The 288,358-nt window shown below is 45.8% G+C and overlaps 7 protein-coding genes across 24 annotated transcripts; 2 read left to right on the top strand and 5 right to left on the bottom strand.

Moving 5' to 3' along the window:
• Positions 1–66,579: 66,579 nt before the first annotated feature.
• MRM1 (mitochondrial rRNA methyltransferase 1) lies at positions 66,580–86,010 on the bottom strand. Of its 2 annotated transcripts, none has more exons than XM_058703904.1 (5): positions 85,246–86,010; positions 84,935–85,028; positions 83,110–83,242; positions 82,889–83,008; positions 66,580–80,465 (listed from the first exon to the last, which is right to left on the bottom strand). In XM_058703904.1, exons 1-5 carry the CDS (start codon positions 85,806–85,808, stop codon positions 80,449–80,451), a joined length of 927 nt encoding a protein of 308 aa, XP_058559887.1. In that variant the 5' UTR covers positions 85,809–86,010; the 3' UTR covers positions 66,580–80,448. The 2 variants fall into 2 exon arrangements, with proteins under 2 accessions (XP_058559887.1, XP_058559885.1); XM_058703902.1 differs by lacking the exon at positions 66,580–80,465 and adding an exon at positions 81,783–82,455 and having other exon boundaries at positions 85,246–86,006.
• LOC131497533 (uncharacterized) lies at positions 85,814–95,637 on the top strand. 4 transcript variants are annotated; one of them, XM_058703906.1, is made up of 3 exons: positions 85,814–86,255; positions 86,722–86,849; positions 95,491–95,637. In XM_058703906.1, the coding sequence occupies exons 1-3, from the start codon at positions 85,814–85,816 to the stop codon at positions 95,548–95,550; spliced, it is 630 nt and encodes a 209-aa protein (XP_058559889.1). In that variant the 3' UTR covers positions 95,551–95,637. The 4 variants fall into 4 exon arrangements, 2 of the variants coding, with proteins under 2 accessions (XP_058559889.1, XP_058559888.1); XM_058703905.1 differs by lacking the exon at positions 95,491–95,637 and adding an exon at positions 89,462–90,141; XR_009255003.1 differs by lacking the exon at positions 95,491–95,637 and adding an exon at positions 89,462–90,141 and having other exon boundaries at positions 86,143–86,255; positions 86,501–86,849.
• On the bottom strand, positions 86,851–95,820 carry DHRS11 (dehydrogenase/reductase 11). Its single transcript, XM_058703907.1, is given in 8 exon segments — positions 86,851–87,422; positions 87,654–87,720; positions 87,922–88,014; positions 88,614–88,675; positions 88,678–88,763; positions 89,163–89,257; positions 92,751–92,960; positions 95,632–95,820. Coding segments are annotated over 8 exon segments (963 nt in total). The 3' UTR covers positions 86,851–87,261.
• Positions 95,821–97,980: 2,160 nt separating this feature from the next.
• On the bottom strand, positions 97,981–133,595 carry GGNBP2 (gametogenetin binding protein 2). 7 transcript variants are annotated; one of them, XM_058703895.1, is made up of 15 exons: positions 133,493–133,595; positions 132,709–132,904; positions 122,739–122,819; positions 121,243–121,496; positions 118,283–118,381; positions 114,128–114,253; positions 113,922–114,035; positions 106,926–107,135; positions 105,441–105,615; positions 103,552–103,746; positions 101,606–101,753; positions 101,187–101,312; positions 100,956–101,104; positions 100,178–100,426; positions 97,981–98,627 (listed from the first exon to the last, which is right to left on the bottom strand). In XM_058703895.1, exons 2-15 carry the CDS (start codon positions 132,799–132,801, stop codon positions 98,424–98,426), a joined length of 2,223 nt encoding a protein of 740 aa, XP_058559878.1. In that variant the 5' UTR covers positions 132,802–132,904; positions 133,493–133,595; the 3' UTR covers positions 97,981–98,423. The 7 variants fall into 7 exon arrangements, with proteins under 7 accessions (XP_058559878.1, XP_058559877.1, XP_058559875.1 ...); XM_058703894.1 differs by having other exon boundaries at positions 133,477–133,582; XM_058703892.1 differs by having other exon boundaries at positions 133,441–133,570.
• Positions 133,596–139,888: 6,293 nt separating this feature from the next.
• Positions 139,889–168,054, bottom strand: PIGW (phosphatidylinositol glycan anchor biosynthesis class W). 3 transcript variants are annotated; one of them, XM_058703900.1, is made up of 2 exons: positions 167,941–168,054; positions 139,889–141,803 (listed from the first exon to the last, which is right to left on the bottom strand). In XM_058703900.1, the coding sequence occupies exon 2, from the start codon at positions 141,787–141,789 to the stop codon at positions 140,284–140,286; it is 1,506 nt and encodes a 501-aa protein (XP_058559883.1). In that variant the 5' UTR covers positions 141,790–141,803; positions 167,941–168,054; the 3' UTR covers positions 139,889–140,283. The 3 variants fall into 3 exon arrangements, with proteins under 3 accessions (XP_058559883.1, XP_058559884.1, XP_058559882.1); XM_058703901.1 differs by lacking the exon at positions 167,941–168,054 and adding an exon at positions 143,299–143,382; XM_058703899.1 differs by lacking the exon at positions 167,941–168,054 and adding an exon at positions 143,241–143,362 and having other exon boundaries at positions 139,889–141,799.
• MYO19 (myosin XIX) lies at positions 143,865–176,179 on the top strand. 6 transcript variants are annotated; one of them, XM_058703887.1, is made up of 26 exons: positions 143,865–144,076; positions 144,720–144,855; positions 146,071–146,223; positions 150,287–150,425; positions 150,883–151,031; positions 152,810–152,923; positions 157,470–157,602; positions 158,279–158,348; positions 158,903–159,005; positions 159,649–159,745; positions 159,883–159,959; positions 161,648–161,738; positions 162,157–162,328; positions 164,073–164,146; positions 164,811–164,932; positions 165,101–165,214; positions 165,476–165,652; positions 165,968–166,120; positions 167,161–167,268; positions 168,098–168,168; positions 169,956–170,059; positions 171,690–171,856; positions 171,985–172,114; positions 173,619–173,704; positions 174,163–174,465; positions 175,398–176,179. In XM_058703887.1, exons 3-26 carry the CDS (start codon positions 146,212–146,214, stop codon positions 175,524–175,526), a joined length of 2,895 nt encoding a protein of 964 aa, XP_058559870.1. In that variant the 5' UTR covers positions 143,865–144,076; positions 144,720–144,855; positions 146,071–146,211; the 3' UTR covers positions 175,527–176,179. The 6 variants fall into 6 exon arrangements, with proteins under 6 accessions (XP_058559870.1, XP_058559872.1, XP_058559868.1 ...); XM_058703889.1 differs by having other exon boundaries at positions 161,648–161,795; positions 174,262–174,465; XM_058703885.1 differs by having other exon boundaries at positions 161,648–161,795.
• Positions 169,661–182,978, bottom strand: LOC131496981 (uncharacterized). Its single transcript, XM_058702850.1, is given in 9 exon segments — positions 169,661–169,711; positions 175,833–175,890; positions 176,753–176,815; positions 177,708–177,736; positions 177,738–177,786; positions 178,753–178,833; positions 180,821–180,852; positions 180,981–181,182; positions 182,765–182,978. Coding segments are annotated over 8 exon segments (726 nt in total). The 3' UTR covers positions 169,661–169,711; positions 175,833–175,834.
• Positions 182,979–288,358: the final 105,380 nt, after the last annotated feature.

Here is a 288,358-nt window from a genome sequence, read left to right as displayed (position 1 = left end):
CTCATGTAGTGATGGGAAGAGGAGGATTTTTTTTAATGGGCATTTATTTAAAATGCAGTTGAGGGAGGAAAAAGGTAGGAAGGCAGGTAGTGAAGTCTGTATGTGTGACAGTGTGTGAGCGTGTGGAGGAGTGTCTGTGGAATAAGAAGGAGGAATCAATCAATTTTCCTTTCCCCTTTCCTCCCCCAAAGGCATGGTCTAGGGTTGGAACTGAGGGCTTTCTGCCACTTACTCCCCTGGTAGGATGTTTTCCACCCCTTCCAAGCCTTTCTGACCAGGTCTAGGAAAGCTAATTCATGCATCCTTTTTTTTTTTTCTTTAAAAAAGTTTATTTATTTATTTTGAGTGGTGGGGGGAGAGGCAGAGAGAGAGAGAGAGAGAGAGAGAGAGAGAGAGAATCCTAAGCAGGTTCCATGCCCAGTGCAAGCCCTGCTTGGGGCTCAATCCCACAAACCATGAGATCATAACCTGAGCCAAAACCAGGAGTTAGACGCTAACTCCCAGGCACCCCTCATGCATTCTTAATGTGAGGTTTGATAAGTAAGAAGACTCACTCATTCACTCAACCCTTCATACATTTAACAATATATGCTAATTCTGGGATAAATTCTGCATTCAATTTTACAGAGTGGGGTACACACAGATTGGTTAGGCAAGGCCCCATGCCCTCCAGAAGCATAGAGTATAGTATAGTATACGGCTGAGCCAGGAAGAGCCCAGGTAACTATGGTACAATGCAGTTTGTAATAAGAGCAGTCAGAGGCAGAAGTATAAACACCATAAAGTGGTTAAGACAGAGAAAGCCCATTCCATTAGGGGACACTTGCTATAGGTAATGGTATTCAACCTAGGCTTTGCAGGGTGGGCAGAATTTGATGAGCCAAGACTGGAGGTAACTTTTTAAAAAAATATTTTATTTTTGGGAGCCAAACCATAAAAGACTCTTAAAAACTGAGAACAATCTGAGGGTTGATGGGGGTGGGAGGGAGGGGAGTGTGGGTGATGGGTATTGAGGAGGGCACCTGTTGGGATGAGCACTGTGTGTTGTATGGAAACCAATTTGACAATAAATTTCATATTAAAAAATAATAAAAATAAATAAATAAATAAATAAGAAAAAAATATTTTATTTTTAAGTAATCTCTACACCCAACATGGGGCTCAAACTCACAACCCTGAGATCAAGAATCACATGCTCCACTGACTGAGCCAGCCAGGTGCCCCGAGATTAGAGGTATCTAAGGGAAACACCAATGAGGGACAGTGTTCTGCTGTTCAGGACAGAAGGCTTGGAAAGGGTCATTACTAGAGATGAGGCAGGAAAGGCCACTCTGAGAGAGTCCTGTATATCACACAACCCAAAGTAGAGAAGCTAGTCTGAGAAGATTGTGTCTTCCCCGCAGTCATTCTCCCCAAGGCACAAGGGGCAGGTGATTGCCAGGAGCAGGTGAAGAGCACTGTGGACTGTAGCCCATGCCTTGGATGGTTTCTGGGCCCGTATCCCTGCATCCAGCAGCCTGGTTGGAAATAATATTGTATCTCAACAAAGTTAGGCTATAGGCAAGTAAAAAGATGAATGCACACTCATGCACAACCCATTCCTCTGTATTACCACCAGGAGGCCAGAAGCAGGGCTCTATTTAAAAATTAAAAAAAAAAAAATTTTAACGTTTATTTATTTTTGAGACGGAGAGAGACAGAGCACGAATGGGGGAGGGGCAGAGAGAGAGGGAGACACAGAATTGGAAGCAGGCTCCAGGCTCCGAGCCATCAGCCCAGAGCCCGACGTGGGGCTCGAACTCACGGACCGCGAGATCGTGACCTGAGTCAAAGTCAGACGCTTAACCGGCAGGGCTCTATTACTCACTCACCAGTGGGCTTTTTTAAGTCTAGCGGTCATCACCATCTACGTCGGTACTCTGAAGTGTCTCAAACACTCTAAGAGGACAGGCAGAGCCTTCATCCTGGCATGCTGCCTAGAACTGGGTTTTTACATTCCTGGCCTTCTTACCCCATCGTCATCCAAGCTTCAAAGTTTTTCTTCTCCTCTTCGGGGAAAGGCAACATCTGATCTTACCTGGGTCCTGACCAGGACCTGAGCCACTCAGGACCTAAGAGAAAAAAAAAATCCCTGAGGTACAGACCCTAGAATCCATCCTTGAGAAATTTTAATAGCATATATAAGTACACAAACAATTTAATGAATTTCAGTCTGTAATAGGGGCCTCAAGGGAGACACATTTAAAATGTTAAATCAACAATAGCTATCACTTACATAACAATTACTGTATGCCAGACACTGTTCTAAGTACTTTTACATGTATTAACTTATTTAATCCTTACACCAACCTTATGAGGTCAGTACTTTCATATCCCATTTTGTAGATGAGAAAACTGAAGCACATACGGATTAGCTTGCCCAAAGCTGCACCAATAATAAATGGCAGGTCCAAGATTTATATCTAAGCAGCTTGGCTCCACGGTCCATGTTCTTCATGCCAATAGGTCAGCAGGACATAGGGTACCTGAGGCCAGATAGGTAATCTGGAAGGTTCTTGGGATCAGAAGACCCATGTATGTTAGCATCTCAGACAGGGCTGAGTGACCAAACAAAGAATCCCTCTTCCTTGAGCCCAGTGGAGGAGATGCTGTCTTAGGTCTACCTGGCTCATGTTTGGCTTTGTCCTGTCAGGGGCAGACAGTTACAGAGCCAGGATGCTGACTTTTCATAGTCACTGCTCCTGACACTGGCCCTGTTCATTCTACCATAAGAAAGGAAGGGAGCATTGGGCTGGCAAACAAGAGCCTAGTCCATTCCTATGGACCTTGGAAAAGTCATGGCCTCTCTGAGCATCAACTCCTCATTTGTGAATAAAGAACTTTAACCAGGTGTTTTCCAAAGAATCTCCCAGCTCTGACACTCCACTGAAGTGATTCTCAACTTTGGATGCACATTGGAATAACCTGGATAGCTTTTATACAACACCAACACTTGGGCTGCATCAGGGCCAATTGAATCAGAATCTCTTGAGATATAACCCCAAGACCCTGGCATTTTAACTTCCCCAAGTGACTCTAATCCACATTTATGGTCTCTAGAATGCAGGTACATTGGAGAACTGAGGCTGTATTCTCATTCTAGCCTAACCAGAGATCTTAGAAACTGGTGATCATGGTTGGAAGGTTGTGGGGAAATGGTTTACAGGTAAAGAGGCCATCCCATTGGGCTCCCCACAGAGTACCCCCAGAACCTACAGAAAAGCAGCCTCTCAAAAACGACTGGTTTTTTGAATCAAACCACATTTCTGTGGACAAGTCTCCAAGCTGGGAACCATATAGTCTCTCTTGGGATGATGGGTCTGGCTTGCCCTTCTTACTCCTGGCATTTCGGACCCTCGAAACCTCATATTTCCCCCCATTTTTGGAGGTGTTTCCCTCCATAAACTCCTCCCAGAGAACCAAGGTTCCCACCTCCCTCAGGATCCCACTGGGGCACCACATCTTTTGAGAAGCAGGTTAGAAGGAGGACCTCTTCCACCCAACACCAGAGGAAAAGCCACATCCTCCCCCCACCCCAGAACGGAATAAATACATTTAGCACCGCCTCTGCCTTTTTTTTCCCCAATTTAGTATTGTTTAATATGCATTTAATCAGGCCATTCGGTATTACAGCGGCTATGTAGCGTGACTCCCCCTGTGGGCGCGGGGGGGAGGGCGTTATAGGCCATTAGGCTAAAGTAATATGTATGAGGAGTCACTTTTCCCCAGGGCGCAGTAACTATTTTTGCTCCCCAGTCGTCCCCATTAAATCATTAAACCTCATGACTATACTTTCTGAACTCTACCATGATCTTTAAAAAGCCAAGCATTAAAGGGCAGCTGTCACCCTCCACCGCCCAAGCCTCCGCCGCTTTATGTATTCACAGCATTAAGTCCTTTGTCAGTCTATACATCATTGGTGCGGGAGTGGGGGGGCTGGGGGTGGTTACAGCGCTTGAGGAGTTGACATCCAGCCCCCAGCTCTTCCCTGGGGAGGGCCCAAGGGGTCTGGGGATGGACCCCTCCTTGGAAGAAGGCGGGTTATGCAAAGCTGACTGGCGAGAGGGGCCAGGGCACCTAAGTCTTGGAACTGTCAGTGGTGCTGAAGTCCTGTCCCACAGATGGACATTATCCTCTCTCCCCACTCTTTGGCTTTCCCAAAGAGTGAGAGACATTTCGTAACCAAATATGTCCTCAAAGTCCCTCTTTCCCCCCCCCCCCCCCCTATAGTGGATAAGATACTGCCCAAGGAAAGTTGTGGATAGCAGAAAGATTGTGGATTAGTATTTGAAAAGCTGCTAACTGGCAGAATGTGGATAAAAGTCCAAGCATCAATTTCTTTAGTGGCAAACAGTAATGATAATGCCAATCACACAGGATTGTTAGATTTGAATAATATTATGTTTGTTAAAGTTAGTGGAAACCATAAACACTGCGCATATAATAACACATTAATGTGTTCATGATAAATACTAATTGATGCTAGTTTTGTTTTTATGATCTAGTATAGTAAATATTTATTTTTTAGTGTTAATACTATTTATTATTGTTGTTGTTGTTGTTGTTGTTGCTGTTGTTGTTGTTGTGTTACTCAAGAATCATTTTCCAGTAACTTCCTTCTCTCCTAGGAAATCTGCCCCCACAGGCATGCAAAAGAGAACTATCACGAGTAGAAAAAGAGAAGTGGTATGGTTTTATTTACCTCTTATAAATTGAAGTGGAGAGGGCACTTGACTCTCTTCTCCCAAGATCCAGTCCCAAACCTGTGGGGTCTCTGTCCCACCCTAATTCCAACCCCACAATCTTCACCCCTGACACACAGGTACTTTTCTCAATCTGCATCCCAATGCCAGGCTCACCATCAAAAATCAGGACAGGGAAGGGTTAAGCATCTTAGCAACCCCCAACAGGGTCCTCCTCACAGGCTGGGAAACAATGGAGCCATCAGTCTATATTTGACCTTTGCTCCCGCAGCGTTTATGACTTATTCCTCTCCTCCACAGCCTGCTGAGATTCAGCCTTCAATCTCCCACCCCTTGCTAGAGTGGAGCTGGCCCTCCCCCAACACCCTCCCAGCCTCCTAGGCCTAAGCCCTTCCCCCTTTCTCCCCTTGCCTCCTCACTCTCCCATATTCCTTTCGGTCTCATTCCCCATTCTCTTGTATTTTCTCCCTCCCCTTATTCCCTCTTCATGCTCTCCAACCCAACTTCCTTTTCCTTTCCTTTCCTTTCCTTTCCTTTCCTTTCCTTTCCTTTCCTTTCTTTTTCTTTCCTGCCTTTTGTTTCCTCCTCCTTCTCTCCTCAGCTTTCTCCTTCTCCCCCTACCATACTAATTTAGCAGTCAGCATGCCAGATTTGTATGAGAGATTTTGGAAAATCTCAGCTTGTCCTCTTCTCCTCTAACGCTCAAACCTACAGATCCCTCTCCACTCATCCCCCATTCCCTGGCACCATTGTGTCCAGAAGTGGTCATGAGTTGGCACAATGCAGGTGTGGGGAATGGGGAAGTCGCTGTACTAATTCATGGGAGGAGGGTCTTAGAGGGTGGGGGTAATGCCACCCAGACTGAAGCAGAGATGAATGGAGGCTGTTACCAAAGAGGAGAAACTCTGGTGTGTAGAAACAGGGAAAAAGCACAGAGGCCTGAGTATCAGAAAGAACAGGATTCCAGTCCTAGTTCATCCACCTACTAACTGAGGGACCTTGAGCAAAGGTCCATTTATCCTCTGAGTTTCTTCCTGCCCTGCAAAATGGGAGTTAATAATGCCTGCCTTGACCTGGCTTGCAAGGTTTTTGTAAGGACCAAGAAATATAAGAGTGTAAAACTGTGTTGTAAACTGTAGAGGGCTGTATAAATACATGGGGGCACTGTATTATTTTTTCTTGTAGTCTCATCTGGCTGCCCTGTACCTACCCCCTGCTCCTCCCCACCCCTACCGCCATCCCAGCAGCAGAATGGAGGAAGCAATTATCTCACACAGCTATATGGCACCTTCCAATTTAAAAAGGACTTTGGCAGCATTTTCACTTTTAAAACAGCCTTATGGATGGAGGACATATCATTGCCCCATTTTATAGATGCAGGCACTAAGGCTTGAAGCAGGTTTGAAGTGATTCATCCAAGGCCATAACACTAGTATGTAATAAAGCCAAGACTCAGGACTAAATTTTCAGCCTCCACGTTCAACGCTCTTTGCACCATTCCCTGTGGTTTCTCCCTTGCCCTTAGGTCCCCCAGGGTGGAGAACACCTGCCTCAGCAGACTATTGCCCTCCTCACACTATCTGTTTACATTCCTGCCTTCCTCCAGAAATGGTGAGTTCCTTGAAGTTCTGGTGGGCACTTAGTGAAATTATTTGCCAAGTGAATGAATGAATGAATGAGCACTCCTCCCCACCCCATCACACAGTGCCGCCCCTCGGGTGCAGGAGTATGTTCTAAAAGGCAAATTGCAACTTGTTCCTCTTCTTTACACCTCCAGGGGATTGCTGTGTGGCCACAGAGAGGGCTCTGGTCTCTGACATGAGAGTCTGGGAGAGGGGTCCAACCGGCCACCCCCCCCCCCACACACACACATTGCTTCAGCCCCTGCCCCCAGCCCTGTGACAGCAGTCTCTGTAATGAATGACTCTGCAGTGGGGCCCAGCAAAAGGACAGGAGGGCATGAGACAAATCATAGCTGCCAGGCGCTAATCTTCCCCTGGGAAAGTCACCTCCACCCCCCTCATCCATCACTGGGCACTGGGCTGCCACCATACCCCCACACACACATACACACCCAAGACAACTGCCCAGGCTCTGTGGATGCATGTGAAGAGTGCACAGAGAAGCAAGTTGTAGCATACCTAAGGGTGCTTCTGCACACAGGCAAAAAAAAAAAAAAAAAAAAAAGGTTGTTATTGCTTCACATAAGGCCCCTGCCTCAGATCTCCCACCCTCAGAAAAAGTAAAGTCTGATGATGCTAAATAAATCTGCAGAGCCGTACACTTGTTTAATTGCCTAAGAAATGTTTGTTGGGAATCTATTTCAAGTAAGGCAATGCAGTACAGAGGACACAGAGATAAACAGAACAGGGTCTAGTCCTGAAGGAGTTCACAGCCCACAAAGGGAACAGAAACAAGCCAAGGGATATTGGGAGGAAAGAGACACAAGCCATGGAAAGGAGGAAGATGGAGAGTCAAGGAAGGGATTTCTCCCAGCTGAGGATGCAGGGACAACTTCATGAGGGAGGACCTTGAAGGATGGGTGGAGTTTACAGAGTCAGGAAGAAAGTGGTCTGGGAGTAGGGAACAGAGCGAGGCAAAGCAGAGCATGGAAGGTGAAGCGTGCATAAGAGAGAGAGAAATAAGTTGTATATGAACAGGGGCTAGGAAAAACAAGATTGAGACCTGTCTACTGAATGCCACACATTCTCCCACACCCACTCATTCCCAAAATACACACACAAAGAATCCAAGCCTTATGAAAGAGAGGAGCAAGGCCATCTCCCACCATAGGTCAATTACTGAGAGATGTATCCAGCCACATGTACCTCTTCTCCCAGAGAAAGGGGAGATGTAGACATGCATCTGTAAGCCATGTCACTGTAGAACCACTCTGAACACAGTCACCTTCCCGGCCAGTGCTCACTGAGCTGGCTTCACATGCATTATTCCCACTAGAATGTAAGCCCCATGGGGCAGTGAATGTCTTTCTTACTGCTGAATCACCAAAGCTCAGAACAGTGCTGGGCATATAGAAATTGTTCAGTGGGGCGCCTGGGTGGCTCAGTCGGTTAAGAATCTGACTTTGGCTCAGGTCATGATCTCACAGTTTGTGAGTTCAAGCCCCACTCTCAGCCCAGAGCCAGCTCCACACCTTCTGTCTCCTTCTCTCTCTGCTCCTCCCCCACTCTCTCTCTCTCTGTCTCTCTCTCTCAAAAATAAACATTTAAAAATTGTTCAATAAGCTTTCATTCAATAAATGATTGATTTCATGGCCTCATTTACTAGGGTTGTTGTGCTATAAGGTAGATATAAATATTACCCCCCCTTCAGTTTACAGAAGAGAAAACTTAGTCTTGGAGAGATTCAGTAACTTGCCCACTGGTCATGCAGCTACTAAGTGGAGGATCTCAGCTCTGTCTCAGTGCAAGCTCTCTGCCAGCCATGCTCCAGAGCAGCAGTTCTGTATCCGACTTTTATATCTCTGCAGTCATGGTTATGCTTCAAGGAGGCATAATTTGAGCCTGCTCTCTTAGAATCTGCATAATCATGAACTACTGTAACAAGGTACTAATATATACATTTATATGTTTCTATAGTTATACACACTCAGTTGGCTCACTTTAAGAAAGCCCAAAACAAACAAAAACACCCAATTTCCAAAGTAGATAAATCTAGGAGGACTCATTTGCTTTACAGAAAAATTCTTTGTATTACTAAAAAAAAAAAAAGAGGAGTCATCAAAGGTTCTTAAAGTACCAGAACTTCTCTGGGCACTGCAGTGCTTACCTGAGGGGAACAGGAGACCGGAGTGAGGGCACTGACATTTGCAAATCACCTGTTGTGTACCAGGCACTTCACTGCCCTGTAGAGGAGACATTTTTATCCCCGTTTTATAGATAAGGAAACTGAAGATCAGGTTCAATACTATGAATTGAGTCCTGCTCTGTGCTAGGCCCCAGGGAATCAGATACATATAGACCTGTCATTGCCCCCCCGATGGCCCTTGCATTCTGATGGGGAGAGATAGGTAATAAACAAGTAAATGAAGAAGTGAGCAAATCTTGGAGAGAATTTCATGCGATGATAAGCGCTCTGAAGGAAACACACAGGGTGATGGGACAGAGGTGGGGTGTCTAACGCAGATATGGAGGCTCCTCAGCTAGAAACTGGCTGACTTCATCTTTAGCTCCTTAGGCCCAGCATAGGGAAGGAAGGAAAGGAGGATGGTAGGAAGAAAAGAAGGGAGGGAGGAGGAAGAAGGAAGGAGGGAGGAAGGATGGAGGAGGCAGGCAGAGAGAAGCATTCAACCTGCTCCTTCCACCCCACTACCTTGGCAGGAATCCAAGTGAGAAGAGTTGCTAGGGAAGCAAAATGTATTAGAAGCCATTGTCCATTACAAACTCATCTGAAGTTAGCTCTGAAACCCTGGCACCAATTCTCTGAGAAAACAGGAATGTGATTTGTAAAACTTCAGCTCAGCCAGCCTGGCGGGAAGCACTAGAGCAAGGAGGATGGGGGCCGTGGATGGACAGGGTGATGCCGGCTGAGGAAAGTGAGGCTCGGTGAGGGATTAAGAGCCAAGACTGTCCGAAGTCAACTTCTAGCTCAGCTACTTAAGGGCGTGTAGATTCGGAGGAGTTGTCCCACCTTTTTGCCCTCACCTGTCAAATGGGGATAATGACAGTACCCCGCTCCAAGGGCTGCAGGGAGGATTAATGGAATCAGTGTGTGCCACTGCCTGACTGGAGTGGCAATCAAAAGGTCTCACCATTTAGCACAGCGGAGGAGTCAGACTAACTCTGAGGATGCAGATGGGGAAAGAGGGCGGAAGGAAGAATCAGGAAGAACAGAGAAGAGTAGAAGGAAGTGGCATGGAGGGAAAGAGAAAGCAAATGTGCACATGGTTACAAGGTTTCCCTTAAACTTCCCCTGAAGCTTAACAGATTTCTAAATGGCCTATTATCACCACCTATGAATTCTTTTAAAGGACCTAATTATAAAGCACCAAACCAGCTAATTAGGTTTCCTGAGCTCTCCTTGACACAGGTACAAACAGGCTCTCTGGATTGTAGTCCTGGCAAAGCCTGCAGAGCCAGATCCATGGGGTTGGGGGTGGGGTGGGAGTGTCCTGAAGCCACAATTAAGCCTCCAATCATAGGCCCCCTCCTGCCACTGCCAGGCCCCTGGAGAGGCTCACTGCCTGACCTCTCTCACCTGATGGGCAGGAGCCCAGGGCCTGCAGAACAGGGCCCAGCTTCCCTCGGGAAAGTGATCTTTCTTAAGCCCCCCAAATCCAGCCTAAGAGGGGCTGCATCTAGGCGGATTGGTCAGAGAATCAAGCCCTTGGCATTCCTCCATTCCTCTGTGGAACAGAAACGCCCAGGGTAGGGGCCGTGGCGATGCTGAGAAAATGCACTTGTCTTAACACATCTTTGGAGGAAAGGGTACACTTGAGGGGTGCAAAATGGCAGAGACGGCTATGTCCCTCACCCATTAGATTAGATGGCCCCTGCGGGCAGGGGCAGGGGAGGCACAGAGTTCTCAAGTGCTGGGATGGCACTACAAGAAACCCTGTCTCCATTACAGTGATTTCCAAAGTGTGTTCCCCAGACCAGTGACAACAGCATTACCTGGGAACTTGTTAAAAATGCAGATTATTGGGGCACCTGGGTGGCGCAGTCGGTTAAGCGTCCGACTTCAGCCAGGTCACGATCTCGCGGTCCGTGAGTTCGAGCCCCACGTCAGGCTCTGGGCTGATGGCTCGGAGCCTGGAGCCTGTTTCCGATTCTGTGTCTCCCTCTCTCTCTGCCCCTCCCCCGTTCATGCTCTGTCTCTCTCTGTCCCAAAAATAAATTAAAAACGTTGAAAAAAAAATTTTTTTTAAAAAATGCAGATTATTGCACACCACCCAGGGGTGGGGTCGAGTGAACCATGTTTTAAATATTTTTTTTTTCCAACTTTTTAATTTATTTTTGGGACAGAGAGAGACAGAGCATGAACGGGGGAGGGGCAGAGAGAGAGGGAGACCCAGAATCAGAAACAGGCTCCAGGCTCCGAGCCATCAGCCCAGAGCCTGACGCGGGGCTCGAACTCACGGACCGCGAGATCGTGACCTGGCTGAAGTCGGACGCTTAACCGACTGCGCCACCCAGGCGCCCCGAGTGAACCATGTTTTAATGAGCCCTCCAAGAGATTCTGAGGCACGCTCCAGTTTGAGAACCACTGCTCTCCTGTATCCAGGAGGCTATTAATCAATGCAGCTGCCATTGGTGGTGCTGCTGGCTGAGGGGGTGTTGCGGGGAGGCCTGTTTCTTAAATTAAACTAAATGATAGCCATTAAGGGGGCATCCCCTGCACATAATTAATTCTTCTTTTGCTAAAAGGGGCAGGTGAGAATCGGACAGCTAATGATGAGCACAGCGTGCCCGGCCCTCACTCCCCCACCACCCTCCTTGTCTGCAGGGTCCTCCTCTTTGGGCCCCCGCCACTCAAGTCGGAGTCTCTTTCCAAGTGGAGACCCCACCAGAGTCTGATTTGTGAACTACATAGCGCTTATGTCCCCAGGCTCCAATCCACCATCCCTTCTTCCAAGTGTCATCCCTCTTGCCAGCTCTGTCCTTATCCCCCAATTGCTCCGCTGCCATACAGGGTCCCAGTGCCCCTCTTTTCCCAGAGCATTTCCACTTTTACTAGCTTGACTTAGTAAACCTGCAGGTGGAATTCTGTTTACTGTTTAAACCACAGGTGCCATGGCTGTAAAAGATGTGGAAACCCTGAAGCTGGAAACCCACGCTCCAGCCTTGCCAGCTCTGGCTAATCAAAGCCATGGGGCTCCAGACTTAGGCACATCAGGCCATCCTTTACTAGCTTTATCAGACAAGTCCACTCACCTCTCTGAGCCTCATTTCTACATCTCTCAGATGTGAGTGACGCCACCTATCTCTTAAGGTCATGGTGAGGATTAACAGAAACTCTACATGAGAGACACTTAGCACCTGTACACGGTAGGGTTGGAGACGCACTCCCTCCTGTGGGTTCCGGATGGGCTCAAATGGGGCTAGTTCTCACTGACTTGGAGATGTCTCCGGTTGCACCAGCCCACTCCCTTCATTCCATTAACAAATGCTGGAGTTGAGGAGCTTGGCCAAGTTCAGTGCAGTTCAGTAAACCTCCCGTGAGCACCTGTTGTGTGCCAGGTCCCTTCACAGTGGCTGAAGTTGCAGAGACAGAATAAGAAAGGACGATGTACACTTGAAGCTCAAGTGTGGTGGGAGAGACACATGTATAATGCATCCTGAAGAAGAAGGGATAGAAGGCGAGGGATGGAAGAGGTGCCAGAAAGCAGGGTAACTTTGGAGACAGACCTGGGTTCAGATGTTGACTTTGTCACTAAGTCACAAGGTAACCTTATGCAAATTACTCAACCTCTCTGCATCCCCTTTCCTTCCTTTGTAAGATGAGGAGAAAAAACGCACTTTAGAGGATGAAGCTTACAGATGTTGTAGCTAAGCACCTGGCACAGGTACAGCTCAGAAAGTGGTATTATTATCAAGGCAGTGGGCTTCGTCCTCCTGGGGCCCACCCCACCTCTGCAGGGTCAGGGTCTGAACCATTCTGGTGGCCCTGGGCTTTGGGGTTAACCAGATGATCCTTTAATACACAAAGAAACCCAAACAGCTTAACCTCAGCCGAGGCACAGAGGGCCCCGCCGCCCGGCAAATGCTGGCCCCGAATCCTGTGCTCCATTATTGCGCCTGAAAATCCGTTAAAATTTCACACAATTTCCCGCACAGCAGTGCGCTTCATAATGCTGGGAGCCAAGCCGGCCCAGTAATTGGGACTGGAGTGGGGCAGAGTCCAAAGCAATTAATCCAGCCTCCTTCCTTGTTTGCGCCAGGATAAGCCTGACGGGGTGGAGAGTAATTGGAAAGGAGCGGCCTCCATCCCCAACTCCAAATTAATATTTTCCTGTCCTGATTTAATTCCGCCCGGGAACAGTGACACAGAGACACGCCGTGTCAAGCGCTAAGTAATCCGCCACAAGCCACCTGAGGGGGAGGAAAGGACTTTTCCTTTTCTTTGCAGTTGGTGGGGGGCTGAGGGGGATGGCAGCTAACAAGACAGAACCTCAGAGGTTGGAGGACCTTCCAAGGACATCTGTAGTCTGACTTACCTTCCAGCGCAGGAACATAACACAAAGGAGGGTGAAAATCAGGCACTTAAAAGGCAGACGGACCTGAGTTCAAATCCTGATTTTTCACTTAGCTGTTTGACCCCAGGCAAATCATTTAACCCCATTGTGCCTCAGTTTCCTTATCTGTAAAATGGGAATAATAGTATCTACCAAAAGTGATTGTCATTAGGATTCACTACAATGAATATAAGGCACTTAGTACCTAGTAGGTGAATGGTAGCTATTTTTTTCTGTTATTCCAGGGATTCTGACCAGAAGCCAAGCACAATGTTAAGCACTGAGAATATAAGGAGAAATAAAACATGGCATGGACCCCAGCCTTTTTAAGGAGCTTGGACTCTACCCCCATATATCCAGGGCTGATACACAGTAGGTGTCTAATGTATGCCAGCTCCCTGCTTTCTGCCAATGGCTTCCCTGGGTAGGTGATCCTTCAACCTCTGCCTGTTCACTTTTAATCATCCTATTGCTGACGAATTTGCCTATGTGCTGGCCTCCTCTTGAGCATCTAGCTGCTTCCCTGCAACCTTACCCCACTGGTTCTGGCTCTGCTCTAGGGCCAGCTGGAGAGAGGAGTCCAGGCACAGGAGTTGGAACTCTGGAATCTGCAGATTTCTGTCGAAGACCTCCCTGTCCCTACTGGGTCCTTTCTCAGCTCAACAGCCTTCTAGTGGGGAGGGGGGCTCCCACCTGTACCCTCCCTCATCCCTGGGGTACTCACCCCAGCAGTTCAGGCGTGTTAGGCAACTTGGAGAGCTGGGTGGGATTAAGCTCAACCGCCCATGGGGGTATCCTTCCCTGTTGCACGTCCCGCCCACTCCCCAATATCCCTTTCACCTCCATTGATCCTTGTCGTGGGGTCTGATTCTGGGCGACGCTGAACGAAGACAACCATGGGTTTCCATAAGCCCTGAGGCCCGACAGGGTGGGACGCCTCTCACAAAAAGCAGCATCGAGGATTACTAGAGACAGAACACACCACCTCACCACTGGGCAGCTCTGTCACCCTAAGGGTTTCAAGGCATTGGTAGAGGTGTCTGGTGAAAGGGGCTGAGGTTCCCCAGTGTGGGGGGCAGACTTCTTTAGGAGCACTCTTAGACATCCCCACCCCCACCCACGCAGGACACTCGAACACTTGAAGGCTACTAGGCTGTGGGAATCTTAGAGGCTCACAAACGGGCAAGAACCAGAGAAATCTGGTTATTTACGTGCCCCTCCCCACAGCGGGTGGAAAGGGAAAGTTCAGGGTAGTGAAGCAAGAAGAGGCCTCAGTGGGCTCCGAACTCCCCCGCAAAAAAAACCACTGAAGCCAAAGCAGGGAGTTACCGGAAAAACCGTGTGTTCGACAAAACTGCAGGGAAACACTATGCAAATGTCAAACTGATGAGGAGAAGGTGGGGAGGGACAGGAATAAACCAAACATTAAATCAAATCAGTAGGAGAATAATAGCTAAACTCCTTCTTACTTGTAGCACTCAATTCTGCAGTCGATATGGTCAGGAATGAATGAACGACCTGCTCAGAGCCACATCTAAATTCAGTGTGTGTATCACCCCAAACGCCACAAAGGGAGCCAGCCAGGAGCAATCCTGCCCCATCCCACATCTCCATGCACAGGGGCAAATGGGTATGGGAGGGGGGCCAAACCTAGACACCCCCCCCCAATGCAACCTGGGGCACAGTGGGAGGAACCCTGCATAAGGACTGGGTGACATGGGGCAAGTCACATCCCCTCTCTGAGCCTCAGGGAATCAACATGGGGGTCAGCTTGAGAGGCTACTGGGCATGCAGGAACAGAGGCCTGGTGGTTGCCCACAGTGAAAACAAGGGGGTGAAGCAGGTTGAATGGGGCCAGGTGGTCTGTGTCCTATCAGGCTTTTCTTTTGCCATGTGCATACAAAATAAGTGTTTGAATTTTGTGTTTGTTTAAGAAACTGAGATTGGAGGGGCGCCTGGGTGGTTCAGTTGTTTAAGTGTCCGACTCTTGATTTCGGCTCCGGTCATGATCTCACAGTTCGTGGGATCAAGCCTTGAGTCAGGCTTTGTGCTGACATTGTGAAGGCTGCTCGGGATTCTCCTTCTTCCTCTCTCTCTGCCCCTCCACTGCTCGCTCTCTCTTTCTTCTCTCTCACTCTCAAAAATAAATAAACATTAAAAAAAAAACTGAGATGGGAGGGGAAGGGAAGAGTGGTATCTGGAAGAAGAGGACAGAGAAGACCCGTGGGTGGTATGATGAGTTTGGGGTATGGCGTGTGATGCCATCTGTGCCCCTGTCTTCCCGTGAAAACTGCAGTAAATCCACTCTGTTTGCCTGCGCTCTGGGTATTGGATACACCTGTGATACGTGCTACAGCGCGAGCAGAGGGATACAGAGGAGGCTGACGTGGGCCCAGCTGCATTCAGGCTCCACGCGTGGGGGATCACCCAATCTGATGCTCCTTGTTATGCTATTCCACAGCCTTCTGTGGGCCGAGACCATGTGCCAGGCAGGGTGCCAAGGCGGGCAACAAGCATGTATGTGATGTGGTCCTGGCTTCAGTCAAAGACCAGAGAGGAGAACAGCAGACAAATCAATTCAGAACCTGGGAGGAATCTGGGGCAAGATCTAGAGCCAGAGGGCAAGAGAGTCTTACCTGAGCAGCTTCCAGGAGCCAGGGTGGGGCCAGGACTTACATTTTCTCACTCAATCCTCAGAAACAGGGCTCCAAAGAGTTGGGGGTTGGCTGAGGGCCACACAGCTGGGAAGAAGTAAAGTTGGATGTGAATACAGGTGTGGAACTTTAGAGCCCAGCATTGTTCACGACTCAGCAACCATGCTTTTATAGAAATGAGGATGGTGCTGGTGAAGATGGGGCGCTCTTTCCCTTTCCAGGACAGCTTCCATGCTGTACTGCTGGTTCCAAGCTCCCCTGACACAAGAAGGACTCCTCAGCCCCAGCTGTGGGCTTCAGCCTGTCTCCAAAGTTCCAGACATGACATAGGGCCAGAAGAGCCTCACCTATTCTGCCCCCACTCCACCCACGCCACTGTCACTTCCCTTGGGGACTTCAATGGACATGTGTGGCATTTATCTGCCCAGAATCTCTCTTTTTTGAAACTGTACCTCAAGTTTTCTAGGGAGCCTGCATTTGTCTCCTACAATGAGTAGTGACTGGTGTATAAGCGGGCATGTGACCTAAGCTGGGCCAATGAAATTCAGTCTTAAGAATCTTACTGTTACTGTTGGGAAGAAGAAACTTCCTTTGTTGAACCATTAGAATGTGGGCCTAGTGCTACTGGCAGCCATTTTGTCACCATGAGTAGAAAGCATGCCTGAGAAAGAAAACAGCCTAGAGAAAGGCAAGAAGATCTGAGAAAAGAAAGAGATTTGATAACATGGTCTGAGCTTCTGGACCACACTGCACCTGAAGAATCCTTTGGACTCTTGAGTAGTCAATAACCTCCTTAATGCTTAAGCCAGTTTTGAGTTTAGGTTTCCACCAGCCTCTTTCCCCAAACTGAAAAGAGTTGGGACTGATACAGGTATCAGTATCTTACGGGGTTTGTGCCACTGTGTTAATCTCTGCCCACTCTAATCCTCTGGAAGTAACCTCAAATGGATTGATTGAGTCCAAATCCATCTTTGGCAGGGGAGAAAACTAAATCACAGATTTAAAAAAAAAAAAAAAGTGGGCACCTGGGTGGCTCAGTTGGTTAAGCGTCCGACTTTGGCTCAGGTCATGGTCTCTCGGTTTGTGAATTCAAGCCTGCATCGGGCTCTCTGCTGTCAGCACAGAGCCTGCTCCAGATCATCTGTCCCCGCCTCTGTCCCTCCCTCACTCACACTGTTTCTCTCAAAAATAAACAAACATCTTTAAATAAATGTTACTCAGGTGATAAAAAAGAAGAAGAAGAAGAAGAAGAAGAAGAAGAAGAAGAAGAAGAAGAAGAAGAAGAAGAAGAAATGATTTATCCAAAGCCTCTGAGATAGGAGCAGAACTGAGATTTGAACTCAAACCTTAAGACTCTTACTCCTGTGTTCTTTCTGGACCATTGTGTGATCCATTTTGTCTAGTTCTAAAAAGGTTTATATGCAAAGTGTATATGTAGTGAGCGTGTGTGTGTGTGTGTGTGTGTGTGTACGTTTCTGTGTCCTCAGAGAGATACTGAGGTCCCCAAGGACTTGTGCCATTCACATCCTTGACATCTCCTGGACCCAAATCAATACAGTACCCCCCACCCCGCCACAAGTGATCCCTGTACATCAGGTATATATGGGGATGCCCAGAGATGGGCAATAATGTGATTCTGGGAATGATACACCATGTGTCCAGGGCGAGAGTTCAACCTTTCTGAGACTCAGACTGATATGAAGTTGAACCTAACAAGAACAATGAGCAAAAGAGATAACTTTCGTGAGTATCTCTTGTGAAAAAGTCAGGCACTTGCTAAAAAGAAAGCTACTGTGTGTGTTCCACTTTAAGAAAATCCAATACACAAAACCTAAATTTATATTCTGAACTTAGAGGTTAAAGGACATTTCTTACAAGAGGATTTTAATTGTTACAGCAGTTCCATTGAGGAACCAGGGTGGGTGTTTACAGGCCTCTCCAGCAGGGAAGCAGAATTGAAGGAAACAAAGAGAGACAAAGGGCTGAAGCATGCCCACAGAGGAGCCCTGAGAGAAAGGCCAGAATCAGAGCAGGCAGAAGAAGTCCGTCGACAACTGTCACAGAGACACATGATTGTGTTGCATGGGCACACCTGTAAAGCACCAGCACCATTCCTAATTGCACTGGGTCCAATCCCGTCGGTCCATCCAAATAAGATGCTGGACCCCAAATCCTGGCGAAGCCTGGACCCAAGACCAAACCAGGAGGGTGTGGTATCATATATTACAATATCCACAGCCTTCTCTCCCAACTTATCCCTGTGGGGCCTCTCCCTGGTACCCACCCTCCATTGGAAGAAGTGTACTTTCTGCTCCATTGACATTAGACTTGAGGATATGACTCCTTTCGGCAAATGGAGTAGGAGCAGAAGTGACATATGCCACATCCAAGCAAAAACTTCAACAATGTCACGTATTTCCACCATCTTTCTTGCTCTTTTCTCTCTGCCACTGGAATAACATGTCTTTTTTTCTTTTTATGTTCATCCATTTTTGAAAGACAGAGAGAGACAGAGCACAAGTAGGGGTGGGTGGAGAGAGAGGGGGACACAGAATCTGAAGCACGCTCCAGGCTCTGAGCTGTCAGCACAGAGCCCAACGCGGGGCTCGAACCCACAAATCGCGAGACCGTGACCTGAGCTGAAGTTGGACGCTCAACTGACTGAGCCACCCGGGTGCCCCTGGAATTACGTGTCTTTGATTGGGACTGCTTTTTCGGTCTAAAACCCAGAATGAAGATACATAGAGCTGAGCCACAAATGTCATGGGCTGTAAGCAAAAAATTAACTTTGTTCCTATAAGCCAGTGAGACTTGAGGATCGTTTGTTACTGCATCATAAACTAGCAAAAGCTGTCTAACACAGAGGGTGACGTTCACAGTTTTAAGGCCACTTCTGATAACCCCAAGGGATAAGTGGGTCAGACATGTCACTGTACTCATTGTACACATCAAACATGCATGGGAATCACATTGGGTATTTAGTAAAATGCAGATTCCCAGATCCCCTTCCCAAGATTCAGAGCCATTTCATCTAAGGAGGGGCCCAGAGATGAGTATTTTTGACAAGCCCTGAAGATGACATGTAGACTGTCAACAGACCATACTTTGAGAAACCCAATCTAATGAGTCCAATCTTTTTGATATCCGGAGAGGTAAAGTGGCATGCCCAAGGTCACATAGCAAGATGCTAACAGATCTTCAGCTCTTTTCCCCAAATCACACTGTCCTCCCCTAGAGAGACAAAGGAAAGGCAGAAGGGAAAAGGAAAAACTCACAGACTGAAAATGCAGCTCCAGAGAAAAAGACCAGTGGAGGCCAGGAATTCAAGTTGAGCCAGGGTCCAGGTTCCAAGCTGAGGGGGAGGCTGCTCAGGGGGTGGGTGGCTAGGTGACCCCTTGGGGCCTTCTCTGGAAGAACAGAGGGAGGGAGAAAGGAGTCAGATTTCAGAGCAGGGTGGATAGAGGAAGGAGAAAGGAAAAAATAAATAAAAACAGGGAAAAAAGTCTTCTAGCCCCGGTGAGTCCAAACACCCCCAGCATCGCTGCAGGAGCTGCCCTAGCCCTCTTCGATTTTGATGTACAGTTTGAAACAAATCAATAGCGGTATAATAATACTCAGCACGCTGTGTAATTTTTATATCATTAGTTTTCATTTTCCGCTCCCCATGCATCAAAAAACTTACAACGGGCTCGTAAAGTTTATTTAGTATTCCATGAATTCCTAATCAGTTTCATTTCATAATGATTCAGGAGCCGCCCGCTGCCTAGGCCCCCGTGTCAAAAAATCGATAAAACCAACACAGTTTTCCTGATGGCGGCTGCAAAAGGATCTATTGTAGGGGAATTATGATTTATGCCCTGGCCTGAACCGTGAGCAGCAGCCTCCACCCGGCGGCTCAGGGCTGAGGTCTTCGCCAATAATGATTTATGCACCTTCTGCTGGCCCCACCCTAGCTCCCTCCCTGCCCCAGCTGGCCCCTGACACTGCCAGGAGGGGGCAGGTCTGCCAGGAGGGAGGCAGGAAGGAAGAAGTCACCAAGGGGAGGCCCAGCAGAGTTCTGAGCATCCCCCTGCAGGCCCAAAATCTGCCTCTAGGTCCACCCGCCCCAGGAAAGCCTGAGCAGAGAGACGAGGTGTTGGGGGAGCCCCACCTGGCCGCAAGGAGCAGCAGAGGGAACAGGACTGGGACGGATGTGCATGGGTGGAGAGGGGATAACTCTGGCTCTCCAGCAGGAACCCTCACTCCCATCCAGCCTTCCTTCCCGACCCCTAGAATGAGCTCTTAGCCCCTCCACCCTTGAACCCATGCAATCACCTCTGCTCTCACTAGTCCTGCCCCAGAGGCCCCAGGGAAGCTGAATGGTAAAGAGGTCCCGAGGGTCATGGCAGCCAAAAGGCCACAGTTGAACCTCACAGGATGTAGCAGCAGCAGGCTTTGGGAATTCTGAGGCTGGAGTGAAGCTTCCAAGACTCCCAAAAGGGAACAAGGGATGGGCTTGAGTCTCTCAGGCCCCTTTTCTTCCTGAGGCTGCCAGGCTCAATTTTCAGGATTCTCCCTCTGCCCCCACCCGCACCTCCCACCCCCTTCTTCCACTGGTGGGTGATTAATGGGTCTAGGAGACATGTTAATGGGATGGGCATTAAGTCCAACAATTGGTTTAATTAACAGCAACTAACCTAGCGCAGAAAGAGAGATCTCAGGGTGACTTCATAGGGAAGGAGATGCCATAGTGTGACAAACAGCCCCCAGAATTGGGGCCACCAGTATGTGCACCCCCACCCACTGCCTATCAGCTGGGTCTCTTGGTGTCCACGTGATGTGCAGGGAGGGCTGGGGGACCCCATTTAGGTGGGTTGAGAGGGACAGAGATTCAGGGTGGGGTCCCTGCAGGGATGCTGTCCCCAGTCAAAGGTGGCACTTCAGCCTTAGACCTAAGTTAGAATAAATGGGCTTCCTCCTCACACTTTGAGTTGCTTTTTTATTCATTCGCTTACCAAACATCCCGGAGACACCTCAGGGCCCCATCTTCCTGCGAGTGGCTCAGAGAAGAGAAGGGTCTCGCCCAGCCAAACACAGGTGAGGAGCGACAAAGCCAGGATTCTAGCTGAGGCTTTCCAGGTCTGAGTGCACAAGGGATCTGCCCACCCTGCTGTGTTGGACGCCAGGAATCCCCCCACTCCCGGCCTGTGCCCCAGTTTGAAGGCAGCTGCTCTCCCTCCATGTCCACTCCTAATCCCATGCACACAGCAGCATGGGAAGCATCCAGGTTTGGGGCCAGACCTGGATTCGAATCCTGATTGCTATCACTCACTGGTTGAGCGACCATGAGCCATTTAATTAACCTTTCCAAGTCTGGCTTTCCTCCCATGTAAAATGGGAGTCATAATTTCTGCCCCACAGATGGTGATGAGTCAAAAGGGCAAGTATATAAAATGCCCGCCCCCCGGAGGCCCCTGATAAATGCATCCTGCCCTTCCTCCACTCCCCCATTGCCTCTTAGACTCACTCACTCCCCCCAGAAAGTCCCCTGTGTGGTGTTGGGATAAAAACGGGCTTGGATATGTCCCCCCATCCTACTAGAAGGATAATAAGGACCAAAACTCAGCCAGGACTTGGCATCACTGGACTCTAGATTGTGCCACTACTCAACCACAATTCAGATGAACCAAACCTCATCTAATCAAACCTGCCAGGGCCTCGGTTTCCCCATCTGGATGTGAGGCTGAAGCCTGGTAGCCCATTATCCTGAGAATCATGTTCTAGGAACCTGAGGCTTCTCCTAGGTGCAAAGCCAGAAGGTGGGAGGTGCTGTGGTAGGGAGTGAGAGCCTCTGGATCTGAACTAGGAGAAGGGGAGGGTCCCTGGCCTGGAGAAGCCCTGACTGCTCCCCCACTCTGTCCCCAAAAGGGATTTGAGAGAAAGCTGGGCCTTCTCCCTGTGCAATAGACTCCAATTTTTTCTCCACAGAGATGGAGACCCTGGAGCCTCACCAGCACTCCAGAGACACAAGTTCTCCTTCCAGTCACAATCTGCAGCCCCCTTTCAGGCTGCCACTGGGCCTCCATGGTCTCTTTCCTTCCATCCCTGGGTTTCTCCAAGTTTCCACTCCTTCTGCCTCTCCTCTTTCCCCACCCTCCACTGCCTGCTTTACCCACTGGGGAAAATAAACACTTCATTCCATAAGGGCTGGAGGGGCCCTAACACCCACCTCCCGCACCACACCCGAACTGACAGAGATAGAAGCCCTGAGATTTCAAGAGAACAACCTCTCTGCCCTGCTCCCCTTCTGTTGCTGGGTCCCCCCTTGATCACCTCAGTTGTTCCATCACCCCTGGGCTCAGGGACAGCCCTACTGGGAAGGTAGCAGAGTGGGCCAAGAGGCTAATCAGCAACCAATCCCACTGGCACCGAGAGGAGGTGCCAGCCTGGTGCCAACAGCTGAGGGCACTGAAAGTGCCAACAGATCTCTCTGTCCCCTTCTTCAGACCCCCACAAGCACGAAGGGGCTCTTGAAACCCCCAGGGGCCAGCTCTGCTTTGAACTTCGCTTCCCCCACTCCCCCGCTTTTTCTCTGTCCCTGCACTCACCTCTTGTTCTGCCAGAGACTGGAGCCAGTCAGGTCCATTGGCCAAGTCAGCCAAGTCTCAGCTGCTCCAGCTCCTCGATGACAAGGTCCGACTCAGGCTCTCTGAGCAACAGCTGTTTCATCTGTGAAATGGGCTCAGTGAGAGTTTACTTGTCAAAGGTAAGGGCCAGCATCGGATAATGTGCCGTGGGGACTGTGACTCCTTCAACAATCCTTGGATGTCACTGCATAGAGCTCAGTTCTGGGATTGTGGCCCAGGCAAGAACTCTTTCCTCAGCAACTCTATAAGTTACAAAGCTCCCCAGCTCGCAGAATCACTGGAAATCAAAGGCTTGCTCAGGGATACAGAGGGTAGCAAAGAAAATAGGAAAACAGATCCTAGGACCAAAGACATCTGTGTCCCACAGGGGTGAGGTATCACTAGGGCAGGAGGGAGCAGGGTTGCAGGGTCAGAGATACCTGGATTGGGCCACCTGCCAGTGGAAGGGCATTGGACAAGACATTAAACTTCTGGGAATCTTGGCTGCTCATTTGTAGAAATGACAATAACCCTGAGTTCCCAGGAGTGCCCTGTGGATCCAGCAGGAAGTAACAGAATGGGGGGAGTGAGAAATGCAGCTTTGGAGGCATAAGGGGGTGTGTTTGAGTTTTAGCTGGATGCCTGTATTCCTCTGTGACCTTGGACAAGTTACCTAAGAGCCCAAAGCTTGCATCGTCCTCATCTATACAGGGGGAGCAATAATTGTCCTTGCTCCCAGGTTTGTGCAGGTTATGGATGGTCCTGCAGCATTAAGAACACAGAGCTAGTGCCCAACAAATACTACTGGTAACATGGGCACAGAGCCCAGCACCAGAGGAGGGTTCAATTAATGTTTTTTCAATTTATTATGGGGGTGAGGACAAAAATTATTATGGGGAGCCCCATAAGGGATGCCATGTGAATAGGATGAAGGATGGACTCTGTCTGCTCCAACACAGAGCATCTATAACACATTTCTGGCCATTGATGTCTCTCTGCCCCCAAAAGAGCAGGACTGAGATCCTATCTGGTAGTTAAAGAAACTGATGCCTAGAGAGGTTTTGTGGATTTTTTCAAGATCTCACAGAAGGGGAGAGGCAGGACTAAGGGCACTCAAGGGGTGCCTGAGTAGCTCAGTCAATTGAGCGTCTGACTTTGGCATTCGGCTCAGGTCATGATCTCACAGTTCGTGGGTTCAAGCCCTGCATCGGGCTCTGTGCTGACCACAGAGACTGGAGCCTGCTTCGGATCCTGTGTCTCCCTCTCTCTCTGCCCCTTCCCCGCTCATGCTTTGTCTCTCTCTCTCTCTCTCTCAAAAATAAAAATAAAACATTAAAAAAAAAAAAGATAGGCCACTCAGCACTGCCAGGTGGGACTCCAGGTTGAAAAAGTGTGCTGTTTCCTCAATTCGTAACAGTGATTACCATGTACTGGGTGATTTTTCTCGTGTTAAGCAGTTGACTAAACGCTATAAAGGATTTATCTCATTTAATGCTCACACCACCTATGAAACAGATTTTCTTCTCCCTATTTTAACAGATAAGAAAACTGAGGCACAGGGAGTCAGGTGGCTTGTCCAAAGCCACTCTGCTTACAAATGGTGTATGGAACCTGTGAACTTGACCAACTAGTTGCACCAGCAAAATCAGAGGTGGCCTGTCCATCCAATATTGGCTGGCAGGTCCCTGCAGAGGCCAATCTAACGACACCTCTGCCTCCCCAAAGAACCAACCTTTGTACTCCTCCCAAGCTCAGGCTGACTGTGTGTGAGGGGAGCCTAACTCCTCATAGTCTCTGAGTGCCCCTGGGAAGAAGTCCCCACAGGCTCCTTGCAGCCACCCTGAGCATTCAGTACCTGTATTCTTCCTGAAAGTCTAACCTAAATCCTTCAAGCTCCAGGGCACTCCTGGACACCTCTCACTGACTCTTCCACCATCACTTCCACCTACCCACCTCTACCCTGGTGACAGCCTCTGGAAAGAGCAAGAAATGAGGTCAAAGGCCCCATTGGGAGCAGGTAGGGCCACAGCCTTGACTTTTCCCAGCCCTCAAGTACCCATGAAAAAGCCCAGACTTTGCAGTCACTGGGCCTAGGTCCCAGCCCTGGTTCCATATTCCTTAACAGTATGACACTGAGCTAGGAAGTTCCTTAACCTTCCTGAACCTCAGTTTCCTCATCGGCAAAATGAGATCAATCATCCTCATGGTCATGAGGTTTAAATGCCACAATGGGCTGGAAGTCTGAGCACAGCCCTCCTGGGGCCTATGGTGGGCTCACCACAGATGCTGCTCTCCTCCTCCTTCTCCCCTTCCTCCCCCCCGCCCCCATGGAAATGGGAAGTCATTTTCCATGGAAAAGAAAGCATGTTTTCCATTTCCTCCTGAGAAAGTTTGACTGAGGCGAATCTGCCCTTTATTGGATGCTATAGTCACCGTGCAAGGCACACTCCACACAGCATCTTATTCCATCTTCACACCCCCATGAGGCATGCATTATTACCTATCTATGATGACCAAGGCCCAGAGAGCAGCAGTGGCTTGCCTAAAGTCACAGAGCAAGTAACAGCCAGTATTGGGAATCAGTTCTGTATGCAGATTGTTGGGAGCCCTGGGGGGCTTCCTCAAGGCAAAGTCTCCCCTCTCCCAACCTCACAGGCTCTTCACCCCAGGGAAGAGACACGGTATGTCACATGTACAAGGTGGGAGAGTATTGCTCCTCCACACTTCAAAGATGAGAAAACGGAAGCCTAGCAAGGGTAAGAAGCTCAGCCAAGGACACAAAGCCAGGGGAGGTCTAGACTCAGCTGGAACTGCCAGCCTACCTCGGCTGAAAAGAAATAAACTATTCTGTTTCCTGCTTCAGAAGCAACATTTTCACTCTCTGGCACGTGAAGACCAGCTCCTCATCCTGCCGATTGGAGCCAGTTGGCATTTAGGAGGTCAAGACTGTTAGTCTCAGATCCCAAAGCCTAAAGCAGCCATGACTAAAATTGTCCCCCTCTTAGGAATGTTCCCCCTTCAGGTCCAGCCCTACAGAGAAGCCTCACATTGGATTGATTTTATGTCTGTGTGGCTGCAGGTCAGATTTCATTACACCAAGAACCATTACAGCAAAAGTCCTGGTGCTACCAAAATATTGCCAATTCAAGGCCAGGAGGCATACAGCCAGCACAAATAGTGCCTCCTCCAAGGACTGGGCAGAATGGTGATCTATATGTTCCCATTCCCCAAATGGGGAAACTGAGGTTCAGCAAAGGTTCACAGAGAGGAAGTGGTGAATGACCCATATGGGTCTGGCCACAAGACCTCTAAGGCTCTTTCCATGCCCCAGACCTTCTTGAGCCAGGCTCTGACACAGGTACCTGGGGCACATGCACTGACTCACTTTGAGAGGGGGTCACCCTGGAGGGGTGCTGGCCCTTATACATCCTGACAAATGTGTGTAACACAATGCCTCCCCCCTACACATGCACATGGCATGTGCACACAGCCAGCACATACTCTCTCAGAAACACACACAGGTCTTAGGGCAGTGGTTCTCAGCTCTGGGTGCACACTGGGGTACCTGGGGAGATTTTAAACACACCAGGGTCCAGCCCCACCGCCAGGGAAGCTGAAGGAGTGAGCGTGTATTAGTTGCCTATTGCTGCATAACAAATCCCCCCTCCCTCCACACCAAATGTAGCCCCTTGAAACAACGTTTCTTCTCTCACATGCATTTTGAGGGAGCAGCTGGCCAGGTGGTCCCGACTCAGGATCTCTCCCAAGGTTGTAGTTTAGATGGCCACAAGGGCTGCAGGCATCTGAAGGCTTACCTGTTGCTGGATGATCCGCTTTCGAGATGGCTCACTCCCCTGGCTGGCAGCAGAAGGCTTCAGTTTCTTGCCACATGGGCCTCTCCATAGGGCTGCTTACACATCCCTGTGACATGGCAGCTGGCTTCTCTCTGAGTGAGTGATTCAAAGGAGGGCAAAGAGAAAACCGCAGTGCTTTTTATGCCCTAACTCCTGAAGCACACTGTCACTTCTGCTTTTTTTTGTTTCTTAGAAGGAGCCCACATTCTAGGTTGATTTCATCTTTAGATGGGAGAAGTAGCAAAGGAATTGTGAAAATATTTTAAATTTTTTTAAAGTTTTTTTATTTTGAGAGAGAGAGAGAGAGAGAGAGCATGAGTTGGGTAGGGGCAGAGAGAGAATGAGAGAGAATGCCAAACAGGCTCTGCACTGTCAGCACAGAGCCTGATGTGGGGCTCAAACTCACAAACCATGAGATCATGACCTCAAGAATCAGACACTTAACCGACTGAGCCACTCAGCCGCCCTGTTGTGGAAATATTTTAAAACCAACACAGTGTGGGAGGTGGGGCCGGGACACTGGGATTTTAAACACTCCCTGAGTGACTCCAGCATGCAGTCAGGGCTGAGACCCACTGAGATGGAAAGTCACTAACTGGAGGGGCTTGGGGAGAGACACTCAGTAGGACATGACTTCATGGTTGAACCAGCCTCCAAGTCTCCTCCCCAGGGAAACCCACATCTGTGGCCTCAGCCTGGGCCCTGGGTACCCAGCTTCCAGCTCTCCCTCACCCCTCCCTCCCCCTTTCTGGCCACCCTCTCCCAACAGACCTTCTCAGAGACCCCCACCCACAGGCCCCAGCCTGGCCCCCAGACCAGCAGTGCCTCTCACTAGTGTCTTCTAGGTCTGTTTCAGGCCTGTTACAAGTATGTGGGTTTGCAGGGCACGTGTGTGTGCACACTGTGTATGTGCATTTGCCCACCAGCTATGTCTGCTTGCAGTCCAGGGGTCCCTGACAGGAGCACCGCAGTCTACCTTCTCCACACCCCTGCTCTGTCTGTCCTCCTTTCTTTCCTTTTCTCTCCCCTCTTTCTCTTTTATCTCCTTTCTTTTCTTGCTCTAGACTCCCCTCCTCCTTGATTCTACTCCCACCCCATTGTGTGGTCTCTGTGCCCTTTCCCCCTTTCCCGCCTGCCCTCCTAGCAGCAGGCCTGGTGGCTTCTCTGCGAATATTTTCAAGGAGCAGCAACAGAAACAGCCCAGAGGGAATGGGGAGTGGCCCTGGACTTCCATGCCTGCCTTCAGGAATCCCGCAGCTCCAGCCACTCTGGGGTCTCAGGCAGAGCCACTTTCCTTCTTCCATCATGACTCCCAGACGGAAGGGGGCATGGCTGAGGGGAGGTGGGCAGGAGCCAGGAAAGAGCCAGTGCAGGGGGGCCGCGTCCATTTGCAAACTCCTTTGCTAGTCTCTCCCCCATCAACTGCCTGTCTGCTGTGGGCCTGACCTGCCGGCCTCCAGAACCCTCCTTCCTCTCCATATTGTCTCTCTGTGGTATTTCCAGACTTTCTGTCTCTGTCTCCCACTGTCCTGTTCTGTGTCTCTCTGGCTTTCTCTTGGAGTGAGGCAGCGGGGGCCACAGCTCCAAGAGCTACAGCAGTGAGAGAGCTGCACCTCTCGAGGAGAGCAGTTGTGCCCTTGTAATGAGAAGGCAAGAGAACTCTTCTCGGGAATTAATGAGACCACCAAGAACAAAAGAGGCGGCCAGCAGAGGCCAGAGAGGCGGGGCCCGGCTAAGCCATCCCCGCAGAACCGTGTGCGGCAATAATAGAGTGAGGAAAAATGGAGTAGAGATCCCTGTGGTAAAAACTATTAGAGGAGGCGAATTATAAAACTATTAACCAGAATGTAACTCCCAATTAAAAGATGATTTAACACTGGAACCTGATGGATGAATTTTGATTAAATGGAGAACTATTAGGAGCCCAGGGATAAGGCCGCTCCTGCCAGTTCTAAAAGTTAAAAGGCAGTTTGATATAAAAATTTATAAATTAAGGTTAATTACTTTAAATAACATGGCTGGAAGCAATGAAAGGAAATGTGTCAGAATCTCCAGAGTTTGGGGCAAGATGGATACAGATGTCCAGGCTGGCCCCAGGGAACCCAGAGGTCAGGGCAGGGACGGTCAGGGCCAGCAAGAGGGCAGGCGATGTCAGCACTCCCACCAGGCCCACCGAGAAGTTGGGGGCTGGCTGACACACCAGCTGGGGATGCCACACCAGGGGACATGAGTTCTAGGAGTTGGGTGGGAAGGAGGCCTCAGGGCCCCAGGACCAGCCTAGGGAACTCATCTGATGGAGAGGACACAGACCCTGACCGGCCAGCCCTCCCTCTGTTGGAAGGGACATAGCAGGAATCTCGCCTGTGACCCAGTGTTTACTGAGTGTTCAGCAGGGGTGGCGGACAAATCACAGCACCTTGGTCCCACCCCACCTAAAGGAGTCACCCGCACACCCTGTACCCAGCCTTTCTGGCCCTCCTCCACACTCCCGACCTTGTGAGGCCCTACAAGGAGAGGCTGCTGGGTGTGGGCTGCTCTTCCCCAATGCCCCAGGCTAGTGAGATATGGCCACCCCACAGGGCCATCCCCTGCCCAGAACGCTGAGTCTTCCCTGAGCTGAAGGTCATGCTTCCAGGATGCCCAGCACTACCTACATCCAGGGCAGTCTGAACCCTCCACTACCAAGCAGCCCCCTGAATACTCTGCTCTGGGCAACTCATCCTATCCCCGGAACCCCACCTCTGACCCCCGGAGGACTGCTCTGCCTGTCAAGAGGGGCAACCCTGTGGACAAAAGATTCCACAGCAAAAGATGGTACTCAGCTCACGGGTACAGACCAGCCCTGAGGAGGCTTTGGAAGGCCGTGGCCCAGGAGACATTAATATAAGGCTGGCCCCGTTGTTAGGGTCACGGGCACTCAGCCAAACTCCTTGGGTTCAAGCTCCAGCTCCAACACTTACCAAATCTATGTCTTCAGGATTTACCTCTTCAGGCCTCATTTCCTCATCTGCAAAGTGGAGAAAATCTCTCCTTGCAGGATTGCCGTGCAGATGAGAGGCAAAGCCCTAACACACAGTAGGTGCTCAATAATGGCAGCAGACCTCATGTCCACAAAGTCTCATCTTAATAAGAAATGTAGTTATGTGGCAGAACCTTACTGACACTTCCTACATGCTGGCGCCCTGTGAACACTTCCTAGGCATAAGGTAAAAATATCTTATGTAATTTTCCCAGCACCATTTGAAGTCAGTCATTATTCCCATTTCCCAGAGAAGGAAACTGAGGCCTGGAGAGGTTCAGTCACAGGCACCGGGCCTCATGGCTGTCAGTGGTCAATCTAGGGGTCAGGCCTCTCTCCTCCTGATCCCACCTCTCACTGCCTCCCTAGGCACCGTGTTGAAGGCTTTCACATTCTCTCTTACTGTGTATCTTATTCTAAACCTCAAATAAACTACTTGGAAGTAGCTCCACTAAGAAAGGAAGAAGGAAGTGAAGGGGGAGAGGAAGGAGAGAGAGACAGGAAGGGATGGAGGGAGGGAAGAAGGAAGGAAGAGGAAAAGGAAGGAAAGCAGGAAAGAAAAGGTTGGTGAGTTTTGAAAAATAAACCTCTGTGGGATTAGAAGTCGGGAGCATGTCTAACAGTGGGAAGTCCTGGACACTGGAAATGTTCTGCTTCTGAGGTGGTTGGTGATTGCACAGGTGTTTAGTGTGTTGATTTGTGCTCCTTATGTAAAAAATTTTTCTAATTAACAATCTGAAAATGAATATGAGGGGCGCCTGAGTGGCTTAGTCAGTTAAGCGGCAGACTCGATTTCTGCTTAGGTCATGATCTCAGTCATGAGGTCATGAGATCATGAGATCAAGCCCCGCATTGGGCTCCCTGATTGGGATTCTCACTCTCTCTCTGCCCCGCCCCCCCCCCCCCCCCGCCACTCACATACACACACGTGCTCTCTCTAAAAAATAAACATAGAGGGGCGCCCGGGTGGCTCAGTCGGTTAAGCGTCCGACTTCAGCTCAGGTCACGATCTCGCAGTCCGTGAGTTCGAGCCCCGCGTGAGTTCGAGCCCCGCGTCAGGCTCTGGGCTGATGGTTCAGAGCCTGGAGCCTGCTTCCGATTCTGTGTCTTCCTCTCTCTCTGCCCCTCCCCCGTTCATGCTCTGTCTCTCTCTGTCCCAAAAATAAATAAACGTTAAAAAAAAATTAAAAAAAAAGTAAACATAGAAAAATTAATAAATAACAATAAAAATGAATATAATAATGGGTGAATATCATGGTATATAAATTACACCTCAATAAAACCTAATTTTTTTAAAAGTAAGGGAGAAGTCTTCCTTTTTTTAAAATTTAGTTTGAGAGAGAGAGAGAGACACACACAAAGCAAGCGGGGGAGGGGCAGAAAGAGAAGGAGAGAGAATCCCAAGCAGGCTCCACACTGTCAGCACAGAGCTGATGTGGGACGGACCGAGAGATCATGACCTGAGCTGAAGTCAAGAGTCAGATGCTTAACCAACTGAGCCACCAAGGCGCCCCTCAACACACCTATTTTTGAAAAAATAAATATGGTACGCCAAAAGAAAGCCCTTCCTTGGCTTTCCACGGTATACAACAGAAACCAGGTATCACAGGACAGAGAGAGACCCAGAGCAGCCTTGTGCTTGGTCCTCCACCTCCCGTGGAGGTGAGCTGTGGAAGAGTGGCAGGAGACGCAGGATCCCTGTCTCACCACGTGCCCCTGGCCATATCACTTCCCTCTCCACGCCTTTCTCTTTCTCTCTTTCTCGTTTTCCGAATGAACAAGGCAGGGATGTAGAGGAAGGGAGGACAACGGACAGGCACAGCCCAGGCAAAGGCTTAGAGGTGAGAAGAGCTGCAGGCACAAAGATCAATGCGCCCCCCAGGCTTGAACTGCCTGAGCTCAAGAAAGGAAGTAGGTCCTTAGATGCAAGGACAACGAGAAGGGCCATTTTCTGAAGAAGCTCCAAAATATTATGGACAGAAAAATATCATTGCAGTTGAGACAAAGCTAATACGATAGTGATGACCTCTTTCATAGTGTTACTGTTAATGCTGTTGTCGGCACTATTGTTATTGGGGAAGTAGCAGGGTGAGGCATAGCATTTCCCAAAGTGAACTCCAGGGAACATTTCTCCCACAAGATTCTTCTCAACAAAAATTTTCACAGCAAAGTACTCGATACTAACAAGGCTCTCCTCTTGGAACTACCCAATACATACCAGCATAATAAAAGCTCTGAGAAGTCTTGCAGCAAGCAATCTACTTAACTTTTGGAATTGTCTTTCCTACTGGCTCGGTCGGTCAGAGCATGCCACTCTTGATCTCAGGGGTGTGAGTTCAAGGCTCACATCCGACATGGAGCCTACTTAAAAAACAAAGAAAGAATGAAAGAAAGAAAATAGCCTTCCCTAAACACAGTTGATCATAGAACCCTTTTCTTTTCTTTTCTTTTCTTTTCTTTTCTTTTCTTTTTCCTTTTCTCTTCTCTCTTTCTTTCTTTCTTTCTTTCTTTCTTTCTTTTTTTCTTTCTTTCTCGTAACACTTATAGACAACCCCCGGAATTGAGGCCTTGTGGATCACACTTTGAGGAATGAAGAGAAGCAGAAAAAGCATAAGCTCCAGAGTCAGACAAAGTTTAATTTCAGTCTGTTTCATGTGGACTTGGTAATTTGCTTAATCCCTCTGTGCCTCAACTTCCCCAGCTATAAATTGGAGGAAATAATGCCAATCTCAAAAGGTGGTGAGGCTTAAATTAAATGTAGCACATAATAGACACTCAACACATGTTTGTTCTCCCCATTTTATAGAAGGACTAACTTGCCCAAGAACACATAAGCAGCCAGAAGGAACTCAAATCTGGGTCTTCTGTTTGGGAGAGAGGAAAGGACCTCTTCTTCGTGTTAGCATGTAGAGGGGAAATGAGATCCCTTCAGCTGAAAAGTCAATGCTCTGAGGTATAAAGGATTCAGGATTACTTCCTGACAGCATAACTCATACATGCCCTGGACCATCCAAGACTGAGTCATGACTCCACCACTTACAAGCTCTGACTGTGGGGAAGTTATTTAACTGCTCTGGTTCCTGCATCCGTAAAGTGGGGTTACAAATAGTACCCTCTACATAAGATTGTTCTGAGGAAGAAACGGGCCAATCCAGGTAAAGTGCTTAGAATAGTGATTGACATACGATAAGCCCTCAATAAGGTACACTGCTGGTTTTTTGTTTCTTTTTTTACTATTACTGTTCACTATGGGGTTCCAAGTCAGTTGATAGAGGGGGAGGGGGTGACAAAGAATTCTTTCTCCCACAGGGTCCTGAATAGTAGGATGACAGCCTGTGTCAGCCAGGATCCCCTCTTCCAGTTCTGTCTTTCCCCAGATTCCAACCATGCCTGGTCCCCTTCCTGTCCCTTGGAGATCTCATTAATGACACCCACCCTGATGGGGCTGTAAATGCCCACGGTGAGCTGTGATGGGCTGGTCCTCTAAAGAGTTACTGTGACCCCAAACTCCACCAAGCTCACATGAGAACAGTGGACTTGACTTCTCAAATCACCATCGCTTCTGTGGCATCCTCTGAGGTGAGCAAAAGGGGTTCTTGCATCCACAACTTATCAGTGGAGAAACTGAGGCAGATGGCAAAATTTAGGAGCTCTCCTACAGTCAAATTTGGGGGCCTAGAACCTAGATCTTCTGACCTCCAAGCCCTGGCCATTTTTCCCATACTGAGCTGAACCAAGCCCTCGCTCTCACCCCCAAATAAAGTTATTCTTAGTTGTAAGGTTTCCCCTCACCAAAGGGGCTCCACACACTAACGGGTGAAGTTTGCTGATACACAGGCCGTGCAGTCGAGATTGCCCATGGGCACAAGGCCTCATGATCAGTAATCCAGTTACCAGCCCCTCTCTCTGTACATCTTCCAGAACACCCCCACCATTCCTTCCCATTTCAGCCTTCACAGGAGGGCTTTCCCCTGCTAACGAATCACACACGTCATCTGGGCTCTGATGGCCACAGAGACCTGGGCCTGGCCCACCTTTGACCCCTAGGACAGAGTGGAGCTGATATAATCATTTTCTAGCCTAATGAGCCTACTACATCTCCCACAAAACAGAGCTTAATGGCTATGGTGGCCCCAGCCTAAGCTAGAGCTCTGGGGCTAGAGGTCAAGGGTTAAAGGTCTAAGTCCGGGCCAGAGCCCTTCTCTCCCCACCCCAACTCAGTGTTTCAGTTTTCTCATTGGTAAACTGACTTTCCTACCACTGAACTTGCTGTGTTGCTACGAGAACTGGAAACAATTCAGGTAAATGTAGCTCCTGGCCCCAGGGCAGGTGGTCCCCAAAAGACAGCGTAATGCAGCTAACATTGGGCCGCCCTGCAGCCAGCTCTGCATGGTGCTGCATTCAGGGGAAACATCAGTCCATCGCCACCACAACATGGAAATGCAGCTCCAGTTCTTACCAAGCATCTCAAAGGGCATTCAGAATCCCACAACAAGGTAGTGCTCCCTGGAGTCTTCTTCCTCCATCGCCCACCACCTCCCACAGCTGGTCCATGGTGCCTCGGTCTCCCCTAGTGTTCACCAAACCCAGCCCCTGCAGGCGCCCCGCTTTCCTTGCTCTCCTCTCTGCCTTCTATCCTCTTCCACCCCTTCACCCAAGAGGGATGCTCTGCCTCTTCTGAAGGAAGTTAATCTGAGATTTCTGGGCTTCTTTCAAATTTCCCTTCCAACCCACTACCCCTGACAGAACAGCTGGGGCCCAAAGAGGCCCAAACACAGAAACTCTGTTGGTGGCAGAGGAAGGGTAAGGGCTGGGGATCCTTGGGGGTAAACTCTGTTCTGGTCCTGTAATAGGTAGTTGTTACCATCAGGTATGTCAACACACGATTACTGCCATCTACAGTTTGCTCCTCGAGGAGCTTACAGTCAAGTTGAAGAAATGCCTGAAACAACTAGACAACATGGGAATCTGAATTACATATAACAGACATACGTGCTGTGTGGGCTGAAAATCTGTGTCCACTCAAAATCCATATGTCGAAGTCCTAATCCCCAGTGTGATGGTATTTGGAGGTGGCGCTTTGGGGAGGTAATTGGCTTCAATGGGGTCATGAGGGTATGGCCCCATGAAGGGATTAATACCATTTGAAGACAGCAAAGGCATACCAGAGCTCTCTCTCCACCATGTGAAACTGCAGCAAGAAGGCAGCCCTCTGCAAGCCGGGAAGTGGGCACTCACCAGGGAACCAAATCAGCTAGTGCCTTGACCTTGGATTTCCCAGAACTGTGAGAAATAAATTCCTGTTGTTCAAGCTACCCAGTTTATGATATTCTGTAAGGCAGTTCGAGCTAAGACATATGCCTTCAGGTGAGGAAGGGTGTTGCAAAGTGGGGAAAACTTGAGCTAAGCGCCCTCCCCACCAAAAAAGGATGAGTAAATTTGTGGCTAGAGGATGAGCGAGAGCACTCCTGGAGGGCACTCTGAGTCTGCACAGCTGTGGAAAAGAAAGGGCACCAAGAATTGACTGGTCTGGAACAGGACAGGTTGAGAGACACCAAGGCCAGAAAGGTAGGCTAGGAGCAGGCCATATACATATACATATAAGGCAGGGTCCCGGCTTTCGCAGAGCCAACAGGCTATGCAAAGATATAAATCCCTTTTTCTGGGGGCACCTGGGTGGCTCAGTTGGTTAGGTGTCTGACTTCTGCTGAGGTCATGATCTCATGGTTCGGGCTCTCTGCTGATCAGCTCAGAGCTTACTTCAGATCCTCTGTCCCCCTCTCTCTCTGCCCCTCTCCCCTCTCAGAAATAAATAAACTTTGAAAAAAATTTTTTAAATAAAATATAAATGCCTTTTTCTTTGGAGAAATAAGCAAAAGAAATAGAAGATACCACCTTACCCTCAGGAGACCCTCCCTCCCAGTCTGGGAGAAGTGTACAGAGGCTCCTAGACTCTACCTTTCAAAAGCTTAGAGTCTTCTGGAAGAGACACAATCCCTCCAGGGAGCTTCTAGCCTGCTGGGGAAGAGTGAATCTCTGCACATCAAGGTCTCTCCTCCTGGGCTGCCCCTTCCTGTCTGACCACTTAGAGAACTCCTACTTTTCTTTCAAATATTACCTCTTCTGAGAAGCTTTCCTTGATCCCCAGCAGACACAGAGAGTCTCCCAGAGCATTTTGTTCCTTCCTCCATCAGAACACTTCATACTTCCCACTGAAGGAGATTCTGTGTGTGTGTATGTGTGTGTGTGTGTGTGTGTGTATACACATGCACACTCTTGTGTATGTTTGGGTGTCTGTCTCCACATACATGCCCCTAGCCCACAAAGCCCCACATTTGTGAGGGTGGAAACCAGGCCCAGTAAGAGTCCTGGCTGGTGATGAACAAGTATGTGATGGCTAAGTGACTGAATGGATGGACAGACTGGCTGATATGAGAGACAATCTGGACATATTAGTCTGCTAGGGAAAATGGACACTGGGTCAAGCCATGTCTCTTTGTTTTTTGTTTTTTGTTTTTTTTTTCTTAAATTTTTTTTTTTTCAACATTTGTTTATTTTTGGGACAGAGAGAGACAGAGCATGAACGGGGGAGGGGCAGAGAGAGAGGGAGACACAGAATCGGAAACAGGCTCCAGGCTCCGAGCCATCAGCCCAGAGCCTGACGCGGGGCTTGAACCCACGGACCGCGAGATCGTGACCTGGCTGAAGTCGGACGCCCAACCGACTGCGCCACCCAGGCGCCCCAAGCCATGTCTCTTTGACACAGAAATAGGAAGCTGATTATCTCCCCAGAGCCTCAGAGAAGGTCCAGGGTGCAAGATAATGGGGGTTCTGAGGAGCACCCCTGCTTGCCCTGTCCATACATGCCAGCCTGGCCTCTGTTACCTACTCTGGGTAATCAGCAGCAGTGCCCTCAAGCCTCAGGATTGGCTGTCTGCCCCTTGTGGGCAGCATGCCCTGGAAAAACCACTACAAATATAATACAAGTCTGTTGCCAAACAAAAAAGTGGGGCATATAGCCAGAAAATCACAAATTCCTCTAGAAGCAGGTCAGGGCCTCTCTGCTCATCCTGTCGATGGTTCACACAGGCAAGAACCAATACCAAAGGCATTGCACAAGTAAAAGTTTGACGGCCCAGAGGACAGAGAGCTGGCTGTGCTTCCTTCCTCCTAGACAGGCTTCTCTGAAGAGCCTAAAGGGCAGCCTACAGAAGCACTGGACTCACATCCCCAAAAAGACGTTTGGCCTCTTCAAGCCTCAGCTTCCTCATCTAGAAAATGGGTATGACCATAACTAGGCAAAGGGCTGTGATGAGAATAAAATATGAGCTTGCATTTGGAAGAGCTTTGTGGAGTATAAAGGGGTGCACAGACAAGAGGCTCAGGCCATTTGAATTGTTTCAGTATCATTGTTATTAGAGCAGAAGAGCAGAGACTCAAACCCATGACCCTGAGACCAGTATTGTGACCTGCCCCCAACCCCAGCAAGGGGTCCTTGGCTTCTGCTCTGAGCTGGATTTTTTGAAACAAGGCATGGAACAACTGGGGAGAAGAGGGGGAGGAGAAGGGCATGCGCGTGCATGTGTATACACATTGCATGTGTGTGCGTGTATGTGGGTGTGAGCCCATCTGAGTGTGTGTGTGTGTCTCTGTCTGCCCTGGGGTAAGGAGGAGGGGATGGAGGGAAGAAAGGGAGAACTGAGAAGAAAAGCAGAAAAAGCACAGAGAAGAGAAGGACTGAGGTATTCGGTTACATGATCTAAATTCTAATCAAACATCATTTAAAGCGTGTTTTATTTCAGCCTCGGGAGAGCCGGTCCCTCCTGGCTGCTCACCATGGCAACGGGCCGCTCATTTCAGAAGTGTCATGCCACATTATCGTCCTGCCGCCTCACACGCTCTCGCCGCCTGACAACTTCGCTCTGCCCCTCGCGACAACCATCCCCGCTCCGCCGGTTTATTTTTGGTGTCAGCCAGCCCCCCTCCCCTGCTCCCTCCCCAGCGTCAGTGGATTGAAAGACAACCCCAGCCCTCCAGCCGGTGAGCATCGCAGGCTATTTGGTGATAAGAGATAATTTCAGGAGATATTTGCTTACACGCATATGAACAATTTGCTGCATTAAGACAATTCTGCCTGGTATGTGGGGATGGGGAGGGGGTGGCCAGCGCTCAAGCTGACAACACCCCAGGAAAGAGAAGGGAGGGGCACCCCTCAATACTTAAGACCCCTCCAAAACTATGAGATTCTCATCTGGCTGCCATCCCTAGCATCATGGGGAAGCCTGCCGCTAACTCACTGTGTGACCTTGTGCAAGTCACTTCCCTTTTCTTTGCCTCCCTCTCCTTATCTCTCAAAAGACGGAGTTGGACCAGCTGCAGTCTGGATCCCTACCAAGCGTGGCACTGGGCAAACCAAAGCACCAGGGTGGGCACAGCAGAGAACTGAGTACCCAGAAAGAGAACAGACTCCTGGTCTTGCCACCAATGTGAAGACCAGTGAAAGGAAACAAGGTTAGCCCAACACAGCCCACCTCCATGCATGTGACTGTCCCAGATCAGAAATGGTGGTTGGTGGGGTTGGGGGTCCTGAAGCTCCCCACTCTGGTGGAAGCTAGGACCTAGGATCAGACCCTGTCCTGGGAAGGGTTTTTCTGGAACACCCATCCCTGCACTCTGCCTGAACTTCTTCACAGGACAAGCGACATCTCTTGAGCTACCCACTCCCTCTCTGGCATGTTTACACGCACACACATGCTCCCACACGCATCTCCCCAGATCCAGGGCCATTTTTGACGGACGCACAAAGGCTGATTAAGAAGAAGTTGGGAGGGAGAGGTGTCCCTTGAAACCCCAGCTAGGAAGTTGGATCCCTGGTGCTCAGAGCTGAGTACAGAAATAATAGGCTGAAAGGTGAGGTGGTCCCATCCTGATGCCTTCACACACTTAAAAGCCAAGAATAGTAAGAGCTGTGTCTGCTGAGGGCTTCCAGGAGCCAGGCCCTGGGCCTCAGTATTCTCATCTACAAAATGGGGATAACAATAGCCACTTCACACAGGGTTGCTGGGATGATGAAAGGTATATCTAACACACAGTAGGGGCCCAGTGAAAATCAGCTACTATGAATAATAATAAAAGCCACCCCATGTGGAGCCAGGGAGCTGTTTCCCTTCCACTGGCTTGAGACCTCTGCATAGGTGGACAGTGCAATAAGTCGCCCTTGGCCAAGACCTTGAGCCCTGGGTTTACTCTTCCCCCACCTCCTCCCTACTCTGCCTTTCACTCTATAGCCCTGCCCCAAGTCTGGAAAGTGATGAGCTGGGGGCTCTCTTGCCATGTCATGCCCCTACTCAAGCAATGCACACAGGCCCCAGCTTGGTCCTCTTTCTCAGCAAACGAACGAAATGAATTAAATTACTCATCGCAGCATTGCACTCACATGTGTTTGACTCCGAATTGGTAGGTTCAAGGGGCAGTACCATGGGGGAGGGGCAGGGGACTCAGACAAGGAAGTTGGGTCAAAAGGAGGAAGGGGTATAGTGGTCAGAATGAAGGGTTACCTAATCACACCCACATTTCTGGATTTTTTTTTAACTATCAAGAACATGTGTTATTTTTATAGCCACACCCGGAATCAGCAGGAGGTTTGCTGGATGCCTCGTTTCCTGCACCCTCCTTCAGATCCCAGAGTTCTTGAAGGCAATAAATCAGGGGAGAGAGTGCTCAACACGGACTCAGAAGTCCCCCGGACCTGCGTCGCCAGCCTCCTCACCCCTTCCCAGCTGTGTGGCCTTCAACAAGTCCCTTAACCTTCTGAGCCTCAGTTTCCACATCTGCACTGTGGACAGAAGGCAGGCCCTGCCTCGGGACCCCCGTGGGGAGTTAAGATGGGGTATTTGAGCGCCCTGCACGTCAACCAGCACCAAGGAGGTGCCTCCCACTCACCCCTCCCCCGACAGAAGCAGACAGCCCCGAAGTGCCTCCGCTGTAAACCTTCTAAAACTCTCTCCCCGAGCAGCTCGGGCGAGGAGGCTGTACCGCGGGACCCTCCTCGGCGTTCCCAGCGCATTCAGCCTCCCACCGAGGCGGGCTAGGGCGGAGGAGCTGGGGCGGCAGGGAGTCCTCCTCCGCCAGTCCGGCGATTGGGGCCCGGGTCCAGGGAGGGAGGGGAGGAGCGCCCACCCGCACCCCGCCGGGGCCTTGGGGGAAGGGCAGGGGCGGGCGCCGCCGGCTCACCTTCTGACGGTGAAATGTGGCCATTTACCTTCACGCTCCAATGCCAGCACCTAAATCACTGTCGCAGCGCCCGCGCTCAAGGTTGCTCCCGAGCGGCCGCCAACAAAGCCGCCGCCGGCCCCCCGCCGCCGCCGCCGCCGGGAAGGCCCGAGAGGAGGGGACGCTCGCGGCCCCTCTGCTGCGCCCCTGCCTTCCTCCCCGCCCCCCTTCCCCTGCCTCCTTTTCATTCTCTCTTTTTGTTGTCCCAGAGACCTATCTCCGGGACCTGGCGGCCACAGTGCCCACTCCAAACTCACCAAGAGCCTCAAGTTTAGGTTCCAGCCCAGAGTGAGGTTGTAAGGACACCCGGGATTGCGGGGTTAGGCGCTCAATGTGCAACAGCAACTTTACATTTGGGTCCCTCTGCCCTGCCATGTGCCTGGAGTACACCCAACGTGAATAGGTTTTGTTCCGGTAACTACCTCGTGAATGTCACTTACAAGGCAGCGAGTATGCGTGTCCTTAAAGTGCTAATCTGCTAAAGGTGAACATTTAACCCATCTCAGTGACTGTTTTGACATGGCTTCATTAGCCCTGCTCCCTTCCTTCACCCTTTTCTCCCCCTGATCTTTCTCTTTCCTCCCCCTCAGGGGTCTCCACTGTTCCTCCATCCAGAGAGGACAAGGGGGCGTGGATACAGGAGAGACACCTGAGGTCCCTGTGGAGAAGGGGAGGGGGGAGGGAGGGTTGCTGGCACCTAGAACCAGAACCGGGTCAGGAGGAAGTCTCCACCCCTGCTGTGGCCTGAGGTGCCCACACCCGCTAGTCAGCCCTGAGAGGGGGTCAGCTCAGAGGGAAGTGAAGAGAACACCTGCGCTGGAAGGGAGAGAAGGTACTGAGCTGAGACACATGCATCCCCCCAGCCCCCCTCCCTGGTCTGGATCTGAGGTGCTGGGTATACCAAGGGGCTGAGTTCTGCCCTCATCCTGAGCACACTATTTGCAGTGACCATTCACTCTGTCTCAGATCCAGATTCATTTGTAACTTATCTCTGTTTCCTCTGTGTGGATGAGTGGGACTGGTACCCCCCCCTCCCTGAGTGTGGGTTCCCCCTGGAGACAGAAATTACTTTCCTCATCATTCTGGAGAGTCCACCCCCCAGGGCAGAGATTGTATCCCTCCCATCAGGTTGGGTGCTCCCAAGAACAGGGACTGTGTCCCCAGAATAGAGGCTTCTGTCTCCCTCATCAAATGGAGGACCCCCTCAAGTTAAGGGCTGTGTGTCTCTCCTCCAGATCAGAAAGTCCTCCCCAGGACCCTACTGACCACAGCTGGCCTAGTGTTCACAGCCCTACTAGGGTCCTATCCCACTCCCGAGCACTATAGTCCTAGAAGCCCTCAAGTCTGGGCACAGATCCACCTTCATCAGGTCTCAGCCCTGTGACCTTGAACAAGTCACATGACCTCTGGAGAGAATGATGCCACTGCTCAGGGGCTTATGAGGCTCCAAGGAGACTGCATGTGGTGAAAGGGCCTAGCACAAGGCCTGGCATATAGCAGGTGTTCAGTAAATGCTGTCTCATTCCTTTCCCCTCATTAGTCTGGGAAGTATGTTCCAAGCTGCTCTGCCAGCTGAGGCTGAGAAGACAGAGGTGGGCTAGGGTTGGACAGGAGCACCCAGAAAATACACACACACACCCTCCCATCAAGCAACTGGGTAGTAGCCTCCTTCGTTAGGGGACGGGGCGATGGCAAGGAGTTAAATGTATTAAGCAATTTACAATTAATATAGAAGTCATTCCAGAGATAGCTACTAGAAAGAGTACAACAGGGCAATTAACCCACTAATACACTAGGCTATTACATCGCTATGTCTCTTATTTTAGCCCGAGGTGATTTGAAACGCATTGGATTAGAGGATATTACAGCAGATAGCATGAAAAATAGCTTAATGTAATGAGCCATCCCGTGATGTCTGCTATTAAAGATGATTTGCAGTTGAAAACTACAACATACAGTAGTTCAGCTATTTGAGGACCAAGGGGGTGGGGGGCTGGGGCAGTGCTGTTAACCCTTCCCTCCTTCCAGCTGCCCCACCCCCACCAGGCCCTCTACTACCTGCACTCCGAGATCATCAAGTGCATCTTATTAGGCGACAATGGCTTCATTGGGAGATTGGAGATTGGGGCCCTGAGGTTGATAAAGAACCAATAATCTGCTAATAACCTTTAAAAAATAGATTCCCCCAGGGAGCTGTACTAATGGGCTGAGGCTGGGGAGGGAGGTTGATTGGCAACTGGGTGGCTAATGTGGAGAAGGGTGTGGGACGTGAAAGGGACTTCCCTAGGTAGGGGGGAAGGTCATCCCGCCCACTCCACCCCCACCCCCTGACCTGGGATGGAAGGTGTGTGGGTGCTGGACTGCCATTAGGAGCTGTACCTAGGGAGATGTGTGTGAATAATTACAACACACAAAACCGATTTTTTTCTATTTAGCCAACCTTTGTGTGGCAGGTCACGGCTTTTAATTTTCACTTGTATTAGTTCCCTGGGCTTTGTGGGCATCTGGAGAGGTAGGTAGTATTAATACCTTCAGTATACATTAGGCATCTGACTCAGAGCAAGCAAGTAACTAACTTACCCAGGTTGATGCGGCCTGTTACGTAATAAAACAGGAATCAATGAGAGGTTTTCTGATTTCAAAGCTCATGCTTAAAACTATACATCTCCAGCTATCATTGTGTTCTACCTAAGAAAGCTGTGCATACCCTAAGCTTGCCAAGGCCTTCTTCCATGTTTTCTTCCGGAAGTTTTCCTATTTTTCCATCTCGCATTTAGGTCTATGTTCCATTTTGAGTTACCTTCGGTGCATGGTGTGAGGTGAGACTTGGTGTTCATTCTTTTTTTTTTTTTTGGACTATGAGTGCATGCGCATGTCCACACGTGAGACTACATGTATGTCCACATGTCTGCTGGCTGCCGTGCAGAGAAAGTGGGGGTGCACATGCGGAGGCCGTCTAAGGCACACACCCCCACACGCAGAGACACATGGAAGGTTCAGAATACATCTGCACAGCGGGTGTGAGGAGTGGGTGAATACCCAGGATGGGCATGTGTACGAATGCTTATTTTGGTCAGTGTACATGTGTGTGTCACAAGAGCATGTGCTGGCGTGTGTCTGTCACCGCACGTGCATATTGGTATATGTGTGCCCAGATGTTCACAGCTCTGAGTGTCACTGGGCGTACATGTGTGTGTGTCCAGCTTTCATGGGCATGTCATTGTTGTGGCTGAATTTGTGTGCATACGTGTCACTGCACGTGGGTGCGCGTGTGTGTGCGCACGCGCGCTGTCGGCATGTGTGGTACCGTGTGTCTGTGTCTGCATGTGTGTGTGTCGCTGTGCCCATCTGCACCTCCTCTGGTGCTGCCACCTCCGACAGCTGCAGGGCCAGCCAGGAACAGCCCCCCGCGCCCCCCTCACTGCTGTCTTTTATCATCATTTGCCATGAAAGGGAGCCCAGGAGGACGGTGATAAATAAGGGCCACTTAAAATACGAGACGACCACTCTGACTTTGGGGAATATTTCTTCTGTGGAGCAGCTGGTGCCGCCTCTGTCCTTGTGGAAAGGGGTCCCAGGGGCCGCCAGCCCCTGCCCCGGTTCCTTGGGCTCCCTCACCCCCTCCTCTCCGCCCCCTCCCCTGCCCCTGCCCTAGCATCTCTGGTCTGGGAGGCCTTGGGAGGTCCCGGGGAGGGAAGTAGAGGGAGACCCACCTGGAGGCCAAGGCAGGCAGCACAAAACTGGCCCTCAGTTTGCACTTCTCGGGGCCTCTGGGGAAGACTGAGTATCTTGGAGGAGGAGCTAACAGGCCAGGAAGGGACTGAGAAGGTAATGGCAGGTCACAGGGCCTCAACCTGGTGGGGCCCCCTTCGAATCTCCTCTCCCCTACAAGCTCAAGTGAGGGAATGGTTGGGGGTCCAGAGAGCTGAGACACGCATGGACACACACACCAGTCACACGATCTTGAGCACCTACTATATGCCAAGCCCTAAGAGAAAGACTTGAAGACACTGCTCCCAAGAGGAGATAACAATGTACACACACACTATATGTGCCACACCAAGCCACACAGACATTCAAAAGACAAGTGTAAGACTTGTTCTGGGAAGAGATGAGCTCTGAGAAGAGAAGAAGGAGGTGAAAGAAGAGAAAGGAACCAAAGAGGGAGGAATAGAAGGGAGCAGATAGAAAACCATGGGTGTGAAGGATGTGCAACTGCATTAGGACAGAGGTGGCCCCTAGTGGGAGGGGGAGCGGGGCTGGGGTTGGATGGAGGCTGTTCACTGCCCAAGGGGGCAAGTATGGGCTAAAGTCCAGCCTTCCCTTCCCTGGCCAAGCCATCGTCTGGCATGAGGCTGTGTCTGTCAGGTGGGAGGTTGCCTTGTTCACAGAAAGCACCCTCAACCAGCACACACTGTACCCGCAGGGCTGGGTTCCCTCAGAGGATCGCCTCTTCTGGATTCTTACAGAGGCACATTCTGAGCTGGCCAGGCTGACAGAGGGGCTCTCCAGCTCTGTCCGTGAGACATTATTTCCTTACAAATAAAAAAAAAGAAAGGAAAGGAAATAGAAACTGAGACAGAGGAAAAGGAGGAAGAGAAAGAGGGAGGGAAGAAAAGAAAAAATGAAAGGAGAGGAAGAGGGAGAGGAGGAGCCTGGGGGGGGGGGGGATCATCCTTGGAGGCTTTTCTAATCACAGAACTTGTCACTGTCACTCTGCTAGTTGAGATGCCATGACTGATCTGGGCCCACCAGCATCTGGGGTTGGGGGTGAGGGGTAAATCAGGATTAACAGGTGATACACACACACTTCCCCTGCCATACCCACCCTGTGTCCCTTCTCAGCCCATCCCACGTGGCCAGAGACCTGTCATGTCTCATTTCCTTCCCCCCAGAACTAGTGATGGAAGCTGGGGGCGGGGGAAGTCTGCTCAAGCTGACCTTTTCTCCCTCGATTTCCCTCCCAAGTTCCTCATTTCCCATGACCCCCCTAAACACACAAAGCCATGTCACCACCCAACAGGGGCTGTCCCTGGGAGGGACATCTAGGGCTCATCTGGGGCTTTTGAGCCCCAAGCTCCAGAGATGGGCACCCTAGGGGGCACCCACAGCCTCTTGCCTTGAGGTTCAGATGTCTGAGGGCCTGCCCTGGCCCTAATCCTCCCAAACATTTCCCAAGGGCCTGGAACACCTTTCTATCTTGCCCACCCTGTGGAAGGGAAAGTGGAGGAGAGGTAACTGTTACTGGGAACCTACTGGGTGTCTAGGGCTCTGAGCCCTGGCAGTACCTATCTCCTGACATTTACAAGAACCCTTTCGGGTGAGTTTTAACTCAGAATCTCCAATTTACTGATGAGGAAATCTCAACCATAGCAGGGAAAGCCTCACAGTTTATAACTAGAGCTGCAGGAAAAGAAACCCTGGTCTCTTGACTTCAAATCCTGCTCTTTCTGTACAGCGTCAGACTTGTTCCTTGAAATCTCACTCCAGCCAATGCCTTCAATCGGATCATCCGAGGCACGCTCTGTGCTAGGCACCGGGCTGAACCAGTTACCACATTAGCTCATCCAACTGCACATTCACCCCTAAGGATGCTTCTATTATTATCCCCATTCTAAAGATGAGGAAACTGAGGCTCAGAGAGGTTGAGTGACTTACACAAGGTTACACAGCATGGAAATGGCAGAGCCAGGACTCACACCAGGTCTGGCCTCCTAATTTATGCACCTTGCCCGTTATGATGGCAACATGGATTCTGCCACCACCACCTACAGCCCAGAACCAGTGGCAGGACCCCCAGTCCAGACCCCTCCACCCCCCAGGGCCAGTAGAGAAAGATTAAAGGATGGGGTGCTCAGGCCTCAGCAGACAAAGAGGAAGGGGTATCGGGGTCGAGCACTATGCATTCTCTATCTTCCCAAGAGCACCGGCCCCATTGTCCCCACAAGTGCCCTTAGATTGTCAGAGCCAGGGCCTCATCTGGCCCTCAGAATATATGGCCACACAATAATATGACAGTTCAGGGAGGAGGGGTGGGAGACTGGGGTGGAGGGGCAAATGAAGAAGGCTCCACACAGCCCCCAGAAGAAAACTTAATAGTCTGGGGGCTCCCTTGGGTCCTTCTCATTAAAAAAAAAAAAAATCTCTATTTAAATGCAAATTTGTGCTGGAGCTGGGATGGGTTGGCGGGAGGCAGAGAAGCATCCAGACGCTGACAGACCAGCCATTGGACCCAGCTCCCCAGTCTCAGTCTCGCCTTGTAATCTGGGGCCTGTGCTCAGAAGTTAGCTCTATCCTCAAAGATCACCACCTCCACACCACCCTGGAAAGCCCTGTTCAGTTTAACCCTTCACTACCTGTCTGTCTCTCTTTGTGTGTCTGTCTGTCTCACACAAATACACACACACACACCCTCTAAGCTCTAAACAGAAATGTGTCATGGGGGTGAGGGTGACAAGCTGTAAGCCTTGATTATAGTTTTCCTCCTAAATCCAGGAAGGGAATGAGTCTGACCCCACACTGCCCCCTCTCAACACTTTCTCCAAGGAAAGAACTTCTGTTTGAACAAGAGAAGCAGAACCTGAAATGTTTGTAGCTGATTTTGGCCCAACCCTCTATTTTGTTCTCTCTCTCTCTCTCTCTCTCTCTCTCACACACACACACACACACACACACACACCAGGTTTCAAACTAGACAACAAAACAAACTTGGCCCTCAAATCTGATTCTTATGGGAAAAGCAGACATGGAGTAGTGGATGGAGAGGTTAGCAGCTGGGATCCACACCTGCCCAGCACCCATATCCTGTCCCTGTCCACCTCCCATGGAGAGGGAAATCGCTCTGCTCCCTCAGCCTCAACAAACCCCTCATCCCAAGCTCCCTCCCACCCTAGCCCGCCCCCACCACCCCCACCTCTCCAAGCCCATTACCTCCAGGGATAATTATGTGGGTGATTCGCTGGCCCTGGAGAGCTCTTCAGGGGCACTAGCTCAGGATGAGGGAGGGAGAGGAGGGTTGCCCCTGGTTACCACCCTGTTCTCCCCCTTCCTCCCCCACACCATTGAGGGTGTTATTTAGGGGGAGTAAAGAAGGAGATGCTGTATAAATCCATCTAGTACACAAATGCCAATACCTGCCCCCCAAAACTTCCATACTTCCATTCCTGGCATTGTCAAGAGAAACTGAGCAAGAACCTCCCCCTGGGGGAAGCACAAGTAACCCTTGGGCTGAGAATCCCAACAGTCCCGACTGGCCCTGCCTCCTCCAGAGCCTCAGGCCTCTGTCCTGTGTCTGTTTTTCTGCCACCTCTGGGGCTTTTGCTGATTCTGCTCCAAGTTGATGGGATGAGCCATATTTACCATTCCTCTGTATGGAGATCCACAGAGAAAGGAGGTTCAGGACTGGAGTGGGGACACCCAGGAGACCCCTTACAGCTACCCAGCCAAACTCAAATTTCAGGTCTGTCTGATCATGCCCTTGGCAGCTACTGAGAAGAAGGAAGAGTCATGGTCAGTTCATCTGCTGCCTACTTCCCCATGCTCATGGCCTGCCCTGGGCTCTCCTCTGGACACCATGGGGTTCTTGGCATTGGGAGGAAAGGCCTTTGGGACACAGAGTGGTCAGAGGAAGTATAGAGACCTTGAGGGCCACAAGGCAGAGCAGGGGCTTGAGGTCAGGAAGGGGAAGAGACACCTCCTGCCTCCTTCTGAGAAACCCTGAGCAAGAGATAAGCAAACAACCCGGAAGAGAGGAGGGTTCACAGGGAGTTGGGACTAGTAAATTCTCTACTGAGAGAGAACTGAGCCCAGAGAGGAAAAAGAATTGCATTAGGTCACAGAGAGTCACAGCTGATAGAAGAAAGCTAGAACCTGGTCTCTTGACTCCAAAGCCATGGGCTGACTTCGACTTGATGGAAAGATATATATCTTATATGTGTATACACACACACACACACATATAAACCCATATGTGCAAGCAGTGCCCACTACGTGCAAGAGTCTGCATGCATTTGTTCACATAATTGAGTCAGTACCTAAAACTGGCATTCGTCTGCCTACATGTTTGTGATGTTTGTGGGTATGAGCATGTCTAGGCACATGGGGCTAGGTCACATGCGTAGGCATATGTGCAGGAGGGCAGGGCATGTGCCACTGTCTACAGGTTGAGGAGCAGAGGCCTCCATAGCCTCACCTGCAGGAGTCCCTGTGTCAAGAGCATCTCTAAGGGCTGTCCCCGGAGCCAGACTCCCACCCTCAGACAAGCCCCAAGCTTGTCTCCCACCCTCACACAAGCTGCCGTTCAGCAGCTTCCTTCCAAAGGACCCTCCTGGAGGTGAAGCTGTTCTTACAAGCTCCTGATATAATGGTGGAAACAATTGGAAGAGATGGCTCATACCCAAAGGAAAACATTTCTAGATATGATATTACAACCTTGCCTCAAAAATGGGACTTTACCATGAGAAAATACAGTTTATTAGAAGACATATTTTCTTTTAATTTGATTGTATAATCTTTGTTGTTTTCTTTTTAAGGGGTATGGGGTGGGGGGAGGGGCTGAGATTTTGAAATCAATCCTTTGCATTTCCTTTGTACTTACTGACCACCAAGATTAGAGGGTGTAAATGAGAAGACATCTGTGAAAATTCTAGGAACAAGTCCGACCCAAAGCTGTCCATGAGCACCCCTAAAACACTGTCTGTTTTACTACACTCCTCTGTAGGAGGTGGCTTCAGGAATGGAGTAGAGAAACCAAGAGGAGAGGCTACGGGTCAAGTCCACTGCCATGCTGGGGAATAGCAGGGGGCCTAGGTTCACCTCAGTGACCCATTTCACCTACTGAATCAGACTATAGTATGCTCCTCCTGCCCTCTGCCTGACATGCACACACACACACACACACACACACACTCACACTCAGACAATGGAGGGGCCAGGCAGGCCAGACAGACACCCAAAAGTCAGACCCCAGACCTATAAACAGTCCCAGGAGAAGAAGGAAAATAAGGTTCCTCCATTTAATCACCAACAGACTGCTTGGCTTTGGGAAAGTTGGTGACCTCCCCAGGCCTCAGTTTCCCCATCTTTAAAGGAGGTAGCTTAGATGGTTTATAAGACCCTTTCCAGCCTGAAGCATCCCTGCCTTAAATCACCATCCCAAGTACATGCCTCCTTCCTCCTGGCAGACCCTGGCATCAAGCAGTCATGGGCTCCAATCTCCACGCACCATTCGCTAAGTGTGTGATCTAGGGCAAGTGACCATGTCTCTCCATGCTACTGTTTCCCCATCTGTAAAATAGGGAGAACAACTATTCCAAAAGATATCAGCCAAACCCCAGCCTATGTTAAGTGTGAAACTCGTGGTCTCCATTTCGCTCATTAATCCCCAGGAAATACCATGTAAGGCCCATGAATGCTCTCCACAGATGAATCCAGCAAATGCTGGCAAAAAGCAGACAAATTAAGAGGGCCCTCCTCTTTGAGGACCTCATCCCCTCTTCATCCTACTGCCCAGTGTGGCCTCTACCACCCTAAATCCCATGACCACATAACCCTCTGGCCAATTCAATCACCTCCTCCATCGTCCAGCCCTCTCCCTAGGTCCAAGGGCCACAAGGGTGGCCACAGAAACCCAGGTGCCTAAGTCTCTGGCCCAAAGTGCCTGGTGCTGTCCAGATGAAGGGGGGAGGAGGCAGTGAGACAGCTATGGCAACAGCAAATCTCCCCACTTAGGTACTAATGTAGTAAGTCCTATCAAGACACAGTGAAACGGGGCGTAATTTTTGCAGAAAACAATGCAGGTGATGTATGCCTGAGACTGGCACACAATAAAACTGTAGTGGAACGCAGAAAAAATGCACCCAGTCAATACAATAAAATCAGCACAAATACACCCGTGTAAAGCAAATAAATCTCCCAATCCAAATATTTTACAGCATGTACACCACAAGGAGGAAAGTGGAGAAGTGTGTATGTGTGCACCGTTCAAGTTTTTTCCCAGTAATCTCTAGGGGAAATAAACAAAATGACCAGTAAGCCCCCCCAAGCCCCCCCAATACATACATACTTACATACATACACACACACACACACACACACACACACACACATAGACGGGCTGGTTTGCATTTCTGGCCTCAGACCGTTGTGGTCTGGCAAGGCGACTGGGGGCTGGAGGCCCCCAAATTACCATTCATCTGGCCTTGTTGTGGAAATTTTCAAGGGATTTGCAGTAATTATATGACAAAATGCTTGCAAATCTCACTCATTGCTGAACAGAAACAGGCGGGTCAGGGATTGAACACTTTCAGCTGGGTAATTTGTAAATGTCAATCAGGCACCGGGGCAGAGAGAGAGAGAGGGAGAGACCGAGACAGAAAAACCAGAAAAATACTGTAGCAACCTCAGTGTAGGAGGCCTCTTCATCTTCCAGAACCCAGGGCTGGAAAGGCCCAGGCCAGAGACAAGGCAGGGGAGAGAAGAGAAGGATGCAATGGGAGAAAGGCAGGGGAGGGGAGGGGAAGGAGAGGAGGAGGAGGGGGAGGGGGAGGGGGAGGAGGAGGAGGGGAGGAGAGGGGGAGGAGGAGAGGAGGGGGAGGGGGAGGAGGAGAAGGGGAAGGGGAGGGGGATGAGGAGAAGGGGGAGGGGGAAGGGGAAGGGGGAAGAGGAGGGGGAAAGGGACAGAGCCCAGAAACAGCCACAGCAAAGAGGCTGGGATGAGAGGGGAGGAGGGGTTGTGGATGGAGAATGAAGAGAGTGAATCAGGAAAACAGTTTAAATAAGACTAGGGGAGATTAAATTAACTGATACATACATTCTAAGAGGTAGGTCGCAGGAGCAGCCATAAATACCAGCTCCCTATCTCCCCTGCTCAAGACAGCAGGGAGAGCAAAATAAAATTAAAAGATATAACAATAAAAATTACAAATGCATCTTGAGGGCCATGTACCCGAGGTCTGTAATGGAGGCACCGAGCAGGGTTGGGCTTGGGGCACAGCTCTCGCTCAAGCCATGGGAGCTTCAAGGTGGGAGCTGGGGTGGGCAGGGGGGAGGGACAGACTCCAGTTCATTTTCCATTTGGCTGGTTGTTCTGTGTCTCTTATTTCATCCAGCAGACTTGCGGAGTGCCCCTGGCATGCATGTAAAGAATTCAAAGGGTGATGGTTACCACATGATAGCTAATTTGGCACTTTATAATTTATAAGATTTTTCCTGGTCATCACCACCCCTTGAGTGAGCTGGGTTTTCTTCCACTCATTTTACATGAAGAAACCAAAGCTTGGAGAGGCTGTGATTTGGCTCAAGATGACTCACTAGTTAACAGGTAGAGCAAGAATACAAACCCAGGCCCCCTGACTCCACACCCTTTCTACCACTGCTCTCCCCAGGGGCTTATTCCTGCCAGTTTCATCCAAGAAACTGAACACACTTTCTAAGTATATGCACATCACAACATGGCCATGCCCCATGAGGGGTGAGCCAGACGGGTTGTGAACAGAACAAGATAGCATCCTCTGAAACAGGACTGTCCACTTCTCCAGATTCCTACGATCTTCTTAGCATCCAAAAGTTACTCACCACCCCACCACCCATGTGCTCACAAGCACACTAGAGGCTCTACCTCTAAATACCGTAAGTTGAAGAAGTGCCTAATGGCCCAAAGCTATAATAAATACAGGCACACTTTTTTTTTAATGTTTATTTTTTTTTATTTTGAGAGAGAGAGAGAGATAGAGTGTGAGTGGGGGAGGGGCAAAGAGAGAGAGAAAGAGAATCCCAAGCAGACTCCGTGCTGTCAGTGCAGAGCCCAATGAACTTGAACCTATGAACCGTGAGATCATGACCTGATCCAAAATCAACAGTCGGATGCTTAACTGACTGAGCCACCCTGGCGCCCCCATCCAGGCACACTTTTAAAGGAATTTTAATTATACTCATCACCACATTCTTGGGGAAAAAAGTTAAAACACAGACATAAACAAGAGAGAATCTCTGTTGGCAGCAATAGTAGGCACAAGTGGAAATCAGCAGACCCCTTTGCAAGAACTCCAGGGCTCCTTCCCCCACCAAGGTCCATAGTTCAAGGGTCCAGAGCCTCTGACTGACATGGTCTGAGCAACCCGACCATGAGGAAATGGGTTGGCAAGGTCAGCCCAGGAAGACTCCCTGAGGGAGACAGATCCTGAGAAGAGCAGGGAAGGAAAGAAGTGTGGCAGCACTAAAGCCGATGAGAGACAAGAGGCGGGGAGGAAACAGAGCAGGATGGCCACTGTGCTCTGGTCCCATAGCCACCGCAGGTCTCAACTTACACCTTTGTCATGGCCTCCAAATGGGGTTATGTTGACAGCCACAGGGACTCCCCAACAGAGCTGAAAGAAGACGGTGTTTCTCTTCCGGTGTTAACCTGGAGTCTCACCTGGCCTGCACTGCCAGGAGCGCATCATTCATGCATGAGAAGAGCAGCAAAGATGCTGGAGCTCTTACTGTGTGCCATATACTTACTGCTCGACGTGCTGGAGCTAGGGCCGGGAACAAACCAAGGCACAGAAAGCCTGCTGTCGTGGAGCTTCTCTTATCTTCATAATTTTCTCAGTCATGAAATGACTTTGTGAGAGGCACACTTACATGCATCGTCTTTTTGTGAGTTAAAAGTGTTAACTTGTGGAATGTAAATCAGATGACACTTTTGCAACCATGTTTGGTATTTCTTCATTTTTTAATGCATTGGAGCCTCAGAAATAGAAGAGGCTTACAGGCCCCTGGGAGACTCTGAGTCGGACAGGGGACTAGAACTCAATTAAAGTCATCCATGTAAGAGGAGCTGCTACCCTCCTAGATGCCAGAGGTTTCCCAGGGTGACAGAGACAGAGAGTCTATGGCACTGCCACCCACCATCATTTCCACCCACAGCTGACCCACCTCTTCCTCAACCAAGATCACAGCTCAGGAATTAAGAGCTCTCACTCTGATTGTCCTCCAGACTATTTGCTCTTCCTACCCACCTCCTCCTAACAAAAAGATTTCCTGGAGAGAAAAGGCATCCGGAAAATTTGCAAATAATCTGAGCTTTGACTGCATAGATGTGATCACTGCCAAGTACAGAAGACTTGACCCTCTTTACCTCAGCATTGCCTCGAGCAAATGCTCTAATCTCATTGTGCCTTTGCTGCCTCATCTGTAAAATGGAAATAAATACTAGTAGCTACTCTAGCAGGACTGCTGTGAAAATTGAAGGACAGAAGGCATGTGCTCCATATGGTTAACTATTATGAATGCACTCTCCCTCTGAAGCTCTTAACAGGACATGCAATTTGGGGGGAGGAGGGAAATTGGAGGCTAAGCTAAAGTATTTGAAGCCACTGCTGAATCGGCAGAGACCAGGAGAAAGAGGCCTGGGCTGGGAGTTAAGGAGACATGGGTCTGCTGTTCCTACTTCTGTAACAGCCTCTCTCCAAGCCTCAGTTTTCCCATTTGTAAAATGGGAAGTTTGGCCATCTGGGCTGGAAGTGTCTCTGGCTGTGGGAATTTCTGTTGGAGAGAATGAGAGGACCCAAGTCAGATGCAGTCCATGAGCAAAGGTGGGATAACTCTGGACAGGGTTCTGTCAGGCAGGCTCTCTTTGAACCCCCAGGCCCCACATGAGAAAACGAAGCCAAGATCACCTCAGAGACCCATCACCATCACCACCACCAGTCAGTCAAAGGCGGAATGCCTGGGGAGGGCGGCACCCTACCTGCTAGCCTGCCAACTTGTAATCCGGTACCTGCTCCTGTCATTAGCTCCACCCTCAGCTGAATTTAATGAATCTGAGAAAAATTATGAAGTCCCATAAAGCCACAAGTATCATAAAAAGTATAATAAAATTGAGAAAAGCTATTAAGTTATAAATACAACCAATGCATGCAACATCACTCAGTCGGGGAGGAAGTCGCTATAAAATAAAGTCATTCCACAAGTGACTAAATCTCTTAACTCACAAGGCACCCGCTCCCCTTTACCGAGCCCAGCCAAAATGAGAGAGCACTCCAAGAAGACCAAGGCGGAAGCCAGGGAAGTAGGAAGCGCTAGAGTTCGCACTGTGCGGTGGGACCATCTCTAGATCCCAAATCACCCATGCCAAGCAGCCAAGGTGAAAGGAAATGAAAAATTAAAAGAAAAAGAAAAAAAAAAAGCGCGGGAGGAAGTTGGCGCTTCGGTTTGAGGGCTCCGGGGAACGCCTGACCCAGGCCGGGGCGGTGATCCCACCCACCCTGCGCGGAACCCAGCGCGGCGCTCCGGGCCCCCAGAGACCAACGCCTCCCCCCACCCGACCCCACCCGCCTCTCCGGACGCCCAGGCCGGGTGCGCGGCCCACCCCCGGCCCCCGCCCCGGCTTCCCCCAGCCCGGAGCACCCCCCCCCGCTATGAATATTCATAGCTGTAATTAGCGCGCCCGGCGCCCATTACGGCGATTGTGCGTCCAATAAAAACAAACACGCTAATGAGGAGCTTTACCGCCGGGCGGGAGGTGCGGCCGCGCGCGCTCCGCTCGCCGCCCGGGAGTGCCTGGAAGGAAAAGGAGCGTTCCCCGAGAGGGGTCGAAGAAGGGGACAGACCGAAACCGAGGGGCTCGGGGCGAGAGCGAAGGCCCCCAGGTAGCGGAGCGGGTTGATGGAGACGCCGTCCCCGGCGGGCGGCGGGCCGCCCGCGGGCTGCTTTCACACCTGGCAGAGAGAACCGGACACCCTCACATTCGGGGCGGGCTTCGGGGCATCGAGCAGGGGCTCCCGAAACACCGGGGAGTGGAGGTACACAAGCCACCCCCCCCCCACCCCCTCCCCCAGGCTGAGAAGCATTCCGCGCGGGCATGGTCTGGATTGGACCCGGTGGCTCCAAAAGACCTTGCGTTTTCAAAGGTTTCTGAAGGTAGCTCAAGGCCTCAGGCGCCCAGGCAGGGCTTCACTCCTGGTGAGAGGGGGAAGGAGAGCCTGGAGCCTTCTGGCGCAGTGGCGGGGAACAGGGCAGTACTGGAGGGGGCTGCGGTAGGGAGAGGGGAGGAGGTGGCAGTGTGCTCCGGGGAAGGAAGGCTGGGGAGAGGCGGGGGGGGGGGGGGGGGCTCAAGGACTAGGAGTAGGTGACAAGGCAGGACGTAGGAACGGGAGGGGTTTGAAGTCGACCCAGTGACCTACTTTCAGTGGAAAAGTGGGGTTGAGGGTCCGGAGCAGTAGTCAGAATCTGCACACGAATCCGTGATGACCCAGGCATTCCTGCCGGTCAGCACTAGCACACCCACTTTACCAGCTGAGAACACTGAGGCAGCAGAGGTTAAGGAAATATACACAGTCACTTCTGCCAGTAGATTAGCCTGCGTGTGTGACACTCCACAGTCACTGGGCCTGTAGGTCTGCTTGACTTATCTGAGGAGCTGTGAAAGGGATAGGGGTGGATGGACAGAGCTGGGGTGCTGGAGGGGCTTCTCACTAAGTGACTGCCCAGGAGTCCCAAGCCTGCTCTTCAGGAAGTTGGGAATGACCAATACTCTCTGCTCCTTTAGCCACCAGCCCACCCTAACCTAAACCGGGCACACAGTAAGTGCTATATGAATGTTTGTTCAGGGGATGAAAGAAGGAAACCACTGGAAGGAGGGCACTTGATGTTGGAAGATGGGAGAGTTAAGGAAAGATCTAGAAGAGAGATGGGGGATGAGGCCTAGAGCAGTGGTTCTCAAGTTCAGCAAGATCAGATTAAAATACAGATTTCTTATGTTCACGCGTACCGGATTTTATGTACTGAATTTTCACCGCATTGTTATGAAAGCCAAAAACTGGAAACAACCCAAAAGTCCATGAAGTGGTGAATGGATAAACAAAATGTGGCCTATTCATGCATTGGAATGCTATTTGCAATAAAAAGGACAAAGGTACTGGCACCTGCTACAATGTGGATGAACCTTGAAAACATTATGCTAGGTAAAAGAAGCCAGTCACAAAGGACCACGTTTTATATGATTCTATTTATATAAAATATCCAAAATAGACAAATGTATTAGAAACAGAAAGTAGATTACCGATTGCCTTGGGCGAAGGGATGGGGGGATTTGGAGGTGACAACTAAGGAGTATGGGGCTTCTTTTTGGGGTAATGAAAATGTTCTAAAATTGATAGTGGTGATGGTTGCACAACTGTGAATACTAAAAAGCCATTGAATTGTACACTTTAAATGGATTCGTTGTATGGTAATGTGGATTATATCTCAATAAAGCTGTTAACAATTAACAAAACATTATGCTAAGTAAAAGAAGCCAGATTCAAAAGATCCTCCAGAACAAATCTATGGAGACACAAAGTAGATTAGTGGTTGCCTAGGGCTGGGGTGGGTAAGGGATTAACTGTAAACAGACACTAGGGATTTTAGTGGGGTTATAGAAATGTTCTACAACTGGGTTCAGAGGATTGTTGCCTAACTCAAAAAACTTATTAAAAAGTCATCGAACAGTATGCTTAAAACAGGTAAACTTTATGGTATGTGAATTATACCTCAATAAAGTTAAAAAAATATATAACAGATTGCTGGATCCTACCCCCAGAGTTTTCTGGGACATGATGGTCGGAGAATTTGAATTCCTACCAAGTTCCCCGGTGAAGGACGCTGATACTGCTGGCCAAGACCACACTAGGACAACCACGGGTCTCTAGAGGTGAAAGGCCAAGGCCAAGAAGGTGAAGGGGCCTGTTTTTAAAAAAAAGAACACCTTGGGGCACCAGCTGACCGCACCCACCCACCCACTCCATTCACTCCATTGTAACCCAGGCGGATAACCGGGAGGGGCTGTAATGGATGGCAGGGAGCCGGTGGCCCTCAGTGCGTGGCAGACATTCCTCCACAGCAGACAGCCGCAGAGTTAATTTCAAGGCAGCCTCTCCACGATCAACAGAAATTGCCAGCGTAAATAGGAACCGCTGTTTATTTGCCACTTACCTCTGTCTTGTTCCGCTTAAATACTGAGGGGAAACCGGGGCCATTAAGGGCAGAAGAAAATACGCTGCGTCGCTGTGGGTGGGTGAAAAATGATATTAGTGATTGGGGGGGGGGGGCAGCAAAAAAAATAGAGGAAGAAAGAAGGGAGGGTGGAGAAAGGAGAGGAAAAACTGCCTTGCAGCAACAGAGCATGAAATAAAATTAAATTAAATAAAGATCTGTTTGGTGGGTGGGGAATCTTCGTCCTAGGAAATATGGGTGGAGTTTGAGGGAGGGGAGACTTCTGGAGTTGTATGTAAAGCCAGCCCAGGGAGACTGTAAATTCTGATTTCTGTTTCCTGCACGGATTAGAACAGTTCCGACTGATTCTCTAGGTCACCAGGAAACGGGCCCAGGGAGGGGACAAAAGCCCAAAGCAACAACTGCCCCCACCTTAGGGGGGTGTTTCTCCCCTACCTCTGTGGTCTTGGAAATCCAAGACCCTTGTCCCTAGGGGCTTCACACCCAGAGGCAGCCCCCTTCTTCTCCCCCAGGCCCCACCCCCTGGCAGCATTAATTGGAGGCTAGAGGAGTACACATTTATTACCTCCCCTCCTGCTCCACACTAAATCTTGTGGCAATACTTCTAAAAGTCAATAAAACGAGAAGGAAGATGTGATAAAATTAAGGTGGAAAGTGCGATGGGGAGAGGAAATGGGAATCTTCTTTTTAATTTAGCTTTAATTTTAATTTTTTGTCACCTCTCCAAACAGCCTCCACGCTGCTGCCAGCAGAGGGGAACTGGGGGAGGGGCTGGCTTAGCTTTTTAAAGACTGGAGAAAGCTGCACACTGGGTGGGGTCCTGGGGAGCCATAGCTGGGAGCAAGCACAGGGTGGGGATGGGGGCTGCCTGTCAAAATCCTACTCACCTGGAAGGAGGCACTCTTCTTTGTGTTCCCAGACCTGAGGGCTCTTCTGCAGCTGATTTTGTGCTCCCTGAGAGCAGGATTGGTGTTTTAGGCCTCTTAGTCATCTGTCTCTCTCTCTCTGAGATTCTTTTCTTAAAGTAATCTTTTACACCCAACGTAGGGCTTGAACTCACAACCCAGGGATCAAGAGTCGCATGCCCTACCAACTGAGCCAGCATCTTAGTCACCTCTTTATCCACAGTGCCTGACACAGGACAGAAGTAGCAGTGATGATGATATACATTTACTATTTCATTTTATTCCTGCCATCAATATTACAAGATAGGTACCATTATAGTAGCCTCATTTTACAGATGAGGACATTGAGGACTAAGAGGTGAAGCACCTTGGGGTGGCCACAGAGCCAGCAGGTAGTGGGAATGCTATTCATGAAATAGATAGTGGATAAATCTCATTCATAAGGTGGATGAATAATGAATGACAATTGCATAGGAATAATAACAAAGTGCCAAGTATGTATAGGAGTGGTCCTATGGCATCCCTCTCATTCAGTCCACAAATGCTGGGGAGGTGGGTGCCAAGCAATGCAGAGGTAGAGGTAGATGCCTCAGAGCTCTGTGGAGCTGAGCAGAATGGTGTCAGTGGGAAAGCCCTTGAGGTCAGTCCAACAATCATTGTCATGCACTTTCCCATTTTTAGGAAGGGTGAAATAACAATCCCTCATTTCGGTCAAACCAGAAAAATGCTCGTTCCACAGTGGTCCAACCATGGGACAGACAGTCTGTGGCTCCACCTGTAAGCTTCTTCTCAAGAACAGGACCCCTGAAGCTGCAGCATTATTGATCCTCCCTCACCCTGGAACAAGCCAGGTGTCTGGAAGCTCCCTATAGCAAGGCCCAATGTGGCTTATTAGAGGAAGTTGGAGTTCAGAACTGGAAGCTCTAAGGATACCAGACCCTGCCAAGTGCAGCTCCACAACCTACATGAGGAAAGTCAGCCCCCTAAAGAGGATGCACCTTCTCGCAGATGTCCCCTCCCTAGAACCCAGAGATTGGCTTTCTTTCCCTTTCATGGGAGCTCCAAGCTCAATGATCTTCAAATTCTTAAGGGGAGTCATGTCTCAGTCCTTGATGAAAGACCTCCAGGAGGTGGGCCAGAGGTAGGCACTGTTTCTTCTACATTCAGATGGAAAAACTGAGGCTCAGGATTTCTGCAAGACCATGTACTAACATTGGCACTGGGCCCTAGTTCTGCCCAATGAAGGATCTGGCTATTGTCTATTTTCAACTGAGTATGAAAAAAAAAACTGTATGTTTTCAGAGGGTACTTTCCTCCTCCAAGCTCAGGGTCTGACACTGCACTGCCCCCTTCCTTGCCCATTTCCTGATCCACAGGGGTCCACTGAGCTAGCCTGCCCCATGGTACTTCCCTCCCATAGTCCGAAAGATGATCCCCCACCTCTCCACCCAGAGGAGACAGGAAAGGATGCACTTCTTTTTGAATGGGCTCCTCCTTGCCCAAAATATTGTTCCCCTCATAAAACAAAGATCATATTCTCAAAGATAATCCCATGGAGAAGTACACATGAATGTTTGTAAGTTAAAAAAAAAAAATCAAGTTACCAAATACCATGCAGAATATAATCCTAATTGTGTTTTGTTCTATTTTGAAAAATAGTTTATGTTTATATACACACAGAAGACGAAGAAGATATATCCATCAAGGTGTTTATACTGGTTTTTGTTTTCTTCCTTGGTATTTCTGTATTTTCTAAATTTTCTGCTGGGAACATATGCTTTCATATTATATAGGAGGAAATTATGAATGAATTTTAAAATTCTGCCTTATTAGGTTCCATTTTTAACAATACTGATACCCCTTTACATTGCTGGCTTTGTGGACTTATAAGCAGCAGCCAAGAACAGTTCACATGTGACTATGTGTGTGTTGGGGGGTCCCAACTCCCCCACCATCTCCCAGTGACTGCTGTTCATCATAACCAGGACAATTAACCATCCCCTTATTATTCACACGTCATGATTACTAATCACCCTTATTAATATCCATGCTTTGCAAAACCAGGAGGCAGCTTGGCTCAGATCCTTGGAACTCCACAGGAATCCAATCCTGACCCCAGGCATGTCCCTTCCTGCTCTGTGCCTTCACTTTCCCCTGGATTGGATCTGCCCCTTCCTCATCCCTCCACAGTGACCAGTGTCCTCTGCTTCCCTCCTTTGCCACCTCATAAGAGCCTCACACCCCAGACGTGTTCCCATCCCCATCTGCCACCTCAACCACAAGACTCTCTTCAACTGGACTGAAATAAGGGTCTCTTCCTAAAGTTGATCCCTTTTCTCAAATTACCCACCCTGTTCATAAAATGTATGCTTTACACCAAACAGATGTGTTATGGCTAAAGACTGAACTTTATGGTTATCCCTTTTAACCATGTTCAGTCTCTAAATCTTGTTACCTGTTTTGGGAAATGCATTAGTAGTTCCGTGTTAAGCCAGCTATTGATACATTGGCCATTCAGCTAATGTTAAATTTCCTGGCCAATGTTTGAGGGAGATTTATACTCTGGGTCACTTCAGCCCTTGGGTTTTTAATGTGGTGGTGGCTCAGAGAAATGCCGAGCTGAGCTGAGCTGTGTTATTATCAGTGATGTGGGTCTAGGCTCTACCTGGTAGAACACACACAGAATATACACTGCACCAGCATGCCAGCTCCTAAAGTGATGGTTGTAACCTCTTCTGGGTGGAGGCACACCTCGTTTTTCCTTCCCCTCCAGAATGACAGGCTTAAAGAAATGACAGTGAAGGGAAATATCCCCCAAAAGACATCCCTTTCCCTTCTTCTCCCTCCTCTCCTTCAGCTTCCCATTGTGTCCTTGACACCATTCCCCTCCTAAAGTGCATTGATCACACTCCGGGTCAAGATACCAAGCACTGACCACCACCCCAACCCTGGTTGAGAGGCAGGGCCCACCTGCCAATCCTGAACCTACTCCTGGAACATACTGGGGATGAAAAAGACAATGGATGTAATTTGAAAATGAATAGTAGTTGCATTTATTATATAAGAAATTAGATGCCTCTCACCCAACAATGAAAGAGGGACCAAAGTGGCAGTCCAGCAACATAATGGGACACCATGTGGCCATTAAAATCACAAGACAGTGGGCTTGAAGCCTGAAAATGTCCATGTGGGTGGATGTTAGGGGAAAGCAAGAAACCCAGAGGAAGGTCAGGCAGGGCATGCAGCCCCTGGGAAAGAGCCCCACACCAGAGAAGGGACGAACTGGGTACAAATCCAGACTTGGCTGTTAACACTGTTCGTGAGCCTCGGTGATTCCATTTGTAAAGGGAGATCAACGGCCCTCATCCCACTGTGGCAAAAAGGCTACATCAGGTCACAGGGCCCAGGAACTTTCAGCTACTCAGTAACAAAAATGCCCCTGAAGACAATGATACTCCAGAAAGAACTGATAGGAAGGTGAACATGTAGAAATTAAAGTTATTTGGATCCTTTTGGACATGGTTGGGAGGAGGGGCCCTGGCCCTTTGAAGATTCCCCACAGAGGACTGGCAGCCCATCGAACACTAGCTGGACTCTGGAAGAATGAGAGAGAAATGTGGGCTCTCTACTCACCCCGGGTGCTCCAAAGAGAACCAAAGCCACACTCAGTAACTGGGCATGAGAGAGCCCAAGCTCAGTCTAAAATGAGAAGAAACAAAATCATACCCACCTCATGAAACTCACGGGAAGCACAGCGGGCCCTAGGAGTCCCCCGGGATTTGTCTCCTGAATCAGAGATAGAGAGACAGAAAGACAGAGAGTGAGCCAGAAGCAGGGAGGGAAAGGACCGAAGTTGTCTTTTCATTTAGTCTGTGTTCTCGCCTGCTGCCTGCTGTCTGTTAGGGACAGGCTCTGCCAGCCTGCTCCAGGAATAAGAAAAATAAAGCAGGCAGCTCTGCCTCCTCTCCCTCCTCTCTCCCCCTCCTTCTTCCACCTCTGCTACCCAAACTCCATCCCCTTCTTTTGGTATAATGGAAAGAATGAAGAGTTGCGAGCCCACTTTAATGTTAATCACTCGACATGAGTATTTCTGGCAGAGAACAGGATTCTTCCCCCACGTGTATCTGCCTTCAGGGATACAAGCATGAAACGTGGCCCCGACATCTCCAACACAAGGCCATCCCTCCTGGTTATCCAAGGACACTTTGCAGACCACCTATCTCTGCCTTCGCCCCCCCCCCCCATCCCCTGCATGTTCCTCCTACACAACCTTCTTTCTTGGAGGGGTGGGAATGGTGTCAAGGACACAATGGGAAGCTGAGGGAGAGGAGGAAGAAGAAGGGAAAGGGATGTCCTTTGGGGGATATTTCCCTTCACTGTTATTTCTTGAAGCCTGTCATTCTGGAGGGGAAAGAAAAACGAGGTGGGCCACCTTAAGGGAGCAGAACAGATCCAGGGATTTGAAAGAACATTTCAGTAATTATCCAAATAATTTAGCCTCCTATGCTCTTCCCTGACATAGCGCATTTTTGTGATAATAATCCAGGAATTTGGGACAACTCCCTTTCAGTTTCATGTCACTTACCCTTTGCTCTAGGAAAGCAATCTATTTGCAGTTTTGTGGCTGTGTCCTCAGGTTTTCCACCTCCAGCCTTTGCCCATTCCATGCCTTCTACAGGGCACCCCTTTTCTTCTCCACCTGTCAGGCAGTTGGAGCCATCTGAGAAATACTCCCTGTTTTATGAGACCTTCTTGGTATCTCCCAGCCAGAAAAGCTCTTTTTCTTCTCTGCTGTCCTCCTGGAAAGGAAGTATACTCTGGGATTTTCTGCTCACGTCCTATCCCCCAACTGGATGGCACCTTACTCATTCCCTGTGATGCCTTTCACTTAATGGATCAATCAATGAACTGAGAAAAGCAGTGAGGGTAGGGGGTTGGGAAGCCACAAAACTGCCCAAATTCCAGTTAAGTGACCCTCTGGACAGCAAGGCTTGAATTCAGTTTAAGGTACATTGCACAGGTGATCTCATGCAAGTTGTGTATCCACCCTCCAGAGTGAGTCCTATTACCATCCCATCTTGTCCAAGACACCCCCAGCACTAGAGACTGGAACCCAGGCCAGCTGACCCCAATACCCATGGACTTCCTATTCTACCACACTGCCTCCTACAGCTCATTTCCCAGGGGAGGAGGGTTGCCCCCAATCCTAATGCTCCCAGATGGGAGTCTCCTCTTGCGGTTTGAGCCCAAACTGAGCCCTGGCCAGCACCATCACTCAGCCAGCTGGTTGAGCAGTTGGGGTCAGGGAACCCCAAGCACTAATAAACACTCATGGAGGTGACAGGCACCTTCTCCTCCTCTGTATGAGATGCTGGGAGGCAGACATCAAAAACCTCTAGAGTAAAGCCCATTGTATTATTTTTCCTTGGGTTGTTCTGTAGCTGGGCAGCAGGAATTAGGCCTGGCAGGGAAGGGTTCACAGAAAAAAGGATACTCACAGAGGGGAGAGAGGATCCTTGACTTCAGCAGACAGCCCTGCCCAGCTTCTAGCCTGGAGTTGGGGTGGGGGGAAGGGTTGATCCCATCTCAGTCTCTGAGATTTATGTACTGACTTCCCTAGGCCTTTGGGAAAATGCTGCAATCCTCAAGGCTGGCTCTCATCTCCACACTTCCACCAGCACCTCAGTTCCAGCCCCGGAGGTCTAGGAACAAACATCCTGACATGAACTGCCAGGGCACCACACAACTGGCACTCCCCAGCTCGGGCAGCCTGAAGGATCGATGGAGCACAAATGCTAAGGTCTCTGATACACACACAATTTACGTGGATCTTTCCCATGCATTATCTCAATTGGTTTAGGCCCCACAACAGGGTCCTGTGAGGTGGGGAGGGTAAAAATTATAAACCCTTCTCTTAGATGAGGAACCCAACGTTCACGGAAGGTGAGCAGCTACTCAAGGTCACACTCTCGGGAGCTAGTGACCACCATAACACTGACAAAACCCACAGCAGTTCAGTCATTAAATGCCAACCCCGGTGCTAAGCACCTTCCACGCATCTAACATTCACAATAGTCCTGCGAGGTAGACATTTTACCTCCATTTTACAGATGATGAAATAGGGACTCAGGGATGTTAGGTGGTTGGGGGAAGGAGCTACCTGGAGTCAAGCCTCAAGCAGCCTGATTCCATGGACGCTCCCCCAGGGTGGGGACTTTGTCCCTCTGGGTCCCTGAATCCTAGGAGTGCCTGGCCCACATAAGGTGTCTCACTAAACATTTGCAGAACGTTTGTCCACTGAATAAATCTGTCCCCTTACCCTTGACTTACTCATCCCAGACTGCTCCTGTCCTTCTTTTCTCCTAGCTCCTTCGGTCTCCAGCCAACCATCTGACGCCTCTTTCCTGAGAGTTCCACCGCACCCCGCCACCAGAGATCCCCAAGGAGGCTGGGAAGTCAGTTCACCACCTTGCTTCCACACCTACCAGAATTCGGGGATTTGTGGTTTGTCTCCATGGTTCCCTCTTGCCTCAGTTTCCCCACCTATACCAGATATGAGGGAAGTAGGCAAGCAGATGACTGGAAAAGAGGCCCGGAGGCAAGTCTGCCCTTCTACTTCCTTCCCCCCAGGAGTTTCTGGGGATCCCCTTCTCTGCAGATCCCACAGAACCCCAGGTATGCAGAGAGGGTCCTACAGGGGGAGACAGGGGAGTGGTCAGGCCCAGCTCTAAGGTGCACATTTCTAAGCAGGGGAAAGGCTAAACTCTGAGGGCAGGGGTCTCTGGAGGATGGTCCCCTGCAGGGTGAAGTTTTGAAGGCCTGCTCTGGAACATTAGCAGCTCCAGCTGCCTTCACCCCAGGCATTAACCAGTCAACATCACTGAGGATTTTCCAGGCCTGCAGGCAACGAAGAAACCAAGATGCCACTTCTGTAAACTGATGGGACAAGAGAGAAGCCCCATGCTAGGTGCACTGAGCACCTCTGTGGGTGACCTCGTTCAGGTGCCCCCAACTTGGAGAATTCTCCCCGTGTCACAAAGAAAGAGGCAGGTATCTTAGACTTGCCCATGGTCACATAGCCAGGACACAGCTAAACAGGGACAGGAATCCAGGTCTTTGGGGCCTGTACCTGTTGTGTCTTGCCAACATCTCCCAAGGCTTCCTTCAATAGTAGCCGGAGGCTTACACATACCTCGCCTTCCCAGCCTCTTACCTGTCCTAGATTTCCAAGGGCAGGTGAGGTAGGCCAGTCCCACCTCCAGGGGCAGCTGGGTTTAGAAGCCTGGGCTGTAGTGATCAATGAGAGGACAGCATTCCCGATGCCCTCCACCACTCAGGGTCACCCACACACTGCTGGGCATCTCCTCCCTCACCCCCTTACCTGTACCCCTAAGCCCTCCTCCACAGCCCCCCTTCCACTTTCAGCCCCACCGTTTGGGGCCCCATGAATGACTAGGAGCTATGACTGGGAGGAACAGTGCTCCTGACCGCCGCCCCCCCTCCACCCCCAGCTTCTGACATCTCCAGGGCCTCTTTACCCAGCCCTAGCTCTGGGTGTCAGGTCCAGGAAGAGGGACTTCTCCTGCCCAGCCCTCCAGCCACTGCACTGCCAGTCGCTCAGAGGATTGACCAATATCAGAGCGCCACCTAGTGTGCCCAGCGCACACCCTATCCCCTGCCTGCCCCTGCCCAGTCACTTTGTTTGGGGCAGGGCCTCTGGGGGGTAGGGAGCTGAAGAAGAGGAAGGGTTTCTGGCCTGGGCCTCACACTTACAAAGGGCCTCAAGTCCAGACTGCTGATACTAATCCTGGCTACAATTTTGTTAACCCCTCTTTGGCAAGTATTCTTTTTCTTTAAAAAAAATTTTAAAATTTTTAATGTTTATTTTTGAGAGAGGGAGACCGAGCACGAGCAGGGGAGGGGCAGAGAGAGAGAGGGGACACACAGAATGCAAAGCAGGCTCCAGGCTCCAAGCCATCAGCACAGAACCTCAAGCAGGGTGCAAACCCACAAACCTTGAGAGAAACCTGAGCAGAAGTCAGACACTTAACCGACTGAGCCATTCAGGCGCCCCTTGGCAAGTATTTTTAACAAAAGCCTAAAATAATAAACAGTGGCCAAGGCATCATTAGATGTCCAAGAGACCCATCCATATATGGAGACTGTGCTCCATGCCTCACCAAGCCTGTTTTGTGTCCCCTCTCCTGCCCCACCTTGCCTTCTCCCTCTCCTTCCCAGACTTGGCAGGAAGGGTGATAAATAAGCACTGAGCATGGGCAGGGAGGTCAAGCAAATCTGGGTTTGATTCCTTGCTTTTTACCGGCTGTGTGACCTTGAAAAATTCACCTAAGCCTTCTGAGCCTTATTTTCTCATCTGCAAAATGGGATTGTAATGAACATCATGTGGGATAACAAACATGAGGCACTGAGCAAAGTGTCAGCCACTTACCAGAATCTCCACCACTGCTAGTCTTGTCCTCCCTGTCCCCCTCAGGGGATCTGTCATGATGTCTGCTTCCACAGCACTTTGAGCTGGGGCTCCATCATTTTCTTTCTCTCTGAGCACTGGCCACACTGCATCTTGCATGTTCTGTGGATAGGCCCATCTCTTCTCCCTGACCCTCTGGAAGCCCAGCCCAGTGACCAGTGTGTATCTGCCAGTGACTGAACCGAATGTTCCCAGGCTAAATGGCCATATCCTGTTAGGAGAGCTTGTTCTCCAATCCAGAGTTCTGACCAAGTTCCTGGCCCTGTCAAAACACACATTTTCTATAGGCTTCCAGTTATGGAAGGAATAAGTCACAGGGATGAAAGGTACTGCACAGGGAATATAGTCAATGGTATTGTAATAGTGTTGCTCGGTGACAGATGGTAGACATACTTCTGGTGAGCACGGCATAACACACAGAGATGTCGAATCACCACGCTGTACGCCCGAAACTAATGTCATATCGTATGTCGATGATACTTCAATTTCAAAATAAATAAGTAGGGGCATCTGGGTGGCTCAGTCAGTTAAGCGGCCAACCCTTGGTTTCAGCTCAGGTCATGATCTCATGGTTTGTGAGTTCGAGCCCCAAATTGGGCTCCACGTCGACAGCATGGAGCCTGCTTGGGATTCTCTCTCTCTCCCTCTCTCTGCCCCTCTCCCACTCACTCTCTCTCCCTCTCGAAATAAATAAATAGACTTCAAAAAATAAGAATAAGTTAAAATTAAAAAACAAAACATATTGTCTCCCAGAGCCCCGGTCTTCTCCTCTGTAAAGTGGTATTGAAGTTCGTGACTTGCACAGCCGTTGTAGGGATTGAGGAGAGGACATGTGTGAAAGCACTTGTAAAGGCTATACCACACAGCAGGCCCACAGTAAGTAGAATTTATTATTGTAATAGCTTGGGAGGCCCAGTGGGTGCTCAAAGCCCCATGGAAGGAAGACAGAAGAGTCATATTAACTCAACTGTACAACTTCAACAAAGACGTAGGGGCAAGAAGGCAGAAAGCAAGATGGGGAAGATGGGAGGTGGTTAAAATCAGCAAAAATTAAAACCCAGCCAGGATCTCCATCAACAACTTATTTAAGAGTAAGGCATCCCACAGGCCAGGGGTAATTGGGTGGGGGAAGCCTCTCTTTCTCCCCGGGGTGGGGATGGGGAACAGGCCAAGCAGGGTGGGGGATGAGGGGGCGAACAGCCTCTTTATTAACACAATTATTTTATTTGCCAAAAGGTAATCATCCTAAGTGAGGTCAAGGCGGCTGGCACAGGAAGGCTCTGCAGGCGGCTGGCCCTCGTTGCCATAGCAACGGAGCCAGATCACTTCTAGCAGCTGCAAGGGCTGGAGGTTCCTGAGAAAGGAGCCCTCCCCACCCCATCTCTCTTCTTCCCCCAGAGAAAGGCTGAAGGCGACCTGTGGGTATTGCATTCCTCCTCTCAGCTCCAAGTGACAGACCAAGAGTCCCTAGGGGAACGTCCAGCCCAGGTTCACAGGGAGCCCATCCTAGGGGAGAGGGGTCTCTGTGTCCATCATCTCATTTCACCCCCATAATACCCTGCAAAGAAGAGAGTAAGCATCACCTGACCATTTTACAGAAAGCTGTGGCTCAGAGGAGCTAGTGATCTATCCACGGACCCACAGCCCCTAGGATTTAGAGGCTGGAGTCTGAAGCCTAAGGCACCATTTCCAGTTGCCTCAGAAGCAGGGGCTGTGACAGGACAAGGAGGGATTAGACCAGAGTCTTGATTGATCAGAAAAACTGGGTCAGAGGAAAAGTTGCTAACTTAGAAGTCAGGGAAGCCCAGGTTTGAGTCCCAACTCCCCTCTTACAAGCCACTTCACCCTCAGCAAATTTGCTCTGAGCCTTGGTTTATCCAATGCATTCTGCACTTGTGACTTGCCAGTCTCTGCAAACGTAAGTAATGACCAATTCATATTTCCTCATCTGTAAAATGGGCCAACTAAGCCTTGCCCCAGAGACTCAGGACATCAGTGGTGACTGGTAAACTTGCTTCAGTGTACAAACGTTAAGAAGCTTGTTCTCTAATTTTCGCCCAAATCTTAGAGTGTGTTAGCTGTGCATAGAAGGGAACAAAATACTCCCTGACCTCAAATCTTCCCGCCCTGAAGTTCAGGAGACAGCACAGGCGAGGCAGGCCCATTGTGGATGCAGCCTATACTGGGGTCCATTTTGCTTGTGCCCGCAGCACCTATCGCCCTCTGGTGGAGGAGTCTGACAGCCACAGGGACAACCGTGCAAGCCTCAGGGAATTCAGATTTGGGGGAGGGGAGGGATAGAAGGAAGAAGAGAGGCAGCGGGGAGGGAGCCCCATTTACTGAGGGCCTGCTCAGCTCCTCGCCCTTTTCTGGAGATCCTGGTAACCCTGGGGACAAGTGCCCTGAAGTAATTATCCCTGTTCCACAAGAAAGAAATCAAGACTTGACATGGTTAGGAACAGCCCAGGACCCCTAAGGCGGGGACACATGCCCAGGGGCGTCTGACTTCAAAACTCTTCAGATCACAAGCAGGAAGAGAAACGGAGGTCTCAAGGAAGCAATGGCTCCTTCTCCCAGGAGTAGGACCACTCTGGCCCAGATACTAGAGGGAGGCATTCTGGAGGCCCCTGTCCTCCTCCTGCACTTTCTCCCAGCTATCTTCTCCACCAGCCATATCAGGGTCCCAGTCTCCTATGACACACACACTCACGCTCACGCTTGGAGAGTTCTGGCATACTGAAGACATCCACAAAGAAGCCGTTCATCCAACTTCCCATTTTAGATTCACTCACCTCCTCTGAGGCTGCCAGTTGGAGTTCCCATCCTGTGCCAGACAACATTGAGCAAAGGCAGGAGATGAAAGGGGGACTGTTCAGCATGCATATGGCCCTGGGGGACCCCAGGTGGGGGACCTGACAGGAGAACTTCTGAGGGAAAGGTGGGCAATGGAGAAGAGAGTTCTTGAGGGGTGACTCCCGACTAGTCACACAGAGACCAGGGAAGTTTCTGGGTCATGAGGCAGAGAGACTCAGAGACAAGATGAGAGACAGAGAGAGGAAGGGGATGGCTTTAGCTTCACAGCTGGACCTGGCAGCAATGCCCAGGGTACTGGCCACACTCCAGCTAGATAACAGCTCCAGCACAGGCCTAAGCTTTAGTCAGTGGATCTAAGGCTTGGCCACAATCAGCAGTAAGGAAGATTAGCAGAGACCTGGCAGGGAAAGAGGAGGTGGGTGTTTGGCTAAGGAACAGTTGTATGGATCTCTCTTGAGTCGGAGTCAGGGGCTTTCATTGACCCTTCCCATGAGGTGTAGAGTAAAAGACAGAGGTGGGAGTCAGGCTGAGCCATGTCAACAGGGAGGGAAGAAATATGACCCACTGAAGCCCAGCTAGACCCCAAAACTCAGCCCCAACCCTCTTTCCCCCAATCCCAACAAGTCTCAAGTAAGACCCCAGGATGCCTGGTCAGGGGCATGCCACTCAAGGTGTCCATGCCATCCTTAGTTGGAGAAGGGGGTCTCAGCATAGGAGCTCTGGTGACCTTATTCTCCCCCTTTAGGCCAGGCTGTACAGAGGGAAGGACCGAATGGGTCACATCCCCAATCCCCAAGAGCTCTGGAGAGAGAGTGGAAAGTAGGAGGCGACAAATAGTATCAGCTGCCCAGCATAACTTATTAGCATCCAGGCGAGATTAATCAAGCCCAGAAACCTCGAGCAGACCCCTAATTAGTTGCTGCTGATAACTATATTTGTCATGCTCTCCAATTATTCCACTGTAAATTTCAGAGTTTAATTGCACCTTGTTCTTCATTGAAGTGTCACTGTTTGCACACGCTCCCCTAATTCTTTAGCAAATTTGACAAAATTCAGCATTAAATATAGATTATCTTTAGATTTCCATAATTAACACAACCAAACTGTCTCAGGCCTAAATATTTCTCCCAGTGCCATAAATCTGGCCTGTCCCCAGAACCCAGAGTGCTGCTCCCAGCTCCCTGGCAGAGGCCTCTGGGAGAACATGCATTCACAGTCATGAACTTGACATGTCTTGCACAGGGTTGGGGTATGGGTAGTGGGTGAGGCTTCACTGAGGATGCATAACCAGGGAACCATTCCACCCCCAAATTTACAGGAGGCCCCATTGAGGCTGCTCCTTGGGGTAGCTCAGCCGTGTCCTAGGGTTTAGAAGGCCAGTCCAGCACCATGGCTGACCTCTAGGCCCTGGAAGGTGGGCTAGAGGCAAGTGGCCCGGCCTATAGCCAAGCTGAAAGTCACTTCACCCCCCAAAAGCCAAAGGGCCCTGTCCATGACTTTTTTCCCCATTAAGGCTGGCCTTGATGTTTGACTTTATGCTAGGAACATGACCCGGGCAGACAGGAATGCCTTCCATGTCACAAAGCCTCCCTGGCACCCTCACTGCCCATCTTCTCTCCTAACCTACTCTCTCCAGACTCACCAGGTGAATATATGGCCATTTGACTTAAACATGCCCACCTGGGACTCTTAGTTCAGATTGGAGGAGAGAAAGAATTCGTGCCCGCCTCCAACATTAGGTTGGGAATCTTTCCCACCAGCCCCCAAACCCCAAACCTAATACTGCAACAAAGTCAGCAAGGTGCCCCATTTTCCAAGATGACAAAGGGACAGCAGGGGTGAATGCGAGAGGGCAGAGAAGCCTGTGTCCCCTCCTCCTCCAGAGCCCTACCTAGTCCTTGACCCCTAGGAAGAGAACCATATCTTGGGTTTACCCCAAGTCAAGTCCCTTCTTCAGGCTGGCTGTTTCATGGGCAGCACAGCATTCAGAGTTCAACTGCAAGCCAAGACCTCCACTCCACACTGCATTCATGCAGATACACACACACACTTATAGACACACACACAGATATAGAAATAGACACAGGTGCACAGAGACACAGTGCTGACACCCACAGACACACATGCAGACACAAAATCACACACCAACACACAGGGACAGACATACACACGCAGAAACACATACCCCTCTGCCTAAGATGGGGGTAACCAGGCAGAGAAATAAATCAGTGCCATATTCAGGGTCTTGCCACGCTGAAGGGCCAGAGTGGGCTGGAGGCTCCAGCAGACAGTATCTACAACCTCTCACACTCCCTATTGCCTGCCAGCCCAATGCTTCTCAGTTTCCCTGAGGAAGATATGGTGGTAGTTGAGGGGTTGAAGATGGGAACCGACAGTAATACTGAGAAGCCTCGAAGTGTACTCGCAGCAAATTTGGAGGAAAATCAATGGCCTTTAATGAGATTTGATTTTTCTCCATGATGGGCTGGGCTGGGGGTAATGTGGGGGAAATTTCTGGGTGCAACGTGGGAGATGAGTCAGGTCACAGAATGCAGGGCAGGCTGGGAAAGACTGCACAACCAGAGTGAGGAAGGTCCAGGCCTAGTAGCCACAGGGACAGGCAGAGACAGAGGACCAACAGACAGGATATCAGAATGCCATCCAGCACTTCCCACAAGGCCCGGAGAGGGCCCCTGGTCCAGCTCAGGTATCTGTCATGGCTGAGCTGGGTTCCGGATCCAGGAGTCTGGATTTCCCTGCCCTCAAAAGGAATGAGGGGCTGGCCAGGGCCAAGAACAGTGGGAAGTGGTCACCAGAGGGTAGGGAATATATAGCCCATTCAGGGTTATTGGCTTTGGAGGGTGCTGAGAGGCAATTATGAGTGCTTAAATGCGATCACTGGAGTTCACTGAGGATGTGTCAGGCTCCAGCCACCTGTTATTGTCATTCTGCAAAAAACCCTATAAGAGAGGTGGCAGCCCCTTGCTCAGATGAGGATGAGGATCAGAGAAGTCAAAGAGACTGCCCAAATTCATCCAGCCAGTGAGTGCCTCAGGCAGTACCTTAATCAAGGTCTACCAGGCTCTTAAGTCCTTGTTTCATCCATTTGGCTCACAAGCAGCCCCTCATAGGTGATGAAGGAGCCACATCTTCATCTCTCTTATCTTCCAGCCCAGGGGTCCAAGATCCTTGGGCCATCTGGGGTCAGAGCTTGGGTTTAGGCTCCAGCATGACAAGAACACAGGGAATCTCCTCCACACATAGATCCCAATACAAGACTTCCCCAGGCACAGAGGATGGTACACTTGTCAGCTGCCATCCTGCCCACCCCACCCCACTTCACTGGCAAGCTTTGAGCTCCCCATCCTTCCTTGCTGAATTCTATAAGAGATCAGAGGCCATCAACCCAACCTTAACGTCCTCTACCTGAAGTTCCTGTGCAACATCCTACCTGAATGGTCATCTGAGTGCTTATATTCCTCCAGTGACAGGGACCTCACTACCTCCAAAGTACCCCATTCAGCCTCTGGAATTCTGTTAGCTTGAGCTGCTGTCTCCCTGAACTTCCCACTGGTTCCAGCCCTGCCCTCTGGGTCACTGCCTGCCCAATTTGACCTAAAGGTGTTGGCAGAATTCCTGACAGTGGAGAGAAGTAGTTAAAAACAATAATTTTGGATGGACTCAGTGATGGTTTCTTGGGTATGATAGCAAAAGCACAGGCAACAAAAGAAAAAATAGATAAATAGGACTAAATCAAAATTTAAAACTTCTGTACATCAGAGGACACAATCAACAGAGTGATAAGGTAATCTACAGAATAGGAGAAAATATTTGCAAATCATCATCTGATGAGGGGTTAATATCCAAAAAATATAAAGAATTCCTACAACTCAACAACAAACAACAGCAACAACAAATAACCTAATTAAAAATTGGGCAAAGGACATGAATAAACATTTCAGCAAGGATGATATACACTTGGCCAATAAGCATAGGAAAATATGCTCAGCATCATCAGTCATTAAGGAAATTAAACCAGTAATGAGATATCACCTCACACCCATTGGGATGACTACTATCAAAAAACAAAACAAAACAAAATAACAAGTGTTGGTGAGGATGTGAAGAAGTTGGAACCCTTGGGCACTGTTGCTGGCAGGGTAAAATGGTTACAGATGCTATGGAAAACAGTATGTAGGTTCCTCAAAAAAATAAAGATAGAACTACCATATGATCCAGCAATCCCACTTTTAGGTATATATTCAAAAGAACTGAAAACAGGATCTCAAAGAGATATGTGTACGTCCATGTTCATTGCAGCATTTTTCACCATAGGCAAGACATGGAAGCAACCCAAGTGTCAGTCAACCAATAAATGGATAAACAAAATGTGGAGCCTGCTTCAGATTCTGTGTGTCCCCCCGACTCTGCCCTTTCCTTTCTTGCACTCTCTGTTTCTCAAAAATAAATATTAAAATAAAAAAGGTCACATACATAGATACATAGAAAATACAGTGATGGTTGTCAGGGGCTGGGGCAAGAGGAGCAGGGAGTTCTTATTTAATGGGTACAGAGTTTTGGTTCAGTTTCAGATGGAAAAGATCTGCAGGTCTATGGTACTACAATGTGAGTAAACTTAACTACTGAATTATACACTTAAAAATGGTTAAGACGGTAACCAGGAAAGAAGGAAAAAGCAATGGTTTTGGAGCCAGACAGAACTGGATTTGAGTCCCAGCTCTGCTATTTCCTTCATGACCTGGGGCAAGTTGCCAAATGTCTCTGAGTCTCATAGTTCTCAACTCAACCACAGAATCCAACCTGTGAGCATTTATCTCATTGGCCAAGCAGTGAATGGCCTGGGATATTGGTGTGAAACTCCACACATGGAGTTTCAGAAGCAGCAGAACCATGTTCTGGAAGCTACCGTTGGTGGAAGCTGCTCAGGCCTCTCAGACTGGAGTTGGGACAACTGTCATCCCCGGACTGACTGTCCACTCCAAGCCCTATAGGGCCCCTGCCCTCATTCCCTCTCCTACCCATTTTCTCCTGCTCTCCTTATCCCTCACCCCACTCCAGGCACACCATACCCCCAGCCTAGAGCATATGAAGCATGGCCCCCGACAGGGGGTCTTTGCATTTATTTGGTGTTTCTACTGCTCAGAATGCTCTCAAATGGCTTGCTCCTTCACTCTCCTCAGGTCTTTACTTAAAAGGTCACCTTTTCAAGGAGGCCCCTCCTTCACTACACCATTTAAAACAGTACTTTCTCCCAACCACTGCACTTCCATACCCTTTTCCCTCTGCTCTATTTCTTGCATAACACATTACATAATTTTACTTATTGATTTTTGACTTGCTTACTGCTAATATCCCCAGCTGGCACATAGTAGGTGCTCAGTAAATCTTGTTAAGTGACAGCATGAGCCAAGCCTTGGCCTTCTGTCCTCAGAGACCTTCTGTCCCATCCTCTACCCCCATCCTAGTGGCAGGGTCTGCAGCTTTAAGGACTCCCATCCCAGGTCCTGGCAGGGGAGGGGGAGCCCCACTTCCCCTGCAGCCCCAGGCTCCCCAACTGCCACTCCGCCCAGCCTGGGCACCAATCCTGTCCATCAATACCGGCCTCCAGCAGCCACACTTGGACGCCCACTCCAATCGATAACCAGCGGCTGCCATCGATCAGCCCCCAGGGTATCAGGAGCCAAGGGAGAGGAGAGGAGAGGGGCAGAAAGGGTATAGAGACAGAGCCCTAGAAAGGGAGCAGCAACAGGGAGCCCCCAGTGACAGGCAGACATGACAGAGATCATCAAAAAACAGGCAGAGCTGAGAGAGGGGAGGCACCAGACCCCAAGCTAGGAAAGCAAGGAGACAGACACAGACGGAAGCCCCGAGAAAGAAGGAAGAGGCAGGCTGGGAAGAGTTCTTGAAGGCCTACCACGTGCCGTGAGCACCTTTTTTCAGGCCCCAGCACAACCCTGGGAGAAAGATTACTGGTGCCATTTTACAGAAAGGAAATGAACCTCAGAGGTTAAGAAACTGGACCAAGGCCTGAGCCTTGGTTTGGGAGCAGGTCCAGGACTTAAACCTAAATCTGGGTGTCTCTGGGAGTCCAGGCTCTTTACTGCACCCCACAGTAGCTCGAGCTGTGTATTCTGACCTCCAGCCTGGGCATACCACCCACAGCCACGTGGCAAGCTGAAGGACATGGTCCCCACACCCCTCTGCAGGATGCCCCACTTAGAGATTGTCAGGATGGTTCAGGAGAAGTGGAGTGGAGAGAGGGGCTAGGGGTATTACATGGGGGAGGGTTTAGTGCTGTGGGGGTGGGGGGAGGGTGGCTGTGTGCAGATTTGGCTTCCTCAACTGAAGGCCTCCTAGCTGATGCTTGAGCTGGAAGGTCTCTCCTTCTAAGCTCAGCTCCCCACCTTCCATCCCCCACCCCCTATAAACCCTTCTGATTGTCACAGCATGACCTTAGGTAAGTTACTTAACCTTTCTGGGCCCCAGTTTCCTATCTATAAACGAAAGGTAATAACAGTGCCTACCCCAAAGCATCATGAGGACTAAATGAGACAAGGCACATAAAACCGTTAGCACATGGTAAGTACATAATAAATGTTAGTATCATCACCATCATCATCATCACCCATCACCCTGCTGTGCACATGGCTTCAGGGTCCCATACCCACTGCAGTGAGACTGTTCTAAGTATGTGTGTTGGTATCAGGGCTCTGATTCAAACAAGATCCTGCTCCTTGCTGTGCCTGACCCCCAGCTAGTCCCCCCATCTATGGGAAGGGCATCTGTGCAGGGCCTGGATACAGATGGGTCTCAGCAGGGTCGAGGGCTGAAGGGTTCTACAGAGCATCCCCTCACTCTCGATTAGCTCTTTTGTTGCAGAGAATCAAGAGCAGCTGTGGCTAGGGAATCATTTGTGTCTTGTCTTCTCCAAAAGTGGAAGGGGAGGGCCAGCTGGAATTGAGCTATTTGCCTCCAACCTACAATAGAGAAAAGGAGGGAGAGGCAGTGAGTCTCCAACCTCAGGACCCATTTATGTGCTTATCTGTGATTTTTAAATACCCAGTATGTGCCTGGCCCTGGGCTGAGACCTGGGAATATAAAAGGAGTGAAGCCAACTCCTGCCTTGATTATGTAAAAGACAGGAGTGGGGATTCCTAGAGGTGGGAGGGGCTTTCATGTCTGCTCCACAGAGGCCTGTGGGGGCTTGGGGGTTACTTGCAAGAAGGGACAAAGCCCACTGTCTTGCCGCCTCCCTTATATGCAGACTTGTGCCTTGGTTTCTTCTTTCTAGAGGAAACTGCTCAGCCAACTGACATTTTTTTTTGAGACTACAGATCAACCACAAAAGGTGACACTTCTCATGGAGTCTCTCTTCTGACACCCACAAACCTCAGCAAAAGAGCTGGGAGCCTGAAGGGAAGAGGAAGTACAGAGGTGGCAGGAGAAAGCAGGGCCAGCCAAGTTCAGCCAGCTGCAGGGTTGGGGCAGGGGGCAGCTGGGCCCAGCCCCTCCTTCCTGGCCCACAGCTGGTGAAGGGTCTCCTCTGAAATGGAATATTGTGACAGAGAGGGCATAGTATTTCCATCAGAATCCTTCTTGGAGTGTCTGGAGAGGAACATTGTTTAGAAGCAGCCTTCCCAGAGCCCAAGATAGTAATCTCCTGGTCCTAATTCATTGCCCAGCCCCACTCCTTTTTCCCAGTCTGGAGAAGAAACTGGGACAATTAACTGGAGCTTCTCTAAACATGGCTCTGCTCCCCCACCCACCCCGGTTGGCTAAACAGGGCTCTGCGATTTAAAAATATAATTCAGAGATTAGTTGTTGTGCCTGCAAAATAACAATGGCTGCATTATTGAGAATTTACAATTTTCTGAGCCCTGTGCTACCCTGCTATAGGTATGGTGTCCCTGTTTTTACAGAAGCAACTGAATGTCCTGGAAAATAAGCGATTTTCCTTAGGTCATCCAGCTGGGAAAAGGTGAACCAGGATTAGAACCCAAGCTGGCGCTGCTCACATCAAGTCACAGATTTGAAAGGAAGAAGTGTCCAGGTTGGGATGCAGTGGGGCTGGGTGACTAGAATTTACTGATGAGAGGTTGATGGGGAGGAAAAAGAAAGAGGCAGTCCCAGGTACTATGTCTCCTGACCAGGCCTCCAGGACCCTGAGGGGAGGGGATAGTGACAGCCTCCTGGCCAGTGGCCACCTCTCTGCCACATAAAACCTTCTCTATGTGCATCTGATTCCAGACCTAGGAATGGGGCACATTGAGCTCTGGCTGAGTAGGGGGTAGTGAGAACTTTCTGGAGCACCTCCCCCAGGAGGATGAGCTAAAGACCACCAGGGAGGTGTTAATGAAACAGGGAAGCTGTGAACAGACCCAGGAGTGATTCCAATCTGACACTTCCACCCTAACCCCCACCAGTAATGAGCTGGGACCTGCCCTACTCCCCAGAGAGGAGGGTGAGGGGAGAAGAGGAAGTCCCTGGGCATCTTTGTAGCTTCAGATGCTTCTGTTCATTTTCATCATCATCATCATCTTCCCTACAATAAAAAGCTTGTATTATTAAGCACCTACTATGTCCCGTGCACTATGCCAAGTCCATTTCCTAAATCCAGTAATGAATCATCACAAACTATGTTTGTAGTAGTAGTACCTACTATCCTTATCTCCATTTTGTAGGTGACAAAACTGAGGCTCAATTGGATTAAGTGACTGGCCTGAGGTAGAGCCAACATTTGGAGGCAGGGCCTTCTTGACTCAGAAGTCTGCATTCTTAATATTTTTGCTACTGTGCTTTTTGGCGTGGGCCTGCAAGAGTCCTCAGAGGGAAGGTGGGCGGAGTGGGAATGTTCCTCTGTCTGGGAACAGGTAGAGGATCCTAACCCTTGGGACCCTCCATGCAGAGAGACATGTACATGTAGCCCCAGAGCTGGAGCCGGTGTGGTGAATAAAGGCAGCGGGCCCACCCATGTACCCAGAGGTTCCAGAACGGGGAAGAAAGAGGGAAGAACAGGAGCCTAGCCCTACCACCAAACCTCATGGTCTCCCTGTGTGCTCTCTCTGGGTCTTCTTTCCATGGGTGCAATGAGAGTTGGGCCAGGTGACTCCAAGGAGGGACTCCAGCTCTGCCCCCTGCCTGGGAAAGGGGAGGGAGAGGAGCACAGCCCTGAAAGAGTATGTGTGTTTACGGAGGGGTGTGTGTTAGGAAGAGCCCTGCCTCCAGGTCCTAGAGGGAGGGGCTGAGCAACTCTGTGAGTGGAGTCCCATGTTTGTAAACATCATTAATCAGGGATTAGCAGATGGGCATGCTAATTGCACCTGTGGAAGCCGGAGACCTCAAGGTTGATTACATTTACAAACTGTGGGGATCCCTGGCGCCTGGCCCTGCAAGAGTGATGGGGGAGGGTCTAGTTTAGGACCTCAGCCTCGGGAAAGGAGCTGGCAATTTCCCCTCCTGCCAAAACCCAACCAAACAAACAAATTTCCAGCTCTGCAAGGGGCTGGGGTGCTGGCCACAATTCAGCTGTTCTGGAATACCAACCTTCTGAGACCCTTTCCCTCTTGGGTGGGGAGGCCTGACAAAGGAGGATCTTGCCAATGTCATTCCAATCCCCTCCCCTCTCCAACCCCCTCCAGCTGCTCTCAGGAGTACATCTCCTTGTGTATTGCAGCTGAAATATGTCTTAGAGTCTATGGGGAAATTGAGGCCAGGGTGGCAGGACAGCGGAGCCCATGCAGCTCAGGTGCTGCAAAAACAGCTGCCATGCTCCTCCAGGATTGGGCTGAGGGCTTTACATGAGTGAGCTCATTTAATCCGCACTCTGATCCTCTGAAGTGGAGGCTGTTGGAAAAGTTAAGGGATATGTCCATATTTACACTACCAGCAAGTCAGAATTGGAACTCAAAGCAAGAGCTACTTAACAGTCAGTCTCACATTCTTAAATGTGGCTCTTCAGGGTCATCCTTACCCTGCCCTGCAGAGGATGGACCTCCACCTTGCCTCTGTCTTCATACCCACAGCCACAGCTGCCCCAGCTCCTGTGTATTTAACCATACTTGCTGAGCAGCCTGTATGCATCAGGCCACCACAAAGAAATTCAGACCTCATCCTTTGCCTTAGGGTCTCAGGTCCTTCGTTTTGGAAATGCCTGGTTTGCACGACCTAACTACATACCTGTGTGCATGGCAGGTAATTACGGCCTCAATTCCTTTTAGTTCAAGTGAGCCTGCCTTCCCAGAGGCCAGCTGGCTTGCTGCCCATGGGATGAAGCAGGGAGGAGCCCCTGTGCCTGGCTTTTAGCACCGAGAGTGGCCCTCTAGATGGCTCGGACTACTGGGACCCAGAAAACTGAACAACATGCCCAAAGCAAGTTAGATAAGGTTCCAGACATGACATAGGAGTCCATGGGCAGGAAAGCAGGCTCTGAACCCCGAGTACCCCAAACCCCAACTTCTAGGTTCCATGATGGGTTTGTTCCCAGAGAACAGAGCTCGATTCTCTACTGCCACATGGAGGGAACACCAGGACATCTCAGTTCATTTCCATCAAGTCTATTAGTTGGGATTCTCCAGAGAAACAGAACCAACAGGTGATATATATATCTGTATACTTATCTATATACACACATATAATGCTTATTTATTATGAGGACTTGGCTCATGTGGTTATGAGTCTGGCAAGTCCAGGTTCTGCAGAGAACAGCAAGCTGGAGACCTTGGAGAGCCAATGACACAGTTCCCATCTAAAGGCCAGCAGGCTTGAGGCCAGAAAAAGCCCATGTTTCAGTTCCAAAAGGCAGGAAGAATTCTTAGGGGAGAAGCTTTTTTTTTTTTTTTTTTTTTTTTCCCCTCCCTCTATTCAGGTCTTCAACTGATTGGATGAGGTCCACCCACAATGGAAAGGGCACTTTGGCTTACTCAGTCTACAAATTTAGATGTCAATCTCATACAAAAACACCCTCACAGAAACACTGAGAATAAGGTTTGACCAACTATCTGGGCATTCTGTGGCCCAGGCAACTTGATACATAAACTGAGCCATTATATCCATGTCTGTACTATCATGTGCTAGTCCTGGGGTGCACAGTGCCTAGGATTACAGAATGCTTTTTACTGATACTCTCTCATTTTGTTTTTACAAATCTTTGTTGGGAAGGGGTTGGCTGGAGCAGGTACTAAAGGCACTGTCCCCATTTTATAGATGAGGAGGCTGAGAAGCCATCCAGGTAAGAAGCCAATAGAGTCAGGGCTCGACCCACCATCTTCTGAACCTAGGGACAGATGAAAGGCCGACTGGCCCAAACTTTTAGGCATGCACTCAAAAGTACAGGTATGAATGATTTGGAAGCAGTTTCTTGGACATGAGAAGGTGGCTTGAAGACCAGTGATTCCCAGATCTGGCAGCATACTAGCATCAACCGGGAAGCTCTAAAAAACATGGGACCTGGCTCCTGCCGCAGAGATTCTGATCTAATCATTCTGATGCCTCTGGGCAGCTGGAATATTAAAGCTGTCCCTCTCCGCACCACCACACATACCCCCAACCCCACCTAAGGTGTAGCCAAGGTTCAAAACCACATTAGGATCTTGGCTAAGAGTGCAGCATAGATAGGGGAGGCAGTGTGATATGCCCAAGGCTGACACATGCCAGGGTCAGAATCTGTGTGGCAGTTGGGGACAGACAGCTCAAGGGTACCAATGTGGTAGAGATCTCTATGGAGTTTTATGAAAAGGTTCTTCTTCGGGGCGTCTGGGTGGCTTGGTCGGTGAAGCGTCCCACTTCGGCTCAGGTCATGATCTCACGGTCCGTGGGTTCGAGCCCCGCATCGGGCTCTGTGCTGACAGCTCAGAGCCTGGAGCCTGTTTCAGATTCTGTGTCTCCCTCTCTCTCTGCTCCTCCCCTGTTCATGCTCTGTCTCTCTCTGTCTCAAAAAATAAATAAATGTTAAAAAAAAAATTAAAAAAAAAAAAAGGTTCTTCTTCTTTCTTGAGAGGAAAAACTTTGACTTTAAAGCAATAGTAGGCCCTTTTATTTTATTATTTATTTATTTTGAGAGGGAGTGAGCAAGTGGGGGGACAGGCAGAAAGACAGGGAGAGAGAATCCCAAGCAGGCACCGCATTGTCAGCACAGAGCCTGATGTGGGGCTCAATCTCACGAACCATGAGATCATGACCTGAGCAGAAGTCAAGAGTCAGATGCTTAACCAACCGAGCCACCAAGGCACCCGTGCAATCTTGGGCCCTTTTAAAACAAATTCAAATGTCTTTTTAAACGAGAATCCCAAGATAATTTCATTCCAAAGAGAAAAGAGTGGTATCTCTTACTGAGCACTACCATGTGGAAGGCACTGAGTTCATGTTGCCCTCTCTATCCTCCCACAACTTGGGAAGGTAGTGTGATCCCCCTTCACCAATGAGGAGACTGAGGCTCGGGTGGGAAAGGAACTTGTTCAAGGTGACAGAGCAATTAGGACTTTAACTTAGGTTGCTGTCCTCCAGGACCCATACTCCAGAACAGTGGTTCTCAACGAGGGCGATTGTATCCTCCAGGGGACATGTGGCAATGACTGGAGACATTTTTGGTTGCCACACTGGGGGGCAGGGGGTGCTCCTGGCATCTAGTGGGTAGAAGCCAGGGATGTTGTTGAACATCCTATGAGGCACAGGACAAGCCATCCAACAAAGAGTTATCTGGCCCAGAATGTCAATACTGCTGAGGTCCTGGAGCCCCTACTCCAGTGGTTCTCAGCCTGGGGTACACATTAGACTCATTTGGGGGCAGGAGGGGGGGGCTTTCAAACTCCTGATACCCAGGTTGCCCCCTGACCAATTACATCAGATTCTCTGGGGGTGGGTCCCCAGTGTGAGTTGTTTTTGAAAGATTGCCAGGTGGTTCCAATGGGTAGCCAAGACTGCTCTAAACTACTTATACCGGGGGCTTCTGCTCCATTTGTGGGACCCTGTGGGAGGAGCACCAAATCCATGTGGGTTGTACAATAAACAGCAACACTGTCCCCACCACTCCACAGAACCAAAGGCCAGGGCTCTGGTTCATTGGTTCCTTTCTCAGAGGTGCACTGACTGATGAGTCACTGGTGAGGAGGTCTGGAAGGCCAGTGAGGTGAGAGGTGTTTGTTAATCTTTCCCTTGCCTCTCTGGGGGCCACAGCCAGGAATCTCCAGAGGTGGCTGCAAAAACTTCCAGAAGAGACTACGGATCAAAGAGCAAGGCTGCCATCTAGTGGAAGAATGGGACAGAATGGCCCAGGTGACATTTTATTGGATCCTCACAAAGAGCCCTGTGAGGGACAGCAGGATGAAGCCTCGTGCTCAAGGTCCCCACTGGGGCAGGCAGGGTTGGAGCCTGGATTTGTACCCGTCTAGTCCACAGGAGGAACGAGGCCTTCCTCTACATTCTCACACTGGTTCAAGAGGAATAGGACACCTGGACTAGGCTGCCCAATTCCCTTTGTATGTCTTGACTTCCAGGCAGGGCCCAGGAGGAAAGAGACCCTCTATCCCAGCACAATCTTGGAGACTAACAAGCTGCCACTTCCAACCGCAAGTCCAAAATCAAAACAGGAAACTGAACTTTCCTTTGGTCTCCATCGCAGAGCTTCCTGCCCTACAAGATAGTGCCTAGTAAACAGGGGCCTGGGTGCACTCTCAGGCAAGAGACTCCAGTATATTCGATCATGTGGATGTGTGTGCCCTCTAGCACACACACCTCAGACAGTCCAAGTCAGCCCCCATTATGCCTCTCTTGTTCTGGTTCTGAGGACAGTCCTGGGTGCTGAGCCACTCTGGGCCCTGCTGATGTGGCTGAGGTTCCTTGCGGGTCTTAGAGAAGTTGCTCTCTCTTCTCTGCAGAGAAACCCTTCCTCTGGCTGCAAATGGAGTGAAGAAGAATTCCTGCACCAACAGACAAAAGGACAAAAGGGGAAGAGAGAGGATGGAGAAGAGGAAGGACCACGTGTCAGCACTCCCTCTTCTCATCCTCAAAGGATGCATTTGGGGCACCTGGGTGGCTCAGTCGGTTGAGCATCTGACTTCAACTCAGGTCATGATCTCAGGTCTCATGAGTTCAAGCCCCACATCAGGCTCTAAGCTGACAGCCTGGAGCCTGCTTCAGATTCTGTGTCTCCCTCTCTCTCTGCCCCTCCCCTGCTCACATTCTGTCTCTGTCTCAAAGACAAACATAAAAAAAATTTTTTTTAAAAAGACGCATTTTCCCCATCTGGCACATAAAGTGACTGAGGCACAGAAAGACAGGGAAAATTGTTGAGGGTAAAACACCTACACATGTGTGGTCAGAGGGCAAGAAGTCAGGCAACAGTAGACTCACCTGCAGCCACGGAGACATTCAAGGAGTCAAGTCCAGAGGGCAGCTGCCGGCCAGGCAGGATTGTAAGGAGAAGCTGGCAGGAGGCCTGTACCTCCTTGGACAGACCAGAGCCCTCATTACCTGCAGGGCATAGAGGCAGAGGGTTAAGGATGCCCCAGTTAGACACATGGGCACTCTGAACATGCACATCTGAACAAGGAAAAGTGGGGACATCTACCTACCCAGCACTAGGACAGTAGGCCGGTCCCAGAGGAACTCCAAGCAGCTAGTGACAGGGATCTCAGAGAACGAGGAAATCTCAGGCCCCAGGCAGCCCACTGTGCCAGCTACGAGCCAGCCCTCCCGGGCTCTAGCCTGAAAGGAGGAAGAAGAAATCAAGTTCTAGGTCACGAAACCTTCATTCAAGCCCCAGCTGAGGAGCTGGTCTTGCGCATATAGTCATTCCCTTGCTGATCCATTCAATTCATCAACAGTTATTAAGCCTCTAGAATGGGCAGGCTCTGTTCTAAGTGATGGGGACAGGGCAGAGAACAAAATGGGCCCAAATCCCAGCTACCCAGTGGAAGGGTGATCAGGGAAGGCCTCACTGAGGCAATACTGGAGTGGAGACCTGAACGAGATGAAGGAGTACCAAGCATACATCTGGGGGCAGAATAATCTAGGCAGAAATGAGTTAAGTGCAAAGGCTGAGGCTGGCACTTATGTGACACATGGGAGGAACAGTGGAGTGGCAAGGTGGTGGCGGGTGGGGAGGGAGGACGAGAGGGAGGGAGACAGGAGAGGGAACAAAGAGCCACATAAGGTAGGACCTCAAAGGCCACTAGAAGGACTTTGGCTTTTGCTCTCTGAGAGAGATGTGAAGGCTTTGAAAGGTTCTGAGCAGAAAAGTAACATGTTTCAACAGAATCACTCTGCCTGCTGGGTTGAGAGCCAATAGCAAGAGATGGGACATTCCCACAATAATGCAGGCAAGAGATGATGGAGGCCTGCGCCAGAGTGGGAGCTGCAGAGATGGGGAGGATTGGTGGGAATACAAAAATACCTTCATGGTAAAACCAAAAGAATTTGTGGATAGGGTGGGCCATGGCAAGCAGGAAGAATCAAGGCCACCACAGCACTGGGCCTAAATAAAGGGATGCGGTTGCCATCGATCGAGCTGGGCAAAGTCTACAGAAAGAAGTGCTTGGCTTCGAAAATGTGAAGTTTGAAATGCCCCCCAGACCACAAAAGAAGCTGTTGAGTAAGCAACTTGATAATATGAATCTGGGGTTGAGAAGTCAGATCCAGGCTAGCATATACATTTGGGAGGCAGCCAAGCATAGGTGGTATTTAATGCCCTGAGACTGGATGAAACCAAGAAATGAACACATACAGAACAGAGATCCAAGGACTGGGCCTGGGAGACCTAGGGGGGCAGATGGTCATGGGAGCAGTCAAATGCAAGGCAAGACTGCCCCCTTGTGTCCATCAATAGAAGCACAACTGAAGACAGAAACTTGGACCAGGAAAGGGGTTTCTTTACTTAGGTTTACCCTTTCCTGGATATCAAAGTTGTTGTTGGTGGTGGTGGTGGTTTGTTTGGGTTTTGGTTTTCTGTAGGGTTGGGAGGGGTGGGCGGGAGAAAGGCATAAGTGAACCTGTCTTTGTTCAAAGAGTCTTTCAGGCTGTGCCCCCACTCAGAATGCATGACTCCTGCCAACCAGCTTCTCACAGTCCATCACACCATTTACTGAAAACCTACTTAGTAGGCAGCGAGGATCTGAGGTATACTAGCCTCCAAGGCAAAGAGGTAGTACAGTAAAGGGAATGAAGGAGTACAGTAAAGGGAATGAAGCTAGGAAGTCTTTAACTTCAGATTCTGCCCTACTTATGGTTTTGAAAATTCCAGAATCCTTCCCTTCCAAAAGGGATTTAGAAGGACGTAGGAAACGATGCCAACATTCCCCTTTCTCTCCCCTTCTTTCATCAACTGCTGGATGAGTGCCCTTGGAGAGACTGAGTTTGTCTCGTTTCTTCTCTACCCACCGTCCGCCTCCCTGCCATTACCTGTAAAAAACCGGCCAGGTCATCAGTGGAGAACAGGTCCATCACCTCCATAGCACCCGCGCTGGCTTTGCTGACTACTGGGGTGAGTGGGCAGCTGCAAATTTCCCCATGCCCTGCATTAAACTGGGTAATCGCAAACCCGGTGCTTTGCCCTAGCCAACCCCCACCTCCCCGCCCCGCCTCCCTGGCCCTGGCCCCCAAGGGTTAAGGGTGAGAATTCTGACGATGGGACGAGGGATCAAGGGTCAAGGTGCTTAGAAACTCGGCTGTGCCCCAAAGCGGGGCACATGGGGATTAAGGGATGTCCATGCCTGTTTCTCCCGCTGGTGATGACTTTATCCACTCCGAGAAAATGAGCAGAACGCAGCACACCCCCAAGGTTCCGGGGATCCTGGAGCCCTTCGAGGACGAGCCACAGCTGCCGGGGGTCGTCGCCTGGCCTCGCCTCCCCGACCTCAGTCCAAGGCCGAGGCTGAAGCGGGCTCACCTCCATGCAGACGCCCTGGTGGACCTGGTAGCGGCACAGGGCGTCCAGCTTCTGCCGTCTGGGCCGCAGAACTGGTATGTCACGCGCCTCTGCCGCCCGGAGCAGCTCGGCCCGCTCCCCTTGCAACCCTGATCTGCCGGCCTGGAGCAGAAGCCTGGCCACGCGGCGACGAGCAGCTCGCAGAGCCAGGAGACAAGGGGACAGGCCAAACAGACGCTCCAGTCCCTCCGCAGATCGCGGGGTCGGCGCCAGGTCATCCAGTAGCAGGCGGCTCAGCTCCTCCCCGCCGGCCCGCTCCCCACGCCTCGCCGCTTGAGAGGAATGACGCGCGAGCAGGCGACCCGAAAACCGCGAGGTCGCGCACCTGACGGCCCAGAGCAGTGCCATGGTCGATGCCCCCTGCTACGTCATCAGGATTGGTCACTCCCGCCGCGGCCCGCTCCGGGTCCCCAACATTGGCAAAGGAGACCCGATGGCCGTCTCTACCTCGCCCCCTCAGAGTACGAATAGCCTGGATTCTCGACTTAGACTACCCACAACCAGGTAGCCTAACCAAGGCCGCCCCTCCCCGGCTCCCACGTGGGCTACTCTGCTTCCGGGTTCGGGCGGCCTGCCCCCTGCCCGCTGACGCACTGCGCATGCCCGACCGCCCCGCGGTGCCCACAGCACCTCCTGCAGGACTAGCTGAGCCGCAGCCTTCTCTGTACCGCGACCTGCTGGGCTGCCCCCTACTACCGGCATCATTCTGTGCCTTTCGAGGTCCCAGAAGGCTGGAGGGCCACATTCACCCAGACACCGGCAAAAGCCACTTGAAAAGGGATGTGTTCCAACCAGGTCAGTCGTGGTGATTCCCCCCCGCCCCCCTCGACATCCAGTCCACCACCAGGTGCTGGGGATTTTCCTCAGAAGCTTCTGCATCCAGCCCCTCCTCTGCACCTCCACTGCCTTGTCAAACCCTCAGCATCAGTCAACAGGACGCCAGCAGTAACTTCCTATCCCGTGGCAGCTGATTCTCCAAGTGACAGCTCTGTGCCTCTCCTGCACCTGCTGACAAGCCAACTGATGTCCTTGGCCCATAGGTAATCACCAGACTCTTTGCTCAGCACACAGACCTCCGGTGATTCAGGCAGCAGCTTCCTTTTCGGCCCCATCTCACTCCTGCACTACATTCTGTGCTGTTCCCATGACATTGCCTGCTTTTTTGGCCTCCCGGCCTTGTATCCACTGTTGTCCTCTTTCCTGGCTGGCAAACTCCTACCCATTTTCAAGACTCAACCCAAACCCACATCTGCTACCTAAGGTAATCCACATTCCAGGAGTGATGCCCCAAAGCGCCCACCTTCCCACTCACCTGGAAGAAATTCTGAGGCACAACCACCCCTAATCACAGAAAAGGAGAAAGAACAGAAAGATACTCCTAAAGCCAAGGTAGGTTGTTGCAATTTTTCTTTTTTAATTATCACAGTGAAACCCAGTTGGGAGGCAGGGCCTGATACTCAGCTGCCATAGTCAGTGTGGAGTGATGACCCCACTGGGAGCAGAGAAGCCAAGCCTGGGCTGGAGAACTGGGGTGGGTGAAGAGAAGAGGCAATGGGGGCAGTAGGGCAGGGAGAGGAGGAAGCCTAGGGCCTTGGATAGCTATTCAGATAGAAGGTGAGGGCTTCTCTCTGCCCCCTCCTCCTTGAGGTACAGGGGTTGGGGTACAAGAAGATACGGGGAAGCCCCCCTTTTGGCCACAGTTCCTTCCCCAGGTCAAAAGGAAGAGACCAAAGAGAGCACACAAAGGCCAAGGAGCCCAAGAAGCGGACCAATAATTAACCAAATTACCTGTTAACCAAAGTTAACAGGTAAAACAATTGGGGACACCTAACCTCCTCTCCCCAGGCCACTGTTCATATTTGTGGTGGACGTAATTTGATAAGACATAAAAACTTCCAAAAATTTGTAGCCCCTGGTGGGTTGGAGAGAGGAAGCAGAATCCAGGAGTCTGGAAATCAACACCTAAAATCCAGAGGCAGGAGTCAAGCCGTGAGGCGTGGGGACGGAAGACAGAACTCCCCACAGGAAACTAGATCACCTACTCCATGGGCCTCATCTGGATGTCTCCAATCTGCTGGAAGGCACAAGGCTTGAGGCAGACAGGATGCTCTCCCCACCCGCTAGGCCTCCCTGCTGTCCTCCTCTGGGATGGCTGGGCTCTTCCAGGAGGTGGCCAGTCAAGGCCAGACTCACCTGGACACGTGGAAGGGTGCTTGAGGACATAGATGACAGCCTCAGCCACATCTTCAGGTTTGAGACACTGGAGAGTATGAGAGGAAAGAGGGATGGTGAAGGCAGAGTGAACCTCCCACCTCTGACGTCCTCTCCAACATCTTCATCCCCACCCCAACCCTCCAGGAGGCATGACAGGCTGGCTAGAAGAGTGTGGTCTAAAGGCCAGGGTTCCCTCTGCATTCACTTAGGGAGTGAGTGGCTCACTGGCCTCAGAGTGAGGCCTCACCTTTATGCGTTCATAGATGGCAGCTGCCTTCTCAGGGTCCTCGTTGTGGAGTTTGAAGGAGAATTGTGTCTCCGCCACTTCTGGAGAGATGCACTGGACCAACAGAGAGGGCCTGCTCAGGAGCTGAGCTGAGCCCTGCCTCCATCCCAGTCAGAAGCTAGGCTTAGGGGAGAGGCAGGATGGAAAACACGGGGGGCCCCCCTGCTTCACAGTGATGGCTGCCCAATGTCCAGCAGCCACCTCCTCCTCCCAAAGCTGCCACTAGCAATGATCACAATGACACCTACCACCTATGGAGCCCTTCTCAGGTAAGTGTTTTACAAAATGGTGTCCCTTAAGACTTCATCACTGGGTCGGTATCACCATCTCCATTTTACAAATGAGTAAGGCTGAGGCTTGGAGGGGTTAAGTGAGTTGCCAAAGGTCATGTGGCCTTCCAGGGAAGAGCCCAGAGTCTGGGTTTACAGCCACGGTTTCCCACAGCCCCTGCTCTCCCTCAGTCTCACCTACTGTGTTCCCTTCTGGTCAGCCCCCTCCCATCTCAAAGTCAGTGACATGAGGTTCAAAGGGCTACTCAGGGTCATGCAAGCAGCAGCAGAGCCCAGGAGCTCTGTGCCCCTCACACTCCCAGCAGGGCATCCTGAACAGTATGAGTGTGGGGTGCGGAAGGCCTGTGCCTACCCTGTCCCCACCAGGGCCAGGCCTCACCCTCACTGTGGCTCAATGTGGGTCTGGGCCTCCCGAAGCTCTTTATCAGTCCCTCTGTAAGTGTGGTGATGGCATACTTGGTAGCACTATAGAAATGGATCACAGAGTGGGGTGACACTTGGTGACCAGACATGCTGGGTGGAAGAAAGGAGGGGAAAGAAGAGAGTGAAGCTGCTGATGGACCAGCAGTGCCCCCTGCTGGACCAGTCAGCCCCACCACCTAGATGCTGCAGGAAAGCCTTCTCAAGGGGACCTCTTTACAGGCCATCCTGGTGGCCCACTGATGTAGCTCCAGCAATTCAAGCAGCTCCTGTAAGTCCTGCTCTTCCTAGAAGTCCAACTAGGGGCTGGCACTTGATATACACTATTCTTTCTCTCGCCATAATTGTGCCATTTGGCTGTTAACTGGGTATTAAGTCCCTATTTCACCACCAATGAAACTGATGTCCAAAGAGGTCAAATGAACGCAACAGATCACTCAGCTTGGAGGGTGAGTGATGATCTGAGCTTTAGCCCTTGTCCACCTGCCTCACCTGTTGATATTAATGATGTGCCTGTCATCCACCTTCCATTCCTTCATGGACTGGTAGGCTTCCCGAGTGCAGATGCTGAGGGCCAGCATGTTCACCTGCAGGCCGGGGAGGGCAGTGGGGTATCTCTAGCTTGGGCCCATCTGAGCAGGTAATAGAGCCACAGAGCCCGTCCAGGGGAGTGGCATTCCAAAACAGTGTCCAGGTCCTACCAGAGGCCAACAATGGTTCCAGGGTACCTTGCCTTAGGTGCCTCTCCGCCTAAAGCCACCAGCCCCAGCAGTGCTAATTCCTCTCCCCAGGTAACCTCCGCCTCCGAGATTCTGCAAACAGCAGTGGGAAACTCCCAAACTCATCCATGACCCAGGAACCCTCCCTGTCTTGGATGTCTCCTCTACAAACAACAGAACCTCTGCCTTAGAGAACTATCTCCTTTTCTTCCTCAAATACCCTCTCCTCTCTTATCTGGGCCAGCTTCCCTGGCCTTGCTCTCTAAAAAGCCTAAAATCCAGGGCGCCTGGGTGGCTCAATCAGTTAAGCGTCTGACTTCAGCTCAGGTCATGATCTAGTGGTTTGTGAGTTCGAGCCCTGCATGGGGGACTGCACTGACAGCTCAGAGCCTGGAGGCTGCTTCAGATTCTGTGTCTCCCTCTCTCTTTGCCCCTCCCCCACTCACACTCTGTCTCTCTCTCTCTCTCTCAAAAATAATAAAAAAATTAAAATAAAGATAAAAAGCCTAAAATTCTTCCAAAATGGCTTTAAAAATCTCTCTCCTTGGTGTGCCTGCGTGGCTCAGTAGGTTAAACATCTGACTCTTGATTTCAGCTCAGGTCATGATCTCACAGTTTGTGTGTTCAAGCCCAAACGTGGGGCTCTGTGCTGACAGTGCAGGGCCTGCTTGGGATTCTCTGTCTCCCTCTCTCTCTGCCCCTCCTCCCTCCCCTGTTTGCCTGTGTTCTCTCCCTCTCAAAATAAACATTTTTTTTTTAATTTTTTTTTAACGTTTATTTATTTTTTTTGAGACAGAGAGAGACAGAGCATGAACAGGGGAGGGGCAGAGAGAGAGGGAGACACAGAATCTGAAACAGGCTCCAGGCTCTGAGCTGTCAGCACAGAGCCTGACGCGGGGCTCGAACTCACGGACCGTGAGATCATGACCTGAGCTGAAGTCGGACGCTTAACCGACCAAGCCACCCAGGCGCCCCTCAAAATAAACATTTTAAAAAAATAAATAAATAGTGGCTCAGTCAGTTAAGGGTCTGATTCTTGGTTTTTTGTTTTTTTTTAAATTTTTTTTTCAACGTTTTTTATTTATTTTTGGGACAGAGAGAGACAAAGCATGAACGGGGCAGGGGCAGAGAGAGAGGAAGACACAGAATCGGAAACAGGCTCCAGGCTCCGAGCCATCAGCCCAGAGCCTGACGCGGGGCTCGAACTCACGGACCGCGAGATCGTGACCTGGCTGAAGTCGGACGCTTAACCGACTGCGCCACCCAGGCGCCCCTGATTCTTGGTTTTGACTCAGGTCATGGTCTCATGGTTCATGAGTTCCAGCCTCACACTGGGGTGGGTGCTGACAGCTGGGGGCCTGCTTGGGATTCTCTGTCTCTCTCTCTCTGCCCCTCCCTCACTCATGCGAGCACGCTCTCTCTCTCTCCCCTAATAAATAAGCTTAAAAAAAAAGAAACCTTTAAATAAATTAATTAATTAATAAATTAATTAATTAAAAAAAAATCTCTCTCCTCAAGTATAGACCCTAGCCTCTCTCTGCCTTACTCAGCTACTCTCTGCTCCTTTCCTATCTCCTCCCTTAAGACTATAAGTAGAGAAGGCCTGACCTTCCTTCCTTCCATGCCTTCCTCTAGACTCTGTTCCATCTACAAGATTAGGCACAGAGACTCTTTATGGGGGTGGGGTAGCTGGTCAGAAGATGGCAGGGGACCTCCTAAGCACATGGGGGCTTTCTGCCTTCCTTGGCCTCTGCCAGAGGTGACCCAAAATCCCCACCCTTCATGGAACAAAGGCCTGAAGAAGTATCTCAGTTCCAAAGCTCCTGCCAAGCCACACTCCTGCCCCATGAGGACAAGCACAGATAAAGCTTTCAGCAGGTCCTCAAGTCTCTCCTCCTGAGAAGAGACAAGACCAGCCAGGACATTAGATGTTTCTCTTTATCAGGTGTCAGAGCCAGGCATCAGGACAGAACACCCTCGCCATGAACCTGCCTCAGCATTCATAGCAGAAGGACACGAGGACCTTTTTCTGGCTCGCTTAGCAATGTGTATTTATGAGGCAGAAAACTCAACTCTGAGGACAGATTTGAATAAGAGGAACAGGTCCCTGAGACCAGGGGAGTGATTCTCCTAAGGCTGGTGGGGTGGAGGGTGGAGATGTCTCAGAAGACGATCCTTATAGAATTACATAGTGTTGAAGCTGGAAAGGGCCTTAGGGACTCAATATATGTCCCTCATTTTACAGATGTGCAAGATCTCAGATCTCCCAGAAGGCTGTCTGAGGGCAGGGGTGGTGCTTCATTTTCACTGTTCACTGTTTCAATGTTCATTGTTCATTTCTAGGCCCAAGCAACTTTTAGGTGCTAAATCGATTGTGGGAAAAAGATCCATCCCATGTACACACTGTTTTCAACTTCTCAGGATACTTTTATACCCTAATATTGCCCCATAATATAGTCTAGAAGTTGAAAACCCATGTCCTGAAGGCTGTGTTTGGTCTGTACAAAGTTTTAAAACATTTGTAATTCACTCCCAATGTGCACTGGAAGCTTTCATTCCTTCAAAAAATATCTATTGAGTGTTTATGGGCTGAGGCCATAACAGAGAATAAACCAGACAAAAATCCTTGCCCTTGTGGAGCTGAGGTTTTGGCAAATGGGAGGGGTAGGATGTCACATAAAAATCCAGGCTCTCCACTCCTCTCAAAGAAATGGTAAGATCTGGCCACACTGGACCCATAGTGCTCCACAGCAGGGATGCTGGATTTCAGCAGCCACCCTTGTACTTGGCCATGTGCTCTCCCACTTACTGTAGACTCCCCTGACTCACCTCACTCATTTAGCTATTTACCTGGCCCCAGGGGATACTGGGGTTTGTGGCCCCAGATATTGATGTGTGTTCACCCCAATTAAATGTGACAAGGCTGATAGAGAATAACCACCTGCCTGAAGCCACACCATGACTGGCAGGGCTGGGTGAGAACCTCATCTCCTGTCTCTTGGTTCCTTTTCTTGTAAGACCATGTTCTCAAGCACTCAGCATGGTGCCAGCACATGGGAACATTCAATAAATAGCAGTTCTCTTCCCTACCAGTCTTTCTTCCAGTAGAAGGAAATCAGCCTGGACTTTAAGAACTGCCCCTTTAAGGGACTCAGAGGAAAGAAGAATGGAAAAGATATGGCCATTCATCCACTCACTATGCCTCTGGTAGGGAAAGAAGCAAGGGGAGAGTCAAGGTGCCCCAGTTATGAAGCCAAAGTTCCCTCCTGTTACATGTCCTATCCTGAGCAGCCCTCTGGTTCACAAAGCCCTGGCTCCCCATTCTCCTCCCAACCCCCCACTCCAGGTCTGTAGCCCTTACATTGAACATGTCCTTCCAGCTGCTGGTGTTGCCTGAGAGCAGAGTGTCAGGCCGGGCCAAGCCAGCATTGTTGATGCAGATGTCCACACCACTGTGCTGAGAGCAGACAGCCAAGAACGTGGAGAGGATGTCCTCCTCGCTGGACAGATCACATCTGTGGGGGATCAAAGTCCTGGGGTAGCCTATACTCTTAAATTTGGCAGCCAGCTCCTATGAAACCCAACAAGGGGCTAACTGGGGTGAGCGGCTCCCACACCTTCCCACCCAGAGACAGTCTTCTTCTGCTGTCACCACTCAGAGAACTCTCTCCTTTGACAGTCACCTTCCAGCCATATAGTTGTTGGGACTACTTGTCCTCTTTGATCAAAGTCCAGGGGATAAGAGCACTCCCTGAGTGAGGGGGAGTATGGGAATGGAGTTGAAATCGTCAATGGAAGACTCTCACAATAAACTTGAATCTTCATTTCTGAGAAGAGAGTAGGGAGCCAGCGGTCCAAGGCATAGCATGATCTCCATCTCTTCTGCCTCTCCTCCAACAGGAACCCCTTCTCTGCTCATAGGTAAGCTACACCTCTCATCCCACCCCCTGCTTCTTCCACCAGCACCAGGAATCACTGAGCTGATTATGCCAGGATTCTCTCCCCTCCCCTTGCCTCATCTAGCTCCTTCCAGAGGGCTTATGTCTGAACAGTCACCCTCCCTCCACAGAATACAGCCAGTTGGCTCTCAGATTGGGCCCAACTGCCAGTCTCCCCTTGCCCTACCTATAGGAAAGGTCAGGAAGTCAGGACAGATTCTTTCTCTCTGTCCCACAGTGTACCATACTCTACCCCAAAATTTCTTGAGATATGATGAAGCAAGTTAGGTGGCAGATGACACTGGGAAGCCTTAGTGTATCGACAGGGACCTCAGCACACGGAGGAGCCCTGAGATGGAAAGACCTGAGAATACAGAGCCACTGGGAGGTGGTTGTGAGGGATGCAGACATTCAGAAGCAGAAAGAAACCAAGCTCCATGGCCTTAGAGGCCAGTGAGTGGGCATCTGAGCGTCATAAAGGTGACTGTACATGTACAGGAAGGAGAGAGTTGGGTGGTAGGGGGTGCCCTAGAGAAAGGCCAGCTTGGGCCAGATGCCTTGGCCTGGAACCCTTCCCTCCCCGCCAAGTCAAGATGGGAATAAAGGGCTGGCTCAGGTGACCTAGGAAACTCTTTTCTGCTTTAACTTTCCAAGAGTTCAAAAGGTATGGTCCTCTGGGACTTAGAAGGCCCCCTTTACCCAATTTCACCTATTCACAACGACCTCAGGAAATAGGGCTTCTCTCTGTCGGAGGCCAGAACTCAAACTCTGTTTTAGTATCAATTAATAAAAGCAAACTAGGCATAAGGAAGCCTGGGATTCTCCCCTCCCTGGCATGCAACTTGTCCCTTCCACCTCCAGACTCAAATACCTGCAAGAAAGCCAGAATGAAGGGCCTGGGGACATCTTTCTCCCTGTCGCTGCCTTCTTTTTGTCCCACCTGTCCTCATCTATCTTCAGAAATGACCTGAAACCATGTCAGTCCCATCACAGAACAGGCATTTCCCCCTCATTAAAAGAGTCATCTTGGGGCTGAGTGAACAGCCTGAGGATCCCCCTTGAAGCTCAGGGACCCCCTTTCCTGGCTGGTTTGGGGTAGTAGGAAGAGAAGGCAAGAGTGACTTTAGACTTAAGGAATCCAGTGGTCTAAGCCCTGGTCTGATCCTCTAGGCTCCAAGGCTAGGGTTGGGCCCTGAACTCCTCAGAATAGGAGAAACGGAGGAGGAGAGTAGGGCAGTGGTACAGCTGGGTGACCTTGGGACTATCTAGGTGGCTATAAAGTGTACCTTTGGTCAGCAGAAGGGGAGGGGAAAGCCCTTCTTCTGGTACACCTTCTCCCTCTGTCCCCACCCAAAGCCTCCTGGTGCAGGGATTTTGAACAATGGTGGAAGATAAAGCCCTGCAGCTAATCGCTAGCCCAAACCCTGAGAGTGATCTTGTCAGGTGCAAATCCAAAGATGACCTATGATGAAAATTTCCCATCTTCTTCCTTCCTGTTACAACATGGCCAACTTCATTTTTCTTTGAGCTCTTCTTGCTCACAACTTGGGGCTCCCAACCCTAGTTTAAGAGAAAAACCAGTAGTTCCAGTTCTGTATTGCTTTGTCCCCTCAGGGCTTACATAGTCAATGCCCTATTTCACCCACTCAGTCCCACCCAAGACAGTGCAATTGGAGAAAGGTCGATCTGTAAATATCCCATTGGTCTGTTAGGCCCATTTGGTAAGGGTTAACCCTCAAATTGGGGGTTGGGGAAGGAGAGGGTGAGTTTCTTCTGAAAAGCTCTATTCCCACCCCAACCCCACCCTCAGTGCTGGGTGAAAAATTATCATGATCAAAACCTCTAGCTCCTGTTCATCTGGCTGGCCAGCCACTTTGGTCGGCTTTGTGGGCTTAGTCTGGGGACTAGAGGAAACACTCTAGTAGCCAATTTAGCCACTGAGGCCAGAAAGCTTTCTTTCCTTCTCCCTGGCTGCCTAGCTAGCCCTGATCTCTGGCTTCCCTTTTCCTCAGCCGACCTGGGCAGGCAGATAGGCACGGAGAAATATGCCAAGGAGTTGGTACACTGGAGTAGAGGCTGTTAGGAGTAGGGTCTCCTTAAAAGAAGGGACTTCATGAAAGGGAAGGTAGAGGCCTGCCCTACTAGGCATCTCATCCCTCATAGTCTGATCCGGTTGCAAATGGCCTTAGGGGAGCAGCAAGTGGGGGCAGCGTCACAGCCTAGGTCAGACCACTCCGCCTCCCGGACCGTACACCAGCGGAAACAACGCCTCCCAGAAGGTCCCTCTCCCCGGCGGACACTTACCTCGATGTTGCTCACGGGGCGGGCACAACCCACTACCTTCAGTCCCTGCTGGACGAGGGCCCGGGCCACAGCCGCGCCGATGCCCCCCGAAGCTCCTGTCACCAGTGCCAGCCGGTCACGCCACTGCTCCATGCCGGTCCTGGCCATGGTCCCCAGCCGCCCGCCCACCTTGCTCCGCGATACGGACATTTGGATCGCGGAGCTCCTCCCGGGTCGCAAGGGCTCGGACGCATTTTGGTCACCACCGCGGCCACCGTTGCCGATCTGCCCCCCCTCGGAGCCGCGCCTGAACCCGCCTCCATTCTGCCCTGCCCCGGGCTGGGGCTCCACCCTCCGCTTCTCCGCGACCGACCACACCTAGCGGGAATCAGTCGCGGCCTTCCCGCCTCTTCCGGCCCCGCCCCATGCCTGACGGGAGGTGGGAAACTGTGCTTTCCTCTGTGCCGGCGGGTGCAGAGGGTTCCCGGGTGGCCTGTGGTCCTGCTTTGGTGAGCTCTTCCCTTAGGGGCAGGGAAACCGAGGTTTAGGGGGGGCTTGCTCCAGGCCCGAGGCCGTTCGTATTCTTGCCCCCTTGTTCAGTCTCCCCTCCCAGTTCCTGACCCCTATGGCAAGAAGGAGAAATTACAGGCTCTTAAGGTGACTCCAATGCCTGCCCTCTGGCTGATGCGAAGGATTCAGCCTAGAAAAGGCTGAGTGCCTCAGCTATCATCCCTGAGTTACCCTCTCAACCCTACCTGATCCCTTGGCTTTACTAGAATGACAACTCAAGGTTAAAAATGGAAACACCCTCCAGTACACCTGTTAGGGGATTGTATCCCTACTGGCCTACTGTCTCCAACTGTCCTAGACCCTCCCACTCCCAGTTAAAAAATATATCACTGTGTACCAAAGATTAAAAGCAAAAGCTAACATTTACTGAATGCTGTGTAATTGGCACTTCTAAGCACTTTAAATATATTAGCATATGCACATAAACTCTTTAAGATACTACGTATTAGGCTTCATTTTGTAAGTGACTGAGACAGAAAGGGGTAAAGCATGGTTTGGACTTTAAGCCATGCAGTCTTAGGTCCAGGGGATGTGCTCCTAAACTGCCTTCATTCCATTCTGCCTTTTGTCTCTTCTTGGGTTGTTGGTTTTGCTCTCTGACCACTCAGGATGTTCCATCAAAACTCTGAAAACTGCCTTACATCTGCATCCTTAATATAGCTATCTTCCAAAGAAAAACACATCTCTGCATAACTACTGGAATCCCTCCACTGCAAGCAATGGCATAAGCAGTATGTGAGGCTGGTTTATTCATTCACCAAGTACTCATGTGTTTGGCCCAAGGATAAAGATTAAAACAAAATAAAACCAGTCCTTGCTTTTAGGGATCTCAGGAGAAAACTTGACGGCAACAAGTGGTTAAGAAAGGTTTGAGCTCAGAGCCAAGGGCTCTGGGGGGCCCTTAGTCATTTTTTATGGATTCCAGGATGAAAGTAAACAAAGGCCAGAGAGGAGTCATGACTCATTTTTACCTCTGCCCCATCCCTATGCAACACTTAGATTTGAAAAGACAACTGAAGAGGTGTATCAAAGAAATGCCACCAACTATAAAAATTAAATCTAAGCTTTTGCTGTTGCCCACCTGAAATCCGATTAAGTGGTACACAGCCCATAAAATTCACTGCATCCCCACTGCACAGAGGTATTGACTGTCCCACTACTTGCCTGCTGCCCACCAATATTATCAACACTGAGACACAAAGCTCTGAGCACATGTGTTTATCGAACTATTGACTCAACCTTTTAAATGGCAGCCAAGTGCTATTCCTGGGGGAATCTCTTCTCTCCTTCAGTACTCACAGTTCATGAAAGCAGTAAACTGTAATGCCACAGTGACTTTATTGTTGGAAACCAGATAAGGAGCATGCACTTATGGACCGCAACGTGGTTAGCTCTAGGCGCAGTCTTTTGGTCCCAGGTCTACATGCTAAAGTAATTACTTTTCAGACAACCCTTGGTTGAAATTCTGCCAAGTTCTGTTTTCATTCTTCCAGTTCAGTATGAATCTCTGAATTTAAGGCACTTTATGTTAAGTGATACCAGGGAATTTTAAATAATAGCAATCTCATGAGAAAGATGCTAGCCAGTATTTAAGGGTATTGCAGCAAATTTATTCTTTCAAAACAAAAGATTGAAAACTGCTTTTCTCAGCTCTAGTCAAGGGAAGAGTTTTGTCCTCAACAATTTGTATCTCTATCCTCATTTGCTCTTCATCCTAACATCAACACTGGTCAAATACCAAGTTCAGAAGTGGCAAATATTAAAATACTGCCACACATTAAGTAGAAACATGTACACCAATTTTTACTATGCATATTAATAAATATTCTTTATTTTAAATTTTGCACATTGCGCTTTAACGTTACATCCAAACATTTTGCAAGTGGATGTCTACTTTGTAAAACCATATATTCAGCTCATTGTCATTTCTGTACAGAAGTATAAGTACAACATTACTTTTTGCCACTAAGTTGCTTTAGTAAGTCTCACAGGAAGAGAAACATTTAATGAAAAGAGATGGCTTAAATCATATGGCAGGCCTGCGCAGCCACGCAACTAAAGACACAAGCCTGAAGAAAGAACTAATGAGGTTACCTCCACCGTCTCCCAAAACAAGAAAGAATCACATTGATTTAAAATTTTGCCATAAGTCACTAAATTAAGAGTTTTTTTTTTTTTTTTGAAAGAGAAGGCGCAGTAGTCATCTTGAGTGTTTCATTGAAAGACAGAGCTATTTTATTTATTTAATTTGCTCCAGCCGTTGTCAACCAGCCACTACAGATGGGCCTCTTGTGATCATTTAAGCGGCAGTATTTATTAAATTTCTCCTTCAGATGCTGTCGGTATTGTTCTCTATTGCTGTAGAAAGACTGGTTATTAGCCATAAATGACTGTATTTCATCTTGTGAGATAAAGATTTCCTCATCTGAAGTACATTCAGACTCATCCTGCAAATTAAAGCAGTAAAGATTATGACTTAAATTAAGAATGCAAAATGCTATGCTGATGGAGGACAGCTAAAAATTCAGGCAAACTAGCCTTTTAATTTCAATCCAGTCACATGAAGTCTTTCATTGAACTGTTTACAGAACAAGCATAATGTCACTCCATCTTAGAAAGTACAAAGAATAAAATCCAACTTAACTCAGTTTGAAACTCTGGATCTATAATTTGTCTTAGAAGACCTATGAGCCTAAGAGACTCCCAACCTTTGCCTTAGAAAATGACTAATTAGGGGCGCCTGGGTGGCGCAGTAGGTTAAGCGTCCGACTTCGGCCAGGTCACGATCTCGCGGTCCGTGAGTTCGAGCCCCGCGTCAGGCTCTGGGCTGATGGCTCGGAGCCTGGAGCCTGTTTCCGATTCTGTGTCTCCCTCTCTCTCTGCCCCTCCCCCGTTCATGCTCTGTCTCTCTCTGTCCCAAAAATAAATAAAAAAACGTTGAAAAAAAAAAGAAAATGACTAATTAGATAACTAGACTTTAAGTAAAAACTTGAGGGGCACCTGGGTGGCTCAGTCTTAAGGCTAAGCATCCGATTTCAGCTCAGGTGATGATCTTGCGGTTTGTGAGTTTGAGCCCCACGTTGGGCTCTATGCTGACAGCTCAGAGCCTGGAGCCTGCTTCGGATTCTGTGTTTCCCTCTCTCCCTGACCCTCCCTCTGCTCGCACTCTCTCAAAAAAATAAACTTTAAAAAAATAATAGAAACTTAAAATTAAAAAAATAACAATGTTTCTGATTACAGCAAAACAAACAAACGACTAACTAGAGATGGTTACAACTAGTTACCAAACTTTAAATAACCAGACTGATGTGATTAACTGGATGGTCCTGTGTTGAAACTTTTATCTCTACAAATTAAGTAAAATAAAACCTTTTTAAAATTTAAGAAACTTAACCACCACATAAAAAACAAAAACAAAAACAAACTATTCTAAAGGATTTGTTTCCACTGGGAGCCTAACTATTAAAGAGAATATACCACCCTTCTCTTTCCTTCCCCCTCCTCTAAGCCCCACACAAACTATGTACTGGGTTGCTTGGAATCAGGCATAATTCGTGTAAAGTACCAAGACTTACAGTCAATCTTAAAAGATTTTGCAAGTTTAGTTATGCTTTTATCCTACATGAACCTAAAGAAAGTAAAAAGTGGGCTCTAGTTCAGATTCTACATTTTTTCCTGGTATGGAAGGCTGGACACCATAAGCTGCCACTCAGAAAGGCAGTTTGCTTACAATAACCCTCTTCAAGGAGGCAGACTCCTGGACACAATGCTAACTCTATCCCTTTTTCCCAACTATTCTCTTCTCTTCTACAAAGGAGGACAAGGAAATGTGCTGTAGAGCAGCTGCATAAACCATGTGTGGAAGAGCAGAAATGAAAAGACCAAAAATAATGAAAGACTGACCTTAATTTCTTAAAAGCTTCCCCAACTCCTAGCTTTAAATTCTCAAATATTGTCCCCTCCCACATCTACCAATCAATAAGATATCCTTACTTACAAGGAGTTCAACTAAGCTCTTGGCACCTTTTCCACAATCAGGACCAAATGATGGCTCTACAGGTTCTGCAAACTGTGGTACATTTTTCCTATGCTCAAACCAAGGCAGTGGCTGCCCACCCTTTTCAGGACTGCAACAGCTTTCAGGATGTGCATCTTTGGTCTTGTCGCGGTGAAACACTGTGTGCACGGTATTTCCTGAGGTCTCTCGATTACCTGGATCTGTAATACAGCTTCCAAGCTTTTGGATCTGAAACCAAGCAAAGGATTACCCAGGTAAAAAGGCAGGGAATAAGAGCAATTATTCCTTAGAGAAAGAAAAAAAGGCCCTGATAGTGTGTTAAGTTTTTAGAAGGAATACTGAACAACAGCAGCAACTGGCACTTAGTAGGCACTTACTACATACCAGATGCTATGTTAACCCATCGATATAATCTCTTTCATCTTCACAGAACTTAATCTGATAGGGACTATTAATTTCCTTCCAGATGGGAAAACTATAAGATCAAGCAAACTGCTCAAGATTACACAGCTAATCCATTTAAAAGTATTATGAAAAGAATGAACTGGATTTATGACTCACATAGATTACTGGACAAGTGACCGCATCAGACAGACACACACACACAAATCACAAGATGAGCAGGCAACAGAACTGCATTCTAAAGGTACTCATTCTAAAATAATAAATACCAGAAACTAAGCTGCAGACTTGCCACTCCAAAGAAAATAGGTTGTTCTCCCCTCAACTGCAAAGGTTTAAGAACTCTGATACTTACATGTTCATCACATTTCAACATCTTACTTTTCTTTTTCTTCTTTTTATTTTTTCCTTTGGTGTTGTTCTCTTCAGAATTTGCCCAACATTCAACACAACTATCACCATCATCTTCTTTGTCTTCACAGTGATGAACACAGGAGTCGTCACCTGAAGAAATCAATAATCTCTTACTTATGTGCTTTAATCAGCCATGTAGTAGAAATAATTGGGAAGCTTAATCTGAACCTACCGTGTTCATCGTGATTACAAATGCCTTCAGTGCAAGCAACATCCGAACCCTCCCGAGAACCTGTTTCACTCCCTTCCATACTAGATGAATATCCACAATCACTACCATTACAGTGTGGTGATAAGCCTGAAAATAAATCGGTTGAGACTTATAGTTAACATACCAACAAAGAATGAACCAACTGGAGACAACATAAAAATTTCAAAATTGATAGCTTACTAAAAGTAGAAAGTAAACTAAATAATGAAAATATGATGAGGGGTTTATAGTTTTTTGTTTTTGTCAAATAATAACAAATACCATAAAGAAAAAAGAAGTATTAAGTGTCAAAGTTACAGGATCTCTAAAACCTCTTCCATTTAAGAGGAAGAAAGAATAAACTTAAGACTTAATTTTAAGAAGAAACTGTATTTAGTTACCTTTCTTTATTTTAGGGGACCCCAAAAGATTGCCGCTGCTAGGACAGGTACATGATGTGTTTTCGTTGGTAACAATTACTTCTACACAACTATTACCATCTTCGGTGCTGCCACAGGCTTTGCAGCTGTTTTCTATGAAGTCTGTTTCCTTTAAGGGTCAACATTGAGAGAGGGTAAAAAGTCTTACCTTCATATGGTTACATTTACTTTCCTTAACATCAACCAATTAAATAGGAGTTAGGAGGTTACCAACTGAAAAAATTATTCTCATGAAAAATCACTAACCCGCATTAAGACTATGAAACAACTAAAAGCAAATTAAGAGTTAATCGTATCAGGAAAATTTAGGAGGGAAGTTCCCAAAGTGTAGTTTGCTGACCCCAGGGATTCCCTAGATCAAAACTATTTTCATCAGAATACTAATATGTCACTTGCCTTTTTCACATATTGACACTTACACTGATGATACAAAAGCAATGGTGGGAAAAGTTGCTGGTACTTTCGCACAAATCACAGCAGTGGCAATCACACTGTACTAACAGTCAGTGTATTTTTTACTTGTCAAGCACTTTCAGGAAATAGATACTTCACTTATGAAAGTCTTCGATGAAGCAGTAAAAATATTTTTTAAGTATCAGCTCATGAGTAGATGTCTGACAAATAGGAAGGATGCTTAAAGCACTTTTGCTGCATACCAAAATACAATGGCTGTCTCAAGGAAAAGCACTTGAAGCTTGTTTGAGTTACAAGCTGAACTAGCTGTTTTTTATCCTGGAACATAAATTTTGCTTGAAAGAAGAGACAAACTTTGGTTATTCAGACTTGGGTATTTAAAAGCCATTCTCTCAGAAATGAAGTCAGCCCATCACCTCAAGGAAAACAATGGACGGTATTTGTTGTGATAAAACTCAAACTTTCAAACTACAATCAGAATTTTGAAAACTTGTATAAACAAGCAGAATGTGCCTGAAGCTTCCCAATACTTAAAGACCCTGCTGATGAGATCAGTAGTGGTTTTAACACGATTATGTGATAATATATATAATGAAATGTCAGTATCTGGCAAGGTCTGCATAACTCAGTAAACCAGTAACTTTCAAATGACCAATTCATGATGTTACAAAATCATGCATGAGTTAAAGATCCATTCAAAGTGCAAGACTGACTAGTGGATTTTAATTTAACTGAGTTACGAAAAGGTCATTCACAGGTGCCAGGTTCCACATTGTAACTAATCTTTAAGAAACTACCACTTGTTGAACTGTAATGCCAAAGAATATCCACAACTATCTGAAAAAGTTTATATTAAAATACTCCTTCCTTTTTTGTGTGAGGCCAGACTTTCTTCAAATGTTTCAACCAAGCAACATATGGAAATAGACTGAATGCAGAAGCAGATATGAGAATCCATCTGATTCCTTTTAAACCAAATATTTAGAAGATCTGCAAAAATATAAAATAATGCCACCTTTCTCACTTCTTTTTGTTTTGGAACAGTTTTCAAAAAATGTTATTCATGTTAACATATAATGGGCTTATTATTTTTTAAAAAGAATTAACGATTTAAAATTTCTCCATTTTAATTTCTAATACAATAAATGTTGTATGTATAATCTACATGAACAAAAAGCACACCGAGCACTGTAATTTTTAAAAATTCCAAGGGGTCCTGAGACCAAAAAGAACTGCTCTAGGTCATACATGGACTTAACTTTCCATATTTGGACTTTGATCTAACAACATACTAAGATCAGGTAAAAAGATAATCACTGAATATTATAAAACAAACACAAGACATTAAAATTTTTGGCTGTACCAATTATAGTAGGAAAAAAGCCAATATACAAGCTGCAGCTCCTCATATTCTGGAAAAGCATAGTAAAAATGCCAAAAATCTAGCAAAAAGCAATACTACATATTTATGAATCAAAATTAAGGAATACTACCTTCTCTTGGCTTACTTCCTTTTCATCTGCTGCTTGTAAAGGAGTAGGAATATCACATACACATTTATTTTTTCGTCTGTTCTTCCGTTTCTGGCGTTTCTTTTCTTGCTTGAGTTCTCTTACTCGTTCCTCCTCTGAAAACTCTTCACAAAGTTGTTCCAATCGGCTAATACCCTGTACTTTTTCCACAGTCATCTATTATAAAAACAAAGTTGAGAATGAATACTGGTCAAAACTACCTTTACTTTCCTTGGAAATTCTCAATTGCTAATTTTAAATGATACCACACACACAAATAATTCATGTTGCAATTTACCAGAGCATTCCTACAAAGAATCTTAAATTTTAATGCTTTATTTATTTAATGTTTATTTATTTGAGAGAGCATGAGTGAGCACAAGTAGGGGAGGGGCAGAGAGAGAAGACAGAGAAAATCCCAAGCAGTCTCTGTGCCATTTGCACAAAGCCTGACATGGGGCTTGATCCCATGACCCCACGAAATCATGACCTGAGACAAAATCAAGAGTTGGATGCTTAACCGAATGAGCCACCCAGGTGTCCCTAAATTTTAATACTTTATTTTTTTAAGTTTATTTATTTTGAGAAAGAGAGAGAGCATGAACAGGGGGAGGGCAGAGAGAGGGAGAGAGAGAGAGAATCCCAAGCAGGTTCTGCGCCATCAGCACGGAGCCCGATGCAGGGCTCGAACCCACAAACTGAGATCACGACCTGAGCAGAAATCAAGAGTCTGACGCTTAACTGATCGAGCCACCTAGATGCCCCTATATTTTAACACTTTAAATGATGACAACTTAAAATCTACAGGAAGTGAATATACCACCAATCCCTACAGGGAAGGCAGACTTATTACACACACTCCTCTTCCAAACCAGCAATATTCTAGTTTCAAATTTCAATTCCAACACAGCAAACATTCATTTCTTAACACATCAGAAGACTATTTAACCTGATTAGATGATCTAGTTTCTGAAGCCACAAACATATAAAAAGAAAAAAAAGCGTTCAGCAAGAACTAGTACAAATCTCCTCAGACTCCCCAGAACAATGTTTAAAGTTCACAGATGGGCTTCTGAAAAAAAAGGTTTATAGCTTTCATATAATTCACAAAAGGGATCCGTGACCCAGTTAAAGGGTTACAACCATGCCTCAGAATATAACAAGATGTTCACTAGCCAAAATTTTATGTGCTACAGAGAACTGGGGGGGGTGCGGGAGGGGAAGGTTACCAAATCACAAACACCAAACCCAAAACCAGCACTATAAAGAGGCTACTGGATATCAGCAGACAAACTGAGACTCACGAATTAAGTCTCAAATTTACTCTGGGTTGCTTTTACCTTTTCATTAGCTATACTTCATAGCAACATGCTGCTAAATAATCAACTTCAGTTTTCCACTCTGAGAAAGTCTAAATATCAAAGCTGGCAGAATAACAGGATTAAAATCAAAGAAAATCCACAAACTTTTTTTTTTTTTTTAATGTTTTTTAACGTTTATTCATTTTTGAGAGAGAGAAGCACAGCATAAGCAGAGGAGGGGCAGAGAGGGAGGGAGGGAGACACAGAATCCGAAGCAGGCTCCAGACTCTGAGCTGTCAGCATAGGGCCCGACGCAGGGCTCAAACTCATGGACTGCGAGATGATGACCTGAGCCAAAGTCGGAATCTTAACTGACTGAGCCACCCAGGCACCCCCAAAATCCACAAACTTAAATTCTAATTCCCTTCCCCTAAATCCACCCCCAAATCCATGCCAGTATCAGTGAATCACAGCCCTCTGAGGCAAAATCAGACTGCTAGCTTATATTAACATTCAGTCCAATAACCTAACCAAGCAATCTTAGACAATGAAGCAGGTCACTATTCTTACCTCAAAACTCTTGCGCAAAGCATCAACACCAAGATAGAAAAGCATCTGCCATGTTTGCTCTTCTGCTCGTAGTTTTTGCCAGATTCGATGCAGTCTTTCATAAAGATGAATTCCCAAGCAGGTCAGAACTTCTTCTTGAGCTATATCTATTGTCTTAGCATGCCTTTCTCTTCGTCTGTAAAGGAGAATAAATCACACATAATTCCTAGTACCCTTTGCTGAAAGAGTAAAAGACAGATAAGAGGGTTCAGGGTTTATTTTTTATTTATTTATTTAAAATTTTTTTTTTTTAACATTTATTTATTTTTGAGACAGAGAGAGACAGAGCATGAACGGGGGAGGGGCAGAGAGAGAAGGAGACACAGAATCGGAAGCAGGCTGCAGGCTCTGAGCCATCAGCCCAGAGCCTGACGTGGGGCTCGAACTCACGGACCGCGAGATCGTGACCTGAGCCGAAGTCGGACGCTTAACCGACTGAGCCACCCAGGCGCCCCAAGAGTGTTCAGGGTTTAAACACAATTTGCATACCTGGTAAGAAGCCAGTTATACATTCAAATTAAATGTACATAAAAACACACAAGCATACATGTACATAACCAATGAGAAATACACATGCAGGCAGAACTCAGTCCTAATATTGCTAAAAATAAGATAATTCAGGAACTGGGGCTCTAAAGAGATGGTTTTTGGGCACAAGAAGTCTAATATAATGTGTCCAGCTCATAGGAGGCATGATAGCTCCTTCACCTTCCAATTATAACAAATGCCTATTTGGGTTTTGTAGGTTTCTTTTTTTTGAGGAGTAATGGATAAAGGCAGTGCGAAAGTGATTCAATCATGGACAAAAGCCCTCTAGGCTAGTTTTCAGTAGTAGGGTTCACAGAACTTCACTGGTAAGTCTTTGTGTTCTATGTGCCTAGCACAAAATAGGCACTCAAATGAGAGCTGATACACAAAACATAAAACAAAATGGGTTCATTTTATTCTATGAACCTTTTCTGATTTTATTTTCACAAAAAAGCCAGAGATAAAATTTTAGGTTCCTATATAATTCAGTGATAATATACACAATTCATTAATTACATTCAGTAAAATATTTAACACTTTGCTGCAAAGACCTCTTCCTATGCAAAAACCATCATAATGAACAAAATTTAGATATGGAAATGCATGGATGGATGGGGAAAAAAAATCCCTTGAATCATTTTCAAGTGAAATGATAATCTATAATAATGAAAGCAAAAAAAAAAAAAAAGCCTGTCTACTTCAAGCAACAAGGAGCAGAGGACTGAAATGAACACCACAGAACACTTTCTATTTTTATTCAGTCAATTAAGAAATGCAGATTTTAAAGAAAGCAAACTCTTTACAAGCACACCTGAATTTATACATATATATGTACTGATGCAAAGGGTGATGGAAATAAAACTTTCAGTAATAAAATGAAGCAAAGCGCTAGATAGCCCATTCTAGCAAATTACATACTCATACCCTCCTGCGAACTCTGGCTCAGCACGACCCAAAAGATGTGCAATGAAGTCTGTTTCACAGCAAACATGTATGTGCCGTTCATGTGGACAGCACCGCAAACCTTCATAAAGTGCAGCACAGTAGCCCTTCTCTTTGCTGCAATCAAGTTCACCAATAAGGATATTGTATGCTCGGAGAACTTTATTTTTGCAATCAGTGCAAAACCTGTTGAAAAGAAATACTTCAAAATTAAGAAAAGGCTGCATAATTATTCCGTTAAGCATGTAACAGTGTACTAGACAATAACACTCCCCTCCCATATGGCGCATTAAAAAAAATTCTCCAAACACACATTTAAAACATACACGTGTAAGATATATACAATTTTAGGGATTACGGAGTACAGCTAGATTTCCATTTGCAAATGATTTTTATTTTTTTAAATGTCTATTTTGAAGGGGGGGAGGAAAAGACAGACATGAGCGGGGGAGGGGCAGAGAGAGGGGGGAAAAAGAATCCCAAACAGGCTTCAAACTGTCAGCACAGAGTCCAATGTGGGGCTCAGTCTCACATCACAAACCTCAAGATCATGACCTGAGCCAAAATCAAGAGTCGGATGCTTAACCGACTGAGTCACCCAGGCACCCTTGCAAATGATTTTTTTAAATACTTATTTATTTTTGAGAGGGAGAAAGAAAGAGAGAGAGAGGGAGGAAGGGAGGGAGGGGCAGAGAGGGAGAGAGAATCTCGAGCATGCTCCACACTGTCAGTGCAGAGCCCGACATGGGGCTTTAACTCACAAACCCTTAGATCATGAGCTGAGATGAAATAGAGAGTCTGACGCTTAACCGACTGAGCCACCCAGGCACCCGTTTGCAAATGATTTTTTAAAGTTTTTTTTAATGTTTATTTATTTTATTTTAGAGAGAGATACAGCGCAAGCGGGAGAGGGACAGAGAGAGGGGGAGACACAGAATGGAAGCAGGCTCCAGGCTCTGAGCTGTCAAACCCACAGATTGTAAGATCATGACCTGAGCTGAAGTCGGGTGCTCAACCGACTGAGCCACCCAGGCGCCCTGCAAATGATTTTTAAACAAGAGAGACACACGGACCTAAAAGAATGAGGCAGATATACACTGTTTGTTCATAACATACATTTCCAGAAAATAGTTGCCAAGGACTAGCATATCACTTCCTCAAGAGCAATTCATACAGGTCAGAAATAAAACAAGAAGCTACAAACCAATGACTCAAAGAATCACTCTCCCTTCAGCCTCTGAAAATAGTTGCTATCTTCAGTCAGTAAAACTTGATTTGAAATTCTGCTACAACATTTTAACACCTCATTAGCTAATAAGCATTGGGAAGAGGGTGGGGGCAAAAAGAATAGGAAAGTGGCACATGGAGTTTTAGTTACTAATAATTTCCAAAAGGTCAAATTCCTTTTTTTTTTTTTTTAATTTTTTTAATGTTTATTTATTTTTGAAAGAGACAGAGTGTGAGCAGGGGAGGGGCAGAGACAGAGGGAGACACAGAATTGAAGCAGGGTCCAGGCTCTGAGCTGTCAGTACAGAGCCCAATGCGGGGCTCGAACTCACAAACTGCGAGATCAAAACCTGAGCCAAAGTCAGACACTTAACTGACTGAGCCACCCAGGCACCCCATTTCCTTTTTTTTTTTTAAAAAACTTATTTATTCTGATAGAGACAGAAAGAGCACGAGCAGGAGGGGCAGAGAGAAAGGGAGGATACAAAGCAAGCTGCATGCTGTCAGCACAGAGCTGACCTGAGTCAAAATCAAGAGTCAGATATTCAACAGACTGAGCCACCCATATTTCTGAAGAAAAAAGTATGTTCTTAACACAATCATAATATTGACAACATACACATAAAAATGTGGTCTAGGGGCACGCACCTAGGTGGCTCGGTTGAGTGTCTGACTCCTGATATTGGCACAAGTTGTGATCCTGTGCATTTGAGATTGAACTCTATGTTGAACATGGAGCCTGCTTGGGATTCCCCCACCCCAATGAACAAATAAACATTTATTTAAAATGTGGTCTAAACTTAAGTGTTTATAATGTGGCAAAAGTGTAGAAGAGAAAAAAAAAAAAGGTGTACAAGACAGTGTGAATGTAGAAGATGATGACATTTTCTTTTAGAAACCAAACATTATTTAATCAGAAAGGAAAAAATAGAGCCTTGTTTCTTTATCTTTGATTTCCTGAATAAGAAAGAACTTGGTCAGGTAAAAAAAAAAAAAAAAAAAAAAAAAAAGGCCAGGCTCATAATATTAAACAGCTGCCTCTCTGGGAAGATCAGCTGTAGTGGAATGAAGAAATTTTGATCTCTTTAAATTCATCTCCCTAGGTGACTTCTATTCCCATGGCTTCAGCCAACATGTGTGCCTCTCACCTCTACAGCTCTTGTTCAAGTCTCTGCCCTTGCCTCAGGGCCAAACTCATACTGAAAAAGGGGGGACATCACAGATATGTAATAGGCAACAAGTTAAACTCCCTGTCCGATACTAAGGGCGACACTGTTCCCTTCTAAACTTGTTGAGAACGCCACCATTCAGTCACCCAGGAAGAAAACCTTAGTTAACTACCAACTTCTCCTCAGGTCCTCTTTTAGGGGTGGAGCCAAAATGGCATCAAGTATTATTATTATTTTTAGTATTTTTAAAAATGTTTATTTATTTTGAGAGAGATTGCAAGTAGGGGAGGGGCAGAGAGAGGGAGAAAAAGGGAATCCCAAGAGCAGAGCCTGACCTGGGGCTCAAACTCACAAACCATGAAATCATGACCCAAGCGGAAGTCAAGAGTGGCACTTAACTGAGCCACCCAGGCACACCAGTATTATTTCTTACATCTCTCATCAGCCCCTTCTTTCTGATCCCCCCTGCCCTGTTTTAAACTGCCTAGATAATTTTTTAAAAAGCTTCCTGACTTCCCTGCTTGCATTTTTTCTAGCTCCAATGCATCTCTCGTAACAAAATTTTTAAAACAAATCTGATTATCTCACTCTCAGCTTCAAGACCCCTCCCGTCTATAAATAAAGTTCCAACTCCTTATTAAGCCCTTCACTGACTTCCTCTCTTACCCCACCTATTTCCAGATTTATTTCCCAAGACTCCCATCTCCCTCATGCTTCTCCCAGTCTACCCTGCCTTTCTGTACATACTGTACAGACAATGGACTACTTTTGAACATAGCTTATGTGTCCTTACTTTAGTCTTTTTTTCTTCTGCTTCCTCCCCACTCCTCTCCACATCCTTCTCCATTTGCCTAAATCATGCCCATCCTTAAAGAAGCCCTCTGTAATTCCCATAACTAGAATTAGCCTTCCTCTGTGTTCCCATATTTGTGATTTATTCTTCTTACTGTATTTACCCTCACAATGCCATGCAGTTGTTTGATACACACATCTTTCTAAGTATGCTTCTTGAAATGAATAGATGTTAAAATAGAAGCTCTAAGTCCACTTAGTAAACACAGGCAATAATGTTGACAAGTCAAATCGCACTTTCATTAATGCTCCAAAAACACTGAAATATACAAAAATTAACACAAAATAGACTATAGCCTAAATATTAAGATCTGAAATTACAAAACTCCTAGAAGAAAACACAGGAAGAAAAAAAATTTTTTTTTAATTTTTTCAAATGTTTATTTTTGAGAGAGAGAGACAGAGTGTGAGCAGGGGAGGTGCAGAGAGAGGAGACACAGAATCCGAAGCAGGCTCCAGGCTTTGAGCTGTCAGCACAGAGCCCGACGTGGGGCTTGAACTCATGGACTGTGAGATCATGACCTGAGCTGAAGCCAGATGCTCAACCGACTGAGCCACCCAGGCGCCCTGAAAAAAATTTTTTTTTAATGTTCATTTATTTTGAGAGAGAGAGTGTGTGTGTGTGTGTATGTGTGAGAGAGAGCGAGAGAGAGAGCAAGAGACAGCATGTGCGAGTGGGGGAGGAGGAGAGAGGGAGAGAATCCAAGCAGGCTCTGTCCACACTGTCAGCACAGAGTTGGACATGAAGCTTGTTTCACAAACTGTGAGATCATGAACTGAGCCAAAATCAGAGTCGGGCACTTAACTGACTAAACCACACAGGTGCCCCACCCCCAAATTTCATATTGAATAGGTGATGATTTTTTGGATATGACATCAAAAGCACAGCAAACAGACAAATGAGACTATATCCAACTTAAAAGCTTCTGTGTAGCAAAGGAAACGAGAATCAAAGACAACCACAGAGAAAGTATTTGCAAACAGGGCACCTGGGTGGCTCAGTCGGTTAAATGTCTGACTTTGCTCAGGTCATGATCTCACGGTTTGTGAGTTCAAACTCATGTCAGGCTCTGTGCTGACAGCTCAGAGCCTGGAGCCTGCTTCAGATTCTGTGTCTCCCTCTCTCTGCCCCTCCCCCGCTCATGCTCTGTCTCTCTCTGTCCCAAAAATAAACACTAAAAGAAATATTGTTAGAAAATATTTCCAAACCACATACTGGATAAGGGGTGAATATCTAGAATGTATAAGAACTCCTACAACTCAATAATAACAACAAAAAAATTAAATACTGGGCAAAAGACATGAATAGACATTTCTCCTGATAGACAAATGGCTAACAAGCACATGAAAAGTTGTTCAACATCACTAATCATTAGGGAAATGCAAATCACAACCACACAATACTACCTTACACCCATTAGTATGGCCACTCCAAAAAAATAAGAAACATGTGTTAGCAAAGATGTGGAGACACTGGAACCCTTGCACACTACACTGCTGCTGAAATTGTAAAATAGTGCTGTCAATAATAGCAAACAGTATAGCATTTCCTCAAAAAATTAAAAACAGAACTATCATATGACCTGGTAATCCCATTTTTGAGTATATATCCAAAAGAACTGAAAACAGGATCTCAAAGAGCTATTTCTACACTCATGTTCATTGCATCATTATTAGAAATAGCTAAGATACAGGGGCAACAACCTAAATGCCACTTAATGTTCACTTAAAAACTGTTTAAGAAGTCAATTTGTGGTGTGTTTTTTTTTTTTTTAACCACAATTAAAAAAGTCTTCCCCTTGAGGGAGAGAATGGACTTAAATGCAGAAATAACAAACACTTCCATGTTTTCAGGTTATAAAAGATTTTCAGGTAAATAAATGATTAAATGTCATTCAGCAGCAATAAAACTTGAAATATTTCTCCCATATTTTACTGCTTTAAATTCTCATAGTTGATTAATGTATGTATGCATATAACCATAGTTAATACAAGCAAAGAGCAATTTAAAAATACTATATGGTAGCTGTAAGAATGAAAGTGACTTTTCCCGTTTTCAAAAGTAACCTTGCACATAAATGTAAAAAACATTTTAAGGCAGAGGTTTCAGAGTTTCTTAACACCTCATTTCTAATAAAATGGCTAGTGTTATCAAATCTTATCAAATCTTCTGTGTTACCAAATCTTCTGAGCACGTTATAGTGTTCAGAAAAGTCCACTAAATAGAACTGCCAAAAAAAGTACATTATTTAGACATTTAGAAATCATTCTCAACTGATTCTACACATCTCAAAACTCAAACTGTACCTAAAACAAGAACTAGATACAGAGGAATAAGAACTTGCAAATCTTGCATGCAAACATTCACTAATGTGCTTACACTATGTACCAGATACTGTTCTAAGTAAGCCTCACTATGTATCATCTATCCCCATGACAAATTTAATCCTACAATTAATTAAGTACTATCATTATTTTTGTCTTAAGAAAAAAACTGAGGTACAGAAAAGTCAAGTAACTTGTACAAAGTTATAATCAGTATAACCCAGGATTCAAAGCAATCTCTCTTAATTGTACTTTTCCCCACCCTTCAGATATTTATAAAACAGACTCCACCTTCTTCTAGACAAAACACTGCCATCCAGATACAGGAAATATATACAACCGTTACAGGAAACTCCAAAAGATTAGTTCTAATAACGAGTAATATACCACCCCAAAAAGCTATCTTTTGGATGGACCAATTAATATTTAATGATCAATTCATATTGAAAGAAAGACTCTAATATGGACCTATATATTTAAGTATGTTTTGTGTCTATATAATCCCTCTCCTGCAAAACTCCAAATATTTGACATATTCTCTACTCTCTTGGGTATAATCAAGCAAAAAGGCAAATTCACAAGAAATATTGTAAGTGAAAAAACACCTTAGTATGTAGGTTAAGCCATTACCTCATTGCCATATAAACACCAGTCTTGATAAATGCCAGTTTTTTATCATTTACATTTAATTATATATATATATATATCTCAGGTCAAAAAACACACAACCATACACCATACATGTGACAAATTTATCTTAAAAGAGTACAACTCCCCCCAAGAACACCATCTCTAGATGGTTCCCTTACCAGTTTCCTTTCCTACTGCACTCTCCCTCCCTACGCATTTCCAAATATTAATGACACTTAGAAAATTCCTTTGTAAAGTAGTATTCTAAAAAGAAAAATCTGAAGTTACTTTTTTAGTACATGAAGCACACAAATTCCAGCTCTACTTTTAGGTCTTGACAAATAATTATAGAAGAAATAATTCAAAATATTACTAAATGAAAGCTGCTAAATTAAACTTTGATTTTTAAAATGACAACATGAAATGCTTCTATCATAAAAACAAGGAATACTAGAGTTTCCAAAGTGATTAAGTACACTTTACTCAATTAGGCACACTTTACTGGCTTGGAACTAACAGGCCAATAAAATTTAAAAGTAAAAATTACAGAAAGAGGAGATGCTGGTTCAACATAAGAAGGCTAACATAACACCAAGAGGCATCCCATAAAGGAACTGCTTACCCTAACATTAAGCTCTGCTTAGTACCACGTATTAATGGGAAGACTGAAGTGATATTATATGAAGAGGTGACAGGTCAATTTGGATGACCGAGAGGGCATTAAAGCACCTTCCAACTATACTGTGATGACCTAAAGGTCAAGACTTACCTGTGTTTTCGCAGGTATGTTTCTAGTGTTTCTAAGAGACAACTAGAGTCAATTAAAACTACTTCATCCCTGCATTCTTGGGACATTAGTTCCCAGACGTCCATCCAACAACCTCTGCAGAAAGAAACAAGTATTAGTGAAAAGGAGGAATATATAAGGGTAAAACATTTAAAAAAAAGGCAGAGTAAAGGATTGCTTGATTTTACCTGGCTGTTCCCTGGAAAGGTCCATAATGGAAAATGATCCTACACTTGCTGTCCTTCCTGTGGTCTTCACTACTTCTCTTATCTGTACTTAACTTCTCTGAACTGACACTGCTACTGCTCCCTTCACTGTAGTACAGTATAGTACAAAGCTTAGTGACACTGAGATAATCTGAAGGAATAATTTCTATAGTCTAAATTAAAATCAAGAACTCTTTAATACTTATATTATTAGTAGATTAAGTTTGCAAATTTGTATATAATTACATATTAATTTTAACCAAATTAAAGTGTTATTTAAACATATGCTCATATCTTTATATATAAATTTTTGCTCAACTATTAAATTTATCTGACACAACTTAACATTTACATTTATCAAGATACATCTCATTACGATACTAAGCATTTTATGAGCAAATCTACTTGGAATGCTTTAAAGTCAACAGGGCTAAAAAATATTACATTTTCACCTACAAAATGGATCAATCTTCCAAAAATTATAAATTCTAACAAGTTTTGATCTACTTAATGTGATTTTATAGCTAACCCATGGCAACAAAACTCTTATCTACCTTCACATTTATAAGTAGCTGGGGGGTAAAAAAAAATCACAGATTAATCTAATTACAGTAAACAAATTTTTACATATACTAAAATAAAGATAGCACACGAAGATGACCACTTTATACAACTTGTATCAGTAAATACTATACAAATAATTTAAAAATTACTAAAAATTTCCCAGACTCTCCTTCCCCCACAGGTTTCAGTATAGCGCTGGTCATGCATTTTGCTTTGTTGCAGATGTGCATTCCAGGAGAAATGTGTGTCTATATTCCATTCAATGATAGTCTTCTTGGTATTTCATGATTCTGAACAACTGGCTCCTGCCTGTTCTGCAGGTCTCACTACAGTCCTAGGAATTCACTACCTTGGATGCCTGAGATGGAAAAACCTCTGAATCTTTACTTAACCTACTCTATATAGCTAAATAGGTATTTCTCAACTCCCTGCCCACCACCTAAGGTCATATGTACAATGCAGCTCCCTATTCCCTGTCACAAGGGCTCAGGCAAGGTTCAGCAATGTAACTTGAAACAAAAACCTCAACCACTGCTCTGCCTTCCATGTTCCATCCTTCCACTCTTGACTTCCATATTTCCTCTTTTTCTAATTGTGCTTGAGTGACCCATAATCTCCTAAAACTGATTAACCCTCAAACTCAAGTTCTCACAGTTGAGAAAAAGGCTCATGAAATCAGAGGCTGGGGAATGACTATTATATTAGAACATGAAAGCATTAATCTAAAAAATACTTTTAAAAAATGCCCCAGCTCAAATCAAAATTTTATCCACAGTCTCTCTCAGCTCAATGTCTTTATATCACTCCTTCCTTTCAAGATCAAGCTTTCTGAGAAAGAAATCTTTGCACTCCTACACTTTCCACTCACAGATTAATCCATTACACCTTAGACTGCATTCATTGTTCTGCCCATTCTGATCTGGATTGTTTTCATTCAACTGCAGATCTGCTCATCAAGATCACCAATTATTACAGTGTTGCTATATCCAATGGACACTTCTGGGTCCTTGATGACTCAGCAGCACTCAATACAGCTAACCAGAGTCCCCCTGAAACACTCTTTTCCTATGGCTTCCTCCTATCTCTCTGGCCACTCTCAAGTTTCTTTACTGGCTTCTTTTCTACCAATAAACTAAATTCCTCAGCATTTTTCTCTCTTACTCTACTCTCTCTATAGGTAGATTTTATAAATACCGCTAAGATAATCTTCAGTCATCAGCTACAGGCCTACAAGTGGAGCCTAAACTTTTCCTTTGGATCTCAAACTTACTCCCAGCCAGACAATAACTTGGGGTTACTTGCATGGATACAAGAACATTCTCCGGAAGGCTGAGCTGGATTGTTGCCACTGATTAGGTTATAACCTAATCAACTGTTAATACTTCCCTGGAGAAAGTCTAACAGAAAGAGGGGGGGTGGGTAACAATGCAAACATGTAAAATGGAGTCACAGTAGCATACAATGGCGGAACCATCCAAAGTGGAGGAGAGGGAGTCTTGGCTAAGTACATTGTACTCCCTGGCCTGCTATCCATGCTTCTGGGAATAACTGAAGCTACCTTAGGAGACAGTGCTCAAGATCAACTCATACTGATTCCATAACTCAGCAAACCACCTTCTAAAACATTTGGCTTCTGATGTAGCAGGGTGATAGCTGAAGGAGAATGTGAGGAAGTTTGTGGAGGTTTGGTTTTCGTTTTAAACCGAACGACAGGAAAACATAGTTGTATGCCAATTTAACAAAAGTAGGTAACTTAATAATAAACTTAATGATAAAGCAAAGTCATTGAGAACAAGAGGAGATGGAATCCAGAGCAAAAGTAGAAGAACTGATCTTTGAAGGAAGGTGGCAATGAGCAGATATGTAAGATATTGAGATGTCTATTGATCTTTGGTTCCTCAATGAAGAATATTCATAATAAAAAAACCCAGAAGACAGTCTTTTATAATACAATACAGCTCTGTGGCTTTGGCTAACAAGACATTCAGATAAAGGTTACTGTCTCATGAGAAAATTAGACTGAATTTTACTTTCAAAAAGTTAGGAAATCTCGGGGCGCCTGGGTGGCGCAGTCGGTTAAGCGTCCGACTTCAGCCAGGTCACGATCTCGCGGTCCGTGAGTTCGAGCCCCTTGTCAGGCTCTGGGCTGATGGCTCGGAGCCTGGAGCCTGTTTCCGATTCTGTGTCTCCCTCTCTCTCTGCCCCTCCCCCGTTCATGCTCTGTCTCTCTCTGTCCCAAAAATAAATAAAAAACGTTGAAAAAAAAAGTCAGGAAATCTCTATAAAGATATTGGTAAACAAGGTACATAAAATAACAATTTTCTTTAGATAACCACTTTAGGTTGTACAGAGCTTTCCTGAGTTCAGAGAACTCTCACAGAGATATCATGTAGTTGGTGATTCTTGTCAGGATCCTGATTCTAACAAATCCACGTAAGAAGACATTTTTAGAGACAGCTGGGAAAATCTAAACTGGGTATTAGATTATTATAGTTAATTTGGTTAAGTGTTATAATGGCACTGTCATTACCAAAAAAATGTCCACGTGTTTAGAGATGGATGTAGAAATATGTAGGAGTAAAATAGCATGATGCCTGGGACTTATTTTAAAATACTTCTGCAAAGAAAAAGATGGATAAATAAAACAAATGTGACAAATCTTGATAACACTACTGAATCTGGGTGAAGATATCTGGGAAGTGGGGGCAGCGGTTCTTAAATAGTCTCTCTACTTTCCTATGTGTTTGGCAGTTTTCATAATAAAATTTTTAAAAAATTTGTTTCTGAGTATAGGGGAAAAAAATTCTTAATAGATTATTAACATACCACTACCTGGTCTTCCAGGTCTTTTTATCAGGAAGAAAAATATCTACACAACAATGATATCAACAATACCAACAAGATATTAAAAAACTAATTTTTTTTAAGTAATTCAGAAATATAGTTTTCATACCATCCCATTCACTTCAAAACAAAAGTTACTTCTTAGAAACCTCCTTCAAATTTCATGGCTTTCACTACTCTCAACCTCAAGCAATTTTGTAAGCAGTAAATGTGACAATGTGCTGGGAGATGGGGGCAAAAGCAGCCCTGGGCATTGTAGAAAAGAAGAAAACTGCAAATTACATAAATACATATGACTACAACTAATCCAAGGTTTTTTTTTAATCCTTGATAAATTATTAGGGAGACCTAGAGATAAGAAAGACAAGAAAAATAATTTACACATTATGACTATCATATAGATCAAAAAATGATATATATCACTACTTTGAAAAACTTAGTATTAACTAAATAAATTTCCATAAAGATCTCCAACCTCCTTCCTCTGTAATATATTTAACAGAAGGAAAAAAAAAAAAACTTCAAAAGAAAAAAATCAGACCTATATTGAGACCCTACCCTACACAGTCTCAATGCAAAAAGGCTGTATAGAATTAGAAGACAGATTTATTTTAACCTATGTTATAGTGTAACTAATAAACTAGTTGAATATTTTTTCTTTCTACTAAATGCGATCAACATTTACAATCTTAACAATTACAAAACATCTTAATAGTTGATTCTACTTACCCCAAAGGTTTTGGTTTGTGTGTATCTAAGGAGTGCAACTGACATCTCTTGTTCTTTTTACTTTTTGGAATAGCATCTATCATGTCGTTTAGTTTGGACCTAATCAAAAATAAATCATTAAAAGTCTGATTAACATTCATTTGTCTTTAGAATTTTCAAAATCTCTACTTACTACCTTTAAAAAAATTTTTTTTAACGTTTACTTATTTTTGAGAGACACAGAGAGACAGGGCATGAGCGGGGGAGAAGCAGAGAGAGAGTGAGACATAGAATCTTAAGCAGGCTCCAGGCTCTGAGCTGTCAGCACAGAGCCTGATGTGGGGCTCGAACTCATGGACTGCGAGATCATGACCTGAGCTGAAGTCGGATGCTTAACCGACTGAGCCACCCAGGCACCCCTTGTACTTACTACCTTTTAGTGAGAAGTATATTTGAAGTATTGTAGACATATCCCTTAACTTGAAAATTTCTCATCAAACAAATGCTAACCCAGAAGAGTCTGTATACTTGTCCTCTCCATTCCATTCCCAGGCTGTCAGTATGTTGGAAGAGACCTGTGCTATTCAATGTACTCACTCCCCTAGACTGTATCTGTCTCATTCACCCCTGCATCTGCACTGTATCCAGCAGTGTGCCTAACACTCAAATATTTTATGACTGATTGCTATCTCTCAACCATCTTCCCCTGTGCAAACATTATCTAAATAAGCACTATCCTTGATAAGAAAAAAACCATCAATAGGGGGTGCCTGGGTAGCTGAGTCGGTTGGGCATCCGACTTCAGCTCAGGTCATGACCTCACAGTTCAAGAGTTGGAGCCCCAAATCAGGCTCTGTGCTGACAGCTCAGAACCTGGAGCCTACTTCGGAATCTGTGTCTTCCTCTTCCTCTGCTCCTCTCCTGCTCATACTCACTCTCTCTCTCTCTCTCTCTCTCTCTCAAAAAGGAATAAAAAATTTAAAAAATTCTAAAAAAAAAAAAAAAAGCCATCAACAAAAATTTTGTGCAAATATAGAAATGTGTACAGCTAATATCCACACCCTGCATGCAACCAATCAGCAAAGCCTGTCAACTCTAACTTTTGAATATATCCAGAATCAAATCACTTATCACCTCCACCATTACCACTCTGGTCCAACTCGTCTCTCTCACCTAGCCAACTGCAACAGCTGGCCTCCCAAATGGTCTCCTTGCTTCCACCTTTTGCGTTTACATTCTAGGCTTAGTAGCTGGAGTGATGTTTTCAAAACAAAAATCACAGTATGTTACTTCTCTGTTCAAAAACGTTCCAACGCTTTTCTGAGGCAGAGTAAAATTCCAAAGTCTCTACCATCACCTCTAAACAGAGTTTGGTCTTCAGACCTCTTCTCTTTTCCTATTTACTCACACTTTGGTGACCATTTGATCTTATGGGTCTAAATTATGTACGTATGCATACATATAGCTCAAATACTGTATGTATAGTTTAAATATGATATACATACGCTGATGACACCGTTTTTATCTCTAGAGCAGACCTCTCTAAACTCTACCTGGATGTCCAATTGGTATCTCAAACTTAACATGTCCAAAAGTGAGCTCTGCAAAATTGCTCCTCCTAGTCTTACCCTTCTCAGTAATGGAAACCATTTGTCCTGTTCTTTATTCTTGATCCTGAGATCAAGACCTGAGGCTGAGATCAAGGGTTGGATGCTTAACCCACGAAGCCACCGACGCACCCCAGTCCTGTTCTTTAGATCCCAAATCTGAGAATCATCCCTGATGCCTTCCTCCATATCCATTCTATCCAAAAAATCCTACTGGCTCATTCCTCAAAATATATCCAGGATCCAACCATTTCTTATTACCTTTGTGACCACCATACTGGTCATCATTATCTCTTGCACGGACTATTAAACGGCTTTTCTTTCTCTGCCCTTCAACCACCCTTCCACTTATTCTTGACACAGAGATCAAAGTAAACCAAAATTCAAGTCAGACCATGTTACTCCTCTACTCAAAACACTCCCAAATCTTCCAGTCTTACTTAGAGTAAAAAACAATAAAAGGGGCACCTGGGTAGCTCAGTTGGTTAACTGTCCCACTCTTGGTTTTGGCTCAGATCATGAACTCATTCATGGTCCATGGGATCAAGCCTCAAGATAGGCTCTGTGCTGGCAACACAGAACCTGCTTGGGATTCTCTCTCCTCTCTCTCTTCCCCTCCCCCACCCCAGCTCTCCCTCTCAAACGTTAAAAAAGCAACAACAAAAACTCAGGATGGCACTACATAAGTAGGCTTTTTATTACTCCTCTGATCTCACCCTTTTATGTTTATTTTTGAGAGAGAACACGTGTGCACATGTGCAAGCGGAGGAGGGGCACAGAGAGAGGGAGACAGAGAATCTGAAGCCGGCTCTGTACTGACATCAGGCAGCCAATGCAGAGCTCGAACTCACAAATGATGACATCACGGCCTGAGCCAAAGTTGGACGCTTAACCAACTGAGCCACCCAGGTGACCCTGGTCTCATCTTTTATTACTGTTCCCTTCATTCATCTGGCTCTAGCCACAATGGCTTCCTTACTGTTCTTCAAACAGGCCAGGAAAACTTCAACCTCTGAAACCTTACAATTGCTGGCTCCTTCTCTTCCTTCCCCTGGATATCTACATGGTTTACTTACTCATTTCATTCAAGTCTACATGCAATGTCATTTTATTAGAGAGGCCTTCCCTGATCATCCTCCATATTAAATCCATCCAACCACTCATCTCCTCTACTTGTAACTTAACTGACAGAGCATATATTTGCTTACTGCCTGCCTTTCTTCATATGAGAACAAAAACCATATAGTCATTGGCACACAAAAGATACTCAATAAATTGTTCAAGTTGAACTCAAAGCTTTGCCCCTACCAAATTTAGTAAAAATGCTACCAGTGTTACCAACAAAGTCATCTTCCCCTCATTGATTATACTTACCCATGTACATAAAATAAGGTATAAAGCTTCTTTGCATCAGTCATGCAGCTTCGAGTTACAGACAGGACTCCCTTGGGGCCTACTGTCAGGGGTTCAAGGGCAGGATTTCCAGACTCTACAAGCTGGGAAAAGAGGCGCTCCACACTGCGACGACAACCAACACATGGGACAAGCTGAGAAAGTGCACTCAATACTTCCCGTGATGTCACCACCATGGCAATACTTAGATCTTGCTGCTTAAGCATACTATGTCGCTGAAAGAGAAAGAAAGAAAATTGAAGAACAGTCCTTGAGACATAAAATTTCTCTTGACTACTTCTGGTTCCTATTTTTGTGTAGTAAGTACAACCTGGAAAGGGCTTGTGATCTCTATCTGCAACTGAGTCAGAAAAATAAGTCGGCTTTCTCCATGGTGTACTGAATTTGCTCCACAAAGCTCCTGTTTTGGCAATTAAGGTATAAAAAACTCCGCTTAGCCTGTCAGGACTTAACAGTATGTGCCCCAGCATGGTGAAAAGCAGCCCTGGATCTGGAAATTTAGTGTTTGTTCACTGAGTATTAAGCTTAGTACACTCACTTGAAATAAAAATTTTAAAAGGCAGAAAATAAAGGAACAACACAGCTTTGCCATGTCTTCCTCTCAACTTTTAACAACACACTATGTTTAGCTACAGGAATCAGGTTAGGATGATGATCATGTACAGCAGCAATTCTCAACCTGGAGGTATGGGCAGGTGTTTTACGGATTAGTAGGAAAGAACAAGGCCTATTTTACCCATGTAGTGAGTAACTAAAATGCTGGTGCAGCATATGAATGTTATCTGTTGGTTATGACAAGGTAGAAAAATGACTGAGAATCTCACCACAGCTGTAGAGAAACGGGCAAAACTCTAGTAAATAACTTTTACCCGGATGGAGTTAGTTATACTACAAATAATGCTTCCAGCTTTACAAAAAAGGATGGGAAAGTAAGATACTCCTAAGAATTTTCTCACAGTTACCATCAACCTTTCATTTTCCAAAGTAGAAAAAGAATTTTGAAGTAACAATTTACCTTCCATTATCTTGATTACATACAGGGTTTTATAAAATATCACAGTTTAAAAATTAAATAAAAATCAAAAAAATTAAATAAAAATCATAAAATTTGCAGCACAGGATTTTTTTTTCTTTTTTTTACTTGAACAAACAATCACTACAGAAGAAAAACAACAAGTTCTCAATGAAAAGTTATATACTTTACCTTTCAAAAACAAGCAAAGATGGCTTGGTGAAACTAAAGCCTTAGGGACACAGAAAATGATAACATCACCAAATCTCGTTCACATTAACAGCAACATAAATATATTCATTGTCGCACTAGTGAAAGAAAGCAATTTCAGTGCAATCTTAAGGCCTAGAGAGTCCTAGGTATTAGTACTTAAAACTAAAATTTTAAATGACTCTTCAAAACACACACATACACCATTTAAAACATTGATTTTTTAAAATATTACCTGAATAAACTGCTTTAGTTGTGCACTATTATTTTGATGCCCATCGAGATTTAGTACGTTGTCAGGAAATTCCATCACCATCTTAATATGCAAAAGAATGAAAATCAATTATTTTATCTTCTTTGAACACATGCTACAAACTATTTTATAAACTCCTAGGACAGAAATAGACCCCTAAAGCAGGATTTGCATATCCCGGTCCTGCCCCGTCAAAAAAAGTTAGAAACAAAACAAAACAAAAACTCAAGTTATCCACATTTCTAAAGCCAGAAATGGTATAGTAATTAGAAGCAAGGACACCGAAGTCAGGCAAACAAGAGTTCAACTCCCAGCTCTACCACTTACAATCTAGGTTGTAACTCTGGCAAGTTACTTAACCTGTTTGATTCTAAGCTTCCTCATTTGTAAAATGAGTTTAAGTAATAATGTTTAAGATCTCATAGAGTAGGTTGTGAGGATTAAATTACATTTAAAAGTGTTTGTTGCAGTGCCCAATAATAACATTTAATAAGTAAAATAACCTGATATCTTACATTAGACAAGCATATTTTTAGCTGTTTCTTTCAACTACAAAATAGGGTAAATTTTATAATGTAAGTGATCATGGGGCACCTGGGTGGCTCAATCGGTTAAGTGTCTGACTTCAGCTCAGGTCATGATCTCACGGGTTCATGAGTTCAAGCCCAGCGTGGGCTCTGTGCTGACAGCTCAGAGCCTGAAGCCTGCTTCAGATTCTATGTCTGCCTCTCTCTCTGCCCCTCCCCCGCTCAGGCTCTCTGTCTCAAAAATAAATAAACACTAAAAAAAAAAAATTGTTTTTTTTATAATGTAAATGACCATATACACAATATATGAAATACTCAGAACAGTACCGGGCACATACTAAATGTCTGCTCTGATTATGAACAAAAAGGATATAAGGTATTTATTCAACTGTCAAAATTCCCTGCCAGAGGAAGATCATGGGGAATTACTAATTAGCACATGTCACTTGATCTGTGATACCACTGATTATGAGAAGTACCATAGTTACATACCACTGAGAAAGAGCCATTATAACTGTTAGCTGTCAGCAAATGAAAGAAACATCCCAATTTCAGAGATATTAAAACGTGGGGGCAAATAAAGTATGCCTTTCAAAACAATGAAATAAAGTAACACATTTATATCTTAACTAAAACATTGTTAAAGGTATCAATGTGCTAGGACAAACTTCTATTTCTAGATGACAAGGATCACGAACTCCTACATACTCAGAGTGAAGTCATGATAAAAGACCCATTTGAGACAAAAACAAAACACTACAAATACCCCAACCAGTTGAACATGATCTTAAAACTAATTCCTCCTGCACCAACCAGCACCACAAAGACCTGCTTTTTTAATAGTGGTAACCATTCTTTTTCCTCCACATTAGACATGAGAGCCCTAAAACATACTTGTTCTAACAATAAACTAAAGACTGAACAACAAAGACAAGTGTAAGCAATAGATTGATCTTTTCTTGACTTGATGGGGGGGGGGGGAGTACAGGATATGTGAAGTAGAGACAAGTGGATACGAAGGACGGACAATGATGCAAGCAACAACTCAACACTCCAGGACTCCACTATATTTCACAAAACGAAAAACTCCAGGTACAATATGATTCAAATGACTGTATGTGTGCATTTTCTTACAGAAAAAGAAAATACATGATATATTAGATGTGGCCTATCTCTAGGCAGCGAAAAGATAGAGGACTTTTTCCTTTATGTGTTCCTACCTTTCCCAAATTTATTACAATGCACATATACTGTTTATTATCAAGGAGAAAAATTAGTGTTCCTTGCTTCCAATTCTATATTCATTATACTGTACTCAAGAGACATGCTTCCATCTCAATAGCTTTTACTGTTCTGGAAGTTTCTTCCCTCATATAGATTATATATCCAAATCTCATAGGTTCAAGGATCAATTATCGAATTTCAGGTTAATCGACTTCTCTCTAGTTTTCCCTCTCATAGTCTTATTAATGTCTCTAAGAGTGTTAATTAATTACTATTAATATCTCCAAAGAGTAGTAGTAAGAGGGGAAGCCATTTAGCGTAGCTTCATTTACACTGGGTATTGTTCTAAAGAAGCACTTTCATATGCTAACTTTACCAACAGTACTAAGTAAAACTGGTCACTGGTCTGCTTTAACAAGGTGGCCCTAAATGAATTGGTGAGAATGACAGAAATAAATGGGCAAAAAAGTCTAATGATCCATACTATTATATTTAGCAGTGTTTGCTCAAATTAAAAAAAAAAAATTAATAATCCCCAGACTTCCAGCTGAATTACAAAGCTGTAATCATCAAGACAGTATGGTACTGGCACAAAAAATAGACACTAAGATCAATGGGACAGAATAGAGAACCCAGAAATGGACCCACAAATGTATGACCAGCTAATCTTTGACAAAGCAGGAAAGACTATCCAATGGAATAAAGACAGTCTCTTCAGCAAGCGGTGCTGGGAAAACTGAACAGCAACATGCAGAAAAATGAACCAGGACCACTTTCTTAACACCATACACAAAAATAAACTCAAAATGGATGAAAGACCTAAATGTAAGACAGGAACCATCAAAATCCTCGAGGAGAAAGCAGGCAAAAGCCTCTTTGATCCTGACCGCAGCAACTTCTTACTCAACACGTCTCTGGAGGCAAGGGAAAACCAAAGCAAAAATGAACTATTGGGACCTCATCAAGATAAAAAGCTTCTGCACAGTGAAGGAAACAATCAGTGAAACTAAAAGGCAACCGACAGAATGGGAGAAGATATTTGCAAATGACACATCAGATAAATGGTTAGTATCCAAAATCTATAAAGAACTTATCAAACTCAATACCCAAAAAACAATCCAGTGAAGAAATGGGCAAACAACATGAATAGACACTTCTCCAAAGAAGACATCCAGATGGCCAACCGACATATGAAAAATGCTCAACATCATTCACCATCAGGGAAATACAAATGAAAACCAGTGAGATACCACCTCACACCTGTAAGAATGCCTAACATCAACAACTCAGGCAACAACAGATGTTGGCAAGGATGTGGAGAAAGACGATCTCTTTTGCACTGTTGGTGGGAATGCAAACTGGTGTAGCCACTCTGGAAAACAGTATGGAGGTTTCTCAAAAAGTTAAAAATAGAACTACCCTATGACCCAGCAATTGCACTCCTAGGTATTTATCCAAGAGATATAGGTATGCTGTTTTTTTGTTTTTTTTTTTAATTTTTTTTTTTTCAACATTTTTAATTTTTATTTTGGGACAGAGAGAGACAGAGCATGAACGGGGGAGGGGCAGAGAGAGAGGGAGACACAGAATCGGAAACAGGCTCCAGGCTCCGAGCCATCAGCCCAGAGCCTGACGCGGGGCTCGAACTCACGGACCGTGAGATCGTGACCTGGCTGAAGTCGGACGCTTAACCGACTGCGCCACCCAGGCGCCCCTAGGTATGCTGTTTTGAAGGGACACACGCACCCCAATGTTTATAGCAGTACTACGACAACAGCCAAAGTATGGAAAGAGCCCAAATGTCCATTGATGGATGAATGGATACAGATGTGGTATATACATACAATGGAGTATTACTCAGCAATCAAAAAGAATGAAATCTTGCCATTTGCAACTACATGGAAGGAACTAGAGGGTATTATGCTAAGCGAAATTAGAGATACAATGCAGATGAACATAAAGGAAGGGAAGCAAAAATAATATAAAAACAGGGAGGGGAACAAAATATAAGAGACTCTTAAATTTGGAGAACAAACAGAGGGTTACCAGAGGGGTTGGGGGGGGGGGGGATGGGCTAAATGGGTAAGGGGCATTAAGGAATCTACTCCTGAAATCACTGTTCCACTATATGATAATTTGAATGTAAATTTAAAAAGTTAAATTAAAAAATTAATAATCCCAATTATTAGATCCATGAAAACTGGTAGAAGATAAAAAAATAGTTAATAGTACTGAACAGTTAACTCACATTATGTTATCTGGAATCACTACACGGTTTAAAACACAAACAAACTGAACTGTCAAGTCAGAATAAAGGTGTAGGATAAACTTTCAAAGCCATGTAACTTAACAGAACACTGCAAGACACTCAAAATCTACCATGTAAGCAACTAACACCTTGATTTGCATTCTCACCGGTTTGGTACAAATGTATCAAACAATTACATATCTACTGCCACCATAAAAAAGAAAATTAAGATCAAAGCGGCCAATTTAAGGAACAAAGAATGCCTCTTATTTAACCAAATCAAGGTCTCTCCTGCTTGGTTCATAGATGAAATCCTAAATTCTCCGTATAAATGAATTATTTTTATTCTTATCAACTATGTTTTATTGTTTTAATAATTAAAGCAGAGATCAAAGAACAAATCTAACATACTGAGACCTACCAGCTGACCTTTAAAATATATATAGTGTTGGGGCGCCTGGGTGGCGCAGTCGGTTAAGCCTCCGACTTCAGCCAGGTCACGATCTCACGGTCCGTGAGTTCGAGCCCCGCGTCAGGCTCTGGGCTGATGCTCGGAGCCTGGAGCCTGTTTCCGATTCTGTGTCTCCCTCTCTCTCTGCCCCTCCCCCGTTCATGCTTTGTCTCTCTCTGTCCCAAAAATAAATAAAAAACGTTGAAAAAAAAAAAATAAATTAAAAAAAAAAATAAATAAAATATATATAGTGTAGGGGTGTCTGGGTGGCTCAGTCAGTTAAGCATCCAACTCTTAACCCCAGCTCAGGTCACGGTCTCCCGGTTCATGATATGGAGCCCTACATTGGGCTCTGTGGTAATGGTGTGGAGCCTGCTTGGGATTCTCTCTCTCCCTCTCTGCCCACCCCCTCTCCAAATAAACTTTAAATAAAAATACGTATTATTTAATGGGATAATACCTGCATTGGGAATCCTTTCTAAAAGGTACAACAATGGACAGGGTGAAAAAAATTTAATGCTCATTTCAGATCATTTCATTTTCATCAAACTAGTAAAGATAAATGTCAAGATTGGGTCTATTACCGTGTTTTTCCTGTGTTTCACTGGTTTGGATAATTCTAAATTTTCTCTTGTACTTAATCTATACCACCCTGGTTACAAACTCTGCACTTAATATTTTAAGTGTCCTTGCCTTTCAAACACTTACAGTAATGGCTTTTTACCTTGCTGTTTTCTGGCCAATCACTACATGCTCTTTTTTTTTTTTTTTTTTTTTTTTTCCAACGTTTATTTATTTTTGGGACAGAGAGAGACAGAGCATGAACGGGGGAGGGACAGAGAGAGAAGGAGACACAGAATCGGAAACAGGCTCCAGGCTCTGAGCCATCAGCCCAGAGCCTGACGCGGGGCTCGAACTCACGGACCATGAGATCGTGACCTGGCTGAAGTCGGACGCCTAACCGACTGCGCCACCCAGGCGCCCCACTACATGCTCTTTAATGTTGAGAGAAGACAGTAAGAAAAAAGGAAAAAGAGAAGGCAAAGAGGATAGTAGCACTATTTTTCCCCATTCTTTAAAACCACTTCCTTGACTTAATATTCAGTTTCTAGGTTACCTAGAGGAAGACAGTCATGTAAAATATTTCAGGTGTGGTTTCACAGAGGCATCATTAGTGTTCTGCTTCATGATGAGGCTGCCTATCCCTAGCTAGCCAAAAATAGAACCAGTCACTGTCCTGCAATTACTGTCTTATAAAGTTTATTGAATCCATCACCCACTTTCACTCTTGAATATCTGTCCTGACCATAAATAATCTGTTTTTAGCACATTTTCACAAGCTCTAACCAACAGTATTAAATTTTTATTTATTATTTAGCTTTACTTTTTTATTTCATCCTCACAGGTATTTATAACATCTATCGCCTCTGGTAAAATCAATTAAATACCTAAGAGTTGTAAGAAAACACTAAGTACTAAATTTAACAAATGCTAAACACCTAATCCCCAAGTGGATATGCCACCATTTATTATGTTTTAATGTCTTTGTTAAAAACCATTATCAAGGTCACACCTGATGGCTCAGTTGGTTAAGCATCCCACTCTTCATTTTGGCTCAGGTCACTATCTCACAATTCTTGAGAACGAGCCCCATGCAGGACTCTGCACTGACAGAACAGATCCTGCTTGGGATTCTCCACCTCTCTCTGCACCTCCCCTGCTTGCTCTCCCTTTCTCTCAAAATAAATAAATATACTTAAAAAATTATCAGGGGTGTCTAGGTGGCTCAGTCCATTAAGCGTCCATCTCTTGATTTCGGCTCAGGTCATGATCTCATGGTCCGAGCCCCACGTAGGGCTCTGCATTGACAGTGTGGAGCCTTCTTGGGATTCATTCATTCTCTCTCTCTCTCTCTCCCCCCCTCCCCCCATGCTCTCTCTCTAAAAATAAATAAGCTTAAAAAAATATTATCTAAGTCTTTAGTCCACTTAGATTATTTGAATTAGGAGAGTAAACTGCATCCCAGCAATATTGTAGCAATTTGACAGCATGTGTCAAGAACTTTATAAAAGGTTCTTATCCTTTGATCCAGTAACTGTAGTTCCAAAGCCTGAGGAAAAAAAAACTTTAATGGAGAAATTTATGCCTTATTTATATCCCTATAGCATTATTCATAGTAAAAAATAGAATCATCCCTATATCCACAAAGGAAAAATGATTAAATTATGGAATGTTACACAACAAACTACTACATGGTCAGTAAAGCTACTTGGGGATGCCTGGGTGGCTCAGTTGGTTGAGCATCTCACTCTTGATTTCAGCTCAGGTCATGACCTCAGGCAGTGAGATGGAGCCCTGCACTGGGGTCTTTGCTAACAGTGTGGGGCCTGCTTGGGATTTTCTCTCTCTCCCTTTCTCTCCGTACCTCCCCTGCTCATGCCTGCTCTCCCTCAAAATAAGCAAACATTGGAGAAAAAAAAAAAGGTGCTTAAGAATGAGAAGAGTAAATGTCCTCAGTATTACATTCAGCAAAAAAAGCGAGATATAAAATGTTCTAGTAGACAATACATTTCAACTCTGTATCTATGTGTCTTTGACTAGAATTACAGCAAATGCTGCTATATCCTTAGTTATCTCTGGGAAGCAGAATTAAGGAGAATTTTTTTGTTATATGGTAATTTTTAAAGACTACTTTGTAAGGATATAAATTTTGACTATTCTTTTAAAAACTACTCACTTGAAAACTATAATTCTTCAAAAATGTCTCTAAAATAAAATCTGTAATCTGTCCATCTGCTATTTTATAATTCTAGTAACACAAAAAGAATTTTGGCCATATAGCATACCACTTTTATAAATATTCCACTAGCTTACTTATTTGGTATTTTTTAAATACACTTATATCAGCACTGTACTCTAGTATTCAAACCACAAAATTACAAAATGAGTCTTAAATGTGGATTCAACATGCCACATAAGAGGAGGCTACTTCCTCATATACAAGCTTCTCGATTTTATTTTACAAATCCTAAGGTAAAATCACAGGTTGAACTAAGGATAGAAGTTTCAGCTTCTGTTACCAAAACAATACAACATCTGTACCTGAATTGTGAAAGTTGTAACCAGGCTTAACACCTAGGTCCTAACAAAATTCTAAAACCACTTTAAAGATCACACAATGTTTTTTCAATACCTACGGACCCTAAGAACAAAGACCAGACCAAACGTTAACTTCAGGGATACACTGCCATCAAACTATCAGTGGACCAGTGAGAGCATAAACTTCTGCTACAGGCATCTTCCCTCCTTCTTCCCCAACAGGTGTTTGCTCTGTATTCTTAAGTAGTATTTGGTAGAACAGTTCTGAAAGAAACTTATTTTCTTAAATATAATGCATTCTTGACAAGAATTTTCACTAAGCACCATTCAGGGACTATGCACAAGTTCTGAGACAAAACAATTAATATTCCCACTCATTCCTAGTGACAAAAACCAATCTAAAGCCAAGAAAAACTGTACCTTTTGCTAAATTAATGCTATTGTAAGATATTTAAATTAAATAATCCTAAATTTTATTTGCTTTGGCCACAAGTCCACAATACAATAAAAGCAAAACTCAACTACCAGGTTCAATCCAATCCCAACTTCTCTGGAGAAATAAGTACAATAATATACCACAGTGCAAGGTTCCATCTTTTTCTATGGAAAATTTTAGAAATTAATACCACTGTACAGAGAATATAAAAACACCCACTGCTTTAAAGTTCTATATGACAGATGTATCAAAGCTGCATTCACACAAAAGGTGGTTATGTGACATAAGGAGAGAATCAGTGTCTATAAAAACTCAAATTTATGTTGGTTTCCCCTATGTTTTGATATCATACATTCAAAAGTAATCTTATGTCTAAACCCATAAGATTTTTTTTTAAACATCAAAGACATTCTGGGACAATAATCATAGAAGATTGATACCAAACTATGGTGCTCTAGAAAAAGTGTTTGTGTTAGAGTTGGAAGAGAAAAAAGTAACAAATGAACATCTATTATTTTTCAAATTGAGAAATGCCATCATTTCATTTGATCAGAGTGCTTGTTTTTTTTTCTAACTTAAAATACAATTCCGTTACACTTTTAATGCAAAAAATGCAGAAATCATAACCAAGATATACAAGCACTTTCAAATGCACCAACACAAATTCTATTTACCTTATGTCAGGCCAAATCTACCTTTTTCTATGAAAAAAAATATATACGTGGGTAAGTATAGATGCTTTCACTTAAAAAGTTCTAACAAATCAAGTCATTGAATAGCTCTTCTAATCCTTTTAAAAGTACTGCAGCTCAATCAAATTTTAATTGAGACTGGCAAACAGAAAGGCATAGAGTGGCAGCTCTACAATGACTTGCATTTTATATAAAATTTGAAAAAACTTCGATATTTGCCCAAAAAATTCAACAACAAAACAGAACTGCCTCTGAAAAACAGAAAGGTACAGTTAATAAGGCAAATGTGATAATATGAAAAGACTGAGTTACACCTATCAAAACAGGCAAATGTATAATACAAAGCTTCAGCATCATCAAAATGCAGATTTCAAAAATATTTGGAAAAGGTTCATTTCATTTCTTAAGAAATAGTGGCAACTGCACTCATTTCCTGTTCAGATTCAATTCAAATTTCTGCCATTTCCTTTCAGAGGAAATAGTACAGCAACACAGGGCAGAGGGTCAGTAATGCTCTACTATCATCAACTCTAAAAAACAAAACTACCCTGAGTGGGTTTTGACACTCAAGATGAGCAATCAGCTTTTTATAATGCTCTTACACATTCAATAATTTTTGCTTCATTAACAAAAGGAGAAAAGGTTACCTGTAAACTAAAAAATAACTATTGCCAAGAAAACCCATTTTGAAGAGTCACGGCTTAGCAATACAATCATTTCAAAGAGTTTTAATATACTGGGCGATATGAGACTATTTGCAATGAAACCAAATCATTTTAGTGAAATCTTTCCTGTACAAGAGCATGTCACTCTGCCCTCAGTAATTATGCTTCTGTAGTGAGCTACAGTATTGAGACAGAAAATATACAGGTAGCAGTGCAGCTGCGACATTTCCAGATAATTAAGACTCCCCGAGGGTAGGTGGATTCTGTAAAGGATAGGCCCTAAACGCCCAGGATCCTTCAACCCCTCTCCGAGACGCATGCTTTGGCAAAAGCAGCGTCTCATAAAGGGGCAGGGGAAAGGAAGAGGGTTCAAAAAGGAAGGAAAACCTGGCGAGAGAGGCTCGAAATGCTTACGGAGCGCTGGGCCTGGAGCCCGCAGAGGTTACCGTGCGACACACTGCAAAGGCGAGTTTGTGGGGCCTGCCGGAGAGAAGGCCTCGCCTAGGAGTTGCAACACACTCTTTCTCCAGTGCGCAGCGCTCGGCCTGGGGGAGGGGGAGGAGGGGAAACAGCTGCCAGGGGAGCGGCGAGCCCGGCCCGGCCCGCTCACCGTGAGAGTGTCGTCTATGTAGAGAGGAATCTGTCTCCTCTCGAAGGGGAACTCCTCCTCCCCGTCCCTGCACACTGCCACCAGTCGCGCCATCGTTCCCGACGCTGCCGTTGCCACCGTCACCACCTCCTCCCAGCTGCCGCCGCTGCTACTGCTGCTCCTGCTGCTGCCGCTGCCGCCTCCTCCCAGCTCCTGCCTGCAACAGCCAAACCCCGCGAGCGTAAGCACCCGCCGCCTCGCAGCACTTTCGCCACGGGGGGGGGAAGGGGGCGGGGGAGGGAGAAGAGCAGGAGGGCACGGGAAAGCGGGACTGCGTTTCCCATCACCCGATTCCACACGCGCTCAGCCAATCAGCGCCGAGCAGCGCCGGGACCCGCCCCCTCGCGCCTCTCGCCCTCCCCAGCCCCCACCCCCGCCGGCCTCCAGTCAGGGTCCAAAGGAGAGGCGGAAGGGACCCATCGGCCCCGGGGCTTCCCCAGCCCGTCACCAGAGTCCCAGCTCTAGGACCCCACCCACGGCCTCAGCACCACAGCCCACCTCCTGCTTTCCGCCGCCGGGGACCCCTTCCTCCCCTTTCTTGGAGCGCCCCGCCCAATCAGTCCCCAGGGCTGCAGTTGCCCGGCACGACCCCGCCCCTGGGAGGGGTCGACCCCGCCTCAGCTCTGCGGAGTCTGTAGAGAGAGGCGCAGACCCCTTCCTCACCCTCCTCGGAAGAGACCTCTCGGTTCTGACCTTCACCGTTTTCCTGGTCGCCTCCCTGACCCCCACCTCTGCTCCCCGTTACCGGCTGACGAGGCCCGCGTAAGGGCCGGCCTTGGCGGGAGCGCGGCTCCGAATGCCGTTTCCTCTCCAGGCTCAGTCAGCCGCTCGCGCCACGGGGAGTGGGGGAGGGAGGGCGGGGGACGTGGGGAGGGTGGGGCAGGGAGGGGCCGAGAACGCTGGGCGGAGCCCCGCCTCCTCTCGCGATACTGTAGACAGACGCTCCCGGGTCGCCTCTTTCGAAATTCTGGTGGAGGGGGCGGGGTGCTCCCCAGGGTACCTAGAGCGTGTTACCGACCCTTTCCCCCGAGTCTAGCTACCCGAATAAATCCGAAGTAGGGCTGCCAGGAGTGAGTAGGCCCAAACCTCTGTCCCTGACCGTAGGGGCCTGGGAACGGCTCTCCCGAGGGCCGAAAGGAGCCGAGCTGAGCTGACTCAGGGCCGACCCAAGGGTCGAGGCCCTGGGAGGACTTCGGTAAGTGGGGAGGAGCTGAGGCTTTCGCAGTCAGTGGTAGCAGAAAGCGAGAGTGAGGGAAGGGGAGACGAGCGTCTGGACAGTAAGAGACAAACTCTGAGCTTGGTTTCCAGGCACTTGACGCCGCTTTCCCTGACACCCTGATTGACCAGGGGCCTGCCGCATCACTGCTTCCCTGATTGAGACTGCGTCAAGATCCCACTGAGGGAAACTATTAAAGTGCTGATAGGTTAGTGTTCTAGTTGCTACACTAGAGGCAACTAGGAGACTATCTGGAAAGTGGCCTGTGTGCAGCCTGGCCAGAGAAACTTCTTTTTTCAACGTTTTTTATTTATTTTTGGGACAGAGAGAGACAGAGCATGAACAGGGGAGGGGCAGAGAGAGAGGGAGACACAGAATCGGAAACAGGCTCCAGGCTCCGAGCCATCAGCCCAGAGCCTGATGCGGGGCTCGAACTCACGGACCGCGAGATCGTGACCTGGCTGAAGTCGGACGCTTAACCGACTACGCCACCCAGGCGCCCCTGGCCAGAGAAACTTCTTGGGCCCGGTTAATATTAACAGGGACACAGGACACGGATTCCCTTGGGCAAAAGTACTGGTACCGGCCAAAGGCCCTTCCCCCGACCCTCTTCTGAGAAGCAGATCCGCTGTAAAGAGGATTCATCTACCCTCTGTGTGCCACCATGTACTCATTTTCTACCTTGAAGGCTTTGGAGGCCTGTTGTAAAACCAAAATAGTTGTTGGGAAGTATTTTGCCTATTAAAGTCTTGACGATTTTAAGGATAAATCCATTTGCTGCTCTTAAAACTAATACTGATGACAGATCTATATTTCCTGGTAGAGTATGCTAGAGCAGTGATACTGATCTTTAAAAAGTATTTTGGTCATCACCTGAAATCTTAGAGACTCACAACAAAAAACCCCACAGTGCATCTTTAGCCATGTTGACTTATGACATTGTGTTGTCACTGTTAGGGTAGGTGACATAATAAACGGAAAGAATCATTGTTCAGTCCCAAAGGTGTGATTATTCAGTGAGTATTATTTATGTCTTTTGGCCATGTTAGGAGAGCAGAACAATATGATAGCTTGGATCCGATAGACAAATAGGAAGTGCGTGCAGCTTTTGACAGGTTAGATTACATAGCCAAAATCTGGACTTTTGGATGTGTCATGTAAAAACATTCCTCTTAGGAAAAAATACTGTGGGTTTTAAGATCTAAAGGTGCTCTTATAAAGAGTAAATTAATGTACCTACTTTATACCTCGTTTTATTTATTTATTTATTTTGAGAGAGAGAAAAAGCACAAGTGGGGGAGGGGCAAAGAGAGAGGGAGAGAGAGAATCCCTAGCAAGTTGTGTGCTGTCAGCACAGAGCCTGATTTCAGGCTTGATCTCACAAAGCGAGAGATCATGACTAGAGCCGAAACCAAGAGTCGGATGCTTAATCTACTGAGCCACCCAGGTGCCCCCCCCCCCCCGCCACTTTGTACCTTTTAAGCTTCCTTTGGATTGTAGTTAGTAAAGGACATTGAAGATGACAAGTTCAATATATAGGTGCTGATTTTAATTACTTTCATTATTGAGCACACACTGGGTACTAGCAAAGAACTGAGTATTCACCCTGGGGATTTAAATCTTAAAAAGGCATTAAAACCCAAATATAAAACATGATGAGACCACAACAGTCTCTTTCCATCTGCGATTACTTTCCCTGATTTGGATTTGTTTTTTATTAAGTAATCTCTGCATCCAACATGGATCAAACTCACAACCCTGAGATCAAAAGTCCCATGCTCTACTGACTGAGCCATCCAGGTGCTCCTGGGTTTGTCTTTTAAATCCACTAAACACACTGCTTAACAGTATCTTTGGACAGTGTTTCACATACTTTAGGTATTCAGTGAATACTTACTGTAAGGTTAAAAAGGTAGATAATTTGCTAGATAAGTTGTTCTTTCTCAAGCAAGTAAGGTGATATAGCCTGGGTGCTCCAAATATGATAAAATCAATATTTGAGGGGAAATGCTTAGAAAATTATTTCACTGGGAGCACCTGGGTGGTTCAGTTGGTAGGGCATCTGACTTCAGCTCAGGTCATGATCTCATGGTTCGTGGGTTCGGGCCCTATGTTGGGCTCTGTGCTGACAGCTCGGAGCCTGGAGCCTGCTTCGGATTCTCTGTCTCCCTCTCTCTCTTTGCTCCTCCTCCACTCATGCGTGCATGTGCGCTGTCTCTCAAAAATAATAAAATAACATTTACAAAATTAAAAATTATTTCACTGGAAAACAATTTTTAGAAGTTTTATCTATTGGGGGGGGCGCCTGGGTGGCTCAGTCGGTTAAGCGTCCAACTTCAGCTCAGGTCATGATCTCACAGTCTGTGAGTTCAAGCCCTGCTTCCGGCTCTGTGCTGACAGCTCAGAGCCTTGAACCTGCTTGGGATTCTGTCTCCCTCTCTCTCTGGCCCTCCCCCACTCATGCTCTGTCTCTCTAAAATGATTAACATTAAAAAAATTTAATAAAAAAGTTTTAACTATGTATCTTCTTAATTTTAGAGCAGGCACTCATTTTCACTATTGGTCTAGCTTCAGCTAAAACCAATACTGCTGCAACAAATATTTCATGACTTAAGTCATGAAGAGAGCCTTTAGAGAATTTAGAGAGCCTTTAGAACCTAAGAACCTTTAGAGAACTTAACTCTAATTGACAAAATAAGTTATTACATAAAAAAGCCATTTGTTGCCTATTTTAAAATTTCAATATAGGTATTGTGAAATACAAGGTTGAAGGATTGGAAAGGCCAGGAAAGAAGGCAGTCAACAGCAGAGGACATTTTGCTGGTACCTAGTAACAGTTGAGTGATGGAGAGGTGATAAATCATCAACAAAATACCATTCTTTTTCTTATTTGGTCCCTAATCTGTGAGAGCCAGCCATAAAACTCAAGCATGAATGAGATATGACTATTTGCCAAGCTACTTAGGGTTTAAGAGAAAGAAGAGGACCTAATTTTTCCTTATATTATTTCTTATCTTCATAGACCACACATAAATTCCTGGGGAGCAAAATAAAACTTTGTATGATTTATGCATCATATTGGACATCAATGCTCAATAAAAATAAAACTGGTTGCTATCTTCCAAACACAAGCTAGCTATTGATACATATTGGTAGGTATCTCCAGTTTAAGTTGGGTAATTTAAAGTCATGGGAATGAGTCAATTCCTTAAGATCATCGATAGAATAAGGTCCTAGACCACGTTATACTCTGTTTTTTCCCCCTTCCTTCTCTGTCTCCACAAATTGATAGTTGAGGGTCACCTAGCTGGCTCAGTTGGTGGAGCATGGGACTCTTGATCTTAGGTTTGTGAGTTCAAGCCACATGTTGGGTATAGAGATTACTTAAAAATATTCCAAAAAATTGACTGTTGAAAATTAGCTAATTAGAATAACTTATCGTTGTTTTCATGATAATAACCACATTGTTTTACGTGGTAGTAAAATCAATAGCAGAATGTAAATTTATTTAAATTGCCGTGGTTGTCCAAATCTGAGGATCTGTGAATTTGGTTTTCTTTTTCATGAGCTGATAGTGGGAAGTTTTGTTGTGTCTGTTGAAAATAGAGACACACAAGGAGCCTGGGTGGCTCAGTCAGTTAATTGTCTGGCTTCTATGCAGGTAATGATCTTGCGGTTCATGAGTTCCAGCTCCCCACCAGGCTCTCTGTCAGGGTGGAGACTCCTTTGGATCCTCTGTTACCCTCTCTTTCTGCCCCTCCCCTGCTCGCACACATTCTCTCTCTCAAAAATAAATAAAATTTTTAAAAAAAGACACATTTCCTCCACTTAAATTTTTTTAAAGGGAAAATAATGTCTACAAGTTAAAATATAAGCCCCTCGAAGGCAGGGACTGTCTTACTTTTCGTTTCCCCAGTATCTATACCTGGTACATTGGAGCTCAATAAATGAACGATCTCTTTCTCTTCTATAAACTAGAACCAAGTCAGCATGGTCTTTTCTTACTAATTGTTTTGTTTTTATTAAGCTATTTCATTAGCTTTCTCTTACATGACTTTCATAATTAGAGGTGGAAAAAACATAGAGTACACTTTGTTCTTTTAAGTTATGATTCATTATCTGTAATTGTGAGACATAAACTTGAGAGATATTTAAGACCCGGAAAAGAATGAAGGAGCAGTTACTGACAAGAAGCAGCAGACCAGTTAGACAACGTGATCATTTAGTCATCAAATAATTTAAATTACTTTTTTTTTTTTAATGAGAGAACAATATTGTTAGAGTCTCCTCAGCTTTCCAGCTTGGAGACTCGAGCCTATTTCAGATTCTGGGTCTCCCTCTCTCTCTGCCCCTCCCCTGCTTGTGTTCTGTCTCTCTCTTTCTCTCAAAAATAAATAAACATTAAAAAGTTAAAAAAATAATAGATTAATTCCAAATATCATTGATTATAGTTAGCAAAAATGCCACATAAATACTAAATTAGCCATTAACATAATAAATTGAAGTAAACCAATTAGTGTAATAGTCATATTTAACGACTTAAGGAATAAATTTTTAACTAATTTAGAGGCAGCTGATCAAAACAGAAAATTGAAAATTTAATGTTAGAGGAGGCTCCACCCATACTACAAAAATAATCCAGGTTGCTTACCAAATATAAAATTAACTTGAACATTCTGACCCTTGCCTATTTCTATAATGATTAGATTTCTACTTGAAAATAGAAAACAATAGGCAGATTTTAGTTCTTTTTTTTTCCACTTAAAAAAAAATTTTTTTTTTTTTTTTAGCATTTATTTATTGTTGAGAGAGTGCAAGCAGGGGAGGAGCAGAGAGAGAGAGGAAGACACAGAATGTGAAGCAGGCTCCAGACTCTGAGCTGTCAGCACAGAGCCTGACACAGGGCTCGAACCCATGAACTGAGATCATGACCTGAGCCGAAGTCAGATGTTCAACCAACCAAGCCATCCAGGCGCCCCTTTTTCCCCCCACTTTAAACAATATACAGGGAACATTATAATCAGAAACTAAGAATTTTGTATTTTTAAAATCTTAACATTTTGAACAGCTGGTTCAAATATCTACTTAGAGTTTTTAAATGACTCAAATTCTCAGTAGGATATTAAACTTTAATATAGCTTAGTTGTATTAAATCAGCCTGGTACATGATTTTCTCACTGGTTCTCTTTCCCTTTAACATAGTAGATGAGATAAGGCCCCTGCCTGCCTCTCTAGCTTATTACTTACTCCTGTTTTCTGAACTCCAGCCTTGAGTTTCAAGATGTACTAGTTATCCTCCCAACTCAGGACCTTTGCTGAAGGATACATTCTACCTAGAATGCTGTTTACCCCTTCCCTTAACCACACACATGGTCCTCAGACCATCCATCAGCTCTAGTTCAAAAAAATACCATCTAGGAGCACCTAACTGGCTTAGTCTGTAGAGCACACAACCCTTGATCTCAGGGTTGTTAGAGCCCCATATTGGGTGTAGAGACTACTTAAAAATGAAATCTTTAAAGAAATACCATCTGTGGGAAAAACTTTGACTCTACTAGGTCAGTTCTTGATTTGACACTCTTGGCAACCCATACTTCATGACTTAACACAGTTTATAATTGTTGTTCAGTGTCTGTTTCCCCACTAGATTGCAAGCTCCAAGATATCAGGAAACCTGCTTATCATTCCTAGCATAGAGTTGGCTAAAAAAATAATCAGTCCCAAAGTAAAACTATTGTCTCATAATTACTAGACATGTAAACTGCATCATACAATTCATTCCATTTGGAGCATTTAACTATTTTCTGACTTTGTGGTATTTAAGTATTTGATTATAAACACTTGCTTTCATATACTTAGGCTTTTTTAAAAGGTTAAAATTGAGCAAGTAAAGAAGTGTTGACAATTCCACAATTCACACTGAGATGTTTTCATGTAAATTTTATTATAAAAGTCATACAATAAATTCACATTGAGATGTTTTCATGTAAATGTTATAAGTCATACAATAAAAAAAATACAGAATGGTATGTAATAAGATAGAAAGTAAAAATCCCCCTCACCCTCCAATCTTTCAGTGTCACAACTGCAGTTTCTTTAAAATACTGAAATTTAATAAATATTCTAACGAGTCACAAGACTTGTTTCTCTATTGGTTTGTTTTATATAGTGTTGAGACACATTAAAACATTAAGCATCATTTATAGAGGGTTGAAAAAAATATGGTTAACACTGGGTTGCCAAAAGCCCATTTTCTTCACATTTAATATTCTTCCTCATTAAAATATTGCTCTACCACAGGTACTTCCTACCCATACTGATCACCAAAATTTTATTGTCTTATCTTGCAAGTGTAGCACATATATAATTAAACAGTTGGTAAACATATAGAGATTGAGCACAAATAAGGCCCACAAAGTACTGCTGTGTAATGTATCTATCAACAGGTTGATCAGACCAGTAGTTATATTTGACAGCAAGAAAAAAATTAACTGGTTTCTGTTCATAGCTGTGATTAAACAAAGACTGGGTTCCTTTCTTTCAGCTTCAGAGACCAGAGATTCTAAATGTTTTTTATTTGTGACAGATGAATGGATCAGTTTCCAAGAACATGGTACCACAGCCTCTTTAATTAGAAATTTGGCAAAACTCAAAATTATATCACCCAGTAATAAACTACTAAGAAGGATCAGGCTAGAAGCAACTATCCAAATACAAAAGGCTAAATTGGCCATTCTCCGAGATACTACTTCTACATTTACCTGAACTATGTAGAGAGATATGAAGAGACTAATAGCTGTCAGCAAAATACAGTGGGCTCCTTTTACCCAGTCTTTGACATGTGATCTTTTTTTAAGCATATATGACCCTGTTTGCACGCCAGCCATATGAATTGCCACATACCCCAAGATAGAAATTATTCCTTCTCGGTTGGCATTTAATAAACCAACCCTTGTGCCACTACCATCAGTGCCATACAAAATTAACCTTTTGAGTGGGGTAAAGTCAAGGGCCAGCTGGTATAACACAATAATGCTGATTGCCACAATCCAGGATTTATTGAGAGGAAAAATAATCAAAAGCAATGATGTTATCAGTTTCACAACTATTAAGGTAAAGAAAAAGTTCCAATGAACTCCATACTCAGTCAAATGTTCCTGATAGCCTATGGCTTTTATAATGACTAATCGTCCTATTCCTAGGAAGACTAATGGCCAAACAGAGTACAATGACTTTGTAAGATAATAAAATCTGGACTCTTCTGTGTATTTTTTCCTAACTTCTGGACAAACCATTGCAGTCCCAAAAATAAAACCTCCTACTCCAAAATCCATCGCTCCTGTCCCATAGAGCTCAGTTTTGGCAAATCTTCTGGGAAAAAGTGGAAAGTCCACAGCCAAAATGGCAATAGCAGTAAATGTACTGTTAATTACACGGAAACAAGAGATGGCTGGAATATATTCAGATTCTATACTGATTTTCAAGAATTTTTCAAGCATTTTCTGGACAGGCATTCTGGCACAAGTTCTCCTGCAGTATATTTGATAGAACAGCCCTGCCCCACAGATAATTACAGCAAGGTGCTCAAGGAGGACAAATGAAGACAAAATGGTCAAAGTGGCCACCAGGGGAATTATTAGGAAAACAAAGTCAATGAAGAATCTAGTTCTCCAGGTATGTGAAGAACACAAGTGCTGTGAGAGAATGATCAGGAGCCCTCTGCACACGATACAGAGTGCAGGCAAACACAAGCCCTGGGTGACTTCCAGCACGCTGGTTCCATTGTGGTTACTGACAAAAGCTTCCTTCATCTGCTTCTGAGACATTTTTTTCCTTCTTCCTGTGAAAATGAGCAAAGGGATGCATTGGAAAAGCAAAGTTCTTGTGGAATTGACATATATATGAACCTTACTGGATTTTACCCTTATTCTTAGGTTTCAGAGCAGAACTTTAGGCTGTAATGATTTCAAATCAGAGCAGAAACTAGAATTTGTGATTTTCCTTCCAAAGATTGTGGGAAGAAACCTAACACTAACACATCAGGAAAAGGATGTCATACTACTAGTATGAAATTATTGGTTAAAACCTTTAGCTATTCTCAGTATAAGGCAGACTCAAAAGGCAATTTTGTTTTTTTATTTATTTATTTATTTATTTTATTTATTTATTTATTAATATATGAAATTTACTGTCAAATTGGTTTCCATACAACGCCCAGTGCTCATCCCAAAAGGTGCCCTCCTCAATACCCATCACCCACCCTGCCCTCCCTCCCACCCCCCATCAACCCTCAGTTTGTTCTCAGTTTTTAACAATCTCTTATGCTCAAAAGGCAATTTTGGATATAACCCCTGAAAATGTTATCAGTCAGCTAGGAATTCCTATTACAAAGTATAGGATAAGTCATTAAGATTTTGTAATACAAATTGAATACACCTAACTAATGACTTCAAGTCAAAGCCAAGAGGGACAGGGAGAGAAGGCATTTAAGTACACCTTGGGGTACTTCAGTTTGTGTGAACAGCCTCTCTGAACCATTGCCTCCAGTACAAAATACTAGTTCTCCAGTGACATCCAGAGCTCCAGGAGTCTCCCTACCTCATTTACATACTTTTTTTTTCTTTTTTCTTTTTTTTTTTAGAGCACGAGCAAGGGAGGGGAAGAGAGAGGAGACAGGATCTGAAGCAGGCTCCACTCTGACATTGGCAGAAAGCCCAATGTCGGGCTGGAACTCCCAAGCTGCGAGCTCACGACCTGAGTCGAAGTTGACTGCCCAACCGATGAAGCCACCTGGGCGCCCCTACAGCCAGTTTTAACCAGTTTTCAGGTTAAGGTGTAGATAGGTAGAATGGATGCTAATACTGGGGAAAGGGGCGAGGGCAGGGAGGCATGGGTGTATGGCACACACTAGTGTTAGTGGTTCAAAGGATGTAAAATACCTTTCTGTCATGTATCAGTGTCTGAAAAGTGGCACACAGGAAGAAGTTTGTTGACTAAACCAGAACCATGTTGAACAAATGAATGCATACATGCCTGATGGTCTGAGCCAACAACAATATCTCACTGTAACAAACCGATACTAGTGGGGGCGCGCAGCTGGGTGGCTCAGTCAGTTGAGCTCGGACTCGATTTCCAGGCCGGTCATGATCCCAGGGTGGTGGGATCGAGCCCTGTGGCTGGCTCCACTCTACCAGCTTGAGAGTCTCTCTGCCTTTGTCCCCCCACCCTCTCACGTGCACTTTCTCTTGCTTTCTCAAATTAAAAAAATTTTAAACACTGGCCTTTAAAAATAAAGGAGTCCTTTCCCCGTCTGACACGGCTGTGGCGGCCCTTACACTTCACGTGCCTTCGGTGTCTCGGCGCCCTGGCAGTTTAGCCCTCTATGAGCCCCGCTGCCAGGCTCCCACCGCAGCCGCACAGCCCCCTGGGAGCAACCCGCTTCCGCCTCCCGAGCCCGGCTTCCGGCCGAGGTGGGGCGCCTGCGCTTCCCGGCGGGTGGATTCTGCGCGCGCGCCCCCCCCAGGACTGGAGCCAGTTTCCTGGCCCCGACGTCTCCCCATGCTTGTTCTTTCCGGTGGTGGGCTTGCTGCGCCCCGGTCCGTCAGAGGAGCCCCGGGCGGAGCAGGCGCGTCACGCGTCTCACCGCACCCTCTCGAACCCTTTGACGGGGCTCTGTCGGAGTGGTGGGGTCTGAGGCCCTGGCTCAGTGTTCAACCACGGCGTCCTCTACTGAAGGACCCCACGGCCCTGTGAGGCCCCGGAAGCCCTGCTTCTCCCGCCAGAACACGGGAGGCCTGCGGCTCATCCCCATCTTACCCCAGCTTCTCAAAATAGTTTGTCCCACCTGAAGCCCTAACTCAGACCCCGGCATCCCCAGCGGGCCACGTGCGCCCCGCGCCGCCGGTGCGCGCCCCGCCTCGGGGGAGGAGCCGGCCCGCTCCGGCCACTGTGTCAGAGCAGCAGCCAGCTCGTGTGCTCCGGCCGCCCAGGCTTCCCCTCCACCCCGGCTCGCTCCCGCCCTTTCCTCTTCCCTTTCATTCCCAGACTCTTCCCGCCGCCTCTCCCGGCTCGCCCGCCTTCGCAGTCGGCTTGGCGGCTCAAGCCGTGGGACCGGTGAGTGTCACCCCCAGCCCAGATCCGAAGCGCTTTGCGACCCCGAAGGGGCAGGTTTGTCCATGGAGCGCTGAGGAACAGGGGGCGTCTTCCTCTCCCTTTTCCCATTTCCTTTTTGACCGTCTCTTATCTCAGGAGAGGGCAGCCCAGCTCCTGGCCCCTGCCAAGAACAAGAACCTTCTATGGTCACCCTCCACCTCTCCACCTTGTTGGCAGGAGGCGGCCCGAAGTAGGGGAAAGGTCTCAGCTGGTAGGCTGAGTCCCGGCTCCTGCCCCTCTCCTCGTCCTCCTAGGGACAGGGAAGGGGCGGCTGGTACCGGGAAGCGTCAAGGTAGCCGCGCCCTTGGCTAGGGTCACATCCACCTTCCTGGGAAGGACGTACTCTCCCCGTGCCAGGTGCTTCCGGAGCGGCACCTCGTCCAGAGAGGAAGTCCTGGTTCCCGCCGTGAACCTGGGGATGGCCCCCCTTGGGTTCCCAGGACCCTCACCCAGATTTTCTCGTCTGCCCTCCCACTGCCCTCTAAGCCCAGGAGGAACCTGAGGCTGGGGAGGAGGAGCCTAGTGATCAGGTTGCTTCTTGCCTTGGTGTTTCATCTGTTCATTACCATCGCTGTTCTACCCACGGTGGTCACACCCTTTCCAGAAATTCTAGGCAGGTAACCGCGAAAACGGAGAGCAAGAGCTGGGAGAACTGGAGAAAACCGCTCTCATCTGACTTGACTCTGGCTATGAACGAACGCTGCATCGTAATAAACAACTTTTGCAAAGCTTCTTCTGAGGTACTAGCCCATTTGATCCTTAACTCAGCATTTTGAGGTGTAGATATTAGTATTCCTTTTTGCCAACGAGTAAACGGAATAAGGTTTAGAGAGCTAGTGTGATCTGCCTTGCAGGAGTTGTGGTCTTTTGTTTCTAACTCCACAACCTATTATGCTCCCCCTTTGATCCTCTCTTAAAATGAGCTTCGAGTTGAGGGAGCTTTGTTCTCCTTGAGTCTTGGTTGGCCTCCTCATGGCTCTCTCTTGGACAGCATATGGTTAGTGTCCAAGGTGAATGTGCCCAACACATTTCTGATGCCCTCTCTCCTTTTTCCAGTTTCCGTGAAGTCCTTATCCCTGAGTTCTTTCAAATGCTGGATGTATTCAGAGCCTCAAAAAAGCCTCTGCCAGGGTTAATTCATTACAGACACCCCTCATCCTCATCCCTTCTTGCTAGGGAGGTGTGAGATCTGGGAAATTCTGAGTCTGAGGGTCATTTACAATTTTTCAGAATTGGCCTGGGTACAGCCTCACAACGCTCCGTCTCTGAGACAGATTTTCCTCTGAAATCCTTGCCTTCTTAACGTTGACTCTGGACTGTTCTACCTGATTAGTGTCCCCAAATGGATTATCTGTCTTGAGTAGTACTAACAATATTCCCCCTCTGAGTGAATATTCAGATTTGTACTCCCATGACATCAATGACCTTCACAACCCACCTGAAGGTTACCTTGTAAGGTAGATTTTACTATCCCCATTTTCAAGATGAGGGATCAAGGTGGGCCAGGAAGGTGATGTGGCTGTCCTATGAATGACTGAGCTGTGATTTTGCTCCCTTACAACAACTTTCCTAGAGGATCAGGAATTGACTCCAGCCTCCCTGCTCTATCAGTTACTGACTATGCTAAAATAGGATGTGGAGAGGATAGGACATGAGACTTCTCTGTCTCCTAGTGTCTTCATCCTCCATGGCACACTGACTCAGAACATATGTAGCCCTACCTCAAACCCCTGTAGTAAAACTGGCCCTGAAGGAGCCCCGGGAGCCTCTCGAGGTTCTCATAAAAGTTTTCCCTGTTCCCTAATTGGCAGGGGATAGGACAGCCTTTTCCTCTTTGCCCAGGCTTGCCCTGGTTCTCATTGCAGTTCCTCATGCTTGGTGGGAGGAGCAAGAGTGAGTCACCCTGGAGAAGCCCTTACCTGTGTGTGGCCCTTGTTTTCTCTCTCATGTCATAGGCTCTGGGGGTGACTCTTCTCAGATTCCTCTGGAACTAAGCCCTTTGCTGGACCCATGCCCCAGCCTGTGCCCCCATGACCAGGTGGATAGAACTCCTTGTGTCTATGACCCAGAACCCTGGCTGACCACATTGAAGCAGGATGCTCCAGCAGGTAAAACCTCACCTTTAGGTAACCTAGGCCCTGAAGCACCTAAGGCATCTTCCCATCTGTCACTTGGCTGAGTGAAATTTCCACTTGCCCTGACCTGGAAGGGAAAGATCCCTTAGAGGTTTTTTCTTTTTTTCTCTTTTCATGTAGTCACTCCAGTCACTTTTCATTTGTCGTTGAGAATCTTTTCCTGATACCTAATTTGAATCTCTCTTATTATGGTCTTTAGCTCTTTTTCCTGGGAATGGTAAGATGGGATTGGTAGGGGAATCCTGAAGGCACTTTGATGATTTCATAAGCCTGAACCAGTGAGGGAGTCCTGAGAAATGTCCCTGCCAGCCTGAACTGTTGAGGTACAATGAAAGCCTGGGGCTTCCAAGAGGAGGTGTTCTTTGAAGCTGAACCTTAAAGAATATGTAGGAAGTAGACGGGGGAGAAGGGAAATAAGTACTCCAGGCAAAGAGGTCAGCTTGTGCAAAAATGTGGGTGAAGATGTCTATGTGGAAATATAGAAGAATTCTGATGAATGGATCATAAGTGAGGGGTTGCTATTGTGACATGAAACCTGCCCTTACTCCAGGCCTCTGCCTCCTTAAAAAGGCTACTATGGCCTCAGCCTTGCAGGATTCCAAATCACCCATCTCCTATCCATATCATCCTTCCTATGCACCTCTCTGTCCAGAGAATGCCAGTAGATATTCGCTGAATTTTTACAAAATGTTGCCAGGCACTGGGCTGAGGCAGATGTTTAAGGTGATACCTGCTCTCTAGGAGCTCACAGTCTAGTGGACTCCTAGGCAGGTGAGTGCCTGAGACTTAATCAGGATAACCAAATGTGAAGCCAGGCAGCGTCAAGGGAGCCCTAATAGACACTACTACTTGATCATCTTCCAGACTTTTGTGTCATGAAATGGGCTTGAGACTGCAGAGAAGTCGGTGAGACAGTTGTCTGCTCTGGCTTTTTCTGTTTGTTTTTAACTTTTTTTTTTTTTTTTTTTTTTCTTATTAAGAAAGTAGTAATGGGGTGCCTGGGTAGCTCAGTTGGTTAAGTGTCCAGCTCTTGATTTTGGCTCAGCTCATGATCTGACAGTTTGTGGGATTAAGTCCCAGGTTGGGCTCTGTGTTGACAGCATTGGGATTCTCTATCCCTCTCTCTCTGCCCCTCCCCAGCTCTCGAGCATACTCTCTCTTTCAAAATATATAAACATTTTTGTTTTTTTTTTTTAAAGCAGTGATGTTCATCACAACCATACTAGCAAGCTGCTCTGTGTTGAGCCCTTGCTATGTAGTGGGTAGTATGCTAAGCATTTTACATGTATAATTTTGTTTAGTCCTCAAACAAGTTACAATGTTATATGTACAGTGCTACTCTATCCCCATTTTGGAGATAAGGCTCAGAGAGGTTAAGTGACTTATTCAAGGTCACATTCACTATAAGCGGTGTAGAAAATATAAGCAAAAAGAACATTAAATTTTAATTGGGGTGGCTGGGTGGCTCAGTTGGTTAAGTGTCCAACTTCTGATTTCGGCTCAGGTCGTAATCTCATAGTTCATGGATTCAAGCCCCGCATTGGGCTTCATTTCACACTGACAGTGCAGAGCCTGCTTGGGAGTCTCTCTGTGCCCCTTCCCCACTCATGCATGCATGTGCTCTTGCTCTCTCGCTCTCTAAATAAACCTTAAGATTACCCATAATTTTACTACCCAGAGATAACATTTTAGAAAATATCCTGTATTTTTTCCCTAAATATATATATATTTAAAACATTTGAAGCTATCATACTTTTTTGTAACCTATTTTACTTCATTGTAAGGATATACTATAAATTGTCTACCATTTGGTCATTTGGGTTGTTTTCAGTTTGCTTTATAATTACAAATAGCTGAATATATACTGAATCTTCTTATGGCCTTTACATAGGACCGTTTTCTTTTCTTTTTTTTTTTTTTTTTAATTTTTTTTTTAATGTTTATTTATTTTTGAGAGAGACAGAGACAGAATGTGAGTGGGTTAGGGGCAGAGAGAGAGGGAGACACAGAAACAGAAGCAGGCTCCAGGCTCTGAGCTGTCAGCACAGAGCCCGACGCGGGGCTCGAACTCACGAGCTGTGAAATCATGACCTGAGCCGAAGTCAGACGCTCAACCGACTGAGCCACCCAGGCGCCCCAGGACCGTTTTCTAAAAGCAGAATTGCAGGCTTAAGAGGCATGTGTAGTTTTTAGGCATTGACATATTATTGCCTAATTAAAGAAGAGCTGCTTTTAAAAGAATAATAATAGCTAACTTTTGGGGCATATGCCAGGTGCCTTCTCTAAATATTGATGTGCTTATTAGTGTCTGAGGTAGGTGCTACCACCATTCCCATTTTACAGATGAGGAAAATTGAGGGACAGAGAGATTAAGGAACTTACATAACATTGTACAACTAGGCAGTGGTAGAATCTGGATTCAAATCCAGGCAATCTAGCTTTCAGGTCCAGGCTCTTGACCATTATACTTAGCTACTTCCTTGGTTGGATCAGAGCTGATCATAAATGATGGCTCAGATTGTGATTTTTACCCGTCTAGAACAGAGGGATTTGCATGGATCCAGCCATGCTCTGACCTCAGCATTTATCCTGGAGGCCAAGAGCCTACTTTGTGGATTATGGTGGGCCCAAATTCAGAAAACAGGCAATATCTTTGGAAGGAAACTTGTTGCTGGGCCTCTCAGATGACACTTGCCACCTTGGCTAGTGGGGGTTGAACTTTTTTTTTTTTTTTCCCAACGTTTTTTATTTATTTTTGGGACAGAGAGAGACGGAGCATGAACGGGGGAGGGGCAGAGAGAGAGGGAGACACAGAATCGGAAACAGGCTCCAGGCTCCGAGCCATCAGCCCAGAGCCTGATGCGGGGCTCGAACTCACAGACCGCAAGATCGTGACCTGGCTGAAGTCGGACGCTTAACCGACTGCGCCACCCAGGCGCCCCGGGGTTGAACTTTTAATGTTCACTAATCTCACTGGAAACCTACACAGGTCATATCATGTACTCCTTTCTCCAAAAGCAGATTTCAGCCAGGTGCTACTACCTTATATTCTCCACCCCATCTTTCCTGCAGTCTTCAGAGAGTTAGGAGGAGAAATGGGACCATGAGAGGAAAATGGAAAGAGAAAACATGTGGAAAGTGTAGGCATAAAGGATGAGCAAGGGTGAAGGGGAAAGGGCCTTTTCCTCTTGGTACCTATTCTTAACCTCATCCAACTTCCAAGCCAGTCTCCCTCTCAAAAAGACCCAGGGCAGAGGAAACTAATTAAATAGCCAGGCTAAATTTAAGCCCCAAGAGCCAGGTGATGAAGGTGTGGGGCTACCTCACAGCTGATTTTTTATCACAAGCTAAATGGTCTCTTTCCAAAAAGGCCCAAACCATGATTCTTTTTTTGTGTGTCCCCCTACAGCAGCCCCCAACCTTGGGCCCCACCCCTGCCAGGCCTAGTAAGGCTGGTAGCTGGCCAGCCTGAAAGCTGGAGCTCATCCAGAGGAGAGGGGATAGAATTTATTCATTTATTGAGTACACACTATGTGCCAGGCACTAAATGCTTTGTGTATCTCTTCACTTTTTAAATTATTATTATTTTTAGAGAGAGTGTGCAAGCTGGGGAAAGGGGCAGAGGGAGAGAGAATCCCAAGCAGGCTCCACGCTGTCAGCACAGATCCCAACGCACGATCCTGGGATCATGACCTGAGCCAAAATTAAGAGTTGGACGCTCAACTGACTGAGCCACCCAGGTGCCCCTATATCTTCCTATTTTTCTGTCCAGTAGCCCTGTGAGTGAAGTGGTTTTATTTTCTTTTATTTACAAATGAAGAAGCTGTGGCTCAGTGAAGTTAAGTAGCTTACCCAGGTTCATAGGCTTAGTAAGTGGCAGACCTGAAATATGAACCCCAGCCAGCCTATGTTATTAGTGTCTGAGGTAGTAGAACTAGAAGCCTGTTCTCTTGCTGCTATATAGGCCCCTACCCCTACATTGCTGCCAGCTGGTCTCAGTCCCAGCTTTCATGGCCCTCTTCTCATGGCCTCTCAGGTTAATGGCCACAGTTCAGGCTCTGATGCCCAAGGAGGAAAATCCCTCAGAGAAGACCTACAGGAGTTCCTGGGCGGGGAGGCCCTGTTGCACGAGCTGGATGACCTCACCAAGGTGAATCCTGTGACGCTGGAGACAGGTATGGGCCTCCCTGTCCTTAAGAGTGCCATCTCTAAGGGGTGCCTGGCTGACTCAGTCAGTGGAGCATATGACTCTTGATGTCAAGCCCCATGTTGGGCGTAGAGATTACTTAAAAATAAAATCTTTAAAAAAAAAAAAAAAGTGCCCTCTCCAAGAGGGTGGAGATGTGATGTGGGGATTCAGCCAGCTTCCCCTGGTCAGAACAAGGCAGACAGGACTCCTCACCTGGAGCCAAATGGGCTGCTCCAGACCTTTGTCTGGCAGCTGCACCCAGGCTCCCCAGGGCAGACTTTGCTCTGGATTTGGGTCTCATCTTAATTAGATCTTGGACCTATTCATCAGGGAGCTGCTGGGATCTAAAGGCACTTGGCTAATTGCAAAGGTAGCGCTGTTAGGCTAGTGTTTGTCTATGTTTGTATTTGAGCCACAGTTTGCTAAAGGTGCCTCTGCTTCAGTTCTGAGGTGTTTGCAGGCTCGGTATGCAGCGGACATGTTCTACACCAGTGCTGGCTGCACCTTGGTGGCTCTGAACCCCTTCAAGCCTGTGCCTCAGCTCTACTCACCAGCACTGATGAGAGAGTACCACGCTGCTCCTCAGCCCCAGGTAAGCCTCAGCCACTTCCTGGGCCTCAGGGCTCTGCCATGTCCCCCTGGGCCTCCTTACAGCATCTTCATCGTTATCCACCTATTCACCAGCCATGCAGTAGTTCAGAGTCTGCTGGTGCCATAGCCCTGCCCACCAGGAGATTGAATTTTGGACACATGACAGTAGGTGCAAAGTGGGAGATAAATACTTGTTTAACTGAGTTTGGAACCTAAAATAAGGGTATGGGATAATAGATTTTTGTCTTATGTGTGACTTTAATAGGAAAGAATTTACAAAGGTATATTTGTGTATTTAATAAACCACATTTTTGAAAAGAAGAAAATTACATGTGATTAGGACTGCCCTAGAAAACTCTGCATGTGTTCCTCTTCGCTGAGAAAAATGAGAGGAGTAAATGCTGATGGGATGGAGGTGGTACAGGCAGGGAATTGGCTAGTTGGTGTTTAAGTGCATGATGTGTTCAGGGAGAGGCAAGAGCAAATGTGCTGGCAGGAGGGCTGCTGTCAAGGAGAGAAGTAGTAGATGAGATGGGAGATGAGATAAGGGTCTGAAGCAGGCAGAGTGAATCTACAGTGCTTTGTCCCCAGGGACTGATTAGAGCTGGTTCAGGAAAGTAAAACAGGATATAGGGAGTCAGTCCCCAGGGACTGACTAGAGTTAGGTTCAGGAAAGTAAAACAGGATATAGGGAGAACAGTTGGAAGCTTTTAACAGTTCAGGCAAGAGGTGGCAGGGGCAGGTGCAGAGGGATGGCTCTGACACCATCCAGAATGGTGCCTTTTCCCTTCAGGAAGCTGTGGGTAGGTGGTAATTGCTAGGCAGGCAGTGCTGGGCTGGCTAGGCATCATGCAGTTGGCATCGCCCTCCTGAAGCTCGTGTGTGGTTAAGTGTCCAAGTGGACTCCTTGGGAAGTCTGCTCTGAGAGCCCATATCTCACTGACTGACTCCTTCTTCAAAGGCAAAAGCCATGTCATGGTTACCTATTCCCCAGTGCCTGGTTTAATGCCCAGCACATTGAGGATAATTAAATACCTGTTGATGGAAAGAACAGTGGCCTTGGAATTTAAATCACATGGTTGTATTTACTTGCTGAGAGACATTGGAAAGGTTATTTAGCCCCTCCAAACCTCAGATTTCTCATTTATACAATAGGATTAGCTATGTAACTAATGCACAGATTTTTAAAAAAAATTTTTAATGCTTTTTTTCTTTTTGAGAGACAGAGAGAGAGAGAGAGAGAGAGAGAGAGAGAGAGAGGAGTGTGAGCAGGGGAGGGGAAGAGAAAGAGGGATACCCAGAATCCGAAGCAGGCTTCAGACTGAGCTGACAGCACAGGGCATGACGTGAGGCTGGAGCCCATGAATTGCAGGCTCGTGACCTGAGCTGGGGTTGGATGCTTAACCGATTGAGCCATCCAGGTGCCCCTAATGCATAGATTTTTTAGGCAGTAACTTGTAGGAAAATTCTTTGCATGCTACAAAGTACAATAACATAAAATAATAAATAGCAGAAAAAGACTATTAAGATGGGAGGACAGAGTGTTAAGGTTATAGACTGGTCAAGGCCAGCACTGCTTCCAGTCTGAGAGAAGATGGGTAATTATAGCCAGCATAGGGGTCCCATAGTTTGGTCTAACACTGTTACAGCCAGGAAGTTTTTCTAGAGGAAGCCTCCTTGTACTGCTGTTGGCAGCCTCCCCATTTCAGCCATCATTGGATCAGCCACTATTTGGAGACAGTCATTCCCTCATGTGACCTTTACCCCTTGATGTTCTAGAAACTGAGGCCTCACATCTTTGCTGTGGGTGAACAGACCTATAGGAATGTCCAGAGCCTGATCGAACCAGTCAACCAGTCTATCATTGTCAGCGGAGAGAGTGGTGCTGGAAAGGTAAGGAGGGCCTCTTTCCCACCCTCTCAATTTCGTGACTGGTGGGGGTGGTAGAAAGGAAGGAGTGGAGTTGTTTGCTGCCTAGTCCAGATAGGCAGATAGGCTGGCTCAAACAGAAAGTCACTGTGCAGCGGTGGGCAAGCACTGGGCAGGAAGTCAGGAGACAGGGTTCTAGTCCAGGCTCTTCCATGTAACCCTGGGTAAGATACTTTCTTTCTCAGTCTTCCTTTTCTTTTTTTTTTTTTTAAATTTTTTTTCAACGTTTTTTATTTATTTTTGGGACAGAGAGAGACAGAGCATGAACGGGGGAGGGGCAGAGAGAGAGGGAGACACAGAGTCGGAAACAGGCTCCAGGCTCCGAGCCATCGGCCCAGAGCCTGACGCGGGGCTCAAACTCACGGACCGCGAGATCGTGACCTGGCTGAAGTCGGACGCTTAACCGACTGCGCCACCCAGGCGCCCCTCAGTCTTCCTTTTCTTATCAAATGTCTCAGCCCTTGCGGTTCCTGGGTGTTTCAGTTGGTTAAGCATCTGATTTCGGCTCAGGTTATGATCTCATGATTCGTGGGTCCAAGCCCCATGTTGGGCTCTGTGCTAATAGCTCAGAGCCTGGAGCCTGCTTCAGATTCTGTGTCTCCCTCTCTCTCTCTCTCTCTCTGCCCCTCACCTGCTCGCACTCTGTCTCTCTCTTAAAAATAAATGTTAAAAAAAATTACAAAACAAAAAATAGTCTCAGCTCTGGGGCACCTGGGTGGCTCAGTTGGTTAAGCGTCTGCCTTCGGCTCAGGTCATGATCTCATGGTTTGTGAGTTCGAGCCCCACATTGGGCTCTCTGCTGTCCACACAGTGCCTGCTTTGGATCCTCTGTACCCCTCTCTTTCTGCCTCTCTCTCTCTCTCAAAAATAAATAAATAAAACTTCAAAAATGTTAAAAACAAAAAAAAGGTCTCCTCTCTGACACCATTGGAAACAGAGGTCAGCTATTGGGATTCCAGAATAGTGGTTAAGAGCACATTAGAAAGGTATTTAGCTTCTGCAAACCTCAGTTCTTTCACTTGTAAAATGATAAGGACAGGGGGCGCCTGGGTGGCTCAGTCGGTTAAGCGGCTGACTTCGGCTCAGGTCATGATCTCGCGGTCCATGAGTTCGAGCCCCGCGTCGGGCTCTGTGCTGACGGCTCAGAGCCTGGAGCCTGTTTCAGATTCTGTGTCTCCCTCTCTCTGACCCTCCCCCATTCATGCTCTGTCTCTCTCTGTCTCAAAGATAAATAAACGTTAAAAAAAAAAAAAAAATTTTTTAAATAAAAAAAATGATAAGGACAGGAGGACCAACACCTAACTCCTGGGACTCCAATGACAGTTAAATGAACAAGTGCACATAGGCACTTGGTGGCATGCTTGGCACATGGCAGAACTCCTCTAAAGTAGCTGGGGTGACTTGTGGGAAAGGGTTTATTGGAGGAGCCCACTTGCATCCTCGGGTCCCCCATGATGGCAAGGGCAGTGCATCAGGCCAGTTGTGGCGAAGGACAGAAGCATTTGATATGATCAACTGGCCCCCTAGGTGGCAGAACCACAAATGAGACAGAATGTTGCACAGGGATGGTTAAGGAGTTGAACAGCTGGTCAGAGGAGGCCAATGGGCCAGGCCTCACCACCTTCTTGCCAAGCCTTACCTAGCCACCCCACCCTTTCCACAATGCTTTTACCCTCACAAGAGATTCTTTTTTTTTTTTTTTTTAAGTTTATTTTTGAGAGAGAAAGCATGAACGGGGGTGGGGCAGAGAGGGAAAGAGAATTCATGCTGTCAGTACAGAGCCCAACACAGGGCTCGATCCCATGAACTGTGAGATCATGACCTGAGCTGAAATCAAGTTGGATGCTTAACCAACTGAGCCACCCAGGCATCCCCACAAGGAATTCTTTAGAACATAAACTGCTTCTGCCTATACTCACATATGAGAGAATTGCTGAGTACTGAGTACCTGGCAGCTTCTAGGCCGTGGGCTAGCCACTGAAGAGTGGCAGGGGGAGGAAAGAGATGGAAAATGCAAAATATAGCTTTTAGAGGGTTCAGTCCACTGGGAAAGATAGGCAAGGAAACAGGTGAAGACGGTAAGCTGCAGGGAAGGCAGCTTGGACTTGGATGTGGAGAGGATCTTTAAGAGCTCCATCAAGGTAGCCAGTACAATAGCTCATACCCAGCTCCTAGAGAAAGCTTATTGTCCTCCAGAGCAATTGTGGGGCGCTGAGGCTGTACCTGGCCTGAAACCCATGCAACCAAAGTACTGTAGCCCTTTATTGAGCAGCCACTATGTTCATGTGCTGGGTCTGTATGGTTTTTTTCATTTATTTTTAATAAGTAGTAGCATAGTTACATAGTTCAAAAATCAAGTGTACTGCAAGGCTTACAAAGAAAAATAGCAACCCCACCCCATATCTCTCAAGACTGTTCCCTCTCTCCAGAGGCAACGACTTTCACATCTTCTAGCAGTTTATTTGGGTGTTTGCATCTGTATTTCTAAACAATATGCTTATATTGTTAATTTTTCAGTTTTTGACCTATCTGTTCACTTCCTACTATGATTAAGGTACCTGGGTGGTTCAGTCGGTTAAGTATCCAACTTTGGCTTGGGCCATGATCTCATGGTTTGTGGGATCGAGCCCCACATTGGGCTCTGTGCTGACAGCCTGGAGCCCGCTTCGGATTCTGTGTCTCCCTCTCTCTCTGCCCTCCCCTATTTATACACTCTCTCTCTCAAAAATAAATAAACATGAAAAGAATTAAAAAAAAAAAAAAAGATTTAGCCCTATATCTCTGCCCCCAAATACATAAGTAATTATGTCATGATTTTATTTTTAATGTTTATTTATGTTTGAGAGAGACAGAGACAGAGACTGTGTGTGAGCAGGGGAGGGGCAGAGAGAGAGAGACAGAATCTGAAGCAGGCTCCAGGTTCTGAGCTGTCAGCACAGAGCCCGATGCGGGGCTCAACCCAGGAACCATGAGATCACCACCTGAGCCAAAGTTGGATGCTCAACCGACTGAGCCACCCAGGCGCCTCTCATGATTTTTAATTAATATGCAGTATTACAGCCATGTATGTATGTATTGTTCACAGAACCGTATACTATCCTTTCTTATATAATTTTTACTTTCCCTCTACTTAATAATTGCCCTTTTTTTTTCACTTGTTTAGTTTCTGTATACCTATTATTATTACTAAACTTGTCACCAAAGCTGGACTCACCTGATGGCAAGTATATCAGGTTTTTTGTTTTTTTGTTTTTTTGTCATGGGGGTATTCTTTTGGAGCTCCCAGATCTCCTGCTCCGACCTGGACTGGTGGGAGGCCTGGACTGCCAAGGGCTGTTGCCATGCAATTACTACCTGGGAGCTTCTCTGCTTCACTCTGGGGATTCCCCAGTTGCCCTCTGTCCTATGACAAACCCCCTTGCTGGAACCCATTGTTTCAACTTCTTTAACAGCCTTGTTTTTATGGAGCACATTCTTTAGTAGCTTCCTGAAAAAAGTGTGTGGAGGGCAAATTTTTGAGTTGCACATCTGAAAATGTTTATTTTGCCTCAAACTTGATATGTTGGCTGGATTATATAATTCCAGGTTGGAAATCATTTTCTTTCCAAATTTATAAGGTTTTTTCTCTTATATTTTTTGTGTTGTGATAGAGAGTCCCAGTCCATAATGGTGATTTGTTTCTTCTTTCTAAAAGCCTTTAGAATCTTCATTTTTATCCATAGGTGTTAAAAACTCAGTCTTTATCTTGGTATGGTTTTTGTTTTTTGTTTTTCATTTATTGTGCCGGATATTTTATGTGGGTCTTTTTAACCTGAAAACTCATGTTCTTTTCTTTGGGGAAATTTGTATTATGCTAATAATTTAGTAATTTCCTCCCTCTGTTTTTTCTTTCTTTAACTTCTCTGTTAGTAGGAAGTTTGAGTAATTGTTTAATAGTCTTATTTTTCTCACTTACTCTTCCATCTCTTAATATTTTGTTCTACCTTCTGGGAGCTATTCTCTACCTTACAATTCATTTGAATTTTGCAATTGTGTTGAAAAAAGGTTAATTCTAGCAGTTCTTTTTTTTTTTAAATACCTTTTTTGTTTGTTTATTTTTGAGAGAGCTCACACTAGCACAGGTGGGGGAGGGGCAGTGAGAGAGGGCGACAGAATCTGAAGCAAGCTCCAGGCTCTGAGCTGTCAGTACAGAGCCGAATGTAGGACTCGAACTCATGAGCTATGAGATATGACCTGAGCCGAAGTCAGATGTTTAACTGACTGAGCCACCCAGGTGCCTCTTCCTTTATTTCTTAAAGGTGTCCTCTGGAACTAGAAGCAGCAGAAGTGAGCAACCCTCCCATTTCACAGATGGGTGAAGTGCCTTGTCCAAGGACATAGTTAAATTCACTATTCCCCCATTTGGTCAGCAACATGTCTGGTGGAGAAGAGGGCTCTAGTGGGCACCATATCCTGAGGTCTGGTGGGAGGGAACATGGACTCGTCTCCCACAGGGTTGTTTCTGCTGCAGACATGGACATCCCGCTGCCTGATGAAGTTCTACGCTGTGGTGGCTGCCTCACCCACATCTTTGGAGAGTCACAAAATTGCAGAGAGAATTGAACAGCGCATCTTAAACTCCAACCCTGTCATGGAAGCTTTTGGTGAGCTTGGTGTCCTGTGCATAGTACCTCGGTTCCATTTCTTCTGGGATTTGCCATCTCCCAGGGAGAGGGGTAGTGCTTTGAGAGGAGAGTGTATCACTCACTGCCTTGGACCCTCAACCTCCTTCCAGGTACCCTTGGCCTCCTTCCACTAGAGTCATCCCCTCCTCTAGCCTAGGTAGATGTAACAGTATGCTGGAGAGGACTTTGTGGCTCTCCTAGTTCAAATCCTGTTCTTACATACAGTTTCCTGATGCTTCAGGGAAGAAGGGGACTTGTCTAAGAATGCTCATCAGTTATTGTCCATGTTGGGACTTGAGCCTAGATGTGTCAGGCTGGGCCTACAGCTGCCCAGATGTAGGGTGGAGATAGGTTTGTTGTACCTAGATGTTACCTAACTCAGTAGTGACAGCTTGTTGATTTTGGTCCTTTCCCTTCAAAGAAGACAGTCCCCTACCACTGAGACTTGCTCATTCTAGTTTATTGCTAGGAAGTTCTAACTCTCCTGAAACACACTTGCTGAAGCCCGAGTGCCCATTCTCTAGTCCAGTCCCCTGTGACCTGGAAACCCACAAAGGGGCCTTCAGGTGACTTGCAGGTAGAGATGGCCCCCACCTTGGCCCATGAGGACCCTATAAACGTGGGGGAGTGTTATAAACATAGGTGTGATCTGTAGGGAATGCGTGCACACTGAGGAATAACAACAGCAGTCGCTTTGGGAAGTTCATCCAGCTACAGCTGAACAGGTAATGGCTGCTGCCACTCTGGCTGATGGGAGGACTGGGGTGGGGAGTTTGAAAGTGACTGGGGCAGTCTCCAGCCTGGGCTACCCTTATGGGCAGAACCCTGCTCCTCTTGGCATGTAATGTTTGTGGGCTAAATGAGCCTGAGGGTGATCTTTGAACCTAGAGACTTCTAGCTACTCCAGCCTCAGGGACCCAGAGGCAGTATTCTTGTCATGGCCTGTGAGTTCCTCCCGGCTTCACCCTTGCTCGGGGGCTTTGAGTTAAACTACCACCTTTCTGGACTATACCCCTACACTTGAAACTGGGGCTTCTGTTCTTGGTTTGGGATGGGACAAAATGACATATAGAGGGCTTGGTCCTGTCCACTGAGCAGGTCGCAGGGGAAAGTTCCAGAACAGCTAAGGACCTGCTGAGTGGTCCTTGTCCTCAACACCCACTTTAAGTGAAAGAGCTTTGGGGGGAGTGGCTAGATTGCATTCTGGGACAAGATAGTACCTAATAAATGGCTATGGAATGAATAGACCACTAATGGGCTCTGGCCTGCTTGTGCCCAGTGCCCAGCAGATGACTGGAGCTGCAGTCCAGACGTACCTCCTAGAGAAAACTCGAGTGACCTGCCAGGCCTCCAGTGAGAGGAACTTCCACATCTTCTACCAGGTTTGTGTCAGGCTGGGCCCACAGCTGCCCAGATGTAGAGTGGAGATGGGTCTGAGTGTCCAAACCCTCCCCTCCACCCCCACTATGCTCCAGGCCTGCCTCATTACCTGGCTTTCAGTGATGCTGCCCCTTATCCCTGCAAGTTTTATGCAACACTTCTGCCTCACGTTGGACCTCCACTCCCAGGATGGTTTTGACATGGAGATGCATTTGCTTTCTCTGTCAGACCAAAAGGTCCTTGAGACTGGGACTGTGTCACCCTCACCAAACTAAGGACTCCTAGATTGGCAACTGTTTCCAACAGAATGAGGGCTTCCCTAGAACTGTGTCTGATGTGTTTTCCATCAGACTGGGGGTTCCCTAGAGCATGGATAGTACATCTCCCTGCTCTCAGATGGGGACTGGGGGCTCTCTAGACAGGAGTGCTTTCCTCATCAGACCACAGGCCTCAGCAGGCTTTTTTGCATCAGAGATATTTAGAATATTTACTGCGGCTTTTGCCCCTGGGCCTGCCCTGGGTTCTGTGCCCTGACATCTCAACCTTGTAATGTCGAAGCATTTCTCCTCATCACAACCCCAGGCTTATGCAGGCCTGGTCTTCCTCACACCCCCACCTCAGCCACCCTCCCACTCCTCCCCACAGATCTGTAAAGGAGCCAGCGTGGATGAGAGGCTCCAGTGGCACCTCCCCGAGGGAGCATCCTTCTCTTGGCTACCTAACCCAGAGAGGACCTTGGAAGGTAGGGGGAGTCTTGCCTAGCACCCTGGGCTAGTGCATCAGTACCACTCACATTCTGCATAGGGCCTGCCTTCTTCACTCGAAGCCCCTGTTGACCTCGGGTGCTGACACTGGGCTGTGATTTGGATTCTTTTTCAGAGGATTGTTTCCAGGTGACCAGAGAGGCCATGCTTCATTTGGGCATTGACATCCCCACTCAGAACAACATCTTTCAGGTGAGAAGAAAAGGCATACCTCTTACGTTTGGTAGATGTGATGGATGGGCAGCCTCTTTCATAGGCCCCTTCTCTGAACTCTGAGGATCTAGGACTTTAGGCCCCACTGTATACTTTCTAAGGAGTCAACTATCCTCTGTGCACCTGAGCCTGGACAGGGAGTCAGGGTGGACAGAGCATAGAGGACAGTGATCAAGTGCACAGTACTGTATTATAAAATCTAGCACAGTGGCCCGGGGGACAGGATGAGGTGCCTGGGTCAGTTATCACTGCAGTGATCAAAATAGAGAAGTGATGCCACCACATGTTCATCCAGTGTATTCAGATTTTAAAATCATGCTCATACCTCTTAGTTATTTGGTTTTTTTAACAGTCCTGTGTATATGGAGATTTTTCCCATTTTATGCTTGAGAAAACTAGAGAGGTAAAGTAACCTCCCCAAGGTCAGACATCACCATAGGGCAGTTTGTACCAGGTGTAGTAATTCTAACTTCTGCTTTCTTTCCTTCCTCTTGGATGGAGTGCTGACCCATGTGACCTGGGCGCCTCTCATCCCACTAGTGGCCTCTCTTCTCCCTTCTGTCTTTGCTAACTGGGCTCACTACTTCCCTCTGCCATCACCTCCTCACCCACCAGAACAACAGGAGGGGGATACATAGGATAGGCTGGCAGCAGATACGGAGAAACCCCTGCAGGGAGATGGCAGTACAGTGGAAAGTGACCTCTACCTCTGGATTGGGGCTGCTCAGGCAGGAAGGGGATCATGGCCAGTATGGGCACCATCAGGTTTGGCCACAGGGACAGCACATGGGAACAAGCCCAGGACAAGTGGACAACACCAGGGGTCTGGACAGGAGTGTTGGCTTGACAGTATCATGACCCTCTCTACCCATTGGGCACAGCATTCTTCTTCCAAGGTAGATTGTAGCCTGAAAGCTGGTATCATGTGGAGATACCCTGCCTGGGACCAGACAGGGATGGTAGGAGAGGCTCTGCTCTCCCCATAAGGGTCTAAGGGTTCCCCAGCTGCTGGACATATGAGTCTCCTCTCTATAGCCCCTGGAGACTCATCCTTATGGATCAGTGAGTGTACAGGCAAGGGAACACCCACTATTAGGAGACCAAGATCACAGATCCTATCCTGGACTGTGCTGTCAGCTGCCTAGCAGTGCTGAGAAAGGACCAAAGGGAACCAGGGCCAAACCCCCACCAGCCACACAGAAAGAGCCTGGTCCACAAGTAACAGGAGTGGTGTTCTCACAGTTTGCTCCTGGAGGAGGGGAGGCACAAGGACAGACAGTGGGTGACATAGGAGCCCACTGGCTGCCCTGGGAGACATCTGAAGTCAGACTACATGGATTCTCATCCTGCCTTTCTCTTTTACCACGTTTGTTGCCTATAGGCTTGTGATTTAAAGATTTTATTTTTTTAAGTAATCTCTACACTCACCGTGGGGCTTGAATTTACAACCCCAAGATTAAGAGGCACATGCTCCACTGAGCCAGCCAGAAATCCCTATAGGTTTGTAATTTAACATTTCCCTGTGTCATTTCTGTCATGGGCATCAATTGGGAGTTTCTGTTACTATTTTGTTCTCATGATTATATTCATCAGGAGAGGGGCCTCTCCCAGGCTAGGCTTCAGCCCTTGAGAAGGTGCTCCTGTCATGTCCTCTCCTGTCTGCTCAGGTCCTGGCTGGACTGCTGCACCTCGGAAACATCTGGTTTGCTGACTCTAAGGATGAAGCCCAGTCCTGCCAGCTGATGGACGATGCCAAGTGTGAGAACAAGGATGGGGGTCTGTGTATCAGCTTTGGTCACACACCCAGGGAGCAGGGTATGCCCTGTCTGGAAAAGGGCCAACACTGGTGGGACCTGGTGGGAGGCCAGAGGGTGAAATTTGGAATGTGAGGATGCCCTTGATGAAAACATGGATGTTACTACTTACCCCATCTCTGGTGAGGCAAACAGCATCATCTCTGTTTTACAGGTCAGAAAACAAGAGAGGGTTTATAAAGTGATTTGCCCCACATATGGCAGTGTGGACCTGGACATATAAGTCCTGGGTTCAAGTCCAGTCTCTGCTTTGGGCAAGTCTCCTCATGCACCAGAACCTAGGTTTATTCTGTCCAGTTGGGTGACTTCACAGTGTCTTGTAAAGAGGGCTTTTTGGATGGAGGGTGATTTGTCCCTCTCAGGCTCTATCAGGACATCAGCCTCACTGCTGCAGCTTCCAGAAGACCCACTGCTGGAGACACTGCAGATTAGAACCATCAGGGCAGGCAGGCAGCAGCAGGTATTCCAGAAGCCCTGCTCCCGAGCCGAGTGTGACACTCGCAGAGACTGTCTGGCCAAACTAGTCTATGCACGGTAAGCACTCTGGGCCCTGCCCTCCTTCCAAGTTCTCCCCCTCTCTGGAGTTGGATCAGACACCATCATGCAATAATAGGCCCAGGCCCATGGTGAGGGCTTCCAGATAAAGCATATGAATGGACAGCAGGGAATGAATGGCTTCTGGGTTTTCCCCGGGCTGGACCTTTGACCTTAATTCCAGAGTACTCTGCATGGGGAAGTTGCCACATTCTGGGCTAGATTCAGCTCATTAATAAAGTATAGGAGCCTGCCCTGCCCTTGGCCATGGGTGAGGAAAGCCTGCTTAGGTCTTCACTGGCACATCAGGCCTCCAAGCTGATCCGGGGTTCTCAGAGTTCCAGGTTTAGACCTATGGGTGAATAGGGTCCTCAATCTCCACGTGACCTTATACTTCATCTCTTCATGTTACCTGGGGAAATTGATAGATGGTAGGCCCAGAAGTGTGGCCCACAGTCTCAGACAACACAGTGTGCAGCAAATGGGAGTCCACAACAGGGTGAAGGTGGGGGTCCTGGCCTTTTCCTGGTGGGTTATTTGAGCAGCTCCACATTCTGGCCATGTGGTTAAGGGTGGTTTCTCACCCTGGGTTCTAAGTAAGGGAGCCTTGGGTACCAAGTAAGGAGTCAGGGGACCCAGAATCCTCCAGAACCATGGGTCAGAACACGTGTGTGTGTGTGTGTGTGTGTGTGTGTGCGCGCGCGTGTGCATGTGTGTGTGCTCATGGGAACCTGGGCACCTGGGGAGAGGGTCCCCCCCCCCCCCGTTCATGAACTTCTTTAAGAGTCAAGAGCTTGAGAAGCATTACTGAGGGAAGAAGATCTGCTGAGTTGAACATTGCCTAGGGCAGCTTGGCTCAGATGGATCCCAGTTCAGGAAGAGACTCTTTTCCCATTGCCTTGAAGCTAATTTCATGCCAAAGACTTTTAAAGCTTGTGTCAAGTCACTGTAAAATCAGTAAAATAAAATATGATGATCATAGATCGTGTGAACCTCTAACCGTAGAGCACTTCATACATAATCAACATCAGATCATTGTAACACTAGGTCACTTGTTTTCAGTGCCTCAGACAGGTACTTGGAGCCCCTGGTACAAAAGCAGAAACCCTTAACTGACTGAATTGCAATAAACTGCAGAGCAGTCACTTTAAGAAAAATCGTAAGAAAGAAATTCCTTAATAGTATTGTACGTGTCACCAGCATAGTAACTGCCTTACTGTCTCAGGGTGGGGTGCTCCAGAGTGCAGAGTACCCCTTGGCCTCAGGTGACTCGGGGCCTGCTTATGCAGGACTAAGGGATGTGGCAGGGTCTTGAGCTCTAGGTGCCACAGGTCCAGTTTTCAGGGGTGTCCAGTGAACTCAGTTCTTTGCAAACTCCGCCTAGGCCTTCCCGTTCACCCCTTCCCTTCCAGTTAAGACACTAGCTGGGTGTCTGGCCAAGTGACTGATGGAGTCCCATTCCCTGTCTAGCCCCAGAGTCTACCAGCCGTGTGTTCAGTCTTGTTGGGAGGACAGGCCGGGTTTTGCATCCTAGGAACATGCATGACCACAAGCCTGCATTCGTAGTGGGGCAAAATGGGATGGGCAGCAAATGGGAGGAAAGGGTTTGATCCTTTGGCCTGTCTGGCTGGGAATACAGGCCCTTCAGAATGTGGCACCCTGGCTGGAGGAGCAGTTTTGCTATCCCTCAAGCTTACCTGACCTCTCACCAGAGTCCTCTCTCCCTCCACCCCCACCCCAACAGGCTGTTTGACTGGCTGGTATCCGTGATCAATAGCAGCATCTGTGCAGACCCTGACTCCTGGACCACTTTCATAGGTAGCAGGGGCTCACCCTTTCAGGAGCACTCCTTCGAAAAAACAGTCCAGTCCAGTGTGCAACTCCAGGCAGCTCTTTTCCCTTCTCTGCACCCCCATCTCCTCATTGTCCACCAGTGTCTGGGCAAGGGTGTCTCTGTGTTCTCAGTGCCCACATCTGAGCCATCTGTAGCTCTCCAGGCAGACTCAGATGGTGTTTTGTCTGTGAGGGCCCCTCCTCTCCCCTAGAACTGTGAGGGGATAGGCACAATGGCTAGATTAGAAGGGATTTGGGGGACATGGTAACATGGTTGGAACTGGGGTGGGGTAGTCAGGTGGAGGAGGAAGTAAAGCTCAATGATGTGAGGTTTGCTCAAGAGACAGTGGAATTCTAGATACCAACAGGGCTGGTGAGATCAAAGCCCTCTAAATTGGATTGGACACGAAATGTTCCCTAGGCTGCCCCTCACACCTTATTCAGCCTTTCTTCCTGCTTTGAATTCTGAGGGGCCATGAAGTAGAGATGCGACCCACCCCAGGGCATTGTGTTTACCTTGCCCACTGCTGGGTGTCCTGCTCATTCAACCTCTCCAGGGTACCAAGTATGAGGTTTCACCCTGGACTCCTGTAGTACCTCTGCCCCTGCTCCATGCAGTGGCCCCATGGGTTCTGCCCCATCCTCTCAGGCCTGCTGGATGTATATGGATTTGAGTCATTTCCCAATAACAGTCTGGAACAGTTGTGCATCAACTATGCCAACGAGAAGCTACAACAGCACTTTGTGGCTCACTACCTGAGGGCTCAGCAGGTGAGAAGTGGAGTGCTCCTTCCAGGGTCTGACCCAGAGCCTTTAGTTCCTTATTTGATGCTGTTCTGGAATATCCTGTGGTACTGAGGCCAGCCATGGATGACCTATCTGGGCCTCAGATCACAGATGCTTTCTCCTGCCACCCAACTGCCACCTTTGGTCCCCTAGGAGGAATATGCAGTTGAGGGCCTGGACTGGTCCTTTGTCAACTACCAGGACAACCAGGCCTGTTTGGATCTCATTGAGGGAAGCCCCATCAGTATCTGCTCCCTCATAAATGAGGTAGGGTCAACTAGTACGCTAAGCACCAGAGTTCGTCTCTGGGCTTTTCTGGGGCCTCAGAGACCATACTAGGCCCTCTCTGTGTCTCTCTCTCTTCCCATCTGCCAAATGGGTTTGCTAATCCCTATGTTCCTTCCCTCTCAGGGTCACTATGATGCCTATGTGACAGCTATGCTGCTGGTGGGGGGCGGGGGGGATCCATGATGGTTGTGGTGAGCCTGTCTCATAATTGTGGCTGAGTGTCCATTGCATCCCATGCAGGAATGCCGCCTTAATCGGCCAAGCAGTGCAGCCCAGCTCCAGACACGCCTCGAGAGTGCCCTGGCAGGCAGTCCCTGCCTGGGCCACAACAAGCTCAGCCGGGAGCCCAGCTTCATCGTGGTGCATTATGCAGGGCCTGTGCAGTACCACACGGCAGGTCTGGTGGAGAAGAACAAGGTGGGGGCTGGGCCACGGCCTGTGGGGGCCTGCGTGAAATGAGGTGTTGAGTCATTGCTGCATATACATGGAAGATTCTTGTCTTGCATCCTCTCTTTCCTGAATATCCTCCTAGAATCCAAGTCACCTCTTTGGCCTACCTGCCTGACATCTCTGCTAATCAGGCATAAGCTGCCCAGAAATGACCCATGTCACAGTGGGTCTCCCGTAGAATCCCTTCTTCTGGGGCTTGCGTGAGCAGGGCTGGCAAACCTGGGGACAACCCTGGTAGCACTCCACCTGCCCTTACCTGCTGTCCTTGTCCTTTCCTAATAGGACCCTGTCCCCCCTGAGCTGACCAGGCTCCTACAGCAATCCCAGGACCCCCTACTCAAGGTGCTATTTCCTATGGACCCTGAAGAGAAGTCCCAGGAAGAGCCCTCTGGCCAGAGCAGAGCCCCTGTTTTGACTGTGGTGTCCAAGTTCAAGGTGGGTCCTGGGGGTGCTGATAGAATGTGCTTGATTCACTCATCAATCTCAAATATTTACCAAGCACCTCCCAGGATTGGTGGTTTGCTGGGGAACATTGACAAGTGAGTAGACATGGTCCCAGTCTGCACGGAGTTGGTAGCCTCATGAGGAAGACCAAAACAGAAAACCAACAAATAGACATAACTGACATGACAGGAAGCCTAGGGGCTTATGGGTGGCACAGTGGGCCTCTCACCCATGGCCGATAGGGTGGTCATGGAGGAACAATAGTTACATGAACCTCTGTGTCCCGGTCCATTCCTAGTTCTCCAGCTTCCTGCTCAAGCCCTGTCCTTGGCTTACAGATTTGTCAACCTCCTCCAGCACCTTATGCTTTCTGCCCTCAACCCTTGACATTCTGCTCCACCTTCCTGGGATGCCCCTCCCTTGCCTGTACCACTCCCCGCCCCATCCCCAGCCCCATCCCAGACTCCCACCCTCCACACCTGCTGTCTTAGTTGATTCCTTCTAGTCCTTCAAATTTCAGCCTAATCATTACCTCCTAGTGGAACCACTTGGTGGAGCCCAGGTTTGGTTAGCTCTTTCCTGCCTAGCCTCAGACACGCTACTGAGGGGGTGCAAAACACACATTCATGTGACCCCATCAGACCCTGGGTTCTGCGCAGCAGACTATGTCTGGGCTTAATGAGAACAATTGTTGCCTGAATGAATGGCTTCTGAGATTGTTCTCTTCCAGGAAGATTGTTTGGTGAGCGGGGGTTGGGGGGGTGGGGAGGTGTGGGGAGTGGAGACCAACCAGGTACAGACCACAGGTCAGGAAGGTCCCTAGAAGTGGAGGTGAGGGGCATTGGGAGCTCAGGCAAGGAGGGTGCATGGACTCAGTGAGCACCTCCCATAATCATCCCAGGGCCTGGGAGGATATCTGTCTCAGGGCTGTGAAGACCGCCAGGGGGTGTTTGATGCAGTCACTAACCAGGGCCCCACTGATGCCCACAGGGAGCCTCAATCTGTCTGGCTCCTCATTCTCCCCGCTGCAGGCCTCCCTGGAGCAGCTTCTGCAGGTTCTGCATAGCACCACGCCCCACTACATTCGCTGCATCAAGCCCAACAGCCAGGGCCAGGCGCACACCTTTCTCCAGGAGGAGGTAATTCACTGGGCCAGAGCTGCTTTGTAGGGAGCCCTATCTGGCCAAGGCCCTGAAGGGACGAAAGGCAGAACTTCGGCTCCAAGTGGAGTGACCAGAGCGAGTCTCTTGGGTTGAGTTTGACACTAGGGCATCTTGCGCCCCTGCTTTGGCAGGACAGTCATGTATGTTCTTGTGGTCTGTGCATGGCACAGTGAGCTAGCCAGGAAGCCTCCACTGCATCTTACATTCTGCTCACCAGTCCATGTGCCCTGATGAGACTGAAGCTGCCCGGAGGCTTGGGTGATTAGCTGAAGGGTCTGAATCATCTTGCAGTCTGTGCGCAGTGTGGCCACTTCTGACCAGAGGTAGAGTTTTTTTCTAATTTGCACAAAAGTTGATGGCCAGCAGCTGCCCTTTGTTCAGGGTACTGGGCTCTGATGCGGATGAGGCATGAGTGCTGGATGCTGGAGTGTGTCCCACAGTCAAACTGGCCTTAGGGTTTACGGCCAGGATTTCTCCACTAAGGTCCCAATGAATCTTTACAATTTAACCTCTCCTGCTCCTCAGCTTTGATTTACCCCACTGCCCACAAAATATAAAAATAAATAAACAAATTGGGTTAGGCTGCATCATAAGGCAGAGTCTCTGCACAGCTGGGAGCCGTGAGACAGAAGTAGGACCAGCACTTACCTCCACGGTATCAGAAGCAGGAGAGTATACCCTCATCAGTCAATCATCAAGACAGCCTGCAGGTTCACACGGACCAGAGCCTCAGAGGGCAGGAGTGGTATTTCTGGTCTGCTGGTCCCACACCACAGGTGCCCACCCTGTCTCCTCACCAATGCAGGTCCTCAGTCAGCTGGAGGCCTGTGGCCTTGTGGAGACCATTCACATCAGTGCCGCTGGCTTCCCCATCCGGTAAGTGGGCCAGGCCCCACAGTGGGCAGGGCCAGTGTTGGGGTGGAGCTTGGGACTCTGGTGTGACAAGACCTGCCCAGCCCAGAGCAGGATGTGGAGGTGAAGAGAAAGAGGCAGGTCTGCAGAAGTCAACCTGGAACTCAAGAGATTTCACTTGTCCATTTATCCATTCCCTTTCTGTGTACTGTTTTGCACCAGGCACTGTTGCTAGCATCAGTGAATAAGGAAGGTGAGCCTCTGCCTCTTGGGGCTTACATTCCTGTGGAGTCAAGAACAAGAAGTATTAAGTTGATCAGTGCTAGGAAAGAGACAAAGTGCTGCTAGGTAGACTAATGGGGAAGAGGATCTTTGGGCTGGTTGGGGATGGGCCCCTCTAAGCAGCTCAGACCTCTGGGGAGGGAAGGGGCCAACCTGGGAAGATTTGGGGGAGGAAACAGCAAGCACAAAGCTCCAACTTAGGAATCGAGATGCTAAAGTGCCTGCACATAGAGAAATGGGGGGAGAGGGGCCTCAGAAGTCCCATGAGGACTTGGCAGTTTTTCCAGAGGGCTGGGAAGCTGCTGGACATTGTGAGGAGAGAGTGCTGTGCTCTCATTCATGTTCTGTGGCTACCGTGTGGACGTTGGACACAGGGTCAGAAGAGAAGGGAGCAGATGCGTGAGGAGGCTGTTGCGCAGGTGTATAGGCAAGATGGTGGCCACAAGAGGGTGGCAACCATGAAAAATGGAGAGACATGGGTTAAATTGGACTGTGGTTTGTGATAGAATCAGGACTGTGGGGTGATTGATCATGGGATGTGGGCAGGGGAGCAGTCAGCTTCCAGGTTGCACACATAACTCCCAGGCTTCTATCTGAGGCAAGTGGATGAATCAGGAAATCCTGTCCCTGAGATAGGATGTCTGGGGAAGGCACAGGCTGGAGGTGGGATAGGAGGGGAGTCAGTAATGTGGCCTTGTCAGGTTTGCAGTGGTTATAAGACAGGCTTGGGGACCAGAGCTTTGGGAACTGGAGGGTACATGAGGATCTGTCCTTGGTGGGTTATAACACCATGAGCAAGGAGGAAATCACAGTGGGGAGAGAAGAGGGGTCTGAAGCCATTCACTGAGCAACATTCACATTTAGAGAGTGGGTAGGTAGATGACGAGAAACCAGCACCAGCAACTTGGGAGTTGTGGGTGAAGGAGGAAGCCAAGCTCACAGGGGTCCTGGGGGCTGAGAGAGCTGTATGGGGACAGGGGTCAGCCGGGCACCTGCCAGAGGCCAGTTGCTGGAGCCAGTGGCATGGTGTTTGCTGATGGCTGCAACAAGAGCCACATTGGAACAGTGTTGGGGACAGAAGCCAGACTCGGGAGGAGGAGGTATAAATACGTACAGGGTGTCATCGGCTGTTTAAGTGTTGAGGTGAAGGGGAGCAGAAAAATCAGGAGGAAGCAGGGGATGCTGTGGAGTCAGAGAAGCAACAGATGTGGCTGACTGTATGAGTGATCCAGTTGGGGAGGAGCCAGCAAGCCCCTTTCGAAGGAGGCAGGCCAAAAATCCCCTACTAAAAGAGTGAGAAGCTTTGTTTAGGTAGACCAAGGCTGTAGAAGAGCAGGTCCAGTTTAAAATGGTCTCCACTGTGTAGTCTCTCCACAACCACAACCTCATCCATTCAGTGGGCACAGTCATGGTAGCACCTCGCTCGGTTGTTGAGTAGATTAAATAGAGTAACTCCCGTTAGCCCCAAGTGCTGTCCCAGGCTCACAGCTGTCACTTCATTGTTTTCTTCTGCCTGCTCTGGCTTCTAGAATCCCTCACCAGAACTTCGTGGAACGGTATGAATTACTGAGAAGGCTCTGTACTCGCACATCCCCTGGATCCCATAGCCCATCTCCTGATGAAGGACATTCAGGTGAGTGGGGCCCATTTGCTAGTCATTTGTTCAAGCACAGTTTACTGAGCACCTGTCCTGGGCCATCTCAGGGCTAGGGGGTTGGACATTCAGAGAGGAGTAAAACACAGCCCTGTCCTCGAGGTTCTTGGTTCACTGGGGGAAACAGACTAAAAGAAGACAGACAGTGGAGAAAGATGATAGGCAGAGCTAGGAAGAGAATGCTGTGGGTAGTGCTGGGGAGGTATGAATCAGGGAAGGCTTCCTGGAGGAAGTGGTGTTTGAAGACCAGTGGTATTAGCCAAGTGAAGGGCATTCCACGGGACAAGTAATTGAACAGAGGCCTGCAGGCAGGAGACAACACTGTGTGTAGAACTTGTAAAGGCAGAGAACAGTTGGAGGTGAGACTGGGGTAACAGGCAGGTCATGTCACAGGAGCAGAGCTCTATTCTCTGGGCAGATGAGGACATCTCAGAGGAGGAAGGGAGTGATGTCAGCCATATGCTTTCTGGAGACCACTGTTAGGGGGCCCATGGCAGGCCTTGGGAGTGAGGTTGTAAGGTTGGCCAGAGTTGAGAGAAGGTAGAGATGTGGGCACTGTGGGCAACGTTGGGAAGAAACTGGTTAGACTATGCCTGGTTGGTGGGGGAGAGAGGCTTGGGGGTAGCTGCTGAGCTCTGCAGGACTGACTTGAGCTCCAGGTCCCTACAGTCATCCAGTAGAAATGTCTGCCAGGCACTCAGCAAGCCCTAATATCAAAGGAAAGGTCTGGCCCTTGGCCCCAGTTTGGGGGTTATCAGCATGTAGGGTAACCCTGGCATAGGTGGAGGAGGAAGAGGCCAAGGACAGAGTATAAGACCAATGCCCAGTAGGACCCTAGCCCAGCAGCATCTGCTTACACCCACACAGCCTTACCTTGGGGCTTGTCAGGCCTGGGACAGTCCTGATTTCCCTCCTCTCTTGGGCTTAGTTTTATCACTTTCCTTTCATTCTTTTTCTCCACCTCTTTCCTTCTCCTCTCATGATTTGCTCTACTGCTCTGTGTCTTGTGCCCAAAGCCCCATTCGCCCCTGGTTGATTTTGGGATTTCTCGTCTGCGGCGTCTTCTTTGGCAGCCTCTGTCTCCAGAGAGGCACTGGGCAGCAAAAGGTGGTCAGAGCCCTCAGGTAAATCCTCCCTCTGCAAGAGCCAGCTATGCACAATGTGACATGGGGACCTGCTGGGCCTCCCTGGGACTGGGAGGTGTTCTCCCTTTTCCCATACATGGCAGGGAGTTAAGGGGTGAGGGGCTTAGGGAGTGGTCCACCTGCCCTGCTTGGCCCTCGGCATATTTGGGGCCTTGGAACAGATGCTGGCTGGTTGGAGGTTGGAATCCAGGTACCAGCTGCCCTTTGCTAGCTTGCCTAGGGGACCCACAGAAATGGAGGCTGTGGGCCAGCCACAAGTGGGGTTTCCGGTATTCCTCAGAATAGCCAGGGGCCTGAAGAATAGAGGGGTCACCTCTGCCCCCAAAAAAGGTGGAAGTGGTTAGAGGCAGGAACAGCAGCAAAAAAGCCTATGGAGTATGGGGGAGACCAGAACCAGTTTCTTAAGTCCACAGAAGTGTGTAGATGACCAAGAGCTGATGAGACCTCTGTCTCCCATCCCATAGAATGGTCTCCACATACCAAGGGAGCCACACTGCAACCTCTTCTCCAGGACATCCTCCATACTCTTCCAGCTCTAACTCAGGCAGCAGCCACACCTGGTGACCCAGCCGAGGCCACACCAGTCCCAGTGCATTGTGGCAGGACCAAAGTGTTTATGACCGACTCCATGGTAAGCTGGTTTGTGATGAGGAGGGTAGTTCACTAGCTGCGTGCTCTGCTTAGCAGGACAGAGTGTGGGTTCACCTCAGGGCAGTGGGAAGAGAGGCTGCAGACTTCAGTGGATACCCCTCCTCTCAGTTGGAGCTTCTGGAATGTGGGCGTGCCCAGGTGCTAGAGCAGTGTGCCTGCTGCATCCAGGGAAGCTGGAGGCGACACCGGCACCGCAAGCAGGAGAGGCAGAGGCAGGCCGCCACGCTCATCCAGGCAGGTAGGAGGGGTGGGGCTCTTGGGCACACAGCCACGGTTCCAGGCCAGCAGACGGACCTGGATGCAGTCCCTGTCAGCTGCTGCAGACCTTGCACACTAGAGGTTTCCTGTGAAATGCTGCTGCTTGAACCCCCATATACTAAAGCTGTGTCCCAGCGTCAAGACCTTGACAGCACAAGCCTATGGTACCCTGGGACTTGAATCCTGATTCACCTCACCCAGAGTGTCTCTCCAGTTTAATGGAAGCCAGGTCACACCACAAATAAGGGTGGGGTGCTCTCTAGGCAGCAGAGGCTAAAAATTTGCCTTTAATTCCCCTTTCCCAGACCTAGAGAGCAGTTTATGCCGTCTTCCTTTGCCTATATGATAAATCATTACCTGCTGAGTGTAAGAAGGTAAAACTGACCTTCAGTTTTGATTCATTAAAGGAAAAGATATAGGAACCATGTTCACAGTAGTCTTATTTTGAAAATAAAAATACTAGAATAACAACCCAAATATCTGACAGCTGTTATTATGGACCGCTCTTATGATGCAGCTAAGAAATCTTTTTTTTTTTTTTAATGTTTTTTATTTTTGAGAGAGAGACAGAGCATGAGTGGGGGAGGGGCAGAGAGAGAGAGGGAAACACAGAATCTGAAGTAGGCTCCAGGCTCTGAGCTGTCAGTCCAGAGCCTGATGTGGAGCTTGAACTCATGAACCACGAGATCATAACCTGAACTGAAGTCAGATGCTTAACAGACTGAGCCACCCAGGAGCCCCAGCTAAGAAGTCTTTTTGAATAATATTTTAAATTTAACCAAAACTACTTCTAGTATTCCGTTCAAACCAGGATGCCAAACCACACATCAAGGGTGATGCCACCTTCCTCAGGCATGTTTCTGTGTGTATAGGCATAAAACAATTGCATAAGGAAACATTATAGAACCGTCTGGGTTGGTGAAATAAGATTTAGATTTGTCTTTAAACTTTTTAGTTTTCTAGAACCCAAATATTAATATTTAATGGAATAGTCCTTTTTCTGAATATGATGGTACCATAAAGAACCAGAAAATGCTGAAATTGCAAGAGAAGGAAACAGAAATTGCCAGCCAGTCTGCCATCCAGTAGTCATTACCTTTACCAACATGTGGGTGCATGGTGGGGTCACCATTTGTGAATTCATAAAGCCAGCAAACAAATTCAACTGAAGACTCCCCAGATAAGAGATACTTCTTGTCCCCTGGGCATTACCCCAGCCAAAGCCTGAGGCAGGTAAGCCTCCCAGCTGCCTTTCCAGGTAGGGTCTCTCCCAGTCTAAACAGTGTGAGGGGTGTTCTTCAGAGCCAGGTTTTCTTGAGGTATTCTCTTTATTAGCTCCTTACCCTACATAGTGGCACAAGGTAGCCATTCATTGAAAAAGTATCTATTCCAAACTTCAGCAGATTGGGTGTTGCTGCAGAGCCAGGCTACTAACAGTTCTAAACATTTCATTTACTTCTTTGTTTCTGGGCAAAACACCTCAGCCATTCGTTCCTGGTTAGCTCGGAAGCACATCCAGAGAATGCACGCAGCTGCCACGGCCATCAAACGCACATGGCAGAAATGGAGGGTGAGTATCTGACTCCAGCAGTCAGGACGGGCAGTGGGTAGTCTGGTATCAGGTGGCCCCAGGGTGGAATGCTGACCCTGCCACCGCACACTGGTATGCTCTCTTGTATAAAATACCACCGACACTGCAGGGTGGTTTGGACACAGAAAGAGTGGCATAAGCAACTCTGGAAATATACTAAAAACCACGGAATTATACACTTTAAAGGGGTGAATTTTGTGGCATATCAATTAGATCTTAAGATTATTATTTTTAAAGTAGCACATGTAAGACCTAAGTACATCTGCCTTGGATATAAAGTTCTGCCACATGGTGCCAGTCTAGTTGAAGGTATCTAGCTGTTCACCAGCCAGGTGCCCTTCAGTTTACATTGTTAAGCTGTTTTATTAAAGACAGTTTTGGTTTCCCTTAAGAGAGCTAATCAATTGAAAGCTATAAAGTGGCATTCTTTTTTTAAGATCAGAATGGCCTTCCTTGCTTCTAAAGAACTGGATGGTGTGCAAGAAAAACACGTGTCTCAAGTTCCCCTTCCCTTGGGCTCCCTCCTGCTGCCCCAGGCACAGACCAGCCTCTTGGAAGCAATAATCCGCCTCTGGCCCCTGGGCCTGGTCTTGGCCAATGCTGCTGTGGGTGTACGTGGCTTTCAGAGGAAGCTGGTGGTTTGGGCCTGCCTCCAGCTCCCCATGGGCAACCCCAGTAGCTACGCAGTCCAGATGGCACAAGAACAAGCTGGTGTCACATCCATCCGAGCACTGCCTCAGGTAAGCTGTGTGACAGGATGGTGGTCCTGCCCACCATGGCTCTGGGTCCCTTGTAGAAAGCAAGAGGCAAAGCCCATGAGTTCCCAGTGGGAACAGGACTAATGTTAGGACCAGAGCCATCCTGATGCTGCTCAGGAAACCAGAAGCCTGCGCGTCCCAGTTGGCTGCAGGCGGGTTGTTAACCATCATTACAACTAGGAATTTTCCAGAGCCCTTTCAACTTTTTAAAAACTGCCTCTGAGTGTTCTAGCATCTCCTCTGAATCTCTACTTAATTAGTCCCACTTTTTAAAAATTTGGGTTATGATGATAGCTTATTCCCTCAAATAGCACTGGGTTTAACACTTTCGTCAAATTATCACTTGGTTTATCTCCTGTTCCAGCAGAGCAAATGACAAGCAGGTAAGTCTGTGGTCCAAGAGCTCTGTTTCTATAGTATGGGCAGCCAGAGTAAAAGTCAGCCAGCGTAGAACATGGGCTAATACTCACCTATTACATGGGGTCACAGCAAGGATTAAGTGACACTGACAAGGCAAACAGAAGGAAACAGTGAATTTCCATACCAGAGGAATTACTCTAGGGCATAATCTGGATGAAATCTCCCATGACAGCATGGAGGCCAGCCAGAGTATAAACAGAAGTGTAACTGTTTGCTCTTCCAGTTGTAAACAGTTTTACGAGTATGACAGTTAATAAATACTCCTTGTAGGGGAGAGCTCCCTTGTGCATCACACAGAATGGATGTGAAATTCTGTATTTTAATATAAAATTAAATATTTGGACTCTGGACTTTGCCACTGGTTTAGAATGAGAAAAGAACGTTAACTGAATGATACCAGTACTTGTCCATACCTGCATTTCTAGCATTTGCTCTAGGCACCCGTACAGCTGGCACTCCTAGGAACCAGAGGTAAGCTGTATCTCTCTCCCTAGGGCTCGATCAAGTTCCACTGCAGGAAGTCTCCACTGCCTTATGCTGACATCTGCCCTGAACCTTCACTCCACAGTGTTACTGGCTTTAATCAGATTCTGCTGGAAAGACACAGCCTGAGCCACATGTGAGTTATTCTGACATCCTAGCCTCACTAGGCTGAGCAATCCTTCAGTGCCTTTGTGTCCAAAAGGCCTTTTCCTGCCAGCTGCCTTGCCAAAGACATTCGATCAACACTAAGCTGCCAAACTACTCCCACAGCAACATTAAGTACACGTGAACAAGTGACAGCTCCCGCCCGCAACCTAGAGCTGCCACAGCCACCAGTGGCATGGGGCTCCCATCTACATCTCAAGCTCTGACAGGTGTCATGGGTTGGTTGCCAAACCAGGACTAAGAAACCTCAGGGCCACAGAGAACTTCCCACATTTTACTACCTTCATAGATCCGACTCACTGGTGTGGTTCATCACTGCACCGGGGCACTTGCGATTCCCTGCAAACAGAACAGGCCATGTCAGCTTGAAGTTAACCCCAAAATTTCGACTGGGTTATTTGCATTTAGTTCCTTTAAAAAGAACAAAACCTTATTTAGTATGTTGGTTTATTTAATGTAATTTCAAGCATTTATGATCTAGGGATGAACAATGCAATTTACCAGAAAATAACCATATCTTGATTTTATTTAGCAATAGTGAGCAAGTTTTAACTCGTATAAAACTTGACAAACAGTATCGTATGTGATGTCTAACCTGTACCTAAATTAAAACATTTAAAGACAACCACCTAAATGTCAAGTTCTCTCTCTATAAAGGGTTTGCCATGTTGAGTATCCACATCTTATCTGAAATCCACACCCATGGGACTTGAGATAAAGACTTGTGCAGCCTACCCTAGGTCAGTTGGCCTATACCCTGGAAGTCACACTCCTGCTCAGGGCCCCACACTAGCTGTTCTCCTGGGAGGAGGAGCGGGCAGGTTCTGAGAGCTATGCACATGATTGAGCAAGCAACACAATAATCTATCTTAAGAATCCTTATCCTGGGATGGTTCCACAATCCATAAACAGCAGTCAGCAAACTCTACAAACAAGGGCTCCTGCATGTAGACCCTCATGAGCTTTGCCTTGTACCCCTGATTGAGGCTGACCATCAACTGTCTAAGGTGTGGACTGAACAGTAGGCTTCTTTTTTACATTTATTTTTGATAGAGACAGAGCACAAGTGAGGGAGGGGCAGAGAGAGGAGACACAGAACCTGAAGCAGGCTCCAGGCTCTGAGGTGTCAGCACAGAGCCCGATGTGGGGCTTGAACTCACAAACTGTGAGATCATGACCTGAGTCGAACTCGGACACTTACACTTAACCGACTGAACCACCCAGGCACCCCTGAACAGTAGGCTTCTTAATGCTGCAGACTCCCCTTAAAAATGAACAAGAAAGCCAATGTGAGTTCAGTGGAACAGATGGAGATAGTTAAAAGCTAAATGTATCTAATGTAATAAATATCAAGAACTGTATCCCCTTAACCTTTAAAACCAAGAACTGAACCAATGCTTCACTTAAATAAGGTGAGATCAGCCTATCAGACGATTTCCAAGTTAAACGCCATCACAGATTCTTGTTCATGACATCTCTGTAAATAGTTTAACTTTAGGCCATTTCAACTAGGAAAAAATAGCTTACTGGGATAAATACAGAAAACAATAGCATTAAGCTGTTGGCATGTTTTTGTTCTTCATAGGCCTGAAGGTTCTCACTGGGTAAGGACAGTTACACTACATACCCTGAATGTTGTTTAAGCAAGTGCTTGATCCTCACAAAGCAGGATCAGTAGCAATGAACGGACACTCATATCTGCGTGTTTTTGCAGTTTACACAACTTTTCATATCTACCCTCATATCTCCGCTTCACCCTCAGTATAACTAATCACTACCATGGGAGTGGGTGCCAAGCAGAGTCAGCCTACGATGAGAACAATGAAACTCCCATCTATCTTTAGGAATTACACTGGCCCACTAATCACATACACAACTGCTATAAGGGCTGACCGCACAGTCCTACACAAACGCTGGGCACTGTTAACACCCACATCCCTTCCAGTAAGGCTTCCAGTCAACACTAGGCTATTAGTAGTTAAATTCTGGGAGAGTCAAAAGTTATATAGATTTTCAACTGCATGATAGTTGGGGGGGGGGCATGCAACCCCTGCACAGTTCAAGGATCAACTATTTATTAATAACAAAATCACATTCTACACATTGGATTAAATATATCAGTGGTTGACAAAGAAGTAAACACAGCACAGACTTACCTAAATTCTTTAAATTCTGCAAAGAAACTGTCCTCTTCCTCATCACTATTGAGAAAATCATCTATAGAGTCATCATCATCTAAGGAATACAGAACACAACTAATTAGGACTAGAAACAAAACCTAGATGCCAGATTTTAACAACTACTGCAGTAGATTAACAATGTGCACACAAGTGACAGGAGTAAGTAGGTGTAGACAAAACAAAAGTAATTTTTTCTGGAATTTATAACTGTACCAACATTCCTCTTTTTAGAAAGGGAATGAAAGTGAAAGCAAAGAATTGGTGACTTTAATAAATACATCCTAGTATTCACATATTGTTCTACATGTTTCTGTGTTCTTTAGGCCAGGAGCCTGATTTTCTAATTCCTATCACCCCAGCTCCCCTCACTATGGCTCCAGCCTGATCAGGGGCCAAAAAACTAGGTGTTCTATAAAAACCTGCTAACATGAATGCCCTGTGCTTTCAGCATGGCCAGAAATTTCTGGCACTGCCTGAACCCAACAAAGAAGTTTCTCAAAGGGCAGAAACAGGCTATCCCCATGCTGTGAATATTCAGGCACCAGAAGGGACTGCTTTCAAAGACTGGCATGACACCCAGGAGATACTGAAGTCTGGATGGATGGATGAGATGACAGCCCACTCTCCCAATAAATCCCAAGGAGCCCCCAGCAGCAGGAAGGTGACCTATGCCAAAGGCAGCCGCCCATCTGAGCCTAGCTCAGGTGAACTGACAGCTCCAGCCAGGCCCGTGGAGGGAGAAATGAAGTCATGACTGGAGAAGGATCCTGCCAGCAGGGTCCACCCCTCATTCCCAAACTACAGCTACAGCATTTATCCCCTCTGCCCCCCTTGTTTCTTGTCCTTAACAATACCTTCAGGCTGCTCTATAATACATAACAGGTGCCCCACTCCTGGTGCTCCAGGCTAAGGAAGGTGCCATCATTCCTGACTCCCTGCCCCAACCCACATCTCTTTCCTTTCGGCTTCTTTTACCTGAAACCTTTTCCTAGGTTGGCTGGTTTGAAATCAACCAATCCACCTTTGTCTTCTGCAGGCTTTATAGTTTTTGCAGTAACAGCTGATCTTTTTTTCTCAATAAGAGTTTTAGAGTTGTACTGCTCTGAAAGAGACACAAATCAGATGCACATCACTTGTACTTTAACGACAAGGCCACATCTCTCCACCAAGCCAGCAGCACCGAGGTGGGAAACTTATGTTCCAGGTAAGGGATGTGGGTGGGGATGAAGATGGATGGATGCAAAGGAAGTGAGGGTTCAAATCAAAGGGCAGTATCCAGAAAACAAGCAACCCTGAGCTTGGCAGAGGGTAGAGGAAATAGGCCTCATGCACCCGAGGGTCCATCCTCATTCTCCTTACCCTGCTGAACTTAACAGGGCTTTCACCAAGATCAAGTGGCACACTGACTTCAATTACCAAACTATTTTCTCAGCAGTTTCAGATACCAAATTTGCATGTGCCACGTGCCACTGGGATTACACAGATGGAAGTCATCAGGCCCACCTCAATGGGCTGAGTCTTAGGGATGGTGGCTAGAGAGATGGAGAAGAGTCTGATCTACATCACCTGAGAGGGCTGGGAAGCCATCAGGCCCACCTCAATGGGCTGAGTCTTAGGGATGGTGGCTAGAGAGATGGAGAAGAGTCTGATCTACATCACCTGAGAGGGCTGGGAGACAAAGAGGAGGCACTGCCAGGTGGAAAGAGCATTCCTGGCAGAGGGAAAGGTCTATGGCTGGACCAGACCCCTGAAAGAATAGGGTCAGGTGCAAGGACATGGTGATAAGCAACTACCAGCTGTATGAGAGGGCAGGCCTGGCAGGAGGCTGGGGCCCACACAAGTGGAGGAAGAACAAAAGACTGCCACACAGAAGATTGGCCTTTCTTCCCAAGACCAGTGTCTCTCCCTCATCAAGGGCACTGTGGTATTCAGGGCTGAAATGGTGTGAGTCTCACACACCACAGGGTGTTTATCTGAGTCAATACCAATTGCCAGAAGTGCCCCAACCCTCATCAGCTACTGTGAAACAGAAACATTGTAACAGTGCATCTCCCTAGGGAGAGCAATACCCAAGTTAAGAACCACCAACTAATTTCCTTTGCTAGAGTGGCTGGAGTTTTCAAGGGAATGAATTACTCAAATGTGCACTTCAGGAAAAACCTTGGCAGCAGCAGGGCCACACAGTTAAAAGCTCCAGATTACCCCAGATTGCCTTAGGGGTTCTTGGGCCACCCTGGGCTGCACAGCCAGAGCAAAGCCTACCCATCCCGGCTCCACAACCCTATTTCCAGCAAAGCAGTTCTACTTCTTTCCTGTCTATCTTGAACCAAAAAGTTTCCTTTGAAAATGCTCCAGGGACATTAGGGGTAAAAAACAAAAACGGGGAGGGAAGCAGCTTGAAAAGGACCACTGAGTCCGAGTCTGGAAGGGAGGACACTAGAGGCAAGAAACCAATGAGGAACTTTAACAAAAGAGTCAACCCAGCATAAGGTCGTTGGAAAGAGTCCCTGAGGGCTAAGAGACCCCGAATTGGAGTTAAAATGTAGACTAATCACTCTTTACCGTGAACAGATCTACCTCGTTTCTAACAAAACATTTTAAAGGAAAGAAAACGTTCTTGTTAACCTCAGCAAGCGTAGCTTCTGCGTCAGAATACTAAGATGAAGAAACTACCAGGGTCGACTCTGACAGCCAAAGCAGTCCACTCACTGTTAAAAAAAAAAAAAGGGGGGGGGGGCGCCTGGGTGGCTCAGTCGGTTAGGCTGCCAACTTCAGCTCAGGTCACGATCTCGCGGTCCGTGAGTTCGAGCCCCGCGTCGGGCTCTGTGCTGACAGCTCAGAGCCTGGAGCCTGTTTCGGATTCTGTGTCTCCCTCTCTCTCTGACCCTCCCCCGTTCATGCTCTGTCTCTCTCTGTCTGAAAAATAAATGTTAAAAAAAAAAAAGTCTATAAAAGAAAAGGCAGAGCAGAAGTTTTCACTGTTCGAAACCCGAGGAAGCATTCACAGGTAGAGGTTCCCCCTGGGGCGAGGCAGGGCTTGACGGGGGTTGCCAGCACTCGGGAGTTCAGGTGGGGGGCCAGGGCCTGACCTTTGTGCTTCCGGAAGCATCCCACGGAGCAGCTGCAACAACAGAGGCCACAACCTCGTCGGCCCGGAAAGCAGCGCGGACCCTCCCGCAGCCCCCGCCGGGTCCCCGAGCCGCCCCCCAGGCTCCACCCGGCCTCCTCCCCCACGACCCCCACTCTTACTAGGGCACACGGCAGGCGGGGCAGCGGTATTTGGGTTTCTCCAAGCAAATCACGCAGACGACAGCGCTACTATTCAGCGACACCTTGGTCGCTCCCCCGCTCACTCTGACCCGCAAGCGCCAGTCTCTGACGGAGGGTACCACGTGCACGCCCTTTTTTTTTTCTGTTTCCTTAACCCGGACCAATCGGCGAGCAGCACTTGCTGGCAGTCAAAAGCAATGGATCCATCCTGCTCATTGCTCCAGTCCTGATAAGTAGACAGTCGATACACTCGATGTGCATCCAATAGCTGCTTTGGCTTCCAGGATTAGGTCACAGTTCTCGTCGGAGAACTTGTTATGTAGCCTTGTCCCTGTCTCTAAGGTACTCTGTGGCTTGGAGCAAGTCACTGTCACTCTCCAGCTCTGTTGCCCCACATGTAAAAAGAATACGTGGGACTAAATGTCCTTTACCTTCTGGCTTGGACTTTCTGAATCTTGCAAGAGCACTGGGTTCTCACCCCCACCCCGGCCCCCCACATCTCATTTGGTTATGTCTAGCAAATGAGAAGTCCAGACCCTGGCCAATTAGATCCATCGGCTAGATCGAGTGACGTACATGTGCTTTTCCCAGCATAGGCTCTTTTTCTCTCAGGGAAGAAAGATGAGACTTGACAACTGCCAAATGTTTATTGAGCTCCAAGTGACAGCAGTGCACTGCCCAGAGGCTGGGTTGGGGACACCCAGGCAGTAGCAGCCACAGCCTCTTCCCTCTGGGAGTTCAAAGCTTAGACCTAAGGCAGGAGAGAGAGGTGAAAGAGAAGAGACTCTGTCTTAGAGTCCTGCCGGTGTTAGCCTGCACTTGCACAGCCCTGAGAGAGTGCCTCTTCAAATTTCACAACATACACTCTTCACTTGACTCACCCAAGTCACAGCCCTGCGTGGGATATCTTGGTCAGGGAACAGATGAGTGAGCTCTGGCCCAAAGATGGGGGACCTGACCTAGTAAGTCTGGATAGGTGAATTGTGATAGGCCTTGAGTGGCACCTCAGGCTTTAGGAATAGATGGTCGTGTTTTATTGACAGCTTATGTCTCCTTGAAGCCCTCAGTACTGCCCAGCCTAACCAGGGCTCCCACCCCACATTGTGCCCACCTAGGGCCATAAGTCATTCTCACTCCTAAGTGTCTCCTCCTTTGTGTTGGCCCATCAGCCCACAGGATCCCACTACTCTAAGGGCCCCAAATGACTGTCATTGTCTTTGTGGATAAATCTGCTATGGCTAAGGTAGCTGTTTAAGTCTTGGTTCAAACCTCTCCCTGGCTATGTGACTTTTACCCTCTCTGAGGATCCTTACCTGTTAGTGTGGATTTTCAGGTCTATCTTCCTGAGTTGTTGAGAAGCAGAGAGAACACCATGTGTAAAAATGTTTGTAATTTGAAGCACTACAGAGGGTTATTTATGTGATATCCAGAGTCTGTAATTCCTGGAACTTGGGTCCGAACCTTATAAGTGCAGGTGTCAGGCCCCAAGTCCCTCAAGGCCAGGGTCCCAAAACTCAGTCCCCTCGAAAAGGGTTCTGCCATCAGCCTCTATGGGCCACAATCAGGTGGGCAGAACAGTTATCCATCCCTCCCTTGGCTTTGCCAAACTGTCCCTAGGATGCTGTCCAGTCTTTAGTGTTGAAGTAGCATGGGTCCCTACCTGCCTTGGCATGCAGTTGCCCCTGTGTAGACCAGTACTGGCCTGAAATCTAAGACATGTCTACCCTGACCCAACACTCAGAAGCATTCTCTGGCATACATACCAGAGCCATTCCAGAAGGTCCATGCATACCTGGGAAGGCCAGAGAAGGTCAGTGATTTGTCCCGGCCACACTTGAATCCTGTGCCCTGTCTGGCACCCAGTAGAAATTCTCTGAGTATGGACATCACCACTGCCCAATCCAGATTTTTCCTGTGAGTTGTGTTTGGAGGCTGAGACCATGGAAAGTCTCCACAATTTTCAGGGCTCAACCCCATCTCACCCATATCCAAACCATGCTGATTCCTCTACCTTCGGGTCCAGAGATTATGACATCAGCAAAAAGTGAAAGTTTCTGGAATTTCTCCCATGCACACTCCTTGCAGTAAAGATAGCCTTTTACTCTGGGAGACCCCCCCCCCCAGCTCCCCCAGACAGCCACACCCCTCCTGCTCCAATGTCCAGGAAAAGAAGTGACTCAGCTATGATGGTGATGAGGCTGGGGAACACCAAGAGGTCAAGCAAGCCCAGGATAGCTCCTCTTGGCAGTGGTCAGTTGAGAGAAAAATGACAGGTATGACTCCAGACCCAGCAACTACATGTCCACACTGACGAAGCTATGCTTAGCAGCATGCTGGTTCTCCCTGGACGCCCACCACGCCCATCCTAGCAGCTGTCTAAGGCTGCGTCGCGCCTCCCCGTGTATGATCTGGAGAGGGGTGAGGTAATAATCAAGGCAGAAAGGTTTACAGAGCTCCACCATCGGGCAGACGCTGTCCAGCGCATTCAGAAGACCAAACCCAAAGGCTGGCGCTGTGCGCGGAGGTCCAGGCCCGGCACCCAGCACCGCCAGAGGGCGCTCCAGGCCCAGACTGGTCCTGGAGTAGGTGTGCTTCAGCGGAATTGGAGTAAACTCCACCCCATTCTTGGTTGGAGACAAGGCTGTCTCGCAGTGCCAGGAAAAGTAAACCCAAGAAGCTGGCCCGCACCTCGAACACCGCCAAGAGGCAGGAAAGAGCGTGTAGAGCGAGGTGGGAGTGTCTCCTGCACAAAAGCAAGGTGCATATCAGCAGAGGGCCCCAAAGGCAACTAGCTCTCCAGGGACAACTCCAGGCTACCTATTGCCCCGCGCTTCCTGGCATTCCTAGTGGATGGAGTTCCAGCTACAAACTGACCACCCACATTAGCTGATGAAAGCTTAACTGTACTTCGGGAGCGTGGGGTTACTAACTAGGGCCTGAGCCACTGCCCTGCACCTTCTCCAGTGCCATGATGGGGCAGGCAGAGGGATCTAATCGCCCAACATGAGCTACGTGTTGCAATTGTGAGAGGCGGGAGATTCATAAAGGTTGGGCTCTCTGCTGCTTTGCCAAATCTCAGCTTCTTGCTGCAGCCCTAACACCTCTTTCCCTCCCCAGGGCATGGGGTCCCAGGGCCAGCACCAGAAGTGTCTGAGATTGGTGTTTTTAGGTGACCTACTGCCTTGTTCTCATCTGCTCCCCTTTATTTCTCCTCTGGTATTGAAGTAGTTCAGTTGTTAAAGTGATTAGGGTTGTCGGTGGGAGTCAAATAAAAGAGCCCTGAGGTTCAGGTGGAGTAATCAGTTTCCAGCTCTTTGCATGTTATTTTATAACAGTGAAATGATATTCATTCCCCAATTCTAGACAATAATAGTCTGACCTATAATTAGACTTCAAGGAAAACCCCAAAACAAAAGGGATAAAGAATAATTGTATTATTCCCAGTCCCAGAACCATTAGGAGAGCACAGACAAAAGAAGTCACTGTTGTTTTATGAACACACTCATCCTACCACCCAAACTCCACACTTTTATTTTTTTCATACCCTCTCCCACTTGCAAACCTACATAGATCCCACCTTATATTCACTAACACAAACAGAGATCGAAGGAATCAGGACTTCCCAGCCAGATTCTCCAAGAAGCCTCTAAGGACAGGGAGTGCATCTGGGGCTTTGCACAAACTTCTTAACCATGTGGCAGAGATGCATAGGAGCTCTGCTTAGTGAGAAGTAGGTAAGAGGAACTGAGGCCCCAAATTACCTTTCCCCTCTCTTAAAACTAAAGACGAAGACTTCAGACAAACAAAAACCATAAGAATTCTTCAGGAGCAGATCTGCACAATAAGAAAGTTATTCAGGCCAAACTAAAATAATATAAATAGAAATTAAAATCATAATATGATACCACCACACACTGTGAAGAATGACTAAAATTTAGAAGACTGGTAATACCAAGTGATGGCAAGGAGGCTGGTATGGTCTGAATGTTTGTGTCCCTCCAAATTCATATGTTGAATTCCTAACCCCGTGGTGGTATGGGGAGGTAGGGCTTTGGGGAGTGTTAAGGTCATAGGATACAGCCCTCATGAACGGGATTGTGCCTTTGTAAAAGAGACCCCAGAGAGTTCTCTTGCTGTCTTTCTGCATGTGAGGACACAGTGAGAAGATGATGGTCTGTGAAACAGAAAAAGGGTTCTCAGCAAACACAAAATCTGCCTGTGCCTTGTTCTTGGACTTCCCAGTCTCCAGAACTGTAAGAAATAAATATTTGTTGTTTAATCCACCCAGTCTATGGCAGCCCAAATAGACTAAGTCAGAATTGGTACCAAGAAATGGGACACTGCTGTAATAAATACCTAAAAATGTGGAAGTGGCTTTGGAAATGGGCAATGGATTGAAGCTAGAAGAGTTTTGAGATGCATGCTAGAAAATGAGATGCCTACATTTCCACAAATGAACCTTTTTTTTTTTTTAATTTTTTTCTTTTTTCTTTTTTTCCACAAATGAACCTTTAAAAAATAATTCTGGTAAGAGTTCAGAAAGAAAACAAGAGAGCTATAGAGAAAGCCTCCATCTTCTTAGAGAACCCCTAGTGGTCATAAATGGTAGATATATGGATAGTGAAGGCCATTCTGGTGATGGCACACAGAAATGAAGAGCATGTTGTTGAATGCTGAAGGAAAGTGATCCTTGCTGTAAAGTGGCAAAGAACTTGGCTGAATTGTGTTTGTGTACTGATATTTCATGAAATGTGGACCTTGCAGGTGATGAAACTTGATGTTTAGCTAAAGAAATTTCTTTTTCTTTAAATTTTTAAATGTTTATTAATTTTTTGAGAGAGAGAGAGGGAGAGACAGAGCGTAAGCAAGGGAGGGTCAGGAAGAGAGGAAGACACAGAATCTGAAGCAGGGCCCAGGCTCTGAGCTGTTAGCACAGAGCCCAATACCGGGCTTGAACACACAAACTGTGAGATCATGACCTGAGCCGAAGTTGGAGGCTCAACTGACTGAGCCACCCAGGCTCCCCTAGCTGAAGAGATTTCTAAATAAAGTGTGGAAGGTGTGGCTCAGCTCCTGCTAACAGCTTATGGTGAAATGTGAAAAAAAATGACTTAAAGGTGGAATTGCTGAGCAGACAAGAGCAGAACTTAAAGATTCTCAGCCTACACATACTGCAAAAAAAAGAGACACTAGTGGTGAGACCAAGTCACCATTTGACCAGGAGGTTGGTGTGGATCAGTCATCTCAGTGGAAGCCAGGCTCTATTCTTCAAAAAACACTGGGACAATGGAAGAATGGCCCAAATGCTATTCAGTTAGACTTAAGCCTGACCTTCACCCTGACCATTGCCCTCAACTCAACCCTCTGTGGAGGGTTCCGCACTCCCTGTGGATTGACAACTACCATCTGACTAGGTGCTAACCCTAATTCTAGTCATGACTCTGACCCTACCTGGGCCCAAATCCCCAGAAATTGTGCCATTTGCAATGGGACCAGGGGATGGTAGTGGCCTGTCCACCAGTACTTTGAAGCACTACCAAAGGGTTGAGTTGAGGGCAAGTGTTAGGATAGGCATATGGATTGTGTTCAGGACTAGGCTGATACAGTGGGTTATGATTAGGTGTTTGCCCACAATCCTACACTTGAATTCCATCCCAGTCATTGCAAATGTCACAACTTCCTTTTCTGTTTCTGGCTGAGTAATCTTGCATCAGTCATGTGTCCCAAATACATTGTGTCCTCAGACCAAGCATTCAGGCCCAAGTAGGGTCAGGGCCATGGCTAGGGTTATGGTTATGGTGAGGAAAACATTAAAGGCCTATCTGATGGCAGTTGAAAAATCTACAGTGAAGGCTCATTTAAAGTGAGTGTCAATCAGAATTAGGGTAGACTTCAGAGGTAGGCTGATGATGTGGCTTAGCATCAGGTTTTCATTCAGAATCATACTCTCTGATTCCATAACAGTCTTAGCAAATGTCAACATTTTGTTTTTTTTTAATATGAAATTTATTGTCAAATTGGTTTCCATGCAACACCCAGTGCTCATCCCAAAAGGTGCCCTCCTCAATACCCATCACCCACCCTCCCCTCCCCCCAACCCCCCATCAACCCTCAGTTTGTTCTCAGTTTTTAAGAGTCTCTTATGGTTTGGCTCCCTCCCTCTTTGAGTTTTTTTTCCCCCTTCTCCTCCCCCATGGTCTTCCGTTAAGTTTCTCAGGATCCACGTAAGAGTGAAAACATATGGTATCTGTCTTTCTCTGTATGACTTATTTCACTTAGCATAACACTCTCCAGTTCCATCCATGTTGCTACAAAAGGCCATATTTCATTCTTTCTCATTGCCACGTAGTATTCCATTCTGTATATAAAACCACAATTTCTTTATCCATTCGTCAGTTGATGGACATTTAGGCTCTTCCCATAATTTGGCTATTGTTGAGAGTGCTGCTATAAACATTGGGGTACAAGTGCCCCTATGCATCAGCACTCCTGTATCCCTTGGGTAAATTCCTAGCAGTGCTACTGCTGGGTCATAGGGTAGGTCTATTTTTAATTTTCTGAGGAACCTCCACCCTGTTTTCCAGAACGGCTGCACCAGTTTGCATTCCCACCAACAGTGCAAGAGGGTTCCCATTTCTCCACATCCTCGCCAGCATCTATAGTCTCCTGATTTGTTCATTTTAGCCACTCTGACTGGCGTGAAGTGGTATTTGAGTGTGATTTTGCTTTGTATTTCCCTGATAAGGAGCGACGTTGAGCATCTTTTCATGTGCCTGTTGGCCATCTGGATGTCTTCTTTAGAGAAGTGTCTATTCATGTTTTCTGCCCACTTCTTCACTGGATTATTTGTTTTTCGGGTGTGGAGTTTGGTGAGCTCTTTATAGATTTTGGATACCAGCCCTTTGTCTGAGATGTCATTTGCAAATATCTTTTCCCATTCCATTGGTTGCCTTTTAGTTTTGGTGACTGTTTCCTTTGCAGTGCAGAAGTTTTTATCTTCATGAGGTCCCAATAGTTCATTTTTGCTTTTAATTCCCTTGCTTTTGGGGATATGTCAAGTAAGAAATTGCTGCGGCTGAGGTCAGAGAGGTTTGTTCCTGCTTTCTCCTCTAGGGTTTTGATGGTTTCCTGTCTCACACTCAGGTGATTTATCCATTTTGAGTTTGTTTTTGTGAATGGTGTGAGAAAGTGGTCTATTTTCATCCTTCTTCATGTTGCTGTCCATTTCTCCCAGCACCATGTGTTAGACTGTCTTTGTTCCATTGGATATTCTTTCCTGCTTTGTCAAAGATTAGTTGACCATACTTTTGTGGGTCTAGCTCTGGGGTTTCTATTCTATTCCATTGGTCTATGTGTCTGTTTTTGTGCCAATACCATGCTGTCTTGATGATTACAGCTTTGTAGTAGAGGCTTAAGTCTGGGATTGTGATGCTTCCTGCTTTGGTCTTCTTCTTCAAAATTACTTTGGCTATTCGGGGCCTTTCGTGGTTCCATACAAATTTTTTGTTCTAGCTTCGAGAAGACTGCTGGTGCAATTTTGATTGGGATTGCATGCATGGAATGATTTTCCATTTCTTTATATCTTCTTCAGTTTCCTTCATAAGCTTTCTATAGTTTTCAGCATACAGATCTTTTACATCTTTGGTTAGGTTTATTCCTAGGTATTTTATGCTTCTTGGTGCAGTTGCGAATGGGATCAGTTTCTTTATTTGCCTTCCTGTTGCTTCATTGTTAGTGTATAAGAATGCAACTGATTTCTGTACACTGATTTTGTATCCTGTGACTTTGCTGAATTCATGTATCAGTTCTAGCAGACTTTTGGTGGAGTCTATCGGATTTTCCATGTATAATATCATGTCATCTGCAAAAGTGAAAGCTTAACTTCATCTTTGTCAATTTGGATGCTTTGATTTCATTTTGTTGTCTGATTGCTGATACTAGAACTTCCAACACTATGTGAAACAACAGCGGTGAGAGTGGACATCCCTGTCATGTTCCTGATCTCAGGGAGAAAGCTCTCAGTTTTTCCCCATTTGAGGATGGTATTAGCTGTGGGCTTTTCATAAATGGCTTTTATGATGTTTAAGTATGTTCCTTCTATCCTGGCTTTCTCGAGGTTTTTTATTAAGAAAGGATGCTGAATTTTGTCAAATGCACTTTCTGCATCGATTGACAGGATCATATGGTTCTTATCTTTTCTTTTATTAATGTGATGTATCACATTGATTGATTTGAAAATGTTGAACCTGCCCTGCAGCCCAGGAATGAATCCCACTTGATCATGGTGAATAATTCTTTTCATATGCTGTTGAATTCGATTTGCTAGTATCTTACTGAGAATTTTTGCATCCATATTCATCAGGGATATTGGCCTGTAGTTCTCTTTTTTTAATGGGTCTCTGTCTGGTTTAGGAATCAAAGTAATACTGGCTTCATAGAATGAGTCTGGAAGTTTTCCTTCCCTTTCTATTTTTGGAATAGCTTGAGAAGGATAGGTATTATCTCTGCTTTAAATGTCTGGTAGAATTCCCCTCTGAAGCCATCTTGTCCTGGACTCTTATTTGTTGGGAGATTTTTGATAACTGATTCCATTTCTTCACTGGTTATGGGTCTGTTCAAGCTTTCTATTTCTTCCTGTTTGAGGTTTGGAAGTGTGTGGGTGTTTAAGAACTCTTCCAGGTTGTCCAGTTTGTTGGCATATAATTCTTCATAGTATTCCCTGATAATTGCTTGTATTTCTGAGGGATTGGTTGTAATAGTTCCATTTTCATTCATGATTTTATCTATTTGGGTCATCTCCCTTTTCTTTTTGAGAAGCCTGGCTGGAGGTTTATCAATTTTGTTTATTTTTTCAAAAAACCAACTCTTGGTTTCGTTGATCTGCTCTGCAGTTTTTTTAGATTCTATATTGTTTATTTCTGCTCCGATCTTTATTATTTTTCTTCTTCTGCTGGGTTTGGGATGTCTTTGCTGTTCTGCTTCTATTTCCTTTAGGTGTGTGGTTAGATTTTGTATTTGGGATTTTTCTTGTGTCTTGAGATAGGCCTGGATTGCAATGTATTTTCCTCTCAGGACTGCCTTCGCTGCGTCCCAAAGCGTTTGGATTGTTGTATTTTCATTTTCATTTGTTTCCATATATTTTTTAGTTTCTTCTCTAAGTTCCTGGTTGACCCATTAATTCTTTAGTAAGGTGTTCTTTAACCTCCATGCTTTTAGAGGTTTTCCAGACTTTTTCCTGTGGTTGATTTCAAGCTTCATAGCATTGTGGTCTGAAAGTATGCATGGTATGATTTCAATTCTTGTATACTTATGAAGGGCTGTTTTGTGACCCAGTATGTGATCTATCTTGGAGAAGATTCCATGTGCACTCGAGAAGAAAGTATATTCTGTTTCTTTGGGACGCAGAGTTCTAAATATATCTTTCAAGTCCATCTGTTCCAATGTATCATTCAGGGCCCTTGTTTCTTTATTGATCCTGTGTCTAGATGATCTATCCGTTACTGTAAGTGGAATATTAAAGTGCCCTGCAATTACCACATTCTTATCAATAAGGTTGCTTATGTTTCTGAGTAATTGTTTTATATATCTGGGGGCTCCGGTATTTGGCGCATAGACATTTATAATTGTTAGCTCTTCCTGATGGATAGACCCTGTAATTATTATATAATGCCCTTCTTCATCTCTTGTTACAGCCTTTTTTTTTTTTTTTTTAATTTTTTTTCCAACGTTTTTTATTTATTTTTGGGACAGAGAGAGACAGAGCATGAACGGGGGAGGGGCAGAGAGAGAGGGAGACACAGAATCGGACAGGCTCCAGGCTCCGAGCCATCAGCCCAGAGCCTGACGCGGGGCTCGAACTCACGGACCGCGAGATCGTGACCTGGCTGAATTCGGACGCTTAACCGACTGCGCCACCCAGGCGCCCCTTGTTACAGCCTTTAATTGAAAGTCTAGTTTGTCTGATATAAGTATGGCTACTCCAGCTTTCTTGTGGCTTCCAGTAGCATGATAAATAGTTCTCCATCCCCTCACTTTCAACCTGAAGGTGTCCTCAGATCTAAAATGAGTCTCTTGTAGACAGAAAATAGATGGGTCTTGGTTTTTTATCCATTCTGATAACCTATGTCTTTTGGTTGGAGCAATTAGTCCATTTACATTCAGTATTATTTTAGAAAGATATGGGTTTAGAGTCATTGTGATGTCTGTAGGTTTAATGCTTGTAGTGATGTCTCTGGTACTTTGTCTCACAGGATCCCCCTTAGGATCTCTTGTAGGGCAGGTTTAGTGGTGATGAATTCCTTCAGTTTTTTTGTTTGGGAAAACGTTTATCTCTCCTATTCTAAATGACAGACTTGCTGGATAAAGATTCTCTGCTGCATATTTTTTTCTTTTCATCACATTGAAGATTTCCTGCCATTCCTTTCTGGCCTGCCAAGTTTCAATAGATAGATACATTACTAGTCTTATTGGTCTCCCTTTATATGTTAGAGCATGTTTATCCCTAGCTGCTTTCAGAATTTTCTCTTTATCCTTGTATTTTGCCAGTTTCATTATGATATGTCATGCAGAAGATTGATTGAAGTTACATCTGAAGGTAGTTCTCTGTGCCTCTTGGATTTCAATGCCTTTTTCCTTCCCCAGATCAGGGAAGTTCTCAGCTATGATTTCTTCAAGTACACCTTCAGCCCCTTTCTCTCTCTCTTCCTCCTCTGGAATCCCAATTATGTGTATGTTATTACATTTATCGCATCACTTAGTTCTCTAATTCTCCCCTCATACTCTTGGATTTTTTTTTTTATCTCTCTTCTTCTCAGCTTCCTCTTTTTCCATAATTTTATCTTCTAATTCACCTATGCTCTCCCCTGCCTCTTCAATCCGAGCTGTGGTTGCCTCCATTTTATTTTGCAGCTCATTTATAGCATTTTTTAAAGCTCCTTCTGACTGTTTCTTAGTCCCTTGATCTCTGTAGCAATAGGTTGTCTGCTGTCCTTTATACTTTTTTCAATCCCAGTGATTAATTTTATGACTATTATTTTAAAATCATTTTCTGTTATATTGTTTAAATCGTTTTTGATCAGTTCGTTAGCTGTTGCTACCTCTTGGAGTTTCTTTTGAGGAGAATTCTTCCGTTTCGTCATTTTGGATAGTCCCTGGAGTGGTGCAGAACTGCAGGGCTCTTCCTCTGTGCTGTCTGGAGTAACTTATGTTGGTGGGAGGGACCACAGTCAGACCTGATGTCTGCCCTTAGCCCACCACTGAGGCCACAGACTGGTGTGTACCTTATCTTCCCCTCTCCCAGGGTCAGGACTCGCTGTGGAGTGGTGTGGCCTTTGTCTGGGCTACTTGCACACTGCCAGTCTTGTGGCACTGCAATATGTCGATGGGATCTGACATATTAGCTGGGGTGGATCCGCAAGGTGCACAGGAGTGGGAGGGGCAGCCTCAGCTCGCTTTGCCCTTGTTGATCCGCTTCAGGAGGAGCCCTGTAGCACTGGGAGGGAGGCAGACCCTTCAGAAGGATGGATCCACAGAAGCACAGCGTTGGGTGTTTGCGCAGTGCAAACAAGTTCCGTGATGGGAACTGGTTCCCTTTGGGATTTTGGCTGGGGGATGGGCAAGAAAGATGGGGCTTCCCCGTGCCTTTGTTCCCCACCAAGCTGAACTCTGTCCTCCGGGGCTCAACACCTCTCCCTCCTGTTGTCCTCTAGCCTTCCCACTCTCCGAGCAGAGCTGTTGACTTAACATTCCAGATGTTAAGTCCCGCTGGCTGTCAGAACACACTCCGTCCGGCCCCTCCGCTTTTGCAAACCAGACTCTGGGGCTCTGCCTTGCTGGGCGGGCTGCTCCTCCAATGCCCTGGCTCCCTCCTGCCAGTCTGTGTAGCACATACCGCCTCTCTGCCCTTCCTACCCTCTTCCGTGGGTCTCTTGTCTACACTTGTCTCTGGAGAATCCATTCTGCTTGTCTTCTGGTGGTTTTCTGGGTTATTTAGGCTGGTGTGGGTGGAATCTAAGTGATCAGCAGGACACAGTGATCCCAGCGTTCTCCTACGCCACCATCTTCCAAATGTCACCATTTTGTATTATAGGCCTGGCTGAGCAATGTTGAATCAGTCATGTGTCCCATATCCATTGTTTCCTTAGTCCTGGTATTCTGCCTTGGGTAGGAACAGAGCTATGGCTAGGGTTAGCATTAGGGAACAGAAGATGGTAGTGACCTCTTTGCCAGTAATGTGGAGCACTCCCCAAAGGGTTGAGTTGAGGACAAGTGTTAGGTGAGGGTGAGGCTTATGGATTGTATTTCCTAGGCCTCTAGGGTGATGGTGTGGGTTAGGGTGGGGTGTTTGCCCACAATCTATGCTCAAGCTCCATCCTAGTCATTGCAAACACACAACTGCCTTTTCTATTCATGGCTGAGTAATTGTGCACCAGTCTTGTGTCCCAAATTCATTGTTTGGTCATACCTGGGATTTGGGCCCAGGTAGGGACAGAATAATGACTATGATTCAGGTTAGGGCCCAGCAGTTTGTGGGGGTCAATTCACCAGCAATGCAGAACTCTCCCTGGAGGACTGAGTTGAAGGCAAAAGTCAAGATTTACAACAGGCTTTGGTTTCAGTTCAAGGGCTAGGCTGATTATATGGTCTACAGTTAGGATTTTTATCAGAATCCTACTCTTTGGCTGCATCCTGGTCCTTGAATGGCATTGTACCCTTCTTTGTTCCTGGCCAAGTCATCTTGTATCAGTCATGTGTTGCAAATTGGTTGTGTCCTCAGAACTAGCACTCAGGTCAAGCAGGGCCAGAGCAATGGCTAGGATTAGGGTTAGGATGTGGAAAATGGTAAAGCCCTGTCTGCTGGCAGTGCAAAAACCTACACAGAGGGCTCAGTTGAGATGGAGTGTCCAGATGTCCATCAGGGTTTGGTTTGGGTGAAGGGCCAGGCTGTGGGTTAAGGTAAGATTTCCACCCAGAATCATACTCTTTGTTTCCATCGTGGTCTTTGCAAATGATACCATTTCCTCTTATGAACCTGGCTAAGCAATCTTGGGTCAGTCATGTGTTCCACATCTGTTTTTTCCTCAGACCAAGCATTCAGGCCCATGTAGGGCCAGGGCCATGGCTAGGATTATGGTTAGAATGAGGAAAATGGTAAAGGCTTATCTGCTGACAGTGCAAAGATGTACACAGAGGGCTCAGCTGATGGTTACTTTCAGTGTGAAGGTAAGCCTTGGGGTCTGCTTCAGGGGTAGTCTAATGGCATGGGTTAAGTTTAGGTTTTCACTCAATATCATACTCTCTGGTTCCATCCTGATCTTTGCAACTGGCACCATTTCTTCTTATGGACCTGGCTGAGCCATCTTGAATCAGTCATTTGTCCCAAACCCATTGTTTCCTTCTTCCTGTGTCTTGGATAGGGACAGAGCTTGGCTAGGGTTAGGGTTGGGGCCTGGGAGATAGGAGGGCCTATCCACCAGCAGTGTCCAGTCCTCCCCAGAGAGCTCAGTTGAGGGCAACACTAAGGGTTAGGGTGAAGCTTAGTTTTTGGCCTCAGGAACTAGGCAGGGTGTGTGGCTTAGGGTCAGGTTTTTGCACAAAATCGTACTTCCTAGCTCCATCCTTATGACAAATGGCACAGTTTCCCACTGTGTGCCTGGTTACATCAACTTCAATCAGTCTTGCATCCCAAATCAATTGTTTTCTGAGGCTTGAAATGTAGGCCTGGGAGGACCACATCCATGGGAAGGGTTAGGGTTAAGACCCACGAGACAGTAGGGCCCGATCCACCAGCAGGACACAATGCCCTCTCTGGGGAGGTCATTTGAGGGTGAGGGTTAGGCTGAAGGTCAGCCATAGTGTCAGAGTGCAGGGGCTTGGCTGATGATGTGAAGTCCAGTTAGATTTCTTTACTATACTCATAATAGGGAATAAACTTCACCTGCTGACAGTGCCCTAAATAGTACACAGAAATGAGAACAAGTAACCATAGAAGGAGGAGTGCTCTCCAACATTTTCCTTTAAAAAAAATCATAACAGAGTGGTTGCCCTAGTTTGCATTCTGACCACCAGTGCAAAAGTGTTCTTTTTTTTTCCATATCTTCAGCAACAACTGTTGTTTCTTGTGTTAATTTTAGTCTTTCTAACAGGTGTGAGGTGGTATCTCATCATGGTTTTGCTTTGCATTCCCTAATCATGAGTGATGTTGAACATCTTTTCATGTGTCTGTTTTTTGGAAAACTGTCTATTCATGCCCTCTACCCATTTCATAAGTGGGATGTTTGAATTTGGGGTGTTGATTTTGATTAGTCGTTTTTAGATTTTGGGTCCTAACCCTTTATCAAATATGTCACTTGCAAGTATCTTCTCCCATTCCGTAGGATTCTTTTAATTTTGTTGATGTTTACTTCACTGTGCAGATACTTTTTATCTTGATGAGAATATTACTCAGCCATCAAAAATAATGGCGTTTTGCCATTTTGCAACTATGTGGATGGAACTAGAATGTATTATGCCAAGCGAAATGAGTCCATCTGAGAAAGACAAATATACAATTTCACTCATATGTGGAATTTAACATATGGGAAGGTGGCGAAGAGAAGAAAGAGAGACTTTTAATGATAGAGAACAAACTGAGGGTTGATGGAAGGAGGTGTGTGAGAGATGGGCTAGATGGGGAGGGCACTTGTGATGAGCACTAGGTGTTATATGGAAGTGATGAATCACTGAATTCTGCTTCTGAAACCAATATGTTAACTAACTAAAATTTAAATTAAACAAAGAAAAAAATCTTAACAGCCCACTTACTTGGTCATGGTCCATTAAAGGGTTTTGACAACAGTATGAAACGTTCTCTCTGACACCATCATTTTAAATGGCTGTATTATGTCCTGCTACCAGAGGAAACAGATCCTCTCCATCTGAGAAGGAGGTATCCCATTCAGGGCTCTTAGAGTCAAAGCAGAGATGACATGTGTCTATGTGAATTTTTTGTGCAGATCTCTAATCACTGTCTTTGGTTTCTAGAAGCAGACTCCTCCCCCCTGGAATCAAAGGTGATGGCAGCTGAAATCACAGCAATAATCACCCTCCAGTAAAAGAGCTGAGATCCCTCTCACTACTGAAAAATGACTGCCTTTATCTCTAATGCACAACATGGTCTCTAGTTTCAGGAGTTTGGTGAAATATTTTTACTGGTTTGGTGGATGAGAAATTACACCAAATCCATTGTCCTATTTTCACTTTTCTAATGATGAGTGAGGCTGGATGCTCATCACTTACAGCCATTTCCAAAATGTAGCCACCGTTCTCAGTTCTGGGGTGATCCTGCTGAACACACTCTCCTGGACTTCCCCAGGGGATGCAGACTGTGATCCATGTCCAGTCAGTAAACACTCCACTAAGTGAGCCACTAAGCTGTTGGTGACTGGCTTCTAACAGAACACAGAGTGATGGGAGGTCAGTTTCAAGTTTTCATGACACAAATTCTTCACTTTCTCCATCTCTCTCTACATCTCTCCACTCCTCTTTCACCTCCCCCCCATTCTGTCCCTTCTCTCTCTCTCTCTCTCTCTCTCTCTCCTCTCTCTCTCTCTCTCTCTCCACTCTCTGTCCTCATGTCCTCCCTCTGTCTCTCCTCTACCCCTGGGAATCAAGCACTTAAGTTAGGGGCTACCATATGAAAACTCTATATAGGACAAAGACAAACAAGTTACCAGGTCAAAAGATTGAAATAGGCTCTCAGTTCAAACTGAATTCTGACATTGCCCATGTGAGTGAACTTGGGAGTAAAGTATCACCCCATTAAGTCTCAAATGAGATCACAGCCCTGGCTTCATAGAGACTATGAAGCAATGTCACCCAGCTATGTTGTGCCTGGATTCCTCTCCCACAAAAATTGTGAGCTATTAAATATTTGTCATTTTACAATTCAAGGTATTTGGATAATGCTGTCAGAGAGGAATGGATAACTAACAGTCTACTAGTCCCAACATCTAGTCTATCCTCTGCTTCCTCTCTGCCTCTCCCCTCCCAGGATCCCACTACTACATTTTTTCACCTTTCTAATGTTTTCTGGGCAAACTCAATTCTGTCTACTATTCTCTGAACCAGAAATATCTTCTCCCTGACATACTGCAGGCATGTACAGGTTGTTCTCTTTTGTCATTCTGGCCCCAGCAAATGTCACCTCAGTGAGGCCTCTTATATCCTCCAGTGACTCCCCAGCCTATCCTCACAACACACTCGTTCTTTTCACTATTACAGTTCTTGCCTCTCCCCCCGCCCCCACATTTCTTGTCTTTCATACCTTTGTTCATCACCCCTCCATACTGTGAAGTCCTGGCAGGCAGGGACCATTTTGTCACTGTAAGCCTTGCACTTAGGCCCACCAGATCCCCTAGCACAAGGTGAGTGCTTGGAGCAGTTACTGAATGAATAAATAGAAGGACCGTGGAACACTCCATTTATATTTTGATCAGCTTATCCTGTGGTGATAACTGCTAGTAATAGGAGATTCATGTTGTACCTGAGGCAGGGGAAATCCAGAATGACCACTGCATGACCTTTCCCTGGTTCAGTTCCTCCAGAAAAACTCAGTGGGCAACACTGACACAGGAGGCTGACTCTTCCCTGGTGCCCAGCACTCGCACTGGAGTCACAGACATGAAGAACATCAAACACAATCAGGACCTTTATGTGGCTGATATGAAAGCAGTGGCCTGTTAAAGTCCCAGGATAAAGCTCAGGGCCTACAGGCTCCTGATTCTGTCATTCTCCTTCCTCTGTCCATCCTCAGTGTATATTTTTCACTCATGAGGCATCCTCATGTGAGCCAGGAAAATGACGCCCCCCCCCGTTTCCTTTTTTTTTTCTTTGTTAAATAGGACTTTTTTTTAAATTTGCTTTTTAATTTACATCCCAGTTAGCATATAGTGCACTAATGATTTCAGGGGTAAAATCTAGTGATTCGTCCCTTACTTATAAGACCTAGTGCTCATCACAATGAGTGTCCTTTTTAAAATATTTTTTTTTTAATTATTTTTTTTTTCAACGTTTTTTATTTATTTTTGGGACAGAGAGAGACAGAGCATGAACGGGGGAGGGGCACAGAGAGAGGGAGACACAGAATCGGAAACAGGCTCCAGGCTCCGAGCCATCAGCCCAGAGCCTGACGCGGGGCTCGAACTCACGGACCGCGAGATCGTGACCTGGCTGAAGTCGGACGCTTAACCGACTGCGCCACCCAGGCGCCCCTTAAAATATTTTTTTAACATTTAGTCATTTTTGAGAGATGGAGAGAGACAGAGAATGAGTGGGGGAGGGGCAGAAAGAGATGGAGACACAGAATCTGCAGCAGGCTCCAAGCTCTGAGCTATCAGCACAGAGCCTGATATGGGGCTTGAACCCACGGACAGCAAGATCATAACCTGAGCTGAAGTCAGACACTTAACCGACTGAGCCACCCAGGCGCCCCATCAACAAGTGTCCTCCTTAATGCCCCTTGCCCATTTAGCTTATGCCCCCACCCACAACCTTTCCAGCAACCCTGTTTGTTCTCTATATTTAAGAGTCCCTTGTGTTTTGTCCCCCTCCTGTTTTTATATTATTTTTGCTTCCCTTCCCTTATCTGTTTTGTATCTTAAATTCTATATATAAGTGAGGTCTTATGATAATTCTCTTTCCTGACTGACTAATTTCCCTTAGCATAATACATTCTAGTTCTATCCATGTTGTTTCTGATGGCAAGATTTCGTTCTTTTTGATTGCTGAATAATACGCCATTGTAGATATATACCACATCTTCTTTATCCATTCATCAGTTGATGGACATTTGGGCTCTTTCCATACTTAGACTATTGTTGATAGGACTGCTATAAACTTTGGGGTGCATATGCCCCTTTAAAACAGCATACCTTGGGGCGCCTGGGTGGCGCAGTCGGTTAAGCCTCCGACTTCAGCCAGGTCACGATCTCGCGGTCCGTGAGTTCGAGCCCCGCGTCAGGCTGTGGGCTGATGGCTCGGAGCCTGGAGCCTGTTTCTGATTCTGTGTCTCCCTCTTTCTCTGCCCCTCCCCCGTTCATGTTCTGTCTCTCTCTGTCCCAAAAATAAATAAAAAAAACGTTGAAAAAAAAAATTTTTTAAAACAGCATACCTTTATCCTTTGGATAAATACCTAATAGTGCAATACTGCAATTGCTGGGGTGTAAGGTTGTTCTATTTTTTAATTTTTAAAGGAATATCCACAGTGTTTTCCAGAGTGACTGCACCAGTTTGCATTCCCAACAGCAGTGCAAAAGGTTTCCTCTTTCTCCACATCCTCATCAACATCTGTCATTGCCCGAGTAATTTCAGCCATTCAGACAGGTGTGAAGTGGTATCTCATTGTAGTTTTGATTTGTATTTCACTGATAAGTGATGTTGAGCATTTTTTCATGTGTTGGCTTGCCATCTGGATGTCTTCTTTGGAGAAGTGTCTGTTCATGTCTTTTGCCTATTTATTCACTGGATTTTTTGTTTTTTGGGTGTTGAGTTTGATAAGTTCTTTGTGGATTTTGGATTCTAACCCTTTATCTGATATGTCATTTGCAAATATCTTCTCCCATTCCATTGGTTGACTTTTAGTTTTGCTGATTGTTTCCTTCACTGTGCAGAAACTTTTTATTTTGATGCGGTCCCAGTAGTTCATTTTTGCTTTTGTTTCCCTTGCTTATGTAGACATGTTGAGTAAGAAGTTGCTGCGGCCAAGGTCAAAGAGGTTTTTTCTTGCTTTCTCTATTATTTTGATGGCTTCCTGTCTTCTGTTTAGGTCTTTCAACCATTTTGAGGGTTTTTTTTTGTGTATGGTGTAAGAAAGTGGTCCAGGTTCATTTTTCTGCATGTTGTTCAGTTTTCCCAACACCAATAGCTGAAAAGGCTGTCTTTATTCTATTGGATACTCTTTCCTGCTTTGTCAAAGATTAGTTGGCCATAGGTTTGTGGGTTTATTCCTGGGTTCTCTATCCTGTTCCATTGATCTGTGCCAGTACCATACTGTCTTGATGATCCCGCTTGGTAATACATCTTGAAGTCCAGAGTTGTGATGCCTCAGCTTTAGTTTTCTTTTTCAGGATTGCTTTGGCTATTTGGGGTCTTTTGTGGTTCCATATAAATTTTAGGATTGTTTGTTCTAGCTCTCTGAAGAATGCTGGTGTTATTTTGATACGGACTGCATTGAATATGTAGATTGTTTTGGGTACTATCAACATTTTAACAAAATTTGTTCTTCCAATCCATGAGCGTGGAATATTTTTCCATTTTTTTGTGTCTTCAATTTTTTTCAAGAACTTTCTATAGTTTTCAGTGTATATGTTTTTCATCTCTTTGGTTAGGTTTATTCCTAGGTATTTTATGGTTTTATGTGCAATTGTAAATGGGATCAGTTCCTTGATTTATCTTTCTGCTGCTTCATTATTGATGTATAGAAATTCCACTGATTTCTGTGCATTGATTTCATATCCTGAGACTTTGCTGAATTCATGGATCAGCTCTAGCAGTTTTTTGTGAAATCTTTTGAGTTTTCCATATAGAGTGTCATGTCATCTGTGAAGAGTGAAAGTTTGACTTCCTTCTTGCCAATTTGGATGCCTTTTATTTCTTTGTGTTGTGTGATTGCTGAGCCTAGGCCTTCCAATACCATGTTGAATAACAGTGGTGAGAATGAACATCCCTGTCGTGTTCCTGACCTTAGGGGGAAATCTCTCAGTTTTTTCCTGACCCCCGTTTCCAAATGAAGACCCTCGGGGTCCAAAAAGGACTGGTATTGTACTTAAACTCCAGACTTAGTGTACAGTGCTCTGACGTCCTTCCCTATCCCAAGTCCTCACCATCCCAAGTCACCAAGCCTCTCTAGGCTCTAAAAAGCTTCCAGCAAGTATAAAGCATTGCTTTAATATCTCAGAACATAGTGAGTCATTGAAACAGAGTCAAGGCCAATTGACACTTTATGGTTCACTGGTAACACAACCTTATACAGGACAACACTGAAGCCTTTTCTTCTGTAGCTATTGTATAAAATAAGGGAATTAGCTCATCGTATCTTGGTGCCCACAGAATTGGGACTGCAATACCCTAGTCTTTTCCTCTGAAGACTGGGCAAAGGATGGCCTGGGTCTAGCAAAAACCTATGAACTTCAGGAATCTCTTGCCCATCTTCGGGCAACTATAAAAATGGGTGCTGCTGCCCCATGGAAGAGCTCTCTGTAACCTCTTTCTTTTTTCTCTCTTGTCACTTCCCAGTGTCCGCTCTTTCTTGCACATGCTTTCAGTATGTGTGTGCCAGTGCATATGTGGGAATTTGGATAGTAAAATGACCCCAAATGGAGAGCAGGTGGGCATGATTCTTCCCAGAATATTAGAGTCTCTCATTTCTAAAGAAAATATGATAGGAGGGGTTTGAACCATGGCCAAAAAAGGCAGAGCTGAGACTTATCCACTGGACTCTTCCCACCTCCTGTGACCTGGGCTAGTCCTATTCTCTTGATCAGATTAGTCACCCCATTGTACAATGAAAGTTTGGATACATAACTATACAAACAAGTTCTCAAAAGGATGTGATGTTAGGTTCCACTAACACTGGATGGGGTGTCAAGTGGGGAGTGCTCAGCCACACACATATACTTTATGCAGGTATAAAGGATACTGGTTTACTTTAGACAAGCATAAACCCCTCATAAAACAGGAAACTGTTTGGAGGCAATGAAGAAAAATCAGATCTGTGTCCACCACCAGGATATGGAAGACATCACTAACCCAACAGTGAATGAATGTGCTCCCTGCCTTATGAGGCATGATAATGTAGCAAAGACTCTGCTCAAGAAGGAGGTCTGAAGCAATATCCCACCCCTCTACCACCTACTGTTCCCAGTAGAGAGGGCTTGGATATCAATCAGGCAGAAGCACTATATCTCAGAATCATACAGTCTGCTTCCACATCTGCCCTTGCTGCTAGGCATACAGAGATCTGGCCTTCAGAAGGACATAGATCTTCTCCAAAGTTACACAGTGATCCAATGGTAAAGTTCTTGCTTTGGTTAGTGTTATATTTGGCACCATGTCAAAGGAATAGTGGCAAAAACAGGATACAGATGTTTTTCTTTTACATATAAATAAAACCTGGACATGGCTAGTCTATAACTGATTATGGATTACCCACCATAGGAGATATCATTGGTCTCCCTGCTCTAATATATATGTTTTCCCTTTCAAAAACTTAAAAAAGCCGAGTCTATACCTAATGCACTATGGTGTGGATAGAACATCAAGTCATTTACATACAAATTAATTGGTCCTGAAAATTTTCATTAAGTATAAAATAAATGCAGATAAACTAGAACCGATACACTGATCTATATTTTTAAAAAATTGATCAAGTAATTAAAACGTTTTATTGTTTTTTCCCTGAAAAACACTTTATCCACATTCTATGTTAGTATATTTCTTATTTCAATGTTTATTAAGCACAGAACCAAAAAAAATTTTCGTGTGTATGATCAATGTTCTCTAAGATAAAATGTCTGAGTCAGGATAGCAAGGTCAAAATGGAGGTGTAAAAATAGCAAGACGAGATTATCTACTCATTTTTCAATTTGTTTTCCCAAATTTTTATTTAAATTCTCATTAGTTAGCCTTCAGAGTAATACTGGTTTCGGATAAGAAATCAGCGATTTATCACTTACATACAACACCCAGTGCTTATAACAAGTGCCCTCTTCAATACCCATCACCCATCTAGCCTAGAAAAATAAGTCAATGAATTGATCCCATTTACAATTGCACCAAAAACCATAAGATACCTAGAAACCAACCTAACCAAAGAGGTCTAAGATCTGTACTCTGAAAACTTATGAAGGAAATTTAAGTGACCAAAGAAACGGGAAAACATTCCATGCTCATGGATTGGAAGTACAAACATTGTTAAAATGTCTACCCGTTTAATGCAATCCATATCAAAAATACCACCATCTTTCACAAAGGTAGAATAAACAATCCTAAAATTTCTATAGAATCACAAAAGACCCCAAATAGCCAAGATAATCTTGAAAAAGAAAAGCAAAGCTGAAGGCTTCATGGTTGAACATATTCCAAAGAGCACTTTAAAAAAATGCCTAATGATTTATTCTGAGCAACTCACTTATTCCAAGAATGCTTGTTTTTTTAAATTTTATTTATTTTTGAGACAGAGACAGAACATGAACAGGGGAGGGTCAGAGAGAGAGGGAGACCCAGAATCTGAAACAGGCTCCAGGCTCCGAGCATTCAGCACGGAGCCCGACGCGGGGCTGGAACTCACGGACCGTGAGATCATGACCTGAGCCGAAGTTGGACGCTTAACCGACTGAGCCACCCAGGCGCCCCCCAAGAATACTTGTTTTTATTTTGTCTTTATGCTTATATTTTAGCAGTAGTGGAATAAAATCAAATGTTTTTTACTAAAGTATTTAGAATAAAGAAAAAATATGAGAGCAGAATGTGTTATGAAGTTTCAATGTTTCTTTATGACATATTCTAATCAGAAGTGTTTCAAAATATTCAAACTCATCATTCCAAGGTGCTATTTAGTAGAATTTGACAAAATCCACGAACCACGAATGACAGACTGAATTTAGATATTTTTGTGTTTGTGAAAGATATCAGTTACCTGTTTGGAGATCACACAGAATTACTCAAAGCTCAACCGCTGGAAGGCTTCCTGCTTTAGTCAAAAGTGTTATAATGTCCATATAGCCAAAAACATAAAAACAAAGAGTGATGTGTCCCTATGTTAATGCAATCCAAAGAAAAGTATCATGCTGTAAAGTAATCAAGTTAGATTTTAAATAAAGTAAAGAATATAGAAACCAAAGGCACTTCAATGCAGGTGGTTCTGGAAAGAGCCTGCATTACTTAAGGAGCAAGAAGAGATTGAGATCAGGGGCCAGAATCAAGAGTGACTGGTCTGTCCTCGGACAGTGACAAGAAACTCTAGGTGTGCTCCATTCTGGTGGTATGCTATCACACAGCAATTAGTTTTTGGATGTTGGGGAAGTAAGGTTGTTCTGTTACTGAGAATTCAGTGCTTGCCAGGATTGTGTTGGCCCAGATGGTTGCCACCTACTCCCTACAAACCTCCTGGAATTCCTGAGCTTCCTACATTCTGAGATACTAACAGTTTGTCCATGCAAAGTCCATACTTTGAAGCGGTGAGGATAGAAAAAATAAACTCAATAACCAAAAGACCAGAGCCCGTTTCCACAGCCTTGGGTGTCAACCAGGAACCAGACAAGAGCTCCCTAATCACCACTATATCACTGAGAGAAGAGAATGGAAAATAGTGATAAGCCTTTTGCACACAGGGCTCCTAAGGGTAGATAGTGGATGTTCCCCTTAGACATGGCCCACTGATGTTAGTGATGACACCAACCTTGCCTAGGGAAAAGTGCTAGTGACTTCATTTGAATCTTTATACTATTTTCATTTGAGATGAAGAAATTTGGCCCACAGTGCATCCCTTCAGATTCCCTTGCTCTTTCATGAATGAGGATTTCATTATGGGGCATTCACAGACATAATCTGGGAGCATTTTGTGATTTTAATCAAGGAATTGTGACTAGTTCTCAGTAATGTGGGATAGACGGTAACAGGAGTCCAAGGAACTCTTCTGCAAGACTCACCTTAGCAAAAGGAAGCATAGGGTATTTGAAACTGTTCAGTACTGGAGGTTTGCATGCTCTCACAAAGGCAGATGATGTTGAGAAGGATTTGATCTCTTTTCTGGAGCAACGGCCTAGGCCAAATTCAGGAGCTACAGGGCTGTCACTCACACAGCATCCAGTAATTCCTGGGGAGCCTGCACTCACACTGTGTGTCATCACATAACAATTAATTTCTGATATCTAAAATAAAGGTTTCCCTCCTGCCAGTAAGAACTGTGTTTCTCTTTGCATGGGACCATTGCCCTGCTCTCTGTCCATACCTTTCAGGAAATCCTGAGACACTCAGGGTTCGTGCATGTAAAGTCCATTCACTGAGCAGTTGAGGGCACAAAAATACTCAAAGACTAAAATACCAAAGCCCAATTCTGCAGACTTGCTAGGCTCAAGATCCTACCTTGTTAGTCATAACTGTGTCTTTCGACAGAGAGGCAGCACTTGGGCACTGGTGATGGCTTGACACATTCCAGACCTTCTTGAAGTTGGGGTGCATAACTTTTGCCTACACAACTTCCTGGTACAGCTAATGGATGTTCCACTTCTCTTTAGGCCATAGGTCTTTCTTACTCCCTGGACACCAAACTTGCCCAGGCAATTTCTCTCGTAACATTATCTACAGCTTCATTATATTATCATCTGAAATGAAGAACTTTAGCCCTGGGTGTATCTTTTTCATTCTCTTACACTTGCCCTGTGTGGGCACTGTGAGACATTCAATACCAGAGTCTGGCAGTCTTTTTCTCCAATTTTAATTGTGGAGTCATGCCAAGCTCCCATAAATTTGGAATAGGTTGAGGAACAGGTGCCCCTGGAGTGTCTGCCAGATCTAACTTGGGAACGGGAGGTTTTGGGGACTTGATTGTGTTACACACAAGAGGATTGGTTGCTTGTGGGTTGGGGCAGGTGATACTGGAGACAGTTGACCTCACTTCTGTGGCAAAAGCTGATGGAGATGTGGACTTCAGGGCTACAGTCAGAAGTGAGAAAAAAGTCACAGAGATAGGGCTGATTAATTCCCATTGAGTATTGTATACATGAAGGTTGTTTTCTACCCCCACAATAAATAATTTCTGATATCAAGGGAAAAAATGTTGCCCTCCCAAAAACTTGGGGCATTGAAGTCTTATGTTTGTGCTGTGACTATTACCGTGTTCTCTGCCCCCAACATTGACTGCCTGAGCATCCTGCTTTCTGAGACTCTAAGTGCTTCCACATGTCCAGTGCATTTCCCCAGCAGGTGAAGGTAGAAACTACTCAAAAACTGAAAAAATAAGAGCCCAGTCCCACAGACTGGGGCATTAGCCTGTATTGAGACTTTTCCCTCCGATCACCACTACTTTTGCCCACTGGAAACAGGAGCCATAGGGCATTGGAAAGTGTTCAGCACAAGAAGTTTTCCTGTGGACAAAAGGGCAGTGTTGAAAACAGCCTGCCTTACTTCTAGCGCAAAGGAAATATATCAGTGGTAAGGAGTCAGGGGCAATGCAGCTGTCACCTAGCGAGCAATCTCCCAGCAATTGGCAAGATCCTACTCCCTTCTTGTGCCAACCTGGACAAATCATTTTCTTATATCACTGAGGATACACTGTCACCTTCTTACTGAGCATATGGTGCTTGGCAAGCTGTGGAGGCATGAGAATGGTCACACTGCTAAGACCTTACCTGCCTGAAATGCCTGCATTCCTAGAAGCTGAAGTTTTGCCCATGTTCATTGCAATCCCTGAGCTTATTCAACAAAAAAACGATGGATTGGAGTTTACAAGACCAGCATCCAGTTCAACACACTTAAGTGTTAGCTGAGAGCCAATACCACCATCACCGAATTACCACTGCCATTATCCATTGAAGGAAAGGGCTGGACAAAAAGGTCAGGGCAAAAAGACTCCTTGTCCTATCTGAGGTAAGAATGCACAGATCTTGCAGACAGGGCTCTCAGGTTTAGCAGATGGATGATTCCCATTTACCCAAAACATATGTGTTTGTTCATTCAGAAAACAGTGACCTTGCCAGGAGATTGTGCTATTTGCTTATTCCCATTCTCATCTGAAATGAAGATTTTGACTTTCTGTGTATCCATCCCCATCCCTTTGCTCACTTTTTATTTTAATTTTTTTTAACGTTTATTTATTTTTGAGACAGAGAGAGACAGAGCATGAACGGGGAGGGGCAGAGAGAGAGGGAGACACAGAATCTGAAACAGGCTCCAGGCTCTGAGCAGTCAGCACAAAGCCTGACGCGGGGCTCGAACTCACGAACAGCGAGATCATGACCTGAGCCAAAGTCGGATGCTTAATCGACTGAGCCACCAAGGCACCCCCCCTTTGCTCACTTTTTTAAGTCCCCACTGTGGAGAATTCAAGGTGAAACCTAAAAACAATGTCCCTTCATTTAAATTGGGGTGCCTGGCCAAGTTACCCTGATTCTGGCATCGGTTGGGCAAAAAGTCCCGTGCTGACTTGCCTTTTAGAAATATTTGACAATGAAAGATATAGGGCATTTGAAGTTTGCCAGACAAAATATTGGTGTGTAGGCAAAGCCAGAGGAACTGGGAGGAAGCATCCTCACTTCTGGAAAGAAAATAAACAGAGCTTGTCACTTTCTTCTCAGTTTTATCACATTCTTTGCTGAAATAAGAAATTTCACCCATCATATATCCATTCTGATCCCCTAATTGATTTTCTAATGAGGTCATGAGGTACATTGAAATGTGATAAGGTTTTCACTCACACAGCAAGTGCCCAGGGATTGGTGGACAGTTCCCACTCCGTTCCTATGCTAACCTAGAGCAATAAGTTTGTTATTCCCAGATAAAGATTACTTGTTACTGAGCTTGTGGGGCTTGGCATGTTTGGGTAGGCACAGTGATGGATACCCAGTTTGTTTCCCTCCCTTGGTTGCTTGAAATGACTTCCTACTGAAAAGCAAATGGTTTCCAGATGGGCATTTAGTTCCCAGATCTGGTCAGTGTGTTGCCCAAAGAATACTTCTAAAGAGCCTGATTCCAAACACATAAGTGTCAAAACCCATTACACTAAAACCACTAGCGATGGTATCTGCTGTAGGTCAGGGTAAGAAATCCACTCAGTCCCAGAGGATTCTCATACCTTTTTAAAGTTCCAATAAAGAATTCTTGCAAATCTAGTTCTCAGGGTAGCCAATAGAGGTTTTCTTTGCCCCAGCCAAGAGGTGTTCCTTATTCTCAAGTTAGCCTGCTTTCCAAACAAGTGTGCTAGTCACTCTATTCTCAGATTTATCCCATTCATTTGATATGGAGAACTTGGGCGCTCCGTGTATCCATTTCCATCATTAATTTGCTCTTTTTCAAACTAGGTCTTCCCTGTGAAACATTCATGACCAGCATCCCAGAGAGATTTCCTCATCTTTTTACTGGACAGACTTGTTGAGTTCACCATACCCAGGAATAGGTTGAGCAATGAGACTTGTCTTTCATATATATGTTATGGAAGGTGCCCAGCACAGAATTTCTGCATATAGGCCAAGACCAGAGGAGCTGAAGGGAGCTGCTCTCACTTCTATGGCAAGAATACCCTTAGCTACTCATTTACGTCTCAGTCTTATCCTCATCTGCAGTGAAGAACTTTGGCCATTGATGTATTCCTTCCCATCCCCTTGTCCTTTTCTACCTAGGCACTCACTGTGGGAATTCAGGGCCAGGATGTAAGAGCAATTTCTTCTCATATCAACTGCGGAGACAGGCCAAGTTCTCCCAACTAGGAGAAAAGTTGGGCAACATGGGCCGGCCCACAGGGCTTGCCTTTAAGTCTTAAGTTGGTTACAAAAGACTTAGGGCATTTGAAGGATCCCAGCACAATATGTTTGCATGTAGGCAGAGACAGAAGAGTTGGATGGAGCCAGCCTCAGTTCTGCAGCAAGACAAAATGAAGCTAGGCACCGCATTCTAAGTTATATAACATTCTCTCCTAAAATTAAGAACCCTGGCCCTCCATATGTTTCTATTTACTTGCGGATTTTCTAACGATTTCTTGGGTCACACTCAGGAGATATGGGGTTGTCACACATAAAAAAGCAGTCAGGGATAAATGGAGAACTCCCCCTCACCACCTGTGCTAACCAAAAGCAATTCATTTCTGATATACCAAAGGAAAATTACTCTCCTTTTACTGGAAATGTGCTTGGCAGGCTGCAGGTGGCATGGTGATTTTTGCCTTGATTGTGTCCCTCAATTGGCTAATGGAACTGCCTTCATTCTGAAAACCAGAAGGCTCCCACGTAGGCACTGCTCCAAGAGATGGACCAGAGCAGAAATAGCTAATTCAAGGACTCTTGCATCAGAGCCTGTTTCTAAATAGTTGAAGGTCAGCAAGGAGACTGACCCTGAAACTCTGAATGAATGTTGCATCTAGAATTGATGGAAGGGTCAGAAAGAACAATGGTCAGAAGAATTCCTGTCCTACTAAATTATGGATGAACATTTCTTGCAATAGGTACATCAGGTATAGTCAGTGGATGTTTCTGTTAACCAAAACAATTGGTGTTTCTTACTCTTGAATTTATGCTAGTCATTGGACTCTGGAATATGGGGCCTCTCACCATTGTTGTTAGAACTATGTGTACATCAGAAACCTAGGGCATTTGAAGGTGTCCAAGAGAGAATGTTTCCATGCAGGCAGGCCCAGAAGAGTTGGGAGGAAGCCAGTCCTGCTTCTGGAACAAGGAAACACTGAGCTGTATACATTCTATATACATTCTTAGTTTTACCTTTTCTCATTTGAATTTCAGATGAAGGCTTCCTCTGGACTTGGGCTCCCAGCTAGAACCAGTGGTGTTTTTCCCTTTCCTAGTACAGAGATGCATCTTATGCTGAAGACAGCCAGCTTCATATAGATTATACTAGTTATTTATTCTCAGGTTGATTCCACTTTCATAGGAAATGAAGAACTTTGGCCATCCCTGTGTCCCTTCCTATTCCCTAGCTGTTCTTTTTTTGATATTTAACATTTATCTATTTTTGAGAGAGAGTGAGGCATAAAAAGGAAGAACTGTCTGTGAGTACAATGCTGTGAGTACAAAGTTCAATGTGGGGCTTAAACTTACAACCGTGAGATGCTTTACCAACTAAGCCACCCAGGCGTCCCATCTCTTGATGTTTTTCTAATTATATCTTGGTTCCCACCAGGCACTGTGGGCCTCTCAATAACTCAGTGAAAAACCAGGGACTGGTGGATAGTTCCCACTCTGCTCCCATGCTAACTGAGAGCATTTTCTTACATACAAAAGGATAGACTGACCTCCTATCACTGACGACTTGGTACTTGAAAAGCTGGACATGGCATGGTAATAGCATAACTCCAACCACTGGCTGCTACAGATGCCTTCATTCTGAAGAACAGGCAGTTCACCAGTTTGCAGCATTCTTCAGGACCTGCTATGTACAGAAAGCCTGTTCAAGGACTAATACACCAGAGCCACTTTCCAAATACTTAAGGATCAGCCACAAGCCAGAACCTGCTATGAATCATCACTGCCTCAAAGGGTGGGGGGGAGGGGCAATACCGGAAACTTTCCATCTCTTTCTGAAGAGCAATGCAGGAGGTTATCATCTGTCCTAGCCCACACATTGTTCTTACTCCTAATACAACCATCTTGTCAGGAGATTGTGCTAGTAGCTTCAGTTTTTGGTATATCACATCCTCTTCTGTAATAAAGAACTTTGGCCTTCTGTGTATCCTTCTCCATTCTGTTGCTCTTTTTCAAGCGACATTCTTTTTGCCCATTCAGGGACAGTGTCTCAGAGCCATTTTATCTAATTTTAACTCAGGAGTCTGGCCAAGTTATCACAATGGGATATGTAGGTCCACAATGTCACTCAAAAATTGACTTTATGTGTCCGCACTATGCTCACAAAGGTAAGCACAGGGCAATTCAAGGTGCCTAGCAAGAATACTTGTATACACAAGTAGGGTCAAGTAGTTGTATACACAATAGTTAGGGTCAGAAATATTGGGAGGGAGCTATCCTCACTTATGGGATAAGAGGAACATGGAGCTAAGCATTTCATTCTCAACTTTATCCCATTCTCTGATGAAATGAAAAGTTTTGGCCCTGTGTGTAGCCATTCCAATTCCATGGCTGTATTGATAGCTAAGTCTTGGGTCCCAGGCAAAGGCATTGATGCTCTCACTCATATAGTGACTGCCCAGCCATTCCTAATGAGCTCTGACTCTGGTCTGTGCTAATCAAGACCAATCAGCTTCTGATATCCCAAAGGAAAGACTGCCTTCCAGTGAATACTTGGTGTTTGGCTGGCTGATACAAGAACAGATAGCAAATTTGTCTTTGTAGTTTGCCATTAAAGATGATTTCAATCTGAAGACCAGTTGGTTGCCCCATGTGCAGTATTCTAGAAGCCCTGCTTGGCACAGAAAGAGACCATTCAAGAAGTGCTGCACCACAGCCCAGTTCCAACCACTTGAGCATTAGCCTGGAGAACAAACCCACTACCCTTGAATCACTGCTGCCTCTAACCACTGATATGGAGGGAAATCAGTGAACTCCAGAAGCTTTCTCTCGCTTTCTGAAGTAAAAATACAGGCATCTTGCCATGAGGGCTCCCACTATAGATGATGGAGGTGTCCTTTTGCCATAGCCCATAAGTATTTCTTATTCTTGAGACAATCATGTTGCCAAGAGATTGTATTAGTCACTCCATCCTCAGATTTATCCCATTATCTCTCATAAGGGACATTGACACTCTGTATCTATTCCTATTCTTTTACTCATTTAAAAAAAAGTTTATTTTTATTTTTGAGAGAGAGGGGGAGAGAAAGAGAGGGCATGAGTGAGCACAAACAGGGGAGGGGCCCCGAGAGAGGAACAGAGGATCCAAAGCAAACTTTGTGCTGAAATCAGAGAACCCGATACAGGGCTTGAACTTGCGAACCACAAGATCATGACCTGAGCCAAATTAAGATGATTTACTGACTGAGCCACCCAGGCACCCCATCCTTTTACTCTGTAAAACTAGAATCTCCCATGGGACAACCAAGGCCAATGGTTCAGAGCAGTTCCCTCTGATTTCAGTTGTGGTTTCTGGATGAGTTCTGTTGACAGCAGTCACAGGAGACCTGTGGGCCACAGGAGACCTGGGAAATTGTCTTCCAGATCTTTATTGACATTAGATCAGTGGAAAGTTCCCAGCACAGAAAATTTGTGTGTCCGTAGGGCCAAAGGTGTTGGGGGGAGCTGTCCTCACTTCTAGGGCAAGGGCAAATGGGATGAGATAATTAGCTCTCAGCTTTATCCCATTCTCTATAAAATAAAAACTTTGGCTCTCCATAGAGTCATACCCATTCCATTGCTATTTGCTTACTAGGACTTGGGTTCCAGGCTGGGGCAATGAGGCTGTCAATCACACAGTGAACTCTCTGGGATTGATGGCGAGTTTTCACTCTGGTTCTCTGCTAACCAAGGGTCATTAGTTTCTGACAACTTAAAGGAAAATTTGTCCTGCTGTCAGAGAGCACTTAGTGCTTGACTGGCTGGTATAAGAGTAGTGATGGTTAGACAGGTTTCCTTCCTCACCTGGCTGATTTACATGACTTCATTTTGAAGAGTGCACAATATATGCATATGAGGTATGTTTAGGACCTAGCAACAGAAAGTGGCCATTCAAAAGCTAATGAGCCACAGGAAAGTTTCCAAATACTTGAGGAACAGCCTGGAGCATGGACCCAACCCCTGAATCCCTGCTTCTTTTTTTTTTTTTTAATTTTTTTAACGTTTATTTATTTTTGAGACAGAGAGAGACAGAGCATGAACAGGGGAGGGGCAGAGAGAGAGGGAGACACAGAATCTGAAACAGGCTCTGAGCTGTCAGCACAGAGCCCGACGCGGGGCTCGAACTCGTGGACTGTGAGATCATGACCTGAGCCGAAGTCGGACGCTCAACCGACCAAGCCACCCAGGCGCCCCAATCCCTGCTGCTTCTGTCCCCTGATGGGAAGGGCAGGAAAAACAGCTAAGGCCAGAAACTTTCCCTCTTTTTCAGAAGGAAATATGCAGACCTCCTGCAGTCTAGACTTTAAAGATGTTTCCCTTTTGAGGCTTATTTTGTCTCTGACCACAGGTATTTCTTACATTTTAGACAAGAGCTTGCCAGGAAATTGTGTTAAACACTTCGTTCTTATCTTTGTTTCATTCTCAACTATAATGAAGGACTTTAGCCTTCTGCCTTTCCATTTCAATACCTTTTTCCTTTTTTCAAAGTAGTTTCTCCCTCGGTGTCAGAACCAAAGTCTCAGAGAAATATCTTTTCCTTTAAGTTGGGGAATCTGTCTAAGTCTTCAAGTCTCTGGCCTCAGGACAAAGATGCCTCATTATTTACCTTACAGAACTATGTTGACAAGAGGCATAAGGCACTTGAAGTTGCCCAGGAGAATGTCCATGTGTAGATAGATATGCCAGGGTTTGAGAAGGAGCTGGCTTTATTTCTGGTTGAAGGAGAAACTGTGAGACACTTAATTCCCAGCTTTATCCTAATCTCTGCAATGTAGAACCTTGGCCTTCCTTATAGCCCTTCCTTTCAATTTTCTGTTTCCATAAGTAGGTCGTGGATCCCCACAAGGAGGAATTGATGTGTCAGCCATGCACCCAACATTCAGGACTTGTGATGAACTACCACTCTGGTCAAAGAGGTTGTTTCCTGCTTTCTCTTCTAGGGTTTTGATGGTTTCCTGTCTCACATTTAGGTCTTTCATTCATTTTGAGTTTATTTTTGTGCATGGTGTAAGAAAGTGGTCTAGTTTCATTCTTCTGCATATTGCTGTCCAGTTCTCCCAGCACCATTTGCTAAAGAGACTGTCTTTTTTCCATTTTATGTTCTTTCCCACTTTGTCAAAGATTAGTTGGCCATAAATTTGTGGGTCCAATTCTGAGTTCTCTATTCTATTCCATTGGTCTATGCGTCTTTTTTGTGCTAATACCATACTGTACTGATGATTACAGCTTTGTAGTAGAAGCTAAAGTCTGGTATTGTGATGCCTCACACTTTGTTTTCTTCTTCAATATTACCTTGGTTATTCAGGGTCTTTTGTGTTTCCATACAAATTTTAGGATTGTTTGTTCTAGCTTTGAGAAGAATGATGATACAATTTTGATTGGTATTGCATGGAATGTGTAGATTTCTTTGGGTAGAATTGACATTTTACCAATATTAATTCTTCCACTCCACGAGCATGGAATGTTTTTCCATTTCTTTGTGTCTTCTTCAATTTCCTTCATAAGCTTTCTATAGTTTTCAGCATACAGATCTTTTACATCTTTGGTTAGGTTTTTTCCTAGGTATTTTATGATTCTTGGTGAAATTGTAAATGGGATCAATTTCTTTATTTCTCTTTCTGTTGCTTTATTGGTGTATAAAAATGAAGCTGATTTCTGTACATTGATTTTGTACCTGCGACTTTGCTGAATTCATGTATCAGCTCTAGCAGACTTTTGGTGGAGTATTTCAGGTTTTCCATGTAGAGTATCATGTCATCTGTGAAAAATGAAACTTTGACTTCTTCTTTGCTAGTTTTGATGCATTTTATTTCATCTTGTCTGCTGATGCTAGGACTTCCAACACTATGTTAAACAGCAGTGGTGAGAGTGGACATCCCTGGTCTCAGGGGGAAAGCTTTCAGTTTTTCCTCATTGAAAATGATATTAGCTGTGGACTTTTCATATACAGCTTTTACTCTGTTTAATATGTTCCTTCTATCCCAAATTTCTTGAGGGTTTTTATTAAGAAAGGATGCTGTATTTTGTCAAATGCTTTTTCTGCATCTATTGAGAGGATAATATGGTATTAGTCTTTCTTTTATTAATGTGATTTATCACATTGATTTGTGAATATTGAACCAGCCCTGCAGCACAGGAATTAATCCCGCTTGATCATGGTGAATAATTCTTTTTATATGCTGTTGAATTTGATTTGCTAGTATCTTGGGAATTTTTGCATCCTTGTTCATCAGGGATATTGGCTTGTAACTCTCCTTTTTTGTGGGGTCTTTGGGATCAAAGTAATGTTGGCTTCATAGGATGAGTCTGGAAGTTTTCTTTCCCATTCTATTTTTTGGAACAGCTTGAGAAAGATAAGAATGAACTCTGCTTTAAATATCTGGTAGAATTCCCTGGGGAAGCCATCTGGTCCAAGAATCTTATTTGTTGGGAGATTTTTGATAACTGATTCAATTTCTTCACTAGTTATGGGTCTGCTCAAATTTTCTATTTCTTTCCATTTGAGTTTTGGTAATGTGTGGGTGTCTAGGAATTTGTCCGTTTTTTCTAGTTTTCCAGTTTTTGGCATATAATTTTTCATAGTATTCCCTGATAGTTGCTTGTATTTCTAGGGATTGGTTGTAATAAATCCATTTTCATTCATGATTTTATCTATTTGGATCCTCTCTTTTTGAGGAGTCTGTCTAGGTGGTTATCAATTTTGTTTATTTGTTTCAAAAAACTAACCCCTTGTTTCATTGATCTGTTCCACTGGTTTTTCCGGATTCTATATTGTTTATTTCTGTTCTGATCTTTACTATTTATCTTCTTCTGCTGTGTTTGGGGTGTCTTTGCTGTTCTGCTTCTAGTTCCTTTAAGTGTGTGGTTAGATTTTGTATTTGGGATTTTTCTTGTTTCTGGAGATAAGCCTGGATTCAATATGTTTTTTCCTCTTAGGACTGTATTTGCTGTGTCCCAAAGGGTTTGGATTGTTGTGTTTTCATTTTCACTTGTTTCCACATATTTTTAAATTTCTTCTGTAATTACCTGGTTGATCCATTTGTTCTTCAGTAGGATGTTCTTTAACCTCCATGGATTGGAGGTTTTCCAAATTTTTTCCTGTGGTTGTTTTGAAGTTTCATAGCACTGTGATCTGAAAGTGTGCATGGTATGATCTTGATTCTTTTGTTTATTGAAGGCTGTTTTTTGACCCAGTATGTCATCTACCTTGGAGTATGTTTCATGTGCACTCAAGAAGAATGTGTATTCGGGGCGCCTGGGTGGCGCAGTCGGTTAAGCGTCTGACTTCAGCCAGGTCACGATCTCGCGGTCCGTGAGTTCGAGCCCCGCGTCAGGCTCTGGGCTGATGGCTCGGAGCCTGGAGCCTGTTTCCGATTCTGTGTCTCCCTCTCTCTCTGCCCCTCCCCCGTTCATGCTCTGTCTCTCTCTGTCCCAAAAATAAATAAAAAACGTTGAAAAAAAAATTAAAAAAAAAATAAAATAAAAAAAAAGAAGAATGTGTATTCTGCTGCGCTAGGATGAAAAGTTCTAAATATATCTGTCAGGTCCATCTGGTCCAGTGTATTGCTCAGGGCCATTTTTTTTTTTTTTTACTGATTCTCTGTCTAGATGATCTGTCCATTGTTGTAAATGGAGCATTGAAGTTCCCTGCAATGACCACATTACCAATAAAATTGGTTGTTTGTGATTAACTGTTTTATCTATTTGGGTTGTTCCGAATTTGGTGCATAAAGATTTATAATTGTTAGCTCTTCTTGATGGATAGAAGATTCTATCCATTATATCATAATCTTTGTGTCCATTCTGATACCCTATGTCTTTTGATTAGAGCATTTAGTCAATTTCCCTTCAATGTTATTGAAAAATATGGGTTTAGAGTTATTGTATTATCTGTAGGTTTCATGCTTGTAGTGATGTCTCTAGTCCTTTATTGTCTTTGCAACATTCCACTCACAGAGTCCCCCTTAGGATCTCTTGTAGGGCTGGTTTAGTAGTGATGAATTCCTTCAGTTTTTGTGTGGGAGACCTTTATCTCGCTTCTATTCTGGATGACAGAGTTGCTGGATAAAGGATTCTTGGCTGCATATTTTTTCTGTTCATCACATTGAAGATTTCCTGCCATTCCTTTCTGGCTTGCCAAGTTTCAGTAGATAGGTCTGCTACTACACTTGTGTATCTACCCTTGTATATTAAGGCCTGTTGATCCTTAGCTTCTTTCAGAATTCTCTTTCCTTGTATTTTTCCAGGTTCACTATGATATGTTGTGCAGATTTATTCAAGTTATGTCTGAAGGGAGTTCTCTGTGCCTCCTGGATTTCAATGTGTGTTTCCTTCCCCAGATTAGGAAAGTTCTCAGCTTTGATTTGTTCAAGTACACCTTCAACCCCTTTCTCTCTCTCTCTTATTCTTCTGAAACTCCTATGATATGGATATTGTTTCATTTCATTGAATCCCTTAGTTCTCTAATTCTCCCCTCATGGTCCAGAATTTTCTGTATCTCTCTTTTTCTCAGCTTCATATTTTTTCCATAATTTATCTTCTGTTTCACTTAATCTTCCCTCTGACTCTTCACTCCTCGCTGTCACCACCTCTACTTTATTTTGCACCTCATCTGCAGCAGTTTTTAATTCATCATGACTAATTTTTTTAGTTCCTTGATCTCTGCAGCAATAGATTCACTGCTGTATTCTATGCTTTTTTCAAGACCAGGGATTAATCTCATGACTATTATTCTAAATTCTTGTTCAGTTATATTGTTCACATCTGTTTTGATCAATTCTTAACTGTCATTTCTTCCTGGAATTTCTTTTGAAGAGAATTCTGTTCTATCTTTTTGGCTGGTTTTCTGTCCCTTTTGTGTTTTTAAAAGCTTGTTATGTGCTCTTCACTGTGAGCACTACTATATTAAAAAGGGGTCATACACTGTCCAAGGCCTGGCCCTTCAGGAGGTTTTTCTTTTTAAAAAAATTTTTTTAATGTTTATTTTTGAGAGAGAGAGAGATCAAGGGAGGTGCAGAGAAAGAGACACAGAATCTGAAGCAGGCTTCAGCTGTTGAGCACAGAGCCCAATGTGGGGCTTGAACTCATGGACCATGAAATCATGACCTGAGCTGAAGTCGGATGCTCAATTGACTGAGCCACCCAGGCGCCCCCCCCTTTTTTTTTTTTTGAGAATGTTACTTTCTCTCTGTTGTCACTTTAGTTACTTTATCTCCTTACTCGTAATGATGTTTTGGACCCTCCACCAGGTGTGCATTGATTTCTTTGTTGAAGTAGCCCTGGAAAGAAAAACAAACAAACAGAAAACAAGCAGAAAACAAAAACACACAAACACACAAAAACAAAAATGTAAAAACAGTAACACCAGCTACAAGTAAACAATGGGGTGGAAGCAGTGCTAATGGAAAAGGCCTTATCCTACAGAAAGAGAGAAATGACAAGGGTGGGCAAAAAGATAAAATGAAAATTGACCGGACAAATTTTACGGCTTAATCCAGAGAGAGAGAGAGAGAGAGAGAGAAAGGAAAATAAATGAGGTGGAAAAAAAGAAAAGAAAAGAAGTTTTCCAGACAGAGAAACTATACAGCTTAATCCACAGAGAGAGAAAGGAAAATAAGGAGGTGTAGAACATGAATCAAGAGAATAAATATGTCTGCTTAAACAAACCAACACCCCCAGTAGCCAGACTAAAGGAGGGAAGAGATAAGAAGGAGAAAAGGAAGGAAGAATATACCGATATAATAAGAATTGTCCAAGATTTAATTTGGGCAACACAACAATGCTGGTCTGGAAGAGGGGCTGTCTGGTTCATCAGCGTCAAACCCAATCCAGTAGGTATCGAGTTATCAGGCACAGAGTGGTGTGTTTTGCTGTAGGTGGGTCCTCCCTCATGCTGTCTGTTCCCTGAAGCCCCAACTTGTTGGTGATGGGGAGAAAAATGGTAACACCCCAGTCTCTCATCCACAGACCAGTTGTCCCAAACCACTGTTCAAGCCGTCCTCACTGTGCCGCGGGTGAAAATGAGATGGTTTGTGCTGTTCCACCAACTCCCATGCCTCCCTGGCCCTTGGCTGGGATTTAAATTACTGTTCCATGTGTCCTGGTACTGGGGAAGTGCCCCTGCACATCGCCCAATATATGGTCTCTGGCTGTTGGGCACAGGCAGTCTTTTTCCTTAGAGCAGAATTATACCTTCTTCCCACAGCACTCCAGGGAGAAAATCACTTTCTTCTAATGTGGGCCGAAACTCTGACCTAGTTACCAAGCCCAGGGCTGGCTCCCCTCCTCTCCAGGTGCGTGATCAGGGTGGCTGGCTCCAGTATGAAGAAAGCCACTCAGTTAGAGATTGGATCTTCTCTGTCCAGGTCCATGTTTTCTCTTTTGTCCATATACAGTCCTATGCTTCCCCAGCCTTTTTCTTCCCTTTGTCTCTCTGCAGAAGGGGATGCCTCCCCTCCATTCATTTTTTTCTCTCCCAGTTCAAAATCACGCACCTATGGCCTGTCAGGTTGTCCTGGTGGGTCCCTGGAAGCGACTCTGTCACTGTGCCTCCAGGACTCTTGGAGTTCAAAGTCCTTTGGCCTCAACACTGCTTTGTTTGAGAGATGAGGGAACTTCAGATCCCCCTAATTTTCCACCATGTTGCCCCTCCATCCAAAGTTCTCGTTTTATTTTATTTTATTTTTTTTTCAACGTTTTTTATTTATTTTTGGGACAGAGAGAGACAGAGCATGAACGGGGGAGGGGCAGAGAGAGAGGGGGACACAGAATCGGAAACAGGTTCCAGGCTCCGAGCCATCAGCCCAGAGCCTGACGCGGGGCTCGAATTCACGGACCGCGAGATCGTGACCTGGCTGAAGTCGGACGCTTAACCGACTGCGCCACCCAGGCGCCCCCAAATTTCTCCTTTTAGATAAGACTGGAAGAAAGCTGAGAGTTATATATCTCACTCCATTTGCTCTTGCCCCAGAAGTGAGGACACCTCCCTCCCAATGCCTTTGGCTGTGTGGTCTTGGTACACACAAATATGCTGTACTTGATACCTTCCACTGACCTCCATCTAATGTTGTCAATATTGATCTGGAGGCAAGTTCCCAGGGCGTCTATAGCCCAACCTATTCTGTTGTTACCAGAACTCATCCAGAATCCCCAACTAAAATCAGAGGGAATGGCTCCGAACCATTGGACCTGATTGGTCCATGGGGGATGCTCATTTTACAAAGAGTAAAAGGATGGGGCACCTTGGTGGCTCAGTCGGTTAAGCATCTAATTTTGGCTTGGCTCATGATGTTATGGTTTGCAAGCTCGAGCCCCACATCGGGTTGTCTGCTTCAGCACAGAGCCTGCTTTGGATCCTCTATCCCTCTCTCTCTGTCCCTCCCCTGCTTGCATTCACTCTCTCTCTCTTTCTTTTTTTTCTCTCTCTCAAAAATAAAAATAAACATTAAAAAAAGAATAAAAGGATGGAAATAGATACACAGAGGGACAACATTCTTAATGAGAGATGAGAATGGGATAAATCTGAGGATGAAATTACTAGTACAATCTCCTGGCAAGCTATCTCAAGAATAAGAAGCACATATGGGCTAGGGCAAAGGAAAACCTCTATCATCTACAGTGGGAGCCCTCATGGGAAGATGCCTGTATTCTTTAGAAATAGGGAGGAAGCTTCTGGAATTCACTGTTTTCCCTTCCCACTCTATCAGTGGATAGAGTGAATCAAAGGTAGCAGGTTTGTGCTCCAGGCTAACACTCCAGGGTAACGGAACTGGGCTGTGGTGCAGTACTTCTTGAATGATCTCTTTCTGTGCTAAGTAGTTTCTCAAGGATACTGCATGTGGGTGAACCAACTGCTCTTCAGAGTGAAAGCATCTTTAACAGCTAGGGAGGGAGACAAGTTGGCTAATCATTATTCTTATATCAGTCAGCCAAACACCAACTACTCATATGAAGGCAATATTTCCTTTGGGATATCAGGAACTGATTGGTCTTGATTAGCACAGACCAGAGTCAGAGCTCATTAGTAATGGCTGGGCACTCACTATGTGAGTGATAGCATCATCGCCCTTGACTGGTATCCAAGACATAGTTATCAATACAGCCAGGGATTTGGAATGGTTACACACAGGACTAAATATTTTCATTTCAGCTTAGAATGGGATAAAGCTGAGAAGGAAATTTCTGGCTCCATGTTCCTCTTGTTCCATAACAAGAGGATTGGGAAGGATAGCTCCTTCCCAATCTCTCTGACTCTGACTACACATTAACATTCGCTGGGCCACTTGAAATGCCCTGGGATTACTTTTGTCAACATAATTACTGAAAAGCAATTACTGAGGGACTCTGTGGCTCAATGTAACCCAGAGTGACAAGAACATGGACAGACTCCCTAGTTAAAGGTAGAGACAATGGCTCTGAGACACTGTCTTTGAATGGGCAACAGGGAGAACTTAACTTGAAAAAGAGCAACAGGATAGAGAAGGATACACAAAAGGCCAAAGTTCTTTAATACAGAAGAGAATAAGACATAGCAAAAAAATGAAGTGACTGGCACAATCTCTTGGCAAGATGGTTGTCTCAGGAGTAAGAACAATCTGCGGGAGAGAACAAAGGGAAACCTGCATTGTTCCTTCAGAACGAGATGAAAATTTTCTGACATTGCCTTTTTTCCCTGTCCTTTGAAGCATTAATGATTCATAGTTCACAGGTTCTGGTTTGTGGCTGACCTCAAGTATTTGGAAAGTGGCTCTGGTGCACTAATCCTTGAATAGGCTGTTTCTGTACATCGCAGGTCCTGAAGAATACCGCAAATGGGTGAGCTGTCTGCTCTTCAGAATGAAGGCATCTGCAGCAGCCAGTGGTTGGAGTTCTGCTGTTTAACTTTTACCATGTCAACACCAGTCTTTTAAGTACCAAGTCTTCAGTGACAAGAGGTCAATCGATCCTTTTGTATATCACAAACTGCTTTCAGTTAGTATGGGAGTAGTGTGGGAGCCACCAATCCTTGATTTTTCACTGAGTTATTGACAGTCCCACTCTGCCTGTGAGAACCAAGATATAGTCAGAAAAACAGCAATGGGTGGGGCACCTGGGTGATTCAGTTGGTTAAGAGGCTGACTTAATTTTGGCTGAGATTATGATCTCACGGTCATGAGTTTAAGCCCCACATCAGTCATTGGGCTCACAGCATGGAGCCTGGTTCAGATCCTCTGTCTCCCTCTTTCTGGCATTACTCCACTCATGCTCTCTCTCCCTCTCTCTTTCTCAAGAAGAAATGTTAAAAATTTTAAGAAAAAGAAAAAGAAAAACAGCATGGGAATGGACCCATGGAGGGACAAAGTTCTTCCTTTCCTAGGAGAGTGGGATCAAGTTGAAAATAAAGCAACCAGTATAATCTATTTGAAGCTGCGTCTTCAGAATAAGAAGCACCTCTGCACTGGAGAAAGGGAAAAATACTACTGGTTCTACCTGGTAGCCCAGTACAGAGGAAGCCTTCATCTGAAATTCAATGAGAATGGGATAAAACTGAAAATGTATAGCTCAGTATTTTCTTGTTCCAGAGGCACGATAAGATTTCTCCCAACACCTCTGGGCCTGCTTACATGCAAACATTCTGTGTTGAGCAACTAATGTCCTAGGTTTCCTGATGTACACATAGTTCTAAAACAAGTGGTGAGAGGCCCCAAAGCCCAATGTATTCCAGAGTTGACCCAACTCCTCAGTTAAAATAAGAGTGAATTGGTCTTAAATTCTGACCATGAATGCCTACCAGAGTAAATCTAGTTTGAAAAAAAAAAGATTGAAAATATGGACATGGATAAACAGAGGCCCAAAGTTCTTTCTTACAGATTAGAAGAGTATAAATCAAAAAATAAAATGACTAGCATAATCTCAAGTGTAAGAAACAACAACAGTGGTTTGAGTGAGGGGAAATGTCCATTGACTATGGCATGCCCCTACTGCAAGAAATGTTCATCCAGAACTTTAAGACAGGAATTATTCTGACCATTGTTTGTTTTCCTGCCCTTACCATCAATTATAGATGCAATATTCATTTAGTGGTTCAGGGTCAGTCTCCCTGTTGACCTTCAAGTGTTTGGAACCAGGATCTGGTGCAGGAGTCCTTGAGTGGGTTCTTTCTGCACTGACCCATCTCTGGGAGAAAAATACCCATCTGAGAGCCTTCTGGTTTTCAGAATGAAGGAAGCTCAATCAGCTGGTTGAGGGACACAATCAGGGTAAACATCACCATTCCACCTACAGCCTGCCAAGCACCACATTTCAGTAAAAAGAGAGCATCTCTCCCTTTGGGATATCAAAAACTGATTGTTCTTGGTTAGCACAGGAAGTGAGGGGGAGCTCTTCATTAATCCTTGAGAGCTTTTCATGTGAATGACAACACCCATTTCTTCTTAATGTGTGACCCAAGACTTCGTTAGAAAATCCACAAGGGTGTGGGAACACATGGAGGGCCAGAGTTCATTATTTTAGGAGAAAATAGGATATAACAGAATGCAGTGCCTAGCTTTATTTCCCCTTGCTTCAGAACTGAGGCTGGCCCCATCCCACTCCTCTGTCCCTGCCTACATGCAAAACATTCTGTGTTGGGCTCCTTCAAGTGCCCTACATCTTTTATAGCCAATGTAAGGCTGAGAGACAAGCCCTGTGGGCCCGCGTTGCCCAACTTTTCTCAAAGTTAGGAGAACTTGGCCTGACTCCCCAGTTGACATGACAAGAAATTGCTCTTACATTCTGGCCCTGAATCCCCACACTGAGTGCCTAGGTAGAAAAATTATAGAAGGGCCAAGATGGATGAACAGCATGGAAGCTTTTTTGCATCTCTCATCCCTGAAGTGCAGCCAGATCAACAATAAACCATCTTGCATACCTAGGAAACTGCACTGAGGATTATTACAACAATCTGCACAACCTGAACCACAGAACTTGGCAAGTATGCAGCATGGAGAGGTGAACCGGGGGAGAGAAAAGCCGTGGAGGGCAGAGAGCTGTTTCTGCTTGAGGAGAGAGGATGGAGATGGAGGGAGAGAAAGGGGGAAGCACTCAAAGCATCTGGAGAGAAAAAGCCAGAGTGGAAACACCCACCAGAAAATGAAAAAAAAAAAAGGTAGAAAGGAAAAAGGAGAGGGCTTAATTTCATAAAGACTATATGAACAGGGGGAGTGCAGAGTCTGAAACTTTGCAGCTCAATACCTGGTGGTGCTCCGGTGGGAAGGGCAAATCCCTGGGAGCAGAGAGCAAGGTCTGAGGGATCCTTGGGCCACACGGGGAGAGGTGTTTCCCCTGTTGGGAGGACATTTGTTAGACAATGCAGACCCCAGAGAATGGCTAAATTTACTGGTGTTGAAGCAAGGACATTAAATGTGAAGCCTGGTGCCAGATGTGTGTTGTGGTTTGTCATAATCCCTGAAATGCTGCAGTTACATGACCATGTGAACTTTTTCTGGGATGGACTGGCACCCAGCTGCAGATTCTGGGCATCAACAGCAGCACAGTATCCCAAAAGTTCCTGGGGGTGGGCCAGCACCCAGCCATTGCTCAGCGAGACCATCACCTAGAGGGTCGGAACAGGTCAAACCCACAGTCCCTCAGAAATGAGGGGTTGGATAACAGCCTCATCTGAGATAAAACTCAGGAGGGTGGTGCTGCCTCGAAGCCTGACATCTTGGTCATAGACAGTGTAGAAGCAGGGTGTGAATGGAACCCAGAGACAAAAGAGAGGTGCTTTATTGCTGGACTGGGAGAGTAGAGTTCTGATATTAGAGACTGGGTAGCTGGGTGATGCCATTTTCACCCCTCCCATGCATATGCATACATGCCTAGGTGTGCCACAGCAATCCACCCCAGTAAGCTAAGCAGCGCCATCTAATGGAGTATGGAGCTGTCACACTAAGCCCCGCCCAACTGAGCCAACCACATTCTTGAAGAACACCACAAGTGTCTCTGTCTACTTGGTTAAAAGACTATAAAGTACTACAAACTTTGACTTCTAGGGGAAACTGAATGTAATTTCAATCATATTTGATTCTGTTCGCTGGTCCATCTATTCAATTTTTTTCTTTTCTTTTCTTATTCTTGAATACAGAAAGAGAAAAAAATTATTTTTACTTTCCATTTTTATTGAAAAGATTTTCTTTAAAATTTTTCTACTGGGAGGTTCCGGAAGATGGCGGCGTAGGAGGACGCTGGGCTCACCGCGCGTCCTGCTGATCACTTAGATTCCACCTACACCTGCCTAAAGAACCCAGAAAACCGCCAGAGGATTAGCAGAACGGAGTCTCCGGAGCCAAGCGCAGACGAGAGGCCCACGGAAGAGGGTAGGAAGGGCGGCGAGGCGGTGCGCGCTCCACGGACTGGCGGTAGGGAGCCGGGGCGGAGGGGCGGCTTGCCGGCCAAGCAGAGACCCCGAGTCTGACTGGCAAAAGCGGAGGGGCCGGAAGGACTGTGTTCCAACAGCAAGCGCGACTTAGCGTCTGGGAGGTCATAAGTTAACAGCTCTGCTCAGAAAGCGGGAAGGCTGGAGGACAAAGGGAGGGAGAGCTGCTGAGCCCCCGGACGGCAGAGCTCAGCTTGGCGGGGAACAAAGGCGCTCGCCAGCGCCATCTCCCTCGCCCATCCCCCAGCCAAAATCCCAAAGAGAACCAGTTCCTGCCAGGGAACTTGCTCGCTCCGCGCAAACACCCAACTCTGTGCTTCTGCGGAGCCAAACCTCCAGCAGCGGATCTGACTCCCTCCCGCTGCCACAGGGCCCCTCCTGAAGTGGATCACCTAAGGAGAAGCGAGCTAAGCCTGCCCCTCCCGCCCCCGTGCACCTTTCCTACCCACCCCAGCTAATACGCCAGATCCCCAGCACCACAAGCCTGGCAGTGTGCAAGTAGACCAGACGGGCCACACCGCCCCACAGTGAATCCCGCCCCTAGGAGAGGGGAAGAGAAGGCACACACCAGTCTGACTGTGGCCCCAGCGGTGGGCTGGGGGCAGACATCAGGTCGGACTGCGGCCCCGCCCACCAACTCCAGTTATACACCACAGCACGGGGGAAGTGCCCTGCAGGTCCTCACCGCTCCAGGGACTATCCAAAATGACCAAACGGAAGAATTCCCCTCAGAAGAATCTCCAGGAAATAACAACAGCTAATGAACTGATCAAAAAGGATTTAAATAATATAACAGAAAGTGAATTTAGAGTAATAGTCATAAAATTAATCGCTGGGCTTGAAAACAGTATACAGGACAGCAGAGAATCTCTTGCTACAGAGATCAAGGGACTAAGGAACAGTCACGAGGAGCTGAAAAACGCTTTAAACGAAATGCAAAACAAAATGGAAACCACGACAGCTCGGATTGAAGAGGCAGAGGAGAGAATAAGTGAACTAGAAGATAAAGTTATGGAGAAGGAGGAAGCTGAAAGAAAGAGAGATAAAAAAATCCAGGAGTATGAGGGGAAAATTAGAGAACTAAGTGATACACTAAAAAGAAATAATATACGCATAATTGGTATCCCAGAGGAGGAAGAGAGAGGGAAAGGTGCTGAAGGGGTACTTGAAGAAATTATAGCTGAGAACTTCCCTGAACTGGGGAAGGAAAAAGGCATTGAAATCCAAGAGGCACAGAGAACTCCCTTCAGACGTAACTTGAATCGATGTTCTGCACGACATATCATAGTGAAACTGGCAAAATACAAGGATAAAGAGAAAATTCTGAAAGCAGCAAGGGATAAACGTGCCCTCACATATAAAGGGAGACCTATAAGACTCGTGACTGATCTCTCCTTTGAAACTTGGCAGGCCAGAAAGGCTCGGCACGATATCTTCAGTGTGCTAAACAGAAAAAATATGCAGCCGAGAATCCTTTATCCAGCAAGTCTGTCATTTAGAATAGAAGGAGAGATAAAGGTCTTCCCAAACAAAAACTGAAGGAATTTGTCACCACGAAACCAGCCCTACAAGAGATCCTAAGGGGGATCCTGTGAGACAAAGTACCAGAGACATCACTACAAGCATAAAACATACAGACATCACAATGACTCTAAACCCGTATCTTTCTAGAATAACACTGAATGTAAATGGATTAAATGCGCCAACCAAAAGACATAGGGTATCAGAATGGATAAAAAAACAAGACCCATCTATTTGCTGTCTACAAGAGACTCATTTGAGATCTGAGGACACCTTTAGATTGAGAGTGAGGGGATGGAGAACTATTTATCATGCTACTGGAAGCCAAAAGAAAGCTGGAGTAGCCATACTTATATCAGACAAACTAGACTTTAAAATAAAGGCTGTAACAAGAGATGAAGAAGGGCATTATATAATAATTACAGGGTCTATCCATCAGGAAGAGCTAACAATTATAAATGTCTATGCGCCAAATACTGGAGCCCCCAGATATATAAAACAGTTACTCATAAACATAAGCAACCTTATTGATAAGAATGTGGTCATTGCAGGGGACTTTAACACCCCACTTACAGAAATGGATAGATCATCTAGACACACAGTCAATAAAGAAACAAGGGCCCTGAATGATACATTGGATCAGATGGACTTGACAGATATATTTAGAACTCTGCATCCCAAAGCAACAGAATATACTTTCTTCTCGAGTGCACATGGAACATTCTCCAAGATAGATCATATACTGGGTCACAAAACAGCCCTTCATAAGTTTACAGGAATTGAAATTATACCATGCATACTTTCAGACCACAATGCTATGAAGCTTGAAATCAACCACAGGAAAAAGTCTGGAAAACCTCCAAAAGCGTGGAGGTTAAAGAACACCCTACTAACGAATGAGTGGGTCAACCAGGCAATTAGAGAAGAAATTAAAAAATATATGGAAACAAAAGAAAATGAAAATACAACAATCCAAACGCTTTGGGACGCAGCGAAGGCAGTCCTGAGAGGAAAATACATTGCAATCCAGGCCTATCTCAAGAAACAAGAAAAATCCCAAATACAAAATCTAACAGCACACCTAAAGGAAATAGAAGCAAAACAGCAAAGGCAGCCTAAACCCAGCAGAAGAAGAGAAATCATAAAGATCAGAGCAGAAATAAACAATATAGAATCTAAAAAAACTGTAGAGCAGATCAACGAAACCAAGAGTTGGTTTTTTGAAAACATAAACAAAATTGACAAACCTCTAGCCAGGCTTCTCAAAAAGAAAAGGGAGATGACCCAAATAGACAACATCATGAATGAAAATGGAAATATTACAACCAATCCCTCAGAGATACAAACAATTATCAGGGAATACTATGAAAAATTATATGCCAACAAATTGGACAACCTGGAAGAAATGGACAAATTCCTAAACACCCACACTCTTCCAAAACTCAATCAGGAGGAAATAGAAAGCTTGAACAGACCCATAACCAGCGAAGAAATTGAACCGGTTATCACAAATCTCCCAACAAATAAGAGTCCAGGACCAGATGGCTTCCCAGGGGAGTTCTACCAGACGTTTAAAGCAGAGATAATACCTATCCTTCTCAAGCTATTCCAAGAAATAGAAAGGGAAGGAAAACTTCCAGACTCATTCTATGAAGCCAGTATTACTTTGATTCCTAAACCAGACAGAGACCCAGTAAAAAAAGAGAACTACAGGCCAATATCTCTGATGAATATGGATGCAAAAATTCTCAATAAGATACTAGCAAATCGAATTCAACAGCATATAAAAAGAATTATTCACCATGATCAAGTGGGATTCATTCCTGGGATGCAGGGCTGGTTCAACATTCGCAAATCGATCAACGTGATACATCACATTAACAAAAAAAAAGAGAAGAACCATATGATCCTGTCAATCGATGCAGAAAAGGCCTTTGACAAAATCCAGCACCCTTTCTTAATAAAAACCCTTGAGAAAGTCGGGATAGAAGGAACATACTTAAAGATCATAAAAGCCATTTATGAAAAGCCCACAGCTAACATCATCCTCAATGGGGAAAAACTGAGAGCTTTTTCCCTGAGATCAGGAACACGACAGGGATGCCCACTCTCACCGCTGCTGTTTAATATAGTGCTGGAAGTTCTAGCATCAGCAATCAGACAACAAAAGGAAATCAAAGGCATCCAAATTGGCAAAGATGAAGTCAAGCTTTCGCTTTTTGCAGATGACATGATATTATACATGGAAAATCCGATAGACTCCACCAAAAGTCTGCTAGAACTGATACATGAATTCAGCAAAGTTGCAGGATACAAAATCAATGTACAGAAATCAGTTGCATTCTTATACACTAACAATGAAGCAACAGAAAGACAAATAAAGAAACTGATCCCATTCACAATTGCACCAAGAAGCATAAAATACCTAGGAATAAATCTAACCAAAGATGTAAAAGATCTGTATGCTGAAAACTATAGAAAGCTTATGCAGGTAATTGAAGAAGATATAAAGAAATGGAAAGACATTCCCTGCTCATGGATTGGAAGAATAAATATTGTCAAAATGTCAATACTACCCAAAGCTATCTACACATTCAATGTGATCCCAATCAAAATTGCACCAGAATTCTTCTCGAAACTAGAACAAGCAATCCTAAAATTCATATGGAACCACAAAAGGCCCCGAATAGCCAAAGTAATTTTGAAGAAGAAGACCAAAGCAGGAGGCATCACAATCCCAGACTTTAGCCTCTACTACAAAGCTGTCATCATCAAGACAGCATGGTATTGGCATAAAAACAGACACATAGACCAATGGAATCGAATAGAAACCCCAGAACTAGACCCACAAAGGTATGGCCAACTCATTTTTGACAAAGCAGGAAAGAACATCCAATGGAAAAAAGACAGTCTCTTTAACAAATGGTGCTGGGAGAACTGGACAGCAACATGCAGAAGGTTGAAACTAGACCACTTTCTCACACCATTCACAAAAATAAACTCAAAATGGATAAAGGACCTGAATGTGAGACAGGAAACCATCAAAACCTTAGAGGAGAAAGCAGGAAAAGACCTCTCTGACCTCAGCCGTAGCAATCTCTTACTCGGCACATCCCCAAAGGCAAGGGAATTAAAAGCAAAAGTGAATTACTGGGACCTTATGAAGATAAAAAGCTTCTGCACAGCAAAGGAAACAACCAACAAAACTAAAAGGCAACCAACGGAATAGGAAAAGATATTTGCAAATAACACATCGGACAAAGGGCTAGTATCCAAAATGTATAAAGAGCTCATCAAACTCCACACCCGAAAAACAAATAACCCAGTGAAGAAATGGGCAGAAAACATGAATAGACACTTCTCTAAAGAAGACATCCGGATGGCCAACAGGCACATGAAAAGATGTTCAACGTCGCTCCTCATCAGGGAAATACAAATCAAAACCACACTCAGATACCACCTCACGCCAGTCAGAGTGGCCAAAAGGAAGAAATCAGGAGACTATAGATGCTGGAGAGGATGTGGAGAAACGGGAACCCTCTTGCACTGTTGGTGGGAATGCAAATTGGTGCAGCCACTCTGGAAAGCAGTGTGGAGGTTCCTCAGAAAATTAAAAATAGACCTACCCTATGACCCAGCAATAGCACTGCTAGGAATTTATCCAAGGGATACAGGAGTACTGATGCATAGGGGCACTTGTACCCCAATGTTTATAGCAGCACTCTCAACAATAGCCAAATTATGGAAAGAGCCTAAATGTCCATCAACTGATGAATGGATAAAGAAATTGTGGTTTATATACACAATGGAATACTACGTGGCAATGAGAAAAAATGAAATATGGCCTTTTGTAGCAACGTGGATGGAACTGGAGAGTGTGATGCTAAGTGAAATAAGCCATACAGAGAAAGACAGATACCATATGGTTTCACTCTTATGTGGATCCTGAGAAACGTAACAGAAACCCATGGGGGAGGGGAAGGGAAAAAAAAAAAAAGAGGTTAGAGTGGGAGAGAGCCAAAGCATAAGAGACTGCTAAAAACTGAGAACAAACTGAGGGTTGATGGGGGGTGGGAGGGAGGGCAGGGTGGGTGATGGGTATTGAGGAGGGCACCTTTTGGGATGAGCACTGGGTGTTGTATGGAAACCAATTTGACAGTAAATTTCATACATTAAAAAATAAATAAATTAAAAAAAAATAAATAAATAAAAAATAAAAAAATAAAAAAATAAAAAATAAATAAATAAATAAAATTTTTCTACTATATTTTTCATTTCTTTGTAAATTTTTTAAATTCTATTTTATTTCCATCAATTCATTTCATTCTATTTTTTTTTTTTTAATTTTATTTTATTTTTGGGACAGAGAGAGACAGAGCATGAACGGGGGAGGGGCAGAGAGAGAGGGAGACACAGAATCGGAAACAGGCTCCAGGCTCCGGGCCATCAGCCCAGAGCCTGACGCGGGGCTCGAACTCACGGACCGCGAGATCGTGACCTGGCTGAAGTCGGACGCTTAACCGACTGCGCCACCCAGGCGCCCCCATTTCATTCTATTTTATTTTATCCATTTTTTCAAATTTCCAACCATTTTCTTTTTTCCCCTTTTAAAAGTTTTCTTATCTTTCCCTTATTTTCCTCTAAGTTTTTTCAACAACCAGATCAAAACTTGCCTGGAATCTAGCATTCTTTATTTGACTTTTTTGTGTTTTTTTTAACTTTAATTTTTTTAACTTTATTAATTCATTTTCTTCCTTCAAAATGAAACAAAGGAATTCACTCCAAAAGAAAGAACAGGAAGAAATGAAAGCCAGGGACTTAACACAGATACAAACAAAATGTCTGGACCAGAATTTAGAGTCACAATAACAATTCTAGCTGGGTTGAAAATAGATTAGAATCACTTTCTGTTGCTATAAGAGAAGTAAAAGCTAGTCAGGATGAAATTTTAAAAAATGCTATAACTGAGCTGCAGTCTTGAATGGATGCCACAGCAGCAAGGATGGATGAAGCAGAGAAGCAAATCAGCAATATAGAGGACAAACTTATGGAGAATAATGAAGCAGAAAAAAAGAGGGAGACAAAGGTAAAAGAGCGTGATATAAGAATTAAAGAACTCAGTGACTCATTAAAAAGGAATAACATCAGAATCATAGGGGTCCCAAAAGATTAAGAAAGAAAAATGGGGAGAAGGTTTATGTGAGCAAATCATATCAGAAAACTTTCCTAACCTGTGGAAAGACACAGACATCAAAATCTAGGAAGCACAGAGGACTCCCATTAGAATAAACAAAAACCAACCATCAACAAGGCATATCATAGTCAAATTCCCTGAGTCAAAATACTCAGGCAAGGAAAGAATCATGAAAGCAGCAAGGGAAAAAAGTTCTTAACCTACAAGGGAAGGCAGATCAGGTTCGCAGAGACCTAGCCACAGAAACTTGGCAGGCCAGAAAGGAGTGGCAGGATATATTCAATGTGCTGAACTGGAAATATATGCAGCCAAGAATTCTTTATCCAGCAAGGATATCATTCGAAATAGGAGAGATTAAAAAGTGTCCCAGACAAACAAAAATTAAAGGAGTTCATGACCACTAAATTAGCCCTGCAAGAAATTTTAAGGGGGAATCTCTGAAGGGAACACACACACACGCGACCAAAAGCAATGAAGACTAGAAAGGATCAGAGAACGCCACCAGAAACTCCAAATCTACAGGCAACACAATGGCAATAAATTCCTATCTTTCAGTATTCACTCTAAACATCAATGGACTGAACACTCCAATCAAAAGACATAGAGTAACAGAATGGATAAGAAATAAAGACACATCTATATGCTGTTTACAAGAGACTAATTTTAGACCTAAAGACACCTTCAGATTGAAAATAGGGGTATGGAGAACCATCTATCATTCTAATCGTCACCAAAAGAAATCCAGAGTAGCCATACTTATATCGGACAATCTAGATTTTAAAATAAAGACTGTAACAAGATATGAAGAAGGACATTATATCATAATTAAGGAGCTTATCCAACAAGAAGATCTAACAATTGTAAACATTATGCTCCAAATGTGATAGCACCCAAATATATAAATCAATTAATCACAAACATAAAGAAACTCATTGATGATAATACCATAATAGTAGGGGACTTCAACACCCCACTCACAACAGTAGACAGCTCATCTAAACAGAAAATCAACAAGGAAACATTGGCCTTGAATGACACACTGGACTAGATGGAGTTAACAGATATCTACAGAACATTTCATCCTAAAGCGACAGAATACACATTCTTCTCCAGTGCACATGGAACATTCTACAGAATGGATCTCATACTGGAACACAAATCAGCCCTTAACAAGTACAAAAAGATTGAGATGATACCATGCATAATTTCAGACCACATTGCTATGAACTTTGGAATCAATCACAAGAAAAAATTTGGAAAGATAACAAATACTTGGAGACTAAAGGACATCCTATTAAAGAATGGTCTAACCAAGAAGTTAGGAAATTAAAAAGTACATGGAAGCCAATGAAAATAACACCACAGCCCCAAACCACTGGGACACAGCAAAGGTGGTCATAAGAGGAAAGTATATAAGAATCCACGTCTTCCTAAAGAAGGAAGAAAGGTCACAGGTACACAACCTAACCTCTTAAAGTTGGAAAAAGGGCAGCAAATAAAACCCCAAACCATCAGAAGATAGGAAATAATAAAAATCAGAGCAGTAATCAATGCCATCAAAACAAACAAACAAAACAGAACAGATAAAGAAACCAGGAGCTGGTTCTTTGAAAAAATTAACAAAATTGATAAACCCCTAGCCAGTTCATTCAAAAAGAAAAAGGAAAGGACCCAAAAAATAAAATCAAGAATGAAAGAAGAGAGGTCACAACCAACACAACTGAAATACAAACAATAAAGAGAATATTATGAGCAATTATATGCCGATAAAATGGGAAATCTGGAAGAAATGGACAAATTTCTAGAAATATATAAACTACCAAAATGGAAACAGGAAGAAATAGAAAATTTAAACAGACCCATAACCAGTAAAGAAATCGAATTAGTAATAAAAAATCTCCTGAAAAACAAGAGTCTAGGGCCGGATGGCTTTCCAGGGGAATTCTACCAAACATTTAAAGAGGAGTTAACACATTTTTTTGAAACAGTTCCAAAAAAAAAAAAGAAAAAGAAATGGAGGGAAAACTTCCAAACTCATTCTATGAAGCCAGCATTACCTTGATTCCAAAACCAAAAAAAGACCCCACTAAACAGGAGAACTAAAGACTAATTTCCCTGATGAACATGGATGCAAAAATCTTCAAGATACTAGCAACCTTATCTGACAATACATTAAAATAATTATTCACCACGGCCAAGTGGGATTTATACCTGGGATGCAGGGCTGGTTGAATATCCGCAAAAACAATCAATGTGATACATCACATCAATAAAAGAAAGAATAAGAACCACATGATCCTCTCAATAGATGCAGAGTAAGCATTTGACAAAATACAACATCATTTCTTGATAAAAACCCTCAAGAAAGTAGGGATAGAAGGATCATACCTCAAGAGGATAAAAGCCATATATGAAAAACCAGCCACTAATGTCATCTTCAACGGGCGAAAAGTGAGTTTTTTCCCTAAGGTAAGAACATGACAGGGATGTCCACTCCCACCACTGTTATTCAACATGGTATTGGAAGCCTTAGCCTCAACAGACAACACAAAGGAATAAAAGGCATCCAAATTGGCCAAGAGGAACTCAAAATTTCACTCTTCACAGATGACATGATACTTTGTATGGAAATCCCAAACGTTTCCACCAAAAAAACCTGCTAGAACTGATCCATGAATTTAGCAAAGTCACAGAATATAAAATCAATGCACAAAAATCAGTTGCATTCCTATACACTTATACACCAATAATGAAGCAACAGAAAGAGAAATCAAGGAATTGATGTCATTTAAAATTGCACCAAAACCCAAAAAATACCTAGGAATAAATCTAACGAAAGTGGTGAAAAAATATATACACTGAAAACTATAGAAAGCTTATAAAAGAAATTGAAAAAGACACACAAAAAAATTGAAAAATATTCCATGCTCCTGGATAAGAACAAATGTTATTAAAATGTCAATACTACCTAAAGCGATCTACCTATTCAATACAATCCTTATCAAAAGAACACTAACATTCTTCACAGAGCTAGAACAATCTTAAAATTTGTATGGAACCACAAAAGACCCCAAATAGCCAAAGCAATCCTGAAAAAGAAAACCAAAGCTGAGGCATCACAACTCTGGACTTCAAGATGTATTGCAAAGTTGTAATCAACTAGACAGTATGGTACTGGCACAAAAATAAACACACAGATCAATGGAACAGAATAGAGAACCCGAAATTGACCCACAAACATATGGCCAACTAATCTTTGACAAAGCAAGAAAGACTATTCAATGGAATAAAGACAGTCTCTTCAGCAAATGGTGCTGAGAAAACTGGACATGCAGAAAAATGAACTTGGACCACAGTCTTACACCATACACAAAAATAAACTCAAGATGGATGAAAGACCTAAATAAAAGACAGAAAGCCATCAAAATCATAGAAAAGAAAGCAGGCAAAAATTTCTTTGACCTCAGCCAATGAGTTTCTTACTCAACACATTTCTGGAGGCAAGGAAAACCAAAGCAAAAATGAACTGTTGGAACTCATCAAAATAAACAGTCATGCACAGCGAAGGAAACAATCAGCAAAATTAAAAGGCAACCGACAGAGTGGGAGAAGATATTTGCAGATGACATAGCAGATAAAAGGTTGTTTTCCAAAATCTATAAAGAATTTACTAATTCAACACCCAAAAAAACAAATAATCCAGTAATAAGAAATGGGCAAAAGACATGAATAGACACTTCTCCAAAGAAGACATCCAGATGGCCAACCGACACATTAAAAAAATGTTCAACATCACTTATCAGGGGAATACAAATCAAAACCACAATGAGACACCACCTCACACCTGTCAGAATTGCAAACATTAACAACTCAGGCAACAACAGATGCTAGCGAAGATATGGAGAAAGAGGATCTTTTTTACATGGTTGGTGGGAATGTAAACTGGTGCAGCCACTCTGGAAAACAGTATGCAGGTTCTTCAAAAAAATTAAAAATAGAACTACCCTATGACCCAGCAATTGACCAAGAATCTATCCAAGGGTTACAGGTGTGCTGTTTCAAAGGGGAACATGCACCCCATTGTTTATAGCAGCACTGTCAATAATATCCAAAGTATGGAAGAACCCAAATATCCATCAACTGATGAATGGATAAAGAAGATGTGATATATATATAAAGAAGATGTGGTATATATATGGAGTATTACTCGGCAATAAAAAAATAATAAAATCTTGCCATTTTTAACTATGTGGGTGGAACTAGAGAGTATTAGTTAAACAAAAATAGTTGGAGAAAGACAAATTTCATATGACTTCACTCATATGAGGAAATTAAGACACAAAAAAATGAACATAAGGGAAGGGAAGCAAAAATAATATGAAAACAGGGAGGGGGCGCCTGGGTGGCTCAGTCAGTTAAATGTCTGACTTTGGCTCGGGTCATGATCTCACAGTTTGTGAATTTGAGCCCCACGTTGGGCTCTGTGCGGACAGCTTGGATCCTGGAGTCTGCTTTGGATTCTGTGTTTTCTTCTCTCTCTGCCCCTTCCCCACTTGTGCTCTGTCTCTATCAAAAATTAATCTAAAAAAAAATATTTAAAAAAACAAGAAGGGAGACAAAACAGAAGAGAAAATATAAAGAACAAACAGAGGGTTGCTGGAGGGGTTGTGGGAAGGGGGATGGGCTAAATGTATAAGGAGTATTAAGGAATCTACTCCTGAAATGATTGTTACACTACATGCTAACTTGGATGTAAACTAAAAAATTAATTAATTAAAAAAAATTTTTTTAAAAAAGAAAAAGTTTAAGGCGATGGGAATGGATACATAAATGACACAAGTTCTTCACTGTAGTTGAGGGAGGAACAAAGTAGAGAATGAAATGAGTAGCTAAGGTTCTTCTCGCCCAGTGAGGTCAGCACCCTTCCAACTCCTCTCAGTTTGGCTTATATGCAGAAATTCTGCTCTGGACACCTTCGAATACTTTATTCCTCTCATTATAAATATAGGTATGAAAGTCAAGTCTCAAGGGTCCCCATTGCTCAAACTATCCCTGAGTAAGATTAACTCAAGGAGACTGCCCAGTTAAAAGCTGGGAAAATCTTTCTTGGGTGTTGGTTGTGAATGTTTCACAGGGAAAACCTAGTTTGAAAAAGAGCAAATTAATGATGGAAATGGATATATAGACTGCCAAAGTTCTCCATATCAAATGAGAATGGTATAAATCTGACACCAAAGTGACTAGCACACTCATTTGGCAAGCTAGCTGTCTTGGGAATAAGAAACACTTGGCTGGGGCAAAGGAAACCTCCACTGGCTGCCCTGGGAACCAGTTTTGCAAGAATTCTTCACTGGGACTTCAGAAAAGGGATGAGAAGCTTCTGGCACTGAATGGACTTCTTACCCTATCCTACAGTGGATACAGTCACCAGTGGTTTGGATATCATGGGTTTTAACACCTATGTATTTGTAATCAGGCTCTGTCGATTGCACTTGAATGGGCAATGCACTGACCAGTTCTGGGAGCTGAATCTGGGAAAAATTTGTCTTTTGGTATGAAGTCATCTCAGGAAGCTATGGGAGGGAAGCAAACTGGGTAACAATCACTGTGCCTGCACAAAACTACAAAACTGCCAAGACCCACAAGCTCAGTAACAGTTATCTTTATTCTGGGATATCAGAAACTGATTGCTCTAGGCTAGCATAGGAATGCAGTGGGAGCTGGCCACCAATCCCTAGTCACTCGCTGTGTGAATGAAAGCCCTATAAGATCTCAGTGTGACTCCTGACCTCATTAGAAAGACAGCTAGGGGATCGGAATTGATACCTGATGGGTTAAAGTTCTTCATTTCAGCAGAGAATGGGATAAAACTGAAAATAATGACTAGCTCTGTTTCCCTTCTCCCCAGAAGTGAGGATGCTTCCTTCCAATTCCTCTGGGTTTTGTAAACCAACATTTTGTCTGGCAATCTTCAAATGTCCCATATCTTTTATTGTCAAAATATTTCTAAAAGACAAGTCCCAAGGGTTTTTTTGCCCAAACTACTATGCCAGAGTCTGCATAACTTGGCCAGGCTCCCTAATTAAAATGAGAGACATTTCTTTTAGGTCTGGCCTTGAATTTCCCACAGTGGGGACTTATTTAAAAAAAAGAGAGAAGATATGGGAATGGATAGACAGAAAGCCCAAAATCTTCATTTCAGACGAGAATAGGATAATTCTGGGAATGAAGTGAATAGCACAATCTGCTGGCAAGCTCCCTGTTTTCTGGGCTGCATAAAAGGGAATCATCCCTCTGCTAAACCTGAGAGTCTTGTCTGCAAGATCTGTGCATTCTGTTTTCTAAATGTTTATTTATATTTGGGAGAGAGAGACACACACACAGATTGTGGGCAGAGAAGGCACAGAGAGAGAGAGGGAGACACAGAATCTGAAGCAGGCTCCATGTTCTGAGCTGTGAGTACAGAGCCCAACATGGGGCTTGAACTCACAAACTATGAGATCATGACCTGAGCCAAACTCAGATGCTTAAACAACTGAGCAACCCAAGCTCCCCATTGTCTGTGAATTCTTACCTCAGATAGGGCAAGGAGTCCTTTGACCCTCAGCTTTCTTCCAGCCCTTTCCTTCAATGGATAGAGGCAGTAATAATTAGGTGATGGTGGTGTTGGCTCTCAGCTAACACCTGTGGGACTGGGCTCTGGTCTTGTAAATTTTGATCTTTTTCCTTGTTGACAAGCTCAGGAATTGCAATGTGCATAGGCAAAACTTCAGCTGATAGGAATGCAGGCAATTCAGGAAGCAGGGGGGAAAGCCTTAGCAAGATGACCGTTGCAATACCAATCACAGCCTGCCATGCACCATATGTTCAGTAAGAAGAGGACAGTGTTTCCTCAATGGTATAAGAAATTGATTTGTCCAATTGGCAAGGAAATGGAGTGGGAGCTTGTAGCCAGTTGCTGGGAGATTGCTCTCTAGGTGACAACTGCATTGCCTTTGACTCCTTACTGCTGATATATTTACTTTGCCCTAGAAGTAAGGCAGGCTGTTTTCAACACCGCCCGTTCCAGACTCCAGCCCACAAGGCCCCACAGGGAAGAACTGGTTAATAATAATAATAAGTACTTATTATTATTGTTTAGTAGGAAACACACTGAGGACTAAAGTTCTTCACCTTATACTAAAATGGAATGAAGCAGGGACTACTGACATGAGCACCATTTCCTAGGCAAGCTTTTTGTCCTGAGAGTAAGAAGGAAACACATGGAGGGTTGGGATGAAGGGAAGCACCAGGCACAAGAACACTGCATCGTGAACTTGACAGACCAGGAAGTCTTCTGGCTTTTGCCTTTCTCTTCCATTCAGTGGGTAGAGGCACTTGTTATATAGCTATACTTTGGCTTCTTTGTGCTGGCTGGCAGCCATGTCTGTGGAACTGGGTTCTGGTCCCAGAGTCTTGGAATGGACTCTCTGTCCTGACCATCTGGCGAAGAAGAATGCTCATGCTCAAACTTTGATTTTCTCAGAATGCAGGAATCTCACAGGCGAAGTGGGTTAGGGGGCAACCAACCCTCCTCGGGTGAACAGAAGACTGCAACACACAGAGATCTCAGTAAATGAGGACAATATTTCCTTAGTAATCGCTATGTGTTAGCTGGTTGTGAATGCTGGGCACTCTCTGAGTAACAGCAACATGGTTCCTGAGTCTGACCTCTGACCTCCATCTCCCTTTGCACATAAGTGAGGATGGCTCCCTCCAATAACACTTGCCCCTACTCACAGGAAACCGTCTTGTGCAGAACACTTTACAATGCTTTTTGCCTTTTGTTTCCAAGATAGGTCTCGTAGATGAGCCCATGGAGAACCCATTGTCCAAGTTATCTTGGATTTAGGGGAATTTAGCAGGAGTCCAAAATTAAAATCAGAGAGAAATACTTCCAGGCTCAAAATCCCTTACAGAAAAACCCTCTTAGAAAAAGATCAAGGGGAGGCACCTGAAGTCTCAGTTGTTTAAATGTCAGACTTTGCCTCAGGTCATGATCTCACAGTTCAAGGGTACAAGCCTCAAGTTAGCCTCTGTACTGACAACTCAGAGCCTGGAACCTGTTTTGAATTCTGTATCTCCCTCTCTGTATGCCCCTCCCCCACTTATACTGTCTTTCTCAAAAATAAAACACTAAAAAAATTGAAAAGAAAAAGATCAGAGGTGCCTGAATGGCTCAGTCGGTTGAGCGTCAGACTTCAGCTCAGGTCATGATCTCAAGGTGTGTGGGTTCAAGCTCCACGTTGGGCTCTGTGCTGATAGCTCAGAGTCTGGAGCCTGTTTCAGATTCTGGGTCTCCCTCTCTCTGCTCCTCCCCTGCTATCTCAAAAATAAACGTTAAAATAATTTTTAAAGAAAAAGATCAAGGGAAATGGAAGGGATGCACTTTAGTCCAAATTATTTGTCTCAGACTATATAATAGAATAAAGCAGTGAGTGAAATTACTGGCAAAATTCCTCAGGGAAGCTTGGAGTATGGAAAACTTGTGGGCTCTAGAGAAATAGAACATATTTTAGCTAAATCTGGGAGCCCTAGTGTAGTAAAAAAACCCTCATTTGACCTCAAACAGTGTAGGAGGGCTTGAGGTTCTGGGCAGCTTGGCAGCTTTTCTGGTTAGGGGTAAAAGCTGTGGTGATTTGGAGGATGGAGTTTCAGTATGGGCTGATGCCCAAGTCTGTGGTAGTGGGCTCTGATTTTTTTTTTTAGTTTTTGAGTAGCTTCTTTCTACTCAAAAGAAACAATCTTCTGAAACAATCTTTCAACTGACATCTTGTATCATTACGTTCGAAGTGTTTGAAAACTTATGCAGAGACAATACTGTGGACAGACCATCTTTGTATTAACATCTTGAATGACTAAGGTAGAAGTGTTTCAAAAACTATTCAGGGAACCAGTGACATATTCCACATTGTGAGCAAATACTGTGGACAGACCTTCTTTAAAGTAAAATCTTGTTTAACTAAACAGTGTTTGAAAACGTATGCGGAGAGTAGGTGGAAGGTACCAGATAATTCAGTGAAAAAACAATATAGAGAATGCATCCTTCAACTAACATCTGGTTTCACAAAGTGGAAGTAGTTTGAAAACCTATGTATGACCTACATGGAAAGTACTATATATGCAACTCTTGCAACAACACTATGGGGAAACCATGTTTCACCTAAAACCTGCTTTCACTAAGTTACAAATGTTTGAATACACATGCAGGGCCTAGGCGGGTGCCATGTACTCCACTCTGTGAAACAACACTGTGGTGAAACATTCTTTCAACTAACATCTGATTTCACTTTGAGAACTGTTTGAAAACCTATGTAGGTCCTATTAAGAGAGTGCTGTATACTCAACTCTGTGAAACCCTGGGGAAATTATCTTTCATCATCACCTTATATTGTTAGCAGTTGTTTGAAAAGATATGCAGACCCTCTGAGGAAAGTGCCTTGCACTCAAGTTTGTGAAACAATATTGTGGTGAAATGGTCTTTCCTCTGGCATCTGGTTTCAGAAAGGTATTGATTGAGAACCTATGGCGGGTTTACAAAGTGGCATATACTCAACTCTGACACAGCACTGTGGGTAAATCATCTTTCACCTAAAACCTCCTTTCACTAAGTTAAAAATGTTTGAATACACTTGCGGGGCCTAGGAAAATAGGGCGTTATGCTCCATTCTCTGACACAAACTGGTGAAATATTCTTTCAAGTAACACCTGATTTCACTAAATGAGAACTCATTGAAAACCTATGAAGGGCCTACATGGTAAGTGTCATATACTCAACTGTATGAAACAACACCGTTGGGAAAGAATCTTTCAACTAACATCTCATTTTACTAAATTAGAAGTCTTTGAAAAGCTATATGGAGCCTAGGCCAAAGTGCCAAGTACTCAAATCTGTCAAACTTCACTTTGTGAAAACCAACTTTCAACTAAACATTTAACTAACGTTAGAAATGTTTGAAAACCTATGCAAGAAATGATGTGGAAAGTGACATTTACTCGACACTGTGAGAGAATACTGTGGACAAACTATTTTTCAACTAACATCTTGTTTCACTTAGAAGTGTTTGAAGACCTTTGCGTGGTTTACGCGGAATGTGCCATATAATCAACTCAGTGAACAGAGTGGAGAAAAAAATCTTTCACTTACCATATGGTCTCACAAAGTTAAAATGTTTGAAAACCTATGCATGACCTATGTGGAAAGGTCCATATACTCTCAACTCTGTGAAACAACACTCTGAGGGAAATAGTCTTTTACCTAAAACCTGCTTTCTTGCAGTGTGAAATGTTTGAATACGCATGCAGGGCCTAGTTGGATAGTGCCATACACTCCACTTTGTGAAACAATGCTGTGGTGAAACAATCTTCCAACTATCATGCGGTTTCACCAAGTGAGAACTCATTGAAAACCTATGCAGGGCCTATACTGTAAGTACCATACATTCAGTTCTGTCAAACTGCACTTTGCAGAAACCATCTTTCAATTAACATCTTGTATCACTAACTTAGAAGAGTTTGAAAACCTATGCGGGGAACGATGTGGAAAGTGACATATAGTCAACACTGTGAGAGAATACTCTGGGCAAAACACCTTTCAAGTCACCTCTTTTTCACTGAGCTATGCACAGACCAGACGGAAAGTGCCAGACTCTCAACTATGCAGAAAAAACACTGTGGAGAAAACATCTTTCAACTAACATCTTGCTTCACTATGTTAGAAGTGTTTAAAATCTATGTGGAGCTTATGCAGAAAGTGCGATATACTCAACTCTGTGAAAAAACTGTGGAGAAAGCAATTTTCACCTAACATCTGTTAAAATAGTTTAAAAAGTTTAAAAAACTCTGCATGACTTACTTGGAAACTGCCATATACTCAACTCTGTGAACCAACACAGTGGTAAATCTATCAATTAACATCTTGTATCACTAAGTTAGAAGTTTTTGACAATGTATGTGGGGAACGATGTGGAGAGTGACATATACATGGTACAGTGAGAGAAAACTGTGGAAAAACCATCTTTCTCCTAACATCATGTTTCAATAAGTGAGAATTGTTTGAATACCTATGCAGGGCCTACAAGGTCAGTGCCATATAGTCAACTGTGTGAAAGGACACCTTTTAACTAACCTCTTGTGTCCCTCAGAAGTGTTTGAAAGCCTATGAAAGGTCTAGGCAGAAAGTGCCACCATATACTCAACTCTGTCAAACTGCACTTTGGGGAAACCATCTTTCAAATAAATGCAAACACACAACATACAAAGTACACACAAACACCACACATATATCACACATACCACAATTCACAAACACAACACACAAACACAAAACATTTATGAAATATACCCCACACACTACCACACGTACGTTATGCTCGACACTTATAACACACATACACGCACAGCCTACACATAACACACACCTTGCACACCGGTGGCATTAGCCACATTAATACTTAATACACACCCACGTTACACTTACACCACGTACACATATATTCATTACACACACCATATATACACCACATACTCACCATGTAGATGCCACAAAAAAATCCAACACAGATCACACATGCCCCACACACCCACAGTTATAACCTTCGCACAGTATTACCACATTCGACACATATACAGCACAATTCCAAAAAGACCACCTCTCATATACCACACCAATACTCTCCACCTACACACAACACACACACAAAACCTACACCACACATCCAGAAGACAGATGTCACCTCTTCTACACATAACCTACACATACACCACACACACTGTACATATAAACACATATCTGACACATATACGACAGAGCTACACCACTCTTACACCGAACACACAGCAGCAGATTCTACAAACACATCCCTAGCATGACACACGAATACCACACAAACACCTCACCCATTCACCACATACCAATCACACAGATATCTTCCACAGTTTACTACACACAATACACATTCCACACACACAGCACACATACACATACACACCTTACACATACCACACAAACACACTCATGTACACCATATACACGCCATATAACACACACAGCACACATACTACACAGATACCACATCTACAACAAACTCAGCATGATAATCCACACATATATGACATACACACACCACACACACCACATTTATATTACACAAACTCCACCTGTATGCCACACCATAACGCCACGGGCACCACATACAACACACACCATACAAAGACCACACACGAATATACATTATATGTGGCATGTATAGTACAATCACAACACATACACCACGCTAACAGCACACAGAAAGACACACACACCGTGCTTACCACATAAATGTTATACACAGAAACAAACCACATAAACAACATACCATCCATACAGAACAGGATCATGCACTCAACCACAACAACTCCGAATGTATACCACACACACCACACACATACCCCTCACCCACCCACCAAACGCCACCCACGTCTTGTGGTTTACTGCCTGAAATGACACTGCCCAAGTGTCATTTTATGTAGTCTTTCACATACACTCACAGGCAGCTTGTTGAAACATTCTTTGTTAGTGTGTGTTGGAAGAGGTATTATGGCAGGCGTGTAGTCTCATCCCTTGAACCTAGCTAGATGACCAGCATATCATTACCCCAGAAAGCAACCTGAAGACTGGTAGAACCAAGTACCTAGCTACAGGGAGAGAAGAGGCCACATCAAAGAAAAGGAGGAAGTGCAGAGAGAGGGGTTGGCGGAGAAATATATAAAGGGTGCTGCGAGGACAGAGAGCCCTCATTGAAGAAAGAGGGAGAGGGAGAGGAGCACACAGGGAAACACACAAGGTGAACCTTTCCCCAAAGACACATGAAAAGAGGTTCAACATCACTCCTCTGCAGGGAAATACAAATAAGTACTACTGCAATGAGATATCACCACACGTCTGTCAGAAAGGTTAAATTTCACAACACAAGGAACAACTTGTGTTGGCAAGGATGTGGAGAATGGGAAACCTTCTGCCACTGTGCGTGGGAATGGAAACTGGTGAGGCCACTCTGGAAAACAATACCATGTTTCATCAAATGTTACAAATAAGATGGCCCTGGGACACCTCATCAGTTAGGTGACTGACTCTTGATATCCACTCAATTCAGGATCTCAGAGTCATGAGACTGAGCCCTCGGGCACCGCACTGGCAGCAAGGAGTTCGCTTGGGATTCTCTCTCCATCCCTCTCTGCACCTCCCCATCTCTCCCTCTCTCCCTCTCTCCATCTGAAATTAATTAATTAATTTAAAAATTTACATTCAAAACTTAGAGTTTTCTATGATCCAGCAGTTGCACTACGAATTATTTACCCAAAACGTACAAAAATACCAATTCAAAGGGGGTAGAATCACCCCAGTGTTTTCAGCAGCACAATGAAAAATAGATGGAAAGGAACTAAATGTCCTTTGGCTGAGGAATGGATGGAGATGTGAGATATATATGATGGAATATATATATGATGGATGATAAATACATACATATATGTATATATATGATGGAATACTACACAGACGTGGAAGAGAATGAAATTTCCCTTTGCAACATTTGGCTGGAGTTCGAGAATATTAAGCTAAGTGAAATAAGTAAGTCAGTGAAAGGCTTATGCGGTATGATTTCACTCCTATGTGGAAAGAAAGAAACAAAAGAAATAACCATGATGGAAAAAAGAGAGTGGCAAAACAAGAAACATACTCTTAAATATAGAGAAAAAATTGATAGTTACCAGAGAGATGGGTATGGGGATTGGGTTATATAGGCGATGGGGATGAAAGAGTTCACTTTGTGATGTGCACCGGGTATTCTGTGGAAGTGTGAAACAACTGAAATCTACACCTGAAACTATTACACTGTATGTTAACTGGAATTTAAATAAAAACTTTAAAAACCATTCTGTATTAGCCATAAGGAAAGGCTCTGGGCTGAAGTCCCCAAAACATTACTATGCTTCACATGACATTCTTGTCCCTCATAGACATATAGAGTAACAGTTTCTTCACCACCTCTCTGTGTAGACCCTTGTGCTTTACTGCTGAAAAGTACCCTTTGCTGCAAGAGGGTTTTAAGAAGTTTCTTGGAGATATGTAGTCAGAATTAGTCTCAAACCCTTGTGTAGAAGCCCCAGGAAATGGCCTACCATTAGACCAAAGGAGGTCTCCTTTACCAACCAAGATCCGTGGTTTGTAGGTGAGTTTCCAAGCCATCCTTGACTCAAAGTAGAGCTCTGATGTCCTATAGGACATCAGGGTCTGATGTCCTAGAGGACAGCTACCCCCATGTCCCAGGTCCCCTGTTGCTGGGCAGGCAATAGTATGGTAGGAATGGGAGCCATGTGGACCCCCGCCCTAATGGATGGAACTACCTTCATTTGGAATAAAAGACAGTCTGTGAAAAATACACCATGCCCCATGACATGATCAGCACATAAAAAGGTTTTTGTATGAATAGCACACCAAGGTTCATTCCAACTACTTGATCATCACATGGAAGCACATTATTCATATTGCACAGCCACTGCTGACCCTACCTACCAATACGACGGGCTGAAACACATCAGAATTCAAAGTTCTGCTGAATTTCCTAAGGGACAATGTGGACCTCTTGCTCACAGGGCTCCTTAGGGCATCCCGTGGAAAACTCCTGTAGCCAAAGACCCCAAAAGTACTTATGATTCCAGTGCTAGCCAGATTGTGAATTTATTTTGCTAGTCATGTTCTACACATGAAGAACACTGGCCCTCGGTGTATCCAGTTTCAGAAAATTGCTTTATCATCCATCAAGGCCCGTCTTGGGGTCCATAAAAACTCAGTCTCAGAGTACTATATCTGTTTGCAGATATCCCATGGAGACCAGACCTTGTGACTGTCTGACAGGTGGAGCCAGAGTCCGTGGCCTTGGGGTTTCAGGACTATATAGACATCCAGGGCCCTAAGGCGTCAGAAGCGGTCCAGCTGACAGCTGTGCGTGGGGAGGCTCAGGCAGATGTATAGGCCAGGAGCTGTCTCCCTTACTAGGCCTTAGGGAAATGAGGATAAACATCTCCGTTCCACACTGATCGCATTTCCATTGGATGGAAATATTGAATGACCTTGGGTCCTTGATGCAGCCATCTCCTCTGTCTCCTTGTATTTCTGAATGTCTCTTGATTCACCCTTAGGAGCCATGGAGCTGACACTCGCTCAGCACATACCCAAGGATGGACATCGGGTTACCACTCCATCCAATGCGCAGTTATAGCCATCAGCTTCGGATATCCCAAAGGAGAATACCCCCTCGTATCTGTGAGCTTGGTAGTTGGTTGTACCAAGGGGTGGGGGTAGGGTAACCTGATTGCCTCCTTGCTCTGCCTAATTGAGGTGTCTTCCTTCTGAAAAGCAGTTCACACAGGAGCAGTAAGCTCCAGAATTTGGCCAGCAGAGAAAGGGCCCTTTAGGGAAAGAGGGCACAATGCCCCTCTCCACACTTTGGAGACACTGCTGCACCTCCCAGCTACAGCACTGTTACTGCTCACTCCATGCAGTATTGCAAAAAGCAACAATATCCAACCAAGTCCCAGGGCTCTCTAAGTCCTTGTGAAGGAAGAAGACAGGCCTGGTGTTGATAGGGCTCCGAGATGGAGAATCTAGAGGGCATTTTTGTCTAAACCCTCTGGTGTTCTTCTTCTTACAGCCCGGTTGCCAGAAGCAGAGTCTGGGCATTCACATCTCCATAAGATTCCTCTTCCAAGCTCTGAGGAGCTCTGGCCTTCCTTATTCACCTTGACAGATCTTTAACCTCTTGTAGAAACATGGTTCTTCCAACAATTCATTCAGAAGCAGTGTCCTCTGCCTTCTACCTGGGAGTGTGGTCCAGTCCTAGTGACTGGGGGTGAGAGTTTGCCACAAGGCTCCTTCATCAGTTCATTTGATTTCAGAAGCATGCAGCCATTCTGAGGTTCTGGGCATTTGAAGGGGCCCTGCAGAAGATGTTTGTTTTGTAGGATTGGTCAGAGATTTGGAGAGGGAGCTGGCATCTTTCTGGGCTGAGGCAAATGAAGCAAGACATCTGTCCAAGTAAATCCCCATTCTCGGTGAAAATATCGAGTTTTAGCCCACCTGGAACCATTTAATTTGCCTTGCTGTGTGTCTGAAAAAGTAATTTTTTTTCTCCCTTAGAGCCATGGAGCCATCAATAAGCTGGCAAAACTGGCTAGGCCGCAATCTCCCACTTTACTCCTGTGTTCAGTGAAGGCTATCAGTCTCTGACAAAGGAAAAAGGCTTTGAGTGCCTGGGTGCTTGGTGCTTGGCCTACTGTGGTATGAAGGATAAAATGGAGCCAGCTTGCCTCACTGTTCTGGATGACTGAGTTGCACTTATTCTGAGAAGCAGACAGTTTGCACATGGGCAGTAGGAACAAAGAGGGTGTCCACACTGGAAAATCCCATGCCAGGTTTTAGGGAACCAAGTTCTTGTTACAGATTCTTGAACAAGAGCCTTCATAGCCACATAGCTACAGCTCAAACACTGTTGCCTCCCTCAACTGATGGGAAATGTTGCAGGGATAGACCAAGTCAGAAATCCCTGGCTCCTTAAGAAAGAAGGCAGGCTTCTTGCTGACACGGCTTCCAAGTGTAGTTCTTCAGAGGGCCCCTTTGGCATAATCACACAGGCCTTTCTTATTCTGGATACCACCTGGTTGATAGGAGGGTATGTTGGGTACTTCATTCTCAACTTTATCCAAATCTCATGTGTTGCGAAGGACTCTGGCAGTGTGTGTCTCCATTGTGACTCCTGAACTTTGATGAAAGAAGTTTTGCATGGACACTACTCCAGGGGAGTGTTCCAGAGTAACATCCTCTTGCTTCAATTGGTTGTTGGTGTGCTTGTGATGGTGATAGAGGTCTTCCACTGGGCCCTTTTCAATTTGGTTTCAGAATGATGTGGCCCTCCCCACACCCAGGGTGTGTGAAGGTGCCCCGGAAGAATGCAAGTGGGTAGGCTAAGCCTGAAGTTGGGGGTGGGTACCATCTCCTGTGCGTGTCAAGGGGAAGGGGAAGTTGGGTCTCTTTCTTTGGTTTCCCCCATGCCCACTTGAATGCACAGCTTTGACTCACCCTCTATTCATTCCTCTCCAATTGTTGCTTCCCTAACTTGTCAGTTCACACCTGGAGACCCTGTGTCTGTCCCCTACTGCAACCAAGATCCCTGATTAGGGGTGAGTTTCCAAGGCTTTCCTGACCTGAGGTGTGGCTCTCAAAGTCTGATGTCCCAGAGGACATCTATTCCCACTGTCCCTGAGCCTTTGGTGTTAGGCAGGTTATAGTATCATGGGAATGGGTAGCCTCCTTTACCCTCATCCCTAATGGATGTAGCTACCCTCAACTGAAAGACCAGACTGGCAGGTGCAACATCCTCCATGACCTGACCAGCGCACAAAAGCCCTTTGAATAAATAGTGCACCAAGACCTCATTCCCACCTCTTGATCGTTGCATGGAAGCACATTCTTCATATCTCAGATCCACAGCTGACCTTAATGGATAAGATGGGCAAAAAGGCACTAGAAACCAAAGTTTCCTTCTATTTCTTAAGGGAGAATGTGGGCTTCCTGTTCACAGGTTCCCAATGGTTATCCTTTGCTGAACTCCGGGAGCCAAAGCACACAAAATGTGCTCCGGCCCTCGTTATTTCCAGTTTCATAACATTGTTTTATCATCATTCCAGGTTCGTCTTGGAGTCCTTACAAATTCAGTCTTTCAGAGTACTATTTCCAGCTTGCAATTTTCCCATGAAGACCAGCCCTTGTGACTGTGGGACAGGTGGAGCTAAAGTGGCCTTGGCCTTTTGGTTTCAGGTCTACATGGACAGGCAAAGACATCGGGCATCAGAAGGGGGTCCATCCGAGAGCTGTGTGTGTGACGAGGCTGGCCCAGACATATTAGCGTGGAACGGTCCCCCTTGCTGGGCCTAGTTGAAATGAAGATAAACATCTCTATTCCACAGTGATCACATTGCCACTGGATGGAATTATTGCATGCCCTTTGGTCCTGAATATAACCATATCCTCTCCCTTCCTGTGTTTCTTACTGCCTCTTCATTCACCTTTAGGAGTCTTGGAGCTGGCATTCACTCAGTAGGCACCCTTGGATGGGCGTTGGGTTCCCACTCAGTTTCATGCTCAGTGATAGACATCAGCATCTCACAGATATCCCAAAGGAGATATCGGAGAGACTTGATACCCAGACCATGGTGCTTGGCTGTTTGTAGTAAGGGTGGGTGAGTGGAGCCAGCACACTTCTTAACTCTGCCTGATTGATGTGCCTTCCTTCTGAAAAGCAGAGAGTTCACACAGGAGCTAAAGGCTCCAGAAGCTGGTCGGCACAGAAAGAGCATTTTATAGTAAGAGGCCACAAATGCCCTTCTCCACACTTTGGAGCTACAGCTGGGGGAACCTCCCAGATATAGCACTGTACGTTCTCACTCCTTTAAATGTTGCAAAAAGCAACAAAAGCTGACCAAGTTCCAGGATGGGCTAGGTCGTTCTGAAGGAAGAAGGCAGTGCTGACACAGCTCTCAGATGGAGACACTAGATGCAGTTTGGCATAAGCTCTCTGGTGTTTCCTCTTCATATAGTCAGGTTGCCAGGAGCTAGTTCAGGGCACTGCCTTCTCCATAGAATTCCCCTTCCAAGCTCGGAAGAGTCTGGTCTTCCTCATCCACCTTGATGCATTGTTTCTGTCTTGTAGAAACAATGTTCTTCTCACAATGACTTCAGAATCAGTGCCTCAAAGGTCCTATGTTCTGTCTTTGACGTGAGAGTGTGGTCCAGTTCTTGTGACTGTGGGATAGTTTTTGCCACAGGACTCCTTCATTAAATCACTGTTTTTCAGGAGTATGCATCCATTCTGAGGGCCAAGGCATTTGAAGGGACCCAGCAGGCGATATTTGGTGTGTATGCTGGCCAGAGATTTGGGCAGGGAGCTGGTCTCCTTCTGGGCCGAGGGCAAATGAAGCAAAACATCTATTCAAGTGCATCCTTATTCCTACTTGAAATTTTGATCTTTGGTCCACCTGGTGCCCATTTCTGTCCCCTGCTATTTTTTGAGAATGTATTTTTTTCTTCCTTAGGTGCCATGGAGCCATCTTTCAGTCACTTGGCACCCATGGGTAGGCCACAAACTCTGACTTTGCTGCTGTGCGCATTGAGAGCTATCAGGCTCTGCTCTACCAAAGGAAAGCAGGCCTTGAGTGGCTGGGTGTTGGGTGCTTGGCTTGCGGTGCTATGGAGGGTGAAGGGGACCCGGCTTACCTCACTGTCCTGGATGATTCAGGGGCCTTCATTCTGAGAAGCACACAGTTTGCACCTGGGCAGTATGAACCAAGAGGGCGTCAGCATTAGAAGAACCCTTGCCAGGAATTAAGGAACCAAGTCCTTGCTACAAATTCCTGAGCAAGAGACCTCAGAACCCCATAGCTACAGCTCAAGCACTGCTACATCCCTCAACTGATGGGAAATGTGGCAGGGGTAGACCAAGTCAGAAATCCCTGGCTCCTTGCTCCTTAGCAAGAAGCAAGGCAGGCTTCTTGCTGACAGGGCTTCCAGGTGTAGTCCTTCAAAGCTCACAAGCATTTCTTATTCTGTATAGAACCTGGTTGAAAGGAGTGTGTGACTCTACTGCTAGTGACTCTAGCAGTGTGTCTCCATTGCCACCCCTGAGCCCTTTGGATGAAAGACTGTTGGCAGGGAAACTATTCTGAGACAGTTTATTAGAGTACTATCTTCTTTCAGCTGGGGGTTTGGTAGTGTTCAACTTGGGGTTAGTGGTGGTGATACAGATGTTGCCTTGGGCAATTCTCATTATGGTTTCAAAATGATGAGACACTCCCCAAACCCAGGGTGTGCGCAGGTGCCCCGGGAGAATGCCCTGTGGCTATGCTAAGGGAGAGGTTTAGGGTGGACACTCCCTCCTGTGTTGGACACGATGCAGAAAAGGTCATACTCTCTTTTCTTGGTTTCTCCCATGACAATTTGAATGCACAACTTTGATTCAGCTTATTGTCATTCCTCTCCCATTGCTGCTTTCCTAAGTTGGTCTCAGTTCACACAGAGAGACCATGTGTCTGTGCCCTATAACAAAGGTCCCTGCAGTGGAAGTGAGTTTCCAAGACTTTGCTGAGCCAATGCAGGGCTCACAGACACCAAGGTCCCCTGTCCCTGAGCTCTTGGTGGTGGGCAGGCAACGGTATTATGAGAATGGGTAGTCACAAGGATCCTGCTCCTAATGGAAGGAGCTACCATTATTCAGAACAGACGGTCTGTGCATGTGCAGCATGCTCCATGAGCCTGGTCAGCATACAAAAACCCTTTTGAATCTACTGCACCAAACCCTCATTCCCACCCCTTGATCATCATATGGAAGCACCTTCATATCTCCGAAGCTCTGCTGCCCCCTCGATGGATACATTTGGGCAGAAGCACCCCAGAAGACAAAGTTCCTGTGTATGTCTTAAGGAAGAATGAAGGCCTCTTCCTCACAGGGCTCCAACGAGTATCCTTGGCAGCACTCCTGTAGCGAAAGCACACAAAAGGTCCCTGTGATCCCTGAGCATGCCAGCTTGTGAGTACATTGTGCTAGTCATGTTTTTCTAAACATGAAGAATTTTGGCACAAAATATTTCCAGTTTCAATACAGTGTTTTATCATCCATTCCAGTTCGTCTTCTCCATAAAAATTGTGTCTTTGAAAGTACTATCTCTGACCTACAGATGCCCGATGAGGAAAGCCCTTATGACTGTGGGAGAAAGGTGGAGGCAAAAGAGCCTAGCGCTTTTGGTTTCAGAACTGCATGGACATCCAGAGCCCTAGGGCATCAGAAGGGGTCCAGCCAAGACTGTTTTTTGGTGGGGCTAGACCAGATGGATTAGCTGGGAACTGGCTTCCTTGCTGGGCCTAGTAGAAATGAAGATAAATATCTCCATTCAACATTGATTGCATTCCCATGGGATGGAATTATTGAATGCCCTTTGGTCCTGGCTACAGGCATTCCCCTGTTTCTGACGGCGTCTTCATTCACCCTTAGCAGTCATGGAGCTGACACTCAGCAAGCATCCAGGGAAGGGCATCACATCCTGACTGTGTCCCCTGGTCAGTAACAGCCATGAGCATTGGATATTACAAAGGAGAATAAACTTCCTATTGTTGATCTTAGTGCTTGGATATTGGAAGCAAAGCGTGGGGTGAGTGGAGCCAGCTCACCTCGTTGTTCTGCCTGATTGAGGTGTTTTACTTCTCAATAGCAGACAGTTTACATGGGAGCAGTAAGATCCAGAAGGTTTTCAGCACAGAAAAGCCCTATACACGAAGAGGCACCAATGCGCCCTCTCTACGCTTTAGAGCCACAGCTGGGAGAAGCTCCCAGCTATAGCCCTGTCACTGCTTACACCATTTCATGATGGGAAAAGCAAGAGGAGCAGACCCAGCCCCAGGGCTCTCTACATCCTTCTGAAGGAAGAAGGCAGGCCTATAGCCGACAGGGCTCCCAGATGGAGACACTAGAGGGAGCCCTTGCCTAAGTCCTCTGGTGTGTCTGATTCTTCTTAGGGCCTGATTGCCAGGAGATGAGGCTGAGCCTTCCTTTCTCCATAGATTTCCCCATCCAAGGTCTGCAGAACTCTGGCCTTATCCACCTTGACACACCTTTGATGTCTTGTAGAAACAATTTTCTTCCAACAATCCGTCACAGCATCTCAAAAGTCCCATCCTCTGCCTTCCACCTGGAAGATTGGTTCAATTCTTGTGACTGCGGTGAGCTTTTGCTGCAGGGTCATTCATCATTAATTCACTTGGTTTCAAAGTATGTGGCAATTCAGATGCTCAGGGCATTTGAAGGGACTCTGCAGTGAAGACTTGGTGTTTACTCTGGGCCAGACATTTGGACAGGGAGCTGGCCTCCTTCTTGGCCGAAGGACAATGAAGAAAGACATCTTATTCCACGGAGATCCCTATTCCCACTATAATTGTCAAGTTTAGCCTACCTGGCATGCATTTCCTGTCCCTAGATGTATTTCTATTTTTTTCTCCCATAAGAGTCATGGAGCCATCAATCACTCAGAAGGGACCCCTGGGTACCTTCAAACTCTCACCCCTCTCCTGTGCTCAGTGAGAGTGGTCACTCTCTCTACCAAAGGAAATGCTCTGCTCTACCAAAGGAAAGAAAGTCTTGAAACTCTGGGTTATTTGTGCTTGGCTTGCTGTGCTATGAAGGGTGGATACTTCTGGCTGAACACAAGAGCAGAGTGGGAGATTGCAGCCTAGCCATGTTTGTCATCTGAGTTAGGGAGAAAAAATAATACATTGTCAGACACACAGCAAGGGAAAGGAAATGGGTGCCACGTGGGCCAAAACTCCACATTTATGGTGAGAACGTGGATCCACTTGGAGAAAAGGCTTCCTTCATTTGTCTCTGGCCAGAAGGAGTCCTGCTCTCTGACCAAATCTCCAGCTTAGCCTAAACACGAGACATCCTCCGCTGGTCCCCTTCACATCCCTGAGCTCAGAATGGCTGCATACTTCTGAAACCCAGTGAATTAATGAAGAAGTAGCCCTGTGGCAATCTCTCTCCTGTGGTCCGAAGGACTGGATCCGACTCCCAGGTGGCAGACCGAGGATAGACTCTTGGGACACTGATTCTGAAGGGATTGCGGGAAGAGCCTTGTTTCCACAAGAGAGCAAAGATAAGGTCGATACGGTGGGCCTCAGGTCTTCAGAGCTTGGAAGGGGAATTCTATGGAGAAAACAGTGCCCAGCACCAACTCCTGGCAACCTGGCTGGCTGTGAGAAGACACTACAGTGGGCTTAAACGAAAGCACTCTGGAGAGTCTCCATCTGGGAGCCCTGTCAGCACCAGATCTGCCTTCTTCCTTCAGAAGGACCTAGAGAGCCCTGGGACGTGGTCGGCGTTTGTTGCTTTTTGTATCATTGAATGGACTGAGCAGTGACAGTGCTGTAGCTGGGAGGTGCCACCAACGGTGGCTCCCAAGGGTAGAGAGGGACACTGGTGCCCTCTTCCTACAGGAAGGGCTCTTCCTCCACTGACCAACTTCGGGAGCTTACTTCTGGAGCCCTGTGTGAACTGTCTGCCTTTCAGGAGGAAGGCCCCTCAATCAGACAGAGCAAGGAGGCGAGCTGGCTCCAATCCCCCACCCCTTGCTGCAAACAGCCAAACACCAAGCTCACGGCTAGGAGTGTTCTCCTTTGGGATATGCGATGCTGGTGCCTCTAACAGAGCTCAGGATGGAGTGGGAACCCGATGTCCGTCCTTGGGTGCCAGCTGAGTGTCAGCTCCATGGCTCCTAAGGGTGAATCAAGAGGCAGTCGGAAACACAGGGAGGCAGTGGAGATGGCTGCAGCTAGGCAAAGGCCACTCAATATTTCCATCCAATGGGAAGGCGATCAATGTGAAATGGAGATGTTTATCTTCGTTTCCCCAAGGCCCAGCAAGGGAGCCAGCTCCCGTCCTATATGGCTGCTGGATCCTCCCCATGCACAGTTCTCGGCTGGACCCGTTCTGATGCCCTAGGGCTCTGGATGTTCAGGTAGTCCCTGAAACCACAAGGCCAGGGACTCTAGCTCCACCTGTCACGCAGTCACAACGGCTGGTCCCCATGGGATATCTGCAGCCGGATAGAGAACTTTTTAGAGTCTTTTAGGACTCACTTTTTATGGACTCCAAGACGGACCTTGACAGATGATCAAGAAATTTGCTGAAAGTGGATACACCCAGAGCCAGTGTTCTTCATGTGTAGAAGAGCCTGACCAGCACAATATATTCACGATCTGGCTAGTCGAGGTATCAAAAGAACTTTTGGGGTCTCTGACTACAGGAGGGTTCCACAGGATGCCCTTTGGAGCCCTGTGAGCAAGAGGCCCACATTCTCCCCTAAGACATTGAACGGAACTTTGAAATCTCGTTGGTTTCAGCCCGTTGTATTGGTAGAGAAGGTCAGCACTGGCTCTGCCATTTGAAGAGTGTGCTTCCATATGATGATCAAGATGTTGGAGTGAAGCTTGGTGCGCTATTTATGCAAAAGCCTTTTAGTTCCCTGATCACGTCATGGAGCATGGTACATTTTTGCAGACTGTCTGCTCTTCCGAATGAGGGTAGCCCCATCCATAAGGCAGGGGTTCACATGGCTCCCATTCCTACAATACTTTTGCCTGCCCAGTGCCAGGGGAGCAGGGACATGGGGGCTAGGCATCCTCTGGGACATCAGACCCCGACAGCCCTGCATTGGGTCAGAAATGGCTTGGAAACTCACGTACACACCAGGGATCTCGGTGGTGTAGGTCCGATACAGTGTGTCACACTGTACTTTTAGGCACCGGGCGCTACGCCATTTCCTGGTGCTTCTACACCAGGATTTAAGAATACTTCTGACTACCTATCCCCAAGAAGCTTTCTAAAACACTCTGGGAGCAAAGGCTACTTCTCAGCAGTAAAGCACAAGGGTCTGCACAGAGACGTGGTGAGGAAAGTCTTACTCTATTTCTCTATGAGTCACAAAGGATGTTGAAGCACAGTAATGCTCTGAGCACTTCAGCACGGGGACTTTCCCAATGTTAATACAGAATGTTTTTTTAAAGTGTTTTATGGAAGTTCCACGTAGTTAACACACAGTGCAATAATAGTTTCAAGTGTAGATTTCAGTTGTTGCACCCTTCCCCACAGCACCCGGTGCACATCGCAAAGTGTACTCTTCCATGCCCATCTCCTATAGAACCCAATCCCCGCACCCATCTCTTCTCTTAACTTTCAGTTTGTTGTCTATAGTTAACAGTCTGCGTCTTGTTTTGCCACTCACTTTTTCCTCCACGATTATATATTTCTTTTGTTTCTTCCATTCCACATAAGAGTGAAATCATACGGTATCAGCCTTTCTCTGACACTTATTTCACCTGGCGTTATAATCTCGAGCTCCAGCCAAATCGTTGTAAGGAAAATTACATTCTCTTCCCTGGCTGCTCAATACTCTTTTGTGTGTGTGTATGTATACTTATACATATGCCACAACTCCATCCATTCCTCAGCCAGTGGACATGTGAGCCTTTTCCATCTTTGGCTAAGTTTTCGTTGTGCCGCTAAAAACACTGGCGTGCCTATATCCCTTTGAATCGGTAATTTTGTATCCTTTGGGTAAATACTTCGCAGTGCAAGTGCTGGATCATAGGGCAACCCCATGTTTTAAGGGGTGAGTGTTTTCATTAGTTAATCGATTTGAGTGGGAGAGAGGGAGAGACGGAGATATGGGGAGGGGCGGAGAGAGACAGAAAGAGAATCCGATGCAAACTTCATGCTGCCAGTGAGGAGCCCAACGAGGGCTCTGCCCATGACTGTGGGATCCAGGCTTGAGTGGATGGATATCGAGTCAGTCACCTAACTGTGCCATCCAGGTGCCCCAGGGCCATCTTATTGGCAAACTTTTGACAGAACTTTGTACTGTGTGCCAGAGTGGCCACAGCAGTTTCCATTCCCACCCACAGTGGCAGAGGGTTTCCCGTTCTCCACATCCTTGGCAACACCAGTTCCTTGGGTCGTGAAATTTAGCCCTTCTGACAGACGTGTGGTGGCCTCTCACTGTAGTATTGATTTGTATTTCCCTGATGATGACTGATGTGGAGACTCTTTTCATGTGTCTTTGAGGAAAGGTTCACCTTGTGTGTTCCCCTGTGTGTTCCTCTCCCTCCCACACTTTCTTCAATGAGGGCTCGTCTCCTCGGCAGCACCCTCGATATATTTCCCCCCCAAACGCCCTGTCGGCACTTCCGCCCTTTCTTTGATGTGCCTTCTTCTCCTCCTGTAGCTGTGGTCTTGGTTCTGTCCATCTTCTGGTTGCTTTCTGGGGTATTGGGAATGATTTGCTGGTCATCTAGCTATGTTCAAGGGATGAGACTACAGGCCTACCGTGCTACCTCTCCCAACACACACTAAGGAAGGTTTCAACAAACTGCGTCTGAGACGTATGTGAAAACTTACCTGAAAGACACATGAGCAGTGTCGTTTCAGGCAGTAAAGCACAATGCGTGGGCGGCGTCTGGTGGGTTCTCGAGGGGTACGTGTGTGGTGTACGTTTGGAGTGGTTGTGGTTGGGTGCATGATCCTGTTCTGTACGGATGGTATGTACGTTCTATATGTGTTGTGTGTCTGTGTATCGCATTGGTGTGGTGAGTGTGGCGTGTGCCTGGTGTGGGTGGTTTATAGGTGGTGGGTGTGTCTTTCTGTGTGCTCTGGGTGTGGGATATGTGTTGGGATGGTACTATATATGTCATGTGAGCATGCTAGACTTATGATGTATGTTTGCGTGCCACCTATGTATGGCGTGTGTGTTTTGTACGTGCTGCCTGGTGTGGTGTTGGCGTGTGGCATACAGGTGAAGAATGTGTGATATATAAGTGTGGTGTGTGTGGTGTTTGTGGTGTCTTTATGTCATACTTGTATGGATTATCATGCTGCGTTTATTGCAGATGTGGTATCTGCGTAGTGGACGTGTGTTGTGTGTGGTGTAGGTCTGGCATGTGTGTGTGGTGTACCTAGGGAGTGTGTTTGTGTGTCTTACAGGTGTAGGGCATGTGTGTATGTGTGTTGGTGTGTGTGGAATGTGTATTGCGTGTAGTAAACGGTGTGTGGAAGATATCTGTGTGATGTGTATGTGGTGTGTATGTGGTGAAGGGGTGAGGTGTTTGTGTGGCATTCGTGTGTCATGCGAGGGATGTGTTTGTAGTAGGTGTTGCTGTGTGTTCGGTGTAAGAGTGATGTAGCTGTACGGTATAGGAGTCACATTTGCAGCGATATGGGCAGGGTGTGTGTGGCGTATGTGTAGGTTATGTGGGTAGAGGAAGTGGCATCTGTCTTCTGGATATGTGGTGTAGGTTTGGTGTCTGTGGTGTGTAAGTGGAGTGTGTTTGTGTGATATAGGAGAAGTGGTTTGTTTGGAAATTGTGTGTATGTGTTGAATGTGGTAATACTGTGGGAGGGTTGTAACTGTGGGTGTTTGGGGCTTGTGGGATCTGTGTTGGATATGTTGTGGCCTATGCATGGTGAGCGTGTGGTGTTTCTGTGGTGTGTGTAATGTATGGTTGTGCACATGGTGTATGTGTGAGGTTGCATGGTGTATGTGTGCAGTGTTAACGTGGCTAGTGCGGCGTGCAAGGTGTGTGGTATGTGCAGGGTGTGCGTGTATGTGTGTTATGCATGCCTTGAGTGTAATGTACAGGTGTTCGTGTGTGGTGTATTTTTCATGTTTTGTGTTTGTGTGTTGTGGGTATGTGTATTGTGGTGTGTGATATATGTGCGGTGTTTGTAATTGGTGGGTTGTGTGGTTGCATATTAGTTACAAGATGGTTTCCCCCAAGTGCAGCTGGACAGAGTTGATTGAGCATATGGCACCTTTCCTCTGAGTCCCCACGTAGGTTTTCAAACACTTGTAACTGAGGGAAACAAGATGGTAGTTAAAAGGTAGTTTCCCCAGTGTTCTTTCACAGACGTGAGTGTATGGCACTGACCCTGTAGGCCCCACATAGGTTTTTAAATAGTTCTCACGTATTGAAACACGATGTCAGATGAAAGATGGTTTCTCCTCAGTACTCTCTCACAATGTCGAGTAAATGTCACTTTCCACACGGTTCCCCTCATAGGATTCAAACAATTCTAACTTAGGGATACACGATGTGATTTGAAAGATGGTTTCCCCAAAGTGCACTTTGATAGACGTGAGTATATGGCTCGATCCTCATAGACCCCACATAGGTTTTCGAACACTTCTAACTTGCTGGAAAAAAAGGGATGCTTAAAGATGGTTTCTGCACAAGATTCTTACACAGTGGGTGGTTTTCAAGCCATTCTAACTCGGTGAAACGAGATGTCAGTTAAAAGATGGTTTCCTGAAAGTGCACTTTGACGGAGTTGAGTCTATGGCACTTGCCCTGTGGGCCCCGCAATGGTTTGCAAACAGTTCCCACTTAGCGAAACCAGATATTAGTTGAAAGACTGATTCCCTACAGTGTTGTTTCACAGCATGGAGTGTAGGGCATTTGCGCCTAGGCCCTGCATACGTTTTCAGACGCTTCTAACTTAGGGAAAGCAGATGTGAGTTGAAAGATGGTTTCTGCACAGTATGTTTCCACAGAGTCGAGTGAATGTCACTTCACCCATCGTTCCCAGCAATGTCTTCCAAACATTTCCAACACGTTGAAACAAGGTGTTAGTTGAAAGATGCTTTCCCCGCAAGTGTTTCACAAAGTTGAGTGTATGGCACTATCCGACCAGGCCCCACCTGTGTTTTCACACACTTCCAAGTTAGTTGAACCAGAAGTTGCTGGAAAGGTGGTCTCCCCAATGTGCACTATGACAGAGTTGAGCATATGGCCCTTTCCACATGGGTACTGCCTAAGATTTCAAACGCGGCTAACTTGTACAAGATGTTAGGTGAAAGATGATTTCTCCACAGTGTTCTTTCCCAGTGGCTGGTGTTTGTCACCTTCCACATCGTTCCCCACATAGGACATGAAACAATGTTGACGGAGGGATATAAGATGTTACTTGAAAGATGGTTCCCTCAACGTGCCGTTCGACAGGGTTGACTATATGGCACTTTGCACATAGTCCCCGCAGTTTTCCAAGCACTTCTGACTTAGTGAAACCAGGATGTCAATGAAAACATATTTGACCCAGAGTTTTCTTTCCCATAGTTGGTTAAATGGCACTTTGTCGGCCCCGCATAGGTTTTCAAGCCGTTCTCCCTTAGTGAAACAAGAGCCAAGGTGAAAGTCTGTTTCACCATCGTGTTGTTTCACATGATTGAGCATATGTCACTTTCCGCCTAGGCCCAGCTTACGTTTTCAAACACTTCTAACTTAAGAGACACCTGATGTGAGTTGAAACATGGTGTCTCCACAGTATAGTTTCACAGAATCGAGTATATGTCCCTTTCCTCATCATTCTTAGCAAAGTGTTTGAAACCCTTCTGACATGGTGAAACAAGAGGTTAGTTGAAAGATGGTTTGACCTCAGTGTTGTTTCAGAGTCGAGTATATGGCACTTTCTTCCTAGTCCCCGCATAGGTTTCCAAACACTTCCAGTTAGTTGAATCAGATGACACTTGAAAGGTGGTTTCCCCAAAGTGCAGCTGGTCAGAGTTCAGTATATGGCACTGTCCACATAGTCGCCGCATGGTTTTTCAAACCCTTCTAACGTAGTGAAACCATATGTTAGTTAAAAGATCTTTCAGCCAAGGTCCTTTCACACAGTTGACTATATGCTGCTTACTTGGTAGGGCCCGCTTTGGTTTTCAGCCAGCTTTCATGTAGTGAAACAGGATATCATTTGCAACACTTGTGGTTCACCACAGTGCTGTTTCACACAATTGAGCGCAGGGCACTTTCTGCATAAGTCCCCGTAGGTTTCAAACACTACTAACTTAGTGAAACGAGAGTGTAGCTGCAAGACGGCTTCCCCGCAGTATTGTTTCACAGAATTGAGTATATGGCACTTTCTGCGTAGGCCCGTATACTTCAGGTCTCCAAACGGTTCTCACTTGGTGAAACAAGATGTTAGTGGAAAGATCGTATCTCCACAGTACTCCTTCACAGGATCGGGTAACTATCACTTTCCACATCGTTCCCTGCATAGGATGTCAAGCAATTCCAACTTAGTAAAACAAGATGTGACTTGAAAGATGGTTTCCCCAAAGTGCAGTTTGACAGAGGTGAGTATATGTAGATGACATTTTCAGTATAGGCCTCTCCTAACTGTTCAACGTCTGCTAACTTAGAGAAAGGAGCTGTTATGTGAAAGATGGTTTCCCCCAGGGTTGTTTCACATACTTCAGGATATAGCACTTAGTGTATACGTCCAGATACTTTTCAGACTCTTCTAAGTTAGTCAAACGAGACGTTAGTTGCAAGATGGTTTCTCCGCTGTATTCTTTCCGAGTATTGAATACACACCACTGGCCATATAGCTCCCCGCGTGGGTTTCCAAACACTTCTGTCATAGTTAAACAAGATGTTAGGTGAAAGAGTGTCCCAACGTGCAGGGACTTGACAGAGTACATGGCACTTTCTGCATAAGCCCCCACGGAGTTCTTCAAACACTTCTAACCAGGTGAAACAGGATATCAGTTGAAAGAAGGTTTCTGCACAGTGTTCTTTTCACAGTGGCTGGTGTATGTAACCTTCCCCCTCGATCCCCACATAAGTCTTCAAACACTTCCAACTGAGCGAAACGAGCTGTTAGTTAAAAGATGATTTTCCCCACTGTGTTCTTTCACACAGTTGACTCTAGGACACTTCGTAGGCCGTGCATGTTTTCAAACAGTTCTCAGTGAAACCAGATGCCAGTTGAAAGATGGTTTCTTCCCAGTACTCTCTCACAACGTCACTTTCCCCATCGATCCCCGCATGGGGTTACAAACCCTTCTGACTTAGTGAAAGAGAACGTTGAAAGACGTTTTCCCCACAGTGTTTTCATGGAGTGTGAGGCCCTTTCAGTCTGGACCACACAGGAGCTTTCAGACACTTCCAATTTAGTTGAATCAGATGTCACTTGAAAGGTGGTTTCTCCCCAAAGTCCGGTTGGACAGAGCTGCGTATACATGACCCTTTCCACATCATTCCCTCCATAGGTTTTCAAACCTCTTTCTATGGTAGCGACACAAGGTGTTAGTTGAAAGATGGTCTCGCCAAAGTGCAGCTTGACAGAGTTGAGTATATGGCACTTTCTGCATTCATCCCGGCATAGTTTTGCAAATGCTTCTAACGTCCTAAATCAGGTGGTTACAAGACCCTTTACCCAGAGTGCTCTTTCTCACAGTTGAATCTATGGCACTTTGTAGGTTTTCAGACAGTTCACAGTGAAACCAGATGTTAGTCGCAAGATTGTTTCCCTACAGCGTCGTTTCACAGAATGGAGTACACGGCACTTGCGCATAGGCCCTGCAGAATTTTCCCAACTCTTCTAACTTGGCGACAGCAGATGTGAGTTGGAAGACCGTTTCTCCACAGTACGATTTGGCTGTGTCGAGTATATGTCACTTTTCTCATGGTTCCTAGGAGAGTGTTTGAAACACTTCTAACACGGTGAAACAAGATGTTAGTTGAAAGGTGGTTTCCCCAAAAGCTGCTTGACACACTTGAGCATAGGGCACTTTCCGCATAAGCCCCCATAGGTTTTCAAATACTTCCAAGTGAACCCAGATGCCCTTTGGCTGTGGGGTGAAGCCTGTGGCTTCACCACAGTGTTTTACAGAGTTGAGCCTATAGCACTTCCCGCGTAGTACCGGCATAGGTTTGCAAACACTTCTAAGTGGAACAAGAAGAGGTTACTTGAAACGTGGAAACCCCACAGTGTTGTTTCAGAGTTGACTATATGGCACTTTTGACGCCGGCCCTGCACGGGTGTTCAAATACTTCCAACTTTGTGAAGAGAGACGTTATTGGAAAAATGGCTTCCCCACAGTGACTCACAGAGGTGACTGTATGACACTTTTGGTGTAGTCTCCGCCCGGTTTTCAAAGACTTCTAACTTAGTGAAATATTTTAGTTGGAAGATGGTTCCCCAAGCTCTTGTGTCACAGAGCTGAGTACCTGGCACTTTCCGCCTAGACCCCGAATAGTTTTCAAACCGTTTTCAATTCGTGAGGCCAAATGTTAGCTGAAAGATCGTTTCAGCACACTGTTGTTTCCCACTGTTGAGTATGTGGCACTTAGCCGTTAGGCTTCTCCTAGGTTTTCAAACACTCCTGTCTCAGCGAACCCAGACGGTAGTTGAAAGGTGGTTTCCCCACAATGTAGTTTCCCAGAGGTGAGTGTATGGCACCATCCTGCTACGCCCTGCGTGCGTTTTCAAACACTTGTTACTGAGTGCAACCAGATCTCAGCAGAAAGATGTTTCCCAGATAGACTTGTGTCCCGAGGTGAGTATGAGACACTTTCGGTGTAGGCTCCGCGTGGTTTTCAAACACCTCTAACTTAGTGAAGCGAGAGATGAGTTGGAGGATGGGTTCCCCACAGTGGTCTATCTCAGAGTTGCCTATATGGCCCTTTCCGCAGAGATCCCGCATAGTTGTGAAGCCATTTTAACTTAGTGAAACTAGATGATAGTTGAAACAACGTTTCCCCACAAGCTTTTCGCAAGGTGATGGCACTTTCCGTGTAGGCTTCACATAGGTTTCCAAACACGTTTCACTTAGTGAGACCCGGGGTAGGTGAACGACGGTTTCCTCCCAATGTTCTTTCCCAGAAAGGAGTGTACGGCACTCTCTCTCCACTTCGGCCCCGCCTGTGTTTTTCAACGCTTGTAATTTAGTGTAACCAGACGTTCAGTGAAAGGTTGTTTCCCCAAGTGTTTGTATCCCTGAGGTGAGTGTATAGCGCTTTCCCTGTACGCCCCGCATAGGGTTTCAAACTCTTCTAATTTTGTGAAACGAGATCTTTATTAACGACGGTTTCGCCACACTGTTTTTTCACAGAGTTACATAAGGCGCTTTCCGCATAAGCCCTCCATGGGTTTTCCAACATTTATAACGCAGTGAACAAGGTGTGAGCTGAAAAAGTGAAACACGTAACTTAGTGACACAGGATGACAGGTGAAAAACGCTTTCTCCACAGGATTCTTTCACAGTGGCTGCTATATGTCACCTTCCACGTCGTTTCCAGCATACATTTTCTAAGTTTTCTACGTCAAACAGGATGTTATTTGGAGGATGGTTTCCTCACTTTGTTGTTTGGCAGAATTGAGTATACGGCCCTGTCATTATCGGCCCCGCCTGCTTTTTCACGCATTTTTGACTTAGTGATACAAGATGTTAGTTGAGAGATGGTTTGTCCACAGTGTTCTCTCACAGGGTCGTGTGTAGGTCACTTTCCGCATCGTTCCCTGCCTGGCTTGTCAAACCCTTCTAACGTAGTGATACAAGATGTAAGTTGAAAGATGGTTTTCGCCAAGTGCACTTCGACAGAGTTGAGTATACGGTTCCGTCGGCACATGACCCGCATAGTTTGTCCACCACTTCTAATTTTAGTGAAGCGATGTGTTACCTGAAAGAGAGTTTCTTTGCTTTGTTTCACAGGTTCTTTGTCACTTGCCGCGTAGACCCTGCCTAAGTTTTCAAACGGTGGTGACTGACTGAAATCAGGTGCTAGTTGAAAGATGTTTTCACCACAGTGTTTTCCCAGAGTTGAGCATCTCGCACTTCCCGTCTAGTCCGTGCTTAGGTTTCCAGACTCTTCTTTCTTGGTGGAACAAGAAGTTACTTGCAAGGTGGTTTGTCCAGAGTACTCCCTCACAGCGTCGACTATGGGTCACTTTCCACATCGTTCCCCGCATAGGTTTTGAAACGCTTCTAATGTAGGGACAGAAGCTGTTAGTTGGAAAGATGGTTGCCACAAAGTGCAGTTTGACATTATGAGCCCTGCCTAGGTTTTCAGTGAGTTCTCACTCGGTGAAACCAGATGGCAGTTGGAAGATTGTTGCACCGCAACGTTGTTTCACAGAGTGGAGTATAAGACACTATCCGCCTAGGCCCCCGCGTGTGTATCCAAACATTGCACCCTTCGTGAAAGACGCTCTAAGGTGAAAGAGTATTTCCCCCGAGTGTTTCAGAGTGGAGTATAGGGAACTTACCACGTAGATCGTGCATAGGTTTTCAAACGTTTTAACTTTGTGAAACCAGATGGTAGGCGAAAGATTCCTTCTCCACCCTGTTGGTTCACAGAGTTGTGTATATGACACTATCCTCCTAAGCCGCGCATGGGTTTTCAAAGGCGTCTACCTTAGTGACACAAGTTGTCACTTGAAAGATGGATTGTCCACAGTAGTCTCTCACAGGGTCGATTAAAGGTCATTTTCCGCATCATTCCCCGCATAGGTTTTCAAACACTTCTACCTTAGTGAAGGAAGATGTTAGTGGAAATTTGGTTGTTGCAAGCTGTAGGGTGACAGGTTTGAGTAGTTGGCACTATTGGCCTAGGCTCCGCGTAGCTATTCAAAGACTTCTAACTTTGTGAAACGGGATGCTACTTGAAAGACGCTTTCTCCCCCTGTTGTTTCACAGAGATGAGTATACGACACTTGTCCTGTAGGCCTTGCATAGGTTTTCCAATGAGTTCTCACTTAGCGAAATCAGATGTTACTTGAAAGAATGTTCCACCCACAGTTATTTTCAGAGAATGCAGCCTATGGCACTATCTGCCTAGGCCCCGCATGTGCATTGCAGCGTTTTTAGCTTGGTGAAAGGAAGCTTTAGGTGAAAGATTTCCCCACAGTGCTGTTTTACAGAGTTGAATATATGGCACGTTGCCTGTAGACCCGCCGTTCCTTTCCCACCAATTCTGAGATCAGATGCTAGAGGGACGACGCTTTCGCCACAGTGCTGTTTCACAAAGTTGAGGACAAGGCACTTTCCTCATAGAGTTCGCATAACGTTTCAAACACTTCTCACCATATGACAAGGTGACAGGACGATAATCTCCCGGCCTTTCATAGAGTTGTGTCTACTGCACTCTCTGAGTAGGTTTTCCAATGGTTCACACTGGGTGAAATCCGATGTTAGTTGAGGGAATATTTCACCCAGCATATTTCACAGAAGGTAGTAAATGGCACTATCGGCCTGGGCCCCGCACGTGTGTTCAAACATTTGTAGCTTTAGTGGAAGCAGGTTTCAGGTGAAACGTGGTTTCACCACAGTGTTGTTTCAACCGTTGCGCGTATGGCACGTTCCATGTAAGTCATGCTTAGGTGTTGAAATTACTTTCAGTTTCTGAAACCAAATGTTGAAAGAGAGCTTCAGCACACTGTTGTTTCAGGGAGTTGAGTATATGGCACATTCCGCACAATTCCCTGCCGGGCTGTTCAAACTCCGGTAACTTAGTGAAACCAGATGTTAGTGGGAAGATGGATTCCCCAGTGTTGTTTGACAGAATTGCGTATATGGCACTTTTTGCCTAGGGCCCGCCATGGTTTTGGACAAGCTCTAACTTAGTGAAAGGAGTTGTTCGTATCAAGATGATTTCCCCATAGTTTTGTTTCCAACAGTGAAGTGTATTGGTGTTTCCGGCTAGGAGCTGCATAGGTTGTCAAACCCAGTGCCTACAAATGCACTTACCATGTTGACCCCAGAGAGTTTTCCAGAGTTGCCACTCATATAAACCAGATAGATGTTAATTGAAAGATAATTTCACCAGAGTGTTATTTCACAGAGTTGGCTAGATGGCACTTTCAGCATAAGCCCCACCTAGCCTTTTAAACACTTCTCAGTGATACGAGACGTTAGTTGAGAGAAGTTTTGTCCACAATATATTCTCTCAATGTGGAGTATAAACCACTCTGCATAGTTTGACGCTTATATTTCAAACACTTCTAACTTGATAAAAGATGTTAGGGGAAAGATGATTTCGGCAAAGAGTAATTTGACAGAGTTGTATACATGGCACTTTGAGCATAGAACCTGCGTAGGCTCAGTGAATCGAGATGATCGTGGGAAGATTTTTTCACCACAGTGTTGCCTGACAGAATACAGTCCATAACACTTTATGTGTTGGTCCCTTAAGGGTTTCAAACACATCTAACAGACAAGCCAGATGGTGGATGAAAGATTATTCACCTCGTTGTTTCACAGAGATACATGCTTTGCACTATCTTCCTAGGTTCGGCTTGTGTATTCAAACACCTGAGTTAGAGGGGACCTGCATTTTAGGTGAACGATGTTTCCCCCAGAGCCTAGGTTCACAGAGTTGCGTAGATGGCATTTTCCTTGTAGGTCATGCTTGGGTTTTCAAATTATTTTAACTATGTGAAAGCAGATGTTCGGTGAAAGATGCTTTTTCCCAGTGGTTTTTCAGAGTTCACTCTCTGGCACTTTCCTCACAAGCTGCGCATAGGTTTCAGACATTTGTAACTTAGGGATACAAGATATTAGTTGAGAGATGTTTTCCCCACATTTTCTCTCCACAGTATGTGACACTTTCTGCACAGGTCCCGCATAGATTTTCACACCTTTCCAACAGTGATACAAAATGTTAGTTGCAAGGTGGTTTCTCCAAAGTACAGTTTGACAAGGCTGGCGCTTTTCCCATAATCCCCGCAGTTTTTCAAACACTTCAGACTTAGTGAAAGATGTTAGGTAAACGACGTTTTAACTGGCGTGTTTTTCTCACACTTGACTAATTGGCCCTTTGTCGGCCCCGCGTAGATATTTAAACAGTTCTCCCCTAGTGAAACAAGAGCTTAGTTGAAAGACTGGATCATCACCGTGTTATTTCACATGGGTACATGTCACTTTCCGCTTTGGCCCCAGCTAAGTTTTCAATCACTTCCATCTTATAGTCACCAGATGTGATTTATCACAGGGTGTCTCCACACTATGTTTCCACAGAGCCGAGAGTATATGTTCCTTTCCTCATCGTTCCTAGCGACGTGTTTCAAACACTTGTGACATGGTGAGACAAGATGTCAGTTCAAAGATGGTTTTTCCGCAGTGTTGTTTCACAGAATTGAGTATATGGCCCTTTACTTCCAGGCCCCGCATAGGTTTTCAACCACTTCTACCTCAGAGAACCCAGACGATAGGTTGAAGGGTGGTTTTCCCACAGTGTGCTTTCACACAGTTGTGTATGGCAGTTTCTGCAAAAGCCCCGCATGTGTTTTAAGCATTTGTAGCTGAGTGAAACCACATGTTGAGAGAAAGATTTCCCACAGTGCACTTTCCCTGAGTGGAGTATGTGCCACTTCGGTATAAGCACCTCATGGTTGTGAAACACCTGTAACTCAGTGTCGCATGAGATGAGTTGGAAGGTGATTCCCCACAGTGTTCTATCTCAGAGTTGCTTGTGTGGCGTTTTCCGCATAGTTCCCACATATTTTGCAATTTTCACTTAGTGAAACCAGCTGTTAGTTTCACCACACTCTTTTATCACAGCGTTCAGTATTGGCGCTTTCCTTTTAAGGCTGCTTGTGTGTAATAATATTTCTAACGTTCTGAAACGAGTTTTTACTTGAAAGATGTTATCCCCACAGTATTTCCTTCCTAGGTATATGGCACTTTCGGTTTAAGCCTGCGCCAGTTTTCAAATCCTTGTAACTTAGTGACACGAGACGTTAGTTGAAGATCGTTTCCCAAGCAATGGGTATCCGGCACTCTAGAGTAGGCACCACTAATTTTTCAAACCCTTGTAACTATGCGCAATGAGAAGTTAGTTGAGAGATGGTCTTCCCAGTGTTGTTTCATTGAGTTGACTCTATAGCACTATTCCCACAGGCCCCACATGTGTTTTCAAACATTTGTAACTTAGAGAAACCAGATAGTAGTTGAAACCTTGTTTCATGACACTGCTAGTCACGGTTGAGTAATACCCTTTGTTGGTTAAGTCTCTCATAAGTTGTAGTTTAAAGACATTTTCCCACAGTGTTGTTTTACAGTGGTGACTTTCCGGCACTTTTGGGGTAAGCCTTCCTGATTCTCAAACAGTTCTAAATAGTGAAACAAGATATCGGTTGAAAAGTACTTTCTCCACAGTATTCCCTCCCCGTCGAGTACATGTCACTTTCCCCATGGTTCTCCGCATAGGGTGTCCAAACGCTTCTGCATTAGTAATGCCAGCTGTTAACTAAAGGTTCCCGCAACTTGCAGTTTGACCGAGTTGAATACATGGCAGTTAGTGCCTATACCCCTCATGGTTTTTCAAAGACGTCTTAGTGCAATGAGATGTTAGTAGAAGTTTCCCTACTTAGTTTCTGTTTCCCTAATTTACAGTTTGACAGAGTCGAGTATATGGCGCTTTCTGCATAAGCCATGCCATAGGTTTTCGAAAACTCACGTAGTGTGGGTCCAAAGATGGATTCCCCACAGTGTTTTTTGACAGATTCGAGCACATGGCACTTTCTGCATAGGCCCCGTGTTGGTTGTCCAACAACTTTGACTTAGTGAAACGAGATTTTCGTTGCAAGTTAGTTTCCCTACACTGATATTCCACAGAGTTGACTCTAAGGCATTTTCGGTGCAAGCCCTTCATTTCTCTTCAAATACTTGTATCTTTGTGCAACTTGATGTTAGATGAAGGATAGTTTCCCTAAAATGCTGCTTGACAGATTTGAGTATCAGGAACTTTCCATGCAGGCTCTGCATAGGTTTTCAAACACTTCTAAATTCCTAAACGACACTGTATTTGAAAGACTGGTTCTCTAATAATTTCACAGAGCTGAGTGTATGGTCTTTTCTGTGGAGACCTCACATGGTTTTTCTAACAATTCTCACTTATTGAAACAAGATAATTGCTGAGGGATGGTTTCACCACAGGTTTGTTTCCAATAGTAGAGTGTATGGCACTTTCCACATAGGTCCTGCGTAAGTTTTCTACTACTTCTAACTTTGTGAAATGCACAGAGTTGAACTGACCTTTGTCAGTTGCAAGGGTCACTACAGTGTTGGTTCACAAAGCCGAGAATAGGACACTTACCTGATAAGCCCCGCATTAATTTTCAAACACTTCTAACAGTGAAGAAAGGTGTTGCTTGAAAGATGATTTCTCCTGTTTTATAGAGTTGAGCTGATGGCCCTTTCGGTGTGGACCCCGCAAGGGTTTCTGAACCCTTCTCTCTTAGTTTAATTAAACAGGATGTGTGCTGAAAGATGGTTTCACCACACATTTGTTTTTAGAGCTAAGTGTATGACACTTTCCTTGTGGCCCCCGCAAAAGTTTGTAAACAGTTCTAACTTACTGAAACCAGATGTTACTCCAAAGATGATTTGCCCACAGTGATGTTTCACAGAGTGGAGTATACGGCACTATGTACACAGGACCCCAAACTGTTTTCAAATATTTTCAAACATTTCTAACTTGGTGAAACAAGATGTTAGCAGAAAGATGAGTTCCCCCCCCCCCCACAGTTTGGTTTCACAGAGTTGAGTGCACGGCACTTTCCCTACTGTAGGGAAAGGCCTCCAAATTTTAGTGAAACAAGGCGTTCATTGAAAGGTTTCCTTACAGTGATGTTTCATACATGAGTCCCCTCATAGTTCTTCGCGTGCATTCTCAAAAACTTCTAAGTGAAGATTATGTTAGTTGAAAGATGGATTCCTAAAGTGGGGCTTGCCAGAGTTGAGTATATGCCATGATGTGTCCTTATCATCTGTTCGTAAACGACATGTTAGTTGAGAGATGGCTTCCCCCAAGTTTTTCACAAATTTGGGCATATGGCACTTTGTGTGTAGGTCCCTCATGGGTTTTCTAACAATTCTCACTTATCACGTCCTGAAACCAGATATTTGCTGAAAGATGGTTTTATCACAGTGTTTCACATAGTAGAGTATATGGCCCTTTCCTCATAGCACCCACATAGGCTTTCAACTACTTCTCACTTTGTGGAATGTGATGTTAGTTGCAAGAGAGTCTCTACTGTGTTGGTTCACAAAGTTGAGTATGCAGCACTTTCCATGTTGGTCCTGCAGAGATTTGTAATCTCTTCTAACTTTGTTAAAGATGTTTGCTGAAAGATGCCATCGCCACCTGGTTGTTTCACAGAGTTGAGTGTAAACATTTCCACCTAAGTCCCGCATAGCTTTTCAGACACTTCTAACTTACTGGAACAAGACGTTAGTTGAAAGGTGATTTCCCCGCAGTGTTTCATAAGTTTCAGTGTATGGGACTTTTGGTTTAGTCCCCGCATGGGATTTCAAACACTTCTAACATAGTGAAACCAGATGTTAGTTGATGGTATCAGGACTAGTGTTTCACAAGTTTTGGTGTCAGTCCCGCAAGCGTTTTCAAACAATTCCAACTTAGTTGAAACATATATTTGAAAAGTGGTTTGTCTACAATGGTGTTTGAGGGTGAGAAAAGGGCGCTTTAGTTATACTTCTGTGTCTAGGATTTTGACTCTTGTAACTTTGTGAAAAAAGTTGATAGTGGAGAGACGTTTCTGCACACTGAGTATACAGAGCATTGAGGATATGACATTTTATGTAATTAAGGCATTTTCACCTAAGTCCCGTTTCAGTGAGTGAGAAGTGCTTGAAAACTTGAGGGAAAGTATGAGGAAGGTGATTTGTTCTTGAGGCTGAAAATTATTGTGGAGAAACCGTCCTTCAACCACCATCATGTTAGAGTTATGTTATGTCTGAGTTACGTTATGTTACAGTTACGTCATGTTATGTTTTCATGTTACGTTCTGTTATGCGGGGTCTATGTATAGAGTGCCATACACTCTGGCAAATAACAGTGTGCGGAAACCGTCTTTCAACCAACATCTTATTTCACTACATTAGAAGTGTTGGGGACGCCTGGGTGGCGCAGTCGGTTGAGCGTCCGACTTCAGCCAGGTCACGATCTCGCGGTCCGTGAGTTCGAGCCCCGCGTCAGGCTCTGGGCTGATGGCTCGGAGCCTGGAGCCTGTTTCCGATTCTGTCTCACTCTCTCTCTCTGCCCCTCCCCCGTTCATGCTTTGTCTCTCTCTGTCCCAAAAAAAAAAAAAAAAACGTTGAGAAGTGTTGGAAAACCCATGTGGAGTCGACACCAAAAGTGCCATGTACTCAACCTTGTGAAAAAACTCTGTGGTGAAACTATCATCTGCTTCCACTGTTAGAAGTACTTGAAGACCCATGCAGGGCCAACAACGAAAGTGCCATATAGAAAACTGTATGAAGAAACACCGTGGGGAAACAGCTTGCCACTAAAATCTTATTCCACTCAGATGAAACTGTTTGAAAACCTATGCGGAGCTTATAATGAAAGTGCCATACACTCATCTCTGTGAAACAACAGCTTATCTGAGAGTTGTCGTATACTCAACTCTATGAAACAAGACGGTGGGGAAACCTTTCACCTAACATGTGGTTTCACGAAGCTAGACGTGTGAAAACCAGGTTGCGGCCTATGCAGAAAGTGCCTTATACTCAAATCTGTGAAAGCAGAGTGTGCGGAACCATCTTTCAACAAAATTTCGGTTTCACTAATTTGGAAGTGATGGAAAACTTATGCGGTTAACTTTGAGACAAATGCCATATAGTTAACTCTGTGAAACAACACTCTGGTGTAAACCTCTTTCAACGACCGTCTGATTTCACTAATTTAGAAGGTTTTGAAAACACATGCAGGCAACAATGGGGAATGTACGATTACTCAACTCTGTGCCACAACAGTGTGGTGAAACCATCCTTCATAACATCATGCTTCCCTGCCAGGTTTTTCACCATTTGCAGGGAATTTTGACGAGAGTGACTAATACTCTATTGTGTAAAAAATGTGGAAATGTTGTCTTTCAACTGACATCCTCTTTCACTAACGAAGTGTTTGAAAACCTATGCTGGGCTTTTGAGGAAACTGCCTTAAAGCCACTCTGTGGGGAATCCATCTTCCAACTAATCGCTTGCTTCTCTATAATGAAGCATAATGGGGCTCGAAAACCATAATGGGGCTACAATGAAAGCGCCACTAACTCGATTCTGTGAAACAGCACGGTCGGGAAACAATCTTTCTCTTAATATCAGTTGCAAGTGTTTGAAAACAGATGCGGAGCCTATGCAGAAGTATCATGCCATACCTTCAACCCTGTGAAATAACACTGTGGGGAAACCACCTTTCAACTACCATCTCGTTCCTCTTAGAACGGTTTGAAAAACCTATGAGAAGCCTAAAAACCGAGGGCCATACACTCAACTGTGTGAAACAACGACGTGGTGAAAAGATCTTTCAAATAACATCTGGTTTCAATCACTGAAAATTGAAGACTATTCGGGGTCTATGCGGAAAGGGGCATATACTCAAATCTGTGATACATGAGGGGAAACCATCTTTCAATTAACATCTTGTATAACTAAACTGGAAGCGTTAGAAAACTTATGGGGAGCCTATGCCGAAAGTGCCATATACTCACTCACTTCTGTCAGCCTGCACTTTGCGGAAACCATCTTTAGAGTAACATCCTGTAGCACCAAGTTAGGAAGGAGTGTTTGAAAAACTATGCGGGTAAAACGCAGGAAGTACAAGATACTGACAACTATGGAAAACACTGTGAGAAACCGTCTTTCAACTAAATTCTTCTTTCATTTAGGTTAGAAGTGTTTGAAAACCTATGCGCGGCGTATGGGGAAAGTGCCATTCTTTCAACTAATATCTGATTTCACCCAGGGTGAACTCTTTTGGAAACCTATGCACAGCCTACATGGTAAGTGCCATATACTGAACTCTGTGAAAAAACCATGTGGGAAACGATCTTTCAACTAAAATTTCGTTTCCCTAAGTTAGAAGTGTTTGAAAAGCTATGCGGGACCTATGCAGAAGTGCCCTATACTCAACTCTCAAACTGAACTCTTAGGGAAGCATTTTTCAGCTAACATCTTTATGAAACTACGTTAGAAGCATTGTAAAACCTGTGTGGGGAACGATGTGGACAGTGACATATACTGTGGGACACTGAGAAAATAGAGTGGACAATCCATCTATCAATTATCTTGGGGCACTAAGTTTGAAGTGTTTGAAAACTTATGCACTTCTTATAGGGAAAGTGCCATATACTCGACTCCTTTTACATATGTGTGTGGGCAAAGCCTATGTCATCTAAACCTCATGTATCACTAAGATTGAAGGGTTTGCAACCGCAGGCGGGGCCTGAATGAATAAGACCATAAACACCACGTGGGAAACACCACTGTGGGGAAACCATCTTTCAACTAACATCTTGTTCACTGAGAACGGTTTGAAACTATGCGGAGCCTTTGCCGAAAGTGCCACGTACAGGACTCGGTGGAAACAAAACTGTGGCGAAACGATCTTTCAACTAACATCTCGTTTCAAGCCATAACTCTGTGAAAAAGTTTGCGGGGTATCTGCCGACAGTGCCATATATTAAACTCGGTGAAACTGCACTTTGCAGGAAGGCTCTTTCAAGTAAAATCTGGTATCACTAAGTCAGAAGTGTTTGAAAACCTCTGTGGGTAATGATGAGGAAAGTGACACATACTGGATACTGTGAGAAAATACCGTGGACAATCCATCTTTCAACTAGCTCGTGTCACTAAGTTAGAAGTGTTTGTAAACCTAGGCGCGGCTTATGCAGAAAGTGCCGTATACTCGACGCTTTGAAAAAAGCACTTTGAAGAAAAAAAAAGCACTCTGGACGAAACTTCTTTCATGATTATGTAGTTTCAGAAAATTAAAGCAGTTTGACAAGCAAAGCATGACCTACAGGGAAAGTGCCATATACGCAACTCTGTGAAACAACGCTCTGAGGAAATGATCCTTCACCTAACATCTGGTTTCATTAAGTTGTGTTTGAAAGCAAATGTTGGCCTAGAAGAATAGAACCATGTACTCAATTCTGTGAAACAACAATGTGGTGAAACCATCTTCCGACCACGATCGGCTTTCACTACGTTAGATGCATTTGAAACACATTACAAGGAGGAACACTTAAAGTGCCGTATACTCCGCTCTGTCGAACACTGCTGTGGTGAAACATACCTTCAACTAACCTCCGTTTCATTGAGTGACAACGGTTGGAAAGCTATGCGGGACCCACAGGACTAGTGCCATATACTCAACACTGTGAAACAACACTGTGGAGAAACCATATTTCAACCAAAACTTCGTTTCACCAAATTAGAAGTCTTTGAAAACTTATGAGCAACAGAGACGGAAAGGGCCATCTAATCAACTCTGTAAAACAATACTGTCGTGAAAAAAACTTCAAATAACACTTGGTTTCACTGAGAGAACTCTTTGAAGACATAGGCAGGCAAACACTCTGTAATACATTCATCTCTGTGAATCGACACATGGGGAAACCATCCTTCAGCTAACATCACGTTTCACCCTGAAGTGTCTGAAAAGTTATGCGCGGGGCTATGCCGACGGTGCCATGCACTCAATTCTGAGAAATTGGACTTTGCGAAAACTACTTTTCAACGAACATCATGTATCAAGTTGGAAGGTTTGAAAACATGCGCAGCTTATAGGGAAATGTAAGAGATTCAACTCTGAAAAATAACTGGTGAAAAACTGTCACCGAACATCTGCTTTCACGTAGTTAAAATAGTTTGAAAACTTAGGCATCACTTACAAGGAAACTGCCATCTAGCCAACTCTGTGAAATAACACTCTGGTGAAATTATCTTTCAATTAACATCTATCTGGTTTATATGAGTGGCAACTCTGGAAAACTCTCTGGGGTCAACATGGTAAGTGCATTTGTAGGCACTGGGTTTGACAACCTATGCAGCTCCTAGCCGGAAACACCAATACACTTCACTGTTGGAAACAAAACTATGGGGAAATCATCTTGATACGAACAACTCCTTTCACTAAGTTAGAGCTTGTCCAAAACCATGGCGGGCCCTAGGCAAAAAGTGCCATATACGCAATTCTGTCAAACAACACTGGGGAATCCATCTTCCCACTAACATCTGGTTTCACTAAGTTACCGGAGTTTGAACAGCCCGGCAGGGAATTGTGCGGAATGTGCCATATACTCAACTCCCTGAAACAACAGTGTGCTGAAGCTCTCTTTCAACATTTGGTTTCAGAAACTGAAAGTAATTTCAACACCTAAGCATGACTTACATGGAACGTGCCATACGCGCAACGGTTGAAACAACACTGTGGTGAAACCACGTTTCACCTGAAACCTGCTTCCACTAAAGCTACAAATGTTTGAACACACGTGCGGGGCCCAGGCCGATAGTGCCATTTACTACCTTCTGTGAAATATGCTGGGTGAAATATTCCCTCAACTAACATCGGATTTCACCCAGTGTGAACCATTGGAAAACCTACTCAGAGAGTGCAGTAGACACAACTCTATGAAAGGCCGGGAGATTATCGTCCTGTCACCTTGTCATATGGTGAGAAGTGTTTGAAACGTTATGCGAACTCTATGAGGAAAGTGCCTTGTCCTCAACTTTGTGAAACAGCACTGTGGCGAAAGCGTCGTCCCTCTAGCATCTGATCTCAGAATTGGTGGGAAAGGAACGGCGGGTCTACAGGCAACGTGCCATATATTCAACTCTGTAAAACAGCACTGTGGGGAAATCTTTCACCTAAAGCTTCCTTTCACCAAGCTAAAAACGCTGCAATGCACATGCGGGGCCTAGGCAGATAGTGCCATAGGCTGCATTCTCTGAAAATAACTGTGGGTGGAACATTCTTTCAAGTAACATCTGATTTCGCTAAGTGAGAACTCATTGGAAAACCTATGCAAGGCCTACAGGACAAGTGTCGTATACTCATCTCTGTGAAACAACAGGGGGAGAAAGCGTCTTTCAAGTAGCATCCCGTTTCACAAAGTTAGAAGTCTTTGAATAGCTACGCGGAGCCTAGGCCAATAGTGCCAACTACTCAAACCTGTCACCCTACAGCTTGCAACAACCAAATTTCCACTAACATCTTCCTTCACTAAGGTAGAAGTGTTTGAAAACCTATGCGGGGAATGATGCGGAAAATGACCTTTAATCGACCCTGTGAGAGACTACTGTGGACAATCCATCTTTCAAGTGACAACTTGTGTCACTAAGGTAGACGCCTTTGAAAACCCATGCGCGGCTTAGGAGGATAGTGTCATATACACAACTCTGTGAACCAACAGGGTGGAGAAGGAATCTTTCGCCTACCATCTGGTTTCACAAAGTTAAAACGTTTGAAAACCTATGCACGATCTACGTGGTAAGTTCCCTATACTCCACTCTGAAACACTCGGGGGAAATACTCTTTCACCTTAGAGCGTCTTTCACGAAGGGTGCAATGTTTGGATACACACGCGGGGGCCTAGGCGGATAGTGTCTTATACTCCACTCTGTGAAACAACGTTGCGGTGCAACAATCTTCCAACTGCCATCTGGTTTCACCGAGTGAGAACTCACTGAAAACCTAGGCAGGGCTCATAATGTCAAACTGCACTTTGTGGCAACCATCTTTCCAACTAACAGCTTCTGTCCCTACATTAGAAGCGTTTCAAAACCTATGCGGGGAACGATGTGGAAAGTGACCCATAGTCGACGCTGTGAGGGAGTACTCTGGACAAACCACCTTGCAAGTAACTTCTTGTTCCACCAAGAAAGAAGAGTCTGGAAACCTAAGCACGGACTAGACGGGAAGTGCGAGATGCTCAACTCTGGGAAAACACTGTGGTGAAAACATCTTTCAACTAGCACCTGATTTCAGTCAGTCACCACCGTTTGAAAACTTAGGCAGGGTCTACGCGGCAAGTGACAAAGAACCTGTGAAACAAAGCAAAGAAACTCTCTTTCAGGTAACACATCGCTTCACTAAAATTAGAAGTGGTGGACAAACTATGCGGGTCATGTGCCGACGGAACCGTATACTCAACTCTGTCGAAGTGCACTTGGCGAAAACCATCTTTCAACTTACATCTTGTATCACTACGTTAGAAGGGTTTGACAAGCCAGGCAGGGAACGATGCGGAAAGTGACCTACACACGACCCTGTGAGAGAACACTGTGGACAAACCATCTCTCAACTAACATCTTGTATCACTAAGTCAAAAATGCGTGAAAAAGCAGGCGGGGCCGATAATGACAGGGCCGTATACTCAATTCTGCCAAACAACAAAGTGAGGAAACCATCCTCCAAATAACATCCTGTTTGACGTAGAAAACTTAGAAAATGTATGCTGGAAACGACGTGGAAGGTGACATATAGCAGCCACTGTGAAAGAATCCTGTGGAGAAAGCGTTTTTCACCTGTCATCCTGTGTCACTAAGTTACGTGTTTCACTTTTTCAGCTCACACCTTGTTCACTGCGTTATAAATGTTGGAAAACCCATGGAGGGCTTATGCGGAAAGCGCCTTATGTAACTCTGTGAAAAAACAGTGTGGCGAAACCGTCGTTAATAAAGATCTCGTTTCACAAAATTAGAAGAGTTTGAAACCCTATGCGGGGCGTACAGGGAAAGCGCTATACACTCACCTCAGGGATACAAACACTTGGGGAAACAACCTTTCACTGAACGTCTGGTTACACTAAATTACAAGCGTTGAAAAACACAGGCGGGGCCGAAGTGGAGAGAGAGTGCCGTACACTCCTTTCTGGGAAAGAACATTGGGAGGAAACCGTCGTTCACCTACCCCGGGTCTCACTAAGTGAAACGTGTTTGGAAACCTATGTGAAGCCTACACGGAAAGTGCCATCACCTTGCGAAAAGCTTGTGGGGAAACGTTGTTTCAACTATCATCTAGTTTCACTAAGTTAAAATGGCTTCACAACTATGCGGGATCTCTGCGGAAAGGGCCATATAGGCAACTCTGAGATAGACCACTGTGGGGAACCCATCCTCCAACTCATCTCTCGCTTCACTAAGTTAGAGGTGTTTGAAAACCACGCGGAGCCTACACCGAAAGTGTCTCATACTCACCTCGGGACACAAGTCTATCTGGGAAACATCTTTCTGCTGAGATCTGGTTGCACTCAGTAACAAGTGTTTGAAAACGCACGCAGGGCGTAGCAGGATGGTGCCATACACTCACCTCTGGGAAACTACATTGTGGGGAAACCACCTTTCAACTACCGTCTGGGTTCGCTGAGACAGGAGTGTTTGAAAACCTAGGAGAAGCCTAACGGCTAAGTGCCACATACTCAACAGTGGGAAACAACAGTGTGCTGAAACGATCTTTCAGCTAACATTTGGCCTCACGAATTGAAAACGGTTTGAAAACTATTCGGGGTCTAGGCGGAAAGTGCCAGGTACTCAGCTCTGTGACACAAGAGCTTGGGGAACCATCTTCCAACTAAAATATTTCACTAAGTTAGAAGTCTTTGAAAACCGGGCGGAGACTACACCAAAAGTGTCATACAGTCACCTCTGTGAGTCACTGTGGGGAAGCCATTTTTCCAATAACGTCTCTCTTCACAAAGTTGGAAGTATTTGAACACCCGTGCAGGGCCGGCGTCAAAAGTGCCATATAGTCAACTCTGAAACAACACTGTGGGGTTTCCACGTTTCAAGTAACCTCTTCTTGTTCCACTTAGAAGTGTTTGCAAACCTATGCCGGTACTACGCGGGAAGTGCTATAGGCTCAACTCTGTAAAACACTGTGGTGAAGCCACAGGCTTCACCCCACAGCCAAAGGGCATCTGGGTTCACTTGGAAGTATTTGAAAACCTATGGGGGCTTATGCGGAAAGTGCCCTATGCTCAAGTGTGTCAAGCAGCTTTTGGGGAAACCACCTTTCAACTAACATCTTGTTTCACCGTGTTAGAAGTGTTTCAAACACTCTCCTAGGAACCATGAGAAAAGTGACATATACTCGACACAGCCAAATCGTACTGTGGAGAAACGGTCTTCCAACTCACATCTGCTGTCGCCAAGTTAGAAGAGTTGGGAAAATTCTGCAGGGCCTATGCGCAAGTGCCGTGTACTCCATTCTGTGAAACGACGCTGTAGGGAAACAATCTTGCGACTAACATCTGGTTTCACTGTGAACTGTCTGAAAACCTACAAAGTGCCATAGATTCAACTGTGAGAAAGAGCACTCTGGGTAAAGGGTCTTGTAACCACCTGATTTAGGACGTTAGAAGCATTTGCAAAACTATGCCGGGATGAATGCAGAAAGTGCCATATACTCAACTCTGTCAAGCTGCACTTTGGCGAGACCATCTTTCAACTAACACCTTGTGTCGCTACCATAGAAAGAGGTTTGAAAACCTATGGAGGGAATGATGTGGAAAGGGTCATGTATACGCAGCTCTGTCCAACCGGACTTTGGGGAGAAACCACCTTTCAAGTGACATCTGATTCAACTAAATTGGAAGTGTCTGAAAGCTCCTGTGTGGTCCAGACTGAAAGGGCCTCACACTCCATGAAAACACTGTGGGGAAAACGTCTTTCAACGTTCTCTTTCACTAAGTCAGAAGGGTTTGTAACCCCATGCGGGGATCGATGGGGAAAGTGACGTTGTGAGAGAGTACTGGGAAGAAACCATCTTTCAACTGGCATCTGGTTTCACTGAGAACTGTTTGAAAACATGCACGGCCTACGAAGTGTCCTAGAGTCAACTGTGTGAAAGAACACAGTGGGGAAAATCATCTTTTAACTAACAGCTCGTTTCGCTCAGTTGGAAGTGTTTGAAGACTTATGTGGGGATCGAGGGGGAAGGTTACATACACCAGCCACTGTGAAAAGAACACTGTGCAGAAACCTTCTTTCAACTGATATCCTGTTTCACCTGGTTAGAAGTGTTTGAAGAACTCCGTGGGGGCTTATGCAGAAAGTGCCATGTACTCTGTCAAGTCCCTGCACGTTGGGACACTCTTTCACCTAACATCTTGTTTAACTATGACAGAAGTGTTTGGAAACCCACGCGGGGAGCTATATGGCCAGTGGTGTGTATTCAATACTCGGAAAGAATACAGCGGAGAAACCATCTTGCAACTAACGTCTCGTTTGACTAACTTAGAAGAGTCTGAAAAGTATCTGGACGTATACACTAAGTGCTATATCCTGAAGTATGTGAAACAACCCTGGGGGAAACCATCTTTCACATAACAGCTCCTTTCTCTAAGTTAGCAGACGTTGAACAGTTAGGAGAGGCCTATACTGAAAATGTCATCTACATATACTCACCTCTGTCAAACTGCACTTTGGGGAAACCATCTTTCAAGTCACATCTTGTTTTACTAAGTTGGAATTGCTTGACATCCTATGCAGGGAACGATGTGGAAAGTGATAGTTACCCGATCCTGTGAAGGAGTACTGTGGAGATACGATCTTTCCACTAACATCTTGTTTCACCAAGTGAGAACCGTTTGGAGACCTGAAGTATACGGGCCTACGCAGAAAGTGCCATATACTCAATTCTGTGAAACAATACTGCGGGGAAGCCGTCTTGCAGCTACACTCTCGTTTCACTAAGTTAGTAGTGTTTGAAACCTACGGGGACTTATGCAGAAAGTGCCCTGCGCTCAATTGTGTGAAACAGCACTGTGGTGAACCACAAGTGTTGCAAATGATATCCTGTTTCACTACATGAAAGCTGGCTGAAAACCAAAGCGGGCCCTACCAAGTAAGCAGCATATAGTCAACTGTGTGAAAGGACCTTGGCTGAAAGATCTTTTAACTAACATATGGTTTCACTACGTTAGAAGGGTTTGAAAAACCATGCGGCGACTATGTGGACAGTGCCATATACTGAACTCTGACCAGCTGCACTTTGGGGAAACCACCTTTCAAGTGTCATCTGATTCAACTAACTGGAAGTGTTTGGAAACCTATGCGGGGACTAGGAAGAAAGTGCCATATACTCGACTCTGAAACAACACTGAGGTCAAACCATCTTTCAACTAACCTCTTGTTTCACCATGTCAGAAGGGTTTCAAACACTTTGCTAAGAATGATGAGGAAAGGGACATATACTCGATTCTGTGAAACTATACTGTGGAGACACCATGTTTCAACTCACATCAGGTGTCTCTTAAGTTAGAAGTGTTTGAAAACGTAAGCTGGGCCTAGGCGGAAAGTGACATATGCTCAATCATGTGAAACAACACGATGGTGAAACAGACTTTCACCTTGGCTCTTGTTTCACTAAGGGAGAACGGCTTGAAAACCTATGCGGGGCCGACAAAGTGCCATTTAACCAACTATGGGAAAGAAAACTCTGGGTCAAATATGTTTTCATTGACATCCTGGTTTCACTAAGTCAGAAGTGCTTGGAAAACTGCGGGGACTATGTGCAAAGTGCCATATAGTCAACCCTGTCGAACGGCACGTTGAGGGAACCATCTTTCAAGTAACATCTTATATCCCTCCGTCAACATTGTTTCATGTCCTATGTGGGGAACGATGTGGAAGGTGACAAACACCAGCCACTGGGAAAGAACACTGTGGAGAAATCATCTTTCACCTAACATCTTGTACAAGTTAGCCGCGTTTGAAATCTTAGGCAGTACCCATGTGGAAAGGGCCATATGCTCAACTCTGTCATAGTGCACATTGGGGAGACCACCTTTCCAGCAACTTCTGGTTCAACTAACTTGGAAGTGTGTGAAAACACAGGTGGGGCCTGGTCGGATAGTGCCATACACTCAACTTTGTGAAACACTTGCGGGGAAAGCATCTTTCAACTAACACCTTGTTTCAACGTGTTGGAAATGTTTGGAAGACATTGCTGGGAACGATGGGTGAAGTGACATTCACTCGACTCTGTGGAAACATACTGTGCAGAAACCATCTTTCAACTCACATCTGCTTTCCCTAAGTTAGAAGCGTCTGAAAACGTATGCAGGGCCTAGGCGCAAATGCCCTACACTCCATGCTGTGAAACAACACTGTAGGGAATCAGTCTTTCAACTAATATCTGGTTTCGCTAAGTGGGAACTGTTTGCAAACCATTGCGGGGCCCACAGGGCAAGTGCCATAGACTCAACTCCGTCAAAGTGCACTTTCAGGAAACCATCTTTTAACTGACATCTCGTTTCACCGAGTTAGAATGGCTTGAAAACCACCCACTGTGTAAGAATCTTGTGCAGAAACCATCTTTAAGCATCCCTTTTTTTCCAGCAAGTTAGAAGTGTTCGAAAACCTATGTGGGGTCTATGAGGATCGAGCCATATACTCACGTCTATCAAAGTGCACTTTGGGGAAACCATCTTTCAAATCACATCGTGTATCCCTAAGTTAGAATTGTTTGAATCCTATGAGGGGAACCGTGTGGAAAGTGACATTTACTCGACATTGTGAGAGAGTACTGAGGAGAAACCATCTTTCATCTGACATCGTGTTTCAATACGTGAGAACTATTTAAAAACCTATGTGGGGCCTACAGGGTCAGTGCCATACACTCACGTCTGTGAAAGAACACTGGGGAAACTACCTTTTAACTACCATCTTGTTTCCCTCAGTTACAAGTGTTTGAAAACCTACGTGGGGACTCAGAGGAAAGGTGCCATATGCTCAATCAACTCTGTCCAGCTGCACTTGGGGGAAACCATCTTGTAACTAATATGCAACCACACAACCCACCAATTACAAACACCGCACATATATCACACACCACAATACACATACCCACAACACACAAACACAAAACATGAAAAATACACCACACACGAACACCTGTACATTACACTCAAGGCATGCATAACACACATACACGCACACCCTGCACATACCACACACCTTGCACGCCGCACTAGCCACGTTAACACTGCACACATACACCATGCAACCTCACACATACACCATGTGCACAACCATACATTACACACACCACAGAAACACCACACGCTCACCATGCATAGGCCACAACATATCCAACACAGATCCCACAAGCCCCAAACACCCACAGTTACAACCCTCCCACAGTATTACCACATTCAACACATACACACAATTTCCAAACAAACCACTTCTCCTATATCACACAAACACACTCCACTTACACACCACAGACACCAAACCTACACCACATATCCAGAAGACAGATGCCACTTCCTCTACCCACATAACCTACACATACGCCACACACACCCTGCCCATATCGCTGCAAATGTGACTCCTATACCGTACAGCTACATCACTCTTACACCGAACACACAGCAACACCTACTACAAACACATCCCTCGCATGACACACGAATGCCACACAAACACCTCACCCCTTCACCACATACACACCACATACACATCACACAGATATCTTCCACACACCGTTTACTACACGCAATACACATTCCACACACACCAACACACATACACACATGCCCTACACCTGTAAGACACACAAACACACTCCCTAGGTACACCACACACACATGCCAGACCTACACCACACACAACACACGTCCACTACGCAGATACCACATCTGCAATAAACGCAGCATGATAATCCATACAAGTATGACATAAAGACACCACAAACACCACACACACCACACTTATATATCACACATTCTTCACCTGTATGCCACACGCCAACACCACACCAGGCAGCACGTACAAAACACACACGCCATACATAGGTGGCACGCAAACATACATCATAAGTCTAGCATGCTCACATGACATATATAGTACCATCCCAACACATATCCCACACCCAGAGCACACAGAAAGACACACCCACCACCTATAAACCACCCACACCAGGCACACGCCACACTCACCACACCAATGCGATACACAGACACACAACACATATAGAACGTACATACCATCCGTACAGAACAGGATCATGCACCCAACCACAACCACTCCAAACGTACACCACACACGTACCCCTCGAGAACCCACCAGACGCCGCCCACGCATTGTGCTTTACTGCCTGAAACGACACTGCTCATGTGTCTTTCAGGTAAGTTTTCACATACGTCTCAGACGCAGTTTGTTGAAACCTTCCTTAGTGTGTGTTGGGAGAGGTAGCACGGTAGGCCTGTAGTCTCATCCCTTGAACATAGCTAGATGACCAGCAAATCATTCCCAATACCCCAGAAAGCAACCAGAAGATGGACAGAACCAAGACCACAGCTACAGGAGGAGAAGAAGGCACATCAAAGAAAGGGCGGAAGTGCCGACAGGGCGTTTGGGGGGGAAATATATCGAGGGTGCTGCCGAGGAGACGAGCCCTCATTGAAGAAAGTGTGGGAGGGAGAGGAACACACAGGGGAACACACAAGGTGAACCTTTCCTCAAAGACACATGAAAAGAGTCTCCACATCAGTCATCATCAGGGAAATACAAATCAATACTACAGTGAGAGGCCACCACACGTCTGTCAGAAGGGCTAAATTTCACGACCCAAGGAACTGGTGTTGCCAAGGATGTGGAGAACGGGAAACCCTCTGCCACTGTGGGTGGGAATGGAAACTGCTGTGGCCACTCTGGCACACAGTACAAAGTTCTGTCAAAAGTTTGCCAATAAGATGGCCCTGGGGCACCTGGATGGCACAGTTAGGTGACTGACTCGATATCCATCCACTCAAGCCTGGATCCCACAGTCATGGGCAGAGCCCTCGTTGGGCTCCTCACTGGCAGCATGAAGTTTGCATCGGATTCTCTTTCTGTCTCTCTCCGCCCCTCCCCATATCTCCGTCTCTCCCTCTCTCCCACTCAAATCGATTAACTAATGAAAACACTCACCCCTTAAAACATGGGGTTGCCCTATGATCCAGCACTTGCACTGCGAAGTATTTACCCAAAGGATACAAAATTACCGATTCAAAGGGATATAGGCACGCCAGTGTTTTTAGCGGCACAACGAAAACTTAGCCAAAGATGGAAAAGGCTCACATGTCCACTGGCTGAGGAATGGATGGAGTTGTGGCATATGTATAAGTATACATACACACACACAAAAGAGTATTGAGCAGCCAGGGAAGAGAATGTAATTTTCCTTACAACGATTTGGCTGGAGCTCGAGATTATAACGCCAGGTGAAATAAGTGTCAGAGAAAGGCTGATACCGTATGATTTCACTCTTATGTGGAATGGAAGAAACAAAAGAAATATATAATCGTGGAGGAAAAAGTGAGTGGCAAAACAAGACGCAGACTGTTAACTATAGACAACAAACTGAAAGTTAAGAGAAGAGATGGGTGCGGGGATTGGGTTCTATAGGAGATGGGCATGGAAGAGTACACTTTGCGATGTGCACCGGGTGCTGTGGGGAAGGGTGCAACAACTGAAATCTACACTTGAAACTATTATTGCACTGTGTGTTAACTACGTGGAACTTCCATAAAACACTTTAAAAAAACATTCTGTATTAACATTGGGAAAGTCCCCGTGCTGAAGTGCTCAGAGCATTACTGTGCTTCAACATCCTTTGTGACTCATAGAGAAATAGAGTAAGACTTTCCTCACCACGTCTCTGTGCAGACCCTTGTGCTTTACTGCTGAGAAGTAGCCTTTGCTCCCAGAGTGTTTTAGAAAGCTTCTTGGGGATAGGTAGTCAGAAGTATTCTTAAATCCTGGTGTAGAAGCACCAGGAAATGGCGTAGCGCCCGGTGCCTAAAAGTACAGTGTGACACACTGTATCGGACCTACACCACCGAGATCCCTGGTGTGTACGTGAGTTTCCAAGCCATTTCTGACCCAATGCAGGGCTGTCGGGGTCTGATGTCCCAGAGGATGCCTAGCCCCCATGTCCCTGCTCCCCTGGCACTGGGCAGGCAAAAGTATTGTAGGAATGGGAGCCATGTGAACCCCTGCCTTATGGATGGGGCTACCCTCATTCGGAAGAGCAGACAGTCTGCAAAAATGTACCATGCTCCATGACGTGATCAGGGAACTAAAAGGCTTTTGCATAAATAGCGCACCAAGCTTCACTCCAACATCTTGATCATCATATGGAAGCACACTCTTCAAATGGCAGAGCCAGTGCTGACCTTCTCTACCAATACAACGGGCTGAAACCAACGAGATTTCAAAGTTCCGTTCAATGTCTTAGGGGAGAATGTGGGCCTCTTGCTCACAGGGCTCCAAAGGGCATCCTGTGGAACCCTCCTGTAGTCAGAGACCCCAAAAGTTCTTTTGATACCTCGACTAGCCAGATCGTGAATATATTGTGCTGGTCAGGCTCTTCTACACATGAAGAACACTGGCTCTGGGTGTATCCACTTTCAGCAAATTTCTTGATCATCTGTCAAGGTCCGTCTTGGAGTCCATAAAAAGTGAGTCCTAAAAGACTCTAAAAAGTTCTCTATCCGGCTGCAGATATCCCATGGGGACCAGCCGTTGTGACTGCGTGACAGGTGGAGCTAGAGTCCCTGGCCTTGTGGTTTCAGGGACTACCTGAACATCCAGAGCCCTAGGGCATCAGAACGGGTCCAGCCGAGAACTGTGCATGGGGAGGATCCAGCAGCCATATAGGACGGGAGCTGGCTCCCTTGCTGGGCCTTGGGGAAACGAAGATAAACATCTCCATTTCACATTGATCGCCTTCCCATTGGATGGAAATATTGAGTGGCCTTTGCCTAGCTGCAGCCATCTCCACTGCCTCCCTGTGTTTCCGACTGCCTCTTGATTCACCCTTAGGAGCCATGGAGCTGACACTCAGCTGGCACCCAAGGACGGACATCGGGTTCCCACTCCATCCTGAGCTCTGTTAGAGGCACCAGCATCGCATATCCCAAAGGAGAACACTCCTAGCCGTGAGCTTGGTGTTTGGCTGTTTGCAGCAAGGGGTGGGGGATTGGAGCCAGCTCGCCTCCTTGCTCTGTCTGATTGAGGGGCCTTCCTCCTGAAAGGCAGACAGTTCACACAGGGCTCCAGAAGTAAGCTCCCGAAGTTGGTCAGTGGAGGAAGAGCCCTTCCTGTAGGAAGAGGGCACCAGTGTCCCTCTCTACCCTTGGGAGCCACCGTTGGTGGCACCTCCCAGCTACAGCACTGTCACTGCTCAGTCCATTCAATGATACAAAAAGCAACAAACGCCGACCACGTCCCAGGGCTCTCTAGGTCCTTCTGAAGGAAGAAGGCAGATCTGGTGCTGACAGGGCTCCCAGATGGAGACTCTCCAGAGTGCTTTCGTTTAAGCCCACTGTAGTGTCTTCTCACAGCCAGCCAGGTTGCCAGGAGTTGGTGCTGGGCACTGTTTTCTCCATAGAATTCCCCTTCCAAGCTCTGAAGACCTGAGGCCCACCGTATCGACCTTATCTTTGCTCTCTTGTGGAAACAAGGCTCTTCCCGCAATCCCTTCAGAATCAGTGTCCCAAGAGTCTATCCTCGGTCTGCCACC

The sequence above is a fragment of the Neofelis nebulosa genome, chromosome 16 (assembly GCF_028018385.1).
Source record: "Neofelis nebulosa isolate mNeoNeb1 chromosome 16, mNeoNeb1.pri, whole genome shotgun sequence".
NCBI classification, from domain to species: domain Eukaryota; kingdom Metazoa; phylum Chordata; class Mammalia; order Carnivora; family Felidae; genus Neofelis; species Neofelis nebulosa.
Note: the sequence above shows the minus strand (reverse complement) of the source record. Positions and strands in the feature narration are given on the sequence as shown.

Bases quoted from the DNA above. Each gene is read 5' to 3' on its own strand.
- MRM1 (XM_058703902.1), bottom strand. From the start codon at position 85,808: ATGGCACTGCTCTGGGCCGTCAGGTGCGCGACCTCGCGGTTTTCGGGT. The intron at 85,029-85,245 runs GCATGGACATCC...GGAAATTTGCAG, and splicing joins ATCACCAGCGGGAGAAACAG to CTGCCCACTCACCCCAGTAG. The intron at 82,456-82,888 runs GTGAGTCTACTG...CTGTTGGTGCAG, and splicing joins GAATGTCTCCGTGGCTGCAG to GAATTCTTCTTCACTCCATT.
- LOC131497533 (XM_058703906.1), top strand. From the start codon at position 85,814: ATGCCCCCTGCTACGTCATCAGGATTGGTCACTCCCGCCGCGGCCCGC. The intron at 86,256-86,721 runs GTCAGTCGTGGT...CTGCTACCTAAG, and splicing joins AAGGGATGTGTTCCAACCAG to GTAATCCACATTCCAGGAGT. The intron at 86,850-95,490 runs GTAGGTTGTTGC...CATCCCTCATAG, and splicing joins AAGATACTCCTAAAGCCAAG to TCTGATCCGGTTGCAAATGG.
- GGNBP2 (XM_058703895.1), bottom strand. From the start codon at position 132,801: ATGGCGCGACTGGTGGCAGTGTGCAGGGACGGGGAGGAGGAGTTCCCC. The intron at 114,254-118,282 runs GTAAGTAGAATC...ACTGTACTACAG, and splicing joins CACAAACCAAAACCTTTGGG to TGAAGGGAGCAGTAGCAGTG. The intron at 114,036-114,127 runs GTAAAATCAAGC...TTCTTTCTGCAG, and splicing joins CCTTTCCAGGGAACAGCCAG to AGGTTGTTGGATGGACGTCT.
- PIGW (XM_058703900.1), bottom strand. From the start codon at position 141,789: ATGTCTCAGAAGCAGATGAAGGAAGCTTTTGTCAGTAACCACAATGGA.
- MYO19 (XM_058703885.1), top strand. The intron at 150,426-150,882 runs GTATGGGCCTCC...CCTCTGCTTCAG, and splicing joins TCCTGTGACGCTGGAGACAG to TTCTGAGGTGTTTGCAGGCT. The intron at 159,960-161,647 runs GTGAGAAGAAAA...CTGTCTGCTCAG, and splicing joins CTCAGAACAACATCTTTCAG to GTCCTGGCTGGACTGCTGCA.